This window comes from Eumetopias jubatus, unplaced genomic scaffold, assembly GCF_037043125.1.
Source record: "Eumetopias jubatus isolate StellerSeaLion01/CBP00866 unplaced genomic scaffold, mEumJub1_p1.0 scaffold_2, whole genome shotgun sequence".
NCBI lineage: Eukaryota > Metazoa > Chordata > Mammalia > Carnivora > Otariidae > Eumetopias > Eumetopias jubatus.
The window spans coordinates 143,559,801-143,768,566 of record NW_028274808.1 but is presented as its reverse complement, the minus strand read 5'-3'; the positions used below and the strand labels follow the sequence as shown (position 1 = coordinate 143,768,566).

Here is a 208,766-nt window from a genome sequence, read left to right as displayed (position 1 = left end):
ATATTAGGACTTAAGGAAAGAAGTAAACTTAGAGATTAAAAAAAAAGACTGACTCAAAATAAAAAGGAGTTACTTCTACAAGAGACAATCCTAAAATTCCATGAACTTAATATTTATCAAGATATATTAAGAAAGAAACTAGAAGGAGCAATGCATGAAACCATAATCATAGTTAAAGATTCTAACAAGCCTCTTTCAGTACTTAATAGGCACAGCAGTAAAGAATCAGTAACAGAATAGAAGGGTAAAGGAACAGGATCGCCCAACTTGACCAGAGTGCTGGTAATCCGGACATTTCACTCAACAACTGCATAAATCATACATATTTTTTCAACACACAAGGAACATTTTACAAAACAGACCATATGTGAGCCATAAAAAATGTATCAGCACATTTCCAAATGTTGAAATGTTACAGAGGATATTCTCTGATCAAGTTTTTTACGATTTGTCATGTTCCTAGTTGACTATGTATCCACACAGATGCGTAATGTGTTTGCTGTGGTTTCTAGTTCATCTCTTAACTTCCCAAATTTCACTTCCATAATACAAGGAAGCATCAAAACAGGGTCATCATGTTGTTTTCATGCCTGTTTTAGCCAAATGTATTAAATAATACATTTCCTCATTTTCCGTATTTATTTCTTGACATATCCTTTTGTAACCTTGGCATTTCTGTATTTCTTTGATTTGTAGTATATGTAATATAATTTGATAACTCATTACTACTGCCACAAAATTTTTTAAAAAATTGTTAAGAAAATGGGGCGCCTGGGTGGTTCAGTCGATTGTGTCCAACTCTTGATTTCAGCTCAGGTCATGGTCTCAGGGTTGCGAGTTCGAGTTCCGCATCAGGCTCTGTGCTCAGCAGGGAGTCTGCTTGAGATTCTCTCCCTCTCCCTCTGCCCCTCTTCTCTCTCTCTCTCTCTTTAGAATAAATAAAAAAAAAAAACTTAAGAAAATAGAAATACAAAGCTTATATTGAAATCCATTATTTTTAAAGTTTTGAATAAATGCCCAAATCTAACATATTGGATGGTTCTCAGAGTTAATTGAAATGAACTTAAATAATTATAGATGGTTAAAATCATCAGGATGGCCTTACCATGGGGACAGAAGGAAAGACTGACTATGTTGCAGAAGAAAGTATGCAGGTTAGTATTGAAGAAGAACTTCACATTTGCAGTTTCAGTTTTATCCACCATACATCTTTTGCAAAACTGACCACAGTCCCTTGTACCTTGCATGTGCCTAGTAAATGTCTTTTAATTCAATATCTACGACCTTTTCATTTTTTTTGCACATATCCTGAATTTTAGGTTATACCCCACCCACCCTATGGGAGATAGCCAATAAAGGTCATAGTGTGGTCTGTGCAACAGGGCCATGGAAACATTTTGAGATGCCTACAGAGGCCTCCCAGTTGAGATACCATCAATGCCGGATGCTGACCGACAAACAGGGTCCTACCAGCACATGGGCCTCCAGTGTCAGATGCCTGCCACCTCCTTCTACCTCAGTCTTTCCTCAGTCTCTGCTCACGGAGTGAGTTCCAGCTTGCTGCTCTTAAGACTCACCATGCTCTATCCCAGTGCTAGGCCTCTGTTCAGCTGGCCCTCTCCTGAATGTTCTCTGCCCATCAGTGTTCTCTGTTTACCTAGAAAACTCCTCATCCTGAAGAGTCATGTGAATGGTCAGCTCTTTCAGGAAAACTTCTCTCACAAGTTTCATAAACCCCCTCTGTAAGAGTTGAATTAGGTGCTCTTCCTCACTCCTAACACCTTGGGAACAGTTGGCTGTGGTAAGTACAGGCTTTTCTAAAAACTTCTATTTGTACATTCATTTCCCCTATTGCACTGAGAGTCAGAGGACAGCAGAGTATTTTTCCTCTCAATATCCCTGGCCAAACTTCATTCCCACTTTACACATGCTCGGTAAATGATCAATGACAATGTTGAAACAAAGGGAGAAAGAAAGGAATTCAATTCGAGTTGAACCACCCTTTTGGTTGGAAAGGTAATTAACAATAAGTGGAATCAGTAACAAAAGCCCAACTCAAAATGGCTTCATGAGAAGGCGAATCATTTGACCTGTAAAAGTAAAAGACTGAGGGGCACCTGGGTGGCTCAGTCGTTGGGCGTCTGCCTTTGGCTCAGGTCATGATCTCAGGGAGCTGGGATCAAGCCCCGCATCGGGTTCCCTGTTCCGCGGGAAGCCTGCTTCTCCCTCTCCCGCTCCCCCTGCTTGTGTTCCCACTCTCGCTGTGTCTCTCTCTGTCAAATAAATAAATAAAATCTTAAAAAAAAAAAGTAAAAGACTGACAAGCTGCAGTTCAAAAATTCTGTTTAGTAATTAGTCTCACTCCCGCTCAGGTGGCTTTTCTCTGTGCTCACTTTACAAAGCTCTCCTCAAACACTGACAAGGTTTCAAGTTTCTGTTCTAGTAGTTATAACCCCACAGGAAGCAAAGGCTTGTTTTTCCAACCATTTCCTGACAAAACAGACTCCAGGAAATTTTTCTGACTTGGCCAGGCTTAGGTCACTTCCCTACCCCTGTACCTATCAGAACTGGGCTGGGGGGTTAGACCCAGACTGGAAGGACTGACCAATACTACTTTGGGTCATCAGCCCAGTCCTGGAGCTTTGGAGCAGGATCACCCTACCTGAACTACCCAGATTGGAAGGAAGAAAGGAAGGTCCCCAATAGAAAACCACAGTTCTGTAACCAGAAGAAGGAGGAAGCTCACGCCAGGTAGAAATGACCAATGTACTAGAAACTGGATCAGGTTTATGACATTAACTCCGGACAAAATGCTCTGGACTGAGGAAGTGGGTGGTTCGAGGGATTTCATGTCACATTCAGACATCTCCATTCTTCTCCCCTTGGAGCCAGAGTCCTTCTACCTGAAGCAGGCATTGCAACAAAATAGGGGTGGCAGTTGTGACGGCACGATTTCCGGAGGCCAGTGGGAACAACAGAGCCCATTCCTGTGGCTCCATCATCTCTGGAAGGCAGCACCAAGCCTGGACTGTAAAGGCAGATTAGATGGTGTCAATCCAATCTGCAAGATGCAGTAAATATGGTAGCTCGAAATGGGACTTAGTCATCGATGTTTTTATTTTAGGGATGCTCTATTCTTTTAAGATTGGTGATTGCATTCGTTTAAAGTTTGGGCATAGAAATCTGTCATTCAGCTCATAAAATGAGTAATTAGTTGGGGAAGACGCTTGGAAAAATAAAGAATTGGATTATTTTTTAGGCTTAGGAATACCACTGCCCTTTAAATTATCTGAAAAAATAAATATGGGACTGTTAGGGATTGGATTAGGAAAATTGATATACTAAGGCAGAAATAAAAGGCCCTTTCTTTTGTACTTCATTTTGTAAGCAACTGATGTTTATCAAGCAAGTCTTAGACATAAAATTATAGATAATTCTATATCTATGAGGCTAATTCTTGAAATGCTTCAACTCTTCGTTCACTGGTATAAATTTTTTGATGCCCTATTCATTCACCCTGAGTATTTATTTATGCGAATACTTTGGTTTGGATCTGGAAAGCATTAGAACAATATTTTTCTGTTTTTTTTTTAACTTATAAAGAGAGTAACATTCTGGGTAGAGTCTTCTTAATGCTGAAGGCAATATAGTTCCATTATTAAAATATGATAAAGTACCCAAACTGAATCAAACAGAAAACTGTGATCCTTATTTCAGCAAATAAGAGCTAAAATGCCCAGTTCCCTTCTGGGAAACTCTGAGTAGAGTGTTCATCCCACTGACCTGATTTTGGAAGTGTGAGTCCATTGATGTGGAAAATCAGAGAAATAGACAAATGTAGATTTTATTGAATTTAAGTATATCTTATTCATTCCACAAAAGAAACTTCTTGCTCTTAGTGAAATAAGATACTGGAGACTTTTCAGCAGTTTGCTATTTTTAAGCTTTAGGAAAGGTGAAGTTTAACTATTTAATCATGAGAATAGCAAAATACTTAAACCAACTAAAACAAAACAAACCTGCTCTCCTGAAACTATCTATTACTTGTCTTAGGGAAAAAAATTTTTTTTAACTTGTGGTGGCTAAAGCAGCACTGGCTAGAGCTCAAATTGTGAATTTTATTAACTTCGAGACCTTGGCAAATTACCTAAATTCCCTGCCCCTTTGTTTCCTTGTGAAGAAAAGCTGTGGAGACAAAGTTGAGAAGATTAAATGGGTTTTATATATACAAAAGGTTTAGAACAATGATTATTAAAGTGCTATATTATAATACTTTATGTTTACTAAGAAATCTTTTAAGCACATAAACACATGTAAATAACTATGGATGTTGAAAAATAATGGGCAGATCTGCTATAGATTGTTTCTTGGATAAAAGTCAAAAAGTCTTCATAATCTCTTCGTGTTTTCTGTCCTTCATAATTTTTCTATAATAAGCAGCTACACAACGAAAATCAGAAAAATAAAACCATATTTTTAACATTTAAAGAACAGCTATTATAATTCTGAGCTACTGATTATCTCAAAAAAATCCCCACAGTATTTTTAATTGAGAATCCCAGAAAAATAAGGATAACAACAGTAGTATCTACACAAATTCTCAATTATTGCTAAGTTACTAATATTTTATAAACTCTAGGTCATCTTTCATTTCCTACTTCTTTTAAAAAATTTAGATTTCTTGGGTTTTTTTGCAGGATTGTACTGATGATTATTAAAAAAATATAAAGACAAATCTTTATACTTTAGTCATTCATAATCTTTTCTAATAAGATGGATCATCTTTAGTTTTAGTCTCATTGTGTAGTTGAAATTAGAATTATAAAATTAATGAACAATTAAACTAGCCAACAAAAAATTCATTCTGAGTTTTCTCTTAAGAAAAAAATAGTACAAAATTTTATATTGGTTGAAGGAGGTGTTTTCTTTTTTAAATTTTTTTCCCAGGTAGTTTCAGTTTGGCAGTGTGGAAAAAGCAATTTCTATTTTATTTAAAAATGATTTAGAGCATATTGTATGTACTGGTGTTTTATAAATGTTAACACATTTATTCATCAGCCCTACCTGTTGAGGTAGATAATAACTTTAATCTCCATTTGACAGGTGAGAAACTAAGGCAAAGACGGGTTAAATGTCTGACACCTGTCATGGGGAGAACCGAAATTCCTGCCCTGTCTGTGTGGAGCAGAGTGATGCTCTGTGCCTCTGTGCATCTCTACAGCAACTCCTCCCACCCCCTTCCTTCTACACACCGATGCACTGGGTAACTCCCACTCTACTCACAGACCTTCATCCAGAATCACACGCAAATCATCTGAAACCTACACGTAATCCAAAACAAAACAAAAACAAAAAACAAAACAAAACAAAACAACATTAAAACTAAGGGTGAAAAATGAGCTCCTGAATGACAAACGCTAGCGTTAACAGCTTGACATGTCTTATTAGAAATCAGTAAAAAACAAAATATGACTGCAGTTATTTCTCTACAGAGGATATCAGGATCACTGGAGACAAGAAAGTCCACATAACATGGAAATGAAATGAGATTTGTGAACATAAAACAAGGAAGTGCGATTAGATTGGTGATCTAGCACTTAAATGTTTCACAGGAACACCTCTTTTTTGCTGTTTCGGCAAGCAAAGGGTGCTACTCACACTAGGCATCAGCTCCTGGTTCCTCTGACCCTTTTGTGTTTGGACAAAACTAGAAACTGTGGACCCCGTGAGCCCAACGCAGCTTTCCTTCCCCACAACAGCTCTTACGTGACTACCCGCGCCTTACTTCACGGATTAATCCACGCCCTCTAGACCAAAAAGATGATGTTCATGGATTTACTCCGGCTCTGGAAGTTCCAAAATTGCATAGAGGAAGGGAGGTATGTAGGGTTAAGACACTTTATCTTAAATTAAACACTGAATTAAACGCTTGACACTGTTCGTCCCCTCACCCCTTCAGGATATGACACAAAGTATGATTTATTTGTGATTGTAAAATACCAGGAACAAGGAGAACATTCTTATGTCTAGTGTGAGATGACAAAGCTATTTTAACACAGCGTCTACTTAATGCAGGCATAAGCAAAATCATCAAACCAGAAGACATTTATGCGTTAAGTAACAAAGAGAAAAGCATGTCACCCCTCTGCCCTGGCCTTATTCCCCCAATCCAGATAACTAACGTTCAAGGAGCCTGTCTCCAGTAAGTGGCACATACCCAAGCAAGGCCACTCACGCCTCCTTTGGGGATTTGGGCGGAAAGAGGACATCCCCGCCTCGCAGGGACACGCGGGTGGCCGGGCGGGTCCCCCTTCACTGCGGGGGCGGGGCCGCGCTGTCCTTTCCGACCCGGGAGCGACCTGCGGAGCCGGGAATTTCCCCGGCCCCGGGACTGCTCACTTCCCCGCGCCCGCCAGGGATAAAAGCGGTTCTCCCGGCTCCGGGAGCCACAGAATCCGCTCCGCCAGCTAGCGCTGCAGCTCGCCAGCTCCAGGCCCCGCCGCCCCGACTCTCCGAGCTGAGCCCCATGGCCCGCGCCGCCACCGCCGCCGCACCCCGCGCTCTCCGCCTCCTCGGCGCCGCGCTGCTGCTCCTGCTGCTGGTCCCCGCCGGCCGCCGCGCCGCAGGTGAGACTCGGCGCGCCCCCAGCCCACGGGCGGGACGGGGGGGCGCTGGGCGCCCACCGCGGGGCCGCCAGCTAACCCGGTCTGTTCTCCCCGCAGGGGCGCCCGTGGCCGCCGAGCTGCGCTGTCAGTGCTTGCAGACCTTGCAGGGAATTCACCTCAAGAACATCCAGAACGTCAAGGTGACGCCCTGGGGACCCCACTGCCCCCAAACCGAAGTCATGTAAGTGATGCCCCACACCGCTGCGGCGGCTCGCGTCCTGGTGGCCCCCAGCGCCCTGATGCCCGCCGGCCCCCCGCCCCGCCCCACCTCCCGCCAACGCGAATTCTGCCTTCTCCCTGCAGAGCCACTCTCAAGAATGGGCAGGAGGTTTGTCTCAACCCCGAAGCCCCCATGGTCAAGAAAATCATCAATAAGATGCTAAACAAGTGAGTTGTGCTTTTTGTTCACACGTGGGACTAGAGTCATTAGTCACTAATACTGGCAAATGCCTCCAGAAAGTTTTACCAAGGAAACCCAGGGTTTAGCTGAAGGACTGAAAATCAAGGACTTTGCCGTGAATCCCTGCCCTAAGTGTAATTTAGGCTCCACATTTTATTATTCCTGTAAGCCCAGGGAAAGTACTGAATCTCTTTAAGTCTCAATTGTATGGAAAAATAGAAGTAGCTACTTCCAGGTGTTTGCTATGAGGTTTAAGTGAAGTCCCGAATGTAATTTTTTAGTCTACTGTGACATTACATTCTGGCTCTTTGAGGCTAATAATACAATTGGGATCACAGGCCCCTTATTCCTGATTAGACAGCATCCAGGAGCCTGGCATTTTCTGCCTCATAGGGCAGTGATGTAGGTAGTGACCACATGGCATGGGGCTATGCCATCAGTTTATGGAATCCTATTAACAGCAACCATTTTCTCCTCACAGGGGCAGCACCCACTGAGCTAGAGAGAAGGCAGACGCCTGTGACTTACTGTTGCAGCCTTAGTGAAGTGGGAGCAGAAGAAGAGAAACAAAAACCTCCTGAGACCCCCTGGACTGTGTTTAATGTATTTGACTCTTGCCTAGGAGTATTCTTCTATTTTTTGAAACATATTTATTTATTTATTATTTATTTATTTATTTTCTCAAAGCTAGCACATTAATGTCCTAGCTAATATTTAAAGATATGAATTTGGTAATTTGCTGTACTATTGTCTTAAAAGGTCATTTTTATGTTCCATCAAAGTTGGTTCAGTTCTATTATTTAATTTGTAGATGACAAGTCTTAAATATTCTTCATTCATTAAATTATTATTTCTTGGGGGGATGGTGGGGGAAACCATGCCATATCAGTCACCATGATGAAGGCTGGCGATAAATAGTGTGGGATCCAAGCAAATAAATCCCTGTTAAGGTCATGGGATGTATGTGCACCTCTGTTTTTGTACTGTTGAGAAGAATGCTGGTTGTTATTTATGGAGAGAATTTCACAGTATGTGGTCAACATTTCTGATGTTGAAGCTTTAAAAAAACTCCAATGTTTTAAATATCCCTTGGACATTTTATGTCTTCCTTGTAAGGCATAGTGCCTTGTTTAATGTTAATTATGTGGTGTTTCTCTATGTCTTGGAATAGAGAAGTTTAAATATTTATCGATGTATTTTTACAAATAGCATGAAAATAAAGCTATTTACAAAAGTTCCTTGCTTAGTTTGTGTGTGTGTGTGTGTTTCCTTCTTGATCTGTTGTTCCTCCTGAATACCCAAGCACTGTAAGTTTCTAACGGACTATAGGTCACACCCACTTAGAGACTGCTGCTAGCGGCCATTCCTTAGTTCCACTCCTGTTCACGAAGGCATATTTGATGCTCTTTCCAAATCCTTGCAGCCCCTCACCCTGAGAATCTGTTTCATGTAAAATATTCATTTTGTTTCAGTATAACCAACTATTATTCAATTGGAGCTCTTTAAAATTTTGCAAATGTTTATACATATTTTTAAAAGAGCTCTCGTTTAAGTTATCTTGTGGAATGGTTTTTCAATTATACATTCTTTTCCCTCTTAATGAATCTGGGAGCTAAACTGTAAATTGCATTCTTCCTTAGAACTCAATTGTTGTAATGGGGGAAAGAAGCAGAAAAAGTGAGTTGGCTGAGTGTTTCATCTGCCTAAAGGTCTAAATGAGAAGGTGTTTAATTTCTAATCTCCATGGAGCGATAACAGTCACCAAGTGTAACACTGTTTCAGTGCTTCACAAGTAAGATGGTTCAAATGTTTCTAAACCTACAAATTTGAATTTAAACGGCCCCAGGACAGTGGGAGTACATCCAGCTTCCACAATAGAAACAAAGGCTCTCTTCTGATGATGGAAAGATCTGAGCCACCTGGAAGAGAATGTATTCTAAATCTGAAAGGGAGGAGAGTTTGGGCACCTGTGGGGAAGGCCAGGTAGGATGTGTGCCTGTCTCTGATTCAGGACCCATTCCCGGGCACATTTATAGCCTTCAGCAGGAGGAAGAGGGAGGCACATGCCCATATTTGTCCTAAGTTGCTGGGTAACTGCAGACAAGAAACAGCTACTCGGAGCATCTATATCCTCCCCTGAAAATTAAGTATACTAGTCTCTTCATAACTCCAATGGTACTTGCTCAGAATGAAGGAGATAAGACGGAACAGCACTCTTCAAATTGTATCAAGGTGAACACATGCAAACCATTCTGAAAGATCCAGAAATGCCAGCACTGAGTCCTTCCTTAACCCCAAGTCAAGGGCAATATATTTTAGGCTATGGGAAATAAAACTTCTTTGGGTTTCTCAGTGTTCTTGTAAAAGTCCTCGCCTCTTCACATACCATGAGTATTAAATCTGTCATTTGTCTAGTTAATTGCTCTGATCCTAAGAGACGATAGAATTTTTCTAATCTCCTGAAAGAGGACCCAATGTTCACATCCAGGCACAGGTGTCAGGTTAAGCATCAGGGTGGTGGGGAGACTGGAATGCTAGCTCTCCAGGTATTCACATGTCAAAATAGATAAAGCCACAGAATTTAAGAGACACCCATAGGTCCTACCAGTGGAGACCAGGGGTAATTTGGCTCTTGGAAAGATTTACTTATATAACACAGGGTTAGAGCTGGGATTTAGTGTTAGCAAATTACCAAGGAGACCCTTTCAGGAGGGCAATGGATCAAAGTCCTCCTTCCCCTTTATAAGCAGAGACCATTGTGTTTCCCACAGCCCCCCTTTTTGGAGTGGGACAGCTGATCTGCCTTTCATCACATTACCCCAGGAATAAGGCCTGAGGCAAGCAGGAAGTGACACTCACTCACCGGGAGGTAGTTAATAAGAAATCTGTCTGATGCAGAACATCTCCGTGTGCATTCAGGATAAAATTTTATTTTACTTTTTTAAAGATTTTATTTATTTATTTGTCAGAGAGAGAGAGGCAGCACAAGCTGGTGGGGCGGGGGGGGGGAGGGGGCAGGCAGAGGGAGCAGCAGGCTTCCTGCTGAGCAAGGAGGCTGATGTGGGGCTTGATCCCAGGACCCTGGGATCATGACCTGAGCCGAAGGCAGACACATAACCAACTGAGCCACCCAGGTGTCCCCAGGATAAAATTTTAAAATACGAATATGAAAAGCTCCACATAGGCCTTGTTAACTTGGTGACTGAAAAGAAAGATGCAGAAGCTTCAGCTGGTTCATACGTTGATTGAGAGCACAGGCTGTGAAGAATGAGACAGGTCTGACAGGGGCTTTCCAGTCCTAACACCTTCTGTGTGGCTCAAGGTCAAATTTCTTGATTCATCGAAACCTCCTTGCTCCTTTCATAAAAGGGGAACAAGAAAAGAATCTCCTCTATGTAGCTGTTACTAGAATGGAGCATTATAATTTGAGTAAATTGCTAAGCCGCGCCGAAAAGCTGCCGGTGGCCCCTGTATTTCTGGAGAAGAGGGGGAGCAATCTGACCGAAGGGGGGAAGCAGTGCACCAGTGTTCTGCTGCTGTTGCAGCAAATTATCACAACTTTAGTAGCTTAAGGCAACACAAACTTATTCTCTTACAGTTCTGGAGGTCAGAAGACAGAAGTTAATTTTACTGGACTAAAGTCAAGGTGGCCTCAGGGCTGGTTCCTTCTGAAAACCCCAGGAGAGACTACATTGCCTTGATCTTTCCAACTTCCAGAGGCCATCAACCTTTCACAGCTCCTGGCCATCTTCCCGCAACTTCCTGGCAATCGGCATAGCCTTCCCAATCCCTTTCTTCCTGTCCTTCTGCTCTGTCACCTCCCCTTCTGTCTGATTCTGACAGAATCTTTGTGATTATATCAGACCCACCCAGGATAATCCAGAATAATCTTCCCATTGCAAGATCCTGAATGTAGTCATATCGACAAAGTTTATTGTACAATGAAGGTAAAAGTTACGTACAAATTGCATAGGTTCTGGGGATGAGAATGTGGACATCTTTGGGGAACCATTATGCAGCCTTCTGCAAGAGACCTGAATTTCAGTGTTCAAAGCACTTTTTATTAGGCTAACAAAACACACTTATTGCAGAAGGGGAGTTCGAGATTGTGGGAGGAACCAAAATGGTACCAACACTAACTAATGGTCAATAAATGCAACTATTGTTAATGTTCCTAAGTTAAACCAAAGGAGATTTAAGTCTTTTTCTCCAGACTGCTACTACTGGAAAGTTTCAAAGTGAACCCAAATATATTTATCACACAACTGGAGGGAAGACATGAATGACCGGAAGAGCAAGAGGAGGGTCTGGCTCTGCATTAACCATTGGTCCTCTGGCTTGCTCTTGTGAGACTGTATACAATTTCTGGACAGGAGCAACTCTGCTTCGAAGCTCCATTTTCCTTTCCAATGAACTTTTGAACTGGACAAAGTAACTTTTAAACTGGGCCGGTCAGGGTGATTGTTTTGCAAGTAATTGCTGGTAAAACCAGCAGGGCAGTTGGCGGCCAGGCCATAAAACTGCCAGTTCGACTTTCTGAGAGCAGTTAATTAGTGCATACCAAGAGTGGTCTCATCAGACAACACCGATATATTTGATCAACGTGTAAACACAGATGGCTCAATCTGTTAGTACCAGTCATGACTTTTTTTCCTCTTCCTACTCCCTAATTCAAGTCATGTGACTGCCCCTCCCCCCACCCTTCTTCCTCTCATAAAATCTCTGCTCTCTTAGCTCAGGTGTGACACTTTCCTGGTTACACTGGTATCTGTGCTCCCTCTGGAATTGCAATTCCGAAACTCTAAGAAAAAAGGCCTTTTTTTTTTTTTCAGTTTCGCCTCCTTTCCGTTGTTGACACTCTCATAGCTATGAAAGCTTTCCTGGAGCAAACTGAAAAGACAAGAGAAGGTATCACATTAAATTGTCCATAGGAAGTTGAGATTTGGAGTACAAGACAGCTTTCCATTGGGAGCATCAAGATAGGAAGTAGAGGACAGAGTATTTGAGGGGATGATCACAGGTTGATGAGGGCAGGAAAGATGTTCTTTCTTCAGATCAGTCTTAGAACACTGAGACGCAGTTGACCGACTGTTGACTTTGAGAAGCCATCAGGAAACAGTAACGGCAGCAGTGCCTGAGGTTTCCTGGGCAAAGAAGCCAGGGCAGAAGAAGAGGAATGATGGATGATCCCACTCTGTGAACATGATTCCTTATTTGAGAGTTCTTCTGAGATATCCCTAGAGAATTCCAGAAACTGACGGGCTGTGAGCCATCCGAGAGATGGAGGTCCAGCAATGTCAATGTGGGGTAATGGTTTCTCTGCTGGAAGAGAAAAATTATAAGATGAGAGTCCTGCTTTATCTAAAGGTTTCCATAAAGCAGAGCCTGAGGCAGAAGTCTTCGTGGTAGTGCTTTATTAAGTTGGCCAGCCCACATCCGGGACCTTCTCTTCCCCTGTGTGTGTGGTGTTCCTGAGGAAATATTTCATCCTCTGCCTTCAGAGTGATAGCGACAGGTGACTAGGATTGTACCTTTTACTTTTAGCAGTCCTCTGAAAAGAAAATGCGGCTGAAACTGGGCAGTTGTGAACAGATCAGAGGGACCCGGACCCGTAGCAGCCAATTAGAATTCAGAGAGGTTTACCCTTTGGACCACAAAACACCCAAGGGCACACACCACCTATCTCAGTGCCCTCAGAGAGATCTAAGTATGAAACAAGGAATGGTAAAACATGAGAATTTGATTATCTTAGAATATTAGGAGTCTAGAATTCATTGCAAATGTACTATCAATCTGGCATTGGGCCAAAGTTCTCAAATTAGAGACCCATATTTGAAAGGAAAGTTCCCTGAAAATCTAACCACAATGACTTTGACAAATTCCATAATAACTAGGTGGGTTTTTTTAAATTTTTATTTATTCATTTGTCAGAGAGAGGGAGAGAGCGCACAAGCAGGGGGAGCAGCAGAGGGAGAGGGAGAAGCAGGCTCCCCACTGAGCAAGGAGCCCTATGCGATGCAGGACTCAATCCCAGGAGCTTGGGATCACCACCTGAGCTGAAGGCAGACTCTTAACCAACTGAGCCACCCAGGCATTCCCCATAATAACTAGTTTTAATTCCATTAAATCCTAAACTGTAATTCCATGTTAGAAACTACTCCTTTATTTTGATTCCTCACAGATTTTTTTATCTTATATTTGTGTATGTATTTTCTTATCATCATGATTACAAACGTTAGTAACCCACAATATAATCACCACTACTTTGACATAGAGAATTGAGACTCAAGATTATATTCGAATAGTGTTTCTGATTCATCAGAGGTGGCTTTTCATTTGGTATAAAGTCCAAGAAGCCAGCAATCAGTTGAAAGTTATAAACTCGTTCCATCTTATTGTATGTGGACACTTTTCCATCATAAGCCATCCCTGTCACAAAGCTGTGCCTCTTGGAGCATGATTCTGTCTACAGTATTTATCAGCTTTTTTCCTGTATGCTGAGTTTTTATCCATCTTTATAGACACAATTCAATGACACTTCCCCTTGATTATCGAGGTTTTGCATATGGTGGTACTGTATCAATAACTGTATAATTCAGTTACAGCATTTGATTTATTGATGCAGAAAATAATGTGCTAAATATGATATAACTAAGCCATTTAACAAAACAATGAATAGAATTTGAGCTCATAAAGCCACTGTCAGTAATTCAATTTTGAGAACTTTGAGGCTTAACATACTGCTCTTGACAGGACAAGAATTATTAATTTATCAACTGACGGGAGATTCCATTAAGACCTTAAACATGATTGGGCAAGTAGACATAAAAGGCAAGGATACATGAAAGCATATTCATTTCCTGCTTTGTGCAAATGTGGTTTTTAAAAAAAGATGCACAGACTTTCTCATGACAATATTCTCTAAATCATCATTAGGTGAAAATGGCATTGGATCTGCTAAAAAACAAAATTCAACTGAATAAATTTGAAGATCTAATTGGCTTCATTAAATGATTAATGAATCAAGCAGCATTCCATGCAGCAAGTAGAGGGGAGCTCCACTGAGCAAGACAACAAAAAAGGTTCTTCTTTTAAAAAAAAGATTTATTTATTTATTTATTTATTTATTTATTTATTTATTTATTCATTCATTCATTCATTCATTCATTCATTCATTCATCTTAGAGAAAGGAAAAGAAAGAGAGCGCTCCATCTCACAACCCTGAGATCATGACCTGAGCCAAAATGAAGAGTCTGAAGCTCAACTGACTGAGCCTCCCAGGTGCCCCCAACAGAAAAGGTTCTTAAAGGTAGAGAGAGAGCATCAAAAAAAAGGAAGGGTTATCAAACTCAACACCCAAAGAACAAATAATCCAATCAAGAAATGGGCAGAAGACATGAACAGACATTTTTCCAAAGAAGACATCCAAATGGCCAACAGACACCTGAAAAAGTGCTCAACGTCACTCGGCATCAGGGAAATCCAAATCAAAACCTCAATGAGATACCACCTCACACCAGTCAGAATGGCTAAAATTAACAAGTCAGGAAATGACAAATGTTGGCGAGGATGCGGAGAAAGAGGAACCCTCCTACACTGTTGGTGGAAATGCAAACTGGTGCAGCCACTCTGGAAAACAGTATGGAGGTTCCTCAAAAAGTTGAAAATAGAGCTACCGTACAACCCAGCAATTGCACTACTGGGTATTTACCCCAAAGATACAAATGTAGTGATCCGAAGGTGTATGTGCACCCCAATGTTTATAGCGGCAATGTCCACAATAGCCAAACTATGGAAAGAGCCAAGATGTCCATCAACAGATGAATGGATAACAAATTGTGGTATATATATACAATGGAATACTATGCAGCCATCAAAAAAACACGAAATCTTACCATTTGCAACGATGTGGATGGAACTAGAGGGTATTATGCTAAGCGAAATAAGTCAATCAGAGAAAGACCTGTATCATATGACCTCACTGATATGAGGAATTCTTAATCTCAGGAAACAAACTGAGGGTTGCTGGAGTGGTGGGGGGTGGGAGGGATGGGGTGGCTGGGTGATAGACATTGGGGAGGGTATGTGCTATGGTGAGCGCTGTGAATTGTGTAAGACAGATGAATCACAGAGCTGTACTTCTGAAACAAATAATACATTATATGTTTTTAAAAAAAGAATATAGTAGGAAGGGAAAAATGAAGGGGGGGAAATCGGAGGGGGAGACGAACCATGAGAGACTGGACTCTGAGAAACAAACTGAGGGTTCTAGAGGGGAGGGGGCTGGGGGGATGGGTTAGCCTGGTGATGGGTATTAAAGAGGGCACGTGTTGAAAGGAGCACTGGGTGTTATATGCAGACAATGAATCATAGAACACTACATCAAAAAAATTAAATAAATGTAAACAAAAAGGGAGGGAGGAAGGGAGGAGGGAAGGAAGAAAGGAAGGAAGGGAGGGGAGGAGGGAAGGGAGGGAGGGAGGAAGGACTGCATTAGGAAGGAATGCATTGTTTAGACAAGGAGTCCTGGAAGGCATCTATCAGTAAATTTCCTAGTATTGATCAGGAGATTCCATTTTGAGTGGTTAAAGGTCACATTCCTCTGGGAATGCAGTTGAAACTGCATTTAGATAAGGTAGTAAGTTTGGTTTACTGATTTGGGGTTTTAATCCAAGCGAGGTCATGTGGGTTTTTTTTGTTTGTTTGTTTGTTTGTTTTTTAACAGATCTTTCAAAGTTGCATATTTCCATTCCCAAAAAATAATAAAGCAAAAAGTTTATATCTCTGTTAACAAATCTATTACACTCTGTACTCCCCAACCCTCCGAAATAAACAAACTAGAAAAATAGATTATACTTCCTTATTGACTTGTAACTGATAAATACCGCTCTGATAATCTTCTCCTTTCATTCCTCAACAGGGAAAGAGAAAGCAATAAAAATTCATCTCCAGATTGCAGTGCATAAAGAACATTATTGGGCTGAATCCACTGAGGTCTGAAATCAAAGGTGCCTACTGAGATCTTACAAACTTTTTTTATTTTTTCCTTTTATCCACTGGAGTGTTTCATAAAAAAGAAACTAGATCTAAAGAGATTTTTTTTTGACTTTAAGCAAAATAAAAACTGTGAAATAACTAAAATTAAACCAGACATACATGCAGATTGTCAAGTGTCAAAGAAGTCTATGTAGAGGCAGAACAAAATCTATGTAATTACCTTGAAATACTGACTACAATGGTTTGTACTTCTCTTATTAAGGATGATAGTAGTAATATGGCTGCCAGTCAATCTCGGACGTTTATTTTAATGTTGGGTGGCAGATGAAATTATTATATTCATCTGAGATCTCACATTTAATTATCATATTAATAAATTCAGAATGAAACAGTTAATTTTATGCTTCCATAAGTTATATTGATGACAGTGTAGGAGCCAAGGGCAGGCTGCCCCTAAATGTGCCACTTTAGCATATGATTATTTAAATAAAAGTTACTTAGGAGACAGCGTATGCAAGGACACTCAGTCTCTCCTCTGTCCCCCTCAAAGCAGGGAGTAAATCTTCCCACGTGAAACATACCCTCCCTGCCCCAGTAAGTGAAGAGACCTCCTCATCACCAGAGATGGGAAATTCAGGGCCAAGAAGGCTGTATACACATCAACTTCATCAAGCAATGCGATTTTCCAAATGGTTGTACTAACCTAGTCCACCTACAAACAATTTATGAATGTTCCTCTTCCTCCCCCTACTGGCCAACACTTGTTTTTGGCAGACGTGACGTTTAAAATTGTTGACTAATAAAATGGTATCTTAGTGTGGTTTTAATAGGCCTTTCTCTTATTACAAATGAGATCGAATATCTTTTTGCATGATTATGAGCCATTTGTATTCGACCCTATGTGAAGTTTTTTTTTTGCCCATTTGTTCTATTTTGCTATTTGTTATTTCATAAAAGCTTTTAAAAACATGTTTTGTATACTAATCGTTTGTCATTTACACGTGTCAAAAAGTTGTATCTGTGTTGTTTTTTAAAATACATTTTTATACTATAACTTTTTTCTTATGTCTAGTCTTATCAAAATCATAAAAATATTCTGTATTGCCTTCTAAAAATTGGATAGTTTGTCTGTTATCCTTAGAACTCAGAATTGATTTTTCTCTACAATGTAAGGTAGAAATTCACTTTTTATTTTTCACATAGGGATAACAAATTGTGCCAGCAACATTTATAGAAAAGTCCATCATCTTGCAGTCTCTGCCATAAATCAAGATAACATATATGTAATGGGTTTGTTTCTAGACTGTCTTTTTCCTCATTAAGGAAAGAAGACCTCAATATGTTTTTATCTACGCCAGTGCCATACTGGCTTAACTACGATAGCACCATAAAAGTTCTTGATAGGACAAGAACTTGGAAGCACAAGCTCCCCAGCATTACTGTTCTTCTTCAGGAGCGTCTTAGCTCTTCTTAGTTCATTTGTATATACCTTACAATCATCAGTTTGTCAGTAAGGGAATTTCCAGTGCAAGTGCATTGAATTTATAAATCGTCTTGGGTAGGGGTCATTGATGTGTCTTTAAAATAATTTTAATTAGTTTGCATCTTTCACATAGGCCATGATGTCATCTGCTTCTAATGGCAGGGTTTTTTTTCCCCGTTCATTAAAAATTTTTATTTATTTTTTCTAGGCTTACTGCAACTGGTTAAAATTTTCAGTGCAAGCTTGAATAGAAGTGATGATAGCAGGTACTCTTGTTTTGCTCTCAACAAACCTCTTAAACATCTTGCCACTAGGTATAATACTTATCATAGATGTTTTACAGCTTTCTGAGGTTAAGGGAGTCACCTGCTATTAATAATTTCTGAAGAATTTCTTTTTTAAACCAGAAGTGAATACTGAATACGCTACTTTTAAATCCTGGAATTTCCACTCTGAGTTCAAACTATGGTGAGACAGTCATGTCTGGACTTAACGAACTTCTGGACTCTGGAGATGCAGGTGGAGCCCCGTGGTCTGTGACCAGCCGCGGAGACCTCAGAATTAATTTAAATGGGAACCTAAATAGGGACACAGAACACATTCCTTGTGATTTAGACAACACAGGCTCTCCTACTCAGTGATAAATGAGATTTTAGTGAGATTCTGAAAGCAGAACAAACAAGCAAACAAAAATAGACCAAAAAAGACTGCTAACCAATATATGGAGGATATTCTATGGTGGCAGCTTGGGAGATCCATGTCCAAATCACCAAACACAGAACCTTGTGCATAGAGCTACATGTGTTATGTGCATATTACATATATAGTGATAAGTGCTTCCTGATTGGTTTATTGCTGAAAGGATTCTATTTTACCTTTTAACTGATATTATTCATAGTCAATGGTAGAAAATTGTGGTAGTACATACAGAACATTGTATCCTAAACATATGGTTGCTGTAATGCCTGAGACAAATTTATTTTGAAATATGTGTATTTTGTCATTTTTTTAAACCAATAAATAATACTAAGTCACTTTAGAATCTTAAATAAACCATTTTTTTAAAGGTAGTACTCTCATTTTTAGTAATCCAAGTGGTCTCCTTTCAGAGTTGCATTGAAAGATGGAAAATTAATTTGCTTGACTCCTGAGGATGTATTATTAGAAAGATTGAAGACAGGTACATCACATGCCAAACGTCCTGAGGCAAAAGGTTTTCTTCTTAAGCAGATTGACATTTGAATAAAAGCTGTGCTATAGACTTGAATGAATCGTGACTGTACCTTTTATGTAATGTGGAATGTCCTGTTATAATTATCCCTACTAAACATGGAAGTGATTAAAATGGCTTATGTTATCTTACGCAGATGAAAGCATAGTTATTTTAGCTATGAGGAATTTTGAGAAAAATTTCCTTTTTTTCCTCCCCCTTGGGAGGAATTCCTTTAACTACAAGAAGTGTTGCCGGAAGTCTAACTTCAAGCACAGTTGACAAATCCCTGGGGAGAACTGGGAAAATGAGGGCAGCCTAGGGTTGAAGTGCAAGTACGCATTTGGGGGGGTGGGGTGGGGCAGCGGAGAAGTGTAGGAAAACAACAATGAGACACGAACACCACCAATGAAAGGTACACTGTTAAGCCAGCTGCCACCCTGAGACATCGACTGAGCTCCTCCAGCAGGTGCTACTGGACGAAGATCTGAGTGATGCACCCCCATGGTCATCAGACAAGAAGCACCAGATTCAGGAATCCCAGCAAATCCCAACCAATCACATGCAGGACAAACAAAAATGATTCCTAAACTTACCACGTTGTAGCAGAACATTAGAATATGGAGGACTAAGAGAAGATCTTATAATCAATGTGTGTAATCTTCTGTGGATCAATGCTCCAGGGAAGAGGCACAGACAGACCAGTTCATCCAGTCTCGGCATAGTACATAACACAATCACCCAACTGCCAAGTCCATTATAAAACTGGAGTGATCTGGATCTGGGTTTTATTTTGTTTGTAAAATAAATGCAACTACTGTGACTTTTTAGAGCTCATCTTCTATTTAGTGAGTGGTAAGTTTACAATAGAAAACTGATCATCAAAATCTTGTGTTAGTCACAAAATCCGTTTTGAGATGGTTTCTCTATTTTCTGGAGGACTAGAGTGGAAGCAAGGGTTAGTAGGCTGTTGGTTGAATTATTTGACTAAGTTTAGCTTACTTGCTTTTGTGGTGTAATTCTGTATACCTAATGATCCTTGTTCTAACATTCTCACCTGGATTTTTCTATTTAAGCTTAAGTACGTATTCACTCTGTAACTTTCTAAACACGTTAAGAAATATTAAGCCTGTATCACCCTTGGCAATGGTCTTCTTTTTGTATAGTGCTATAGGGAGGTTGTATAGGATTAATAGTTTAAAGACTTATTTATTTATTTGAGAGAGAGAAAGAACCCGTGCTGGGGAAGGGGCAGAGAGAGAAAGAGGAAGAGAGAGAGAGTTCTCAAGCGGACTCCCAGCTGAGCGTGGAGCGTGATGAGGGGCTTGATGTGGGTATCGATCCCACGACCCTGAGATCATGATCTGAGCCGAAGTCCAGAGTTGGACGCTTAACCGACTGAGCCACCCAGGCACCTCTAGGATTAATGATTTAATTGGTACTGGCATGCTGGTACAGGCATGCTGAATTCACAGATCAGAATTTTAATTGTTATGTGACCTTGAACAAATTACTTAACTGCTTGCAATTTCTGTTTTCTCACTTCGTCCCGATGGAACTCCATGCTCTAGATATATCAAACCACTTCTTGGTTCTCTGAAAATACCATTTTCTGTTCGGGCTCAGGGTCTTATAGATGGTGCTCCTTGTCACTAGAACATCTTTCACTCCACACCTCCTCGCCATTTCTTCTGGTTCCTTTTTTACTCATTCTTCAGCTCTTAGTTTATAAATCATCTCCAGGAGGCTTTTTCTGAGGCCTCTAAGTATTAATTAGCTAATGATTTGTCGTAATAACAATCACTTCATTTTTACCCTGATTTGCTAGTGAAAGGAAAGAGAAGTCAATTGACTTGCCCAAGGTTATAAAGCCTGTTTGGGGCAGAGCCAAGGCATAGTGCCAGGATTGTTCCATCCCTTTCCTGTCATTACTTCTGCTTCAATTATCATGGCCAGCTCCACCCTGATTGCACCCAATCTGCGGAATGCCGAGCCTTCCCTCTACAAAGAGACCCTCTGTGTGTTTCTGGGTGAGGTGCATTTCTACTCCATGACATGGTAATTCATCAGGTGCCTCAAATATCCTGACTGCTACCCCTTGCCAGTTCTATGAGCCTTCTTCCCTCACTGGGTCGTCAACTGCTTTGATCTTAATCTGGATTGATGCCTATCTCCTGGAGTTTCTCCTTGCGATTGGTGTTAACAAGTCACCACCGTAATTCAGTTAGCTCTCCCCAGAGTTCACATGGGGAGCCCACTGCTCCTTTGATTTTCTATTTTGCTTTATAAACAATTTACTTAGGGGCACCTGGGTGGCTCAGTCAGTTAAGCATCTGCCTTCAGCTCAGGTCATGATCCCAGGGTCCTGGGATCCACCCGGCTTTGGGGTCCCTGCTCAGTGGGTTGTCTTCTTCTCCCTCTACCCATTCCCCCTTCCCCCACTCGTGCTCTCTCTCTCTCTCAAATAAATAAATAAAATCTTTGAAAATATATATAAACAATTCACGTAGCTGCCTAAGCTAGGGACATCAGTTTCATCACAGACTGACCCTCTCTCTCTGCTTTGCATCCAACTGGTCTCTGGGTCCCATAACTTCTACCCCATTAACAATTCTCATATGTAATTCTTCCTCTCGCTTCTCTGTGAAAATGCCTGAATTATGCCTCTCATCAGCTTTCACTGCACCATTGATATAACTTTCTAACTAGTCTCCCAGACCCCTGGATATCCCTTCCAATTGATCTTATTCACTGCAAAATCATTGTTCTAAAGAGCAGATCTTAAAAGGTCATTCTCCTACTTGAGATTCTTCAATGGCTGCCTATCACCTGCAGCCAATATCACTGAGCTTAGGTTGAGTATTACTTTGCTGAGGCTGCCATAACAAAGTACCACAGACTGAGTGGCTTGAACAACAGAAATTTGTTTTTCTTACAGTTCAGGAGGCTAGAAGTCCAAGATCTAGTTGTCCTCAGGGTTTTCTTCTGAAGCCTCTCTCCTTGGTTTGCCGATGGTCATCTTTTCTGAGTATGTTCACATGGTCTTCCCTCTGTCCGGGTCTCTGTCCTTAATCTCTTTTCTTTTTTTCTTTTTTTTAAAGATTTTATTTATTTATTTGACAGAGAGAGAGACAGCAAAAGAGGGAACACAAGCAGGGGGAGTGGGAGAGGGAGAAGCAGGCTTCCCACTGAGCAGGGAGCCCGATATGGGGCTCGATGCCAGGTCCCTGGGATCACGACCTGAGCCAAAGGCAGATGTTTAACAACTGAGCCACCCAGGCACCCCCTTAATCTCCTTTTCTTATGAAACCACCAGTCATAGTGGATTAGGCCTACCCTAATGACCCCATTTTAACCTTATATACCTATTTATTTATTTATTTATTTATCCCACTGAGGCATTTTATTTCCACGTATGTATTACATCCTTAGAAAAAGAATCCCAGGATTTTCCCTCCTGTGGGTTTTCGTCTTGCTTCTTCACGGTCCATGATGCCAGCTGAGGTTGTCAGTACAGTGAAACCAAACTGGTGGGGTGGGAGCTGGTTATTCTGCCATTTTTCTAGATCTTTCAGTTGTACATCAAATCTGGGGCTGATCACTCCACACTTGTTTAACCATCCCATGAGGTTCACAACAATTTTCCCAGCTCTGTGATCATCAGTGATTTCAAATTTGCCAATGTAACATGCTTCATCATCACAGTGAGAAACTGGATGATGACTTTGGAGCATGCAAATAAGAACCTGGCATTTGCCTCTCCTTTCAGGAATGTTAACGCTCTTGAGAACATCTGCTGGGTCATTCATGCGCACCATTATGGTAGCACGGAGAGATGGCCCAAAGAACCTTCTTACCTTTTTAAAGAGCTTATCTCCAAATAAGGTCACATTCTGAGGTACTGACAGGACTTCAACCTATACATTTTATCAGGTTCAAAATAACAAGTGGCTTACTCATCTGATTATAAAAATTCTTATTATTTGTACTCATGATTGCCTTAAAATACATAAAACACTTAGTTGGCCCAAAAACTGGCCCAGTCTTCCTTAAACCTTTCAAAATTTAATACTCCTCTGGCAGAAAGAGATCTAAATTCCAAACCACTTTTATAATCATCCCATAAATACTTTACTCAACATGCTGTTCATCATTCAGAAGCTAACCTTTACATCATCGAGTAGGTAAACTGGTTATACTTAATTACTGAAGAAAAATATGTGCATGTTATAAAAATGCAACGGGTAAAAAGGGTTACACAGTAAAAAACAAAACAAAACAAATCTCTCCCTCCTACTACAGATCTTTGTTTCTCCTTCCAAGAGCCTATTAGGATTACTAATTTTCTGTGTGTGGATATCTTGGAAAAAAACAGTCTTTACCAGCATACATGTGTGAATGATGTACATATGCACATACACACACACACACTTCTTTTATGATACACATGGGGAAATACCATTTATACTGCTCTGCACCTTGTGTGCCTTATGTAAAAAATGTTTTGGTGTATGTTCAATTTCAGTGAATATTTTCACATATTTCCCTACAGGTAGAGAGATGTGAGACATGGCGTTTTATTGTTGGAATGTATCATGATTTGCTTAAAAAGTTTTATATTGATATAACTGTGGGGCTTCTAGTCTTTTGCTTCTTTTGCTCTAATTACTATCTCATTTCTTTTCCTTGTCAAATTGCATTGTCTGGTCGTATTATATAATAATGTGTTCTAGACATTTTTGTCTCAATTTCAGCCTATTAGCCTATTTCTTCTATTGTTCCATCGTTAGGCATGATGCTGATTTTGACTCCTCTTTGTTGTTTTTTTTTTAAAGATTTTATTTATTTATTTGACAGAGAGAGAGATAGACAGTGAGAGAGGGAACACAAGCAGGGGGAGTTGGTGAGGGAGAATCAGGCTTCCCGCGGAGCAGGGAGCTGGATGCAGGGCTGGATCCCAGGACCCTGGGATCATGACCTGAGCCGGGGGCAGATGCTTAACGACTGGGCCACCCAGGTGCCCCCTTTGACTCCTGTTATATGTGTAGGTTGTTACTATCATTTTTAATATTTTAGAAATATCTATGGGAAGAACACACTTCCAGCCCCATGGTTCTTTTTAAATTGAACTAGCTCAATTTGCATAACATTCCTAGTCTTTACTTGCCCTATTTTATGATTCTCTTGGGAGGATAAATCACTTATTTGGAAAGAATGAATCAAACCTGCTTAGTTCAGTACTCTGGTTCTCCCCTTGGAAGCAAGTCCTCCATGTGGATGAAACCCCTCTGGTTCAAAATGTGCAGTTGACTTAGTGGTTGCTGATTTGTGGCATTCAGTTGGCAGTCTATTTGACTCATACACTAAGCTGCATCTTCCAAAGTATTTGTAATCAATATTATATTAAATACTGGTTTCTTATTCCATACACCACTAATTTCCCATTTCACTTTTTTCTTTCCTTTTTCTTTTTTAAGTGTTCAGGTGTTTTCTTGAGTTCTTTAGATATCCCAACAACAAGTTTGTGATCATATTTTATTAAAAGTTTTAAAAATCTAGGGGTGTCTGGGTGGCTCAATCAGTTGAGTGTCTGACTCTTGGTTTTCGCTCATGTCATGATCCCAGGGCTGTGGGATTGAGCCCCTCTTTGGGCTCTGTGCTCAGCACAGAGCCTGTTTGAGATTCTTTCTCTCTCTCCCTCCCTCTGCCCCTCTCCCTGCCTGGGTGCTCTCTCTCTCTCTTTCTCTCTAAAAATAAAATAAATAAAATCTTTTTAAAAAAGTTTTAAAGATCTAGAATGGATGGTTAATCCATTTTTAACAATGACTGTGGACAATTTAATTAATTGCCCGTTTATTGATATAGGCACATAGTATGTGCTGAATAAATAATTATCTAATTACATTTTAAATCACTGTATTCATATATTCATAAGTAAATGCAACACTGTCTTCATGTTATGTGCTTTCAGGTCTGATTCCCCAAATTATTCATTCTCACACCATATCAGTTAAAAGCCTTCAATAAAGAGCATCGTGGGGATGTGGATTATTCTCTTCTAGTTTTAGAGGCTAAGAAAGGGTTTCATTTCCACTCAAATATGGTACCAGAAAGCTGTCTTATAGAACAAATTAATATACTACAATTATCTGTGTATACTAATAATGTTCCAGCTACCAAAATATAATAGCCTGTAGACAATGAAAAAGATAAAAATCGTAAGTACAAGAGCAAACCACTCCTCACATCGTTATTTAATAAAGTAGTGAATTTAAACCAAGAACCTCATCTGTGGTTTGTATTAGGAGTAAAATTGCCCTTTGGAGTTCTTTTCAGGGACTGAAGTTCTATCAGTTCTTTTAAATTAATTCTTTAGGGGGGTGCCTTGGTGGTTCAGTCGTTTGGCATCTGCCTTAGGCTTGGGTCATGGTCCCGGGGTCCTGGGATCAAGGCCCGCATCTCATTGGGCTCCCTGCTCCCCGGCTCGGCAGGGGGCCTGCTTCTCCCTCTCCCACTCCCCCTGCTTGTGTTCCCTCTCTCGCTGTCTCTCTCTAAATAAAATCTTTTAAAAAAATAAATTCTTTAGGCAGAAGTTTCTTTGAACACAACATGATGATGGTAATAAAGTACTTTAAAGTAGAAAAAAGAAGTCCTACTTTGAAAGGTTTTATAAGTGAAGTTCCTGGAAGGAAGAGTATTAGGGTTAAGGGTGTGGTTATTACAGCCAGACTATGTCTTTACGAACCTCAGCTTTGGCACAGACTAGCTGTGTGACTTACTTGACTTCTAAGAGCCTCAGATTCTGTATCGGTAAAATGAGAAGGAAAATAGTAATTCCCTGTAAACCCTTATGAAATTATTGTAAGGATTAAGTAAAGGTAATGCATGTAACAGTACCTACAGTAGCAGCAATATAATGTTTTCAATAAATATTAGTAAATACTATTTATTTTAAATATAATTATTGACATTCACATTAACTCTCTTCCCTTTATCCCTTCCATCAGTTAAATCTATACACAATTTTACCATCCATTTAATTGTCCTTTCTACTTAAACATGAGCACATTATTATGTGGCAAGGAAAAGCTGAATTGGAATGTATGTACAGTTTCTTTTTTCCTTGGAAATGTACCATGAACACAGTGCGTCAATAATCCAAAAAAATGTTCTTTTCACCTGAGACTTTTTACTGTTCATAGATTACATATTTTTCCGCTAACAAGTTAAGTGGGGATTATTTGCGATAAGGAAAAAAGGATTCTGCTATCCAATGTCCACCCCTTTGCGGGTGTAATGACTCAAGTAGATTTTCCTGCATAAGGGAGATTGAGCCACCAAAGAAAAATGGACAATTTTATGGGACTACCAAATATTAGTAACATTTTATTCTAACCTTTCTAGTTGAGTACCATTAAATTTTTGAACACTTCAAAGGAACATAATTAATTATGAAACATTCTACATTTTAAGTATTTAATTTATACTTCATTTTCATGGCTAGAGATCAAATAGTGGTTAAATTCTAACATTTTGTTATATGTGATTACAATCATATAAAAATAATATATAAATGAAATCTCTGGGCCCGTATGCCCAAATGTTGACAGCATTCATGACAATAGTGGCTCCTCCTGATTCTTCTCCTCTTCCTCTGCTTCCATTCAGTTTTTCTGTAACTTCCACATTTTCTATAATGAGCATGTAACCAAGAATATAACCTTTATTTAAAAAGAATTCCAAGGTTATGTCTAAATGACCCACAACATCTAGATGAAAGTCAACCTTGAGTCCACTATTTAGATACACTGATGAAAGAAGCTTCATCTCTTCCACAAGCAACACTTTTATTTTCTGTATTATTACGGCCAAAAAAGGTTTTAACAAATTTTATTACTAAATTCTTACAAACCTAATGAAAAATTTTCATATGTATTATTCTTTTCTGTGCATTTACATCCATAAATGCTATTTATTTTCTTTCTTTCTTTCTTCTTTCTTTCTTTCTTTCTTTCTTTCTTTCTTTCTTTCTTTCTTTCTTTCTTTCTTCTTTCTTTCTTCTTTCTTTCTTTCTCTCTCTCTCTCTCTTTCTTTTTCTTTCTTTCTTTCTTTCTTTCTTTCTTTCTTTCTTTCTTTCTTTCTTTCTTTCTTTCTTTCTTTCTTGCTCTTTCTTTCTTTCTTTCTTTCAATTCAGTTAGCCAACGTATAGTAGTACATCATTAGTGTCTGATATAGTGGTCAATGATGTGCTTTTTAAATCATTGCCAAGCTTTGAGTTCATGAAATATGGGTGCCCTCTAGAGGCTGAATTACTTACAGAAAAAGTGATACACAGTACTCTTAGAAAAGGGACTTCTTCATTAGAGAGGGATATGGATTACATCTAAAGATAACCAACAAATGTTTCAGTCCTGTGTTTTATCAATTTTGATTCAGTTTAATTTACATAAATAAAACATACTTGTTTTAAGTGTGTAATTTGATGCGTTTCACAATTGTATAGACCATGTACTATACCACGATCAAAATATGGAACATTTCTATCAACCTCAAAAGTTCTTTTGTACCCCTTTTAGTCAGCCCCAGATGAGCAGTGCAATATGGAATAGAAATGGTGAGAAAAGACATCTTTGGCTTGTTCTTAATCGTAGGGGTCTTTCATCATGAACTAGAAGGTAAGCCGTGGGTTATTCCTAGATGTCCTTTATCAGCTTGATGAATGTCCCTCTATTTCCAGTTTTCTGAGAGTTACTTTTATCATGAATAAATGTTTAATTCTATCAAATACTTTTTCTATGTCTGTTGAGATCATCACTGTTTTTTCTTCTTCAATCTGTTACTATGGTGATTACATTGATTATTTAATGTTGAACCAGACTTACATTCCCAGAATAAACCCCTCTTGATCATGATGTATTACACATATTTATACATATTGCTATTAAGTTTGCTATTGTTTTGACGATTCTTGTTACTACATTGGTGAGGGATCTTGGTCTGTAGTTGACCTTTCTTGTAATGTTTTGATATCAGGGCAATGGTGGCCTTATAAAGTGAGTTAGGAAATGTTCCTTCTTCTATTGTCTGAGAGATTTGCATAAGATTGTTATTATTGCTCTCTTAAATGTTTGAGAGAATTCATCAGTGAAGCCTACTGCCTGAAGATTCTTTGTCACATGGTTATTAACTACTAATTTGTTTTTAAAAATCTATAGAGTTATTAAATTTTTAAATTTTGGGGGTCAGTTTTAGATGATTTGTGTTTTTAAATAAACCTGTCTATTTTATTTTAATAGTCAAATATACTGCATTAAAGCTGTTTATATTATTATTTTATTAATATTTTAATGCCTTTAGCATCTGTAGTGATATCCCCTCTTTTCATTCCTTATCATGACCATCTGTGAGCTTCTGAGGGAGTTAATTTTGCCCTACCTACTTTCTGCTAAGTTAGCCTTCCACAGTTTGGTGAACACTTACAGAAGACATGAGACTCCTGGACAGAGACAACGAAACTTGTTATGGCAAAAGTAGTTGCTAAAAATGACCAGTCCAGAAGGGAAATGAAGAAAATAATTTCATTTATAATGGCACCAAAAAGTTCATATGAAATACATAGTAATAAACCTAACCAAGGAGGACTTATACACTGAAAACTACAAAATGTTGCTGAAAGAAATTAAAGACACAGATAAACGGAAAGACATCCTGTGTTCATGGATCAGAAGACTTAATGTTACTAAGATGCCAATATACCCAAAGCAGTTTACATCACTAGATTTAATGAAATGCCTATCAAAGTCCTAACAGGCCTTTTTTTTTGCAGAAATAGAAAAACCCATCCCCGAATTCATATGGAATCTCAAGGGACCCTGAATAGCTAAATAATCTTGGGGGAAAAAAAAGAACAAAGTTGGAGGTCTCACATTTTCTGATTTCAAAACTTATTACAGGGCATATTGTTAACTTGGATTTGTGTATGTTGTTTTATATTCCAATACTGTGTTAAGCTATTGAGAAACTGCTGTTCTTATCTACATTCCTCTGTACTTAAAGTGTTTTTTCCTCCTCCTGGCTCCTTTAAAAAATTTGTTTTCACTTTGTCACTGGTTTTGAGCAATTTGATTATGATATAATTTGGTATAGTTTTCTTCATGTTTCTTCTGCTTTGGGTTCACTGAGCTTCTTAGACCTGTAGGTTTATACTTTTCACCAAATTTGGAAAATATTTTGCTGTTATTTCTTTAAAAAGATTTTTGTTCTCCATCCCTTCTCTTTGGGGAACTCCAGTTATATTTGGTGCATTGAAGTTGTCCCAAGGCTTACTGATGCACTATTATATTTTTTAGCCTTTTAAAGAAAACACATTTCACCTTTGATAGTTTTTAGTGTTTCCTAATCTTTATTTCTGCCCCATCATTTTGCCAGCTGGAGGAAGGGACAGACTTATGGCCATATAGACAGCCCATACAAGAAAGAAGTGGAATTGTAGATAAGGAGGAATGAATAGACTAGTAAAAAGTGCTTTTGGTTCAACTGGTTGTACATTTTTTTTTAAGACTTATTTATTTGAGAGAGAGAGAGAGAGAGAGAGAGAGAGAGAGAGAGCGCACCTGAGCATGAGTGGGGGATGGGGCAGAGGGAGAAGGAGACTCCCCACTGAGCAGAGAGCCCCGATGCTGGACTTCAGACAGAGGATAGGGCAGAGCAATGACCAATGTATCTCCATATGAGACAGTTACATATTCTTCACAAGGCCAGATGACTAAAGAAAGCTTTGAAGTGATGTAGTTATGTTTTGAAATGTGGTGGTATAAATGGATTCCTTATAAACCTTCATAAACTACTTTTTAAGATATTACTGAACACCCACTCTTTGCTCAATGCTATGCTAGGTACAATGGGGATATAAATGAAGTGGACTAAAGGGCATGCCTTCCTCCCCCATCTAGAGCACAGAATACTGCCTATGTTGCTAGACTGATAACTACTCCTGGGCTGGAATCCTTCCTATAGGGTAATCACTCCTGGCTGCTATCCTAGCCTAATCAGACTACAACTACCAGGGACCAACCTATAGCAAGACGAATGTTAGGACAACTGGTTCCTTGTAATGAGACTGCATACCAGAGGAACCCAGAAGTGTCTCATCAATTAGAGAGATATAAGGTTATTATAAGATTTGGGGAAGGGTAGAGGTTAGGTGAAATTTACATAAAGCAATATTTTGGTAGGCTCAAAGCAGAAAAGAGCTGTGTGTAAAGGGGTCAACATCAGGTTGGACTGCAAAGTGGACCCAGGGGCCTATTCCTTGGAATTGATAAAGGTAAGATGGATGTGGAATGTGTTCAGAAATCCCTCACCTGAAGCTTTTTAGGTAGGTTGGAAATAAAGGCTGCTTCTTTTTTGAAATTGACTTAGATCATGCAGAATAGGATGTTTCATTCTTATTCATTTTTTTTAAACATCAAATTTTCTGACAGTTACGATTTTAGAGAACAAGGATTCTAAGTAAGAAAGCGGTGGTCAAAGGGATTGTGATGAAAATCACAGCTGCAGCCTGATCGTGAGAGAAATATTCTTTCCTTTCCCCTCCGCAGCTGGTTTTATCTGTCTCTTATCTGTGTCTGTTATTTGTAAAAAAAACAAGATAACAGGTCCAAAATGGAGTTGCTTATGCTAAGCCCCACTTCACCAAACTGAGACTTAATGAGTGTAGAGGCCAAGTGTCGGCCAACCCAAGATGGGCCACTTGGGCATGAACATTATTTTGCCTTAAAAACAATCCAAACCCAGCAGATTCAGAAAAAGTTTTTCACTTCCCCCTCAACTGCCTGCTTTACCAGGAAGAGAGCTATTAATAGAGATTCCTCTTTACCTAAGAAACTTATCTGCATAATAGGGCACCTTTGTTTTCCAAACATCTCCTTTCACCTTCCTGTTAGTGGTCTCTCTCCCTTTGTATCCTCAGACCCCTACCCCTCTCCTTAGCTCATATAAGCATCATGTTACCTGTCTTTGGAATTTCCAGGTCTGTGTGGATTCCCCATATGTATGCTATTAAATTTGATTCTGAGTCCCTGTACATAAGGTATTAAATTTGATTTTCTCCTGTTAATCTGTCTCATGTCAATTTGGTTTTAAGTCTGTCTAGAAGGACCTCCCTAACTCTTCCTCCCCATGAGTTTCCTTTGTCCTAGATATGGAATCTTAAACCAGCAACCAGGAATCACCTGATCAGCACTAGTTAGGTATTGTGACTGATAGATCCCTGCCATTCCCTAAAGGAAAGTAACTTTGCAATAACAAACCCACTTTTTTTGCTAGTGTAACTTTCTTGTTCTTCCTCCCTTCTGCCCAGAAAAGTCTTTCATTTTGTACAGCTCCTCAGAGAGCTTTTCAATCTGCTAGGTTGGATGCTGCCTGATTCAAATTGATTTTTGCTCAAAGAAACTCTTAATTTTTAAAAATATGCTTCAATTTGTCTTTTAACATATTCCAGCATAGTGAATCGTCAGTCTGACTTTTACTTTTTCAGAGGGAGTTGATATTTTGCTTCCTCCTTCGTTGTCAGTTCACCACACAATGCAGGCTCCTAAGCTGTGTTAACTTGGTCATCAACTCTGGAAAATAAGAAACATTGGTCATTTTTTTCCTTCCAAAAGGGGAGATAAGGTAGAGCCATAGAAATCCTAAAGTTCACTCACACTCACACCTTTGTTTCTCTCTCCAGCTCCCAGGCATCCCAAGATGGTACTAAAGGTGTAGGAAGCAAAGCGGTTAACCTGCTTCTGGCTTTAAATCAATTCCACGTAGCCTCGGAGGTGGTAGGACATTTCTGGCTGGGGTAAAAAGAGGCATGCTGCTTGGACTGATTAGTTTAGACACCTTACCTGTGTCCTCACTGTAGGAAGATCAGAGGTGTATCGGGTGGGTGAGAAGTCGCACCGCTAACAGCCAGTCTCAGGGACGCACCCTTTCCCGCACCCAGGAGTCCCGCTCCCCATCCACGATCCTTTGCTCAGCCAGGGGCTTAGGTCCTGGCCCCGCCCCTAACAGTCCCGGAGTTTCTTTGGCCCCGCCCCCAACCGGCTCAGAGCTCTGTTTCTGGCCCCGCCTCCCGGCATCCTGTAGACCCCGCCCCCAGCCCTGAGCTCGGCTCCCGGCCCCGCCCCGGCATGGCGCCCAAAGCCGGCTGCGGGAGGGACCGGCTCTCCGGCCCGGCCGGGTAGGGGCGGAGCTCAGTGTGCAGCTGCGACTACGGCAGCTGCGGAAGGTGGAGCCTCCGCCCGGAAGCTAGCGATTCGCGGCCATGGCAGTGCTCGCCCGCGGCTTCTCCCTTCTTGGTGACTGTGTGAGCCGCATGCTAGCGCAGGGCGGGAGCGCCGTGCTGCAGGGGGTCCCGGGAGCAGCCAGGCGCGTGTTCCGGGGCTTTCGGAGCAGCGGCGTGAGGTACGAGCGCCCGGGACGCTCGCTGTTCTCGGGTGTGGGTGCCGACGTGTGCGGAGCTGCCGGCTGCGGGAGGGGCGGCGGGGCATGGGCCGCTGGCGCCTGCCGAGCTTTCCCGCGTCAGGCCAGAGGCTCGGGCAGCCGCGCGGCGCGGCCCGGCGCGGCTGGGGGCGAGGCCTGCCTAGGCTTCGAACTGGGCCTTGCGGGCCTTGCGGGCAGGTCGCGTCGACCTCAGTTCGGGCAGCCCGGATGTGGTCTGCTTTGGGCTCTGGCGCCAGAATATTCCTGTTTTGCAGGAGGTACAGTGGAGTGGTTTAGGAAGACATTTGAGGCCCTCAGGAAAGGCGAGGTGGAAACAGGTGGTCTGCGTGTTTCAAGTAGTTGGTTTTGTTTTGGTTATTGTTGTATTTCGTAAACAGGAGTGAGCGTTGTCTGGATGGTTTACTAGTGTTTGAATTTCTGAATTCCTTTGTTGATGGTAATTCTGAGGTCTTTTCCAACTCTAAAATTCGTAATGATTTCACAAAATCAGATACTAATCTTGATTTCTCAGTTTTTTTCTGTATGGCTCTTCCCAAACCTCTTCAATCTAAGATTGAAGTAATCAGTCTTAGAATCATTGCATCTCTTTGGACCCCATCGCTGGCTAGTACATTACACGGACAAAACATGGTATGGTTTTAACTTCTGCACAGTGGCGCCCCGAACTCTTCACTTTTCCGCCATCTACTTGTTGAAGTTGCAAACTCAAACCTAAGCATCTAAAAATATATTCCCTTGACCCAGAGCCAGTGAGTCCAGAAGAGATTCTGTTTTCAAGACTTTCAGGACTTCCAGTAACACGTGTTCACTGCAGTTCTACGCGCTCAGAGATTGTGTCTTTTTCATCTTTTTGTATCACCAGTGAGCAGCACAAGTACCTGGAAGAAAGTAATAATCAGTAGCGGGGACATAGCTACTGCTTATTTAATTTAAATTGGTTGGCTCCTATTTTATATATGTATATTTAGTTCTCAGTCTTGAGTGACTAAAATAAAAAGATACCTATTTCCAATAGGGTTTACATTAGATGTAGTTTCTGTTGATTAGGTCTTGCACGAAGATATGTGAGACTGTAAGTGATTCTGAGTTCTGGTTAATGAAGCTCTCTGGTGTTTGAAAGAATTTGCCAGTTGGTTTGGAATAACCAACTGTACTATCTAGGAAAAGCAGATTGTGTAAAATTCTATTTGAATTGCAGAATTAAAGATATAATGTACTATAGTAACAGTATTTTTTGGATTTCAGTTGTTTTAGGGCTTCTTTCCAGAGTGAGGATAGCCTTTTCCAGATTGTGTAAGTTGACGAATTTCCCTTTGTCAGCTTGATGTAAAGAACCCATCACCTCATCCTCTCCATATACTTTGAATGGGAGTCAACAGTTAGAACCCAAACATCTCCTGGTAGCCACTTGCCTCCTACGTACGTGGCACAAGCAAAGGGATAATTCAGATCTTTTAAATTGTATTTCATGGTCTCTTTATAATTTAAAAGATGAATGCAACTGTTTTGGAAAGCTTTTTATAAAAGATTTTATTTATTTATTTGTTAGAGAACGTGAGCGTGGGCAAACAAGCAGGGGGTAGCAGCAGGCGGAGGGGGAGCAGGCTTCCTTCTGGGCAGGGAGGCTGACTCGGGACTCCATCCCAGGACCCTGAGATCATGACCTGAGCTGAAGGCAGTTGCTTAACCGACTGAGCCACCCAGGCGTCCCTGGAAAGCTGTTCTTAATATAAAGAAGTATTACTTTCAACCCAGCTGCTTTCAGCCCCATTTGATATAGGTTATGACTATAAAAATAAATAATACTTTTGGTAGTTTTATTTTCTTAAGGCAATGCTAATCAAGTTAGGTTAGGATGGTGTTTTTGACATACTCTTGGCACTGAATACCACATATAAAGGTGAGGTTGGCCGTCAGGTTGAGAAACACCTGTGGACTGTTGGGTCTCGGGTGGGGAGGAACTCGGACAGTGTGTTGATGCTTATTGGTGTCTCTTTTCTCTTCTAGGACCAGCAGAGAGAAGAGATTCCATCTTCCAGAGGTCGCCACTGTCTGCCTCCCCACTTGTCCCCATCCTCAGTCATCTTTTTAAATAACGTAGTTACACATTAGTTGTCTAGTTCTTCATAGTGAATGTGGTTTAATCAGACATCAATCCTGTTGACTTGAAATTGAGCCTTAGTGTTGGTTTTTTTTTTAAAGATTTTATTTTATTTATTTGACAGAGAGAGACACAGCGAGAGAGGGAACACAAGCAGGGGGAGTGGGAGAGGGAGAAGCAGGCTTCCTGCGGAGCAGGGAGCCCGACGTGGGGCTCGATCCCAGGACCCTGGGATCATGACCTGAGCCAAAGGCAGACGCTTAAGGACTGAGCCACCCAGGCGCCCGCCTTAGTGTTATTTTTATTGAAAATTGTCTTGAGTTTGATAAACTCTTTTAAATTAACAGATTTATTGTCAGAGCCTTAAAAGAAAAACGAAAAAGCATTTTTGATTATTTTTCATATTTTTGACTAGATACCTATAGTAATGGAACATATAAGTACTTCTTTAATGAAATATTTAATTGGAATTTCAAGAAATAATCTTTGGCAGAATTTGAAAATTACAAAATGTTGATGTATCATTTAAGCTTTCTCTCATTTTTAAGATTTACAGTGAGTTTTTTTCTTATTTCCTCATGAGAAATTAGATCTTATTAATTGGAAGAAAATATATTTACTGTCAAAGAAATAAATAAGCCCTTATATTTGTTGCAGCTTATTGGTTTTTTTTTTAAGATTTTATTTATTTTTTTTAAGATTTTATTTATTTGAGAGAGAGAGAATGAGAGATAGAGAGCACGAGAGGGAAGAGGGTCAGAGGGAGAAGCAGACTCCCTGCTGAGCAGGGAGCCCGATGTGGGACTCGATCCCAGGACTCCAGGATCATGACCTGAGCCGAAGGCAGTTGCTTAACCAACTGAGTCACCCAGGCGCCCCGCAGCTTATTGTTTCTTGAAATGAATTATCTAAATAGCCAAAAAGTTAAAAATAAAAAAAATTATAGTGATTAAATTTTTACTATTTTTGCTTTTTTGTGTGAGTTTACAAATGAAAATGTCACTGGATTATAAATATCACATGAATCTTTGGCCCATTGTTTTCAGTGTATGGAGCTAGGCAGCAGCATTTCCCATTTGGAGGGGATGTTACACACTGTATACGTTAATGCTGTGCTCAAAGCAGATTTGCAGATATCCTACAACAGGGACTTCCTAAAGCTGCATCCTACCTGAACTTATTTTCAGTAATTAAATGGATATCCTAAGCGTTTGTTCCATGTTTATCCTGTTGAAAAGTGATTCCCAAAGTTGTTAATTTGGCAGATTCTCTTTGTCCCTTCCTCCTGATATGATGCCTTTTAGTATTTGTAAAATTTTGTGTCTGGCCTACAGCTCTTGATGGAAACCTTCTCACCTTTCTTTATGTCTCATTGACAATGGCTGTGTAATTTTTGCAACTAGACCAGCATTTAAAGAAAGAAAACAAAAAACTACAATTTTGGAGTTATTAAAAAATACTGATTTATGTTAACTATTCATGTCTTGCAGAGGGAGTAGTTGGAATTTTATAATTGAAAAAAGACCAAATTTCTTCAGTAAGGCTGTTCATTTTTATTCAAACTCTCCCCTCTAGTAGTCATTCAATATTTCTGTCTCTGCAACAGAGTTATTTGATGTAAAGATCCTTTTATCCTCATGTGAAGCTTGAAGGACCCAGACTCCAGTTAGGACCATTACTAAAGCTGATTTTTCATAGACTGATTTCAACTTGATACGAGTTAGTTCCGATGACTAACAAAAGCAGTTTCTCAAAATCATTTTTTTTTGGGAAATGTGATAGTGTGGTTTTCCTATCTTAATGCCTTACCTATCAAATGAGATAGCTATCTGGCTACAATGTTGATTTCTAAGCAGTTCTTAATGTCATTTTAAGTATAGAACCTACATATTTTGCCACTTAGTGTTTCTGTATCTGAGTTTTATGTCTGTGTCCCAGCTGTTCAGAAATAATGGGTTCTAATGTAATGTCTCCAGAATCAAGTTTTCTGATTAAAATGGGTCAATAGATGAAAAAAGACTAGTATTAGATGAACCATGAGAGACTATGGACTCTTGAGAAACAAACTGAGGGTTCTAGAGGGGAGGGGGTGGGGGGATGGGTTAGCCTGGTGATGGGTATTAAAGAGGGCACGTATTGAATGGAGCACTGGGTGTTATATGCAAACAAATGAATCATGAAACACTACATCAAAAACTAATGATGTAATGTATGGTGATTAACATAACATAAAATTAAAAAAAAAAGACTAGTATTAATCTCAGATCTTGTTACTCAAGTCATGATGTTAGGAATAATTAAGCAGTTTCTTTATGACCTGAATCTTTGTTTTTCATATGTTATCTTTTCATGTTAATACCTTGATTGGATGATTAAAAACATCAGGAAAAAACAAAAATGCCACATAATTTTCCATGGTAATATACTCTCCTGGAATTCTGTGGAGCCCAGTGACAGGTTTGAAAATAGTTTGGCTTGGAGATGATTAAGTTGTGGAGGGAGGTTTAAAGAGCTTGGAATTTGGGAGAAAATTGAACTGTCAGTGAGTGGGATAAATTAATGATTAATAATAAATGAGATTTGCTATTAGGTGCCTTTTGGACCAGATAAAAAATACTTAAAAGATAGAAAACTTTGTGGTCAGAATGAAGATAGAAAATTTTGTGGTCAGAATGGAACATAATCTAAACCTAAATTAGTGTCAGAGAACTCAGGGTTGGGTGTTATCCAAGAATGCTTATCCAAGCTGCTCCACTTAACATTACATCATGTCCATTTTCTGTGTTGCTGTTGTTTTTACTAATATTTTATTGGTTGCATTATATTACATTAAGTCAATTGGTCATAACTTACATAACCATCTTGGTATTGTTCAGTGTCTAGTTCTTAAAACATGAAATAATTTACTCTCAGATTTAGGTCATGTTCTTGTCAACATCATACCAACAGGGTTTGTTCACTTAATGATCTGAAAATGATCAATGATCTATGTAGGTTTCTGTAATTACTCACAATAAAGAGTGCCTAGAACCAAAAGACTAAAGATTCATAATTCTAAAGTTAGGGCATATATAGTTTAAAATAGATGACCCTCTCTTCCCCTATGATCCTCTGTTTTGTTTCTTAAATTTCACAAATGAGTGAGATCATATAAAACAAGAAGAAATCAGAGAGGGAGACAAAACATAAGAGACTCCTAATCATAGGAAACAGGGTTGCTGGAGGGGAGAGGGCTGGAGCGATGGGGTAACTGGTTGATGGGTATTAAGGAGGGCACATGATGTAATGAACACTGGGTATTATATAAGACCAATGAGTCACTGACCTCTACCTCTGAAACTAATAATACATAATGCATTAATTAATTGAATTTAAATTTTAAAAATTAAAAAATAAATGTCCCCTCCCTACTTTGGTTACTTATGAATAACTAATGAATATCATCTTGCCTTTAATACACTTGTGTGGTTGAAAAATAAATTCTTACTAGTATTCAGTGAACTTTACTCTGTGCTAAGCACTTTGCTGAGGTTTTTTTGCATAAGTATATCCTTTTATCCTCACAACAGCTGAAGTAGACTATTACTATTCCTAATAGATTGGGTGATTGAAGCTTAGAAAAACTAAATTTAACTTTCCCAGGCTAACAGTAAATAAATGGTGAAGACAGGGTTTGAACCTTAATGATCTACCCAGTGCTTTGCTCTATAAGCAACTTATAATTATTGACATATCTCACTATTGTTCCTCTTCTTGAAAACATTTATTAAATCTCATAGAACTTTTGTGAATCAAGAAAGCTAATTTTGCATATAAATCTTAAAAATTATATTGTCAGATTCCCTTAATGAAGGGTATTTCTTTTTTTTCTCACTTTTTTTTAAAGATTTTATTTATTTGACAGAGACACAGCGAGAGAGGGAACACAAGCAGGGGGAGTGGGAGAGGGAGAAGCAGGCTTCCTGCTGAGTGGGGAGCCCGATGTGGGACTCAATCCCAGGACCCTGGGATCATGACCTGAGCCGAAAGCAGACCCTTAACCGACTGAGCCACCCAGGCGTCCCATGAAGGGTATTTCTTAACCTAAGACTTTATGGACAGATTTTAGGGGATCCATAAACTTAGATGGGAGATCACTATCCTCTAACAATTTTAGCATTTTCTTCAGTTGTAAATGTTGGCAACAAAGCACAGTAATAGCAGTATTTGAGATATTGCCAGTAAAACCTCAGATACTTAAATATTACAGTTGATGCAGAGATTCAAAACATCATATACACTCATCATTACTTTATTATGGTAGTTATTAGACCTGCCACTAGATGCTGTTCTTTAATGCTTTAAAAACAAAAGTGATAGCCATATTTAAAAAAAAACTGGTTTCCTTGTAAACCTGTGTATTTTGTATGAAACTTTCAAAAAGATTGTTCTGAGAAGCTCTCCAAGGGTTCTTGTGGTACAAAACTTAGCATCTAAGATTCTGAAAAAAGCATGAATGTTGTTTAAGTAGCTACTGATGTTCTAATTTACAGGTTAGGGACCTGAAAGAGATGAATTGCAAAATTGAATAACAGAATTACGCAAAATGAGAAGAACTTGCTTTTAGGTTTTGTTTATATTGATTTACAAAAGTATAATTTCTGATAAAATAGGGTATAAGTGTAGTATTTAGGATGTGAAATGAAATGTTTTTAAAATTCCATAAATTTAACACTCCTAAGTATTCATTCACTTTCAAAAAATTTATTTACTTCAAAAGGCTTCCTAGTACTAGTAATTGGTTTTATTGGATATATAATTTGTGCTGGTTCCCTGGGGTTTCATTTCTATTGTACTAATTCAAACTCAAAATCTCCAAGTGAGGCCCTAAAATACACAGCAATTAAGCTGTATGACCTGCAGAGAAATCTGAATTGCTAATGATTGTATTAGGCTTTTTTTTATCTTTATAGATCATAAAACAGTCCATTGCAGCCCTAATTAAAGTTGTGGTTGAAAATGAGATTGAAAGCTAGATGCAGAAGTGGATGCCAAGTATACAAATTAAATATACTGCTGATCATGGGTAGATTTTATTTGTTATTTTACTATTTTATAAAGGAGTATTTTAATACCCAAGAAAAGTAGTGATTTATTTACTACTTTGCTTTAGATAATTAAATACTACATTTTGTTCTAGTAACCATAGGTTAGGATGGTTACAGTTTATTTCCTGGAAAATACAGAGAAATAAACAAGCTCATGGAAGCAACACTAAATGATGGCTTTCTGGTCTCATATTGCTCCTTGGTTATTTGATATGTCACCATCTGTCACTTAAAAGAGCTATTTTTACAAATCAGCCAGTCAACTTTTAGCCAAATCCCTTTCTGTAAGTTAAACAGAGAACATTCCCATTATGTGGATAAGGAAATTGCATTCCTTTCAGAGCAGTTACGTGAGTCTCAGATTCAGGTAGAAATCTGACTCCTGTTCTGAGGAAGACAAAAAGGGGACAGAATTATAAAGGCTAAAGTTCACAAGTGCAGTTCTCATTTAGGTCCTCAATGCAAAACAGATTGAAAGTAGGTTAACTGAGATTGGTTGGGTTAATATGCAAATGAGGGATTCAAGGTAAGGCTAAATCTAGGCTGAGGGTGTGTAGCTGGCAAAAAGTTCAGAGTTCCTCCAACGAGGACCTGCATAATTTCCTTCCTACAGCCTTTGCACACAATTTGAAAAGACTTAGGCTTGCTTGCTCCATTTTGAAATCTCCTTTTACACTATTAATGGTGAACCAGGGCTGTTTTCTGGCTGGGGATAAGTAATTTGTAATGTATTATCCTGCCCTACTACTGACCACCCCCACCCCCACTGTGATTTATTGCTTTTTAATGAAGCCACATTTAGTGCCAGCCCAGCAATGGGAGGAGAATACTGAAAGGGAGAGCTCTTTGTCCTGCCTTCTTTGGGGGTCACTTGCAACATTACCTATTCAGGAAATTACACCTGAGCAAGTAATGACAGGGTGCATTGTGTGAAAAATATCTTAGGGGTCAAATTGACTGCACTTTATTAGTGGCAATGGGAATATATAAGTTTTTGACCAAACCACATTTTTAAGAGTAAAAAGAGGTGTTAAAATAAAATTTGATGGGGTGCCTGGGTGGCTTGGTTAAGTGTCAGCCTTTGGCTCAGGTGATGATCTCAGGGTCCTGGGATCCAACCCTGGGTAGGGCTCCCTGCTCAGCATGGAGTCTGCTTGTTCCTCTCCCTCTGCCCCTCCCCTTGCTTGTGCTCGCTCTCTCAAATAAAATTAAAAAAAAGAAAAAATTACATATTTGGAATATTTTACTGACTTATAAATATTTTAGGACCTATAAAAGAGTCCTGTTCAAAGCTGTTTTCAAAATTAATATTTTAAAAGGTAATTTATATCCTTATACATTAAAACAATTGAAAAATTTTGATCTTTATATTAATATACTCAATTTTTTATGTTGATTATGGGACTACTAACTTTCAACACATGCTGACTTCTTGGTACATATTCTTGAATCAGTTTCTTAGCCATATCTCTAATACCTTGACACGGATCATTTTATGGAAAAAAAAAAGATGCTTAATTTAAAAATTAAATTTGTTGCAGTTTTTTTAAAAGTTGCAGATTATTCTTTTCTTTAGACATTGTATTTTTAGTTTTCAATGTACTTTCTCTACAGATGCTAAAGCACCTGTTAAGCTCAGAGCCAACTGCTAAATGGAACATAGTCTCAATTCTAGTTTTTTTCATATTGAAATGTGAAGATATTTTAGTCTAAATATTTTCACAGTTGCTGTCTTTGTGTCTCCTTTCAGAGTACCTTTCTTTGACAAATACTTATGTTAAATGTCATCACAGAAGTTGTTTCTGTTTAGGACTTTTAAAATATTTTGCCTTATTTATTTATCCATGTTTAGGTGCAGTAAAATTATAGGTCTTTCCAATTATATGCCATTACATTCCAAAATATAAATGTAGTCAGTGAAAAATAGCTCCATCAAAAGATTCTTCCCACAAATTGGAATATTATAAATTAGGATTATAGATTTGTTTACTAAGGCTGCCACAAACAAAGTACCACGAACTAGATGGTTCAAAACAACAGAAAATGAGCCTCACACTTCTGGAAGCCAGAAGACTGAAATCATGGTATCCGCAGAGCCTTGCTCTCCTTAGTTTTCCTTGGTCTGTAGCTGCATAACTCCAATCTCCGCCTCTGTGGTCACGTGGATTATTGGATTAAGGGCCCACTCTACTCCAGTGTGACCTCATCTCATCCTACATCTTAATTATATTTGCAAATACCTTATTTCCAAATAAGGTCACAATCACAGGAGCAAAGAACTAGGATTTGGGAGACAATTCAACCCACAACAATAGACCTTCAGAATTGCTTTTATATTGTTTAAGCCATTCTTGCTCAATTAGTTCTTATATTGTTTCTCCTGCTTTTAAAGGGATAAATTTCTTCCTTTGCTTTTGAAGGGATACGATTTCTGTTTGTAAGTTTGGTTTCAGTGACTGCAATTCACTAAAAGCTTCAGATCCCAAGTCCTCTTTCCAGTGTCCTTAGTGTATCTTTTGAATGTGTTGATTAGCAATTTCCAACAGATTTTGAACAAAATGCAACAATTTTAGGCCTTTTAGGCTAATTTACAAAATAAATTTTCAAACATTTATTTTTAAAATCTGACATAGGCAGTGAGGAGAGTACATTCTGCCATGATAAAATATTTTTTTTTTTGTATTCAAAATAAACCTAATAAGGCTTGCAGTTGAGTTACAGTAACTGGGTTTATGTGTGCATTATTTGCTAGTTTTGTTTTTGATTCACACTTTAGCTAGTAGTAGATTATAGCTTGTTTGCACACCGCTCTAAGGATTTCGGGCACATATGCTTCACAGGTTTCTTCACACTGAACGGGACTGACCCCTTGTCCGGAATACTAGAGTAGGCATTCCTGCTCTGAGAGTGATGGGGGCCTAAGGAAGTGGTTCTTCACTGAGGCTCGAGAACTACTTTACACGTGCGTGAATACAATACTGTGGGATTTTAAAATCTAGTCTATAAGAGAGTGTTCCTGGCAATTTCTTAGCCAGTTTGTTTCAACAGCTGAGTCCTGTTGTATTCTATGACAGGAATTTTGTCAGAGTTTGCACTTTTTGTGCAAACCAGAGGCAAAAATGTTTGAGTTTTTCATTAGAATTAAGAACTTTTCATCCCCTGTAATCATAAACTAAGTGAAAACACAAGCCACATAATGGTGATAGCTGATACACAGACCTAACTGATGATATAAGATTAGTGTTCAAAACGCATAAATAACTACTCCAAGTTAGACACAGACTAATAATTCTTTAGAAAAATGGTCAAAAGTGATGAACAGGCATTCCGTCGAAGAGGAGCTCCAAATGGCCAATTAACCTGTAAGACGTTCAACCTCTAGTAAATAGGGACATGGATATTACAAGCACAATTAAATGCCATTTAGCTAATTCGTTTAGTTAAAAATTTTGACAATATCAAGGAAGTAGAGCAATAGAAACTTTTATACACCATTGGTGGATTTGTGAACTAATGCAGCAGCTTTGGAAAACAAGTTGGCATAAATCGAACACCCATGTGTATCCTTTAATCAGCAATTCCATTCTGGTGTATATACCTTTAAGAAACGTGTATATATTTTATTTTATATATCATGTATGTTATAATATCTTTAATGTTTAGAGTTACAAACATTGGATGATAAAGAAGAGCAATGGAATTATAAGCCCACATTTCAGGACAGTGCTCAACTCTGGGAGAGGAGAGGGTTTGGGTAGAGGAGGGTTACAAGATGATTTTGGTGATTATGGTGATACCATAAACTGGGTGGTAAGGTTGTTAATTATTATTTTTCCTTTTTATATGTTTTATACATATTTTCTATCTGTTCTTAATATAGTTCAAGAAGATCTCTTCTGATAACATTTAAAAAACATTTTAAGATGGGTAAATATCCAGAATACTGCCTGTCTCACCATTTTATGTTACATATTCCCTTTTTAATCTTTAGCCATATGCAGGCACGTTTTAAGTTAAAATTATGTACCTACAACTTTTCATCTCACTTTTTCACTTAACTTTATGAAGAATATTTTCACATATTGTTGTTTTTATAGTTACTGTTTTCAGTGGCAGCATAAGAATTCCAACAAATTATAATACAATGAACAATTTAACTCTGATAATTCCACAGATATTTAGTAAACATATACAATGTGCAAAATACTCTGGTATTAAGGACATTGTAGTAAATACAAATTTCCTGCCCGGCACAGCTTCCATTATAGTGTGGAGCAGTGGTTTCAACAAGGATTTGCCATACCACAGCAGGGTCAGAGTGGGGTGCTCTGGGGGCTCATAGCAGAGGCAGTTCCCCAGGGAGAAGGGGTCAGACAACATTTCCCAGGGGTCCTTCCAAGCTGACACTTGAGAAATGTGTGGGAGTGAAGGAGGAACAGACTTGCTAGGACGTTGGGGAGGTCAGAAGGAGATGGAAGAGTGTTCCAGGAAGAGGGAGTAGTGTATGTGAAGGTCCAGAGCAACAACCTGGCCCAGTGGATAAATTGAAATGCAGCTGCGTGTAATGTGGGACTTGGCGAGCATCGTGTTCCTTAGCAATGAGGCAAAGTAATAATAATATCTTCAAGCTTGTAAGCTTCAGGAAATTTGGATTTTAGTTAGAACTCCCTTTTCTCAGTTTTTCTGGCCAAAAATTTTGGAGTCATATTTGACTTCTTTTCCTCATCCCCTACATCTAGTCTCAGTAAATCCAGTGGCTTCATCCTCCAGATTAACTCAGAATCGGACTACTTCACGCCTTCACTACTACCCTCTTTGTCCAAGCCACCCTATCTCTTGCCTGGGATACCACACTAGCCTCTTATCGGTGCCCCCACTCCCTCCTCGCTCCCACAGTCTGTCCTCCACATTTTCCCCGGTGATTGAATAATGAAAATTGGGTCATAGCCCTCCACAAAACCACCAGATGGCTTCCTTCCTCCCAGTAGAAGCCAACATCCTTTTGAAGGTCTGCAGGGCCTTAGGTGGTCTGATGTTCCATGACTTTTCCGATTTTGTGTCCTGTTCTGGTCCATTTGTTTCCACCACAGCCCCTGCCCTTCTTGCTGTTCATCAACCATACCAGACACACTCCTGCCTAAAGTACTTGCTCTGCACTTCCCTTGGCCTAGAATTATTTTGTCCAGATAGCCACAAGACATATTCCCTTCTTTTATAATAAAATATCACCTGATTAATAAGAAAAGAGACACCTAACCCATCCATATAAAATGACAACTCTCTGGCGATGCCTGGGTGGCTCAGTCGGTTAAGCATCCAGCTCTTAGTTCCAGCTCAGGTCATGATCTCAGTCTTGAGATCGAGTCCTGCATCAGTTTGTGCTCAGCACAGAGTCTGCTTGAGCTTCTCTCTGTCTCCCTTTGCCTCTCCCCCTGCTCATACTCATGTGCACATTCTCTCTGAATGAACGAATGAATGAATGAATGAATGAATGAAATCCTTAAAATGACAACTCTGGCTTCCAGATATGCCCCTTCCCTCTATCACACATGATACGTTAAATATTTGCCTTTTAAAAGTTTGTCTTCTTTAAAAAAAAAAACTTATGTCTGTCTTCATCTAGAATATAATTCCCATAAAAGTGGGCAGTTTGTTTTGTATACTGTTACTTTTATTTCCTAGAATAGTGCCTGGTTGATAGGAGGTTTTCAGTATGTGTTAATTAAATTAATAAACAATGAGCTTGAAGTGAGGAGTTTTAACAGGGAACTGGCATGATTAAATTTGGAAAATCACTCTGGCTGCAGTGTGGAAAATGGATTGGCAGAGATTGACGAGCCAGGGAGAACTCTTAGGAGCTGTATGTTTCTATGCCAGAATACTTGCACTGTTATGGATATTTAATATTTTTCAACAATACACATGTTGAAAAATCTCATTTATTTATGCACTAGAGACTATGTGAGCTAGATAATGTGTGTGTTTACTGGTTCATCCAGCATATGGACTGATAGGGGCATCCACCCTTTGGGCCTCCACTAATTCCAGGCTGCTTCATTTCCCCTTATATTTTATCTCCCACAGAGCCAGGCTAGCTGAGGCTCTGCAGGGACTGAGTGAATTGATGGGCTGAGCCTGCTGCTACGAAAAATCCTCAAAGTTCCTATTTATATTTGGGTGTTTACCCATAAACGCCAACTAGGCCAGGCTGTAGCATCTCAGCTATAATTAGCAAGCTCACTTAGCACATCAGTGCTATAAAATAAGCCCTGTCACTCTCCCAGATCCCAACATACAGCATGCAGTCAAATTTAATCTGTATATAAATTGTCTGTCTATGGAAGCCAGGATTCTGTTTATGCCACTGCCAACTCTGACATTCTCAGGGTCCCACAGCTTTGTAATATCTAAGGCATAATTATCCTGGATTATGTTCAGTGATTGCCAGTTTCACAGTAGCCTATGAACAAATTATTGTGTGTGACAGATAATCAATTAACAAAACATGTCAGCGGCAGCATTTCTATGCATATGCTATAAAATGTAACATGGAGCTCAGGTGATTTTATAATTTAAAATACAAATGCATGTTTTTTATTATGAAAGTGAATTCTAGTATATTAGCAGGTAAACCTGCTTCTATAGTATTTTACCCTAACTGAATATTGTTGACATAATTTAATTTACGGAAAGTATTTATTTTTTGCCACCTCATAGAAATGAGTCCTGCTGGAATAAGTTGCCATATCTGCAGCCTGTAGTATTTTCTAATGTAAGAGGACCTTGTTCTCTTAGAATTAAAAGGTCACTTAAATGAATTAGTAAAATATGGGCACTGGAAATTCAGTTCCAAAAACATTTGTTATCTAATCTTGAAAGATAAAATTTAAACTCAGAAGTATTTTATCTTGATTTAGTCTGTAATTATAATTGTGTACTAATCATTAGAATGTACAAAGACACAAACTATAAAAGCTCACTCAAGAAATAATAGATAGCCAGAATAGCCCTCTATATTAAAGAAGTGAAATTTGTAGTTTTAAACCTTTCCACAGTGAAAGCTCCAGGACCAGACATTTAAGGAAGAAATAATACCAATTCTGCACAAAGTCTTCTGGAAATTTGAAGAGGATGGGTTATTTCCTAACTCATTCTATGGGGGCAGCATCACCTTGATACCAAAACCATACAAAGACATTACAAGAAAACTACAGACCAATACCTCTCATGCACAGAGATACAAAAAAATTTAACAAAATTTTAGATGAAGTCCCCAATATCTGGAAAGGATAGGCAATGAGGTTTATCCCAGAAATGCAAGATGGGTTTAACATTTGAAAATCAATCAATGTAATTCATCATATTAGCAGACTAAAACCAAAACCATGTGATCATATGATTATCTCTGTAGACACGTAGAAAAGCATTTGACAATATCCTGATATAAAGTCCCATCAAACTAGGGATAGAACTAATCATAGAACTAAATGTGTAACCTGAACCCATAAAACTTCTAGGAGGGAACATTAAAGAAAACCTTTGTGACCTTGAGTTAGGCAAAGATTTCTCATACACATCACCAAAGACATGCTCCATGAAAGGAAAACTGAATGAAGAACATCAAAATCGAAAACTGATCTCCCAAAGACACAATTAAGAGAATGAAGAGGCAAAGCACAGACTAGAGAAAATATTTCAAATCATATATTGATAAAGGACTTGAACCTAGGTTGTATGAAGAACTCTCAAAACCCAATAATAAGGAAACAACCTATAGAACAATAGGCAAAACATGAAATCACACAATTCGCAGAAGAATAGAGGCAGATGATAAATAAGCGCCTGAATAGATGCTTAACATTATTATTTATTATGGGAATGTAAATTAAAAGCACAGTGAGATACCACCACATAGCCAGTTGAATGTCTGAAATTTGAAAGACTGGCCATACCAAGTTATGGCAAGTATGTGGAACAACTGGAACGCTCATATACTGCCGGTAGAAATGTAAAATGGTGCAACCACAATGGAAAACAGATTGAGAGATTCTTAAAAATGTAAACATACCGATCATATGACCCAGCCATTCTGCTCCTAGGCATTTGCTTAAGAGAAAATGTACCTGGCTTGTACATGAGTGTTTATTACAGCTTTATTTGCCATGACTAAAAACTGGAAACAACCCAAATATCCATCAACAACTGAACAGATAAACAAATTTTGATATGTCCATGCAATTGAAAACTACTCAGCAATAAGAAGGAATGAACTGTCGATACATGCAGCAACATGAACGAATTTTAATCATGCTGAGTGAAAGTAGCTAGATAAAATGGAGTAGGTAGTGCATGATTCCATTTTTACAAAAGTCGTGGTAATACAAACTAATATATAGTGACAGAAAGCAGATCAGTGGTTGCCTGGGGATAGGGAAGGGGGTGTGGCAAGGACAGCAGAATGGTGAGATTACAAAGGAGCACCAGAATTCTTCTGAGGGTTTCATTTGCTTGATTGTGGCAATAGTTTCCCAAGTATATGCATATAATAAAACATCAAAAGGCACACTTTAAATATGTGCAGTATCTTTTATGTCATTTATACTTCAATAAAGCTATTAGAAAATTAGGACAGTGGAGTAAGATTGATACACTGATTTGCCATGATTTTCCTTGTCTTGAAAGCTGTGAAATTTTTGGTGAAAAGTAGATAAATTAGAAACAAAAGTTGAGTTTACTTACAGTTATAAAGTTGTACTGTCTCATCAGTTTATTTCCTCAGTTAATTGTTTACCTATGGCAATGATTATTTTTAAAATATACTTTTATGTTGAAATGAAGAAGTGGTTTTCGAACATGGTCATGCACAAGAATATCTGTGGGGATTTGTTAGACATGCAGATTTCCAGGCTGTTCTGAATCATGGGGGTAGGAAGCTACAAGTTCGGCAAGCTTCCCAGGCAATTTTGGCGTATGTAGCCATAGACCACATTTCAGAATCTTGGTAGAACAATGTTCATGTCAAAATTGTATGAAGTGGGATGGACACTATGGACCACCGGTGCCAGAATGAAATGGAATATTCTTGATATATACACGCATATACACCAACCTCTTAGAAAGGGCAGTTGACTTATTTGAAAGGGGTAGCAAATTTGCATTTTGTTTGTGTTGGTTGATATTCCCGATGCCTGCCCCCAGGTGCTAGAAAGAATTCAGGTGCTATAAGGTTTCCTTTTCTCCTTTTTCTCTTCTGCTTCTTCCCTCTCCTCCTTTTCCTTTCTTCATGATAGTCAATGACCTGCCTTTGGTGTGTGTATAATAATCATGTGCTACATACAAATACTGCTTTCACTAGTCCTTTCAATAGTGAAAGGACAGGGGCAGGAGGAAGAAAGAACCATCTTATACTTTATCGGGTACCTTAAAAAAATGAACACACAGTAAGAGCAACCTTAATTCACCACTTTTAACTTTGAGATCATGGAGAGCAAGAAAGCCTTTTCAATACATGCATTTCTTTGTGCCTTTCTAGGGACTGATTGATGGTCGCTCACTTGGACAATCATAGATGTGTAGCTCACACTTGGACCTCGTACCTTTACGTGACTGAATGTCCCTTATTGTCTTTTTAGTACTCTGCTTATTCTTTTGTTTTCCACAGACATGATGCCATTATTATCTCAGGAACTGAAATGGCCAGACAAATCCAGAAAGAAATACAGAGAGGTGTGGAATCATGGATTTCCCTTGGGAACAGAAGACCTCACCTCAGTATCATTTTAGTGGGCGATAACCCAGCAAGTCATACGTACGTCAGGAAGAAGATCAGAGCAGCCTCTGCTGTAGGTGGGGATGCGTTTTAGTTGTTCTTGTTACTAAATCATGTGTTCTGGTTTTACTTCAAAGTGTGGTCTTATCTGTGATAATTGTCAAATAAGTGCGATTTGAATAACATTTATTATTATTAGAAATTAGTTACCAAAGCTTATGTTCATTTCTTAATCTTTGTCTTCAGCTTTCTTACTGAATTAACTCAACGTGATTTCGGATCCTATGGTGACATGTCAGAGGAACACTGCACATTTAAAGGGCCCATTTTTAGGCACAGCATAGGGAATGTAGGCAACGGTGCTCTAATAGGGTTGTACTGTGACAGGTTGTAGCTACACCTGTGATGAGCACAGCAAACAGAATAGACTTGTCAAATCACCAGGTTGTACCCTGAAAAACTAATGTAATATTGTATGTCAACTGTATTTCAATTTTTTTAAAAAGGCCCATTTTTATTATATTTGCTCGAATCAGATAATAAACCTGGCCGGTTCACTCTGCTGAACTCGGCCTAATAGCAGCGGCAGTGGTATTGGTATCTTCATTCAACCCACTAATAGTAGCTTATCACAAATAAATGCAATGGGATACCGGCCCCAAAAAATGCACGTGAATCATGACAAAACATCTGTGCTATTCGAGAAATCCCTTTGATGTTGGTGATGGTGCTTTGAACATCATTTTTGTAGGAGGGCCTTTCCTTCCAGTGGGACAGGAGCAGAGGAAACCAATTGCACACCCTGTAAGACACCATGAATGAAAAAAACCACATCTTTGTTAGTCCAGTGACTTTCTGTATTTGTTTTTCTTCCAGGGATCTGTAGTGAGATCATTCTAAAACCTAAGGATGTTTCACAGGAAGAACTTTTGGACATAACTGATCAATTGAATATGGACCCAAGAGTCAGTGGTATATTAGTTCAGTTGCCACTGCCAGGTACAAAAGGTTCTTCTATATGTCTGCTTTGGCTTTAGGTTAAAGGGCATCTTTTGACATTGTTTCAAAACACCACAAGTAATTTAGAAAATATGTTCATGAAGGGACTGTTAGACTGGCATGTCATTGTTGACAAATCCCAAATGACTTATTGCTTACAATGACTGAAACTTGTGAAAGAAAAATTTAGGCAAAAATTACATGCAGTCCTCACTTTACACAGTAGTGCAAGACCATAAAAATGAGTGTGTAAGGCGAAACCTGATAAAGGGATCCTAAAAATCAATGGGAAAAATAACAGTTGTAATGTGACCTTTAAAATGTTCTCCTCAAACATTAAAAACTCTTACTGTGGTTCATAAATATATAGGGAAATGAAAAAAAAAAGTAAAACTTATATTTGTTCAGTATACTATAATTTAAAACATTAAAAACAATGAGGGGCGTCTGGGTGGCTCGGTCAATTGGGTGTCTGACTCTTGATTGTGGTTCAGGTCATGATTTCAGGTTTGTGAGATCCAGCCCCACGTCTGACTCCCCGCTGCGCATGGAGCCTGCTTAAGATTTTCTCTTTCCCTCTTACTCTGCCCCTCCCCACTCCCTCTCTAAAACAAACAAACAAACAAAAAAACTTAGAAACATTGAGAATTAAAGTTATTTCTTGCAAAAAACCTTGATCAGAGGAGTTTGAACAGTAACTTGCCTTCTTCTCATCATATAACTTACAATATGGCACAAGCATCTTTTCTGTGCCTTGGTGAATTGAATTATATATTCCTTTCTAAGTTTGGATCAGCTTCCATTTTGTCCTTTGTAATCATTTGCTGAGCAATCTTCTTGTGGTTTGTAGTTTTTTCAAAGTTGTGAAGTATCCCTGAGAGTTTCTTTAACGTGATGCTTTATGCGGGTGCCACTTACTCTGGGATGTTGTCATCCTTTTTGTCACAAGAACCTTCTTCATTTGTGTGAAACAGTTGGCCTTCACTAATCTTCTGTGGCTCACAGCCGCATTGCTCCAAAGCGCACAGCGTCAACATTCCAGGGTCACCTAGTTCTTGGACAAGCCGTTTCCATTCAATCAGAATCCTCCCATAGTGACCTAATCTTGTTTTCTGCGTTCATAGTTCTTACCTTCCCGCAGGCCCGGGCTTCTGCTGTCTTTGCTTTGTTGTCGCCGTTTTCAGACCTTCTGTTCACATCTTAATTTCACTTCCAGAGTCACCGCATTTTCTTTGCTGCCCTGTCACCTTTACAGGTTAATTCCCTTTGTCAATGATCTACTTTGGTGAAATGTCATGTGAGCTGATCACTGGGAGACAAGGAGGAAGGATGATTTGCCATTTATGTTTGAGCTGAATTAACGAGTGTGCAGTGACCAATCATCCACAGACTTGTAAAGAAATGACATGTTGCTCACTGATCCTGATGCTCATCTTTAATTACATAGTGATTTGTGGACCAGAGGGCTTGCAGCTCTTACATAATTACTCACAGTGAACTGACACCATAACTGACATTTGAACTGTGTTGTTGGACAGCTGGGGTTATTTAACTAAATGGTGGCTCTGAAATTCATGCCTATTTCAACTAAGTACAGTGAGGACTTCTGGCTGAGTATAGATGACAGTAGTTTTGAGTTCTGTAAATTTTGCAGAAAGCAAAAGCTGAATGGTGCTATTGCATGGGTTCTTTGTATGGTATTAATATGATACTTTATCCAGCAAAATAACTTAATGCCTTAGTATATAACTTTTGCACTGTCTAAATTGTACCAAAAATTCACATTTCTAATTCTCTTAGGCATTTATTAACATCCCAAATCTGTCCCCAGAAATTTGGCAGTGGGCTTAAACCCAGTTGTTTGGCTCATTTTTCTACTGTATTTGCCAAGCAATCTTCTTGTGGTTTGTAGTTTTTTAAATTTCTCCCACCTGTATTTGTACTGAATTTAAATAGTTGTAAAAAATGTCACAAATTTATAAATTTACAAATCTAAAACATTAGATTAAGTTTGTCTTAAAAATTAAGTTCCTATCTGTAGAAATTTTACCCTTTTAGGGCAACCTTTCTCATTTGGCGAATTTATTAGAAAATTGCCACTAGATGGCACTGTTGATCTGTCTGTACTAAAATTGCTTAGTTCTGTGTTCATTTTAGACAGTGAGACGCGTAGAGGCAAAGGGACTGTGGTAATAACAAATACCTGGATGCTCTAAGAAAAGACAAGTATCTATCTTGCTGAAAAGCCAGTAATATACGAAATAATACTGGCTAAAACTTATTACATTAAGGATTTATTATGTCTCAGGCACTTTACATTTATTACTTCATTAAGTCCTCACAATAATCCTTGGGGGTTGGAGCTATTTATGTATATTTTACTAATGAAGGATTTGAGGCACAAAGTGGTTAAGTAACTTCCCTTAAGGTCACTGGAGCTAGTAAGTAATTGAGCTGGGATGTGAATCCAGGAAGACTGGTTCCTCATGCCATTACTTTTAACTATTATGTTACCCCTCACCAGCACATCAGTGTTAGTTAGTGAGTAATGTATCATACTGTGTGGCAAGTATTCCTTTATATGGATGGTTTTATCTAATCCTCAAGGCAGTCTTATGAGTAGGGATTATCTTCTTTATTTTATATATGAGGAGACTCGTCTACATTATTTACCTACTTAATCTACCTTATACTGGGACATATGGTTTGTTGATTGATAGAAAAAGTCGGTTATCATAAAACAATGCATATTTACCTTAAATATTGTATTATAATGTAAATCATTTAAATATTCATTCATCAATCTTTTGATGGGGATCCACAGCTCTTTGGAACCTACTGATTAGAATTTTGAATCATCTTCTGGCATTAATAATACCTGTGATTCATTGCCTCTCATTTTCAGTTTGAGATGAAACTATCTCAGTGAAAATTCATATTGATTTTTAAAATATCTCCCAATCTGGGGCACCTGGGTATCTCAGTCAGTTAAGCGTCCAACTCTTGATTTTGACTCAGGTCATGATCTCAGGGTTGTGAGATTGAGCCCTGCTTCAGGCTCTGCACTCAGTGTGGAGTCTGCTTGGGATTCTCTCCCTCTCCATCTTCCCCTCTGCCTGTTTGTGCTCTCTAAATAAATAGATAGATAAATAGATAGAGAGATAGATAGATAAAATATTTTTTAAAAAATCTCCCAGTCTTCATGATTGTCTTGTCCGTATCTAAATCCTTACTAACTCGGGCACCTGAGTGGCTCAGTTGGTTGGGCGACTGCCTTCAGCTCAGGTCATGATCCTGGAGACCCGGAATCAAGTCCCGCATCTGGCTCCCTGCTCAGCGGGGAGTCTGCTTCTCCCTCTGACCCTCTTCCCTCTCGTGCTCTCTGTTTCTCATTCTCTCTCTCTCAAATAAATAAATAAAATCTTTAAAAAAAAAATAAATCCTTACTAACTCATTTTAGTTCTCAAGGTCTTTCCAAACATTCATTGTAGTTTTTATAGAAATGGCTTCTTCTTCTCACACTCCATTGTTATTATTATATTTTATTGTATTTTATTTATTATATAGTTTGTTTATACCATTTTTAATTAAATTACGTATTTACTGTGAAAGAACTAGCAAAAACAGTTTAAGAAATACACACAATTATCTCTTGAGTATCATGAAAGTCAACTGGTATGAGCAGGAGTAGTTTTTTTAACTGCTTTCTGGTTTCTTCAGCAAGCCCTGAGCATCAGCTTCCATGTTTTACAGAAGAAATGGAACTCCTTTAGTCATTTTGGTAGGTTGGCTTTGTGGAAGTAGGTTGAGATAGCCCCTCGCATCCAGGTCTTAATAAGATGGTTAGGACAAATCAGTGAAACAATGAGCAACTTGACAAATGAGATGATTCTAGTTGATCACACCTCCACTTGTCTATCATTCGGTTAAAAATTTGGATTCCAAATTATGTCATGATTAGAAATGGGAGATTATTTCTCACAGTTAGGGCAATATCTTGAGTAAAAGAAATTCTGACTTAGAATTATAATTCTGATGTTGCCGGACAAGTTTGCATAGGATTAATCAGAGTATACAGACAGCTTCCATGCATCTCATTTAGATAAAAACCAAGGAAATGAGATAGAATTCTGCCCTATTTGGTGGTAATGAGTCTGTCTCAGCCCAGACCCCCTTTTGTGTTCAGAAGCTGTGCAACTTTGGTCAGGATTGGAAGCATTCAGGATAGAATTGTGTGTCTGCAGTCATGCGGCCTAGCTGTTTTTCCTGAAGCTGATCCACAAACTACAGAGAAATAAAAACAACCACATGTGATGCTTCCCTACTCCTATCCTGACTGTATATCTGTCAGTATCAGTAAGTGGTCATTTTGTCAAGGCCAGAAAGATGTCTGCTATTTGTGTTCTATATATTTTTTCTCCTAATCAGGTATTATTTGCTTTTAGCTTTTATTGAGTTATATCTATTGAAGTGATATTATATTAAAAGTTATATCATTTGTAGAGTATGTATCAGTATGTAATGTGAAAAAAAGGGTGAAATAATGAGCTTTAAAAAGTGAGAGCCATTCTTTTCTAACTAAAACAAAGAAAGAGAAATTTTAATGTCTAGAAGCTTAAAGTACCCTGGAAATTTGCTGTAAATATTTGTTATAGTAGGGGATTTGGTACAGGAGAAGTTTGGTTTCAATGGATTTCGATTATATGAACTGTATGAAAGCATTCAGATGTAAGCCTATAAAACAGCAAGCACTAAATGATCTTTTAATGTGGTGTCTTACTATTGCTTTATGACAACTTCTATTACTGGTATCCGTAATTGCACATATTTACCATTTACTATTGCCAGGCACTGTTCTAATGTGCTTTCTATGTACTAAATCATTTAACACTCACAACAACTCTTGCCAGAAGGTGCTATTTTTTTCAATCTATGGTGTATAGTTAAGGATATTAAATGAGCTGAGAAACTTGTGTAAGGTCCGGGAGGTAGTGAGTAGCAGAGCAATGCTAGGAGAAGCAATGATACTGTCCTTTCAACCATAATCCCCGTCCTACAACAGAGACTGCAAGGCAGGTGCCAAGAGAGATGCTTGCTCATCTCCTCATGTTTTCTTGCTTTCTAAAGTCTACTTTTCATCTATTCTAAAACAAAATTATTAGGTAGAATGGGAAAACTTATTCCATCTTATCTATCTTTTTCTAAAATAGTTTTCCAAATGTTTCCCTTTAATTATCAAGGTTGAAGTCTTTGAATATTAACATCTTCCAATTTATGTAAGGGGATTAAATAGAGAAATTAGACTGAAATATAGGATTAAAGGATGAAATCTGGAGGGATTGAGTAAGAAGAGTTAGAGTTTACTGTGTAGATTTAACAAAGATAAGCTTTTCTAATAATTAGTAGGCATAAAAATGGGGATATTGACCTAAGTAATAAGTATATAGATATATGCATTGCCTAAAACTTAATTCTTCATTTGGAGAAAAAATTTCTTGGCCATAATTGCTTTTCCTAAGAAATTATGCAATTTATGTATACAGAATACTTATTGCTCTATTTTTAATGTTCTTAACAAGAATGGGAAATTTTCATCACCCTGGACTTCTTCATGTTTGTAGAGCCATTTATTCTGTTTATTTCTAACTGATTTCCAAATTTTGACCTGACCTTTGTTACAACATCTTCCCCTCTTTCTTTTTTTTTTTTAAGATTTTATTTATTTATTCATGAGAGACAGAGAGAGAGAGAGAGAGAGAGAGAGGCAGAGGGAGAAGCAGACTCCCAAGGATCAGGGAGCCTGATGCGGGACTTGATCCCAGGACCCTGGGATCATGACCTGAGCTGAAGGCATACGCTTAACCATCTGAGCCATCCAGGCGCCCTCTTCCCCTCTTTCTCTAGGAAGAAAGCCCAGTTCTGTGTTTGAGGCTTCATAAAATATTCCATGTGGAATATTTTATAGTAATATTTCCTCCACTAGACTAATAGTTCCACCAAAGTAGGGAGAATTGCAGGTAACATTTTATTCTGAAATCCACTCTGTATCATGGTAGACTTTTAGTAAATGTTACTGATGGAATGAATGAACTCTGTAGTTTCCCAGCGACTGCTTTTTTGGTTTGTTTTAATTCAAGTCTCATCCTTCTGCATGTATTCTAAGAGTGGTGTTTAAGTTCTGACACTGAGGATCTTCTATCTCTGTACTCCCTGAAAGCTTCCTACAACTATAGTATTTATTTATTTGCAGTATTTATAGTATTTATAGAAGACATGCCAGGATAATGCACATTTTATTATTTGAATGGGGCTTTAGCCTCTGACCTCTTAACTATATTATTCTTTCTCAAACATGCCAGATCTCACTTCTTTCTACCTTTCAGGTCTTAGCTTCAATGTCATGGCCTCAGAGACCTTCCCAGCCCACACTCTCTGAAATATTTTAATTCTGTTATTCTCGGTTTTAGTGCTTTTTCTGTGGCAGAAGAAGTTCTCCAGTATCCACATGCTCCCTCTCATGTCCCAGCTTCTCAGAGCAACGAGGTTGGGGCCATGTGACTACTCTCCACTGGATTGTAAGGGGAAGTGACTTTTTTTAAGCCATTTCTGGACTGAGAATGACTAAAAGCTATTGTGTTCCATTGCCACTACTCTTTTTGTTGCAGTCATCATGGAAGCAAGGTGTTATGAATGATTTCAAATTATAAGAAGGAGGGAAGTGGGATTCTTGTGGAGCTTTACATGAATAAGTATTAAGTATCCTTTCATAAGTGACTCACATTTCAGATTAAAACACATATGCACACACACACATGCACACATGCATTTGATGACAGCTATAAACCCACAGATCTAAGAAGCTCAACAAACTCCAAGCCGGTGCAATATGAAGAAAACTATAACAAAAAACATCATAATCAACTTGTTCAAAAACAGTGTGATAGAAAAATATTAAAAGTAGCAAGAGGGGGAATAATCACATTAACTTATAGAGGAACACAAAGAAGGAATAGAACAGATTTCTTGTTAGAAACAATGTAAGCTAGAAGACAAGGGAATAGCTTGATCTTTAAAATATTGAAAGAAAAAAACCGCTGTCAATCGTGAATTCTATACTCAGTGAAACTTTTTTTCTGAGTATATCTTTTTATTTTATTTTATTTTATTATGTTATGTTAATCACCATACATTACATCATTAGTTTTTGATGTACTGTTCCATGATTCATTGTTCGCATATAACGCCCAGTGTTCCATTCAGTACATGCCCTCTTTAATACCCATCACCAGGCTAACCCATCTCCCCACCCCCCTCCCTCTACAACCCTTAGGTTGTTTCTCAGAGTCCATAATCTCTCATGTCTTTTAAAACAAAGGCAAGATAAAGTATTTTTTTCAGAAATTTAGGGAGGGGAGAATCCAGACAGAACTGAAAACAATCACCAGCAGACCCATACTGCAAAAAAATGTTAAAGGAAGTCCTTCAGACAGAAGGAAGTGATACCAGATGAAAATATGTATCTATCCAAAGGAATGAAGAGCACTGGAAATGGTAGCTACTCGAGTAAATACATATGGTATTTTTCTTATCATTCAAATCATCTTAGAATAGAATTGATGTTTAACCAAAAACAAAATCCATGTAATGTGTGGTTTGTAACATAAATAAAAGTAAAATGTATAACAATAGCATAAAAGTTGGGAGAGAGGAAATGGTAGGGTATTAATGTTAGATTCTTATACTGTATGGGAAGTGATATATCACTTGAGGGTAGACTGAGACAAATTAAAGGTATATATAATAGAACCACAAGTGACCACTAAAAAAAAAAAAAAAAACCACAAAATCAAGAGTTATAGCTGGTAAACCAATTAAGGAGATAAAATGAAATCACTAAAAATACTCAATTATTCTAAAGGAAGGAAGAAAAAGGGGGAAAAGACAACAGTGAAAACACATATAAAAATGATAAGTTTAATTGCATAAAATGTAATGTTGTAAATAACCAAATAAAATGTCAGAGGTTGTCAGATTGGCTAAAAACAAGAGCTAACTGTATGCTACATATGAAAAACACACTTCAAGTATAAAGGCACAGAAAGGTTATTAGCAAGGATGGGAAAGGTATACCATGCTAACACTAATTAAAAGAAAGTTGGAATGGTTATGTTAGTATCAGGCAAAGTGTATTTCAGAGCAATGAATATTATCAGGAATAAAAAAGGTCATTCCATAGTAATAAAGGGATCCATTTATCAAAAAGAAATAACAATCTTAATCACTTATATACCTAAGAAGAAAGCTGCAATAAAAACTAATAGAATTGCAAGAAAAATAGACAAATCCAAAATTATAATCATAGATATCAGTATGTGTCTCTCAATAATTGAGAAAATAGAAAATCAATAAGGATATAGATTTGACTTAATTGACATTTGTAGAACACTATCCCAGCAAACAACAACAGAGTACACATTTTTTTTCAGATTTACACAGAACATTTACCAAGAAATAATGTATTCAAATAACACACTTCTAAATAACCCATGCATTGAATAAAAAAATAAAAGGGAAGTTAGAAATTATTTTTAACTTTTTATGAAGACACAGCATATCGAAATTTATGGTATGCTGCTAAAGCAGTATGTGGGGGAAATAAATAGTACCTATAAATTTAATAATACCTACCTTAGAAAAGAAGAAAGATCCCAAATCAACCTCAGCTTCTGAGAAAAAAAGAGCAAGTTAAAGACAAAGGAAAGACAAGAAAGAAAATAATAAAGATCAAAGCAGAAATTAATAAAATAGAAAACAGAAAAAATGAAGAAAATGAATGAAACAAAAGCTAGATTGATCAAGGAAAAAAAAGATACAAATTACCACTATCAGGAATGAGAGAGGTGACATCACTACAGATTCTAAGGCAATTAAAAGTATAAAACGGAATATTTTGAACAACTTTATGCCAAGTAATTTGACAACTTTGATGAAATGAACAACTTTCTTGAAAGACACACACTGCCAAGGTGCATTCAAGAAGTAGGTAACGTGATTAATTCTATTAGAAAGTTGACTTTGTAGTTAAAATTCATTCCACAAAGAAAGCTCCATGTTCAGATGGCTTCACTGGTGAATTCTACCGAATATTTAAGGAAAAAGTAATGCTAAAAAGGAAGGAATACTCCTGAACTCATTACATGAGGCTACCATTACCCTGATATCAAAAACCAGGCAAACACATTATTAAAAAGAAAAGCCATAGACAGTATCCTTTATGAACATAAATGTAAAAGATATTAACAAAATCTAACAATGTATAAAAGGGATCATTCATCATGACCAAAAGGGTTTTATTCCAGGAATGCAACTTTGCTTTAAAATTAGAAAATCAAACATGTAGTTAATCACATTAACAAAATAAATGTGAAAAATCATATGATCATCTCAATAGGTACAGATAAAATATTTGATAAGATCTATCACTGATTTCTGATAAAAGGCTGTCATATAACTAATAATAAAAGGGAACATCCTCAAGCTGATTAAGGGGCATGTATGGAAAACTTACAGCTAACATAGTTGATTATGAAAGACTGAATGTTTTCCTCCTGTAATCAGGAAGAAGTCAAGGATGTCCACTTCTACCATGTCTATTTAACATTGTATTGGAAATTCTAAGCAGCACATTAAGGCAAGAAGAAGAAAAAAAGCAGATAATATGACTGTCTATGTGTAAAATCCAATGGAATCTAGGGAAAAAAAAGACTACTAATACCTAATAAGTGATTTTAACAAGGTTGGAAGATATGAGATTAATATGCTATTTTGTATATTAGCATCAAACATCAGGTATTGAAATGAAAAAAAATTAATATCAAAAAAATAAAATCATTAGGCATAAATTTGATAAAAGATGAGAAAAACCTGTACATTGAAAACTGCAGAACATTCCTAAGAGAAATTAAATAAAACCTAAATAAATGGTTTTTATAATATATATTATATATATTGATTTTATGTACATAATATATACACATATGTATATATAATATATACACACATATATAACTTATATACAGTTTTGTATACAATATAATATTGATTTTATAATAATACACTATGTTCATGGATTGGAAGACTAAATATTGTTAAAATGTCAGTTATTTTTACATTGATTTGTAGATTCAAGGCAACCTCAATCAAAATCCCATCATACTTTTTTGTAGGAGTAGACAAACTGATTGTCAAATTCATATGGAAATATAAAATACTTAGAATAGCTGAAACAGCTTTGAAGATGAGTAACATGGTTAGAAGATTAACACTACTCAATTTGAAAATTAATCAAAAATCTCAAAATCAAAAGGTACAAACTTCCAGTTATAAAATAAGTAAGTCATGGGGATATAATGTGCATCCTGTCCTAAAATTAATAATACTATATTGTATATTTGAAAGTTACTAAGACTTTAAAAATTCTCATCGTAACAAAAAAAATGGGACTGTATCATGATGGATGTTAACTAGATTTGTTGTGATCATTTTGCAATATATGCAAATAGGAAATCATGTTGTACACCTGAAACTAATATAATGTTAGAGGTTAATTATACCTTAATAAAAACAAATTTTATTTTATATATATTTTTTAAGATTTTTTATTTATGTAGTTGAGAGAGAGAGAATGAGAGATAGCACGAGAGGGAAGAGGGTCAGAGGGAGAAGCAGACTCCCTGCTGAGCAGGGAGCCCGAATGTGGGACTCGATCCCGGGACTCCAGGATCATGACCTGAGCTGAAGGCAGTCGCCTAACCAACTGAGCCGCCCAGGCGCCCTAGAAACAAATTTTAAAATAGACGATAAATCTCTAGTAATCAAGGCAGTATAGTATTGAAATCACCAGATCAATAGAAAAAATTAAAAGTCCAAAAATAGATTTATATCCATATCAAGATCTGATTTTTGACAGGGGTGGGAAGACAAATTAGTACAGAAAGAATGTGTTTTTCAACAACTGGTGCTGGAAAATTGGACTACTTATGGATATGAAACAACTTGATAAATTAGACTTTATCAAAATGTAAAACTTGTCTTCTTCAAAAGATACTGTTAAAAGAATGAAAAGATAAGACATAGTCCAAAAGAAAATATTTGCAAAGCATATATCTGACAATGTATGAATATACAGGATATATAAAGAACTCTCAAAAATCACTGTCAAGAAAACAAAACAACCCAATTAAACAAAGCCCAACTTCTAGCCAGAATAATATAAGTTCTTTTGTCTTTACGAGAAAAAGCTGAACAAACTGAAAACCAATCCGTTTCTTGACCCATCAGAGAACTGAGGTTGTAGGGCAAACCACCATCCCCGAATCTGGAGAGAGGCAAATCCAGAGAGTCACAACCAAGATCTACTCACATTGAACAGAAGCTACTGGAGCTATAAACTGATAAACTGACTCTTAAATGGAATTTTGATGAGTTTTTGGAGGCCAAAGGTATGCTGGCATAAGAAGGAGAAACTCCTGGGCCCATAGTTTTGGGTGTGGCAACAACAAAAAAAATCACAAGGCATGACAAAAGGCAAATGAAAACAGTTTGAAGGGACAAAACAAGCATCAGAACCAGATTCACGTATGACACAGATTTTGGAATTAGTGGACGGAATTTAAAATAACTGATTCATATATTAAGGGCTCTAATGGAAAAAGTAGATAACATGCAAGAACAGATGGACAATGAAAGCAGAGAGATGGAAACTCTCAGAAAGAATCAAAAAGAAATGCTAGAAATCAAAGCTACTCTAACAGAAATGAAGAATGCTTTGGTGGGCTCAGTTGTAGACTGGACATGCCAAGGATAATATGCTTGAGAATATGCCAGGAGAAACTTCTCAAATTGAAATGCAAAGAAATAAAAAAGGGGGGGGGAACCCTGGAGCATCCAAGAACTGTAGGATGTTTTCAAAAGGTAGAACCCCCATGCAATTGGAATACCAAGAGAAGAGAGAAACATTTGAAGTAATAGCGGCTGAAACTTTGCAAAATTAATGACAGACACCAAACCACAGAGAACACCAAACAGGATAAATACCAAAAATGGTCAAAAGATTTGAACAGACACTTCACCACAGAGGAAATAATTATGAATAGATAAATAATTACGAATAGAAGAAATAATTACGTGAATAGATACTCAACATAAATGGAAACTATAATAGGATACTATTGCACACCCGTTAAAATGGCTGAAATTAGAAAGACTACTGACCATACCATATATTGTTGAGGATGTGTTGCTGTTGGGAATGCAAAATGATTCCCTTTGAAAATAGTTTGGTCATGTCTTAGAAAGTTATATGTATATCCATTGTATGGTGCAGCCATTTCATGTCTATATATTTACCTAAAAGAAAAGCAAACACATATTAATATGAAGAACACATACTAATATGAAGACTTGTATATGCATGTTCTTATAAGCTTTATTTCCTTATAATTTCTGGAGGCTAGAAGTCTGAAATCAGAGTGCCAGCATGGTCAGATTTGGAGAGAGCTTTCTTCCTGGCCTTCAGACAGCCCCCTTTTTTTCTGTATCCTCACAAGGTGGAGAAAGAGAGCAAACTCTCTGGTATCTCTTTTTATAAGGGCACCAATTCCATCCTGAGGGTTCCATCCTGATGACCTCATCTAAACCTAATTACTTCCCAAAGGCCCCATCTCCAAATACTGTTACATTAGGAATTGGGGCTTCAGCATATACATTTGGGGGGACACAGTTCAGTCCATAGCAAGTGGTTATTGGTGATTGGAGGTTTTATTGCATTTACTTGTATTCCTAATACAAATAAATGCAAATCCATATTAGGTTGGAGCAGGGAAAGGGATGGCTTAGTGGATGTATTGTGCGCTTGAATAGAGATTACTATCAAGGCCATAACTTTTGTTTTGGGTGGTGGATTTGCATCTGCCTAGCTTATTATGAAAAATAATTAATTGTTTAAAATTTGACTGTGCTTGGACCAATATTGAAATTGTGTCACAAGCCATGAATTATGATGTAACCAATTTATTTGAGGTTTACTCAAAGAAAAAGAGGCCATATTTCAAACAGAATATTTTGTTCAAATCCTTTGTGACATCATTTGAGTGTTTACACAGAAACAAAGCCATCCCTGTGATAGCATTTTCCCACTTTAAAAAAAAATTTTCTCTGACAGGTAACATTTTTATCAAAGAATTTTTATTCAAGGCGAACAAAGTGGATGATGATTCTCCTGCATGTGGTTATGTTAACCAAGTGGTGGCAGCACTGAGCAAGCAGTTTTTTTGTTTGTTTGTTTGTTTTTTAAGGCTAATGGTTTATAGTGGAAGTTGAGTAAATTACTTTGATATGGTTTACATATTAGTAGGATTGGTTGGTCCCTGTAGCCCCGTATGTCTCTCCCTATTTATTCCCAAGTGGAAACCATCCCAAGGTCACCGAGATCTATAGAATTACCTCTTTTTGAGCAATTGCTCCCATAAACAGGTTATATCATGTAACTCAAGATGCCTGACTGACTACTCAAAGTATCTTCAAGATCCAGAATTTCCTGGAACCACAGTGATTACTTCTTTTCCTTTTCACCTTTTTTCTTTTTCCCTTACCATGATGTCCTAATCTATTTTTTGAGTGCATTCTGCATTGATAAAGAATTTACCAAAATCCAAAGGCCCTTCAAAACATCTGACTATTTCTTTGTAGAAAGTCTTTTAAAAGATCTGTTCATATGGTTGCCTTCTGACCCTCTTTATTCATTTACCAGTTCAAACAAGATTTACCAATCTGCATATAACTCTCTGCCAGGCCCGAGGGGAACGAGGTCGTTAGGACACAGTTGAAACTAACTGTCCTTGGAAATTTGCAGTCCCCCAAACACAACATCTCTTCTTTTCCCTGTGTGTTAGAGAAGCTCATTAGGATAGACATGCTTGCTCATCTGAGGGTTCTCCTCTATAGAATACACACTGCTTGGAGTGCAGTATAGTACATTTGACAGAAGTCACTGAGTCTAGTGCCTAGGAAACCAAGGGCTTAATAAACCAGGATATTTTCAATACTCTTTCTGAAGAATAAGGCAACTTTTAGATCTCCATGTACTCTTTAAGTCACTCAAGAGAATTATGAAGGGCAAAAGCAGCAACCTTTGTGTTATGCGTAGGTCCCTACTTCCCATTAATTTGTTTTTTTCACAGCCTTTAAAATAGGTCTGCCTAGGAATGTCCCGTGCAGTTTCTGTGGCTACAGGACAAAATGGCTAAGGAAGGGTGGAGGGCCAGATCCAGCCCTTCCTGGCCTAGACAACACCTCCTACTCCACCTCCAAGCTCTACTAATTCTCAAATTTGGGGGTGGAGTAGCAGAGTGAGATTAGACTCTCTTCCCATTCCTTTTTTGTCCCCTCACTCCTCGATGATGAAACAGCTCTTAAATGATGTTGGGCAAGTAATAAGCACCTGGTAAGTATTTTCTGTCTCAAAACCTTGATGTAGAACCCAAAGGGTGTCATTTAAATATTACTTATTGGCTTGAGAATAGGAGACACAGCTTCCAAAAGTATCTCACTTATTTACTCCTATAAAATAATTAACTCATTAAGAGACTATAGCTGAATAATTTGATTAGGCAGACATTTTTCTCCCATTTTTCTGAAATAACCATTCCATTAGAATGTAGGCTCCAGAGGGTAAAAATTTCATCTGTTTGGTTCACTATGTATCCTAAATCTTTAGAACAATACTGGGCACATGGTAGACACCCAGTAAATATTTGTTGAGTGAATAAATGAGCACATTTTCAAGGGCATGTATTCATGTTCAGAGTGTGGACTTTAACCTATAAGCATAAAGCTTTGCGTTAAATTTCTGACTTTTCAAGTCCTGTTTGAAAAACAGACAAACATGAATCTTTTACTTCAAATTTATATTGGAAGACATAAAAATGCCAGATATATAACAATATAGATGCACAGATACTGACAAATAAAGATTTTAATGAAAGCCACCTTTGGTTTTTCATTTTATTTTTAAAGGATGGATGTCAGAGGTTATATAGAAGAATCAGACATCTTTTCCTTATGGTGGCCTCTTCTAATTATTTCTGGTTGTCCACTGATTTTGTCTAGTTTCTTCATCTATAGGCCAGGGGTAATAGTAGTCATTTTCCAACAAATATTTATTGAGTCCCTCCTGTCCCAGGCACTGTTCTTTGTGCTAGGAATACATCAGGGAAAAAAAGACAAAAATTTCTGTCCTTGTGGAGTAACAGGAGACACAGACAATAAAAAATAAATGTAATAAATAAATGTATAAATAAATAAAATAAATGTATAAATACATTTATATTTATTAGAAGTTGATGTGCTATGAGAAAAAATGTAGAGTATAGTAAAGAGGATCAAGATGTTGGGGGACAGGTTGTATTTTTGTTTCTTGAACATTTTATTATGAAAAATTTCAAACATACAGAAGAGTTAAAAGAATGGTACAGCGAACACCCATATAATCCCAACCAAGTTTCCATAATCATTAGCATGTTGCTGTTTTGCCTTGTCACATATCTATCCATTTATTCATTCATCAGTCCATTTTGTTTTTGAGGCATTTAAAGGTTAGAACATACAATGTATCCCTAAAACTTCAGTGTGCATATCATTAACTACAGATCAATATGTATGTTTTTAGGTGAAATTTATGTTGCACTGAAATGCATATATCTTAAGCCTACTATTACATAAGTTTTGAAAAATATAAACTCTCATGTAACTTAAACCCCTATCAGAATAACGAGTGGGTTTTGTTTGTTTGTTTGTTTGTTTTAAATCAATTTAGAGAGGTTTTTTTTTCATGTTCCCTCCCAGTCAATCCCTGTCCCTACCTTCATCCTCAGGGAACCATTGGTCTGGTTGGTTTTGGTTTTGTTTTCTGCAGGCATATTGCCCATTTGAATACCTTCCTTTGTAAAATACCTGCTTATATATTTAGCTCATTTTTAAAAACTGAATTATTTGTCTTTTTAAGATTTAGTTTTGAGAGTCCTTTATATATCTAGATACAAGTTCTTTGTCAGATATGTGTTTGCAAATATTTTCTCCCAGTCTTTGGCTTGGTATCCATTTTGTTAATGGTGTCTTTGGATGGGCATAAGATTTTAATGTTTCTGAAGTCTAATTGATCAGTATTTTTCTTTTGTGCTTTATGTTTTATATTCTAAGAAAACTTTGCTTGTATCTAGCACATAAATTAAAGTTTTCACCCAGAAACTATTCAGTTTTAGCTTTATGTTTAGATTTATAATCCATTTGTAATTGAATTTTCTGCATGCTATAAAGTAGAGATTATGGTTCACTTCCCCTCCCCATGGCTATCAAGTTGTTCAAGTACTTTCTGTTGAAAAGATTTTCCTTTCTCGATTGAATTGCTTTGGCATTTTTGTAAAATACCAGATGACTATATAAATGTGAATCTAAAGCTGGGCTCTTTTTTCTGTTCCATTGATGTATTTGTCTGTCCCTACACCAGTACCTCACTATCTTGATCACTGTCGCTGTATAGCAAGTCTTGAAGTCAGGTATTGTGAGTCCTCTAACTTCACTTACTTTCAAGATTGCTTTGGATATTCCTGTGCCTGGTCATATAAATTTTAGAATCAGTCAGCCTCCAGCAAAAAACCTCATAGAATTATGATTGAGATGATATCGAACCTATAGATCAATTGGGAAGAATTGACATCATAACACTATTGAATCTTCCAGTCCATGAACACAGCATACCTTCCATTTATTTAAGTCATCTGTCAGCAGTGTTTTCTAGTTCTCATCATAGAGGTCACCCTCAAACTTTAAAAAATTAATCCTAAGTGTTTTATGATTGGTAAACTATTATAAGATGTATTTTTAACATTTCATTTTCAAGTAGTTGCTGCTTGTGTATGGAAATAGAATTGATTTTTTTTAAGATTTTACTTATTGATTTGTCAGAGAGAGAGAGAGAGAGACAGGGTACAAGCGGGGGGAGCAACAGAGGGAGAAGTAGGCTCCCTGCTTAGCGAGGAGCCTGATGTGGGGCTCAATCCCAGGACTCTGAGATCATGACCTGAGCTGAAGGCAGATGATTAACCGACTGAGCCACCCAGGTGTCCCAACAATTGATTTTTTGTATTGATTTTGACTTTGTACTCTGTGGTCTTGCAAAATCCACTTTATTAGTTCTTTTGTTGTTTTGTAAATTCTTTAGGATATTCTGTGTAAATAACCATGCCATCTGTGACTAGTGCATTTCAATTCTTCCTTTCTGATCTTAGGCCTCTTTTTTCTTTTCCTTGTATTATTGCATTAGCTAGGATCTCCAGTAAAACACTGGATAGAAATGGTGGGAGTGGATACCCTTGTCTTCTTTTCTTAGGGAAAAAGATTCAGTATCCCATTATTAAGTATAATGTTAGCTGTGAGTTGTTTTGTTTTGTTTTGTTTTTTCAAGATTTATTTGAGAGAGAGAGAGCAAGAGAGAGCGAGAGCAGGGGGAGGGACAGAGGCAGAGGGAGAAGCAGGCTTCCTGCTGAGCAGGGAGCCCGACGCAGGACTTGATCCCAGGACTCTGGCATCGTGACCTGAGCCAAAGGCAGATGCCTAACTGACTGAGCTACCCAAACACCCTATAAGTTTTTTTGTAAATGCTTATCATATTGAGGACTTTAAGCTTTGCTTTGCTTTGCCTTTGCTGAACCACAGGTGCAATCTCTGTGTAGTTCTCTGAGCCTTGGATGGGCTTCTTGGAGTTTTTCTCATGTGTGTTTTTCAGGGGTCAGAGAATTGGGCAGAATTTATAGATACACTTTGAATCTCCACTCTGTGGCTTTCTCCTTTTCTGGATATATCCCTTCAATTTTCAGCTGCTGTGGTAACCTCAAACTTTGTGCCTTGATTCCTTAAGCAAGTAGGACTGCAGATGTCTACCCAAGTTCTAGCTGTCCTGTGTCTAGGAAAGCCTCCAAAATGAGAAACTCTTTGAGTGACCTTCCTGTCTTTCAGATGTTCACTGTCCTCCAAATCTGTCAGTGTATAGTGACTCTCCAGTGTTTTTCAGATAGCTTTTTTTAAATAGTAGTTATTTAAAATTTTTTTTATTGAGGTATAATTGTCATATAACATTGTATTAGTTTCAGGTGTATAACACAGTGCTTTGATATCTGCATATGATCACCACAGTAAGTCTAGTGAACATGTCACCATACATAGTTACAAATTTTTTTTCTTGTGATAAGAACTTTCAAGATCCATTCTCTTAGCAATTTTCAAATATGCAACACAATGTTATTAACTATAATCATCAAGCTGTACATTACATCAGTAATGTACATTACAACTATAGGTCATTGTTTTTTATGTATGTTTTCCAGTGTTTACAGTTATTGTCTGTGAGAAGTTTGTCCAATATAAACTACTTCATGATGATCAGAAATGGAACCTACTTTAAATAATGTGGTCAGAATAGTCCTTACAGATAATGTAGAATTTAAACAAAGATTTGAAAAAAGGGAGGGAACTAGCTGAAATGACTGTTTTAAAGTCCCCAGGCAGACAGAAGAACTATAGCCAATTTGGGAAATGCCTGATATGTTTGAAGGACAGCAAAAAGAGCAGAATAATGCCAATTAGAATAAGATGAGGGAAAAGTAACCAGTGATGAGATCAGACAGATAACTAGAGTTTTGGAGCAGTACAGATCATGTAGGGTCTTGTTTGCCATTGTAAGGAAATAGGAAGCATTGCAGGGTTTTGAAAAGAAGACTTTTGTGATGTAAAATGCATTTCAAAAGTATAACCCTATTGCTATTTTGTAAATAGATTGTATGGGTGCAAATATACGGATGCAAATGTAAAAGCAGGGAATTAAGGAGGAGGCTGTTGTTAGAATTCATAGGCAAGACAATGGCCACTCAAACCAGACTAGTATCAATGGACACGGTGAGACTATTGAAGTACTAGATCTATTAAAAGAGGCAATTCAACAGATTTTCCAATGGAGTGGATGTTGCGTGTGAGTCAGAATGGCTCCATACTTTTTTGGCAAGCAGCTCAGAAGGATGGAATTGCCATCAACTGAGATGGAGAAAGCTATGGGTGAATCGGTTTAATAAGAAAAGATCTGTGCTCTAAAAGGTTCACACTCATGAGTGAGAGAGACAGTTAAATGGCAAATGTTGTCAACTAACTGAACTAATGTGCTAAGTACTTTTTATAGCAGTTTTGTGGAAGAGCAGAGGAGAAAAATAACATTTCAATTTATGATGAAGGAACAGGTAGCAATCAATCAATGTGTTAAGGAATGATTAGGGTGGGAAAGAACAGGGAAGAAGGAATTAGTTATGGAAGAGTCAGCATGCATTTCATGAACAATAGCACAGAAATGCAAAGTTAATGTTAAGGGAATGAGGGAATGGGACACTGCTTGATATACTGGAGAGAAGGCGATGTGATGATGGTGGATGGGAAAGGGAGGGAGCGCTTGGAGAGGAGACTATAGGAAAAAGGTATAACCAGGTTGACGACAGTATTATTTACTATGCTAATGAGCTTGCACTTTTCCAACAGCCACTGAGGCAGTGGAAGGGGGTACTTTTAAACAGTAACAGAAAAATCTTTGGATGGAAAATAAACCAATAATTTGTTCTTTTTTTTTTCCTGTTCTTTGTCCAAAGGCAATTAAACATTAACTATATGTATATATATATATATATATATATATATATGTATATATACACATACACACACACACACACACATATGCACACACAAACATACATACAATCATACACACAGTGGAGTAGTTGCATAGAGTGGTCTCTCAAGGCATTCCCTGCGCTGTTCTATTGCAATGTTACGGTTATAATTTGAAGGCTTTTTTTTTTTTTCTGGCATGATTTAATGACCTCTCAAGATCATAAGTAGAGGGGCAACACAAAGTGAATAATGCCAGTTTTCCCATTCATTTGGGTAGGATATTAACTGGTTATTTATTTGCCAATGTATTCTGTGGGTCAAAAATGTTTTATAACCACTGTGAAAAAATTGATGCTACTGAGTCTCGTGATTATTTCTTCAAGTCATGGCCCCAAGAGTGAAATTTCAGGGGACTTTCAGTAGCAGTCAGTCATACACACAAAATGTATTTATTTCCCTTACTCATATAAGAAAATATGCAGTGCTTTTCTGCACGGGTTTGGGCATGTTTTAACCTAGGAATTGTGTTGTATTTGGAGGCCTAGAAGAAACAGTGCATTCCTTGGCATATGTTAGGATTATCAAATGTCTTGATTAGAAGGGATGGGGGGGCCCCTTCTGATTTTAACTTTTTTAAAAAATATTTTATTTATTTATTTATTTAGAGAGGGGCGAAGAGGGAGCATGAGAAGAGGGAGGGGCAGAGGAAGAGAGAGAGAGAATCTCAAGCAGCCTCTATGCTGAGCCCAACACAGGGCTTGATCTCATGACCCTGAGATCATGACCTGAGCTGAAATCAAGAGTCAGACAGTCAACTGACTGAGTCACCCAGGCACCCCCAGTTTTAGTTTTTGAATGGTATTTGAGATGATTGATATTTATGACTTCTATATACAGAAGGAGAAACTGACTTTAGGGCAAAAAGATGTAGATTTTAATTCTGGATCTTCCTCTTAGTAGTGGTTTGAGGTTGGCTGCATCTCAAATTCTTTGAGCTTTGTCTTTAAAATGGAAATGATAATACCTTTTCCATTTTAGCCCCTAGTAACTATGAATATCAAAAAGGAAATGGATGTGCTAGTAACATGAACATTGTAAAATTCCCTGTAAATGTAAGTTGTGCTCATTTGCATTATTGCCATTCACTGTACATTACATAATAAAAGGTATATCTTTCGTGGCAAAGGATGCAAGTGAGATTTAATTCACTGCTGAGATAACATAGAATTATATAAAAATGTATATATGTATATATGATACATGAATTGGTTTCCTTGATTCTTATGATCTTAATGTTTTTAAATCTACTCATATAGGTTCTTTTCCTTTTAGACTAAATAACCTCAGTTTTCATGGACTCTCTATGTCACACCTTTGTATGTCCACACATCTATCTTTTAAACACCTATTACTAAAGTGGCTTAATTAAGAGAAAATTGTTTGGAAATGGTGGCCTGATTATGAACTGTGCTGCCATTTAAGAAGTACCTAAGAGGACAGGTCTATAATCACCAGTCTCTAGTGCTAGCCTCCACATTCTCACATGGCTTACAAAGCTTCTTAAGAATTTTAGCTGTGGGGGCGCTTGGGTGGCTCAGTTGTTAAGCGTCTGCCTTTGGCTCAAGTCATGGTCCCAGGGTCCTGGGATCGAGTCCCACATCGGGCTCTCTGCTCAGCGGGAAGCCTGCTTCTCCCTCTCCCACTCCCCCTGCTTGTGTTCCCTCTCTCACTGTGTCTCTCTGTGTCAAATAAATAAAATCTTTAAAAAAAAAGAAGAAGAATTTTAGCTGTGGGGCACCTGAGTTAGGTTAGGCATCTGCCTTCGGCTCAGGTCGGGATCCTGGGATCGAGTTCTGCATCGGGCTTCCTGCTCAGCGGGGAGTCTGCTTCTCCCTCTACCTCACCCTACTTGTGCTCTCTCTCTCTCTCTCTCAAATGAATAAAATCTTAAAAAAAAAAAAGAATTTTAGCTGAGATTTGTTACAACTGCAGTGTTATTTTAGTGAATGGAAGAGCACAGACCAGTAGATGGTGACATTCAGTGTAGCTCAGGCTTATCAGTAAGAGGATGGCTCTCCAAACCTGCGTTCTTTCCATCAGTGGCTAGTCCATGCATACATTAGCCAATTTTAAACCTAGAAATGAATTAATTTAAGCCGTAGCTCAATAATGGAGATCTCAAATGCAATTGTTTTTCTTTTCATTTACAAAGCTTTTGATCAACTATAAAAATATCCTTGGCATGAAGCTTCTGCATGAGTGGTCAATGTCTAACAAATGAATTATCAATATCGTCCAGATTAAAAAAGAAACCACTGTTTTTGTCCTCAAATAGTAAATTAAACATGTGATTTTTAAGAAGTTTTACTAGAACCTATACAATCATCTGGTTTCAGAGAAAACAGATGGAGACTTACTCTGCTAGAACATTATAGAATAAGCACAGTTATTGAAAGTGAACAACTGTTGATTGGAGAGACATTCCAAAGACCTAATTTCTATATGAACATAATTCAAATTACTACTTGTATATATGTAAAAGACTTTGGTAGTTTAATGCTGGCAAATTGGATTTAAAGTAAAATGGCAGTAGTATTCCATTTAGAATACAAAAGATCTAAGGTAAAAGGCATAGCTCTTTTTTTTTTTTAAAGATTTTATTTATTTGACAGAGAGAGACACAAGCGAGAGAGGGAACACAAGCAGGGGGAGTAGGGGAGGGAGAAGCAGGCTTCCTGCTGAGCAGGGAGTCCGAAGTGGGGCTCGATCCCAGGACCCTGGGATCATGACCTGAGCCTAAGGCAGATGCTTAACAACTGAACCACCCAGGCGCCCCAAGGCATAGCTCTTTGAAAGCAATTTGGACTTGGGCTTTGATAATGTTTTTAAAAATTATATCTAAATGACATCCATTGTGTGATGAACAAAGAAACTTTTATGTAGCAAATAATACCTTTATTTCAGTATATTAGGCACATGGGCTAATCGTTGGGTTTAGGGGAAGTCTTATTATTTTTACTTATTACCTTTCAAAATGAGATGATGATTGGCATCTCCTATCTCTTTTGATTAGTTTATTACTCTTATTATGTTCTTTTCCTTCCAAATAGAAACCAAAATGATATTTTAGATATCGATGTGCTAGTGCTTCAGAGAAAGGAGTGTGTGTGTGTGTGTGTGTGTGTGATCTGCTTTTTTGTTATGTCATTTGGGAGGAAGTTAGCCACACTAATGATGTTATAATTATTTTAATACCAACAAAGTCCTTTTAATCTATAATGCTGGAAATATTTAATAGAAGCCGAATTGTGGAAATGTCTTATATGGGAAAAACATAGATTTAAACTACTAAGTAGGTAAACTTATTGAGGCAAAGACTTAGGACCTGGCTGTTTCCAGGTCTCATTGGCATTGTTTTATTTCACACATTTTTCCCTTTCACCGGGCCAGCCATTTCCGGCCCTGCAATTGTCTAAACTCTTATGGTGGTTAATTATAGCCATCATCCAAGAGCACTTTGACTATTTTGGTGGAAAGAAAAAGGACAGAGTAATGATTTTACACCTTTCCTGAAGCCGAATCATAATGTAGGTCTGCAGATTTCAAGTAAAGACCTCCAAATAAATGACCATTTTAAAATTAGACCAATTTTATTTACTTTTCAGACCATGTGGACGAGCGAATAGTGTGCAATGGAATTGCTCCTGAAAAAGATGTAGATGGATTTCATATTATCAATATTGGAAGATTGTGCCTTGATCAGCATTCTCTCATACCTGCCACTGCCAGTGCTGTTTGGGAAATCATCAAGAGGACAGGTTGGTAACTTGAGGTCCATGGGACGTGGGTTCTGAGGGCCACACTGAGCATTTGTGCAGTGCCCTGATGGAACCATTTCACTACTGAGTGAAAGAAAATGATAAGCCATAGAACTTCAGTCCATAGAAAGTTGTAAAGTTATAGAAGTCAAAGAATAACCCAAAGTAAAATAAAATGAAAAATGCATGCCAGGTACAGGTAACTGCCGTTGCACCTTGTAGGAGTGAATTTTCCCAAGAGTAGGTTTGTCTCCCTACTTTTAAATTATACACTTAATGTGCATTTTCCAAAAATGAATTGTAGTTTTCCTTACCTTTAAAAACAAAATGCGGTGATCATATTTGAGCCATCTCTAATGACCTAGTTTTTTTACTATAGACATTTACATTTGAATTGTGCTCTAAATACAGTAATACTCTCTTGAACCCTTGAGGTGTATAGAGAAATGTTTATCTCCACGTTAATCAATTCCATACTGCTTTTATGTTTGTGATCATCCTGCCTCCCTGACTGTCCCTTCCATTTCTGACAGCATCTTCTCCTTTCAAATCTGCTGTTTTCTAATGGAAGGAGAAAATTTCCAAGAGAAAGCAGATCCTAGAACCATCCTTTTAGGATATTACTACTTGTAAAAACCTTAATTCTAACTTCTTCATTTTACTTATGAAGCAACTGTGCCCACACAAAGTAGAGTGTGTTATATTTGCAAATTTTATCTTTCAGACCTTTTTGAGTCCCTGAAATTCAGCACCTCTTTCCTATGGGGTAAAGGGCATGAGCTTTGTAAAAAAATACACTTTTACCCACTTCATTTTGTTCCAGATTTGCTAAAAGTTTGATTGCCAATTAAGCTCGACATTGTTGTACTTTGCTTACTTTATAATTAGTAGTTAATATATTTTAAGTCTTTGCATGTCTAACTCTTCATGTGAATCTCCATGTTTACAAGTAATTTAATGGCAACTTGAAAATGTAGTTTTTTAACAAGGACAATTATAGAGGAAGTGACAAAGCCAAGAAGTGTAAAAAGAATATTTATAAATAATGTGGGCACATTATAGACAAGCCACACAATAACTCAGATTTCTTTTTTTTAAAGATTTTATTTATTTATTTATTTGAGAGAGAGAATGAGAGAGAGAGAATGAGGAGGGGAGGGTCAGAGGGAGAAGCAGACTCCCCACCGAGCAGGGAGCCTGATGCGGGACTCGATCCAGGGACTCCAGGATCATGACCTGAGCCAAAGGCAGTCACTTAACCAACTGAGCCACCCAGGCGCCCAATAGCTCAAATTTCATTAGAAGTTTTTAAAGAATGCTTTAGTTGGCTGTTCAAATGTTTACTCTGCTTCTTGTTGTTGATTCTTCATTTAAATCAAACTCTGTGTTTTAAGGAATTGAAACATTTGGGAAAAATGTGGTTGTAGCTGGAAGATCCAAGAATGTAGGGATGCCCATTGCCATGCTTTTACACACCGATGGAGAGCACGAACGGCCGGGAGGTAGGTTGGACCTTGATTCCATATACTCTTGCGATTTTCTTCGTTCTTAAAATCATCAGGTCAGGATGCTTGGAAATGCGACTTGGTATATTCATGGGTTTATGCAAATAAAAGCTTCCCTTCTTCCTCATCTAATGACATGAGCACCTTGAAAGTGAATAAAGAATTGCTGGAAATACATGGCCCCTTTGCCCCTACCACTATAATTTTAGCCATATACACTTCCTTTAAATAATTGACCGTATAAACATTAAGAAAAAAGTGGAAAGCCACTAAATACATAACAGTCACATGTTGATAGACTTCTGCATGCTCACACCCACACCCACACCCACACCCACACCCACACCCATAGACACTCACAAAGCCCTATGGAAAAAGAAACCCAGTGATGACATATCACTTATCTAAAACGATGAATGAGACTTTTGAATATTGCTTTCTCCTTCCTGGGCCTAAGAATTTAAATATTGCCACTAATCAAAATGTATGTGTGGATCATAGTAAATTAGGGCCTGATGATGACTCCAGGTAACTTTAAAAAGCCTTAGTCTTGAGGAGCTCTTTGAAAGGCCAAATCTAGTAATATGCACACAGTTTTCATAGTGAACATCTACAGTTCTAGTGTTACTATTCACTTGTAACTTAATCTACTAGTGTTTATCTGTCTCTTAGGATATAATATATTGATTCATATTTGCCTTTATGCAGTAATTTCTATGTTAAGCAAGTTAAAATAACCAGAAACGTTTACCTAGGTATACCGTTTTTGTTGGAAAATTTTGACTTGGTGTCAGTGTGTAATTTTTTTCTTCATTTTCAGCATTTTATTTTCTTATCTCATCGATAACATAACAACCAGCATTATGTCACTCCACGACTTGCATGGTACTTTCTCATAAGCCATCTTATTTCCTTCTCAGTCATTCTGGCATATATTAATATTACTTGCATTTTGCAGCTAAAAGAAATGATCTTTAGAGAGTTCAGGTGACTTACCCAAGGCCACACAAGGAAATGGTGAATCCAGAGCTGGCAGCTGGATGCTGACTGTGTTTAGGAGGATAGACTTGGGGCTCAGACCCCTCTCCTGCCATGCCCTGTGTCCTTGGATGAGACATTTATGCCATGCTAGTCACCTCTTCCCATATCCGTAAAGTGCAAATAATATTAATATCTCCTTCACTGGGTTATTGTGAAAATTAGATGAAATATGGACGTAAAGCTCTAATTATAGTGCCTGACATATTAAATTAAGTAAGTGCTTGGTAGGTGTGAACTGTGGCTATTACTATTATTTCCATTATATGCTTAACTTAATGATCTATGGCCATATTAACCATAAGGTGTGGAATAACATGATCCAAGGCTGATGATGTATTCTTTACCTTCATTTGAAATTTTATTGTCTTTTTCTGGTGGTTTTATGTTTGCTTTTTTTGGATTAAATCTAGTCTTTGTTGCAATAATTTGCATAAACATAGAATTTATGAAGTCTGTAAAATATTTGATTAGAAATATGATGTCATAATATTCCAAATCATACTTTCTGTTGTACTTTTCTTATAGATATCAATATATTGTATGCTAATTTCTTGATAAGTTTCCATTGTCTTAAGTACCTAAGTCTAAGAAAATCAATTTATCCCTTCGTTATGCAATTTTAAATTAGACATCCCTATGTCATAATACATATTAATTTTGTAAATATTTTACACTTTGTATTATAAAATATTCTCATGAATGCACGTTAAAAATTAAATAAAAGTGGAATTAATTATAATACTGGTCACTTAGAGGTTAGGTAGTTAAATTTCCATTTATTATAGCAGCACCTAGGTGCCGTTATAATTACAGTATCTAAAAGGTAATAAATTATATTAAAAATGATGTTGAGCAGTTTGCAACATGAGTGGTGTTTAATCTCATGCATATTTAATGGAAGTGTGGTGACATACATGATTAATATAATGAATTGTTGAGAGCTGCTTACTGAAGATTTGGAGTCTGTGGGAAAGTTAATATTTCAAACGTCCCCGTCTGTTAGAGCAGTAATTATGTTCAGTGACTACATGTGCATTGTTAGCTAATGGAGATAATGAAGGGGGATTAACTCGGCAAATTCATATCTATAGAACTGTTCTGATGACACTCACAATGTTGAGCATTCAGCTCATACTGTATTTCTTTGCCAGAAGAGATTCAGAACCCTAATGATTCATTTGTGTCTTAAAGCTAAAGATAATTGTGCTAGAAGAAAAACGGCCATATTGTAATTTAGCTTGATTAATATGTGTCTTACTCTTGGCTAGCTTTTAGTCCTGATTATTTAGGACATAAATTCCAGCTGTTTGGTGAGAAAGAGCTTCTTTTAATTCCTCAAGGGCTTGAAATATTTAAAGGACTGAGAATGTGCTAAAATCTTGAGACAAAAGGTAGTGCTGATGCTCAACACAGCAGGATGCTGCAGGGAGATTATGTTCTCCTGAGGACATGTCATCGCAGAAGGCTTTGTTGCGGACATGGCATTTGAGCTACTCTGTAGTTTCTAGAGAGTAGGTGAGAGATGGTTCTTGTCTTTCAAGAGCTACAGTGTTGGTGGTAAAGGCGGGGGGGTGGCGTAGATACAGAGGCACATGATATACAAGTATGGGTGTTTTAAATTATAGATAGTCAATGGCACAAAATAAAATCTGGCATCTCTAAGCAAACATTGCATTTGCTTAGGGAAGCCTGTGATTAATTGAGGGGTTGTAAAGATACTGACAATGGAGAATCTCTTCTCTTGAGCTCCACTCCTTTTATGGATGTTTGAGGGCCATTGTGACCACCTAGAGGACACTGTGTATTCTTTTAACTTCTTTGTATGTGGTAACCTACCCAGTTTCACCTTTTTTCAGAATGGAAACTGAATACCATTGGTATCAGCCCAATGTCTTTATTTTTAGCTTTATCGTGAGGAAGTAAGAGAGAAGTTCTTGAGTTTCTCTAAAACAGAAATTCCTGCAAGATAACAAAGTACCATAATGACCAGGTGTTAAGATTATTACTTGTCATCAAAAGAATAAAGAATCTGATTTTATTTCAAGTTATCTTAGAGTAAATGTCTCTTCATATTTTATATTCTTATGTAGGACATCGCATCTAAACAGATTCCCCCTAAACGGCCACGACATGGAGTTACACGCTTCTCCTTTAGCTGAAAGGTTGTGGTATCATTGTAGTCCCTGCATTGATGCAGGGACCTTTTCTTTTTTAAAGATTTATTTATTTATTTGAGAGTGAGTGTGCTCACACATGTGTTAACGGGGGGCGGGGGAGGGCGGGAGGGAAGAGGGAGAGAGAATCCCAAGCGGATTCCCCACTGAAAACAGAGCCCAACATGGGGCTCAATCTCACAACCCTGAGATCGATCATGACCTGAGCCAAAAACCAAGAGTCAGACACTCAACCAACTGAGCCACGCAGGTGCCCTGGTGCAAGGACTTTTTCAAATAGCATTTTGAAAAGGACAGCAACAAGGTCTATGGGTTCAGGGATCTTCTTGAATTCACTCAGACAATATGCATTCAGTACTTAATTCTCTGTGAAACGCTGTGGGGAACAGTGGTAGAAAAGGCTTAGTTCTCTGTTTCTGGAAGATGACTGTCTGCATCTGACCTCTACAGAGGTCATCTTTGGACACAGTTTTCTCCAAACACTGCTTCTGCATTGGTGTTCAGCTTTTGAATTCAAAGCTACCCTTCTGCCATACCTTTCTGTCTATCAGGTCATTTTTATTCAAGGGGCAACCTATCTAAATGGAAAACCATAAGACATTTTGCCAAGAGAATGCCCTTCCTTTGAGAAAATTGGCTCCAGGTATGAAAACACTTTTGCCAGACTGGGAACATTATCTCTCACCTGCAGGAGGTGCTGTCAGGAGGTAACACAGGAGTGGAGGTTCCAGGTAGTGCAACGTGATCTGAGTGGTATGTGTGATTAAGCTCAGCCCAGTGCCAGGTTGGGCCAGGCATTCTCGGGTTTCAAAGAGAGGAGCCAAATAGGAACGCCTAGGAATGCAGGAGTCATGCAAAGGCTCACGCCACAGGGCCTGAGACTTAAGTCTTGTTGGCAGCAGAGTGGAGTGGGATGTTTGCTACCTCCATGGAATGAACCATTGTCAAACTGGGGCAGGGAGGACGGCAGGCATTTCGTCGCTGTTCCTCCCATCCCATGACCCCTAAGTTAGAAGGCCCCCAATAAGATATTGGAGATATTATGTCTTGTGATGCCTCCGTGTCCATTAGACCTCACTGAATTCCAGTGCTGAGTTTGCATAGTGGAAAGTAATAGAAAAAAAAAAAATGCTTGTTCTAGTCTCCTTTTCTTAGCTGAATAATAAGAGTACTGCTTAATTTTTTTTTTAAGATTTTATTTATTTGAGAGAGAGCACGAGCTGGGGGAGGATCAGAGGGAGAGGGAGAAGCAGACTCTTCATTGAGCAGGGAGCCTGATGTGGGGCTTGATCCCAGGACCCCTAGAACATGACCTGGGCTGAAGGCAGACACTTAACCACCTGAGCCACCCAGGCACCCCCAGTACTGCTTAATTTTTAACATCTCCTAAATTCAGCCAGCTCTTATCTGGAAAGCACTGTACTTGGAAAATAGCATGTATTCTTACACCAGGCAGCTGGGACTATTACACTCTTGCAACTAACATTAACCATTATTTAAAATGTAATGTGACATCTAAGCCTTTCTCTTTCCTTTTCATTTTCTCTCTTTCCCCATGACTTCAGAGTACAAGGCATTTGTTTTATTACTGGCACAGAGCATCCCTTTTCTAGTGTCTGTAAGCCTGTGCATTCGAGGTACCACTCGTAAGGTTATTGTGGTCTGCTCCACACTGCCCTTCAAGGCATTCCTCCTGCCTCTTTCTTCCTGGGACCTGATGCTGAAGCTCCATAGAATCCCACGCTGGTCTTCAAACATGCCATGTCTTCCACGCCTCCTTGCCCTCATGTACCCTGTTCCCTGTGCATGGGACTCAGCGTCCTACCTCCCACCCGTCTTTCCAGATGCAGCCCAAATCTTCTGCTTTATGCATGTTGCATATGCTGCGATCGCAATACTAATCCTCTCACATGTTGATCACCTACTTGTTCTTTCCTACACATGCATAGTGAACTTGAACTTCTCAATGACAAATATGTGTCTGGCTTTTTGTATCTCTGAAATCTAGCACAGGGCTTGGCACGGAGTAATGCAACCAGCCAGTCCATCAATAAAAGTTTTTTTAGTGTTTCCTATGTGCCAAGTACTGTGCTAGTATTGTAGAAAGTGAGACTACAGGCTGGAAATTTAAAATAAAACTGTCACTTACTGAAAACAAAAAATGCCTGTATATTGAGAAGGAAGGGGAAGAGGGAGAGAGAAGTAGCTAGGTGCTTATCACACACTAATTCCTTCATATTTTAAAATTACAGGCATTTATATAAAAGTATAACTTAAGACTCCCCTTTCCCCAAGAATCAGATCACAGGTGAGGAGGGTGGCTCATGATTGTCAGAGGAAGGGGAGAGGAGATCTCAGGACACTGGGAATGGAGGGGAGGATGCTGCTGGCAGCATTAATTGAAAGAGGTCACAGTGTTTTCCCAGTAAAATGCTTAGGATCTCTCCTTTTCTTTAGGCTAACTTTGTTTTCCCCTCAACCTGCTGATAGATGTGGGTGTCTTGTTACAGAGGGGCTGATTTCTTTTTCACTAAGCGTGGGGACTATGATGGTGAATATATCAGCTCTTGTTCTGTTCTCTTGAGCCCACAGCCTAGTAGGAAAGACAGCCAGCCATTAAACAGTTAGGTATGAAGGATTAATCACCACAATCGTGCAAAGAGCTGCAAAAGACGTAGAGCTTTCCGTAATAAAGAGTTTAGCTATAGGAAGGAATAGTTTCTAAATACAGTTATAGATGAATGTTATGCCTTCCTGTTGCCCACGTCCTGTTACTATTCTTCACTTCAGACCAAAAAAATCCCACCTAATAGGCAAAAACAAAACTATATTCTACTTGAAATTATGAAAAATTCTATCTACGGCCATACCACCCTGAAAGCGCCTGATCCCATATGAAATTATTCGTAATTCCTAAAATCTGGAAGAAAACATTTCACTCTCTACAAAATAAATAGTTCATACCATAAATATAAATGATGATTTAGTGATTTAAAAAAATAAAGTCAGGGGCTCCTGGGTGGCTTAGTCGGTTGAGTGTCCAACTCTTGGTTTTGGCTCAGGTCATGAGCTCGGGTTCGTGAGACAGAACCCCACTGGGCTCCACACTCAGCGGGGAGTCTGCTTGAAGATTCTCTCTCTCCCTCTCTCTTACCCCTCCCCCTGCACACTCGCTTTCTCTCCAGAATAAATAAATAAATCTATAAAAACAATAAATAAAGTCAGTGCCAAGAGTGTTATATATAAAGGTACTAAATGTGCTTCAGTAGTGTCTGAAGTTTCTTCTATTTTTTTTTTCTTCTTATAATTTGTTGCTTTTCTTATTCTGAGGTCTTTTTCTATTTCCCATTGTGAATATTTCTGAAGACCTTCAGGACATCCCAGTGCTGCTTCTCTTTGTCCCCTCCCTCGTTGTTCTGTTTTAACCCCTCACCTGTCATCCTACAGCGTTGTAGATAGGAGTGTTCCCTCTTACTCACGTCTTATATGTCAGCTCAGATATAACTTCTCGAGCAGGCTTCTCTGATTGCCTGTCCCACCCTCTCACACACACCATCACGGACACACTGAAGAACTTTTCCTTCACATCATTTATCCACTCGTGATTAGCATTTCTTAGTGTCATTATTTGATTAATGTTCATCACACTCACTGGACTGTTAACCCCACAAAAGCAAAGACCACATCTGTTTATCTTCCCATTTTATCTCCTGCACCTCACACAATAGCTGTCCAGAGAGTCTTTGTTCAACAAAGGAATGGGTAAATTTACTTGTCGACCAAGAGTATCATGAAAGATTTAATACAACTGTTCATTAGCTGTATTCTTAGCAACACCAATGTACCACAAAATCTTAAGTGGGTTTGATTTAAAAAGAAAAAAATGGGAGAGGAGTTGTTCAAATAAGTTTGGGAAATCTGGATTAAATAAAATTGAACCTATAACTTGACTGTGATATTTCTCAGACTTTAATGTAGTATTATAACATAGCCTTTAACACGGGAAGCACTGTGAATCTCTGAGAGGGTAATAATATTTAGTATTTGACTCTGAAAGTTGGTTTTTGATTTTTGTTTTTTCCCTAACAAAATACATATATTTGTATTTATATTTGCTCTATTTGCATCTAGATATTTGCGGTTTGTACTAGCATATCCCCAGAAGTCTAGTCTTTTTCCACAGAGAGGATGAATAGAAGGGCAGTAAGCAGTACAGTGTTCTTTGAGAAGTCTGCATATTTCACTCTCAAATGCAGGCAGAAACCTTGGAAATACTTGTTTAGTATTCATGTATGATCTTTTAAGCATGTTTGCAGAATAAGACTTTGTAGTAAAGTCCTTGAGTTTATTTTCCTCTGTTAATCTTGGAGAGTAGAAAGTAAATGCAAAAATTATATAAAGCTGTAACAAACAGACCCCTTCTGCATCAACACACACACACCCCTTCTAGCCAAAACAACTAGAAAGGAAAAAACAATACTTTGGCTCATGTCAGCACCCCTTGTCCCATGCCTAAGCTGGCTAGCTCATTTTGGCTAGGATTTGGAAGGGTCTGATTGCTTTAGTCTTTATAGCTTAAAATCTGTTTCACAATCAGAAATTCTGTCAATCCTGATTTGGCAATTTGGTACCATGGGGAATTTGGTCACCTGAGGAATTGATTCACGTAGATGACTTAAAACATTTCATCCCCTTAACAGGAAAATAATCCTAGAAATATAAGGTTTCAAAACCAATATCTTATTTATGATTGCCATATTGTTCACACCATAGCTGCAGTCTTGAATGGTGAAGATTGACTCCTAGAGCAGGAAAACCTAGTGTCAATGAGCATAGACTCTTTGGTCCTATTGCCTGAACACACATTCTCTTCCTGCATGTCCCTGTGAGATCAGGGCATGCGTGGTTGTTAGGAGAATTAAGTGAGCTGATCCCTGTAAAGGATTTAGTATTCACACATGGAGAGTGTTGAGTACATGTTACCTATTACAGTATATTTATTCTAAAAAGTATTTAAGGTGGGCCACAGCAATAGTTGAAACACAATGCCAATGTGAAATAGTTAAAAGGGAGAAGCAAGGCCTCGAACTAAAACAGAGCCAAGAATAAGGCTATTAAAAATAGGCATATCATTAAATCCTCATGGATGTATTACCACTGCCAAGCACATTGCTTTTCATATACTAGTGCTGAATATATGTTGGGTGAATTTGTTTGAGTCTAAACTATACTTTATGATTGGGTCACTAATTTCATCTTGAGAGCTCTTTCCCCAGAAAAAAATGATCGGTTACCCAATTAAGTGTCTTTAGAATTAAAAATAAATAGGGCACCTGAGTGGCTCAGTTGGTTAAGCGACTGCCTTCAGCTCAGGTCACGATCCTGGAGTCCTGGGATTGAGTCCCGCATCGGGCTCCCTGGTCAGCGGGGAGTCTGCTTCTCCCTCTGACCCCCTTCCCTCTTGTGCTCTCTCTCATTCTGTCTCTCTAAAATAAATAAATAAAATCTTTAAAAAAAAAGAATTAAAAATAAATACATGCTCGGGATAAATAAAACATTTTTTGGTGTTAAAACTGAAAAGTAATTTCTCCTGAGGGTTCATATAAGCAGGAAACTATGTAATGAACTGAGTAATATTCATAACATGCTTTTTAATTTAATGAAATGGCCACATCATATAGGGCTATTTCTGTTATTGCTTAAGCACGGATTAAAGCTAGCACTGGTATGCATTTCTTTTATTTCACCAGCTATTTCTTCTCATTCTCTGTTTCTGGGTCATTCTAGTCTTCCCAACTTCTAAACCAGTGGTTCTCAACCTTAGCTGCCCACTAGAATCATTGAGGGGCTTTTAAAAATATGGTTGCCTGAGCCCAACACAGAACAATTAAATCAGAATCTTTCAAGTTAGACCTGAGTATCAGTATTTTTTAGAACGCTTCATAGAAGATTCTAATATGGTCAAGGTTGAGGATAACTGCTCAAAACATTGGAATAAGCCCAGGGTTTCACTTCTCATTCCAGAACCATTTCTAGGTCATCTTTTCTAGTCCCAAAGTCTTAAATATAACCCTCTGTTTTTCCTAGGTGTTGAGACCCCTGGAACCACTGTCCACTTGACAAGTCCACTTGGATGGCCAATAGGCACTTCAAACTTACCATATGCAAACCTTCAATCTTAATTTTACTCCCCATAGTCTGTCCTGTCTTAGGAAGTAGCACTGTCAGTTCACCCTTGCTCTGTTGTTCAGGCCACCCTTGACCTCTCTTTCTCTCACACCTCATATCTTACCCATTAGCAGTCTGTTTAAAATATACCCATGCTCACATCCACCAAAAAGATTCAAGTTGAGACAGCCATCGTCTTTCACTCGGAGCACTATGAAATTTACAAGCCAGTTTCTCTGCATCCACCCTTGTCCCTCTCCCATATGTTCCACACGGTGGGTCTCAATCACCCATGGCTTCCCATAACACTCAGCACAACATTACATCAGAATAAAGTCCAGATTCCTTCATGTGATATGCAAGACCTTACAGGAGCTGGCCTGGGCTGCATCTTTTTACTCGCTTCCTACCATTCTCACCCTCCATCACTGCCCCCCAGCCATGGCTGCCCTTTGCTTCCCTAGAACACACATCATACGTGCTCATGTGTCAGGGTCTTTGACTTGGTTTTCCTTCTTCTGGAATGCTCTTTTTTGAAGTTATTTACATAAATTATTTTTCTGATTTCCTTCGGGTTTCTCTCCAAATGTTACCTCCTCGGGCTGTCCCTCGCCACCTTCTCAAAATAGCACCCATGCTATTATTCTGTATTCACTGACTCTGCATTCCTTTCTTCATAACATTTATTACTACATAGAATTTTATTCTATGTGTATTTTTTTCACTTGTATATTCTCTTTGTTGAATAAATGAATCTGTGACTTCAATAATTTTTGGCCAAATAAAGGGGCAGATTTTTAAAAATACCTAGAGACACTGGTGGTGAGGACTGAGTCCTCCCTAATAATACTCTTTGTCTCAAAGGTACTTTGAGATAGTTGTTTAAGAGGAGTGAGCTTGAAATGGTATTTGACTAATTAAAAATGAAACCACATTCCTTAGTTGTCATCCTCCTAGTGGCTCAAGTTGTTTGGAAGATAACTGAAGGACTGATCTACAGCAAATCAGACCAGCCAGGTCTTGACCAGATACAAACGCATTTAAAGCCTGGCCCATTTTAAGCATGAAAAGAAGGCTTAGCTCTGAGTGCTCTATAACTACCTCTGTTATTTAAGCGATTTAATCCAGAAAAAGCAACTCAAGTTGAAATAGAAAACTTACAGCGGCACCTGGGTGGCTCAGTGGGTTAAGTGTCTGCCTTCAGCTCAGGTCATGATCCCAGAGTCCTGGGATCGAGCTTCACATCGGGGTCCATGCTCAGTGTGGAGTCTGCTTCTCCCTCTCCAGACTCTGCCACTCCCCCTGCTTGTGCTCTCTCTCTCCCTCTATCTCAAATAAAAAAAAAAAAAAAAGAAAGAAAGAAATGGCAACCTTACAGTAAATGGAATTCAGGAGTCAGGAGAATGCAGTACTATCCTGGGTGGCTCAGTCGGTTAAGCGGCTGCCTTCGGCTTAGGTCATGACCCTGGGGTCCTGGGATCGAGCCCCACGTCCGGCTTCCTGCTTAGCGGAGAGCCTGCTTCTCCCTCTCCCTCTGCCTGCCACTCTGCCTACTTGTGCTCTCTCCCTATCTGTCTGTCAAATTAATAAATAAAATCTTAAGAAAAAAAGATCTGGGAAATGGCCTCTTGATCATTTCACAAATGGTAAAAACTAAAGCTAAAATCGTCCTTTTTGTATTAGAGGCACATGTGTTTTCTGCCATTAGCTGGCCTCTTATCAGTACTGCTGGTGTACATCAGGTGGGGTCTGAAGGTAGAATGTATACCAGAGGAAAAAGAAGTGTCATCCAAGATCCCTCAGTGGCTTCCTAAAAGAGGCAGGGCGATTGTCCAGAAATGCTGTTCTGCCAACTGACGTGACAACATTGTGGTTGCTGGCCCTGAATTTGTAACTCTGAACCCGGGCAGTGCCGCTTCTGACTGCCCAGTGTGGACGGAGGCTGTGGAGCGCCATGATTAGGAGCTTGGGCTTTAGAGCCAGACTGACTTAGTTTGAATTCTGGCTCTTAGATGGTTTGTATGACCTTGGAGAAATTACTGGACTTCTTGTGTCTCTTCAGGTTCCTCATTTGTAAAATGCAAATAACATTAGTTTCTTTTTTTTAATTGACTTATTTTTTTTGACATAGTGTTCCATGATTCATTATTTGCATATAATACCCAGTGCTCCATTCAACACATGCCCTCTTTAATATCCATTAGTTTCTACCTTATAAAAAATACTCTCATGGTATCTTGTGAAGATTGTGTGATAGGAAAATGTATGATAATATGTGTAAGGTGCTAGAACAATGTTAGACGTGTAGTATGTTCTTACATAAGGGTCATCTTAATCACGTATGTTTAGGCTCTGTCCATTTAGCTGCTACAGAGAATTTCTCTGTAGAGAGGTTTTTGTTTGTTTGTTGTATGCTACAAGATGCAATCACAGCTTACAAAGAGAATAAGAAACATATTCCAGTCCAGAATCTTTAGACCTCTGGAGGCATTTGTCCAAAACCAGAACTCAGGCTGCTTTTCTCCTTTGGATGCTGTTCTGGTGATGAATACAGAGTTTTCCTGCCTGTGCTTTCCTCAGTGTTTTGCCTTTATCTTTATCTCTCTCTCTCTCTCTTTTTTTTTTTTTTTGAGAGGGAGAGGGAGGGGGTGGGGCAGAGGGAGAGAGAGAGTTTTAAGCGGGCTCCACACCCAGCACAGGGCCCAGCACAGGACTCAGTCTCACAACCCTGAGATCATGACCTGAGCTGAAATCAGGAGTTGGATGCTCAACTGACTGAGCCATCCAAGGGCCCCTCCTAAACCAGACCATGGTATGAGTTAATGTATCAGGAATGATTCCGTTTTCTCTTATCCAGAGAAAGTGACAAATCAAACGCCTGTATGTGAGAGTCTACCTCCTATTGGATTTGCCATTTTGCTTCATCCGCAAATGCAGGTTCAAGCTGGCATTTAAAGATTTGCCTCATGGAAAAGGAAGTTGAGACTTGTTCTATGTTGCTGTCAAAGACAGATGTAGAATCATGGTAAAAGTTGCAAAAAGGTAGACTTTGATTCTTGCAAAGAAGTTTCTAACTGTCTGGGCTAAATAACATGCCCTTCTCACATTTTTATGGAAAATATTTTATCGTTGGGCAAGGATGGTGAAAGCATAGGGGGATTGAAGCGGAAGCAAAATAAATCCTACTCACATCAAGAATCTTTCTGCCCTAAGACCTTTAGCTGCACATGCGCTGTTCTCAGCTAGAGGAGATGTGGTGCTGTCTATACCCACACTGGGACTTATACCGCCTTTTAACATGGACCTGACCACACTGTATTCTCATCCCAATTTACATATCTGTTTCTCACGTGAGAGTGTGGAGTTGTGTGTCTCCATTGCTTAGCATGGTTCTGGGATTATTTCTTGCTTATTGAATAAATGAAGCCAGGGATGACCTCGAAACACCCAACAAAAATAAACTCCTCATTTTAAGTCATTTAAACCAAAAAAAAAAAAAAAGGCTACTCTAACATGAAGCATATAGTGCTGTTTGTTCTAGCGTCTTTTTAAGTAGCAAATATTTTTCTCCTCAAACTGGCACTCTGTGTTAGTTGCCAAAACTCTTTGCTACAATCTGCAATCTTGTGTAAATTACAGTATAATAATAGCCTAGAAGACTGCTCAGACAGCTCCCAGTAGACAATTCTTGATTGACTGTGGACTTTTATATAGCAAGAAGCATATCTTGCCCAGCAGTTAATTATTAAGTTCTAACAGAACTCTCAGATTCCAGGAGATAGGTTCTAAGTTTTTTATTCTTGCTCTATCTTACAAACATGATGTAAAGCACTGGGCACCATGAAGTTGCTTAAGACTCTGCTTATAAAAGTTTTTATCTGGGTCTTTGTGATAGTTAGAAAAATTAGGCCCTCGCCCAGGCTGGTATCATGTGCACAATAAGAGGGTAAAGCCGAGTGTGGGAAAAAGTCAGCTGAGGGTCAGAGATATGCATCATTCTGCAGAGTAGCTGCTGTGACTTGTTAGTTCTGGTTACCCCAGGGAAGCGCTGAGGAGTTAGAAAGGATTAGGTGCAGCAAGCCAGAGGATTCGCGGAAGAAAAGTAAGAGGGCACCAGACCTGAAAACAGGAATGACAAGAATTTTCACAGGTTAACTAAGCAGATGTTTGCAGGATAGCTAGCTCTCAGCAGCAGGAACAGGTATCAAGGTGCTCATCAGCAAGGGGCAAAGGCAGAAGAGACTGAGGCATGATTTGAACACATTTGCCTTTAACTCCCTCGATGTTCTTCTTTTTTGCTATCAGCCTCTGGTCTCCTGAATAATAGACTGAAAGCCTCTCCATGGGTTGATATCATTATAATAAGAAACTTATCAATCAAGTCTAAATATGACTTTGATATTTCCCATGGGTTTCACGAGTCAGACTCACTGAGGGGTAATAACAAGTTAACTGGATATTGAAGGGAGGGTGGAGTTGCCTAAAAGAGCTCTCTGTGCTTATTGAAATTCATCTTAATATTTTTTCTTTTGCTCTAAACTTTATAGGTTATGTGTATATACAACTCGGTGGATGATTATGTATCTCTCAATTCCGTGCTGAAATCATCAGTGCTGAGGAAGTGGGAGGTTTTTGTTTGGTCTTGATTTTTGTGGGCGTTGGGAGGCTCTCATTCAAGAGAACATACTCGCATGGGTCGCTAATGTCTAAGGGGACCTTTCTGCATATGGGGGGACTATAACTAAGGTAGAGATGGGAGGATGCTTTGTAGTTTTGCCTTGGGATAGTTCCAAACATATACTCTACATTTACTGATGGTGTATAGCAAGTGAAAGAAAGAGGAAACAGAAGGGAGACTCTTGGACTTCTGCTCTGTATAGCTGGGCAGAAGGTGGTACCGTTAACTGAAATAAGACTGCTATCAAATACTTCTAGGTCGGTTGCGTCTCATTGTTCTTCCTTTTCAAAGCTGTCCTCGTTATTGTCTTTTATTTGCCCTTACTAACTTTAGGATGAAATTATATTCTTCCAAAAAATAAAATTCACATCTACCAGTTTTTATTGGAATTGTATTAAATTTGTAGTGAACATAGAATTGTTAATCTTTATGATATGGAATCTTTTATCCAAGAACATGGTTTATCTTTCTAGTTCTTCAGTCTTAGCTATGTCTTTTGGTGTTGTTCTGGAGATTTTCTTTTATCAGATAGACTTTGTACATTGCTCATTAAGTTTGTTTCTGAGTATTTTACCTTTTGTATTTACCTTTTATAATGGAGTCTTTTCTTTCACTTTTTCTTCTAATGTGTTGTTATATATGAAAGCTACTTATTACTGTTTATTTTTTATACTTGGCAATTATTGAATTCTCTCACTGCTTATAATATTACAGTTTTTAGACTATTTAATATTAACACCTTACCTTCTAATTTCTTTTGTTTCCTTTTTGTTCTTTAACTTTTTAAAGTGATTGATTTGCTTATTTTCTTATTTTTATTTTACTGATACAATAATTTAGATCTGTGAGTTTTCCTCTGTGCTTTACCTTTATTTTATAGATTCTAATATGTAGTAATTTCATTATAAATGTTTCTAGAAACTCTGCACAGTTATTTTATGTTTTCTTTTTGACCCAGGAATTATTTATTATTTATTTATTTTTTAAGATTTTATTTATTTATTTATTTATTTATTTATTTATTTATTTATTTGAGAGACAGAGAGGCAGAGGGAGAGGGAGAAGCATGCTCCCTGCTGAGCAGGGAGCCCAATGTAGGGCTCTATCCTAGGACCCTGGGATCATGACTTGAGCTGAAGGCAGACACTTAACTGGCTGAGCTACCCAGGAGATCTGACCCAAGAATTATTCAAAGTAGGGTTTTAAAAAAATTCCAGTGGAAGAAACTTGTAATTTCTGATTTTTTTCAGTAATTATAACTTTATTGATTTGTGATCAAAGAAAATATCTCAAGTTTATGTAGCTGTCTATTTTTTTGGTATTAATTAAAAATTTCTTTGTAGTTAAAATCATACTACTTCAAAAATATTCTTTGGTCACATGAAAGAAAATATATGTTCTACTTTCAAAATGTGATATATTACAATCAGGCACATACCATTAATTATGTTAGTACATTTTCTATATCTTTGATCTGTTGTGCATTAAGAAAGGCGAATTAAATTCAGCAAATACAATGTGTTTCTTTTTCTATTTGTAGTCCCTGTAATTTCTGCTGTATGAAGTATATTTCTCTTTTATATGTTACTTATATATTTCTCATTGTTGTGCGCTCATTTGAATCATGTCTTTGCATTATAATGTGTACTTCTTTGTCCTATTTAATGCTAAATTTCTCCTTATTTGACAATAAGAACATCTTATCTTTTTTTGTCATTTTCCTGGTACACGTTTGCCCATTTTTTATTTCTAACATTTCCAAACAGCTTTGTTTTAGATGTACCTTACATAAAGTAAAGAATTAGATTTTGTTTTTGCTTTGTGAGCCAATTTGAAATATTATTCTTATAAATAGGTAACTTAGGAAAATTTATTATGATTATAAATATGAATGAACTGAACTGTCTGGCATATTATTTTCTGTTCTGTTTGTTGTTTTTATCGCTTTGGTTCATTTTTTACTTTTTTTTTCTTTTTGTATATGGTTCTTCTGATACTTAGGAAGGTTTGTTGTTACTCTAATAGTTTTAACTTTACACAGTACTCTTAGTTCTCTTTTCTTCATATGGTATCTATGATACTTTAATAAAAAAACGATAAAAATGCTTTCTTTTCCTTCCCTGATTTCATTTCTTTTGTCTCCTACTTAATATTTGCCAATAAAAATGATCTTTTAATGTTTTTACCTTATAATGCTAAATATTCTTATGCTTCTATTATTTGATTGATCAGCTTTAAATGTTTTCTACTGATTCTAGTCATAGGATAGTAGGTGATCAGCAAACTTTCTCGTCTTTGCCCTTTCCATTCTAATTTTGTTAGTTGTACCATTTCTCCATAATCAGAGCAAATAGCACTTACATTTTGTCTATCATCCCAATCCTCATATTTTTTAAGTCTTAGTTTTATGACTAAATATATTCCAAACTCTCTCCAACAGTCGTTTTGCTAGTTTCCTCAGGTATATGATATTTAATTTATTAAAGTTAATCATTTAGCAAGTTCCTCAGGAAAAACACATGGGAACAATATTCCCTGAGGCCTTACAGTTTCAAAATTGTAACCTTTAATTTTGGAGGATGATTTTACTGGATATAAAATCCTTCCCTCCCAATTTTTTTTATATGAGCCTCTCATTCTCTGTATTTCTTTGCTGCCTTTCTTCCTGTGTGGTATATGCTAACTCAGCCAGTCCTGGGTAACTCTCACATATTTTTTGGAGTCTATGGAAAATATGTCTTCTAATTTTGCTAAAAATGGAGATCATGGAGTTTTTGTTGTTGTCATTAAGAGTGTAGCATTTGTATGTTACCTAGGAGGAAAAGAGAGAAGGCCCCGTCCCACACAGCTGTGGCCTCACGGGAAGTCCTTCTCTGACTCCCCTCATTCCTGCCTTTCTTTCACTCCTCTTCCTTGGCTCACACTTGAAGCACTGCAGACCCCTCAGGCTGCTAACTTCTCTTATTTATACATCAGTTCCTTAAGACCTGTATGAATACTTCCTGTTATATCTTACACCTCTTTGTCATTTCTTAAACACATAGCTTCAAAATTAGTCCATTTTTTTCCTGTTATTCTGTTGGTTTGGAATGCTCTTTACTTCTTTCCCTAACTAGTATACCCTTGCTCATACTTTGAGACCCAAAAACAGTATACTATCTCCTTTAGGAACCCTTCCTAGACACCCTCAAAAGAGGAGACAGAATTAATCTCTCAGCTGTGATCCCACAATACATTGCCCCATTTTGGGTGCACTTATCTTGCTGTTTTCAGTATTTATATACCTTGTTATCAGGCCAATGAGTATCCCCTGCATTTACATATTAACCCGTCAATACAGAACTTTCAAATGCTGGGTTTCTGGACTCTTACTTACAGCTCTTTTATGATGGTCAGCACATACTCTCATTTGGTCTTAGTTGATTTTCCACTGGTTAATTGAAGGGTACAATATTCTGGGTCATCTAGGTTTTCTTTCTTTTTTTTTTATTTGAAAGTTCTGATTATTTTCTTATCTGTAAAATGAAAACAAAATATTAATGTCTTCCTCATAACACTATTGTAGACATTAAATGAACTAATGCAGGTGAAGTCTTAAACACAATACCAGGTGTGGAACATGCAACAAACTTAGCTATTATATTTTGATGAGCTGTGCCTCTGAAAAATTGAAGAGCCATGAGAAGAAATAGTACCATAACACCAGTAGAATTCTTTTTTTTTTTTGATGTAGTGTTCCATGATTCATTGTTTGCATATAACACCCAGTGCTCCATTCAATACGTGCCCTCTTTAATACCCATCACCAGGCTAATCCATCCCCCCATGCCCCTCCCCTCTAGAACCCTCAGTTAGTTTCTCAGAGTCCATAGTCTCTCATGGTTCATCTCCCCCTCTGATTTCCCCCCTTCATTTTTCCTTTCCTACTATCTTCTTCTTTTTTTTTTAAACATAATATATTATTTGTTTCAGAGGTACAGGTCTGTAATTCAACAGTCTTACACAATTCACAGCGTTCACCATAACACATACCTTCCCCAATGTCTATCACCCAGCCACCCCATCCCTCCTACCCCCCACTACTCCAGCAACCCTCAGTTTGTTTCCTGAGATTAAGAATTCTTCATATCAGTGAGATCATATGATACATGTCTTTCTCTGATTGACTTATTTCGCTCAGCATAATACCCTCCAGCTCCAACCATTTCATTGCAAATGGCAGGATTTTATCCCTTTTGATGGCTGCATAATATTCGATTGTGTGTGTGTGTGTGTGTGTGTGTGTGTGTGTGTGTGTGTGTGTATACACCACATTTTCTCTATTCATTCATCTGTCGATGGACATCTTGGCTCTTTACATCATTTGGCTGTTGTGGACATTGCTGCTATAAACATCGGGGTGCACGTACCCCTTCGGATCCTGTCTCACATTTAGGTCTTTCAACCATTTTGACTCTATTTTTGTGTGTGGTGTAAGGAAATGGTCCAGTTTCATTCTTCTGCATGTGGCTGTCCAATTTTCCCAACACCATTTGTTGAAGAGACTGTCTTTTTGCCATTGGATATTCTTGCCTGCTTTGTCGAAGATTAGTTGACCATAGAGTTGAGGGTCCATTTCTGGGCTCTCGATTCTGTTCCATTGATCTATGTGTCTGTTTCTGTGCCAGTACTATACTGTCTTAATGATGACAGCTTTGTAATAGAGCTGGAAGTCCGGAATTGTGATGCTACCAGCTTTGCTTTTCTTTTTCAACATTCCTCTGGCTATTCGGGGTCTTTTCTGCTTCCATACAAATATTAGGATTATTTGTTCCATTTCTTTGAAAAAAGTGGATGGTATTTTGATAGGGATTACATTAAATGTGTAGATTGCTCTAGGTAGCATTGACATCTTCACAATGTTTGTTCTTCCAATCCATGAGCATGGAACGTTTTTCCATTTCTTTTGTCTTCCTCAATTTCTTTCATGAGTATTTTATAGTTTTCTGAGTACAGATTCTTTGCCTCTTTGGTTAGATTTATTCCTAGGTATCTTATGGTTTTGGATGCAATTGTAAATGGGATTGACTCTTTAAGTTCTCTTTCTTCTGTCTTGTTGTTGGTGTATAAGAATGCCACTGATTTCTGTGCATTGATTTTATATCCTGCCACTTTACTGAATATCTGTATGAGTTCTAGCACTTTTGGGGTGGAGTCTTTTGGGTTTTCCACATGAAGATGATATGATCTGCAAAGAGTGGGAGTTTGACTCCTTCTTCGCCGATTTGGATGCCTTTGATTTCTTTTTGTTCTCTGATTGCTGTGGCTAGGACTTCTAATACTATGTTGAATAGCAGTGGTCATAGTGGACATCCCTACCATGTTCCTGACCTTAGGGGGTAATATCTCAGTTTTTCCCCGTTGAGAATGATACTCGCCGTGGGTTTTTCATAGATGGCTTTTATGATATTGAGGTATGTACCCTCTATGCCTATACTCTGAAGAGTTTTGATCAAGAAAGGATGCTGTACTTTGTCAAATGCTTTTTCTGCATCTATTGAGAGGATCATATGATTCTTGTTCTTTCTTTTGTTAATGTATTGTATCACATTGATTGATTTGTGGATGTTGAACCAACCTTGCAGCCCAGGAATAAATCCCACTTGGTTGTAGTGAGTAATCCTTTTAATGTACTGTTGGATCCTATTGGCTAGTACTTTGGTGAGAATTTTTGCATCCATGTTCATCAGGGATATTGATCAGTAATTCTCCTTTTTGATGGGGTCTTTGTCTGGTTTGGGGATCAAGGTAATGGTGGCCTCCTAAAACGAGTTTGGAACTTTTCCTTCCATTTCTATTTTTTGGAACAGTTTCAGAAGAATAGGTATTAATTCTTCTTTAAATGTTTGGTAGAATTCCCCTGGGAAGCCATCTGGCCCTGGGCTCTTGTTTGTTGGGAGATTTTTGATGACTGCTTCAATTTCCTTAGTGGTTATAGGTCTGTTCAGGTTTTCTATTTCTTCCTGGTTCAGTTTTGGTAGTTGATACATCTCTAGGAATGCATCCATTTCTTCCAGGTTATCTATTTTGCTGGCATAGAGTTGCTCCTAATATTTTCTTAGAATTGTTTGTATTTCTTTGATGTTGGTTGTGATCTTTCCTCTTTCACTCATGATTTTATTTCTTTGGGTCATTTCTCTTTTCTTTTTGATAAGTCTGGCCAGGGGCTTATCAATCTTATTAATTCTTTCAGAGAACAAGATCCTAGTCTCGTTGATCTGTTCTACTGTTCTTTTGGTTTCTATTTCATTGATTTCTGCACTGATCTTTATTATTTCTCTTCTCGTGCTGGGTTTAGGCTTTATTTGCTCTTCTTTCTCCGGCTCCCTTAGGTGTGGAGCTGGTTGTATATTTGAGAACTTTCTTGTTTCTTGAGAAAGGCTTGTATTGCTATATACTTTCCTCTTAGGACCGCCTTTGTTGCATACCAAAGATTTTGAACAGTTGTGTTTTCATTTTCATTTGTTCCCATTAATTTTTTTAATTCTTCTTTAATTTCCTGGTTGACCCATTCATTCTTTAGTAGGATGCTCTTTAGCCTCCATGTATTTGGGTTCTTTCCGACTTCCTCTTGTAATTGAGTTCTACTTTCAAAGCATTGTGGTCTGAAAATATGCAGGGAATGATCCCCATCTTTTGGTACTGGTTGAGAGCTGATTTGTGACCTAGGATGTGATCTATTCTGGAGAATGTTCCATGGGCACTAGAGAAGAATGTGTATTCTGTTGCTTTGGGTTGGAATGTTCTGAATATATCTGTGAAGTCCGTTTGGTCCAGTGTGTCATTTAAAGTGTTTATTTCCTTGTTGATCTTTTGCTTAGATGATCTGTCCATTTCAGTGAGAGGGGTGTTAAAGTCCCCCACTATTATTGTATTGTTGTCAATGTGTTTCTTTGCTTTTGTTATTAATTGCCTTATATAATTGGCTGCTCCCATGTTAGGGGCATAGATATTTACAATTGTTAGATCTTCTTGTTGGATAGACCCTTTAAGTAGGATATAGTGTCCTTCCTCATCTCTTAGTATAGTCTTTGGTTTAAAATCTAATTTGTCTGATATAAGGATTGCCACCCCAGCTTTCTTTTGGTGTCCATTAGCATGGTAAATGGTTTTCCACCCCCTCGCTTTCAATGTGGGGGTGTCTTTGGGTCTAAAATGAGTCTCTTGCAGACAGCCTATCAATGGGTCTTGTTTTTTAATCCAATCTGATAGCCTGTGTCTTTTGATTGGGGCATTTAGCCCATTTACATTCAGGGTAACTATTGAAAGGTATGAATTTAGTGCCATTGTATTGCCTGTAAGGTGACTGTTACTGTATATTGTCTGTGTTCCTTTCTGGTCTATGTTACTTTTAGGCTTGCTCTTTGCTTAGAGGACCCCTTTCAATATTTCTTGTAGGGCTGGTTTCATGTTTGCAAATTCCTTTAGTTTTTGTTTGTCCTGGGAGCTTTTTGTTTCTCCTTCTCTTTTCAATGACAGCCTAGCTGGATATAGTATTCTTGGCTGTATATTTTTCTCGTTTAGTGCTCTGAATATATCATGCCAGTCCTTTCTGGCCTGCCAGTTTCTGTGGATAGGTCTGTTGCCAATCTAATGTTTCTACCATTGTAGATTACAGATCTCTTGACCCGAGCTGCTTTCAGGATTTTCTCTTTGTCTCTGAAGACTTGTAAGTTTTACTATCAGATGTCGAGGTGTTGACCTATTTTTATTGATTTTGAGGAGGGTTCTCTGCCTCCTGGATTTTGATGCCTGTTTCCTTCCCCAAACTAAGGAAGTTCTCTGCTATAATTTGCTCCAATATACCTTCTGCCCCACTCTCTCCTTCTTCTGGGATCCCAATTATTCTAATATTGTTTTGTCTTATGTTATCACTTATCTCTCGAATTCTGCCCTCGTGATTCAGTAGTTGTTTATCTCTTCATTTGGTCTTCTATATCACTAATTCTCTCTTCTGCCTCATTTATCCTAGCAGTTAGAGCCTCCATGTTTAATTGCACCTCATTAATAGCCTTTTTGATTTCAACTTGGTTAGATTTTAGTTCCTTTATTTCTCCAGAAAGGTTTTCTCTAATATCTTCCATGCCTTATTCAAGCCCAGCTAGTATTTTTATAATCGTCATTCTGAACTCTATTTCCAACATCTCACTAGTGTCTGTATTGATTAGGTCCTTGGCAGTTGGTACTGCCTCTTGTTCTTTTTTTCGAAGCGATTTTTTCCATCTTGTCGTTTTGTCCAGAGGAGAATAGATGAATGAGAGAACCAAATGCTAACAGGGTAACAACGACCCCAGAAAAATACACTAAACAAATCAGAAGAGATCTGAAACCGGGGGAAAAGAAAGGGAAAGAAAGAAAAAAGAAAAAAAAAAAGAAAAAGATTAAAAAAAAAGAATATGATCAAATATGATCAGGCTGGTGCATAGATCAGTGCCACACACTAGATTTTGGGCATATTTTAGTCTGTTAGAAGAAAGTGCCTCCCAAAATTTTAAAGAAAGAAAAGCTTATATATGTACAAAAATAAGGGTAAATACTATGAAGGGATGGAATATGACTGTAAAGATGAAAATTATAAAAGATTTTATAAAAGGAATTGATAAGATAAGAAGTTGGTTGAAAAAAGAGAGAAGAGGAATTAAAAAAAAATAGAGGAGAGAATGTGACCAGGCAGGAGACTAGAACAAAGCCATTCACTAGAGATTTAGGGTATATTTTGGTCTGTTAGAAGAAACTGTATCCCAAATTTTAAAGAGAGAATAACTTATATATATATATATACAAAGAATAAGGTTAACTAAAACGAACAGATAGAACATGACTCTAAAAAATGAAAAACAAAAAAGATTTTTTAAAAAGGGATTGATAAGATGTTGGTTGAAAAAGGGAAAAAGAAAAATTAAAAAAAATAGAAAAAGAAAAAAGAAAATTAAAAAAATTAACTTTGAAAGACTGAAGAATCATGGGGAAAAAGCCATGAATTCTATGTGCAGTATTCCCCTAGCGCTAGAGTTCTGCTGTTCTCATTGATCGGTAAACTTGGTCTTGGCTGGCTGTTCTTGCTGATCTTCTGGGGGAGGGGCCTGTTGCCGTGGTTCCCAAATGTCTTTGCGGGAGGTGGAATTGCCCCGCCCTTGCCAGGGGCCAGGCTAAGTAATCTTCTCGGGTTTGCTCGGGAGCTTTTGTTCCCTGCAAGCTTTCCGTACAGCTTTGGAGGAGGAGAGTGAAAAAGGCAGCCTCCCAATCTCCTACCCGAGGAGCCATGAACTCGGGGCCCCACTCCCCAGCGAGCCCCCAGAGAAAAGCAGTCAGTCACTCCCATCTCCCCGGTCTCCGGCCGCACTCTGTGCTCACCCGGCCTGTGACCAAGCGTTTCTATCTCTGGCACCCGACCCCCTGTGGAGTCTCCAAACCCAGCAGATCCCTGCCGTGCGCTCCCGCGCCACTCCTCCCAGGGGAGGAAGGGGAGTCTCCCCGGATCTGCCACTTGTTGGGTCCCTGCTGGAGGAGCAGTGGCCTGACTGTGCCGTGGATCACAGTTTATGGCAACCCCGAGCTGAGAGCCCACTCCTCGGCTCCATCTGTATAGCCAGCTTCCCCGCTCCGATACCTGGGAGCTGTGCCACATTCAGGCACCCCCGGTCTTCCTGTGACCCCGAGGGTCCTGAGACCACAATGTCCCAGTGAGGGTTCCACCCCCCCCCCCGCCTTAGCCACTGGAGCGACCTCCCTCAGCGGAGTCTTCTAAAAGTTCCAATTTTGTGCTTCACGGCTCTATCACTTGCCGGTAGCGGCTGATGGAGGCCTCCTCCCATGGTCTATCTTCCCAAATATTGCCTTGGATTCACTTCTCCACACATCCTACCTTCCAGAAAGTGGTCGCTTTTCTGTTCAGAGAGTTGCTATTCTTTTCTTCGATCTCCTGTTGCACTTATAGGTGTTCAGAATGGTTTGATCCCTATCTAGCTGAATTCCTGGGACCAGACGAAATTTAGGTCCCTACTCCCTCTGCCATCTTGCTCCTCTAAAACCCTCATCTAGGTTTTCTTATCTTGCTTTTGTTCTTCATTTCAAAGCAATTTTCCTCCTCTTACGATGTCACTGAATCTCCTCTAGAATTGGAGCATTCATAAATTTTGGAAAAGCTCAGTAACCATTAATGGAAGTTCTTCTCCATTCCAGGTGATGCAACGGTGACCATAGCTCACAGATACACTCCCAAGGAACAACTGAAGATCCATACTCAGCTGGCAGATGTTATCATAGTAGCTGCCGGTAAGTCTTTAGTGGCTGTTATTTGGTGGAGTATCATCAGCAGAGTAATTCCTGCCCCAATTGCTGACATGTCTGTAAAGACAACTGCTTGGGAGAGTTAGGTATACCTACGACTCACTTCCATCAGCTGGATCCTGTCTCTTGGCAATTATTATATTGGCTCGTTGTGCCTACGTCAACATTTGTCACTTCATTATGGAAAACCCAAACAGCCTTTGGAATGACAGATGAAGCACAGGAATGAACATGTACATTGCCACCTCCTTCACAGACACGGTTGATTCGAAATATGAATGAGTTATGGGGAGATGGGTAGGAAATGCTCTTGAAGAGATAGCCAGGGCTAGCTCGTGGAGGAGCTTGGGAAGGGCATTGATAGAGGCCAAGGACAGCTGAGAGCAGGAGATTGACGTGGCCTGGCTTATGGTTTTAAAAGAGTGCTTAAACTAGGTCAAGGAGTGTGGACTCCAGAGCAGTGAGAGGAGAACAGAGAAGAGATACTGGGTTTTCATTTATGGGATCTAGGATTTGTCCTAATTTGTTTTATATTCGAACATACAAAATAATTCTACCCTTTACTTCTACCTCTCCTCTTGCCACATAGTATTTCTACATTGCAGACAATTGTGACTCTTCTTGCTTTATTCAAGGCTTGAATGAGATCCTTTCTCATTTTGTTTTTCAATTAGATATTATTGGTAATTTCTAGACTTTACATTTGAATCGCTGGGTGGTTACAAACGGTAAAAGGAAGAGTCAAAGTTCCAGAAGAAATTGAGTTTGATGATGAGAATAATGATAGTTTAAATTAGTTTCAACCAAATTTAGTTTACTTTCTTATTCTGATATAGGCCCTTCTCTGGAACTGAGGATATATATATATGAAGACTCCAGGTAGAGAAATTTGCCTCCTGATAGAGTAAAAATACAAATGCTCCCTTTTCTGGAAGTCCCCAGTAAGCTGGTACGGCTAACCACATTTCCGGTTTTTCTGAGAAATATATTCAGGTGATATTAAATGCAAATTTTTGAATGGGATTGACAGAAGGAGACAGACATTTAGAGAAACAATAAACTTTTTCAGACCAAAATAGGAGCCAGGAGGTACTCGGGCCATAGCAGCCATCCCAGGCAGGTCATCCTGTGACCACCAGAGGGCACCAGGCAGGTGACAGCTATGGTAGACAGCCACACTCCATCCCCGTCCTGGAAGGAGGACATTTTGAATGACAGTAGTATGAACAGGCCTTGTATTCCAGCCCTAATGCCTATAACTAGACACAAAGGTATGCTGAATGCTGGAAAACAGCCCTGTAGATAACCCTGCAGTCGTCCTGAAGAAATAAATAAATATTTGGATAATGGGAAATTTGGGGGGAGAGAATTGAGAATTTATAAGAAATAACTAAAGATTGCCCATTTCCACGTCTTTACTAATCACCTGGAGAATTTAAGGATAAAATATGTCGATATCGGTAAGTTACAGTGAAATTAAATGGACAAATTAACATAAAAAAGAAATTCCGTGTCACGAGACAATAGGACTGAAATCTTACTAAAATGAACCACATCATGCATTCTGTGTGGGAAATAAACAAATACAATTAGCAGTGGGTATTAAAGAAGGAGATAGTGATCTAATGGCAGAGGTAGCTGGAACAGGGAGGGCTGGCTCGTTGGCATAACTAGAATGTCAGCATATATGGAAGCAGTCCCATCGAGGAGTCAGGAAGAGTAGAAGGAGGAGTGGTGCATGATGTATCCGAAAGATCGATAATGTCTTTTGATAATGTCTGAGGGATGACAATGAAGAATGTAGTGATGAAATCTCAGAATGGGCTTGCAGAAGAAAAAAGTAAAAAAGGAAATCATTGTGTAAAGATCCTGAGGCATGAATAAAATTAGCTTATGTTAATGTTCATCTCACCCCTCCAGTTTCTCAAATTCCCATGGTCCCATTCTTGTAAGTTTAACTATGTATTGCTGCACATTCAAGATTTAGATTAATTTAGAAGCTCAAATCTGAAAGTAAGATCCTGTCAAACTACGCATTTAGAAATAAGAAATTCAAGTTTCTCCTCAAAACTACTCTCTGAGTTCACAGAGAATGAAGCTGTTTCTGGGGCGCTTTATTGGACCGTGGTTATGGCCCTTAACATCTGTTTATGACTGTCCATCACCTTCACTAGCCTATAGCAGGAACGGGACCGATATATATATATTTTTTAACATGGTATGTAAGTGCTTCAAACAATATCTGACAACATAGTGAGTATTCAATTAATGTGTGTTGTATTCATTTTGAAATTACAACTGGGGCAAGGACTTCACATTGATACAAATTTAGCTGATGAATTTTTAAGCATATAAGTTTATTAAGATGGAACCATTCTAGTTATTGGTTGACATAATGGTACATTATTTTTATAACTACTAAACATTCCTAGCTTGTCACTGTAAAGTACGTTGAAAAAGTCATAAAGGTGAAAGGTTTGTTCATACTAGAGTAGTTTGTATCATTAAGTAGATGATTTAACTGCTATGATTTGAAATAATAAGGTTAAGAAATTCTGAGCAGGGTGATGAAAGAGACTGTTATAGACGTCTAAAATACAGTAAGAATATTAAACAGTTGAATTGAAAGTAGTTTCAGGGAAGACTGCGTTGGCTTTGTGTGAGGCTAGTGATAAAGAAGGGAAAGCTAGGGACGCCTGGGGGCTCAGTCAGTTGGGTGTCTGCCTTCAGCTCAGGTCATGGTCCCGGGGTCCTGGGATCAAGCCCCACGTCGGGCTCCTTGCTCAGTGGGAGCCTGCTTCTCCCCCTGCTTGTGCTCTCTCTCTCTCTCTTTCTCTCCCTGACAAATACATAAATAAAATATTTAAAGAAAAAAAAAAAAAAAAAAGAAGAGAAAGCTAGCCAGAATAGGGCACCAATGCTAAGAGTGTATTAGAAGACCCTTTGATTGACTTCTGTCTCATGTTTCCAGGACACTGGGGGAAATCCTAAGTCTGTAAAAGTTCTAGGAATCTTCATTATTCAAGCAGAATAGGTAGGTTTTTTTCCAGACACTGTCTGAAAGACCCTCCACCAATATGAGTGAACTGTGGAACTAGCTTCCTTCAGAAGATGAGCTGCTGAGTCAATGCCACTTGAATATTAACCTGTGGGTACAGGGTGTCATAGGTGGTGAAAGCTGCCATTTTGTCCACTAAGCCATCCCCTCCAGCAGGATGAATGGACCTTTACAGTTGCAACTCTAGCGTCTCTATTGCAACACTTTTAATGATAGACACTGTAATATAAAACAGGATAAATAGGCAATTCAGTAGAGTAATTTGGAGTATTCATACTTACTCGTCATAAAATAAAGGTGACCAACCAACTTCTTTTCGTGACCTCTCCCATCATATCGTCAAGTTTTGGATACACTCCCATCAAACATCATCTTAGGTTCTCAATAGTTTTCCTTCTGGTGGATTTCCTCTTTCTCAGAGCGAAATGCCAGGACACTGAGAAATTCCCAGGGGTGGGGCCTGGAAATCGTCGGCTCCACCGTCCACAGCTCACGCAACCTGGGAGTGGAACTTGCTCCCTTACAGCCCTGGGTGCTCTCTGAGTGGATGCCAGCACATTTCGTGGTTTCGCTAATGCTGTTGTTCTTTGCATATCCTATCTCTTATTTTTCATCTTGTCCCTTTGGCCTCTGTTTCTCCACTTAGAAGTCCTTCTTGCCTTCCTAAATGTGTCATTTGTCTCAAATTTTATCAGTTATTTTATAGAGTAGTGTAAATACACAGCCCTTGCTAGAGCAAGAATCCCAGAATTTAAATTCCAAGTCTGCCACTCGCTGATTGTGTAACCTTGGTCAAGTCATCCCATCTCTGAGCCTCAATCTCTTTGATGTGAAGAATAATAATCTCTAATAGAATTGGTAAGCCCGCCAATCCAGGCAAAGAACATGGCACAGTGCCTAACACATTGCAAATACTCAAGAAATGTTATATGCTAATATGTAATATGTTACTCCTTCTTAGGCCATTGCAGGTGAATTTAAACAAAAATTTTGAAACAATACATCAGTTGATAACTAACCTAAACCTTCGATGTAACTAAAGGAATATACTTTTGGTGACTTTTGATATTAACATAGTATCAAAGTTGACTGGTCATCATAAACATAAATAAATAAATAAATAAACAAATATATAAATAAAGGAAGGAAGTGACTTACAGATAAGAGACCAACTTCATAAAAGCTTTATTTTTACTTAAGATTTGTGGTTTCTCAGGATGACACCCACTTTTGTTTATAGCTGTGTATTCTCTTGTCCCTGGATGAGTCCCTCGTTGCCACTCTCTCTTTTGAAACAGTCTGACTTTGTGAGGGGTGAGGGAAGGGAGAGGTACTTAGGTGAAGGGGTTTGTTCTCACCTTTTCCCACCCTCTCAGTCTCCCTCTTCCTCTCTCTACCTCTTCCCCCTCCCCCACTGTAGCCCCCACAGTGCATCCCCAGAGCCTGATCCACAACCCATAGGCTTCATCGGTGTATGAGAGGGTGCTTAACTATTGATTATTTTCCTGACTATTGGTTATTTTCTACATCCCTACCATAAAAACCTAGCAAACATGCACAATAAGCCAACCAAAGCCAACCACAGTTAACAGTTTGATGTTGGGCCTTCCACTATTTTATATTTACATGTAAATATACATATATACACATTTCTTTTCATCCTATGCAGACTGTTTGTGTTTTATGGCTCCACACTGTTGTACGTTTCCTCATAAAACGTGTTCTTCGAAAGTGTGGTCTCTACTGACTTCGCAGTAGTCTAGGCTGTAGGTATCATTTATTTATTCAGTTCTTGATGGTTGGACATTTAGGTTGTTCCCAGGTCTTTACCCTATAATAAACATTGCAGTAAACAACTGTGGACATCTTTGTAAACACCCATGATTATTTGCACAAGGAACCTATAGTATTTATTAGATTGGTCTTTGGTTCTTTATTTGCTAATGAATGGTTACTTGTATTCTCAAAAACAAAACTAATATTTAAAGCTTTGCGCATAACACACATGGGGCTCCCTGCTCAGTGTGAGTCTGCTTCTCTTTCTCCCTCTGCCCTGCCCCCACTTGTTCTCGCTTTCTCTTTCTCTCTTTCCAATAAATAAAATCTTTAAAAAAAAAAAAAAGGACTCTTTTCCCCCTCCCTCTGCTCCTCCCTCCTCCCCCAGAATAAATAAAATCTTTAAAAAATTTTTAAAAAGTAAGGAGGATCTGGGTACAAATTGAGTTTTACTCTGAAAAATCACATTTAATTCTCTGGGCTGCATTTTCACCTATTGTAAAAAGGAGGTAATAATACTAATGGTACAGGCTGCTGTAAGAATTAAGTGCCTAGCACATAACTGGTATGAAATAAATATATTCCCTTCCCTTCAGTCTGACATTGTATTGTGACCCTCTGACTAAAATTACAGTATGTTTTAAATGAAAATACATGAAAATTTGTCATCTAGCACCAATAGGCTTATTTAAGTTGCCAATAATTGGATATATAGCCTGTAAAAGGTGCATATGAACTTGTACATTTTTCCTTGATCTGTGTTAACCTCAAATAAGCAAAAACATCCCCCTCTTCCCCCCGCAACTGAGCACCTAAGAGGCATCCCAAGGCTTTATTTCTTTTTCTTAACTTGTTATGTATATTTTTTCTTATAACTGCATGGACTTGTGAAAAAGGGGTTCTAATCTTTTCGTCACCAAGTGTTTTTACTTGATATCATTATGTGGGAAGCAGAGATTGATTTTTTTTCTTTGGCGGGTCTTCTCTTTACACATATATCTACTTCCTTTCTTGAGTAAAACAAGTGTTCAACAGCAGTATCCAAGAGAACTTCAGTAAAAGGCAGTTAGATCAAAGATCTGTCTTTATTATGGGGGAAATATAGATTTCCTTTGAAATATATTTTAAATTGTTAAATGACATGTTAATTATGGCTAATTCTACTTGGTTGCATATGTGTGTATCACAGGGAGGAAGAGCCCTTTCAAGATAATGTCTCTAGCAATTGGCTTTATCTTTGTGATGTTTTTATGGCCAGATCTTTAAAAATTTACATGACAAAATATTAAAAATGCACATACAAGTGAGCCAAAGAAGAGTTACCACCTACACACCTACCAACCAATTTGTCAAATCTGAATATCATTATAGATATTTTTAATTTCTACACGCTGTACATTTCTGCAAACTTATTTTGTTCTGATTAACATTATGTTTTAGGGATTTGTTTATGCAGATGCATTTAGCACTAGCTGTATAATACTCAGATGACCGAGTGTCCATTTTCTGTTGATAGATACAAGTGTTATTTCTCATTTACTGCTGTTATAAGCAGTGCTATAGCATGTAAGTGTGATATTTCAACAGATATTAATTTTGCCACCACTTATATTAGGCCCTACATCGGGTGCTGGAAAACAAAAATATATAAAATATAGTTCCAGCTCTTGAGAAGTTCAGAGTCTAGCAGAGAAGAAGATGATATGCAAACCAATTAGTGTAATATGGTTCACTAATACAGTATTAGAGGTGTGTGTGTGTGTGTGTGTGTGTGTGGCTATTTATCCATCATCTAGAAAGAGGGACAGAGAGACAGAAACCAAGAAGGACAAAGACAGAGAAAGAAAACAAAGACACAGAGACAGAGACCAAGAGAGTTGGAGACTGAGACCAAGAGAGATAGAGAGACCAAGAAGGATGGAGACACACCCAGAGAGGGAGAGAGACAGACAGAGACAGACACAGAGAGACCACGACCAAGAGAGACAGAGAGCAAGAACCACAGAGGAGGGATGACCGGCCCGCTTCACTGCCTCTGAGGATGAAATGGTGGAGCTGGGTCCCAGCCCACAGAATGAACAGAGTCACTGGACAGAATCCAAGGAAAGGCGACTTCTGGCAGCTTAGAGCTGTAAAACACTGCTCACGTACCAGAGAAAATATTAGACGCCTGTCAAAAAGATAGATGCTTGTCTGTGGGTGGTGAATGATTAAGCTGAGTCTTTAGGAAAGGCCAGGCAGCAGAAGAAATGAAGAGATTTGGATTTTATCCTGTAGGCCAGGGGCAACTATTTTAAATAGTTATAAGCATTGGAATAACATGATCATATTTAAATTCTAGAAGGGTTACTCTGGTAGCCTCTGGGTAGGGGTGAGGCTGGAAGTAGCACTCACGTGGCTCTAAACTAATACAGGGGGAGTCAAAAGTGAGACGGAGAAACAGAAAGTAGACTAGAAAGACTTTCTGGCTTTGCATCCTGGGTGTATGGTGTGAGCACAGACAAGGAAGAGCCCAGAGAAAGGAGGCAGGTGTGGGAGGAGTCGAAGATGGGTGGGTACAAATTTTGAAGTGTAAGAAAATAATAAAAGAGGAGAAGCAGGATGGAAAACCAGAGGACCTCGATGAGATATGTGAGAATTACAGGGACAGCATGGAGGCGACAGCTTTGACGTGACTCCCACGGCACTGTGACCTCCAGTAGCCAGGACTGCGTCTTATTTACCTTTGTATTTTTGGAAGAACCTGGCACTGGGGACTAGAAAATGCTCTGAAAGAACACGCATCCTTCTTTAGACTGCAGGTGCTTATCTTGGGTTCAGGCTTTTTTCCTGGAAGTTGAGGAGGGGCCTTCCTAGAAGCAGATGATCTCTTTCAGGTGCCCTCAGCCTTCGACTCTCCTTCATACCATGTTTGGAGCTGTACCACTTCATGAAGGCTTAATATGGCATTGCGTCAACATCATTGACTCAGACCTCACACCTGCAGGGTTCGGAGGGAAGGCAGGGAGGCGGCAGAGAAACAACCGAGAAACGATGACTGTCTTCAGTGAGAGGACAAGAAAATACCATAGCTCTCCTGTCTAGTGTGGGTAAGAAGATGAGCCCTCCTTTGGTGAAGTCATCATTCCTGCGGTAGATTCAGAGCATGTGGTGCTGTGGGTTGCCTCTTCCAAGCGTGTGTTGATTGGCATGAAGTGAAATACTTCATTAGATCTGTAGCCAGTCATTATTGGTTGCGGCTTTGCAATAACATCCATGCATCTCATTCAACTCCAGGAAAATTGAAAATTAAAAAAAATGGGGGGATCAAAATGTCACATATCAACACTTGTGTAATAATCTGCACAGAGGCGGTGTTTGCAATGCGCCGTGGAGACTCTGACTGTGCAGCTGGCTAGCTGCGTTAGGTGTGGCTCTGGTTCTGAAGGAGAGCGCTGAGAAGTAAGGTGTGTTGGCATAGATCTCCTCAGGCAGCTTTCTATGAAAGTCCTTTCTTTTTACCCCTTTCTTATAGTCAGAGAAAGGTTTCTGGCTCTGGCTCTTCATCTTACGCATCTAAAGTGCATTTCCCCCAAACTGATTTCTGATTTGGCTAATTAAATTGCTTATTTTAGAATGACTTACCTTTGTTACAAAACCCGAGGATTAATGAGTACTATGCATGAATGTGGGCTTTATGACTGTGGTTGGAACAAATTCAAATAAATCATAGTTCTTCTCTGAGTGTGCACATTGCAGGCAGTTCACTCTTAGGAGCCTAATATGTGCCCTTTAAATCGAGATGGTGATCAATATCGGGGATCAGATATTTCACTGCAAAAAAAGGCAGGTGCATTTCAATAATGTTTCTGTTGAGTTTCTATTGTGTTTCATAATTCACACTTACACTTATTTTTAAAATAACAAGGATGATTCCTTTTCTTTAGAAAATACACACACAGCACATAGACACACACACAACAAAAGATACATTATTTTTTTTAAACATTTTATTTATTTATTTGAAAGAGGGAGAGAGAGCACAAGCAGGGGGATTGGCAGGCAGAGGGAAAGCAGACTCCCCACTGAATAGGGAGCCTGATGCGGGGCTCGATCCCAGAACCTTGGGATCATGGCCTGAGCTGAAGGCAGATGCTTAACCACCTGAGCCACCCAGGTGCCCCCAGAGGATACATTATAATATACATTCTTCTCAGGGTAGTTGGTCGGGATATTTGTGGTAAAATAACGTGGCATACCATGTCAGAATGAATGAGAATTGCTTTTTATATATTAAGAGTACTATAAGTTCTTTTAGGTCACTGAGATATCACCCCAAATTTACTTTATTTGAATAAAAAACTATTTGAAGGAGTTTCCCCTTCTATGATAAATTTTCTGACTTTGTAGTGGAAGATCCATGAAGGAGTACTGGGTGGCTTGGAGAGAACTCAGAAAATGGCATTCGTTTATCATGGGTGCTAGATTAGATAGTAAACTGGAGTAAATTTCTTCAAATACAAATAAATATATTTAAAAACTTGTTTTGGATATAAGCTTGTGAACAGACATTATCTCAGTTCCCAAAATACTGCATATAGGAATTTATCCTAAAGAGAATTGTAGGGCCACCTGGGTGGCTAAGTTGGTTAAGCGTCTGACTTCAGCTCGTCATGATCCTGGGGTCCTGGCATTGCCCCCTGCCTTGAGCCCCTGCATCAGGCTCCATGCTCAGTGGGGTGTCTGCTTCTCCCTCTCCCTTTCCCTCTGCCCCTCCCCCCACTCATGCGCACGCTCTCTCTCTCTTTCAAATAAATAAATGAAATCTTAAAAAAAAAAAAAAGAATTGTGGGGTGCCTGGGTGGCTCCGTTGTTAAGTGTCTCCCTTTGGCTCAGGTCATGATCCCAGGGTCCTGGGATCGAGCCCCACGTCAGGCTGGCTCCCTGCTCTGCGGGGAGCCTGCTTCTCCCTCTCCTACTCCCCCTGCTTATGTTCCCTCTCTGGCTGTGTCTCTCTGTCAAATAAATAAATAAAATCTTTAAAAAAAAAAAAGAATTGTAAGGAGGTTTACAGAGACCATATTCAAACCATCACAGATTCATCTATGATAGCAAAAAGTTGGAAACAGCCTAAACATCCAACAACATGGGAACATTTACTGTGAATGATGGTGTAGTTATAAAAAGGAATTCTATGGCTAATTGTATTTGAAAATAATTACACAAGATTCCATCTGTGGTAGAAATCCAAATAGGAACACACACACACACACACACACACACACACACACACACACACACACACTGACAAACAGAAAAACAAACGGGGGAAGGAAAAATACAACTTGAGAGGAGTAGTTACTTCTGGCTAATGGGTGATAGCTGATGAATGTTGATTCCTTCTTCATCTTCCTCTGAATTCTCCAGGTAAATTCTCCAGGAGATATTTTATAATTATGAAATGAAATAAAAAATATTAAGATGATTCATTCCCTGTTCCTGGCAAGATTTTGCCTGCTGTCCATTTGTCTTCTGAGGCTGTTGACCTTTTATTATGGAGGAGCAGAGGAGTGTGGGACAGGTTTACTAAACTGAAATGGCTCATCTCCTACCGAGAACCACATATGCTAATTAAATGGCTGTTCTTTTTTCCATTGGTTATTTTTCCTGGTTTGTCAAAGATTAGTTGACCATAGAGTTGAGGGTCCATTTCTGGAGTCTCTATTCTGTTCCATTGGTCTATGTGTCTGTTTTTGTTCCAGTACCATACTGTCTTGGTGATCACAGCTTTGTAATACACCTTGAAGTCAGGCAACGTGATGTCCCCAGCTTTGTTTTTCTTTTTCAACATTCCCTTGGCAATTCGGGTCTTTTCTGGTTTCATCTTATACCATACACAAAGATAAGTCAAAATGGATGAAAGACCTCAATGTGAGACAGAATCCATCAAAATCCTGGAGGAGAACAGAGGCAGTAACCTCTTCGACATCAGCCACAGCAACTTCTTTCAAGACACGTCTCCAAAGGCAAAGGAAACAAAAACAAAAATGAACTTTTGGGACTTCATGAAGATAAAAAGCTTCTGCACAGCAAAGGAAACAGTAAACAAAACTAAGAGGCAACCCATGGAATGGGAGAAGATATTTGCAAATGACACTACAGACAAAGCACTGATTTCCAAAATCTATAAAGAACTTCTCAAACTCAACACTCAAAAAACAAATACCCCAGTCAAAAAAATGGGCAGAAGACATGAACAGACACTTCTCAAAAGAAGACATACAAATGGCTAACAGACAAATGAAAAAATGCTCAACATCACTAGTTATCTGGGAAATACAAATCAAAACCACGATGAGATACCACCTTACACCAGTTAGAATGGCAAAAATTAACAAAACAGGAAACAACAAATGTTGGCGAGGATGTGGACAGAGGAGAAAACTCTTGCAGTGTTGGTGGGAATGCAAGCTGGTACAGTCACTGTGAAAAACAGTATGGAGGTTCCTCAAGATGTTAAGAATAGAGCTACCCTATGAACCAGGAACTGCACTACTATTTACCTCAAAGATACAGATGTAGTGAAAAGAAGGGGCACATGCACCCCAGTGTTCATAGCAGCAATGTCCACAATAGCCAAACTGTGGAAGGAGCTGAGATGTCCTTCAACAGATGAATGGATAAAGAAGATATGCTACATATATACAATGGAATATTACTCAGCCATCAGAAAGGATGAATACCCACCATTTGCATCAACATGGATGGAACTGGAGGGGTTTATGCTAAGTGAAATACAAGTTAATCAGAGAAAGACAATTATCATCTGGTTTCACTCATATGTGGAACATAAGCAATAGCACAGAGGACCATAAGGGAAGGAAGGGAAAACTGAATGGGGCGAAATCAGAGAGGGAGATGAACCATGAGAGACTGTGGACCCTGGGAAACAAACTGAGGGTTTCAGAGGGAGGGAGGTGGGGGGATGGTGTAACAGTGTGATGGGTATTGAGGGCAGGGGTCGAGATAAGCACTGGGTGTTATACGCAACTAATGAATCATTGAACACTATATCAAAAACTAATGATGTACTATACAGTGGTTAACTGAACATAATAAAAAAATAAAAAATAAATGGCTGTTTTGAGGAGAAAAGAAGAAATGAAAAGAGATGTGACTAGTTGAATTGTATGGGGTATAAATAACGTCTCAGTAAAGCTTATTTTAAAAAGAGAGATGGGAAACGGAAAGACCTAGGTATGCTGAAACTGAGGGCAATTGCGGCTTTTGAGTTCATTTTCCAAAAATATAGTAGAAACAAGTCATCTAGATTTCAGTTAGCACCAAGAGGATGGAGTGGGACAAGAATATGAGGGAAAGAGATAGGAAAGGGAAATCTCTAACTGCTTTCCTTTGAGTTCCTGACCTCCACCTTTGCCCTTCTATCTCGAACATTCCTTGCTGTTGCTGCAGCTCTTCTTGCCTCACGCCCCAGGGACTATGCACGGGTCATTAGTGTCTCCTTCTGCTACAGTCAGCTGGGGGCAAGTCCAGATTTGAACTGTGGCAAGCTTTGTAAGAAATAGGAGCACATTCATTGTTTTGTTTTGTTTTTTTTTGCCCTTACATAAACATTTTAAACATTAGGAAAACCTATTTAATTTCAAATTTATCTGATTTATCTCCAGCACTAGCTAGTTCTTATTATCTCTTAAAAAGCATGTACAGGGATATTAACAGGTTTTTTTTTCTATAACAGTAAAGAATTAACACGTTCTCATTTCTGAATATGAGATTTCTTTAATGTAGTGATTATCAAGCAGATTTAAAATAATCTTTGAATAGAGAGTTTTCAGTATAGGCACTTCATTATTTTATTTATTTAAATATCAGTAGTCCTATTATTTATTCTATTTTTTTTAAGATTTTATTTTTGAGTAATCTCACCCAATGAGTACACCCAATGTGGGGTTCAAACTTACAACCCCAAGATCAAGAGTCACGTGCTCCACCAATTGAGCCAGCCATGTGCCCCAATGTTCATAATATTTATTTTAATAATAATAATGACAAATATTTATTTAGCATTTCTGAAACATTGTATTATTTAAATCCCACAGAATCCCTAGGAGGTCAGTAAGGTTACTATCCTTATATAATAGATGCATACAGTTAAGCCTTAAAGTGAGTTGATTTGTCCATGGTCATATAATGAAGGGCTGAACCAGGACTGCAAACCATGTCTTACACTAGAACGATTTCTTGGTTCTGCTTTTGGCAGTTCCTGCCATGATTTGGGGAAGGTGGGATGTGCTTTTATCTTGCTTGTTTATTTGCTTTATCTTATGTGCAAGTGTTATAATAATTGAAAGAGCAAGCATCAAGCATGCATAACTGTTCCTCAAGACTTTGTAGTTATGTTCATCACACTCCACATTTTATTAGTAACACTTTTTAATAGAACCAAAGGAACATATTTAAGGAAGACAAAAAACTAGCATGAGTTTAAATTTGCAAAGCTTGCAGAGTTGTGACTACAGTTGTAAAACTCTCCGCCAGTAAATAACATTTCACAGTCATGTATTCATATAGCAAAAAAACTTGGCATTTTCCTCAGCTGAGTAAGGTATCACTATATTTTTATTCTGGTTCTGCTTTTCTAAAACACAGCCTACCATGTGTGTCCCTTTCATAATGTGTGACCATGAAGAGCATACTCTCACAGAGTGATGCTGACATTCTTGAGGAATTAATAATCTGTTTTAAAAAAGGCAAAATTATCCCTTCATCTTCATTGTTTTTGGTCATAGACCCATATTTGTTTCTAGCAAAATACATGTTTCAATTGGAAAAACTTAAGCTCCTGGGACATTTTTTGTATGATTCTGATGGCCAAGGATTTAACTTGTAAGTTGAATCAAGAATTTTTTAGGGCGCCTGGGTGGCTCAGTTGGTTAAGCCACTGCCTTCGGCTCAGGTCATGATCCTGGAGTCCCGGGATCGAGTCCCGCATCGGGCTCCCTGCTCAGCGGGGAGTCTGCTTCTCCCTCCAACCCTCTTCCCTCTCGTGCTATCTCTCATTCTCTCTCTCAAATAAATAGAATCTTTAAAAAAAAAAAAAGATTTTTTTAAACCTATTGTTTATTTTTGCATATTCATTAAATATTTTCTTATCATCAAATGTGTCTCATTAGGGATTCTGGTCTATAAACTCTATGTGAAAACTAGTTGGTACTCTGCTAATCCTAGAATAATTATGTAAAGAAAAGAAAGCTTCCCCCTCAACACTCAAAGAGACAGGTAAAATCAGAGCAATTTTAGTTCATTTATATGTGATCCTTTCAGCCAAATTTGTTTTTTACCTTACAGTAATAGCTAGAGATATTCATAAACTAAAATGAATTGCTAAGATTGCCAAAAGGAGATTAACAATGACATTTATTTGTGAAAATTAATTATACCTTGATTTTTTTGGGGGGGATAAGAAGAGGTTTGAAGTGACTTATACAAAAAGACAGACATTTTAGTTACATAGAAAGAAGGTCACTTTCAGTAACTTATTAGCAAAACTGTGTATGACACAAGATTCCTATTGTGTTTGAGATTTTAATTAGAAAACTGAGAAACCAAAGGCAATTGTCATTCATCAAATGCTACTGTATTCAATTACCATGCTCTGTGCCTTCCTATATTTAATTTTACTTCTACAGCAAACCTAGGCCAAGAGGTAGGAAGTGTTCTTGTGTTTATTTTTGTAAATGTGGGATATAATCTTACTATTAGTGTAAGATCACACAATTTATAGTTGTCAAGGTGGAGATCTGTTTGCCTCCAGAGTCCAAGTTCTTTCCAGTGAGTCAGATTGCATGCTTGTGCAGACCAAATGGCAAAGCTGCCTACCCTATGGGGTAACTGCTAATTCCCAATGTAGAGTTGTCAATATCATTCTGTTCTCGCACGTAAAGAATTACTCAGACCTTACTTAGTCCTGTCATACCACACGGGGCAGAATAACTGGTACACATGGGATTTGGAACTCTTGGAATTCCTGCTCACTTCTCTTTCCCCTCCTGCTATTCTTGCTTCTGTGGCCAGGTCAGACACTCCCAAGACCTGCAGGTCCCAAGACCTTAGGGCCATGTCGAGCCTTCTTGTTCCTTCTTTGCAGCCCTGCGGTGCCAGCCAAGTCAATTACATTATAAGGCACAAATGGGAGGAACTTTCAGTGTTCACTGTTCTCTTGGAGGCTCTTTCTTTTGCACTACCAAGAAAAAAGAAACTTATCTCACAAAGACTATTTCAGATCCATTGATCAGAATTGTAAGGATTTATCTGTTATCTGAAGATGTCCAATATGTGATTATCAAACTGGATTCAATTGCCTTCTCATATTAACTCCTCTTCACCAAGTTTGAATATAGAGGACAGAAGCCTTGATAATTCTCCTATTTTCCTATGGGACTCTTCCTTTTGTCTTTCTCCCAATTAGATTAATGTGCCACCTCTAAGGATTGACACATCAAGCTGGTCTAAAGCTACATACTACCTCCCTCCCTTTATCAACCTCACACATTTATTGAGCACCTGGTAGTGTCAGTAACTGGGTTAAGTGCTGGTTGTACAATGAGACTTACTTAGTTTCCACCCTCATGGATCTTATGGTCTAAACACATATTAATCAAGTAATAACATGCAAATGTAATGGCAGAATTTGAAAATTGGTAGGAAAGTGCAGGGCCATGGACGCATATATAGACAGGGACTTGACCTCCTATCAGGATTGGTGCAGCCCCCGATGACCTCCCAGAGGAAGTGGCTGTTTGGCTGCCATATGCTTTTCAAGGGTTTGTAAATAATTGGCAAGAAAGACCTTTGCAGTTTTTTTTCCCTTTGTGACTTTTAGTGAGGCACCTTGCATACATCTGGTATATTTTTATGACAGTGCATTTCAGTTTTACAAGTCTGTTCCACACAGTGCATTCGAGTTCCCCAAAGACAGGGGCTCCATCCGTCAGTGACCCTCAAACTCGCAAATGTCAGCAGACCTCCTCCTTACATCCTGTTAGACCACGTGCGGAGGGGTCGTGATGGCAGGACACAAACTCTACCAGGAAGTCTGGAAGCTTTCTCAAACCCACTTTTGTGGATTTTGTTCATTTTTAAAAAAATATGCATTGGCCTTTTTTGGTATTTATTGTTTTGTTTTTTTTTTAATGAGCATTTTTTTATAAACATCAAACTATTCCTGTGATTTCCCTGCTTTCATCTCAGGCCTCTTCAGAGTTCCATGCTCTGAATACTTTTGGTGTTTCCAAATGAATATGAATGTGTTGCCCTTATTTTTTGTTTGGTTCTTAGATTGCGAAGCATGTTATAAACAACTAGTAATTCTCCCAAAACAAAGCTGTAGGCAAGGTAACAGAGCCACCCGTTAAATCCCTAAGAGAACAGAGAACTTTCTTCATTCCCTCAAAGTGCCCCTTCTTTCCTGACTTCAGCTTACACACTGAGCTCAACAATGGCAGTAGACTCTATGAGGTTTGGCCTTAATCATTGTTTAATAATACTGTTTTAATGATTTATGGAGGACCAAAATTAAGAAATAACACCGTTCAGTTTGTTGATAGGTGTGACAGAACAATCCTCTTGTTACTATTTGTTTCAACGGTTGTTACGTGATTATATGTTCAAGGCCACTCCTTATTTGTGGGGGGTGGGGTCTCAAGTGAAGAGTGAGATCATTAGTTCTATTTATCACAGTCTTTCCAATCTGCTGGGAAGTGGTGTGATCTTTAGACCAGAGTGATCGATGGCGTGGAGAGGTCTGTGCCTACTGGTAGGGGTAGATCCTTCTGTTGGCTTTGAAGGAAATGAATCAGAGTGCTCAATGGTCTGCTTTTGTCAGTGGAAAAGAAGATCTCAAAACAAAGACTGGTAGTGGGTACAAAAGGCACCTGGGTAAGTTAGGGTAGACATGTACTAGCCCTCTGGGTTAGGCTATAGTTTGATTTCAGTCAAACAGCTTCCCAGTACTAACGTTTTGTTTTGTTTTTTTTTCTCATGAGATCAATGGTGATATTAACAGATATGATTTTTTTTTATTGTATAATGATAGGTGATAGCATTTGGAACATCTGCATAACTCAATGAAGAGATGTTTTCCAAATAAGCAATGCATGATGTCACCAAATCCGTTCAAAATGCAAGACAGACCAATATTGGACTTTATCATTGACATGGCTTCGAATTCCACATTTTGCAACTAATCTTTGAGAAATTATTGCTTGTCAAGTTTTGGTGTAGATTCAGAGAAACATAACCCCATTTTTTTAGAAGGCTAGTACAGTACTTCTTCCTTTTCCAACTGCATATGTGTGTGATGCTGGATACAGAAGCAGATTTGAGAATCCAGCTGTCTTCTAGTAAGCTGAACATTAAAAGATTATCAAAATTGTAAAACAGTGCCTCTCTTCTCACAAATTTTTTGTTTTTGTTTTGGAATATATAAGTATTTTAATTAAATTGTATTTTTTAATTTTAACATGTAATAGGTTTTTTATTTTTTTCCAAAGAATTAAATAGATATTTAAACAATCTATCAGTTTTAATTGCTTATATGGTAAAATCAATGGATATAAGTTGCATAAGCAAAGCTCTTTTGGGTCTTCACTAATTTTTAAGAATGTAAAGTAGTCTTGAAACCAAAACGTTTCTTAAACCACTCATTTGCGTAGTAACTCTTTTTCATTCATGTCTCTAATCAAATGGCCTATGTTTAGAAAGGCCTATCTAAAAATAGCAGCCTTTTATTTTTCTTTCTGAAAAATTATTATCAGACATTGTATTATGTATTTTTTTACTAGCTATCTTCTCTATGAAAATGTAGGCTGGGGGGTTAGGAAAGAGATTGTTGTCTGTCTTGTCCATTACCTTATCTCCTTCACCTACTATAGTACCTGGCACATAGTGGCTATTCAGCAAATAGCTATTGAAATAATGAAAATATTTCCTATGTGGATATTTTCCCTGCAGTGCGAAAGCTTTAGAGATTCCATGTGGAATTCTTTTTAATTATGCCTCACACTTAGGCTATTACTTTTGGGTCTCTCATGGGTTTTTATACTACCTACCACATCCAGTCAGTTTTCACATGGTGTTCCCCAGCACACTCTCCCCACAACATATTCATATGGGTATCAGGTTCCATATTTCCTGCCAAGAACAGCCACCACCATGGCCGGACACCTTCACTTAACTACATACCCCATCCTAGATGTCCTGGAGCCCTCAACAGAACTGCATGAAGTTCTATTGTAAAATGGGAAAGAATGCCCCTTCGTGGTATTCTCTTCTTAGAGGGGCACAAAGCATGCTCTAGAATTTTTAAGGAAAGCCCTTGCCATTGTTTATTTGTGACTTCTCCCTCTCCAGTGACCCTGAATGGACTCCATGGGAGAATGTAGAGCCCAATCTGAGTTGAGCACACTAAGATCTACAAAGACTTTCTCTCCCCTAACAATGAATACTATGCTGGTGTAAGCTCCTTACATACACCTGACCTCTTTCATCAGAGCAGGGTCTCAACCTTGGCTACACATTTGAATCCACTGAGGCACTTCACAGAAATTCTGACTTAGTTGATCTGGGATGCAGTCTAATCAGTGAGAGTATTCAAAGCTCCCCAGATGATTCTAATGTGCAGACCTGGGGGGAGTTTTCCCTCAGAGACTCCTCAGTCCTCCCCACTGGGATTTCTGTCATGCCCATCCCTCCAGATCATTGCATATACCCAGCCTTCATTTTTTCCAAGAATTGAATGTCACGTAAAACTAAGCTATTTCTGATTTTTTTCTTTCTTTCTTTTTTTTTTTTTAAGATTTTACTTATTTATTTGACAGAGAGACAGCGAGAGAGGGAACACAACTGAGCCACCCAGGCACTCTTATTCCTGATTTTTTCAATGGAGGAATAAGTCTCTTGTAAATTCAGGATGTATCTGAACTGTAATGTGATCAATTGATTGAGAATCAGGCTTTCTCTTCTCCTAGGTGCACAGTGGGAAATAAAATATCTTCTCTATCATTTGGTGGTTGTATTCAGACTCCTGCTCCATCTCCAGCTGTTGCACTCAATATGCTTCCTAGACTAACAATCTCAAACTCTTTTCAGTTTCCTTAAACCTATGAAGTTAATTGGAAGTCTGCATTTCTTTGTAGAGCTGGGTTCCCGTATTTAGAACAGCTTTTTTTACCCTTTTACCTTACACATTTCAAGGCATCTAAGAATCATCACAGTCCTCTAGAAAACAAGCCTTCACCACCACAAGCCGGGTTAGGTGTGCCGTCCCTGATTGATTCCCCTCCTCATCCTGTACATTTCTACATCACAGTGCCATATTCTGTTATGGTTGTCTGACTCTCTTGTTTGATCATGAACTCCGAAAAACAGACCATGTATTTTTCTTAATTTTTGCACTGTCAATACCCAGACAGAGCATAATGCATAATAAGCCATCAATAAGTGCCTGTTAAGCAGATGAATGGACAGATGGATAAGCCTATTATGTGTTGGGAAAAGTTAGTGAATATTTTATGAAATATTTATATTTGAAGTGTTCTTAGGGAATAGATACCCCTAACTTTTACTTTACATGTGATGTCCAAATCGTTGTATGATTTATCTTGAATCATACTCCTAGTTGTTGTGTACCTAGTCCTAGAACTAAGAATTCCTGTCTTTAATTCAGTGCCCTTGCTGTTTAGAACTTTCTATAGGTTTTTTATTGTAGGTTGTGTGCTTGGCTTTGATTTTGGTTGATTAAGAATGGTTTAGGTGCGGGGCATCTGGGTGGCTCAGTCGTTAAGCGCCTGCCTTTGGCTCAGGTCATAATCCCAGGGTCCTGGGATCAAGCCCCACATCGGGCTCCCTGCTCAGTGGGGAACCTGCTTCTCCCTCTCCCACTCCCCCTGCTTGTGTTCCTGTTCTCACTGTCTCTCTCTCTGTGTCAAATAAATAAATAAGATCTTAAAAAAAAAGAGAGAGAGAGAATGGTTTAGGTGCTGCTTGTGTGAGAAAGCACTTTCCTGAGTATAAGTCAGATATTTGGGGGGAGTGCTTAAATTCCTAAGCTGCTCAATTACCACAACTCATGCTGTGCTCTAAGGGTTGAAACCATGGCCATTGACATCCCATGGTAAATACTCAAATATTCCCTTTGAAATACATGAGATCATTGATAAAGCACAGCATATGGTAATGTGAATTGCGTAGTATTTGCACTTAACCTAGATAAATTTTTAAAGCAACAGTAAGAGTAAAAAACAAGAGTGAGAAAGGGTATTTTAAATAATGCAGGCTATGTTACTTGACATTCTGTTTAATTAGGTATGCGCAAGAGTGAACATAAAATAGAAATATGAATATGCTCTACCTTCAGACTGTCTCAGTTTCTACATGTCTCTTGGAACTCACACATCATGCTGCAGTGTGTGTGAGTCTGGAGATGAAAGATAGGATTTATTTTTCATTCAGCATGGCCCCTAAACTGAGCCAGCTACCACCTCTGGTATTAACCAGAGAAGTTGATCTGATCAAGTAATGGAGAGGAAGCCAGCCATGTTGGATTCACTGAGAGGCAGTGGATTGTTCTCCAGCATGGGACCTTCAAGAGCAATTTTCACAGACTTTAAAACCTATTACCCCATTAGGTAGGATTTTTCTATTTCTCTATGTATGGGAAAATGGTATTTCTGCAAATTTTAGGATATATGTTGTATATCATATATGCTGTACGTATTATATTATTGATAAAAAGAACATTTTATATAAAGAAAATATTTGTATGATTTTCTGGTCAATAATGGTGAATTGTACACATGCTGAAACATACCCTGTACGATCTGCTACAAATTCAGACATCAGAGCAAAACGGTTTTTAAAATTAATAAACATAGTTGTTCTAGAAAACAAGAGAGATCTCTGTGGATCGGAGTAAGGATATTTCCTTAAAAAAAAAAGCAATGGGGAAACAAAGTTCAGAACAGTCTGAGCTGTGAAGTCAGTCCGTAGGCAGGAAAGGGTTGGGACCCAGGTGAATGCTTGGAAAAAGGTGCTGGCATCTTTATGCCCACACAAGTTGTGTACATAGCTCAGGGCCACATCTGTACAACTTGTGTAAAAGTGGGTGCTGGGAAAGATGCTACCTGCTTCTACTCTAGGCTGAGCCAAGGACAGCAGTATCTCCTGCCATTTGGCTTGAGGCTCCTGCAGCATGGCTTGTACAGTTATGGGAGTCTGGAGCTGAGCCGTAGCAGGAGCAAGTCTGGAAATGGAACTGTGAGGACTGTAGCCCTTCATGCCAGGCTTGCAGAGGAGCCAGACACCCAGCCCATGCAGAGGCCACCACAAACTCGCTGTAAGAGATCAGGACACCCTCAGAGGAGATACCCTGTGGAAAATGATTACGTAGGCACTTCATAGAGACAATAAAGGACAAACAACAAGCTTGGTAAACAGAAAAGCTGACAGTGAGAAAAAAAGGGAAAAAAAAGCTGACGGTGAAGAAAATAGACATACTAGTACAATCAAAAAAGTACTCAAAGTAAACACTTTTGATGCCATTAACAAGATAAAAGATTACAGCCATGAGAGAAGAATGGAAGTTTAAAGACAAGCATATGGGTTTATACCACAAGAACAGATAATTATGAAAAGTAATTAGAAACATTGGCAATGAAAAATATAGTTATTGAAATTAAAAAATAAAACTTTAAAAACACACTGAATAGCAGTGAACATGGCAGAAAAATAAACCCATTGGAGTGATAAAATGAACTTATCTCAGAATTCAATACAAAGATATAAAGAGCTAGAAAATATGGCTTGGGATATGGACGATAATTTAAGAAACTCCTCCAGGAGAGGATAGTAGGCACAATGTAGACAGCACCTTAAAGGAGGATCACTGACAATTTTATGAAACTAAAGAGAGATATGAGTTTGAAAAAATTCACTGTGATGAGAACTATTAAAGCAAAATAATTATATTTAGACACATAAATTAAAAGTTCAGAACATTAACAATCCTAAGATTTACAAGGGTAAAAGGAAGTATCTGCAAATGAACAAGGATCAGAGTGAAGACTGATTACTTATCAATGGTTTTGGATGCCAGAGGACAATGGAGTAATGTCTTCAAAAATTTGAGGGAAAAAAAATTTAATTTAGAAGTTAATTCCTAGCCAAACTATCACTCAGAAGTGGTGGTGAAATGAAGACATTTCCAGATACATAAGGACTCAGAAAGTTTATCTCCTTTAGAATGAGTCCCTAAAACAGTAGTGTAGAAGGCAAGATGTAAAGGTTAGCTCTCCCCCAAAAATGTGTGTCTGCCTGAGTGCAGACTGTATAAAATAACATTAGCAATTCAATTCAACATGGTTGATAAGTTGGAAATAAAATTTTCAATCAACAATACTATAGAATCTGTGTGAAGAAAGATTGTGGAGGGTGAGTAAAAGTGTGGGACAAAGAAAACCACATCAGTTCAAATCTTCAGCTCTTCTTTGAAAGTCATTAAAGCTATGGGCTGAGGTCCCCACCCTCAGGCCTGGAGAAGTCACCTGGGGTACAGACAGGCTGTAAGAACAATGTAGCTCTTTCTAAGGCAAATGACTTTATTCGGAGAGATTGGAGGGAAGTTCCAGCCTAAAGGCACTTTTAAAAATAATGGAGATTTTGGTGGTAGACAACTAAGAGGGGGCTAGTCGTCCTCGAGAGCAACGTGCTAAACCAGATCAGCTATACGTTTAACAGAAACAAGGAAAAATAGAGCTAAGAAAACACCTCCTGGGAGTGGAACAAAAGACTGGTCTCAAAGACTATCCCTGTAAAGAAGCTTAAATCTAACTGATTGAGACTGCAGAGTACGTGGAAACAATAGAGCAATCAATTGACAATTAGAGCATACCCTAAAAGCTGGGTATGATACTAATAGAGGAAGACTGACTAAAATAAATGGATTATCTGTACTAGAATACACGAAAATTTTCATGGAAATACGTTGTCATTAGGAACAAGTTTGGGGAGGGGGAGGGAAAAAAAGATGGCACAAAAAGTAACATCAGAAAAATTTTAATTGCATGTAACCATGAGATTGTGGAACATTTTACAATAAAAAATTATATAGATAAATTTTAAAATCTAGATAATATTTTTAAACCTAAGGGGGAAAAATGACCAAAACTAACCCAAGAAGTAGGAAATCTGAGTAAGATATTAAATATAAAATAAATTGAAATGGTGGGGTTCTTCATATTAAAAAAATAAGTAATAAATAGTTTTGAGATAATTTCTATTAATTCTTTAAATAATAAATAATTGTGTCTTATACAAACTGATTTGTGGGAAGAGAAGAAAGGGAGAGAAAGGGAAGAGGAAATTTAAAAACCCAGAAACACATACATATGTATGTATGAAATAAGGTGTTGTCATTAAGCATTGAAGGAAATAACAATTCAATATATAGGGTTAGAACAATTGACTTTCCATTTAAGAAAAAACAATTCCAGTTAGATTCCTACCTCGTACCATACATAAAAATTAATTACAGATGGAATAAAGAGAATAAAGTAAAAATAATAATAAATAAAATTTAAATTATTGGAGAATTTAACAGAAAAATATCTTCCTGAATTTAGAGCAGGTAAAGCTTTCTTAGAAAAGATACAAGCACAGAGATAGAAACACAAGTGAAAAATCAACAAAAAACTTGACACACTTCAACACATCAAATTTATTATTTTAGAGGGAGCATGAGCAGAGGGCAGGGGGAGGGGCAGCAGGAGAGGGAGAGAAAGAGAATCTTAAGTGGGCTCCATGCTGAGCGTGGAGCCCTATGCCAGTCTCAATCTCACAACCCTGAGATCATGACCTGAGCCAAAATCAAGAGTCAGAAGCTCAACCAACTGAGCCACCCAGGCACCCCTGGCATATCAAAATTTTAATAAAACCTATTAACAAGGTGCCCATTAAAGTTAAAATACAAGCATTATATTGGGACAAAATGTTTTCATTATATCCAGTATATATAAATACATTTTAAATTTTATTTATTATGCAAACAAAAGGTCTCACATATTTACCACTGAACCAACCTACTAGTGCAGAAGCATAGAAATGGAGGAGAACCGTTTTCCCCGTAAAACATGTCTATTCAGGTAGGCATGATGTTACAGCGTGATGTGGTAGGAGCAAGGGACCTTACAAATACGAGTGCCATCCATGTACGATTCCTCATAGACCCAGCCTGGCTCTTCTTCCATGTCTCCTCTTAGAGTTGCACCTCATCGTATCACCAGTTTCCATCTGAATGCACTGAGGAATGTAAAGATTCTGTTTTTATTTCTTGGCCAGGAATCGAGTGACCCTGCAAGTCTTATGAGAAGACAACATAATGGGTGGGGCCAGTGAACTTGAGGAGACCTCAGGTCTCAGAAGGAAGGCACCCTGGAGCTGATTGTCCCATCTGACTGGCTTGAGGGTTTCGAGGCTGTGCTGTGGGATGGGGGTGACCCCAGCAAAGCACGATGGACTTTCTGAGCTGAGGAGAATGAGCTGCGAGTCTGGGAAGACCATAATGGCTGAAATTCACAGGACAAGAATATGGAAGAGGAGAGGTGGCACAGAGAGACTCAGATTGCAGGGGGGGCACTCTTGAGTACTCAGGGTGAACGTGTATAAGGAAACTCTCCATGGCAGAGAAAGAACCACCTGAAAGGAATAGAGATAACAGTGCCCAGCGCCTACACCGTGCCAGGAATAGTGCCTATTTCTACTACCCAGACCAGAAAAACTCAAGATTCACAGGGCTTTGGGTAGAATGCATAGAAAGAGTATGTACTTGACATACTTCTAACCCAACTGATTTGGAAAAAAAAAAAAAACACAAATTACCGATATCAAGAATGAGAGAGTGAATATAATTACAAATTCTACAGATGTTAAAAGGATTAATAAAGGAGTATGATGAAAAAATTTATGCCAATATATTTAACAAGTTAGATGAAATGGACGAATTTTTTGAAAGACACAAAGTACAAAAGCTCACACAAGAAGGAATCTAGAACCTAAAGAGCCCTCTATCTATCAAAGGAATTACATTTATAAAGTTCCTCCCACAAAGAAATCTCGATGTCCAAATGGCTTCACTGGTGAATTTTACCTAGCATTTAAGGAATGCTAGCCAGTTAAGGAATGTTAACCAGTTCTACACCAACTCTTACAGAAAATTGAAAAAGAAGGGACACTTCCCAATTGGCTGGCATTACTCTGACACCAAAACTAAACAAAGATGTTACAAGAATAGAAAACTATAGGGGCACCTGGGTGGCTCAGTTGGTTAAGCATCTGCTTTTGGCTCAGGTCATGATCTTGGGGTCCTGGGATCGAGCCCCGCATTGGGCTCCCTGCTTGGCTGGGAGTCCGCTTCTCCCTCTCCTTCTGCCCCATCCTCTCCCCCTCCGCTCATGCTCTCTCTCAAGTAAATAAATAAAAAAGACTATCGATTGCTATCTCTTGTGAATATAGATGCAAACATTCTGACTAAAACTTATCCAAATTTAATATATTGAAAGGATAATGCATCATGACCAAATGGAGTTTACCAAAGGAATGCAAGATTGGTCTAACTTTAGAAAATCAACCCACGTAATTCAACATTTTAACAAACTAAAACCGACCAAACAAAAATAATAAAAATTAAAAAGAAAATCTCAGTAGTCTCAGAAATCACATTTGACCAAGTCCATCATTCATCCCACCAAAAACTCTCAGCAGAGTGAAAAAGGGACTCCCTCATCCTGATAAATAGCATTTATGAAAACCTTACAGCTAACATCATACTTCACCCTCTAAGAGGAGGAACAAGACAAAGACTGCCCTCTGAGCACTTCTGTCTAACATTGTACTGGATGTTCTATATAGTGTAATCAGGTAAGGAAAGTGACAGAATGTATCCAGGTTGGGAAGGAAGAAGTAAAATGCTCTTTATTTTCAGGCAACATCATTATCTGAAAATCCGGTAGAATCTACAAAACAACTGCTAGAATTTATGAATCAGTTTAGCAAGTTTGCAAAATATATGGTCATTATAATAATATAATCACGAATACTAATGTACTTACCCCTTCCCAAGAAGTAGAATATTACCAGTAACTTATATCTAGTATGTGCCTCTTATTCCCTCCCCATGTTCTAAAAACCCCTCAATGTTTTATGTATAGTTTATATGCATGAGCACATAAATGTAGACAAAGGAACAAGAAAAAGGCTAGAAGATTAGGAGAATACACACCAGTCTAGCAAGAGGATGGGAATGGGGATTAAGTTTGAGCGATACTTTACCTGTCCCTACAGTTCTAATATTTTAAAGGGCAAGAAAGTATAAACTTAGAAAAAAAACTTGTGGTAAATATGCCAAGTGTTGATACTTGTTGACTCTGAGTGGTGGCAGTATGGGGGGATTTTCTTTTTTTTTTTCTACTTTCTGTGTTATTTGTTATTTATATATCTTTCTATGTTACTTCTCTCTGTTTTTTAAATTTCTAAAAACGAAAAGGAGGTGATTTTTATATAATATCATAAATGAGAAGTTCTGATGTACAATGATTTGAAGGAGTAATAAAAGACCTTTCAAATTATCGTACATGGAGATGTTAGGGATCCACTGGAAAACAAATTCAGAGCCCATTATAACTGGTAGAATATATGGCAGTTTCTAACCCGCGTCTTTCAAGTATTTTAGTTATGACCAATTTGTTTGTTTTACTTTGTGAGGTAGCACAAACCATGCCAAAACTCTGTGGCTTAAAACAACAGTCATTATTATAACTCACAAGGCTGGTTTGCTGAGATATCGATCCACTGGGCTAGGCTGAGCTGATCTCAGGTTGATTCATTTGTGTATTTATAAGTTGACAGGCTTACTTATGTGTCCGTGAGTGCACTGGGGGCTCTACTCCGCTCTGGGCTTGAGTGAGGCACTGTAGCTCTTCCCTGTGCATCTCCTTAACCTGGGATTGGCAAACAGGCCCTGATGTGACCTTATCGTGATTGCGGGGCTGCCAAAGGGCAAGGGGGAAAAAGCAAGACACTTTGAGGGGAGGTTTTGAACTAGCATATTGTCATTTCTGCCTTATTCTATTGGCCACATTGATTCCCACGTTCAGGCTCAGATTCAAAGCATGGAAAATAGGCTCCATCTCTTAAATAAAGGAAGTGCAAAGTCACATGGTAAGGAGTTTGAATACAGGGGGAATGGAGATAAAGAATTAGGGCCTTTAATGCAATATATCATACATTTCTTGACTTAATGTATACTTAATATACATATATAAAGTAAGATGAATTTTTGCGAAGGATTTTTTTTACTATGTGTCTTGCTCTTTTTTTTTTTAAAGATTTTATTTATTTATTTGAGAGAGAGAATGGTAGAGAGAGAGCATGAGAGGGAAGAGGGTCAGAGGGAGAAGCAGACTCCCTGCTGAGCAGGAAGCCCGATGCGGGACTTGATCCCGGGACTCCAGGATCATGACCCGAGCCGAAGGCAGTCGCTTAACCAACTGAGCCACCCAGGCGCCCTGTGTCTTGCTCTTTGACTTATGCTGTGCTACGTCTTGCTATGCTATTCCTTTAAAAAAAAAATGCTGATTGCTACTGGATTGTTTCATGACTCATTAGTGGGTCACAACTCACAGTTTGAAAAATACTCTAACCGGTGGGAGAGAACTGCGTTGTGTGAATGGAGGTTTCAGTTCCTGGATTCCTCACGATTTACATGAGGATTTGCACTCATGTAAAGACAGCCAGAAGGAAAGTAGTGAACACAAAGCAGTCTATTAAGAATAGTTCACACTGAAGATGGGAGAGCGGGCAGCCCAGAGGTGGCGACACCCTGAGGCCATAGGAATCCTTTCCTTTTATGTAAGCAGGGTCCTGCGTCTTGGGAAGGCTGCTTCCAGTCATTTGGGGGCGTCCTCCCACAGGTTGGGAAGGGGAGTTTTTGATCCTACAAGGTTTGTACTGGAACCATCATGGCGGTCTTCCCCCGTAGTGGGGGGAAGACACTAAAACCGCAATGCAAATGCCTTATAATGATTCTAAGGGTTACCTTGCGCTGGAGGTGAAAGAGGAGAGCACGTGTTCTGCCCCTATGGCTCTTGATCTGTTAGCCCTGGAGTCTTGGAAGCCCCAGTCAGGGTGTTGTGCTCCCAGGCTTCTAAGGTGTGATGTTGTGCTTCTCATGTGTAACCTGTTTATCACCGTCCTTGCCTCTGGCCCCTGTCTAACTCACTGCCTGCTCTATCAATACATTATAACATAACGTGTGCAGGTACAGTATCTCTCACTTCTTCCAATTTGTTTGTTCAGGGTAATATGTGAATGACTGTGGCATATCCTGAGCAGGTATTGGGTATTTTCTAGATACCGGGCAATGTGCTAAGCACTTTATATACATCATTTCATTTATTTCTCTAGCCATGTTTACAAAGTTGTTATTATTCTACATATATAGGTAAAGAAACTGAGACTGAAATAGGCATTTCTCCAAGGTTACCCAGGTTTTAACTGTACAGCCTGAGATTTGAACTGGAATCTCAGATATTGACCAAGGAACAGAGGAGGCTAGACAAGCACTTAAAATTTGCCATGGGTAGTATTTTTGTCATGGATAATCCTAACTATATAGGTTAGTAAAATAGTAATTTGATATAGCATACAACCTGCCAAGTTTAATCTCTTAATCAACATTTGTCTAGCAGCAAGATTTCTAGAGCAGTCCTTGTCTAGTAGAAATCTAGACAAGATTTCTAGTCTTGTGTGGCAGATGAAGAAGAAATGCAGTTTACCTAATTTGCTTATGTGGAAGCTTTATTATTTTCTTTTCTTTTAAGAAGCAAAACACTGTTAAATTGTCCTTTCAAAATACTGTAAACATGAAAGATTAAAGTCAGTTATTTATGCTTGAGATTCTGGTAGTTGTAGTTCTAAAAACATTTCAGTTGTTTGGTGACCAGTAATCTAGACCATTGTATCCTTAAACATCTGTTAGCCTACCCCCCGCCAACCTTTATTGACTTTTTCATTAATATCTTTGACAAGTTAATTCAAAGTAGTAGAAACTCGACCTTCATCTATTTAGACTCTCCTTCCATCTTCCCTGAGGGTGCATGTAAGTACCCAGGCATGGTGGGGCATTTAATTCTCACTGTTACAAGTTCCTAACCTGGCATCCAGTGAGATAGCCTTCATCTCATCAGGTCCTTGGCCAACTGTCTACACATGCACTGGCCCTTTTGTCTCCAATGGCTTTATCACTCTGCGACAGGAAACTCTAAGAAAGTGTCTCAGTCATCTGCCTAGGCTCTCCTTACATCCATTTAATTATTTGGGGCCATGACACCTTCTCAATCTCCACCCAGACAATGAGGAAAAGATCCCTTTGTTTTTGAACATCCCAAACCAATACTGGGTTTTTTGCCAACTCTCCAAGACACAGCCCAAGGCACATTGACTAGCAACCTCTCCCTGGGAACCTCTCAAGTTGAAGCTCTCACCACCTCTTCCAATGTCCTGACTTTATATTTAGCCCTTTCGTTTTCTAGCTTGAGTCCCCCTGTCTTTCCTAAGTGTTCGTCTTTTGAAATCCAGGAGTCAGGGAGTAAGTTCTTTCTTCTCTGTTCTCTTTCTTGTCTGTATCACTTCTCTGAGTCAATAAGCACCGAGAGTCTCAGCCACTGCTTGAATGCTTAAAGGAGATGTGTAGCATAAGCCCTGACAGCTGGCTTTCCTTTTTGTAATACAACTGCCTAATAAATAAGACCTAAGAGCTTTGATTACAGAGGCATCCATTTCAAAGATGTCTATCTCCAATAAACATCTCTCCAGCTGCTAGATATAAAGAGCCAGGCTGCCCCTCCCTGCCAGACTTCATTGTTTTAGAGATCTTGGTTGTTTTGATAACTGAGCACTTGGGCTGCTTGTGTTTTCTCTTCCTGTGCCTTAAATTCCCACCCTGAACCACAATAAAAGCAGAATCCCAGGCCTGAGCACTCTCTCCCTACCGGTGGGGACCTCACTGGGTGCTCCCTGGTGTGCTATGTAATATCCCGGTCATATAAATAATAAACTTTTCTCTTTCTTAAAGTTTCCTGGTGGTTATTGCGGACGCTGTCTTACAGTCATAATAAAAACCACAAGGGCCAGTCCAGCCACAATATTGGTTTCCAGTGGGCTGAGACCAGCACACAACGAGGTGGGAGAAGGGAAGGTCTATGACTATAGACAAAGGGAATTACAGGGATTATCAAAAAATAGTTTGTGTTTCCTGAATATCAGGTCTCATTAGTATGCATTTTCTAGACGATCTGGCCTTTAGGAGCTATATCCTTAAAGCAGAGGAATTGGACTCACTAATTTTCAAATTTGACTATGGGGAGCCTAAGGGGCTGTTGGCTGGCTGTACAGCCATCTTCTCTTTACAACGGGTACACTTCTCCTTGCTTTGATCATGTTACATACTGAGCTTGGTAAACATTTTTCCTTTAAAGAAAGGGTTAAACAATGTTTGAAACCCATTCCATTTGACTTTAATACTCTGTATATAGCATGGTGGTTAGTTACATAGACCCTTGCCTATTACCCCCACTGACCTCCAACCTCTACTCATGCCTCAGATACACCAATGTCTTTTTGAAGGGAACAAGGTTTGGGTGATGAGAGGAAGAAAAGAGAAGCATGCATCCAGCCCCCACAAGTTCACTGGATTTTGCAGAGGAAAGATTCAAGGCAGAAGCTGATAGAACTACCCAAGAGTGATCCTGTGAATTTCTGAGAACAAAGGGATTCCATACTCCTAAATGATCCAGTATGGCACAGAGCAGGACCCTCCTGGCCCTCAGCTCTGTAAGGAACCTGGCACTGTTCTGGCACCCCAAAGATTAGAAGCTTTGGAGGCATCCAGAGATTGTCCGTGCTATGGACAATATATTCTAATGATACGCATCATAGCCAAACAAATACCTGATAGGAACCAAAGAAGCCAGAGAAAAAGTAGATACGCTCTGTAGTCATTGCCACTGACTCACTGATTTATAAATACTTCTTGAGGATTCCTAGAAATAACAGGGGGACTTCTAGGGGAAGACCCTGCAGTATAGGTTCTATTTAGCTGGGATACATTTAGCCATCATAGGACTGTCTCCAAAGCAAATAAAGCTGAAGAAAGTTTTTCTAATCTAGAAAAAAAATACACATTCATACAAATTCCACTGCAATTACTCTTGTTATTTATGTAGTAGGACAACTTCCAGGTGAAGGAGTAATCCACCTGAATAAGCATTTCCATGGTGTTACTTTTATATCTGAACAAGAGTTCTGGTTTTGTTCCCAGCCTCACCTCTGACTCATCATTGTGAAACTAAGAAATCATTTAGCCTCTCAGCACCTCAAAATCTCTCTTCTGTGAATGAGGATAATGGGTAAACCTTCTCTTGCTTCACTGAATTGTTGTGAAGTTTAATTAGATAATGTTTGCACAGCCCTTTGAACTCTACTAATTAAGTTGATGTGTAAATATGGTGCTTCCTTTTATCAGGATGCCTTGACTGAGCCATTTCATAAAGACTTAAAGATGACCATGATAGGAGGATTCATAGGGAAAAGATTTTTTTTTTAATTCATGTGAACTCAATTCTGAGATCGTCAAATAGGCATCTGAAAATACCCAGTTGGAGTTCTAATTAATAGGGGTAAGGATATGGCCTCATACTTGCTCAAGGGGTAATGGTTACACCTTCATATCAGGGGAAACTTAGCACCTAGACTGTACTTATACTCTGCTCTGTGTGTGCTTTAGGTATTGGCATTGTTTTGTTTTCTTTTTAAGATTTTATTTATTTATTTGAGAGAGAAAGAGAGAGAGACTACAAGTGGGGGGGAGGGGCAGAGGGACAAGCAGATTACCCACTGAGCAAGGAGACGATGTGGGACTTGATCCCAGGACCCTAGGAACATGACCTGAACCAAAATCAGACGCTTAACTGAGTGAGCCACCCAGGCGCCCCATATTGGCATCGTTTTTAAGGTGTTATGTTTATTCATTATATTTTACTAAGACAACACTGGTGATTTATTACATACCTGTCATATAAGGAATCACACAATAACAGGTTTGCAGTCACCTAATAAGAAAGTCATAACTTTTGAAGTAGCGTGATTCAGTGTAGCTCACTCATGGGTTAGCCTACTTATCAATCAGAGAGATTTCCACCCACAACAGAGAAATCTTAGATAAATCAGAAATCCTCTTACTAAATTTTCTGATGAGAATAGTTCACCCTAAAATAATTATCCCAATTATTTCTGAATATGTGTTTTAATAATAGGTCTTTTTTTCTGTCAGAAACAAATTCGTAGATGGATTAATTGGCTTGGGGAAAAAAACACAAGCCTTCCTCTATAAACCTGCCTTGGACTTTAGTGTGTAATTATATTTGTGAGCTAGGATTTTTTAATGATGATATCATAATTATGTAGCAATTAAATTTCATATGTTACTGAATATCCCAGAATATAGAATTGAAATGTTTGATCAGGAACTTAGACAACGGATATGAGAGTTTTGAAAACTATTAAATATCAAGGTGGGAGTTCACAATGGCAAATACTTCTGTAAAATCTAATAGCTAGTTTATTAAACTTGTAATGTTTCTTCTGTCGTGTATGTACTTCAGGAATATATCCACTGATGGACCAGCATAACATAAAAGCACTTTGAAGTGTTAGAAACTTCAAATTCAGCTTCTGATTCCTATCTTCTGAAATGGATGTTCTGCCCTGAATCTTCATCTGAATGAAAGAGGGGGTTCCAGGGATTCTTTAGGCCCTGGTTGAGGGCTTATGAAAAGTACAAAGTGCCTTCGTAAACTCTGGGCATAAGGACCCAGATAGGTATAGTGTTGATATTTTCAGAAGAAGGCAAATAAGTATTGATTATTATGATCTAAAGGGACACAAAAGAAAACAAAATACAGATCTAAAACCAAAATATATTGCCTCAGGAGGCACAAAGACAAAATAGAATTTGAGCTTGCTACTATAGGGAAAGGGAATGAATATTCTTTTTATGTCTCTAAAATTCTGAATGAATCTATATTATCTCACCTGTTGGGGTTTTTAACTAGGAGGATAAATGTTCTAAGAATCAGTCAATTCTCTATTAGTTTTAGTCTAACTTTAGCTTATTTTAGAAAACAAACCTTTCCAGGTTTTGGAAGATCTTTAACACTGGCTTTCAGCTCAGAATAAGACTAGGTCTTAAAACCAAAGCAGTTTTCCCTGTTCTGAGGGAGATTTAACTTTGCAAGGTAACTGCACTCTGGCGGGTTTTGGCCAGTCAGGAGGGAAAGGAACAGCTCAGAAAGAAATGGCGGAAATAGTTGAGGGAAGAGGAGTAATAGGATGAAGGCTATTAGGGTTATGCTGAGACTTGGAGGAATCTAGAAGAGAGACCATTTTTAGGTTTTTATCTTTTGTTTGCCATGGCCAAGACATTTTTTAAGGGAACAGTTTTGGAATATGAATACCTTTGAATACTTCCTCAAAAACATTAAAAAATGCAGACCACTGGATGGGTAGAATTTTATTCCTTTAGGTTCTAAGATACCTCTCCAATGAACACTTTTGTTTACCTCAAAAGTTCTTCAGAATGGCTATTAAAATTCTAAATTATCCTTGGTGAAATGATGCCATCTAGAAAGGTAGTTATAAGAATCTGGGATATGGTATAAACACATGTAAAGAGCAGGAGTCTGTATCAGAGGGGAGAATGGTGTTGGTTTTAGACTGAGGCAAATCCAGGAATCTGGGACCGGTCAGTTGAAAGTGCTGTTTGTATACTTTATGCCTCACACCCCCACGTCTAATGGCTGGCCCATCTCTAGTTGCAAACCTGACCAATTTGTGGTTTTCCCCAGACAAAAAGGTTTGGGAATATTTCACAGACAAAACAAAGCTCTTGTTTTATGAAGAAAGTTCTCATAAAATTTTACTTACTGACCTGAGGCACAGTTTTTCTATAGGATTTCCCAAAGTTCAGAAGATACTCTCTGTATTTCTCAGTTCTTAGGGCCAGTTTGAGGAATGGATTTATCCAGGTTACTCAACATCTTCTCCCTGTGAACTTCTCCCATATAGATACACAACAAAAATGACAGGGACATGGGCAAATTTCGTTTTATGTAGTGAGACTGATCTCTACTAATGATAAAAGATTTTTAACTGATTGAGTAATCAAAGGATTCCTAAAAAGGGTTCCTGATTCATAGAAGACAAAATAAATTCAGCATTTGGGGAGCTTTAATAAAAGAAACCAAAGTTCAGACTCAATACAAGACTTACCTCATCATTCCAGTGTGAGAGACCAATAATAACTCCCTATCCCAGCAAAAGGCTCAAGGGACCATAGAGGTACCCATGGTTTCTGAGATGAGATCTTGTCTTGAATCATGGCCAAGAGTGGTTATTGATGAGATCTTCATGGATCTCTAATATTGTCAAATGCTGGCTCTCCTTAAATACCCAAACAATCCATTGATAAAACGATCTGAGCTTATGGTTACAGAAGCATGGGAAAACACTGTCTTGGCAGCCTTTTAGGAGGAGTGGTATCCTGGAGCTTCCTACAATCATCAAGTCTGTGAAGGTTGATTCTGAGCATCTCTTTCTAATTCTATGTTCATTTGATGTCACTTGCTCTCTTGAAGTCCCATGGTAGGAGTATTTATGCCATAGAAGAGTATTTATACCACAGAAATCACCAAATTCTACAAATCAGAGATTCCCCCCCAACCCCCAGAGAGCCAATTTACCTTAGTAGTGTCTTGGGGTATAGAAGCAAAGTTGGGATATTTAGATGTTGGAATTTGTTTTAAGGCAAGTCTTTTAATGTGGAGGCTTGCTTAGGTTTGGGTAAGGAGCATAATATAAAAGTTTAGGATTGGTGGGTACAGCAAGGAGAGGATTTTGAAGCAAGGATTTTCAAGAGTCTTGGAAAACAAACAAGTCATTTGATACCTATCTACTGAAAAGTCAAACAATTAGATGTTAGTTAAAATGAGTTTTTAACAACTTCCCAAGACAGTGAAATTATTCACAACTTCTATCTTTCTGAGCAAGAGTTTCCTGGAATAATAGTCATGTTGATGAAGACAGTGGAATAGTAAAGTCATATTAATGTATACAGTTGGCTACGTGGGTGTGGATGGTTTTGGTTCTCACATACGATGCTTGAGCCTTCAAATTATATAAGAATTAAGGATAGGTTTCCATGGAATTATCACAGCAAAAATAGATAAATAAAATAAATAAATAAATAAAGCTCATAGGAAATAGTTATTTGAAATCACTATTCATGTTCAACTTTAACAAAACATAAAAAAACCCTCTGACTCCACATCCTAATGGCATTTAAAACCTATTGGTGTTTAAATATTTACCAGATATTTAAATAGCTTTTAATTCTATTCCACTGTTATCAAATAATAAGAATTTAAATATATTCCATTTATATATGTGGGGAACTAAATAAATCATGTCTAAGGAATTTCTTTTCAGTGTCTTTAAAAATATAATTAATGAACAACTTTATACTTCCAATCATTTACCTCTACAAGACAACAATGTAGATGGATGATTTAGAGTATTAAGATATTTGAGACAGATTTTGTATGTCCATTTGTTATAATTTCAGCATTAAATACAGTTTGTATTATTTCTTTCTTTTCTTTAGTAGAATGATAGGATCAGAAGTCTGCAAGGATCAGAAATGAAATAGTTGAGAGAGAAGGAAAAGAACATTTAATTTGACGATGCAAAAGACAGTGTTTAAATCATAGAAATGGAAGGCATTACTAACCTTCCCAGATCCTTCTTTACCTAATTGTGAATATTTCTAGTGAGGAATAGGGCAGTATACAGTTTCTCTTTGTGGAGCATTTTCTTATTCTTAAAATATTCTCTGTAATGAGCTGAAGGCTATTCCCTGTGTTCCTTCCTTCTTTCATTCTTCCTTCTGAAAACATTTCAAGTAAATCTACTCTATTCAGTCTAGCATATTGATGACACTACCACAATTATTGGGTTTTGCTTTTGTTTTCAGTTGCTTTGTTTGTTTGTTTTGTTTTTCCTGAGATAGGCAGCCTGAGTTTATTCCATCATTCTTCTATTTCAGAGGTATTCAGTGTGGGGACCAGTACTGGTCCATGACTCTTTCTTATATATAGGTCCACAACAAGATAAGGTGCTGAGCCAGAATATAAATCAACATACTGCTTCCTTCACTGAAAAAAACCTTGCTATGAAAAAAGAAAGCTAGCTGAATTAAACAGTGTGTTTAGTGAGATAGTTGTTTTACAGTGTGGCATGAGCTTGTTTACCCTGTTGCAGGCTGGTAGTAAACAGTTAAACCAACTAGTTTGATAGTACTTGCCCCATATGACATGAGTTCTAGATCCATTCTAATCATTCTTCTCTAGACCAGCCCCTAGAATACAACCAGTGCTCCCAGAGAGACTCTGCCAAAAATATAGTGGGAAACATATCCTTATATATGGACACTGTCATCTTAGAGTAGCCTAATAAATGTATTTATTTATTTATTTATTTATTTATTTATTTATCTTTTAGAGAAGGAAGCGGGGAGGGGCAGAAGGAGAGGGAGAGAGAGAATCTCAAGAAGGCTCTATGCCCAGTGCAGCACCTAACACAGGGCTCTATCCCACAACCCTGAGATCATGACCTGAGCCAAAATCAAAAGTAGGATACCTCACTGACCGAGCTACCCGGGCGTCCCTAGTTTTTAATGAATTTTTAATCAAGTACAACTCCTGGTCAGAATCACACATTTATCTCCTCTTAAATTCTTCTTGCTACTTATAGTCCACCATTCCAAAGTGGGCTACCTGTTAACTATTCTATCTGATTTTGCTCATTTATACATAGAGGCTATGCAGCTACTGCTGTGTTAAAAACCAAAACCAAAACATCTCAATCACTTTAAACAGCCATTTTTTTTTTTTTTTTTTTTTTTTTTTAGTTTCTCATGAGTTTGTGTTCATCTGGTCAGTTATGGTGACCTTGGCTCGTTTCTTCTGATTTTGACTGGGCTTGCTCTAGCATCTGCCTTTAACTGGTGGTTAGCTAGAGTCTAGTCTAGGATGGCCTCAGCTGAAATGACTCAGCTTTCCTCCACAGGATTTGTATCCTCCAGCAGGCTAGCTTGAGCTTGGTTCTCATGGCTGTCACAGCGTTCCAAGGGATATAAGAAGAACACAAGACCTCTGTAAGGATTAGCCCCAGCATAGGGTAGAGCAGAGAAAGGCAGAAAATAGACCCGGAGGAGAACAAAGATGAAATAACCATCATAGTGCCAGTGTGTTCTTCCAACTTCTTTATTAAAAAACTTGAAAATGGCACCGACAGATACTTTTCATGGAAGACCTCAATAGACCTTCTTAGAGATGCATTGATCAACAGTTTTGGAAAACATTATTTAACTATCCATGACTGTACCAGTAGGAGCTTTTATCCAACCCACATTTTTCCATGTTGTTAATAAGGGTTTAGTGAAAAATTTTGTCAAATTTGATGCTGCAATTAAGAAAACATCCATAGTTTTCTGAACATAAATGATCATCACTGCATTTAATTATAATAGAAAAATATTAGAAAGAGTTCAGGACTATATAACTTATTATGGTAATCCATATAACAAATAATTTCATGTGGGTTTTAAATTTCAAATAATTGATACAATGGGGAGATGCTCAAAATTTAATTTTAATGATAAAATGGTAGGATACATAAACACAATATTAGCAAAGTTATAGGTATTATATTTTATATCTAATATATAAATATTTTAAAGTCCTAGAAAAACAACAAAAATAAACTTACTATCTTTGAATGGCATGATTATAGTGATTTTTATTTTCATCTTAAATTTAGATATTTTCTAGATTTTCTGCCATAGACATATGTGATGGCATCCTCAGGGGGAAAAAATGTATTTAAGATTTTTCCATTTTGTAATGAAAATCAAGCATACATTTCCCTCTATTTTGAAAATTATACATTTGTTTATTGCCAGTCTGATATTCTCTGAGAAAACATAATGAACAACTACAATTGGGAGGGAAATTTGGATCTTTCTCAAAGCCTAGTAGCTGGATTTTAATAACTATTTCATCAACATTTTTATCTTAAAAATATTTCCTGCAGCTATAATCTATGTATGTTTCCTTTTATTTTAAAGAAAATATTTCCTTTTATTAACCATCTATAAAACTTCCATCTAGATCACTACCCTTTCAGAGCTCTTTAGTAACTAAGAGCAATGGATAAAATCCATATAACTTCAGAAAAGTTCCCATCACCATCAGTTCAGAACATCTGTTTCACAAGCTTAGATTATTTAAAAAGAATGATTAGAAATTAAATACCACAAATAAGATTTTTTATTTGTCACCATTAAAAGTCTGAATTTTAAACAGATTCTTGGACTAGTGGCTCATATCCATCAGCTCATTCAGTCTTAGCACGGGCCTCATCCCAGTCACTTTTCCAGAATGACTACCTTCACCATGAAGCTCCATGAGTTTTCCCAATTCAGACTTGGGCTTCTTCAGCATTTTTACTTTTCTAACAAAGAAAGACATCATGGAGTGAATAAATAGACTAACAAGGCTTTTCTGTGTCTTTTCTGAGGCTATCTGGAATCAATTTATTGGTCATTTCTTTCAAGTCATTTGCCTGCACTTCTTGGGTCATGGTTTCCATCATCTTTTTCCGAATTTGGGGTACCTATTGGTGCTGAGCATAAGAGGTCTTCTGAATCTGATTGTTGTGTTTTTTAGTAAAACCAACACAAAATAGATGAAGCAAATAACCATCGGTAGTCTTGACATCAACATGAGCTTCAATCATGGTCTGCCAGTTTTCGACCATGGAGCACATTCTGTTACGGGTAAGATCCATGCCATGGAAACTAGTCAGGCAGTTTTTGCCCTGAACATCCTCAGTAATTAACTTGAATTTTCTGAATGCAATTTCATCATTCTACAGATCAGCAAGGCTCGCTTCAAATGCATGGCCCTTGAGGCCATCAGATCATATTTTGGTTCTTCGAGTTCTTGTAACTAATGTTTTTCCAAAATTTCTTGTGTTAAACATAGCTGGTGCTTTCACATCATACCAATCTTTCCTCGAAAATGGATCAACCACTTTCTTCTTGGCTCCCTTTTGCCACCTTTCATAAGGTGCTTATTCTTGCTGACTGCCATGGCGCTGCTCAGGGAACCAAAAGGCTATGTTTTCTTTTTCTACTGGGTTCCAAGAAGAAACAGGATTATGACTATCTTTAGAACAATACTCAATATCTATGCTAGACCTGCTAAAAAGGAAGAAGTTCTGTGGGCTAGGTAAGAAAGCAAGAGAAAAACCATATTTCAAACATTGATGCCTCATTGGTTATATTATTATGTGGCTGGGGAACCTATCAGATAGCTGCATCTATTTTAGCACTGACCATTTCTTTATAGCCTTTAAATTCTTACTTGTCCTAAAAATCATATATCAAGAAGGTGACATTTAAGCCATCTGGAATGCATAAATGGATAGTTTAAATGTAGAAGAAAGCCTCTGACAACACAACATGTATCTTTTTCTTGCAAGGGATGCAGAATGTGAAAATGAGTAAATCACCTCCTAAACACAGTGGTGGGAGAGTAAAGATGGCCACAAAATCTTTGATTTAACTCCCACTGAAAAGTGGACTCTCTGTCCTCTTAAATCCAAGTGGATTCTGTCACTGCTTAGCCGGTAGAATAGGACAGAAGCCATACTGTGCCAGCTTTCAGGTTCCAGCCATGAGCTACTGGCAACTTCTGCTCCCCGTTTCTTGGAACTCTCATGCTTGGAAGCCAGCTGCCAGGAAGCCCAAGCCACAGGAGAGGCCACACCTGTGTGCTCCAGCTGATAGTCCTAGCTGAGCTCCACCAACCATGAGCAGCAACTGCAGCCATGTTAGGGAGCCATCTTGGACTGTCGCCATCTTGGACAGTCACCCTAGCCACATCTTGGGATGACTCCAGCCTCAGCCACTGTTGGATTCCAGCTATATGAAAGACCCAGGGAAGGTCCATTCACTGAGCTCAGTCAACCCACAGAACCATGAAGTGTAATAATGAAGTGTTGTTTTAAGATACTAAGTTTGGGGATGGTATCTTAATAATTAACAAAAATAATTGTACATTAACCATTGTTAGCTGGTACTGCCATACTTGAAATAAAGTGTGAAAATCGTTGTAGAAAATGAATGGTGACATAAGATCTCTGTAAAGTTATCTTTCTAACTGCAATGGAGAAATAGTGAATAGAGCTTAGTATATCTTATGCCTTTCCAAGTCATATACAAACATAATGAATCAAAGAAACCAAGAGAAAACAAAAAGAAAGCCCAAGATAACACTTCACGTTTAGAGTTGATGTGATACCACCATGTGTATGGTACTTTACCATTTACCACAACCCTGAGAATGTGAATTATTCTCACCTCATTTTTTTTCTTTTTATTCATCCTCCTTCCACCCACCCAACCCTTCCTTCTCTCTACCTCCAATTTCCAAATAGTTTTCATTCCACCAAACCTCAACAGGAGCCTGTTTCATATCCATAATGTCCCCATGCCATTTACAGTGCATGAAACACAAAAGGATGCTACTCCAGTGGGTACCCATCAGGAGAAATCTGGTAGCAATCTCAGAGGTGAAAGGGTAAATCCACGTAGGATTTTATGCACAGAGGCCACCATGTGCTGCCTTTGTTCTTCTGCTTGATCAGAAATGATCAAGTGCAGTTGGTCTCTTCCTAGAAACAGTGTATTTTGTACATTTTTTTAGAGCCATGACAACAAAACTTTAGATATATAAACCTTTGTTATGCTCCAAGGATGAAGTTGAAGTATTTTCCAACCGTTTTGCTTTCAGGTATTCCAAAGTTGATTACGTCTGATATGGTTAAAGAAGGTGCTGCTGTAATTGATGTGGGTATCAACTATGTCCATGACCCAGTGACGGGAAAGACAAAACTGGTTGGAGATGTGGACTTTGAAGGTATTAAACTATATCTCTTTTGATGAGTGAAGAAAAGGAAACAATCTACTTTGCATGTTTTGATGGTAGAAAGAGAAACTTTGTATTTGATGCAGGCATTATTAAGTTATTGATCATTACACCTCTTTCCTCTGAGGGAAAAGAGTTTAATCACTCACATATTTCTAACCTTCCTTCCTCCCTTTCCCCTCCCTCTCTCTTTCCCTCCCTCCCTCCCTCCCTTCTTTCCTTCCTTCCTTCCTTTTCTCCTCTCACTTCTTGGGAGGAAAATATAATTACACCATTAATATTTAGTTTTAAGATTAAATTCCTTATAATGCAGGTTTTTAGTGAAAGAATTCAGCTGGCCTTCTGTACCAGGCATTATTTTGATTTTTTGAAGTGTGTCTCTATACTTCGCCATCCATGCTATATATTCAGCCATTCACTCTTAAAGCCAGAAGGCATCTTGGGGTGTGTTTGCTAATCCTAACAATATGTCAGATCTAGAGAGTTACCCGGTTAATTCAAGTCAACATTCTTCACTTGTGTTTTAAAGAGGTTGAAGAAGAGGAGCTGGGTTAACATTTCTATGGCCATTGAAGGAGATAAGGCAGCAAATGTGTAGTAACAAACAATTGTAACTCAAATGCCTTATCTCTACTTAGCCCCTGCACAGATAGTTTTAGATGCCTTACCCCTAATCCAATTTTACTTCCAGTATCTTCATCAGATACTTAGAGGCATTCAGGTTTTCAGTATAATCTCGGAATCCTAGATGTCCAATAAGATATGAATTTAGTAAAGTAGATGGAGATATTTTCATATTAGAAATGTGATATATATCAGATTAATCATCTGGCCAAAAAAAGCAATGCCATGTCAATAACTTTATCAGCTATAGGTGTATCTTTATAGACAAACTGAAAGGAATAATAGATGATGCCCTCTTTAAACTAATTCCAAATTTTACATTTCCTCTTGGTGTCTGGTCATCAGCCCATGGTTTACCCAAGTCCTAGCATAGTATTGAATGAAACCAAACACGGAGGCACCCAAGTGTTCTAAGGGCATTGGCCCTATGTTTGTGAAATTCCAGGGTGCATCAGGTAGGCAACCTGAGCCTGGTGCTAAAAAGAAAAAAAAGAGAAAAAAGGAAACCCCAAGGACACTTGTGCTGCAATACATTGTGGGGACAGAAGGGCGAATAAGAGCAAAGTAGGGAGAGCACCCCTTTGTCCTCGCAGGGGTTGGAGCTTCCAGTGAAGAAGTGTGGCTCTCCAAGTAACCATGGGCGTCTGTTTGTGTATATGGGTGTGTCATGTGTATGTGCTGAACTCTTTAGGAAGTGACCCCGTTTATTTCATTTGTCATGTCCGATCAGCAATGTCAGGTATCGATAATTTATTTGAATTTCTCAACGCGAAAGAGTAAGGAAACATTTCATTTTAAAACCTGACCTTATTTTATTTCTTATCCTTGCACTGTCATTCTGCTTCTCGATGACATTACAGTTACCCTGCGTTTATTGCAAAATCACCATATGCTCCTGATGCACCCAGATGGCATAGGCAGAACCCAGCTTGAGGCAAGAAAAGCAGAGATATTTGCAGTTCACAACCTTGACCGTGCTGGTAGGGCAAGCCTCCCCAGCAGTTCAACACATCTTTTAAGACCCTTCTCTTGGGACGCCTGGGTGGCTCAGTCAGTTAAGCGGCTACGTTCGGCCCGGGTCATGATCCCAGGGTCCTGGGATCGAGTCCCACCTGGGGCTCCTTGCTCAGCAGGGAGCCTGCTTCTCCCTCTCTCTCCCTCTGCTTGTGCTCTGTCAAATAAATAAAATCTTTAAAAAAAAAAAAAAAGACCCTTCTCTCATATGATTGTCCATGGGTCTCAAACCATTTCCATGCATTCTTAGATGTAGCTAAGAATGTAGTTTTGCTTGAGGGGTATTCTACAAACATTAAAAAAAAGTGGGCATTTTGGGGTGTGTGCAAATGCTCAGTCACACATAGATAATATACCTCAGATTGCACACCACTCCACTTGGTAGAATCTATTAAACTGAATGGCACTTATGTGTATCTAAACATATAATGAAATTTTTTAAAAGAAAGTGGCAGAAAGAAACAAGGATATAAGATAAACAGGAAAGAGCATCGGGCTGGGAGACCGGGAGGTGCTTTTAGACCTAGCACCTAGGGGCCCTTTCCAGCCCTAATGATTGGTGCAGCTTGGACGTTTAGCTGAGTGCCACCAAACGATCACGTAAAAACACAGACACCTTTGGAAGGTCAGGGTTTTCTGATCCTGTCATAAGGTATGCCCATCTGCTGGATTATATTACTCCTGCTACACCCCCCCATCCTCCCCCCCACCCCCGGTTCGTAGACCCAGGACCCTAAGGAAGAGCCGGACTTGGTAAAGAAGGCCTTGTGAGAGAGGCCATGACTCAGCCACCCAGAGGAGCGGGCGAGTGATAGGTTTTGACATGTTGCTCTTTGGGTTGTTCATCAGGACTTAACCTGAGGTGAGGGATGATTGCTCGGCTGAGGGGGAGGAACTTTAACTTGGGTTATGCCACAGAACTTAGAGGGAACACTTGGCTGCAAACTGCCATAGGGAAAGTGTGGCTGCTTTGTGAGTATCGGCGAGCGTTTCGCTCTAACCGTACAGCCAACAGAAACAAATGGATGCCAGTACAATCAAATGCTAAAATAAATCGTCCTTGCAGAAATGTTCAGCTCTCTAATAAAGGAAAACAGGATGGCCTTTGGCGGGAATGTTTTTTAAAGAATAATTTCATTAACTGACCCCCCTTTGGGAAATAGCAGAAATAGGTGAATAATTGCAAATTCAATGATTTGTAAAACCAGGAGGCATTTTATCTATTTTCTTTCTAAGAAAATGTGGATGCCTACTAGTAATCTGCTTTATTATTAGAAGTTTTGGCTTCAGTTTTGAATCAGGCTCCTCATTTATGGGTGATATTTTATATCAGACACAGCATGAGGATTGCCTCACCCCTTACTATAGTTCTTGACAAAAGGCAACATAAATCACCCTAAATATCTCTTTTTGATGTTCATGTCAGGGTTTTGTTTTAATTCAGCTATGATTTGCTCCAGACCACATCTTCTTTCATCTATGAGGGTTTCTCATTCTCATTTTTTTCTCTGCTCCGTTTTCTGCTTCCTTCTCTCTTTGTTCTCCTTCTCTGGAGCCCAGAATAGAATTGAATAGCCCTTCTTGAGCTGGTGGCCTGGTATGGGGGTCAGGACTCAAGGTGGCCCAGAGAAAGGACTGGCCCTACCTTCACCACAATTCCCTGACACCTTGGCCATAAAATTGCCAATATTCCTAGAGAGGAGACAGGCAGATCTAGTAGGAAATTATATTGAGGGTAAGGAAGGTAGGAGAAACTTTCTGACAGGGGGACACCCTCTTCTCAGGTCATTTGGAATTATTCTTAATTTAGTAATAATAGTAGTGTTTGAGAGGTGCTTACTGTCCTTAGTCTTTTACCTGAATTGTTCATTTAATCCTTATGATAGCCCTATAAGGCATTGTTATTATCCCTCATTTTACAGAGGCACACAGAGCCTGGGCATCCTCCCTGAGATGACACGTGATGGGGCACTGTGGGTTCAGAGCCAGGCACTTGGAATTTCTACTCTGCGTTGTCGCCACTATCCTGCATTTCACTGGGTGAATACTTTCCTTTTGAGACATGAAGTTATTTCTTTTATGTTTACCCCAGGATATATATAATAGCAAGTTCTCAATTCCCTATACATGTGGAAACCATGGGAAGAGAGTTTTTAATGTTTTGACAAACATTTTTACAAGTCATTGAACAAATGTGATGTCGTCCGTCGATTATTAAAATGGCTTTGCACTGTTTCAGCTTCCACAGTGATTTGTATGGTCTTTTCTGCTACTGTGGAAAGTGAGCACTGCCCATATTTATCTCTATGTCCAGTGAAATTAGTGGGCAATGAGTCCTAGAGTTCAAATTCATGTCCAATGCCATGATCACTTCTACTATGTGATCATTCAGTTGTGTTTGCTTAGCACCTTTCCCAGGGAATCCGTACTGGTGTTTTTCCCCAATACAGATCCAAGTGAGGCCTTCCCTGCAACACCATTCCTCTCTGGGTACCTTGAGGAGTTAATAGGGCCTTAAAGTTATTACTAAACTGAAATGCTATTTTGGTTTGAATTGATCCTTAATTATAGAATTCAAGATAGTTCATCATTGCTTCCAGCATCTGACAAATGCTTACCATTCATTCCCCTTCTATTACCTGAACGAGCCTCTCCCCTCTAATTTAAGGCATTGCAAGAAGAAACAGTACTTAAAAGCATCTGTGGTAAAATTATTTTGTATGTCTAAGAATTGTTTTTCCTTACTAACAACCACACAATAAATAATCTATCTTGAAAAATTTAGATTTGTATACAGATTAAAAAACAACAACAACAACAAAAACTGTGGGACCAATCTACTTTCACCTGGCCATTTTCTTTTAGTAGCTCTGAAAGAAACTTCATACATTTCTAATGAAAAATGTATCCTTATAAGGGAGAAACAAGAGATTATGTGGCTTGAGTTGTAATTCACTTCTTCTGACTAGAAAGCAGTCTGTAGTGCTGGGCAAGCTCATAATTACACTGCTTTTATGACAGCGGTTCACTGAATGGATTTGGTGAGCCGAACAATCTAATGACTTCCCGTGCTGTTAATTCAGCTAACCTTGTTCACATTGGCGAATTCTCAGGCCTCATTTGCATCTCGTAGCTACCACACAGATGTTTCTATGATCTTTTGAAGCTTTTAATAGCTTTGCTTCCGTTTTATGATGAATTCTTCAGGGACTGCAGTAGGAATGAAAGGAACTGGAATGTCTGCTCCTTTGTTCCCTCCACCTCTCCTCCCTGTGTTCCATCCCTAAGCATGCCTCTCCACTCCTTGGTCTGTACCAAAACAGGGAATAAAATAATGCTGGGAAGAACCACTGAAAAGGAAGTAAAGAGGCAGGAACAATGTGTGGGCGCTTTTCTCAAAGTCAAAATAGGTGGGGCTAATGTCTAAGAGTGATTCTCTCTGCTGACTTAAAGTTACAGGAATACATAGAAATTACTGAGATAAGTCTAAAGGTACATTACAGTGTTGATGAAAGTGATTTAAATTATAAAAGTAGAAAAGCCACATTATTTGGAAAAGAATGTCTACTCTGACACAACCAATTTTTTTCTAACTGTAGTTGTTTCCAGATGTTTCATGTATGCCTATTTTACATAGTTTGAGGAATATGTGACTTATACCCTTAGATTTTTATCACCTATTTTCCATGTGAAACTCTGGTTCCTGGTTATGTTTAGTGAATACATCATAGTTTGCCTCACTCCGTCTCTTTGGTTAAATGCTGTTCCTATTCCCCTCCCCCGAGTATCATGCTAGAGTATAGGTTAAGCTGCTATAACAAAGGGACCCCAAAAGACATGAACTTGAACAAGGTAGTTTAGCTGTCTCCCACCAATGTCCGGAGTTAGACAGCTCTTCTTCCTCCAGGGATAATGCTCTCATCTAACTGTTTGTATTAGTTTGATAAAACTGCCATAACTAAGTACTAAACACTGTGTGGCTTAAACAACAGAAATTTATTTCTCACAATTCTGGAGGCTAGAAGTCAGAGATCAAAGTGTCACCAGGGTTATTTCTCTGTGACCTGGAGATGGCCGACTTCTCCCTGTCTTAGTATTGTCTTTCCTCTGTATGTGTCTGTGTCCAATTTTCCTCCTCTTACAAGGACACCAGCCAGACTGCATGAGGGTCCACCCTAATGGCATCATCTTAGTTACCAAATATAGTGACATTCTGAGGTGCTGATGGTTAGGACTTCAGCATCTGAATTTGGGGGAGACACAATTCAGCCCACAACACTGTTCCACTTGAGCATTCTTCTTATCCACACAGTTGAAGTTGAATTGCCTCCTCATCCATATTTTCTTCCATTGAAAGGTGAAACAGAGATGAGGACAAGTGACTTACTTCTGTTTAAGAAAATTGAACTGGAGTGGGGCTCCTGGGTGGCTCAGCTGGTTAAGTGTCTGCCTTCGGCTCGGGTCATGATCCCAGGGTCCTGGGATCAGGCCCCACATCAGGCTCCCTGCCCAGTAGGAGGCCTGCTTCTCCCTCTCCCACTCCCCCTGCTTGTGTTCCCTCTCTTGTTGTGTCTCTCTGTGTCAAATAAATAAATAAAATATTAAAAAAAAAAGAAAATTGAACTGGAGGATGTATGCACCACTTCTGCTGGCCTCCTGTTGACCTGAATATAGCCACATGGCCACTCTATATGGAGTGGAGTGAGAAGGATGGGGAATCCCTAGTCTCTAGACGGGAAGCCACGCTTGGATGAACAATGATCCATTCTGTACATAAGAACTTAAAAACTGGTCTCTTACTTGGAATAGAGAGAGAGATTTCTTCCTCCAGCCCCCACATACCATTCTGTCTACCCTTAATTTATTCCGCTATGAAAACCTCAGTATACAATCTCATTGCTTGCTTTTAATTCAGTTTCAAAGCCGGATCCATTTATTAACTCTTTCCTGTGGGGTAGGTGGAAGCCTAATGTCAGTGAAGTCATGTCTTGGCTCAGATCTTACAGTATTAACCCTGAACTCTGCAGATAAGGTATATGTAGATTTGCAATGTGTAGACCATACAATCTCACCAAAATGTGTCTTCGGTTCTAACTATACTAATTTTTATTATTCAGTCATTGGTAGAGACTAGATACTTATTTTTTATTTATTTTTTGAGAGAGAGAGAGAGAGACAGAGCGTGCGAGCGGGGCGGGGGGGGGGGGGTGAGCAGAGGGAGAAAGAAAGAATCCCAAGCAGGCTCCATGCCCAGTATGGAGCCTGACATGGGGTTCAGTCTCACAACCTTGAGATCATGACCTGAGCCAAAATCAAGAGTTGGACGCTTAACCAACTGAGCCACCCAAGCGCCTAAAGACTAGATACTTTTTGACAACTTCATGCAATGTTGAAAATTATATCAAGTCCCTTTGTAGTTTTCATTTTTCATGTCACTTTACTGACCTTACTTTTGATCTCTTGATCATCATTGATATTTTCTGTGTAGCCCTTCAAATTCACTAAGCCATACTTTTACTGAAATGCATGTCATGCCATATATTCAGGAGTTGGAAAAATAGCAAGGGGAACAGATCTAGATCTCAGCCTTGACTCAGCCACCATCTGCAACCGGCCCTGAATAGGAAAAGCATATGAATTACTCCTTATTGTGACCAGACAAGAAAGATAAACCCATGCAGTGAGATGTGTCAGGAGAGGGTGAGGTCTGCTTAGGGCGAGCTCCTGGGAGGGTAGCCAGCTGGGGTAGTCCCTGAGCTTCCTTCTGCCCCTACTGGTCTTACTGTGGCACAGACTGGCCCCAGGTGACCTGCCTCTTGAGAATGGGTTCCCAGAGTGTCCAAGGATAGATCAGAGTGGGTGAGGTGAGGATCCCAGATACATAGAATAACAAGAGGGCAGGCCAGCCTTGACTGAATTGGGTCATTTGGCCAAGAAGTGGGCCGGAGGCCTCAAGGTGGGAGTCTGCAGTGAACGCAGGGCCCCCAGCCTCAAGAGATGGGACTATTGCTGCTGCCATGAGGCTCTGCTGGAGACCGAAGTCCTGGGCCAGACACATCCCAGAGAGACTCTAGTAGTGAAGACAGTGGTACTTTTAGGCAGCTTTAGGTAAGTAAACTTGGTCAAACCTGCAGGAACTAGGGACAAGCCTATGAGAAAGCCCCGTCTGCTAATCCCCACACAGACTCTGCATGTCTCCTGGTTCAAGTACTGAGGTTTTTGTGTGTATGCCCTGCCAGGCATTTCCCTGATGATGGGTGATGCTGAGCATCTTTTCATGTACTAGTTGGCCATTTAGATGTCTTCTTTGGAAAAATGTCTATGTCTTCTGGACATTTTTTAATTGGATGTTTTTCTTTATTAGTTGTTTTACATTCTTCAGGTATTTTTTATAAGGTATTTTGGATAATAACCCCTTATGTGATATATGATTTGCAAATATTTTCTCCTATTTTATAGATTGCCATTTCCTTTTGTTGATCGTTTTGTTTGCTGTGCAGAAAGGTTTTTTTTTGTTTGGTGTAGTCCCACTTGTTGATTTTTGCTTTTGTTTCCTTTGCTTTTGGTGTCATATCCAAAAAATCATTTCTAAGACCAATGTCAAGGAGCTTTCCCCCTATGTTTTCTTCTAGAAATTTTATGGTATCCAGTTTTATGTTTAAGTCTTTAATTCATTTGGACTTAATTTTTGTAAGTAGAAAAGACAGGGGTCCAATGTCATTTTCCTATGTGTAGTTCTTTAGTTTTCCCAGAACCATTTACTGAAGACAGTACCCTTTCCCCATTAAGCATTCTTGGCTCCCTTGTCAAACAATAGTTGACCTTACATGCAGCACTTTATTTCTGGGCTTTCTACTTTGTTCCATTGGTCTATGTGTCTGTTTTTATGCCAGTACCATAATGTCTTAATTACTATAGCTTTGTAGTATAGTTTGAAATCAGGAAGTGTGATGCCTCTAGCTTAGTTCTTCTTTCTCAGGATTGCTTGTGACTATTCAGGGTCTTTAGTGATTTCATACAGTTTTTTGGTTTTTTTTTTCTATCTCTGTGAAAAATGCCATTGGAATTTTGGTAGGAACTGCACTGAATCTGTAGATGGCTTTGGGTAGTATGGACACTTTAACACTAGTAATTCTTCCAGCCCATGACCATGGGATATCTTTCCACTTTTCTGTGTGTCCTCTTCAATTTTCTTCATCAAAGGCATGTAGTTTCCATTGTACAGATCCTTAATTTCCTTAGTTCAATTTATTCCTAAGTCTTTTATTGTTTTTGATGCTGTTGTGAAAGGGATAGTTTTCTTTATTTCTTTTTCATTTATTTCATTGTTAGTGTTTAGAAACAAAACTGATTTCTGTATGTTGATTTTATGATCCAGCAATCCCACTTCTGGGTATGTATCCAAAGGAAATGAGAACAGGATATCAAAAAGATATCTGTGTAACCATGTTCATTGCAGCATTATTCACAATAGCCAAGATATGGAAACAAAAGTGTCAGTCAATGGATGAAGGGGTAAAGAAGTAAAGAAGTTGTGGTATATATATTCAGTTGAATATTTTCAGCCGTGAGATAGAAGGAAATCCTGCCATTTGTGATAACATGGATGGACTTTGGGAGCATTATGTTTAATGAGATAAGTCAGACAAAGACAAATGCTGTGTGGTACTACTTATATGTGGAATCTGAAAAAGCTGAACTTGTAGAAGCAGAGTAGAATGGTAGTTTACCAGGGGCTGGGGGTGGGGGAACTGGGAAGATGCAACTAGAAAGTGAATAAGTTCTGGAGCTCTAATGCACAGCATAGTGATTATAGCCAACAATACCATATATATTTCAAAATTGCTTTAAAAAAACTAGATCTTAAATGTTTTCCCACAAAAAAGAAATTACAATTATGTGGTGTGATAGAGGTGTTAAATAAAGCTAGGATGGTAATCATATTGTAATATATAAATGTATCAAATCACCAGGTTGTACATTTTAAGCTTAAACAATGTTTTATATAAATTATGTCTCAACTTAAAAATTTAAAAAGTACAGTGTGAGGGATCTAGGTTCAGGCTGAGACACAGTGGGTACTGGGGCGAGGGTAGGGCCTTTCCCTCCTGGTGTTATTTGTTTGCTCTCTGCTCCTCAATGCCCTGCTTGCTCTTTGGAGCCTCCTGTGGGGTCCTGTGTGCACCGTCCTGTGGATAGGGTGGCAGAGCAATGGGGCCAAGTGCCATCCTGGAGCTAGGTTACCTCACCCTCTAGGCTGCAGAGGGATGACACAGGATTAACAGCAGTTCATTGAACTACTGGGGAGAACAATTTTCATGAGAGTCTGTGCTTAAACTTGGAGAGGAATGTGTGGATGCAGAGAGATGGTCCTCGGGAGGGAGGGAAAGGGGACCCCTAGGCCAACTGCCCTGGACAGTAAGGGAAAAGACAAGGCTCAGATCCCGGGCTTACAACCTGCCCTTTTCTTAAACTACACCAAGGATGGTCTATACCAGGCTTGCAGGGGTCCCAACAGCTGAGCCCGTTTCCTGCCAGTGATTTTTCTTCCTGGCCCATGATTCCCAGCACTGTAGTCCGAGGGGCTTCTCTGGTCCCTCACAACAGCCCTTTGCAAACAGAGCTGAGGAGCACAGTGGGAAGGGAAGGAGCCTCCCTTGGCCCTCTCAGGAATTCCTGGAGGCCAGAGAAAGGCAGAGGCTGGGATGCAGGAGAGTTTGGAGCAATGTTACGTGGCAGGCATTGTGATAGGCACTCGAGGCGCGACAGTGATCTGAACAGGCGAACTCCTAACCCACAGGTAACTTACATCTGGTGGGAGAAGACAGGTAATAAACAAATACATACATATCCATGTAATATATTAGACAGTGTTGCTGTTACAAAAACAAAACAACATAAGGGAGGCTAGAGAATTATAGAGTAAGGTCGCTTAAAAAGGGTGTTCAGGGAAGGTGCACTGCCAACCCTGAACAAAGTGAGGGAGAGAGCCATGTGGGTATACGAGAGGAATAGTCCACACACATGGAGCAGCAAGCAAGTGTGAAGGCCTTGAGGATCAGCATGCCTACTGGCTGTCATGGGCACAGAGTAAATAGGGGGAAGAACTGTGGGGAATAAAGTCAAAGAGGTAGCAGCAAAGGTGCCACATCATGTAGGGCTGTGGAAAGAAATTTGGATTTTACTTAGAGTGCAGTGGAAAGCTATTAGAGGATTTGGGGCAAAGAAATGACATTTGACTTGCGTTTTAACAGCATCACTCTGGCTACTGATGGCAAATAGACCTTAGAGAGGTTAGGATATAAATAGGGTACCTGTTAGGAGGCTATTGTAATTATCCAAGTAAGAAATTATCCAAGATGGGGTGTGGGCCAGCACGGTAATGGGTGAAGGTGTTAACAGGTGGTTAGATGGTAGATATAATTTAAAGGAAGAGTTGGAAGGATTGGCTGAATGATTAGATATAAAAGAAAGAGAAGAATCAATTATGACTCTAAGAGTTTTCAAATAAGCAAGAGTAAAGATGCCAGTTCTAGAATCCTTTTGAGATGAGTTTTACCTAATGTGTATGTGTGTATAGGGTAGAGAGTGGACAGAGAGAGAGAGAGAGAGAGAGAAGAAGGGGCTCTTTCCAAGTGAGAAATAGCAGACCAAAGGCAAAGAAGAAAAATTGCAGGTCTTTTGTACCCAAGAGTCGACTCACCATTGTTGAACAAGGAAAATAGGACATTGTAAACAATCATGAATTGTGCCCCAAGTAGCTGGAGGCTTACTTTGCATTCTTCAGAGCATCTCTACTTGACATGAAATCCCTCCTACAACAAAAGGGACTCTGTAATTTGGGACTCTTATCTGGTCAGAATTATTCCTCAAAATTCTAACCCAGTAGTCAAAATATGAGGACAAAAGAGGTCTAGAATTATTATAGAAGCCCAGTACCATTTTCTAAGAAACTACTAGATGTGGAACTCAAACCTGTGGAATGCTTTTTTTTTTTTTTTTTAAGATTTTATTGATTTGACAGACACAGTGAGAGAGGGAACACAAGCAGGGGGAGTGGGAGAGGGAGAAGCAGGCTTCCCGTGGAGCAGGGAGCCTGATGGGAGGCTCGATCCCAGGACCCTGGGATCATGACCTGAGCCAAAGGCAGACGCTTAACGACTGAGCCGCCCAGGCGCCCCTGGAATGCTTTTAAAGCAGCTTTTAATGTCTTGTGAATGCTCAGTATTTCACCTTTGAAACCTGAGAGTTACCTTGTCACTCCATGGTCTTTGTATATTATGTCCAGTCTTAAAAGATTATAATTTGCAGTCAGCTGACTTAGGTTTGAATCCTAGTTCTATTGCATAAAACAATTATGATCTTAGGCAAATCACTTCACCTCTCTGAGACTTGATTTTATCATCTGAAAAACTGAGATAATAATGGCTATCTTATAAAGCTGTTATGAAGATTAAATGAAATAATCACCTCACATGAGCTAATGTATGTGACTTGCTGAGCACAGTGCCTAGCAGAAGACAGTGTGTGTATGTGTGTGCACATGCGCGTGTGTGTGTGTGTGCGTGTGCATGTACGCATGCATGCGTGGGCGCACGCTCCCATCACTCATCTCCCTCTCCATGCTCACTTCAGTACTAATCCAGAAATACGTAACTTTGCATTGCGGTTACCACCCTGCCCCTCATTGCTTTTCTAGCCTCAACTTTCTTCCGGCCAAGTCTACTCTTCACCCCAAAATCATATAAATCCACTTGAAAGCACTCATGCTTATCCCCACCTTCTCCAAGCTCCTATAGTAGGTCCCTTCTGCTTTGTTCATTTTGTTCTTAATCCTATACTACCTTACACTTCTACTCAGTTGTTGTCTACTGAATTGTATGCCTCTGTAAGGTGAGCTTCTTGTCCTATATTTCTTTTGTCTCTCCATCCTACAGCTGGTCTCAGCCTTCTTAGTCATACCATTGGTCAGGTGTATGATCCTCCTCTGTACTTATAAATCTCTAATGTGACTCTTACATTACAGAAGTAATTCCTTAAAGTTGCCTTAATGGGAAAAAAGCTGCCACTCAAGGTCGCATCAAACATATTATTAACCTACAACAATCCAGATCCAGTAATAATACATCCATTGATTTACTCAACACATATTTCTCATTCAGCATACCTTCAAGGTACTGGGGATATAGCCATGCATAGGATAAAGTTTCTGCTTTCATGGAATTTATATTCTCCAGATTACATGTTAAAATAAGTTTCTTCTTTTTTTTAATGTTTCAAGCTTTTATTTAAATTCTAGTTAGTTAACATATAGTGTAATACTAGTTTCAGGAGTAGAATTTAGTGATTCATCACTTACGTAACACCCAGTGCTCATCACAAGTGCCCTCCTTAATCCCCATCACGCATTTAACCCATGCCTCTGCCCACCTCCCCTCCAGCAGCCCTCAGTGTGTTCTCTATAGTTAAGAGTCTGTTTTATCGTTTGCCTTCCTCTCTGGGAGTGGAGTGTTTTCCATATTACCTCCTGAGTCATACTATTTCTTTTTTTTTTCTTTTCCCTTTGTTCATCTGCTTGAAGTAAGCTTACTTGAAGTAAGCTTCTTTTGGAAATGATTTTGGCACTGTTTACTTCCAAGTATGTGTTCTACAAGATGGGAAAGTAAGGGAGTATTACCAGTTTCTAAGGAAATGGTACTTTCTTTGAAGTAGATCACTTATACAGAACTATTAATCTGTGATATTGTAAAACAAACAAAACAAACAAAAAAAGTTGAAGTGACTCCCCACCAACTCAGTGTTCAGCGTTAATCATTTAGTTTGATGGTATGTGTCTTAGTTCAGACTGCTATAACAAATTACCACAAACTGGGTAGCTTAAACAATAAGGGTTTATTTGCTATAGTTCTGGATGCTGGAAGTCCAAGATCACAGTGCCATCATAGTCGGATTCTGATGAGGACCGTCTTCTGGGTTACAGACAGCTAGCTTCTCATTGTATCCTCATATAGTGCAAAGAATGAGAGAGCTCTATGGGGTCTCTTTAATAAAAGCATTAATCCCATTCCTGAGGGCTCCACCCTCATGACCTAATCACCTCCCCAAGGCCCCACCTCCTAATACCATCGCATCCTAGGTTAGGATTTCCAACATACAAATTTTGGAAGGACAAAAACAATTCAGTTCATAACAATATGGCCAATCTGACTCAAAATATCAACTTTTTGTGGTAGATGATTACAAGGTAGCCCAAAAGTCCAGCTTTAGGATAAGGGAAGACTCTAACTCTTTAACCCAGAGGTGATTTCTTCCAATCTTTTTTTTAAGATTTATTTATTTATTTGAGAGAGAGAGAGAATGAGCAAGAGGGGAGAGGGAGAGGAAGAGAGAATCTGAAGCAGACTCCATGCTCAGCATGGAGCCCGACGCAGGGCTGGATCTCACTACCCTTAAATCGTGACTTGAGCCAAAACCAAGAGTTGGACACTTAACCGACTGAGCCACCCAAGCTCCCCTCTTCCAATCATTTTTAAAAAGTGGATGGAAATTTGCAAAAGTCTCTGTTAGAGAGACTGTGACAAACACCATGATCATAGTGCCTCTACAGGTCATTTCATAAAACAAGTAGTCATGGTCACTATGAGATCCTTCTCAGGAAGCCAGCTACCCCCACTGTGACTCATCACACACTTACATTTTACAACACGGTGCTCATTGTGAAGTCTAGGTCTTTGAAATCAGGTCAGCTTTAAAGACATTCTTTGTGGAAGAATGTATTTGACATTGAGCACTCTACCTTCACAGAGGAGTTAAAAGTTGAAGCACAGAAAGGACATCCACAGGAACAAGAGAAGGGCTGCTGCCTCTGCAAGTCTTTCTTCTTTTACACCTAACGAGATTTTTTTGTAGTTGTTTCCCAGGGCTCCATGCTAAAGTACAAATATCTGTGGAAGGAGATTTTATCTCCTAGTATTTTGGGTTGATGAAGACAGGCTACCGACATCCACGCTTTGCCGAGAGATTTGGAGGACACTCCAAACAGCCAATCTAGTTTACAGATTTCTCACTGTGTGATAGGAATGTTCGGTGGCTTGAGGAAAAAGGACTGGGGAGAATGACAGGAATACATGATGGTTATGTTTCTTCTCAAGAAGTAATGAAAGGGAGATAGTGTTAGCCTTTTTGGTAGAGTACTAGAAATACACATGGCGGTAATCCTTACTCCTGCCTACCGAAATGGAAACTGGCACTGGTAGCTGATACATCCGTGGTCAGGAAGGAGGTTCCACAGATGGGTCATAGAGTTCACAGAAAGCAGTTTCAGATTTTCATTTGGTGATTGATTTGCTGTTTGGCTCCATTGAATTCATCCTGAGTGGTATGAGCAGTATCTTTTGGTATTCACATCTATGAGGCAGGTAGCTGGAAATGTGGAGATTTGATTTAATGTAAGGTGAAAAGTAAAGGGAAAAAAAGGCTTAGCCACCTTACACATACAGATAGCACAGTAAATAGGTGAGGGATGCATTTGTAAGTGCAACTTAAATAAAGTTAATAAAGCCAGCACAATCCATCTAGAAATGTGGATCAGAGTCTCACTCTTTTACCCCATTAAGGCATTAATCCTGTCTGTCCCATTACTGCCCCAAAGGGTGCTGAGATAATGAATGTCCTAATATACATAGAAATCTTGTAGAAACTCCAGAATCAGGCAACCAGATAAATGCAAGAGGAAGCATAGTGAATTTCCTTTGAGGTATCTGATTCCTTGTTGCCTTGCAAGAGTTCAGTGGTGAGCCATTCACTCGCCAAGGAGCCCTTTACTCTCTCTGGCTCAACATGCTCTTAAGTGTCATTTTTATATCAACCATATGAGAAAGTGGAGTGTTTTCCATATTACCTCCTGAGTCATACTATTTCTCCAGTCCTATGCCAGTCAGGTTTTTCTGGTTGTTATTCATGTACTTCATTTTCCTGAAGCTTGTCTCCCCTTCATTATAGTGGATGTGTTTGAGAGGTCATGTCTAAATGGCCTGCATTTAGAAGCATGGGAAAATTCTCCAAACATTTAATTTAGACAATTATACCTGTATACTAGAAGGCTGAAATTCATATGAAAAAAACAGGAAATTTTCATCTGCTATCTTGCCACAACTAAGGAATCATTCCTTTTCCCTTTGGGGAAGGAAGTTGGCTTTAAAAATTAGTTGTAGCCTTGTTGCAAATCTGACATGGGTCATGGAGTACTTCCGTAAAAATGGCAGAGAAGTGGACAAAATACAAAGAGAAATACAACAATATTACAGGAACTTGAGACATGAGTTCCTCATCCTCCACCCAAAAATACATTTATAAAGCACAAATATATTGTTTGACTCTGCCAGAATATACAACTTCCAAGCCATACCAGCAAAATCAATTGTGTAGGTACATCTGGAAATTCCATTATCTGGAGACTTTGGAGTAGTATGTAATACACCAAAGCAGAAATTCACTATCTGCCAAAGAATTATTAAGTCTTCCTAACAAAGATCTTAGGCGAGAGTTTGGATTATTAAGTCCAGAGCCTAGGAACCTGGGAACATGAAGTTTCCAGAGGAAATAATGACAGAGAACATACCAGCCAGAGACACCCTGTCATGAAAAATGGGTTGCTGGTACCAAAGATTAATGGCCACATACATTTTCTTTCATTCTTACCTCAGTTGTTGAAGGACATTTTGATGTCTCTTATGTTGCTATTAGTATCCTTCATGAGTAATCACTCCACACCTTGTGATCATGTGTCACCCCTGGATTTTTTTGAGACACACAGACCGGATACCTCGTTTCTTCCATCATCCCTGTCATCACCTCAAATTTTAAACATGAAAGAACCTAATAACCTCTGCTCCGCACTTCTTGTTCTAATCCTGACCTTGAAACATGGTTGTCTTCAAGTAAGAATAATGGAAAAGATGTCAAGCCATGCCCATCTGAATTCTTTGCTTTAGAAATCAAAACAAAACAAAAAGTAGTCATCCACAGAGTGGAGAAAAGGAAACGTGACAGATTAGAATCCAGATTTCAGGCTAAGAAAGGATTTCTTGGATAGTAATTTAATAATGTTCAAGGACCTGAAACTTTGAGAAAATACAACATGAATTTCTCTGTCATTTTCTGAAAGTTATTAAGCAATATACATTTTTCGGGCGCCTGGGTGGCTCAGATGGTTAAGCGTCTGCCTTCGGCTCAGGTCATGATCCCAGCGTCCTGGGATCGAGTCCACATCGGGCTCCCTGCTCAGCGGGAAGCCTGCTTCTCCCTCTGCCTCTCTCTCTCTCTCTCTCTCTGTCTCTCATGAATAAATAAATTTAAAAAAATCTTTAAAAAAAAAAGCAATATACATTTTTCACTCCCAGTTTCTTATTTTGCAAAAACTGGCTATTCCTACAGATAGAAGTAACCAAGTTTATTCACAAAAGACTTTCTTAAAAGTGTATCCACCTGGACACAACAACTACAGCTGCCCTTACCCCACCTAAATGTCCTGCCCCTCCCCCCCGCATCTCGTTCTACTCTGTTTTCCTCCTGTACTTTGGTCGTAATGAACTTCTGTTGGCTCCTCTGTTGCTTCATCTTCATTGTCAGATCAAACCTCCTTTGCCTGTACTATTTCCTTATATCCGCATTGTATTGTGTCCTTTTTCTTACCCCTCTGGCATCCATCAGATCTGGAAGCTTTCTGTCACTTTACACATCTTTCTCTGATGCCCGTATCTGATTCCTGTTCCTTCCTTGAGCCGCTCGCACGAGAACCAGAATTTATTACTGTCTTAGCACACCTTACCTTACGTTCTTACTTTTTGTTTATCTCCCTTTCCTCTGCCCCAGATGATAAACTTATTTCATTAGAGAAATATGCCAACACAAAACAGACAGCTTCCCCATTTGATCTTATCTTGCCTCAGAATGTGTGTGTGTGTGTATATATATATATACTCCCCCCCACCCCGTTTTAAAAATACTTTAACCATTGCTCTTAGGTTAATCTCCAGAATTGTTAACGTTATCTTCTGGGCCCCACAGGGGCAGGACTCTTCATTTCTGCACGGACCTTGTGCCCCCCTTACCAAGAACACTGGCTACTCCCCACCGCTTTGTTTCACATGGAAAAGTTGGATTTATCTTTCACGTTTCTGGGCCTGGCCTAGTAAACATCACCAATGTGTGCAGGGCTCAGTGAGGGCCTCCTCATATTTCACACATGTGGCACATTTCCTAGCCAGAGTTCAGTTATTATCTGGGTGATTATCTTTTTAATATCCATCTCCTAGCTATGCTATCAGCTCCAGGGGACAGTGGCTCTGGCTCTCTTCCTCAAGAAACATTTGTGGTGACTCTATCTGGGCCAAACTGGAGCCAGTGTGGGAACGGTGAATAAGTTAGGAAAATATGCAAGGGTTGGGAAATAACGCCAGACCCGGGTGGAGGGCAGATCCTAAAAGATCTTAACTGCCACGAGTATAAACACTCTATACTTTATCCCGGAAGACAGTGAAGATTCATCAAATGTTTCAAAGCTGAAGTGATCTAATAATCTTGTGTTTGAAGGAATGAATCTGGCAGCAGGTTAGAGATTTCATCTCTAAGCAAAAAGACTATTATAGTAAATTATAAAAAAGAAAATGATTACTTATGTCTTCTGTCCCCATGTGCACATCCCTTTGGCTCTGTGGCTTTACCATTCTTCTTATCCTAAGACTTTCAATATGAGTTTGACCACGTGACTTGCTTTGACCTATGGGGCATTAGCAACTGCGACTCACGCATTTGCATGCTGGCGTTTGCCGGAGGCCTGGCTGGGAAGCCAGAAATCCCCAAGTGAGGTAGCTTAACGAAGCAGTGAATTTCACCCTTGTATTAAACTTTCTCTTTGCTGCTGTTAACATGCATAACCCCCTCCCCCTCAAACCACCACTATTAGAAATCTCACTTTAGCAAACAATCCTCAGCGATGTGCCCTAGAATCTAGAGGTGGGAGGAGGCATATGTCCTGTGACTTCATTTCTCAGGAGGTGGGTTCCAGCATGCATTATGGCTGCAGATTTGAGAATCACTATGCTAAGTTTCACGGATCAGTGAGTGAACAGTTCACTCAGCCTGGGGAGTTAATGAGCACCACGGAGGAAGTGACATTTAGCCAGGTATGCAAAGGAAGAATAACTATTCATCAGGTAGAAAAGTGCAGGAACGGTATGTCAAACAAAGAGTAGAATGTGCCAAGTCAAATATTGCATCCCAAATGACTCGTTTTAAATGGTCATCTCTTTTCTTTTTATACAACTGAACATACTCTCTGATATTCTAGATCATGCTGGCAGAACCCTATCACCCTCAAGGAAATCTATAGAATTTACTTTGCGGTGTCTACAGTTTATAGAGAGATCATAGAAATAAATTGGCAGGATAATCATTGCCTTTCCTCAAAATAGTCTTCATTTTCAGAAACCAGCCTGAAACATGACCAAGTCATTTTCCTGTGAATCTCATGCCCCAGAGCAGGTCTCATGCAGAAAACAATAGGCTCTGATGGTTGTTTTATTTGCATTCACCGTCAGTTTCAGTAACTCTAGAATCATGTTAACTTCATGAAATTGAATCTAATTCTGATTATGCAGTCCTGTTCCTGAGCCTCTTGTGAAAATCCTGATATCGATCAAGATCTAATGCATGTTCCCCTGCTTTTTGAAAGTTCATGTTGCCACTTTACTTTTACCGAAAAAACATTAGTATCTGTTTTCGCTAAGTGAAAGAAATCCAATGAGGATTTTAGCTTTTCTGAAAAAAAGAAAGAAAGAAAGAAAGAAAGAAAGAAAGAAAGAAAGAAAGAAAGAAAGAAAGAAAGAAAAAGAAAAAAAGAAAGAAAAGGTGTAAAGCAAAAGAGCGTTCAGCATTTGCTTCGCAGTGAGCATTGCAGAGGCAGTGCGCACCCTCAGCAGAGAGAGGGGCCCGGCCACACTCTTCCCGGGGAACTGCACTCAGCATGTCAGCATCCAGCCGCCAGAGCTGTGAATGGTGTTTGTGAGCATATCTGTGAGCAGATAGATGGCGGCTGGATTATCCCCATTTATTTTGTGCATTTGTTAGCAAGAGATGCCCTAAGATGTCAGAAAAGCCAAAGAGAGGTTATCTTTTAGGTCTGGGCATGCTCAACCTTTTTTCCCTATAAATTAATGGCATATGCTTCTTCAGTTACACCATTTTGGCTTATGGAAGGTTTCCTAGGAATGCTCTACTTCTGGATAGCAGGGGGGAGCCTGTACCTGGTTCTCATCCATACAGAATTTTTGGCATTTTCCTTAACGCACACACGTACTCCCTCACACCTAAACACAGAGTAAATAAGTCTCTGAAGGAAATTATTGCCTTAAAGTGCTTTTGTAATTCATTTCAATAGAGCATATGGAACACTTTTCCCCACACATAATAGGATTAATCTTTAAAAGCATCATCTTCTACAAGCAGGTGCAAACCTTTGTCTGCCCTCAGGGAAAGACCAGCCAATGAGAGATTATTCTGGTGAGGTAATGCTTGTTAACTTACTCTCTTGCAGACATGATTGGGGAAGATGCTTTTCAGAGCATCAAACATATTGAATTTAACTCTTTCTCACATGACTAATTTTAGCTCACAAGCCACTTCCGACGCTTCGTAAACATGTCATGTAGGACAGCCCTGAGATAGTTATGCAAAATCACTAGACTAGAGAATTTCTTTTGAGCATTGGCATCTGTACCCACTGGCATTTGCCAATGATAATTCCCTACCTTTCTTGAGAAATCAGTACTTCCACATCCTGGTTCTTATGTAAATAAACGATACATTAACCCTAGCCAGTGGCAGATAAACTTATATTTCTTTCTCAGATATAGATTCTCCTGAAAATCAAATCAAAATGGATAGAGACTTTATAGGAGTTTTTTTTTCCGTCATACTCATCACAGTTGACTTCTCATGACTGTATACAAACTTAATTCTCATATTCACCCACTTTGTTTCAAAGATTAAAAAAAATATTTGAAACAGTGTTTGAATAGCCAGGTATGTTCATAGTGATATAATCTTCTGCTTAGTGAGTAATGTACGGGGCTCCGTTGATGCAACTGAATGCTTGCGAATGTCCAGGGAAGCCGTAGCCGGGGCTAGGGCAGCCACTACCCATCACATAGTGTATTTCTGTGAAGTGGTGGGCAAGACAAGATAAATGTGTGTTACTTTCTAGCAGTAAAGTGTGCAAAAAAGCAGGCCCAAGCTACAGATTTCAGACAGGTGTGGTTTCATGCAACAGCTCATTCATTCCCCATCCCTCTCCCTTCATCCCAAACCTCAGTTTTTTTGAGCAAAAGAACACAAGAGTAAGCATATTGTGAAAAATCCTAATTTGGAAGAGGAGTGTCATGATACCTGAGCACACCAGTGGTTTATCTGATCTGACCCCCGGGAAGAAAGCAACTCAGACTGCTCAGCCAGCTGTGCAATTTGAGGTGCTGTATGTAATTCAGAGATGATGAGCTGTGAGTACTTGGAGTAAAAATGTAGGAAAGTTACTTTATTAGAACTTTCTTCCTTGTTTCTTTTTTCAGACTCTCCTCCAAACCCTTTGAGAAAACTGCATTAATTTTTGGCACATGAGCCTTTCTTGGGACTTTTCTACTTATTCGGGTCATGGTAATACGGTTGCATTGGGATGGGGTGGAATTCTGGAGCGGTAGAATGTTTCAAACATGGCTGTAAATCGTGTCTCTACCATATAAGGGAGTGGTAAGTCACTCTAACTTCAGGGAGACACACTTTCTCCATCTATTAAAATGAAATAACAATCCCATAGGAATTTTTAAAATCATATTTATAAAGTTCTCGGCAAATAGCAGGTATTCAACTGATAGTGGCTATGGTTATCACTATTTTTTTTTCTTTTGGTTATCACTGTTTTTTTTACATATGCATAATTCCAAGCCACTTTACCTTTCAAAGTTGAAAACCACATTATATAAAATGACTATTTACCCATAGCAGATTCCCTGACATGATGAATTTTATCTACCTTTTGATTGTGAAATGAACCATTCTGTTTTCCATTGAAGATTTAGTTCGTACTTGGTTCTTCATTTACCATAACATCCAGTCGTCTTTTATTTTTACCCACTGATATTTCAAAGTCAGTACTTTACAAATATATGATTTTAAATACTATCAGAATAAAGAGTAGTAGCATAGTACATTTCTTCTAGAGATCCGTTGATATTTTAAGGGCATGGCTTTTCCAATTCTATAGTAAAGATCCTGGAAGGTAGCTTGAGGTTTTCAGTGAATTAGCTTGAATGAAATTGTTTGTATCCACTGACACGTTCCTGCAAATTGATTTTAGATTTTAAATTTCAAGGGCTAGGAATACCTGGGTGGCTCAGTCGGCTAAGCGTCTGCCTTCGGCTCAGGTCGTGATCGCAGGGTCCTGGGATCGAGCCCCGCATCGGGCTCCCTGCTCCTCGGGGAGCCTGCTTCTCCCTCTCCCTCTCCCTCTGCCTGCCGCTCCCCCTGCTTGTGCGCTCTCTCGCTCGCTCTCTCTCTCTCTGATGAATAAATAAAGAAAATCTTTTAAAAATAAAAATAAAAAAATAAATTTCAAGGACTATTTAGTTCACTGTATCAGAATTTACTGAATGCCTGACCTGTACATGGAGAGACTCTAAGGTTAAACCCAGTGGTGACAGCCCCAGCTGTGAAGTCCTGGCTGCTCCCATCCAGGTGCCAGTGCCAGGTTAACAGGACAGACACCACAGTGTGTTCATGTTCATAACAGAGTTATGTAGAAAGTTACTGGAAACACACAGGTGGTGGGGCTTTTAATTCAACATTGGAGGGGTGAGTTTTTGAGAAAAATTATAGCCAGGTAACATTTTATTGACTTTTAAAGAATAATAAGGATATTCTTATTTGGATAAAATAGAAGAGTATTCCAGGTAGAAGGAATAGCTAGAGCAAAGGAGGAGAGGATTGCTAATTCATAGCTATTTGTGGAATGGCTAGTGACCTTAGCCTAGTGTTTGACATTGGATGGAAGGGTGGCGAGGGAAAAGGAATGTTCGTGTGCAGAGGGGCTTTTTGGAAAACTAATCCGTTACTGTCCGAATCATAAGTATTCTTTATCTTGTCTCTTTTACGCACCATGAGAGGATTGATAATACATACTAGCTGGATTTTTTTACTTTTTTGTGCTGTCTTTAAGCTTACTTGTACTTAAGCAAAAGAATACTCTTCCTTTGCCCTTCCTGTGATTAAAAAAATTCTAGTGTACTATTAAACCTCAAATAAGGTAAGTGTGAATTTTACAAACCCTATTTCAAGAAGGCAATATAAATGGTACAGAAAATAATCCTTGAGATCTAGAAAACATCTGTTAGTTTTGCTTCCTATAGAAGCATACCTGAGCAAACTTGTAAAAGGCCATCCATCTAAATAACGTGTGACAATAATGTCAGAGTATGCATTAAAGAAGTATTGTCGATGCTAACTTTGTGAAAGAGTTATCTGAGAAAACGTCATTGTTCATATTCACATGGTGAAACATAAAACCAGCCCGTCAAAGCATGGGGCCATTCACGTGTAATAATGTGGGTGTGAAAACATTCTTAAATAAAACTTCCTGAAAGTTCTCTGTCATTTTCTTTGAGTCTACTCACTGAATAAGAAGTCTGCATACCTTAGAACAGGACTATGTGTATATGCTCAGTAATTCAAATATGTTTCGTGACTTTTATTAGACGTGCACTGGAATGTGTTATCCACACATAAGTGACGCTGTTGTTAAAACAGGAATTTATCAATTTAACAAATGGTGTGTGCTGAACTGTCTATATCTTGTTCCCCCTTTGTGACGAGTATCATGTATTTCAGAAGTAGTTAACTGGAATTACAGGTAGTGGGGTCCCTCATGGGTTATAGATTTTCATCATGTAAAACCAACTGCATGGAGATTCAACCTACTTCTTAGGCTGATTAGATAACATACACAGGATTGTTTGCCTAAGTGTGTGAGTGTTTATAGGCTACCTCATTCTAAAAATGCTTTGAGGTTCTTGGATTTATATGTGTAATGCAGAAAAATCCACTATATTCCCTTAAATTCATTAAACAAAGAGGCTGTTAGACTCCTGGGGCTCTCACGCCATGGCAGCCTGTGTAAGCAAACCAAAATCTAAGCCTATAAATGCCCCAAGGTTACAAAATCAAAACCTGAGGACAACCAGTCACATACAGCCAATTAGGCTTTAAGTGATAGCCGATCCACAATGACCTTGCTTTGTTTCCACCTCTTAAGAGTCTCTCGCCAGCTCCTCGTTGGTGGAGCACTGCTGACCACTTCCAGTTCGCTGCTGTCCAATTCAGATTGATAAATGCCCAAATAAACTCTTAAAAACTTGTGGGGTGCATGGCTGGCTCAGTCGGTAGAGCATGCGACTCTTCCTTTTTTTGAAGATTTTATTTATTTATTTGACAGAGAGAGAGAGAGAGAGAGAGAGACAAGAGAGGGGCAGAGGAAGAGGGAGAAGCAGGCTCCCCGCTGAGCAGGGAACCCGATGTAGGGCTCAATCCCAAGACCCTGGGATCATGACCTGAGCCGAAGGCAGACGCTTAACCCACTGAGCCACCCAGGCACCCTGAGCATGTGACGCTTGATCTCAGGGTTATAAGTTTGAGCCCCATGTTGGGTGTAAAGATTACTTAAAAAGAAATCTTTAAAAAAATGTTTTATATGCCTCAGTTTATCTTTTAACTAGTTATTTAAAAATACGAAATTCTCAGAAAATTGTAAAAATAAAGACGGCTTTCTGTTTTCTCCATCAGCTGTTAAGAAGAAGGCTAGCTTTATCACTCCGGTTCCAGGAGGTGTGGGACCCATGACGGTGGCAATGCTTCTGAAGAACACCCTTCTGGCAGCTAAAAAACTCATTTACTAGGTCACATGAAAGAATAAGGCAAAATGAAATCATGCTATTTATTTATTTGACAAAGGGCAAACACCTTTATATTTTACTACAAAGCTATTTATTTCTACATTGTATTTATTTTTTCATGGATGGAATCGTTGTGGATCAGATGATTCATACAACCTGACTCATTTCCTGCTAACAGATTTTGAGTTTTAGGGGGAAAAAAAGGAAAAACAAACAATTCCAATGAGAACTTTGGTAGCACTGGTTTATTTTGTGAATAGTATTTGTTCGTAATGTTAAACAATAAAGGGCTCATAATAAATGAATATATTTTTGACACAAATATCACACACAGTATGTTTTCAGCAAACGTCTTGTGAGCCAAATGGGCGCCCTTGTAAAATGTAATTTAGGTTTTGACATAAGCAGGCTCAATTTTTATATACTTTATGTTTATCATATGCTGATAAAATATTAAAAGTAAAATCTTGATCTCATGTATCTCCCAAGTGGACCCTACGAGGCATCTTAATGAGAAATGACACTCTATTCAAGGAAAGAAAAGTAAACAAAGAAGGCAAAAAAAAAATGCAGTGCTGCTTAGAAAGGTAATGATCATTTCAAATTGTGAATGACTACTTGCCATAGTAAAAATGTAATAAGAATATGTTAGGTTTACATGTGATTTCTTTCTTCTTCTGGAAAGATATTTGGATAATACCTTTCCCTTGAGGAATAATGGAAAGGCCAAAACCAATCATATAAAACAAAACTGTGGTTGTGTTTTCCCACAAATATTAGAAAAATATGGTATACTATGAGCAAAGGATTTCATTAAAGAATGAATTTTAGGTTTGTTCACTGATTCGGAAATTAATAGGAAAATATGACACTTACAATGTGCCAAAGCTAAACCTTAGGCTATAACTAAAAATCTACTGCATTTTTGCCCACAGTTCTTCCCTCTTCTGTTATGGCAATTGGCTCTCAGAGTAGATGTCATATTTCTAACACAATCTAAACTAGGAAATACACATGAATGTCAGTTGAAGGCTATTTTGAGACTACCCTAAGTACTTGATTGTATTGTTTTCATGCCCAATCCCGGTGTGTGTTTATGTACCAACAATGATTCTTACCCAGTGCATGTTTTTACCAGTGTGTGCTCCCGATCAATTGTGTGAAAATAGACTAGATACTTATAATTAATCATATTTTAACTGTATAATAAAAGCAATTTGAAGAATACCTGTCTTCTTTTTTCCTTAAGATATTTATAACTTTTTTGTTCATATATTTGTTACCTATTTCTTTTTTTTTTTGTGGTTTCAAGTTTTTATTTAAATTCCAGTTAGTTAACATACAGTGTAATATTAGTTTCAGGAGTAGAATTGTTACCTCTTTGTTTACTGCATGCTGGGGAAATGTACTAGTTTCTTAAACATGCAGGAAAAGGTTCTATAGCCCATTTCAAATTCAGTCCAGACCAATCTTTGTCTGATAACCCCGACAGAAGTTTAAATTCAAAGCTCCCAAGCAAACATTTCAGAAAGGGCCTATTTTATTCTTAAGGGCCCCAAATTTCCCAAACAGACAAAATGACCCAAAATACATGTGCATGGAAACGGTGAAGTCTGCAGTTTTGAGCCCACCATCCCCAACCCCTCAAAGTACAGGAGGAATTATTTTGGGAAGGTTTCTGCCCTTTGGCTAGGCTAAAATTCAGGAGGGAATCTTTCTAGAGACTAAAATACTGGAAAAGAAAAATTGTTCTGACATTTGTTAAAAATGATAAGGAAGACTTTATCCAAGATCAAGACTATTGCAATAGAGAAGATTGAACTTAACTCCAAATACAGCAAAGACAGCTATGGATCTACATCCAATGAGCAGAGTAAGGGGATCAGTAGGTAGAAAATTAATATAAAAGGAAATTGATTATATATCAAGGGTAGGGGGGATTCTTGCTAAACTAGCTTACCAGGATTCTTGCTGAAGACAGGCCAGATATCAAGGGTGGGGCATGGGAACATGATCAGATATGGGGGGGTTGGTCTCCATAAACTGACTTAGCAGCATTCTTTGCTAAAACTGGGCTCAGCGGGCCTAGTCGAGAAGAAGACTCAGAGGAGTCTGACTGGAGTCCAGTTGAGAAGGAAGCCTTTGTCAACACATAAAGGAGATAAAATTGGTTCGTTGGTACCATGACTTTATTTATGGATATTTGGGGTGAGTCAAAGATAGACATATGACAGCCATGCAGAGGGGCTTTGGAGAAGTAACTTTCCTTCTCCTGCAATTATCTATAATAGGGACCCTGAAGAATGAAGGGGGATTGAACAATAATACAAAGGTATGGAAGTGAGAATGAGTTTGGCATGTATATATGAAAGCAAGAGTCAGACTAAAATGAATGGTGTGTGTTGGAGAGTGGTGGAAATCCAGCTGAATAAGTATGCAGAGATAGATTTAGAGAGTGCCTGGATAATTCAGACCATGTTTGGTGAATTAGGAGAATTGCGGTTAGAGCCTAGAAGATATTATCATTGATTAACATGAGAAAGTTATAAAGCGGAGCTGATTTTGGAGAAGAGATTATGTTCAGTTTAAGAGTGTCAGGTGATGACATAATACATGAAGTCCTGATACAACATCAGTCTGGGAAGAGACTAGTGATGAAAATCTAGGACTCAGTACCGTGTACTAACCACTAAATCCCTGACCTTGTTGACCATTCTTCACACCCCGTGTCTCTCTACTCTTGCTCAATAGCAACGGCTGTCCTTAAGAGAGCACCCAGCGTGTGCTACATGCTTTATTTTTTTGTTGTTATGGACAATCTCCATTTGAAAGATGAGGAAATTGGCCCTTGGGGTTATTAAAAAGCCTCAGCCAGGGCCAAATGGATAGTGGACGTGGAATTCAAAACAAGGTCTGGATTGCTGTGAGCCAGAGCTCACTCTCTTGTCATTACACCACGCTGCCTCCCTCAGTGCCTTCTCCCACCTGGAATCCTTTCTCTTATTACACATCTAAATCTTCCTTGTTATTCCAGGTTCACTTCAAATGAAACTCATCCATGAAAACTGGCATGAGTCCCACCCCTGAACTCCCACAGCCATTTCTGCACACATTCATGGCCCTTCTCAGTCCCTACCCAGTTCTGTATGTGCTTTCCTTAACTCCCTTCAGTACCCTGAAGTCAGGGTCCATGCATGATTTGTCTATTTGCCTTGCTAACACCACATCCAGCCCAGGGCCATGGATGTTGCAGGCGTTCAATACTGAGTGAGTGAATGAATGAATGGCAGCTGCATCCATGAGAATTACAGAATAAGTTTAGAGAGAGAGAAGGCCATGGACTGATGACCATTTCCCACCAATATCTAGCAACAGATTTTTGTTGAGCTAGTGAGAGAGCAAGAAAGAAGGCAAAGAAAGAAAGGGAAGGGAGGGGAAAGGAAGACTTTCAGAGATGCTTATGACAAGAGGAGAGAGACGAGTAAATTAAAGAGACAGAAAAAGTGGCAGAAGGGAAGAATGACGGTGGAGTGTTCTTAGCCTTCTTTCCCCTTTCTCTTTCCAACATGCTCCAGTGTGTACCAAGAATGAGTGAAGATATCAGTGAGGCCACCTTACAATGCCCCTTCCCCCATTCCTCAGGACTGGGAAGGGACTTTTTGTGAGAGAATTGAGGAAGGGAACGCAGGGGACTCTCTTAAAGAGTTTAAGTGGGATCCCTTAGTATGAGTCCCAGAGGAAAGACGCATGTGGGCTGACTAGAGCTATTTTCTGGTATAAGTCTTTATTAGGAAAGTGGTAGGTGAGTTTCTGTGTTATGTGGCCTAATTCACCAGAGTGGGGAAACATCAGGAAAGAGCACAGGCCATTCTTCTCAGCCCAAATGTGAGTGAAAGCCACAGTTGATTTAATATTTAGATTCTTAGGATAGAGGTAATGGATTTAAGGTTTGATTTTAGGAGATAAATCAGAGAATTCCTCTGAGATCAGTGTACGGATTCCTCCTGGAGAACACAGCTGGGGAAGTAGAAAGGACATGTGACCTGGAATCCAAACACAGATTCAAGTCCTGACTGTAGGGCATATCCTTTAGTGCGTCACTCTTTTGAGTCTCCATTCCTCAGTTGTCATAAGGGAAGAGAAATAAGGCCTCTTGTTTATTTCTTTATTCACTCAAGATGGATTCATTAGGTATATACCATACGTTAGGCACTGGATTTGTTGGGGCCAGGATTACTGAAGAAATAACTGGGAGGTGATTGAAAGCCTTCTGCAAAATGCAAAGCAGTATGCAAACTCTAGTTAACAGTTAACAGCCAAGATGGCTGTTGTACTATGTACCCGTCTTACAAATAAAGATATTTAACATTAGTCCTAGTATGTCCCTCCAACGATTGCAATTGGTCATAATGGTTTATTTAATCCTTTGCAAATGTTTTTCTTCTTGAATTCACAGCAGTGGTGCAGAGGATGACTGTTTGACTTATAATTCAAATATTATTTTCCTGGGAAAAATATTATCCAGAAATTGTCTTAATAATGAACAGTTAAAAAAAAAAAACCCCACAAAAGTAGAAATACAAAATGTAGTCTCATTTAAAGTGAGCCAAGTGCTGTATATTCTTTTAACTTTAAAATGATGACTCCTGTGGTGATTGCCCAAGTTATAATGAGTTCAACAAGCTCATTCTTGTGTGATTTCTGAAGCCAAATTCATATTTCAATAGTGAAAGAGATCCTTTCTGGTAAACCAAATTTGCTGGATGGACACAAGGCAAATGATAACCTATCTTGACTTAAACAGGTTTTCAAGGTCCAGAAAATATGAGCAATTGAAATTCCTGGTAGAAAGGCAGGACACCTCAGTAAAACATGTTTATATAAGTTCTTTATAATAATTTGGGGCAAGTGAAAATTTATGGAACCTTCTACAGTCACAAAATCTAACAGCAATAATCACATCTTGGCCTTTAAAATGGCATTTTAATAATCATAACTAGATTAACAGTGAGAAAAATTTGAATGTCGTGTTAAAACTTTCTGTTCGTTAGACATACCAAACCTAAATACTTTCATTTTATCTTAGTGGAGATGGCATCATCATCCTCACCCTCATCATTTTGGTACTTTACTGGTTCTTTCTAGCCAAATCGCTGGAGCACAGACTGAAGCATTGTAGCTCTAAGGAAATGGGCAGCCGGTTCCATTTACTCGGAAAAATCTTAAATGGCAGAATGACATAAAGGCAAATGTTATGCTATTAAAAATAATTATTTTTACAGAACTGGTAGTAGCAACACAAAGTAGCAAAAAAAAATAAAATGGAATATGAAACCTCTGCTGTTACCCAAATTTCATTTTCTCCCCTGCTGTTAAACTACAAATTACCTTGATTCACGTGCAGTCCGTACTGAGAAGTGGTGTAACTGAGGGCAGTTTCAGGGATGTTTGATTTATTGCCCGGTGATGCTGTTTCCTGGTTTGCAAATATCAGAACTCCCCTTTGCTGGAATCCTATGTATGTCACTAGCCACTTTGGAGCTGGTACAAATCTGTTCGCAGCAATGGGGCCTTCCCTGAATTTAGATTCTTTTTTGTTGTTTTAAGTACTTTTACATACACGATTATGCCCACAGGTAACAGGAAACCAGTGTTTCAAAAGAAAACTTGATCACATTGCTAGATAACACAGGTATCCTAAACAAGTGTGTGAGCGCCTCGAGGGTTCTACCTACAGCTGCTGCCAGAAGTACATATTTTTTTGATTGGTAAGAACTGGCAGATGACGCTTCATGAAATATAAATGCAAGAAAGACTCGGGAGAGCTCAATAAAAACCTTCCACCCGTCAGTCTCGGAGGATAAGAAAGATACTGTTAACAACAGCAGGAAATGGCCTTCGGAGTTTCAATATCAGTCTATCTCTTATTCAAAGGTAGGTAGTTCCTTTTTGTCTTGTTAATTTTGTATCCTTGTAAAATATGAACAGAATTTGTTTTCTCTGAATTAATGAGAAGTTGGCTTTTACCGCCGTTCTTCACGACAAAGGACAGAGCAAGGGATCTGTGAATTCATTGAGTTTCTTATGTAATGCAGGTTTGGCTCCTAACAGATGGTGATACCCCCTTTTCTGAGACCTGTCTGCTGGCTTGATGCAACTGAAGAGCAGTTGATACATTTTAACTACTGTGTCACTGCATCCTTGTGATTGAATTAGTATACGCATGTATCCACTTTCTCGTAAAAATGTATGTGTTTCTATTTTCTGTAATTATAAAGTAGTCCCTGGAATTGGTATGGATGAGAAACTGTCAGGAAACTGCCCCGGTCAGGTTTTGGATTTCAAATGTAAATGAATTGAAAATAGAACACCAGTGGGAATAAGTAGACTAAGAAGGACTTTTGATCCGTGGCTTGCACATAACTTTCGGTCTGTCGCTTACACATAAAAGGCGGCTCACCTGCTAAAGATGCCTTTCCCCCCCCCCGACCCCTCCATATAGCAATGACAGCCCTGACTACAGAGGCAGCCGTGCCGGGGACACCCCCAATCACAACCCAGCCAAGTAACTGGACAGTGAACAAAACAGAAGGTATTTTCTTCACACTTGTGTATTTTAAGTGCTTTTTTTTCTTTTTACCTTTTGAGAGATATTTGGATTGTGATCAAAAGCAACATTGGAAACTTTGAAATATATATTTTATTATTAGATAATCGACTCTTCTGTTAAATGGAAGTGACAGGTAAATGTGCCAGCAAAGAAATGCCTTTCTAAAGGGGGCAAATAAATGAGAGATACAGAAGTTGTCTTCAGTTACGGTCCTGAATGTGAGACACACCACATTTTCTGCCTGACTCCTGCTCAGTTCCCAATAACCCATGTGTGTCGCAAGGTGGTTTGTCCCTGTTTTGGCATTCTTGACAACTGATACTTTGATGTCACCTTTCATTCTGTGACCATGACTTTGCAGCCAAAGAAATTATGACATGATGAAGCCTTAATCCATCTTTGAAAAGACCTTTTCTCTTGTTTTGTTTTGGGGGGCTTTTGTTGTTGTTTTAGCATATGCTATATTTATTTCCTAACCACTTATACTTAATTTTGGTTGTTGATGGTGATGATATATTATCACTATTACTATTATTATTGGAATAGCTTCTGGCTGTTGTTGAGCATCAGTATTTTTTTAAGCCTGTTTGAACTCTGGGAGGTGAACTTGGAAAACTTGTTACCTGCCACGACCTGTGTACCGGGTAGTTAGGATTCTCACACAAATCACTATCTCCTCTTGTGAAGATTGGTGATAGGACATAGGACAGAGAAAACAACATGTCTTGCTTTCAAAGCCAGGCAAATAAAAGATCAAGTCAGATGGTTTGTTTCTGAATATGAAGGCTAGTAATATTTAAACATTCCTCATTTCACCAATAATTTTAAATTAAAAAGAATTTACTTAAAATATTTTGCCCATTTGAGTTTTAAATATCTATCCATTGGCAAGACAAAATCTGTGTGAGCTTTAAAATAATTTTTAGCCAAACTTCTTTATGTCTTCGGAGCCTTTGAGCCAAGAGAAAAGATCTGGGAGATGATAATGTAGAAAATTCAAGAACAGTTTCCCCTCGGTGACTGACTTCGTAACAGTGCACCCAGCACCACCTTTTTACTTCCTTAATAGTGAAAGTCTTCCAAGTTACAGAGAATAATAGAAAACAGGGGACTGAATATCTCATCTCTACAGTTTTCCTTTGCTTTCTTGATGGAGAGCTTCAGTTTTTCCATTTTTAATTTAATTTAAAAATCTGCATCCAATATCTTAGGATATTTTTCATAACCTTGTAACTAATATTCTTCTCCTTGGGGAAAGATGAGGCTCTCTAGTATACTCTTTCCTTGAAGATGCTTTCTTTCAGTTCTCACATTTTCTAGCAAATCCTGGTTCAGGCTTGGCTAATTCAATTGATTTAGTCTTGAAGCAGGAAGAACCCAACACAGTTGATAATAGGAAATTCTTACGGGCTTAGAGTTAATTATTAAAATGAGATACTAGATTCACAACACCACATTCAACAAAATGAAGGTGAATCTTAAGGTAATATTGTGTGTTCTCAACCAAAATGAAGTTATATAACACAGTATCTTATTGGTGGCTTAGTACCTAAGATTTAGTATTTTCAATATAAGAAAAATACACCTTTTTAGATTGTTTTCTTCCCTAAAAACAAATAAATAGGATTCTGTTCATCTACTTAGCAAAGAAAATGTGGTGTAATATGATAACTAAAGATGGGGAAATACGTTTATTCATAACAATGACGAAATAAAATGCCACTCATTCTGCTTGGGACAAGTTTAAGAATCGGTAATTAGATTTTTACCAAAAAGGACTCAATTATGCAGCTTTACCCAAGTGTCATCCCCACTGCATATACCCCAAGGATGGCATAAGTATATGTCTTCAGTACATCAGGGAACGAGGAGTAAGCATCCTGTAATGTATATATTTTGCCAAAATACAGTTTACCAAAGGGAAGCTTCCAGTAGAGACTTCTGGACACTTGACCACAAAAGTTTTGCCAGATGCGGTCATTCGCATAGTGTTTTCAAAACCCAGATTTTTCTCATTCTGTCTGTCTCGAGGGCTTTCCCCATTATCTCATAATGGCTCTTAACTGAGTAAAATTTCCAATTAATATTCAAAGGTGTTGTCTCAACTGTGTGAAGCTTGAGCCATAACTTGTTTCTGGCTTCTTGTATAGATCATGACAATTCCTCTTCTGAAATCAGGTACAGGGCTCCCTTTACCATTACCTTCTCAACTGGTAGTCCACAGAAGAGGAAGTGGGGAATTCTCATCTTCTCAAGTTCATTGTCTCTGTAAATCCCAATTTCCTAAGTGCTGACTTCTCAGGTGTAAAGGGGAGAATTAAAAAAGGAGAACCAAGGCTAAAACGAGAACCAATGCTGCCACCTTTTGACAAACTGGTATCTCTGCCTTATTATGTAGCTTCTAAAGAGCAGAACAATCATCAATCTGCCTCCACCCCCTAATTAGTGAGTGATATGTCCAAATAATATTAACCTAAACTTTGTGACTATAACCTGCCGACGGAATCAGTCAATAGTTTAAAAGGCAGAGCACCCAAAGAATATTCTTAAAATTAAAGATCTCTTTACATACGTGTAACAAATCTACTATAAAAGTGTGACCCACTTCATCTGTTAACATTGTATGTCCTTTTCCTAGTTGACTACACAGAAGGACCCATAGCCTTGAAGTTCTCACATCCTTGCCTGGAAGACCACAATAGTTACTGCATCAATGGTGTTTGCGCATTCCACCATGAGCTGGAGAAAGCCATCTGCACGTAATTGCAAAGAACTTTCCAAGTCCTAGAGATGGGAGGAGATGAATTTATGTTTCACATGTTTCTATGCGGTTCACATAGTCCCTTTCCACACACCTCTCTCTTATCTAGTAAAAAGTGTACATCATCTGAACATGACTCACTGTATTTGAATATCTAAGGAGTCTTTTTCTAGACTACCTAACCCTCATTACTCAAAAACAGGGTTCCCACATTAGCAGCTTCTATGTAACCTGGGAGCTTGTTACAGATGCAGAAGCTTATGCTCCACTCCAAACTACTGAATCTAAATGTGCATTTTAGCAACATGCAAGGATGATTCTGAGTTTTCACGGGGTTGATTATAGGATGAGATGAAATAGATTATAGCAAACACACTTCAGGAATATAAAGTTCTAGAGCAATTAAGTACTATTTTTATGATCATTGGTTTGCTAGGCATTCTCCTATGAAAGACTAGATTAACAATTTTCTAGATCAACTCATGCAAGCAGACTACCTTCCCCTTCTACCCATGAGGGAAGTTACATTAATATGGGCCCTTAATGAATTGATTATTTTGTGAAATACATAGCTTCTTCAATACATTTAACAGTTGGCTTTCATTTGGCATTTTCCTCTTTAATTTACATTACTTACTTTCTATTGAAATTTTTATTCTTTGAAATTGGTCATTTCTTTGTATTTCTACCACTATGAGTTTTAAAATTATGCCTTCTTTTCTTTTTTTGAAGGTGTTTTACTGGTTATACTGGAGAAAGGTGTGAGCACTTGACCTTAACTTCATATGCTGTGGATTCTTATGAAAAATACATTGCAATTGGGATTGGCGTTGGATTATTATTAAGTGGTTTTCTTGCTATTTTTTACTGCTACATAAGAAAGAGGTAGGAAAAAATGAAAATATGAAGTCACTGGGCACTTGTTCACTTGATGAATATTTATTGAGCCCCTACAGTGTACCAAGCACTGACATGTGTAATTTTTTAGTGAAAAATAGCTGCAGATCTGGCAATTTCCTACATATTTGTTTTGATGCTTTTTCTTATAAACACAGACAAGCAGTAAAAATTTAGCTGCAGTTGCACTAGAATAGCTACAACTTAAAATTTCCCTTCATCCTCATCTCTGTCTGCCCACATCAAAATTACAAGGTAAGCAGGACAGTAAACCCCACAAGAGTAGACAGTGTTATCTTGTTCACGGTTATATATTCAGTGCTAATTACAATGCCTGGCACACAGTAGACACTCAGCTAATATTTGTTGAAGAACAAATCAAGAAATGAGTATTAAATGAATGAAAATGTATGGCAAACATTTTCTTTTTAGACTTCAGCTGAGGGTTTTTTTTGGGAGATTCTGTTTACTGCTAAAAGCCTAAGAAAATAGGCTTGATCCACAAATATAAATTACTTGTGTTATCCACACTGGTGATTTTTTCTTAAATCCATGTAACTAGGATAAAGTCAAGAAATAACGTGAGATACGTTAAAGAAAAAAGTGCAAATACATTTCCTTTGCTGTACCCTATTAACTAAGTTGCCATTTTTTAAATGACCAAGACTGACTGTACAAAATAAAAGTTTGTTTGCTTAATAACTGCATCGTAGAAGAACATCTGTTATGTCAATTGTAGGTCAATTGGTATAAAATCTATTCTATCAATTGATATTGTTATATCAATTGCCTAAGAGACCAAGAAAGTAAAAAAAAAAGGGGGGGGGGAAGTAAAAGCTTTTAATGTTAACAAGACTGCTGGGTGAGGTCAGGTTCCTCAGCAGCCAAACCTAAGATGGGGATTCTTGTGCAAGTCAATGGCCAAGGGAATTCTCTAAGGTGAACTCTGCAACGGAGTAAGAAAAACTAGAGCAGAGTATAAAGGTGAGCAAAGACGTGGCTTTCACCAACGTCTAGCCTTGGCCCAGTTCCATAGGGAGATCTAGAATATGAATGGCATGGCAGATGTCTCCGATGAGGGCGAGGGATCTTGGTTTCAGTGCCCTGTGTCATCAAGCATGGGTGGCAGGATGCTCCTGGTGGGAAAGGGGGCAAGGGCTTGGAATCTCCCAGGAATCTTCAGGCTGAGTGCTCTGTTGGCCAAGTGCGGTCCTCTGGAGAAGGATGCAACTGTTAGCCTGTTAACAGGTGTAGCCCCTGGGCGGTGGGTCCACCCCATGGATTTGGGGTGGGGCACCAAGAGCAATTGCTATACCAGAGCATATATACCATTCTCCATAAACTATACAAACAGCTGTAAAATTTACATGGAAACCAATGTTCTGTTTTAGGTGTCTAAAATTGAAATCACCTTACAACATCTGTTCCGGAGGAAGACCACTGTGAGGCCTTTGTCAGAAAGTTTCATGAGGCATTTATAAAAATCAGCGGGCCCCAAATTGAAATCTTCAAATGAAACAACAAAACTTCCCAAGCTGACTGGACTGGAAAATAATGGAAGTTGGGATCATGATGAAATGAGAGAATACCCGGATGGGAGAGAATAAATTTCAACGTTGGTCTTCGGACTTTGCCATCGTTAGGGTGCCACGGGAGCCAAGTGAACAAGCTATGGTGACAGAAGTCAAGTTCATAGTCCTACTCTGGGCTGGTTGCAGTTGCTGTTGTGTGGTTATTGTTCTTACTGCAGAAGGACCGAGTTTCAGGCCTCTGACCGTGTCAGATGTGAAGTTTCATGGGAATAATTATCAACCTTGCAGCAAGCCAAAGCAAAGCCAAGCTTGGGTTTTTCATGTGCTTGCTACCACCAGTATTTTGGATCACTGCTCTATGGACCTGGTCCCAAACACGCTGCTTTCCTGGTGTCTAAAAGAATGTGACGTCAGCTGTTCGGATGAGGTCAGTGTTATGGCACCTCCAGGGACGCAAGCATGTGCCTGAAGTCTAAACCAGGGAAAAGAACATGGAATGTCCAAGGCAAACACGAATCATGCCCAGCTTTTGACAACACTATGTAGCCTTTATCTGTGAAATATGGAATAAGCTAAAGAGTTTTTGATGACCGAAAGCTATCTGGATATCGAGTCCTGAGTAGGTGAAACATTTCTGTTTCTGCATGGATTATAAAACTTTGTGTTGGACTCATGAGTCCCCTAATGTTTATGCTCATCACCTCTTCCTGATGTTAGTGGAACTACCTGGTGATTATCCATTTTGACTGAAATTCTAGAATTCTACTAATAAATAAAATTTGACCATTGGCCCTGACATAGAAACTGAAGAATTGGACATAGGAATTTTTTCACCAGCCAACAGCATGTGGAAACTTTCTTTACCATTTCTGAATACTTGATAGCGGATTTGCACAGAGCGAGAGAAAATGGAACAATGACAGAAATACCTACTTGGGAATTAGGGTCCTTCCTCTTTAATCCTATTTCTTCCACGTAAGTCGAATAGTCTTGTGCAGGTCCTTTAATTTCTTTGGGCTTTGGTTTTATTTTCTACAAGGCCCTGATAGCTTCAAAATTGGACAGTGGGTCAAGAGAAGTTTTTCCGTGTTTGTTCTGCAAGTGGGATTATTCTCAACCCCAGGCCACCTCTAACCCCCAAACACACCACTGGACATCCTCTTAGGTGTATAGTTTAATGTGTGGTTTGTAGAATAATAAATTAAAAATTTGTTTTTCAAGGAAGTGAAACATGAAATTAAAGAATAATGATATCTATCAAATTTTCTTTTGGATTCAATCTAAAACTATGGACTTTCTTTTCTCTATCATGACATAGATAGGCAATAAGTGAAACAGGTCTGATCACAAGACGGGTTAAAAGAGAATCAAACACGAACGTTCTTACAATGGTAACAAGACTTTCACTTCTAGTGACTTTCCACTCACTCCCAAACAAAACCTTATATTCTGCTTGCCTTTGAGTAGAAGGTATTTCTCCAGCTTCGTTTTTCCTCCATAAAGAATTTCATGCAGATGAATCGCGTGTGTCAGCACTTTCTGCTTGTCCTCACAAACTATGCGAAGGTTACATCATACCAAAAAGTGGGGAGGTGAAGGATCCTCCCAGTGACTCCAGCGACCGCACCTAGAAAGCTATGCTCTTCCTGGGCATTTCAAAAAGGTGTTAAAAAGCTGGGGAGAGTCCAGGAAGAAGCAATAAAGCTTAATTACGGACTGCCTTTTGATGAAAGGAAAGAGGAATTAATGCTGGAGTCCAGGGAGGTGATAACCTACAAAATTATAAATATCTGCTGTCTATAAATATTTCTAAATTGTAAGCACGATATAACTGAAATTAAATAACACCAGACAGAGAATTAAAATTTCCAGATTGCCAAACCAAAACAGAAACCAGTTGGAAATCAGACTTTTTGGAGAATAGGATGCACGAAGAATAGAAGATCCTCCCACCCCCCATGAGAGGGCAGAAATTTAAAGTGTGGCTTATGAGAAGCCATCTGTTCGTGGTCCATCATGCAAAATAATCTTCCGGTCCCATGATGCCTAGAATTGATTTTGCAGGGAGGGATGAATCTCGGGCATTCCGATGGCAGTGTTTACGTATGTAAGCGGGACTCCAGTGAGAAAATGCATACGTACAAGATGTTCTGCAAACACTCGGTCTTTTGTTTTTTTCCCCGTGTGCAGTAAGACCCCGAGAAAAGTCTGCCAGGGAGGCCCTGCATCAGCACTGCATTTTCAGCTCTCAGTCATGAATTATTAGGTGAGGTGGATCATCTAGGAAAGGAACGGGAACATGTTTCTGGCATCTTTGACTAAAACAAACTGGATAAGAGTTTCATCGATTTTGTTCAATTCCCATTTTGTCTTCTTCCTGTGTCTATCCTTCCATCTTTGAGGACACATTCTTAAGTCATCAACATTCATAAGTGCTTCATTAATTAGCAGATTGGACCATGTTAGGGGTGGGAGCAAACACTCTAACTTCAGTCATATTTGAACCGGTAAATTTACCAAAAAAGAAGTATAATTACTTGTTATTGTATCCTCTGTCCCCAAATTACTTTAAAAAAAAAAAAAAGTAATCTCTATACCCAGCATGGGGCTCGAAATCATGACCCTGAGATCAAGAGTCGCATGCTCTACCATCTGAACCAGCCAGGTGCCCAATTCCAAATGACTTTTTGTATATTATGCTTTTATAATATGTTTGAAGTAGATGAAATTAAAACATAGATTATCTTTTCGTGTTTCCGGGCACACTACAAATCTAATCCTTTAATTTTGAATTGTCCATTTTGGTGATGTCAAGAAGATTTCCACTCATTATATGTAATTGAAAAAATGTCTTAAGAAAATAACAAGGCAAACATCAGCAATTTAAGCTTTTGATGTTGGACATAAGGACAATTTTTGTCTGCAAAAGGCCATGAGTAAGCCATCTAACTTCTGGTATTGCAAAATGTCACAAAGTCTCCGTAGTGTGATGTAAATATTGATATCCTGCAACCCACATTCATGGGAAGGGTTACCAGAATCTTTCTATTGCAAAATACCACTCTTTCTGGCTTACATCATGGCTGCATGACATCAGCTCACTAGCGTCTGCCAAGATGAACTGGAAGTGTTGAAATTTAATTTGTCAGAGTCTGGCACTGCTAATCTGGGTGAGTCCACGTTTCTGCCCAAACCTTGGTGCGGCCCTGTTCAGTAGCACATTCAGAAGCAGATCTTCCAAATTCAGCTCCTGATTTCTGTGAATTATTCAATCCATGAGCGCCCAGCTCAGAGCACAAGAGCTCAAGCTGTTCATTTCCTCCAAATGCAAAGGCTAGGTCCCTGGAGAATATCCACGTGAATCAATGAGTCCCACCATTCTATTTCACTCCTCTGACGAAACCGAACATGATGGCTATCCAGATTGTGGGCAACACCAACAGCCTCCAAAGAAACATCCCATAAAGATTAGGAGTGTGATTATAGGGTAACAAGGAGAACTGAACTGTTTAGTTGGCTCTTATCTATAATATATCTCATGACCTTTCTTTATAATTTTTATGTCTCGGGTGTTGTTGGAGCATAAATCACTTGGATTGCAATTCAGTTAGGACTGCAGTCAGGCAGGTATCAAACTAGCAGGGCTTTTGATCTTTAAGAGGATGTTAATTAGGCTTCACAGCTTTCTGGAAAGATTGGCATCTATAGATCTTTAAAATTGCATGAAAATATTGATTCAGTATTGAGTCTCCTCACAAATCAAATAGTGTAATATAGCTACCACTCACGAGCACTTAACAGTGTTTGAAAAGCATTATTAGCATTATTTTAATTAATCCATGCCTGTGTGTAATTGAGGCTTAGAGAAAAGGCTCTTCCTTTGTCAAGGTCACTTAGCCTTTTAGCAGCAGAGCCTAGACCTGAACCAGGTAAATGCCAAAGTCCCTCATCTAAACTCTGTATGATAATGCTTCCCAATATTTTATGGAAAATATTGGTGTTAGGGGATTTGTTTCTTGATGAGCTTAGAGATAATATCCAAGTGGTTTGTATGCAAATGAAGAAAAGTCCCTTTCTTTAAAATATATAAAATAATAACCTTTGTTATGGATCAGCCACAAAAACTGCCCTGCTGTCATCTGCTGATTATTAAGATATGCATACCATCCTTCGGGTGGGGCCAGAACAGGGTTCAAGTGCCCACTGACGGACGAATATACATTCTGGGGAGAGACTATAGACTGTAAGTAGACCCCAGTTCATCTTCAGGACTCCGGGGATGAGGAGGTCACTTGGGAATGCTTGAGTGAACAAGGGTTCTCTGGCGCTGTCCCCTAACTGGGACACACCTGGCTTAGTGTAGTGAGGGGATGGGGAATGAATGGTTTTCCCATCTACAGAAAGATCGAATCAATCTCATTCCCACCATGTCACTCTCACAATCCTACCCTGAGTCCCACGTACACTTTAAAGAAAGAGGCTCAATGGTGGTTGTCCAGCGAGGGGCAAAAATTGGAAGCAACACTAAAAAAATCAATGCAAGGGATAGACACTTGAATGACCTGAAATCTAGTCCAGCTGCGTAGTTATTTAACTTCGTCGGGGCCCTTCTCACACGATATTCTCATCTGTTAAGTGGAGAAGTTATGTTAGGGAACCTGGACTGGATTGCTGGATGGAAGAACCAAGCGGCACTCGGAGATCTTGGAGGATAGGAGGTTTATTTAACGCCTGCAGGCTCAGAGGAGAGGGATCTCCAAAGGTCTGGGCCCTGAGCACAAAGGGGGCAATTTATACACTTCTACTTCCGCATACTGGGCACTTTTGGCGCCTGCGCGAAGCTGGGCAGGGAGAGGAACACGGATTGGCTTGGGAGCAAATCGGGGCAGGGAGAACCTGGAAGAGCCCCGGGGCAGGGGCTGGGACTCTCTTGCTGGCTCAGTAGGTCATTTTAGGACACAGATTTTCCTTATCAGTTAGACTAAGGATGATCTCTACATTCCCTTCCTGGTTGAAAGTCATGTGTGGAAATCATGCAGCTTCTACAGCAGATCCAGCCTGCAGATACAGTTCCTTTGACCTTCGTGGTGTTTATTTTAAAACAAGCTCACATTTAGAAATCTAGATATTTTAATATATTTTTAAAACTCTAGCTTCTTTTGGAAAATAGATCTAGAGCACCGGTCCTACATGCTTGTGTTGCTTTGGTTCAGAGCGTGCTCTCGATGCCTAGCCCGCTTCTGTTGAGGGTTTCCAGGGGCCTTTTTAAAGTCTGCAACCTTGCTTCTTTGACTGGATTGATTTTAAGACCCTGCCTCATCTCAATTCCCCTGAGTCTAGCCATCAGCTTGCCTGCAGAGGGCCTTGTTGGACTGCAAACTGCACCAACCATAAAGGAACAGCAGAGGCTGGGTTGCCTAGGAATGTGCGCTTCGGAAGAACCCACACTCACCTGGAAGCTGGCAGGGGCGGTACCTGATGACTCAGATACTCTGCCCTGCCCACGCCCTCACTGCCTCTCTGCCATAATCCTAACCAGATTTGTTTTCTCAGAGCTCAACCCTGCTTCTGTATTCCTGTCTGTGGCAGGGTCTCCGTTGTTCACGCCACATGCGTTACCCTCCTCCATCTCTGTCTGCCTATTTACAGGTATCATGTTTCCCTCCTCTGAACTCCCTGGATATTTATGCCCCCTTGTCCCTGTGCTTTTTAATCTCCCAAACACTGTTAACAGTGTTTTATAATGATTTTTGTTCTTGGCTAATTTCCAGTGTTAATAATAATGGACTCCACTGACTGGGTTTCTACTTTCGACTGGGCACAGTGCTAAGTAATTTATGGAGAGCCTCTCTTTCAGTCTGCAGAGACAGCCAGGAGAAAGGTATTATCGGGGGTTGTGGCAAAGAGGGGTTCAGGTGAGTCTTTGGAGTTTAACTTACTGAGGTTAAATCCCAGCTCCACCTCTTACCAGCTGAGCCACTGTGATCAAATTTCTTAATTTTTCTGAGCCTGAGTTTTGTCATTTGTAGAAAGGGGATATTATTTATCTTCTAGAGTGTTTTGAGAGAAATTGCAAGTGCTCAACAAATATTAGCTATATTATCATGATTGCCCTCCATTTTTCAGATTAGGAAACTGAATTTAGATTGTTCAATGATACACATTTTGTAAGTGGTGGAACCTGGATTTGACCTCAAGGCTGTGCAGTTTCAAAGCCTGATTCACTTGGCACAGTACTTTGACCATGGCTGTTGCCTGGCCCTGTTGTTTGAAGCAGGATCTGCAATCTCAGAGAGCTGGGTTTTGAATCCCAACTGTTTATTAATTCTGTGATGGAGAATAAATTATTTAACTGCTCTAAATCCTATTATAAAATGGGGACAATAATTACACCTAACTTAGGGTCATTTTAAGACTAAGTTAAATTTGGGGCACCTGGGTGGCTCAGTCAGTTAAGCCACCGACTCTTAATTTTGGCTCAGGTCATGATCTCAGGGTTGTGAGATCCAAAGCTCTGAATTGGCTTCCTGCTGGGCGTGGAGACTGCTTAAGAGTCTCTCTCTCCCTCTCCCTCTGCCCTGCCCGCCTGCTAATGCGCAAGGGCATGCGCTCTCTCTCTCTCCTCCAAAACAAAGACTAAGTTAAATTACATAACTAATATATATAAAAATCCAGAACACAGTGCTCATTCAATAAATATTACTTATAATTATTTAATATTGGGAACTTCTGGTGGAAGAAGCTTTTTTTGACATTCAATACAGTTGGTTTTATTATAATGTGACATATGCCTTCCTAAATATCATTGCCCTGAAAACCTGAGCAATAAAAACCATAGGGCTTACAGGAAAACTGGGGTTAGGGATATCATGTTCAAAAACTGTCAGTGATGCGTTAAAAAAAAAAAAAAGAAGAAGAAGAAACCTAACAAAAACCATAGCACAGTTTTGTACATTTTAGGCGGTTAAGAAATAAAACAGTTCTGTGTAAGGGCGCTCTAGAAGAACACATGCAGTTGCTCATGCAAGTGAGTATCAGAGTGTTGATTGTGAATTATTGTCAAGTGATGGAGGAAGCATTACAGAAACAGGATGGAGCGTTGTACCAACAGATGTGGATGGATGTAGCTCATAACCCAAATGTGAACCAAGGTGGCTGGTTTATGTTTGAGACCCTGGCACGTGTGTGAGTTCTGAGTGGCCCACGAAGCTCGCTCAGCAAGCAGCTCTACGCGTTCACCTAGTAGTTCTAGCAGCTGCAATCATGTGGAAGCAAACACAAAATCCTCATTATGCTCAAATCGTCCCTTTGTGTTGGAATAAATTGATGTTTTCAAGCATTTTTAAAAAGATTTTGTTTACTTATGAGAGAGAGAAAGAACATGAACAGGAGGGAGAGGGAGAAGCAGGCTCCCCACTGAGCAGGGAGCCTGATCCCAGGACCATGGGATCATGACCTGAGCTGAAGGCAGGCGTTCAACTGACTGAGCCACCCAGGGCGCCCCTAAACTGATGTTTTCAAAATAAGCTTTCAAACAGAACTGACTGTACCTTGAAGTTATCACAACCTTTGTCTCTCAACCTAAAACTCAATTATAATTATTAGGCATTTGAAGTATTCTGCTTATATTAGGCACTAAAGGGGGATTATGATAACCCTCATTTCCCCAACTAATTTTAGCAGGAATGTCAAGGACATAATTCTAAAGACCCATGTTACTGTGGATTCAAGTTCTCTCAGGCAAACTTGTTATCATAGTGTTTGCTCCCTTGTTAAGCTATAAATGGATAGAAAACCGCATCCCTGTGTTTTCCCTTCTTAAATTAACACTAAGATGGCTTTCCTCCAAATATTATTGGCTTCCAGTACGAATGGGAAGAGATCCAATTTTTCTTCCTTTCATCATGATTTATTCCCTTCCTCTTTTTTTCTCACTCTCTGAGGAAACTGTTGCTCTTGTTCAAACATCTTAAATGGTGCAGAAGGGGAAAAAAAATTTGCTTCCATCAGCAGTCTATATTAGGCAATAAATTATGCCAAACTGCAGACCGTCCAGCAGCAAGAACTTGCTTAAGAATTAACAAAACCACAAAGAAGGGGCCCTTAAGCCAAAGGAAATTCATAAGAAAGAAAAGTCACACTTGGCACATACTGGAGCCCTCAGCTTGAGCCTAAAGCATTCCGGTTCAGGGTTCAGGCCTCTCTGGGTGGGCTGGGCAAAGAGAAGTGTCTGCAAATCGGGGCTCTGGGCAGGCTGATAGTCCATGTGCTTGAGGGACAGGAGGGCCTCCCTGTGAGTGAGCAGACCTTCAGATGCTCCTCAAACCTGATCAGGGTTGACCATCCTCCAGTGGTTTGTTTCCAAGGCTACGGAAATATATGGCATGTAGAAGCATGTCATAAAAATTGTGTTTGCCTTGCTAGCATCCATGCTGCTTGTGTAAACAGCACCCCAATTGTGCTTGGGAGTACCATCCTCCTTCACCTTCCCTGCACCTGGTTTAACTGTCATTATCTCACCCCCAGTCCCAGGGCCACTCAAAGCACCCACCACCCCCAATACGAGCTACTCACTGAGAGGCAGGCTTGTGACCTAATCCAGGTCAATGAAAATCAGCCCTTGGGTGTTTGTTTTGTTTTGTTTTAAGTCATCTTTACACCCAATGTGGGGCTCCAACTCATGACCCCGAGGTCAAGAATCACATGCTCTACCAACAGAACCAGCCAGATGCCACACACCTGGGTTTTTATTGGAACTCTCTGGCGTCAAAGTTCTCTCTTTGCCAATTGTATTGCTAAATTAACAGAATGAAATCTTGGATTTCTGTCAAGGCCATCATGGCTACCATAGGACAATAGCCTGCCTGAGAAGGACAGTACAACAGAGAGAAGCAGTGAGAAACAGGAAAGAGATTTCCACCCCTGATTTGAGCCATGGTTGAGGTTCCAACTCTGGTCCTGGACTTTTTATTTTTATTTTATTTTATTAAAGATTTTCTTTTTAAGTAATCTCTACACCCAACGTGGGGCTCGAGTTTATAACTCTGAGGTCAAGAGTCACATGTTCTACTGACTGAGCCAGCCTGGTGCCCCCCCGTGTCCCTGGACTTTTTAAGATAAACTAGTCAATACATTTCACTGTTAGCTCACTTTACCATCTCCCCAAACCATCAAATTTAATCAAAAATTACTGTAGTAACTACCGAACTTTTTTGCTCCTTAGAGTTTTTATAAGATATATGTAGTCCCACTTTTCCATGCAGACCCAGTCACTTTTTTTTTTTTGAAGTTCATTTAAATTTTCAGTAATCTCTACACCCAATGTGGGGCTTGAACTCATGACCCCAACATCAAAAGTTGCATGCTCTTCTGAATGAGTCAGCCAGGAGTCCTACAACCCACTCCTTTTTAAAATGAAAGCTCAAAGACCAAAAAGTTTGCACATGCAATCAGTGACAGAAAAATATGCCACTTTTTTTTTTTTTTTTTTTTTAAGCTTGGAAGGATCTGGATATTAACATTGTAGCTAGTAATCCACATGACTATGCTGGAAAGGGTGCTTTCTAGACCTATCCATCCAGGAGTCTGCACAGATTTTTCTAAAAAATTAATTTGTAACTTTATACATTAACGGCAATCTAAAACTTTTGATTACATAAACCACTGGTTTCCCTATTTGCCAGACTTACCCTATACCAAATGCTTTTCTTACTAAATGTACAGAGCTTCACTGTTCTGCAGTAAGTTCCCAGATAGCACAAACTTAAAATCGTTTTTTAAACATCTTTCTTTATGTAAAACAAGAAGTTTAACTCTTATGCTAATAGAAGACTATTCATGATAAGAAAAATTCAGAACAACCTGCAATCGTGAGGCATGTTGAAAAAGAGTAATTGGCCTTTAGGCCTCCTACACTGAACTTGAAAGTGAGGCAGCTGAGAGAAGGCCCTCAACCACAAATCATGAACCAGCAGTAACAAGCTGCAGCAGCAGATCCACACATTTTTAAGAGGTACTTAGATGCTTAATTAAAGGTCAGTTTTATTGCTGTGAAGCTCCAAATGATCAAAAATATTGGTGTCTGTTTGGTGAGAAAACCCAAAGATATAAATGCACGAAATCATCCATCTTCCTATGTATTTTGAAACTATCCTGCACATTTGAAAAATATCCTCAGTCTATTTTGCAGCTTCCAAGAAAGAAGTCTTAACCAGGGAGAATAGAAAACCCAATCAGAGGGCCAAATTACAATTGCTTAAAGCTTCCTTTCGAAGTCAATTTCAGAATCACCTTGGATAATCAATTGGATATCACTGAAGAATATTTTATGGAGCCCTGCATTGCTCCTGCAACCACAAGCTAAAGCCAAGCTGAAGAAGGTGCCTTGATAAAGCAACTCACATTTTAATAGTAAACAGATGACTAAAAGATTGAGCTCGATCCAATTTTGCTTAATCTTACAACTGGATGAAAGCAGAGAATTTAACTACTGTAAAATATGTTGTTACTAAATTTGTGGATGATGTTCGTAAAGACATAAATTTGTAAACTGCCTAATGATAAAACAACCGAAGACATTTTAAAGAGTTTTTTGGTGTCCTTGGTATTGATTGGGGGAAAAAAGCACAATGTTTACATCTACGGATAAAATTTATGACACACAATTTCATTTCTGATGGGAGGGTCCACGTCAGAGCCATTATGGACTGTAGCTGGACTCTCCTTGTCTTAAAGAGTTTGCTTCATGCTTTTCTCTGTGTGTCTAATGGGTTTGTATAAATATTAACATTTATTAAAACAAAACAAAATAAAAATGACAGTCATTTAAATGTTTTTGTTTTAGACAAATGTGTAATACAACACAAATTAATTAAGAAGCAATAAAACAAAAGGGCTTTGAAAACTTGTTCTATTCATATGCTGGTATAGAGGAGCATAAGTGATTGTCTGTTTTCAAACCGAAAATTGAGTAATTGTTTTCTATATTAATAATGATAATTAAAAAGTAATAATATTGCAACAATGAATTTTTTTTAAAGCTAAAAAGGGAAAATGAATTCATGGCTTATCTTAATAACATTAGGCTTAAAAGCTGACTTCTTTAACAAACAATAATTTTAAGACTACTCAATCAATTAATGTAAATGCTTTCATGAATAATAAATTTGATTGTGTGTAACTTTAGCTTTTTACTTTATGGGTTAATTTCTGCCAGTGATAATCTAGTAATCTGATTACTTGAATTCAAGTAAATTATAAATTCTAGTAATTTGTGTGTTTTTTTTTACCTAATCCATCAGAAAATTATAAGTAATTCCCATCAGATATATTAGGGTTGATTCATTATCAAAATCCCTATGGTTCAGACATTCTTCTTTTTATTCATTCACATTTTAATCACTTCCCTGGTGCCATTTCTCCCTGAAATTTTTTCTTGGTATTTTCCTAATTTAATTTGGCAGATTTAGTGTATAGTGTATGAACTTCAAACTGTAAGATGATATATTTTGTTTTTTTTTTCAAGTTTTTATTTAAATTCCGGTTAGTTATCATACAGTGTAATATTAGTTTCATGTGTACAATATAGTGATTCATCACTTACATACAACACCCAGTGCTCATCACAACAAATGCCCTCCTTAATCCCCATCACCCATTTAACCCATGCCCCACAGCCTACCTCCCCTTCAGCAACCCACAGTTTGTTCTCTATATTTAAGAGTCTGTTTTCTGGTTTGCCTCTCTTTATTTTCTCCTATGTTCATCTGTTTTGTTCCTTAAATTCTGCATATGAGTGAAATCAGATGGTATTTGTTTTTCTCTGATTGACTTATTTTGCTTAGCATAATACTCTTTAGCTCCATCCATGTCATTGCAAATGGCAAAATTTCATTCTTTTTTTATAGCTGAGTAATATTCCATTTTATATATATATATATAGATGCACACATATATATTTATATATACACATCTTTTTTATCCATTCATCAGTTGATGGACATTTGGGTTCTTTCCATAATTTGGCTATTGTTGATACTGCCACTATAAATATCAGAGTGCATGTGTCCCTTCAAATCAGTATTTTTGTATCAAACTGTAGTGTGCCCAGGAATCATGTGGGAGGGATAATAATTAAAATGCAGATTTTTGGACTCCAACACAGATCAAGAGAATCAGAATTCCAGGAGACAGTGCCTAGGAATCGATATTTTTAATGGTACTGTGCATTCTCCTCCCCACTCCCAATTAAGTCATAGAAACACACTATTGGAGGTCTTGGATAGCAGAGATGAAAAGCAAGCAATACAGTCATTTTCTTTGCGAGGAGAATATTGCTTCTAGCTCTGTCATTTTTTCCTTTATGTTTTTAAAAGATAGGAAAAATAGTCTGAAATATTCAGCATCAGAGATTTTCAAACAGATTGCTTTTTTTATACTTTTTCTATTTTTTTAAGGTTTTATTTATTTATTTAGAGAGAGAGCACATGAGAGGGGGGAAGGGCCAGAGGAAGAAGCAGACTCCTTGCTGAGCAGGGAACCCGATGCCGGACTTGATCCCAGGACTCCAGGATCATGACCTGAGCGGAAGGCAATCACTTAACCAACTGAGCCACCCAGGCACCGTCAAACAGATTGCTCTTAAAACCTCCTGTTCAAAGTATGTGGATAGAGATGTTTATGTAAAATTTAGCCTCGAGATTTTTTTGGCTTCAAAAGTATGTGAGTACATTTGTTCTGGCTTGTTAAGCAGAAGCATGAATAAATTAGGAAATAAATCTCAGTGCAGTTAAAATTACATGTCATGGCTTTTCCTATGTGTCATCCATGTAAAATTTTTCATATGCTAATTCTTATTAATGTCAGACAAAATAAAATTTGATTAGTGTCACCTTCACTACAATAAATGAGGAGAATTTTTTCCTTTTTAGGATAGGTCTGAAAATGTTCTGACATGTAAATTGATACTGAATCTTGTTGTGCTGGCCCTGAGAATGTTCTACATGTTCTTTTGTGTTGAATTGCTACCTTTCAGCACATTCATTTTGATAATTTGCCTTTCATTGCCTGTCATGTTATCCACGCAATATCTTTTCAAAAGTAAGACGGCCTTTCAACCATCAGTCTGTTTTGAAGTACTTTGAAAACTCTGAAGTACAAAGTGAGACAGACTGAACTTCAATAATCTCACTTTGGTGAGAGTGATCATTTACCATTAATACAACTTTGTCACAACAAAACTATGAATTATAGATCTGCCATATTCCTCACTTGGCATAACTGCTGGCTCTGATGCCATCACTGGGGTTCAAAACATAACTTTGTAAAGTTCTTTTTCTATGCTTTCTGGTATCATCACAATTGCATCATTTTTATGCTTATATTTTAACCTGGAAAATGATTTAAGTGTCAGAAATTGCTGTTGCATGACTGAACTCAGAAGAAAGAAATGGATATCATTATATATCAAAAAGAGAGTGATCCCAGAGTCATAGAGCAGAAGTTGAAGCTATATGGGAAGAAAGGGGTAAGAGGCTGGAATTTGTAATAGATATATGTGTTAGGGCTGAGGATGTTAAGATCTTCCAGGCAAATGCTTAGAGCCCTGAGCTAGAAAAGCTTTGATCTATTTATGTACAAGGACTAGAAAAGTTCCACCAGACAGTCAAGATCTCAGTCGATGGAAAAATACGCAACTTAGGCTATGAGTAGAAACAGAATCAATTTCAAGGAAGCAGAGCTTGAAGATATACTAAATAAGGATACAGGGGCCTAAAATGACAATACTCATGTAGTGTAGGAATCCCAAGCTGAGAAATTGAGTGTAAGGCAAAAGAGAGAAAGATTCAAAGCCTATGATCCTAACTGCACCTAAGCAGAGTTCATCACAATGATTTATAGTGAGGTCTACATAGCCAATGATATTTGATGGCCTTTTAGAGAACATAGTTCCCACTTAAGGTGACCTCATGAATAAAAATTATAAAGCACATGAAGAATATCAGAGAGGAGAGTCCACAGACCCAAGGAATGTGGAATTAACACCTAAGTAATCAGAGGACATGTGATCCAAAAGGCTTTTTAAAATGTGTAGCTTAAGTTGTTTGAAGAGATAAAGGAAATCATAAAAAAGAGCAGGGAATTGAAAAATAGACAAGACAAAATCTTAAATAGAGTCTTTGGGATTAAATAAGATCCTGTAGCTAGATTAATCGGTAGCTTAGGCACAACAAAGAGAATCAGCAAAATGGAGGGAAGATCTGAAAAAATCACCTAGAATGTAGCACAGAGAAATAAAGAAGTGTGAGGCATGAAAACTTCCAAAGTGAGTCTAATATGAGTTCCAGAAAGAATGAATGGGTTAGAGGAAATATTTAAGAAACAATGGCTAACGGCTTTCAACATCAAAGCAGGACATGAACTTTTACTTCGGAGACGTGTGCCTGCCATTGAGATAAATGAGTAAAAACAAGTCTACACCTAAACAAATCACAATCACACTGCAGAACATGAAGGACCAAAAACTCTTAAAATTTGCCACGAAAAGAAGATAGGTTGCCTGGAAAAGTCAATTAGAAGAGCAGCAAATTTCCCATCAGAGATACAGATTATTATACAATGGAATGAAACGAAATGAAATATTAAAAATATTTAGGTAGAATCAATGCTACCATGGAACCCTACCCCATTTAATAGTGAGAACAAAATAAAGACACTCAGCCACAAAGGATGTTTACGCTTTCTACAAAGTGTACTCAAGCCACTTAGATGGAATTGCAATGACAAAAAATTAGTGAAATCCGACATAATGGGTCTCTTTTACACCTGTTTTCTATGACAAACATAGTGAATAGTTAGTTTGCTGGAGCAAACATTTTAACAAATATGGTTTTTTAAAACAAACATTTTGGGTCTCTAGGTTACAAGTTAACCAAACCATGCTATATATACTAGTTTTTGTTTTTTATCTAATGTTATATCTTTTCAGATTTTTTTCATGCAAGTACATCCAAGGCTGCATCATTTATTCTAGAGCTTCACTGTATTAATTAACTGGTCTTACTTGGTGGACATATACATTGCCTCTAGTGTCATTACAACAAATAGGCCTGCAGAGACTATCCTTGTAACATAAGGTTACAGAGATGGAAACATATGGAAGATATGTAAGGATAAGCTCCCAGATATCAGGTTGCTGGTTCTTAAAAGTGGGGTTGCTAGTTCAGACATACCTCTTCTTGTACTTAAAATATATTAGTATTTCCATTTCTTTATCAGTCCAAGTGCAGATAAATAAGTCAAAAATAAGGCATCATTTATAGAAAGAAAATCAGCGCTTTTCTTTAGACATATCTTGCAAACATTTGTTTGTCTTTAAATTTTTTATGGTGCTTTTTGATACCTGTAACATTACATGTAGTTGAATTTATTCATCTTTTATTTTATGGTTTCTGTTTCTTTTTCCATACTCGATGCAACCTTCACTTGAGGTTACAAAAAAATAAAATTAAATTAAAATTAAAACTAAAGAAAGAAAGAAAAAGAAAAGAAAAGAAAAACAAAAGGAAAGAAAGAAAAGAAAAGAAAAGAAAAGAAGAAAAGAGAAAAAAGGAAAGGAAAGGAAAGGAAAAGAAAGGAAAAGCCTCCCTGGTGCTAATACTTTTATGGCATAAAACTTAATCCATCTAAAACTTGTTTTAGTGCAAGGAGTAAGTAAATAAAGCCATTTATTATTTAAGTGCCTTTCTGAATTTCTCGACCTTTCTTGAGTAATTTCTGGTCTTATGCACTAACGTGCAATGCTACCTTCATATTCTATTATTACTCCCATAGGGCTTTCTGTCTTTGGATTCTGTTTCGTGTCACTGATTTACCTAGTCTATTTAAAAAATTGCAGTGTTGTTATTTTGTATCAAATGCAGAGCCTTATTTTAGAGAGTATGTACATTATTATGAGGTTGAGTGTTTCTGTCCAAGATTAGGCTACATCTTTCAATTGATTCAAGTCTTCTGTTACATCAAGCAATAGCATTTTAATATTTTGTTCACAGAGATCTTGCACATTTCTTGTTAAAGTTATTCATAAATATTAAAAATCATACTGGTATTCCTATAAGTTGGATCTTCTTCCATTTTATATTCTAACTGGTTGTTGATTCTATATAGAAAGGCCATCAAATTTTGTATATTAAATTTGTTTCAGCCATCTTACTGAAATATCTCTTTGATTGTGATAGTTTATGAGGCAATTCTCTTGTTTTTTAAAAATATAAAATCATTTCTTCTATTAATAATGATAAATTTGCCTCCCACTGTTCAAATATTTTGCCTCTTATTTCTTTCTTATCTAATGCCAACCATTATACTAGCTAGTAATAATTTGACTCATTTCCACCTTTAGTATAAATATATCTAGTGTTTTCCATTACCATAATATGGACTCTTGAGTTCATCTACGTATAATTAAAACATCTTTTCATTTATGTTTTACTAAAAATATTTTTAAAACCAAAAAGGGATATTGCATTTTATCAAAAGGATTTTCAACATCTGTAGAGATTATTATGATTTCGCCCTTGTTGTATTCATATTTTGAATTAAATTAATAATTTTCTTCATGGTAAATCCTCTTTGCATTGTTAGCATGAATCCCACCTGCTGTTCTTATATCATTCTTTTAATGTGCTGCTGAATTTTCTTTTCTGGGTTTTTTTCAAGACTATTGTATCAAAATTTATATGTGAAATTGGTCTAAAGTCTCATTTGTGCTGTCGTTGTTGGATTTAGGATGCCAATATTATGCAGACTTAATACTGTAGTATGATAATAAAAAGCATGAACTCTGGAGCCAGACTAGCCAGGTTCAAATATCAGCTCCGCTACAAGTCATTGTAGGACCTTGGGCAAATTATTTAACCTCTCTGCGTATTGGTTTCGTTGACCGTAAAATATGAGGCCTAGTTTATTCTGGTTCTTTCTTACTAGTAGCATGTAACTCTTCAAGTCCCCAATGAAAGGCTGGGCAAGTGGTAACAAGGAACCTCCTTTTTGGTTCTAAAGTCTAATTTTTGTCCTCAGCCTCGTAAGTGTGTCACAATGGCCCCATTCAGCTTTGAAGTTCCTCATCCTCTAGTCTCTGTGTTGGGGGAACATCTTAAGGGAAGAGCAGTCCAAAGTTGCGCTCACCACCCTCCCTCTAGATGGGGATCACTCAATTCCTTACTGCCTGGCCAGCTGTCTGATGCCTTCAGATCAATGTCTTCTTTCATTTTGCTTCAGTTTCTCTATCTATTCTTAGTGTAGAGGTTAATTCAAAATACCGTAGTCTCTCCACTTTCTGTCATTACTGTAAAGTTTAAACTAAGATTTTCTGCTTAGTAATTTTGTTTATGTGCACGATTTCACTTATGTGTCTCAATTCTGTTCTCTATGTCCCCTATGTGTTTTAAGCATACTGTCTTTTTTTGCTATTTCAAAAAGGTGTTCATTTCTACAAAAGTTTATTTTCTTCTATATTTTTCTTGAGTGCTGGTGATGTGCCTCCAGTCATTCTGTTGTCTCATCACAGGTCCTGAGGTCTTCTGTGTTATCTGCATGAACTTTGATTATTACTCCACCATGCAAGTTTATGGCAAGGTTTTGTCATGGTTTTTATCTGCTCAGTGGAAATATTTTTCTTACGAATGTTCTAAACCTGTGTTTTTTCTCTTTTTCTTTTCTCCTTTTTTTCTATCATAACTTATAAGTTGCTTTTGCTAACAACATACTCAAGTAGCCAATAAAATAAATATGTACAACAAAAATATGGTTTTAATAGCATTGTATATAATGAGCAGTGAGGGAACAAGAAAGCTTGGAGGTCAAAGACAAGGCTCTGATTTTTTACTGCTGGCTTCAAACTCTGGTTCCTGTGCTTAATTGTTGGTTGTTGTTTTTTTTCTATAAAATAACAATAAATTAAAAAAATAATAGCTCTACCTTCCTCCTAGGGGTTTGTAAGAATCAAATCTATATTAGTTTGCTAGGGGTGCTGTAACAAAATACCACAGAGTAGGTAGGTTGAACAGCAGAGATTTACTTTCTCATAGTTCTGGAGGCTGGGACATCCAAGATCAAGGTATTGGCAGGTTTGGTGTCTTCTGAGGTCTGTCTCCTGGGCTTGCCTTCCCGATGCGGGCTCACATGCTCTTTGCTCCGGGCAAGTGGCTATATCTGATATCATTCTGTGTCCACGTTTCCTCTTCCTCTAAAGACTCCAGCCAGATTGGATTAGCGCCCACCCGAAGGGCCTCATCTTAACTGAGTCACCTCTTTAAAGACTCTATTTCCAAATACAGTCGCATTCTGGGGGCCTGAGGCTTAGGATGTCAACCTATGAATTTTGGAGGGACAAAATTCAGCACGGGACATAAATCATTGTCCATTCAGTTTCAGATGATATTGTGTTTTATCTTGATAGTGCAAAGTTGTTCTCGCTCAAACTAATGAAACCAACACAATTAGTTTAACTAGTAGAGATAGTAAAGGTATGAAAAAATAGCGACTTTGTAAATATAAATAATTGTTTATAAAATTTGTTATATTTTAATGCCAGCAATAAAGTCCTGTGGTCCATGGCTAGGGTTTAAGTGAATAAATAATGTAAGGAGTATTTGTAGCCTATTTAGTTAACCTGTAGTTTTATAGATAACTACAGAATTTATAGATTACTGAATCTTTCAGATTGCCTACAATGTTACTATTGTTTAGGATGCGTGTTTATAACTTTTATAACTTTAGATAAACATTGTGCTTTCACGGATTCTCTACTCTGGATTTTATTTGTTCTTGTTTAATAACTTCATATGTCCTTGAACAAAATAAAACTTCAAATATGCATATTTCAAACCTGTTGTAATGGTTATCCTTTCTGAAAAAAAAAATTCTAAGGAAAAAATTAAGCTCGGGCTTACAAAATTTATATTATAGCATATACAATATAAAATTGACGTTAATTAACAATGAAAATGAAGATAGATGTCACACTTACAAGTAAACAAAACCAGAGAAAGAAATCATATTGAATTAATTCTTTCTTTTTGTCTTTTATACTTAGATGCTTAGGGCAATATAAACAGCTGAAAATAAAATTAGTTCACATATTGTTCCTGATGGTAAATATACTCCTATTTTCTTCATTACTTATTTCTCCAAAGTTTAGACATTCAAAAAAATGTCCTATTATTCAACCCTCTTTTATAAAAGGAGAAGATCTTCCCACTCTAAATTTTGAAGAGTCATTGTTTATAATTTAGTATCCTTCTGATATCTGGTAACTATGCATATGTGAAAACGTTGTTTAAACTGTCACAGCATTATAACACTCCCCACAATGAGGAAATTTATATCTACTAAACTTTTGTTTATTTTGGAATAAAATTAAAGGGCCCTATCTGACATTTTGGTGTATACTATTTATCTGTGACATTCATCATGGACAAGGATTGTTTCTTGGTTACCGTGTGTGTGTGTGTGTGTGTGTCTGTGTGTGTGTGTGTGTGTGTGTGCATTTAGGGGGAATTGACATATCATTTCTTGAATATTTTTATGGGTTAGGAATTCTTCTGAATATGAGAAATTATTTCAATTCAAAAGTATCCCATGATGCATGTTGTGTTAACTCCATTCTACAGATAAAACTGATTTGAGCTTGTTAACTTGATGCTAATATGTGTAGGAGGTGGAGTTTAAGAGTGAAGTTTTTAAAAAAGTGAAAATCATCAATAGCAGAGTCAATACCATCAAGAAGTTATCTGATCCATTCTGCTGTCTTTTGACAAAATTGCACTCCAACCGTAGATAGTAGTCTGCCTCCCCAACCCCAGCTCCATCTTCAAAGGCAACACGGCACCAGTCCTTTGTGATCTAGTCCAGTCCCTATACTTATCAGCCAGAGTACCTCCCGGAAACATCCTATCATTTGAGAACATCCCAATTTGTCTCGTTTCAGCTGAGAGAAAGTCTGGTCACCACCACTCAAAACTTAAAGATTTCTTTCCATTCAACACACCCCATTCCTGTGGCTGTTCTTGGCTTTCTGCTTAGCCCAGAAATTCCAGCACAGACACTGATCTGAGTCTGTTCTCAGGTTTCATCCTGGCTTCCCGGGGTGATCCTGCCACCAACTCACAGTTCTGGTAAACTCTCGGAGTCCATCTGGTACTTACATGAACAGGCTAACTGCCAGCCTTAATCCATGTTTTTATTTCAAATGGGAATGACTCTGAGTTGGGCTAGATCTCTTAGGGCTTACTCAGGCTATCCTAAATACCTGTATGACCGAGTACTTAAACAAGGAGATCAACAGGAATAATAGGATGAGTTTAAATATGTAAAAATTTCCCCAAATAGATAAATGAAAGAAATCCGATGAGTTTTACCTGTATTTTTTACCAGGATATTTCTATAACCATATCCATGACATAATTATTGTTCATTCTTATGTGACGATGATAATAATAATAGTTATTACATAGCTTCTTTGCATGTCCAACATTGTCTTGGTTTCCAGGTATAAACAGTAGATTCACAGGCACTTCTTCTCTGGAAGTTGTCTTTATCTGGTCTCTGATGTTACTATACAATTTTATCACACAATTAAAATCATAGGTTCCATTTGGGATGGAAGAGGGCCCAAGGGGAAAAGAAGCTCCCAGACAGAAGATAAATACACGTAGTCTTATATTCAATGGCAAAATTGTTGTGTCTCAGATTATTTTAATGGATTTTTTTACAAATTAGAAAATGTATGAGTAGAGCTTATTTGAGGAATGCTGTTAAGAATGAGGTTAATCTATTTCAAGTAAGAATGTAATTTATGACTAACATCTTCACTACTTAAAAAATGATTTGATGGGCGTCTGGCTCCAGCTCCAACATGTAAAGAGCTTAGAAGGTAACACTTCCATCCTGACAATAAGAAACAGTTGAACAAACTAAAAATCAACAAATTGTCTTGGCTCTATCAGAGAACTAAAGTCTTAGAACAAACTGCTACTCCCAAATCTAAAAAGACAGATGAAAAGACAGATGAATTTAGAGTCACTGCTGAAATCTGCTGCTTCTATCTGAAGCAGAAGCCCCTGGAGCCATACACTGATAGGTAATTTTGATGAATAGGTAATTCATCAAATGTTACTAGTAAATAGGTGGTAATTTTGATGACTTGTTAGAGGCTGATTATGGAAAACTGTGGGAGTGAGAAACATCTGGGGGCTATAATGTTGGTGGGGGGGCAAAGGGGGCTCGGTAATTTAGTAGGTTTTATCTCCAGGAAGCCATAACTTTCTCCTGGTGAAGATCTAAGAAAGAGACCCTCCTGGCTCTGACTGAGGACAGGAAGCATAACCTTATAAAATATGCATAGAGCATTCTCCATAACAAATGACTATTTTCCACTGGAAATACTTTACCAGAGCCTTATCCCTTCTGGGGCAAGGGCATTTATATGACTCCAGCTCCCTCCAGTCTTCTTAACTCATCTGAAGAAGGATAAAACAAGCTAAGGAACACTGGTCAAGCTCACAGCCCAGAGACAAAGACTCATGAAAAAACAGATTTCATCATAAGATTATAGAACACTTCTCTTCCCACACACCTTATAGCAATACAATAGGATTCCAGTATAAAAGAGTAGATTATAGCAGAAAGAGCTGCAAGATATGCAGACTCTCTCTGAGGAAGAGTACTTAGGGAAGCCCAAAGTAATGAAGGAACATACACACACAAAGACTCTAGAGGAATTTTTAAGCCTCTTAAACCTACCACTGCAACAAACATTACATACAGCCCAACTCCTAGCCAGATTACCATAAAACCTCACACAAAAAGCTTTTTACCTCAGTTTCTATTACCTGATACATAATGTCCAGCTTTCAACAAAAAATTACAGGGTATGATAAAAGGCAAGAAAAAACACATACAAAGCAAGCGGCAGAAAAATAGTAGAAGTCAAGAATGGAAGCAAGGAACAAATACAATGAACGGAAAAGAGCTACAAGCATGGTTGATATTAAACCAACTATATAAACAAATCATTTTAAATGAGAATTGTCTAAATACATCAATTAAAAGACAGATTATTAGAGACCCAACTACACAGTGTCCATAAGAAACTCATTTTTTTAAGAAACTAATTTTAAATACAAAGACTCAGAAAAGTTAGAAATATAGGGATGGAGAAAGACATACCATGTTGACACTAATGAAAAATCGCTGGAGGAGATGTAGTGATGTCAGAAAAGGCACACTTCAGAATACAGAAAATTACCAGGGATACAGAAGGCATTAGGTAATGATATAGGGTTCAATTCTCCAAGAAGACAAAACCATCCTGAATGGGTATGCATCTAGTAACAGAGTATTAAAAAATTTAAGCCAAAATTGATAGAAGAAAGAGGAGAAATAGACAAACTCACTATGATAGTTGGAGACTTCAACACCTCTCTTTCAGTAGTTAATAGTTCAAGCAGGCAGAAAAATACAGTCGCCTTGAAGAGCATATCAACCAACATGACCTAAATGACATTTATAGAATACGCTATCCAACAGAAGCGGAGAACACATTATTCTAAAGCTCACACGGAGCATTCACCAAATAGACCCCATACTGGGCCATATAACATACCTCAACAAACTTAAAAGAATAGAAACCATACAAAGAATGATTTCAGAGCACAGTGGAATTAAACTTCAAATCAGTAACAGAAAAATAGCTGGGAAATCCTTGATATTTTGTAATTAAATAACACACTTCTAAATGACACACAAGTCAAAGAAGTCTCAAGTGAAAATAAAAACATTTTGAACTAGGTGAAAATAAAAATACAACTTACTAAAATTGGTAGGATAAAGTGCCTCTACAGGGAGCCGGGAAGTTCTGTTGATTTTGGATGGGCTCCTTCATGAGTCTGGAATCTGGAGGTACGTTGATCTTGACTGGTTTCAGCTCAGCTGAGGACTTAGCTCTCTGTTCCACATGTCCTTCATCCTTCTTCGGAGACCAGTGGCTAGACCAGCCATTGATATTCATGGTAACGGCAGAGGTGTGAGAAAGCAAGGGTATCTATGCATGTGCTTTTCAAGCCTCAGCTTGCATTGGCTCACATCCCATTTGTCCTGGCAAGTCATATGGCTGAAAGCAGAATCAAGAGGTAGGGAAGTATCTTCTACACATGAAAGTGGGGGTAGGGGAGTGAATGTTTTGGAATAATAATCTATTACAATAATGGTGTTAACTTCAAAGCGTTGTTGTATTGAATGAGATATTAATTGATGTCAATAATATAAGCTCTTAGCATAGTAGCTGCCACAGAGTAAACATACCATATTTTTTAGTTATTTTTATTATTGTGTTAGGCTCTAGAAATAAGACCAACATCATCCTTGTTTATAGTGCTTATTAGAAAAATAGATGACTATGTAATTACATGAGGTGTCAGGTGCTGAGGGCAACGTTTTGGGGCACACTCTCCAGAGAAAAGATTCATCTAGCATGCCAGACTAACAGCAGTGGCGACTGACATTCATGAGTCAAAATACAAATTACTCCATGTTACAACCTTTGGGACTGAAAATAAACAGTCAAACTTAAATTAGGAAACAATCGGATGCCGTAGGTTTACCATATCACATTAGACTTTTATCCAATCTCAGTCATTGTAAAAACAATGAAAACCTTCTATGGTTTATAGTTTCCAAGTTGCTAAATTCCAAGTGGCTAAATTTTACTGAACTCTTACAAGGAGCCAGGCACAGTTTTAAACACTTCATGCTTATTGAAGACCCACAACATTTTAAAACACTGGTAATACTATTATTTCTACTTTATTTTTTTTAAACTTTTTTTAAAGATTTTATTTATTTACTTGACAGAGAGAGAGAGAGAGAGCGAGCGAGAGAGGGAACACAAGCAGGGGGAGTGGGAGAGGGAGAATCAGGCTCCCCGCTGAGCAGGGAGCCCGATGCGGGGCTCGATCCCAGGACCCTGGGATCATGACCTGAGCCGAAGGCAGACGCCCAACGACTGAGCCACCCAGGCGCCCCTATTTCTACTTCATAAGTAGGGAAAAACTGAAGCACAAAAAGTTAAGTGACTTGCCAAAGTCACACTACTAGTAAATGGAATAGCAGGATTTCAACCCAGGAACTCTGGCTCCAAGTCCATGCTTTTAACCCTCCCCCTGCTTCCATGCGTTCACATGTGTCATCCCATTTAATGCCCGACCCATTCGTTCACCTGAAGAACACTGATGGGGGGCGCCTGGGTGGCTCAGTCGTTAAGCGTCTGCCTTCGGCTCAGGTCATGATCCCAGGGTCCTGGGATCGAGCCCCGCATCGGGCTCCCTGCTCGGCGGGAAGCCTGCATCTCCCTTTCCCACTCCCCTTGCTTGTGTTCCCTCTCTCACTGTGTCTCTCTCTGTCAAATAAATAAATAAATAAAATCTTAAAAAAAAAATTGATGGAGCATTGATTACACTCCAGGCACGGAGCCAGGTGCTGCAGGATATAAAAAAAGCACAAGGTATGGAGCCTGCTTCACCCTCCAGAAAAGGACAGACACTTTAAAAAAATGTTCCTCGGGCCTTTTTAGTGTGGCCTGGGGAAATTCAGTCCCCTCCCCATGTCCTTCTCTGATTTACACAAGAGGAGATTCTTTTGGGAATTCTATACACCAGAGTTCTCCAGATGGTCAGTAGGGTTCTAGGTGCAACAAACCTCCATTCCTGAGGATCTAGACTTCACTGGAAGAAAGCTCTTCATTGTTTTCTTTTACTCAGGCTGAAAAGCAAGGAGAAATCCCCTTTCCCTCAACAGCATTATAATCTGTTGTTATGTCCCAAAGGAACTATGTCCATATACTCTCAGTTTTCTACAAAACTGGATGCTATAGCTTTGTGGTTGACTTACTCACTATTCCAGCATTTTCTGTTTAGCTTCTGAAACCATTCTAGAAAACATTCTGAGTTTTCTGCCTTCTATGCTCCCAGCAGTGTCTCACCCACAACCACCAAGTTCTTTTCCATTTCAAGCAAACGACACCCAACCGTCATCCCCTCTGAATGACCCTCTTCATTGCCTGATATATGGCTTGGTGTGAGGGAATGGGGTGACTCTCTGCAGCAGAGGGCTCACCGCTCTGAGTTATGTACCTCAAATAGTCTGTTCCTTTGGGCCTCTCAGTTTCCAGCTCCTCTAATTCTCATGCAAATAGACCTTCAAATCTTGGACCTAAATATTTTCTCACCAAAGCCTGAGTTATAGTGAGGTGAAGTGTCTGCATACGTGTTAATCCTCTATTCTTGGAGGTCGGGCATAAGTTGAGGAGACGTGACCTTCTTGTAGGAGGAATTACCCAAGTGGGGCTCTGGTACTGCTTTCAACCAAGAGGCATAGTAACCCAAGCTAGTCTTATGCTGTGTAGTCAAAAGTTAAAGCTAAACTGGGGTTAAGTGGAAGCTAAGGAACAAGAAGGCTGAGTCTGAAGGGTGGGATGGGCCCCCAAATGGGAGGAGGAGCCACAAAGGGATTGGCCATCAGAGGACCAAGGAGAGGGAGAAGCAGGGGGAATGTGGCTCAGGGTTCAGACCTTGATCAGTGAGAGAGCCTGTGCCCGGGCAGGAGGGAGGGGGGTGACTTAGGGAACCACGCACAGTAGACTGGTCTTGGGAAACAAAGGAAATACCAGGAAAGACCAGGAATTTGAAATCTAACAAACCTAGCTCCACCACTGCATTACCTTGGAGGTGTTATTTGAGTCTCAGTAAACTGGTGATTATTCCATCTACTCGGTAGGTTGTTGTAGGATTAAAAGTAAGAATATGTGTCATGCTCTTAGCTTAATGTTTCACACATAGTGAATATTCAGCCAGTACAAGTTCTCTCCTTTCTTTTGCTTCCTACGCCTCTCTTCTCCCAACTCCATCCCAATCTTGAGTCATCTTTATAAACTGGTTTTGTGTCCTTGTTCCAAAGACATGTAGTTTTAGGAAGTTCTAATAACCATTCTAAATTCTTTCCAATTGGTTTAAAACTGTGGGATGTCACTTTTGTGCTTGAAATATCATTTACCTTTCTGGGAACAATCTCTCCCCATTTTTGATGAACTGATAATGTCTAAAGAAATATTAGAATTTTCCCATTGATTGAAACGAAATACTCTTTATCTGAAAAAGCATGAAGAATAAAGCAATCAGTAAACGATCCTAACCTTTAAAGAATAACATATAGTCACTCGTCAGAAACAAAAACAGTGACCACTCAAAATTTAGCAATGAGTTTTGAGCAAAGGGATTGAAATCCATGTAAATTATCTAACCAGAATAACACAAGCTAATAATATAAATTCCAAGATTCTGATGCCAGATATAAAATGTCAGGAAATGTAAGGAAAGTTGCATTATAAAAAAATTCTAAGGACCTAGGCAAACACTTGAGTTTACTGCAACTTTGTGCCTAGAGTACTTGAAGTATTTGAAGTAAACAGAACATCATATGGGAAATCTTTTATTTTTTATAGTGATTTCAGAAGCAGTGATTTTTGTCCGAACAGAATTTGACCTATAAGTTAAGGAAATTATAATGTACAGAGGTAATTGCCAAACCTTTTAACCAATGATATGTTTCTTTAAATGAAATTTTATGTGGAAGACCTGTATATGTAACAAAACGTTATCAAAAGTGAGAGTGAGAACATAGAATCCATCCACTCCAGGATCATATGGTCTTTCTCTCATCTTTGACCACCAAAGAGACTCTGAGTCCCCCACCCCCTCACATAGCTCTTGGGCTCCAGGGTCCACAGGAAAACCACCACTGATTTACTTGTTTTTCTTCCAAATTGCATATTGTACCCAATCAATGTGTCATTAAATAAATTTTAATGAGTCTCTGCTATTTTTTAAATCTTTCAAATAAAATAAAATAGAAGACATAGCCTGAGTGATCTGAACAAGAGTGCACCTGAGCAAGATAAAGTATTGCTTTTGAAATATTTATTTCAGATATATATATGAATATATATTCCTGGGTATGCGGCATCATAATGTAAAATGATTCACGTCTCAGTCAAGAAAAGTCTACCTGCTTCGTGAGGTTGAGAAACCTCATGAAAATGATAACATTTTGGTAAAATGGTTTTGCGATGACAACTCTTTGTAAAATAATGGAACTCTAGTTAGAAAAAACATTTATGACTGAACACATGTATAGGCCAATCGGTGAGGAAGTTGGAAGCAAGAATCTTTGTTAGCAAGAAAAAGAAGTAGCTGGGTCAAAAAAGCAGTATGATTTATTTAATTTTTAATAATTTATTAATTATAAGTGCCATCCTAAAATGGTTTCCTGTCTATCAAAAGAAGTGTTTTAATGTCAAGCCTAAGATTGCTGAAGAATTTGGGCTGCCTTATGCCCTCTATCAAGGTTGCTAAGTCCCTTGTAAATCAGCGAGGGATGCAGACACTTCAAATGGAAAAAGTGGCAATAACAATAACTTAGTTAATCCATGGAGTTGGTGATGCCACTTCTCTTAATGACATTGCAGATATATTCATCTTTCAGGTCTCAGGATCATTCCTGTGTTCATTTTCGTAGTAACGGGCATCCAAATGTTAGCAGGTCTTTTTTCACATGGAGCACAGGGTCTTGGGTTGGTTGAACTCCTACTTGGTGGGTTTCCAATAGAAGGAAGCTGCAGTGTTTTCTGAAAATGATTCATTTCATCATCTGACCGGTTCTCAGTGAGGCTCAAGATATTAAGCATATTCTGAAGATTGCTTAAAGTATTTCTTCTGATCAATAGGCTTTTAGTGGTCCACCCCAAACCCATCATGGCATTGTGACTTGCGAGTAGTACTGATGAATGCAGAGAAGTAATGCTAAGAGGGCTGTTTAATGGACAAACCTTCCTCACCATCAGCCCTAAATCTGATTCATGGGTGTCTAACAAACCTGTCTAGGAGCTCGTTGAGATAATATGCCCATCATTAATATAATAGGAATTACAATGGCAATAATTATTAACATCATAATGTCTGATCACTACCAAATCTAGGACAACTGAGTCCTAACATAATTTCCTTCTCTTCCTATAATTTATAATATGGAATTCAGCTTTGGTAATCAACAAATTCATTCAACAAGTATGTATGTGGTACCGACTATATGCAAGACACCAAACTAGAGGCAGCGGGTTATCCAAACACAAGTAAGGCATCACTTCAACCTCAAGAATATTTGAATTTGGTATTGAGAATTCTACCTTTAGGGGCACCTGGCTGGCTCAGTCCGTAGAGCATGCGACTCTCGATCTCAGGGTTATAGGTTAGAGCCCCAAGTTGGGTGTAGAGATTACTTAAAAATAAAAATGACAAAAAAAAAAAAGAGAACACGACTTTTAAATCACCACTCACAGTTAACAATAGTCAATACCCATTGAGGAACTTCTATTTGCCAGGCACTGTTCTAAAATTTTTAACTTCGTGCTTTAGAGCATGGCCCAGCATATACATTACTCAATAAGCATAGTTGTTGATCCTCTCCTCATAGAATTTATCTCTTAGTGGGAGAAGCAAAGAAGCAAATGCATGAAGAACTGGTAAGTTTTATGACACAACAGATATTGTAACCAAGAGCAGAAGGTTTCATCTTTGGGGCCATAATATTACCTGCGAGACTGACCAGCACAGGGTAGCTGCAAACCCACAGCAGCATATGGGTGATATGCTTTCCAAATCCAAAGACACACTCTGTCATATAGGGAGGGTACGGAAGGCCCCTGGGAAATTGGCTCAAGATTCATGTAAAACTCGGGTTTTCTTTTGGTGAGAGCTTGGGTTTTATTTAACTTCATTTTTCATAAAGTCTAAGGAATGCAGTTGCACTAAACCAGGAAGAATCGATCTGAAATACTGTTTCCTCTGGTACAAAGGTAGAATGATAAGTGGATTTCACAAAGAGGTATGTGTTAGGAGATGCCCTTAGAGGAAGGAAAATTAATCCTGCACCAGGGAGTTTGTGGGGTTGATTGGTGAGATGAGAGGAGTTTTGAAGGATATTGAGTCTGGATTGAGAGTCCAAGAGCCTCAGGAACTTGAGAGTAGCGTCGAGGAATGATAACACTGATATTCTTTTCCTGTCATCATTTTTCTGATTTTATGTTGGAAGTCCAAATCAGTGTATGTTCCACAGCACTGTATAAACACTGAGGAAGTTGACTCATGCCTGATTCTCTAAAGTCAGCTATTGCCCTCACTGAAGACACAACAGAATACTATATATATGTGTAAATATTTATGTGTGTACACATACATGTATGTATAAAAGATCTGTTGTTTGTATCACACACACACACACTATCATCTCTATTACGTGAGTTTTACACTTGGTTTTGACCATTTATGAGAGGCCTGTGTTGAGGCTCACAGAAGACACCTTTCCGATGGTAATATTTGGTATTGACTTCTGTCCTATTTGACTGAACTTTCTCCCGAAAGGTTACCAGTGACCTCATAATTGTTAAATCTCTTCCTCCATTCCTATTGTCTTGACCTCACTGTTTCATCTAATGATGTGTCTGCCTCGTCTTTGGGACTCCCACTTCCTCTTTCCGCTTTGGGAATGCAGCACCAGCCTGGCTGTCCTCTAAACTTCTTTGACTTTGTTAGATATCCAGGCACTAAATACATGTCTGATATTTATTAATATCAGCAATCAATATCACAGGTTTACTAAGCATTATCTCATTTGAGTCCCATGAAAATATTGAGCTGAATGAAAGACAGAAACAATTTTCTCTAAGTCTTACATTGGTTTTCCATCAGAAAGTGATACTTCCGGGGCGCCTGGGTGGCTCAGATGGTTAAGCGTCTGCCTTCGGCTCAGGTCATGATCTCAGGGTCCTGGGATCGAGCCCCGCATCGGGCTCCCCACTCCCCACTGCTTGTGTTCCTTCTCTCGCTGTCTCTCTCTCTGTCAAATAAATAAATAAAATCTCTAAAAAAAAAAAGTGAAACTTTATGAATATGGTTTGGGTTCTTAATAATACAGTCCTCTTTATCTGCAATGGGACCTAGATTTTCTAGTTTCTAATTTCCAAGGTTTGTGTGTGTGCGTATGTGTGTGTGAAATTCATGATTCTTAAGTTGTGAGCAAAGGGAAGAATTTTATTTTTTATTTTATTTTTTTAGTAGGCTCCACGTCCAGTTTAGAGCCCAACACGGGGCTTGAACTCACAATCCTGAGATGGAGACCTGAGCTGAGATTAAGAGTTGGACGTTCAACCGACTGAGCCACCCAGGTGCCCCAGGAAGGAAATTAAAAAAAAAAAAAAAAAAAAAGGAAAACAAGGCCTAAGCAAAGATCCAGGGGAGATTGAGGCAAGATTTTAGAAAACTGGAGAAACCTGTTTATAAGATGAACTACTTTTGCATATCCTGAGGACATTATCTCTGTGATCACTCTGGGATATTTAAGCCAATGCCTTTACACACTTGCTTAAAATTGCTCAATGCTAAAAGGCACAGTTGAGAGATAATAAAGCTGTGGTTCCATCTTAGTACCATATTACAGAGGTCATACAAAGCCATTCCATTAGACATCGGGTAGTTCAAACCTGCATTTTAAGGACAAGAAGAGCCTGGCTCAGAGAAGTTAAATGACCTATACAAAATCACCCACCAACTTATTTTCAGTCAGGACTAGAACTTGAATCTAAAATGTGTGTGTTAGTATTATTTCTCTTCTTCTGTATTTTAGCTAAAGCATCAGGCTGTTTGTAAAAATACATTTACTTGAGGCCTTTCCAAAACCAAATGAGGTCAGAATCTCTGGGAAGGTAAGCACAAGTGTCTACTTTTTCTGAAGCTTACCAAGTGATTTTGAAGTGCAGCCATGGGTGAGAACCTGCGTTTTGCCAGCCAAACAACAAAATATTAACAATTTACATAAATAATTCCTTATACAGAGGGTGCATTGCAAGATACAGTATAATCTTATTTATTTGTAATTTTATTGGCAAGATTTTCCAAGTCAAATATTACCAGTAATATACAATACAATTAACATAAAGACTTTAATAGTTATTGTTTTGTTGCTTTTGCTAGCAATTTCTTACTTGTTTGTGAGTGGTAGTGCTAAACAAAGAAAAGAGTATCAATCATAAAACCCTCCCAGGATTTTTGTGGCATTCCATTCTGTCTTCTAGATATTTTTACCCCTAGAGTCTTCATAAAGTAAAGTTTATTGAGACTTAAATTTAGAAAGCAATTCAGGTAACTTTGGGAGATTGAAAGACAAGACAGTTTCAAGTTGAAATGTCTGATGTGTATAGTTTCTCCTTTTTCCACACCTAAGAAGAACATTAACATTCAAAACTTCTAAAACCATGTAAATCCATATGTAATCCTACAATGATCACACAAATGTGTTAGCAATACAATGCAAAGTTTCTCAAAGACCGATTTGTGATGGTATGAGACATAAAATGTTTGTTGAGTGACCAAACATGAGATGATCATTGAATCAATGACTCTGTGAAAGTTAACATTTTAATGTAAAATGTTGAAGGAG

General features: G+C 38.6%; 3 protein-coding genes and 1 pseudogene across 7 annotated transcripts; 3 read left to right on the top strand and 1 right to left on the bottom strand.

Annotated features, from left to right (window-relative positions):
- The first annotated feature begins 6,412 nt into the window (after nucleotides 1–6,412).
- LOC114206753 (growth-regulated protein homolog beta-like) lies at nucleotides 6,413–8,303 on the top strand. Its single transcript, XM_028100636.2, has 3 exons — nucleotides 6,413–6,626; nucleotides 6,723–6,846; nucleotides 6,969–8,303. Exons 1-3 carry the CDS (start codon nucleotides 6,527–6,529, stop codon nucleotides 7,054–7,056), a joined length of 312 nt encoding a protein of 103 aa, XP_027956437.1. The 5' UTR covers nucleotides 6,413–6,526; the 3' UTR covers nucleotides 7,057–8,303.
- A 13,881-nt stretch (nucleotides 8,304–22,184) lies between these two features.
- On the bottom strand, nucleotides 22,185–22,574 carry LOC114206715 (small ribosomal subunit protein uS8 pseudogene; annotated as a pseudogene).
- A 9,478-nt stretch (nucleotides 22,575–32,052) lies between these two features.
- MTHFD2L (methylenetetrahydrofolate dehydrogenase (NADP+ dependent) 2 like) lies at nucleotides 32,053–165,401 on the top strand. Its single transcript, XM_028100504.1, has 8 exons — nucleotides 32,053–32,208; nucleotides 49,097–49,281; nucleotides 50,081–50,203; nucleotides 73,633–73,785; nucleotides 75,180–75,287; nucleotides 99,573–99,665; nucleotides 140,595–140,720; nucleotides 165,255–165,401. The coding sequence occupies exons 1-8, from the start codon at nucleotides 32,069–32,071 to the stop codon at nucleotides 165,365–165,367; spliced, it is 1,041 nt and encodes a 346-aa protein (XP_027956305.1). The 5' UTR covers nucleotides 32,053–32,068; the 3' UTR covers nucleotides 165,368–165,401.
- A 5,854-nt stretch (nucleotides 165,402–171,255) lies between these two features.
- On the top strand, nucleotides 171,256–177,078 carry EPGN (epithelial mitogen). 5 transcript variants are annotated; one of them, XM_028100777.1, is made up of 5 exons: nucleotides 171,256–171,298; nucleotides 171,867–171,929; nucleotides 174,613–174,733; nucleotides 175,468–175,494; nucleotides 177,024–177,078. In XM_028100777.1, the coding sequence occupies exons 1-5, from the start codon at nucleotides 171,256–171,258 to the stop codon at nucleotides 177,076–177,078; spliced, it is 309 nt and encodes a 102-aa protein (XP_027956578.1). The 5 variants fall into 5 exon arrangements, with proteins under 5 accessions (XP_027956578.1, XP_027956577.1, XP_027956576.1 ...); XM_028100776.1 differs by having other exon boundaries at nucleotides 171,867–171,956; XM_028100775.1 differs by having other exon boundaries at nucleotides 171,867–171,956; nucleotides 175,468–175,620.
- The last annotated feature ends 31,688 nt before the right edge of the window (nucleotides 177,079–208,766 follow it).

What these genes read in the sequence shown, in the direction of transcription:
- LOC114206753 (XM_028100636.2), top strand. Translation starts at nt 6,527, where the DNA reads ATGGCCCGCGCCGCCACCGCCGCCGCACCCCGCGCTCTCCGCCTCCTC. An exon ending in CGCCGGCCGCCGCGCCGCAG is followed by an intron (nt 6,627 to 6,722) that starts GTGAGACTCGGC and finishes TTCTCCCCGCAG; the next exon opens with GGGCGCCCGTGGCCGCCGAG. An exon ending in TGCCCCCAAACCGAAGTCAT is followed by an intron (nt 6,847 to 6,968) that starts GTAAGTGATGCC and finishes TTCTCCCTGCAG; the next exon opens with AGCCACTCTCAAGAATGGGC.
- MTHFD2L (XM_028100504.1), top strand. Translation starts at nt 32,069, where the DNA reads ATGGCAGTGCTCGCCCGCGGCTTCTCCCTTCTTGGTGACTGTGTGAGC. An exon ending in AGTTCAGTTGCCACTGCCAG is followed by an intron (nt 50,204 to 73,632) that starts GTACAAAAGGTT and finishes TTTACTTTTCAG; the next exon opens with ACCATGTGGACGAGCGAATA. An exon ending in TGGAGATGTGGACTTTGAAG is followed by an intron (nt 140,721 to 165,254) that starts GTATTAAACTAT and finishes TTTCTCCATCAG; the next exon opens with CTGTTAAGAAGAAGGCTAGC.
- EPGN (XM_028100775.1), top strand. Translation starts at nt 171,256, where the DNA reads ATGGCCTTCGGAGTTTCAATATCAGTCTATCTCTTATTCAAAG. An exon ending in GACAGTGAACAAAACAGAAG is followed by an intron (nt 171,957 to 174,612) that starts GTATTTTCTTCA and finishes TCCTTTTCCTAG; the next exon opens with TTGACTACACAGAAGGACCC. An exon ending in TACTGCTACATAAGAAAGAG is followed by an intron (nt 175,621 to 177,023) that starts GTAGGAAAAAAT and finishes GTTCTGTTTTAG; the next exon opens with GTGTCTAAAATTGAAATCAC.